This window comes from Myotis nattereri (assembly GCF_964212035.1).
Source record: "Myotis nattereri genome assembly, chromosome: 12".
Classification (NCBI taxonomy): domain Eukaryota; kingdom Metazoa; phylum Chordata; class Mammalia; order Chiroptera; family Vespertilionidae; genus Myotis; species Myotis nattereri.
In genome coordinates, this window is record NC_138087.1 from 6414380 (window position 1) to 6658237 (window position 243858).

At 52.2% G+C, this 243858-nt stretch overlaps 4 protein-coding genes and 1 long non-coding RNA gene across 18 annotated transcripts; 2 read left to right on the forward strand and 3 right to left on the reverse strand.

Moving 5' to 3' along the window:
• The first annotated feature begins 80824 nt into the window (after positions 1-80824).
• SEMA4D (semaphorin 4D) lies at positions 80825-114457 on the forward strand. Of its 3 annotated transcripts, XM_081104075.1 has the most exons (18): positions 80825-81177; positions 82703-82848; positions 85079-85141; positions 86625-86723; positions 87045-87138; positions 87653-87766; positions 88673-88824; positions 89739-89914; positions 90002-90158; positions 91245-91467; positions 92181-92296; positions 97127-97299; positions 97384-97427; positions 98212-98538; positions 100537-100746; positions 108740-108949; positions 111764-111861; positions 112467-114457. In XM_081104075.1, exons 1-18 carry the CDS (start codon positions 81078-81080, stop codon positions 112491-112493), a joined length of 2529 nt encoding a protein of 842 aa, XP_080960201.1. In that variant the 5' UTR covers positions 80825-81077; the 3' UTR covers positions 112494-114457. The 3 variants fall into 3 exon arrangements, with proteins under 3 accessions (XP_080960201.1, XP_080960200.1, XP_080960199.1); XM_081104074.1 differs by lacking the exon at positions 98212-98538; XM_081104073.1 differs by lacking the exons at positions 100537-100746; positions 108740-108949; positions 111764-111861; positions 112467-114457 and having other exon boundaries at positions 98212-100336.
• Positions 114458-129177: 14720 nt separating this feature from the next.
• On the reverse strand, positions 129178-162802 carry SECISBP2 (SECIS binding protein 2). 12 transcript variants are annotated; one of them, XM_081104084.1, is made up of 17 exons: positions 162675-162802; positions 161407-161552; positions 156751-156997; positions 155562-155685; positions 154103-154329; positions 150731-150812; positions 148978-149069; positions 146753-146902; positions 145470-145559; positions 144121-144250; positions 140590-140756; positions 139585-139720; positions 138061-138256; positions 136705-136925; positions 130866-131020; positions 130434-130587; positions 129178-130007 (listed from the first exon to the last, which is right to left on the reverse strand). In XM_081104084.1, the coding sequence occupies exons 1-17, from the start codon at positions 162708-162710 to the stop codon at positions 129904-129906; spliced, it is 2457 nt and encodes an 818-aa protein (XP_080960210.1). In that variant the 5' UTR covers positions 162711-162802; the 3' UTR covers positions 129178-129903. The 12 variants fall into 12 exon arrangements, with proteins under 12 accessions (XP_080960210.1, XP_080960211.1, XP_080960208.1 ...); XM_081104085.1 differs by having other exon boundaries at positions 146780-146902; positions 148978-149072; XM_081104082.1 differs by having other exon boundaries at positions 148978-149072.
• A 71-nt stretch (positions 162803-162873) lies between these two features.
• On the forward strand, positions 162874-240404 carry LOC308528486. The gene is made up of 3 exons (XR_013996701.1): positions 162874-163240; positions 239556-239666; positions 240093-240404. It is a non-coding gene; the product is annotated as an uncharacterized lncRNA (long non-coding RNA).
• CKS2 (CDC28 protein kinase regulatory subunit 2) lies at positions 165298-171527 on the reverse strand. The gene is made up of 3 exons (XM_081104092.1): positions 171361-171527; positions 167568-167695; positions 165298-165629 (listed from the first exon to the last, which is right to left on the reverse strand). The coding sequence occupies exons 1-3, from the start codon at positions 171417-171419 to the stop codon at positions 165577-165579; spliced, it is 240 nt and encodes a 79-aa protein (XP_080960218.1). The 5' UTR covers positions 171420-171527; the 3' UTR covers positions 165298-165576.
• Positions 192844-194271, reverse strand: LOC308528391 (PRAME family member 15-like; the record flags this gene model as incomplete). The annotated part of the gene is made up of 1 exon (XM_081104008.1): positions 192844-194271. One exon carries the CDS (start codon positions 194269-194271, stop codon positions 192844-192846), a length of 1428 nt encoding a protein of 475 aa, XP_080960134.1.
• Positions 240405-243858: the final 3454 nt, after the last annotated feature.

Sequence of the window (243858 nt, forward strand, 5' to 3'; positions counted from 1 at the left end):
GTGGGAGGGAGTGGCCCTCCCACAGGACCCGCAGTGCGGGAGGGGGGGCCCTCCCACAGGACCCGCAGTGCGGGAGGAGGGGGGCCCTCCCACAGGACCCGCAGTGCGGGAGGAGGGGGGCCCTCCCACAGGACCCGCAGTGCCGGAGGGGGGCCCGCCCACAGGACCCGCAGTGCGGGAGGGGGGGTCTTTATCATTACTTTGGATGGAGGCTGCCAACAGCCTGTGGCAAAAGAGAGTGAAAGCACTAGCCAAGCAGAACGAAGCCCATCAGAGAGGGAGAAGCAGAGGGGCCAGCAAGAGGAAGACCTAGCAACAGCGGTTCAGTCCCCTGATCCAGCTGTACCTGCAGCACCTTCAGGCGGAGGGAGCCCAGGTGCGAGCCGAACTCCCGTCACCTGCGGCTGAGTCCTGTCTCCTTCCTTAGAGCAATAAGCATGTTGGAGGCCCTGTTACAGCCGTGGGCTGGGTGCTGGCGACCCCAAGTCCCTTCCCTTCAAACACTAATTCTCAATCAGGATGGATGTGGACACTCCACCAGGTAGAGCAGATGGGAAATTACATGTCCCCCCGGGTGACCTCTAACTAGAATTAAGCTTTTCCCTCGAGCACTGATGCAGGTGACAGAATGCAGCCAGTCATGTGAGCCAAACACACCACCTGCCCCGGTAGAAATCACGTTTTCACATCATGTCTTCAAATACCAGGCAGCTTGTCATGATTTCACATTTACTAGTTATCAGGCCTGCTGGCTCATGTTATTCAATGTGTAAATAAAGCAAACATGTGACCGTTTAAGTCATTTTGATAACGGGATTTCAGCATAATAGGTTTCCTTTCTAACCCTGAATTTTATATTATGCATTTGAAAGCATGACTCTGAAAAGAGGTCGATGGACTTCACCAGACTCTAGAACAGTGGTTCTCAACCTTCCTAATGCCGCGACCCTTTAATACAGTTCCTCATGTTGTGGTGACCCCCAATTTATTGTTACAAATTGAACATAATTAAAGCATGGTGACTAATCACAAAAACAATATGTAATTATATATGTGTTTTCCGATGGTCTTAGGCGACCCCTGTGAAAGGGTCATTTGACCCCCAAAGGGGTCGTGACCCACAGGTTGAGAACCGCTGCTCTAGAAGCTCAAAATGAAGGCCATGCCAACCAGAAAGACCCAGAGAAAGGAGGGCAGCGGGCCCTGGTGAGGCTGCACTTGAGCGATGTCCGCGTGGCCGCGCTGGGCTGTGTGGCTGGGGCTGGAGAAGTGGTGCCAGGGCTGAGCAGGGTCTGTAAGGCCTGAGGGGCATTTGCAAAGGCAGGGGCACGGGAAGAGCGGCAGCTCTGGAGCAGGCGGCATGGGTGGCCTCTGGGGGTCAGGCAGGCACTGCTGGTGCAGGCGATGAGGATGCCCGCTCTAAGCTAAGGCAGCCGGGCAGCACGCCAGCATCCACTCTGCCTTCCCCACAGCCAGGGCCGGCTCCAGCTCAGCTCCAGCGGGGTCGCTGCTGCCTGCAGCACCCGCCCCACCGCTTCCGCGTAAGACAAGGGGGCTCGGTAAGCGTGCTGTGCGCCCTGCCACGGGGACTGCCACGGGGACTGCCACGGGGACGCTGGGAGAGTGCGGAGACTTCCCACAGAGAGCCCGCACTTAGCGGTCCCACAGCTACGACACCGCGCAGGAGCTCGGAACAGTGAGGACAGCTCACCACTTCATGCCAGAACAGGGCTTGCAAGAAAGAGCCCTTGCCTCTACCGGGGTCCCGGGGGGCAGTGGCACGGGAGGGCCCTGGGGCACCCAGACGCTTCCCTCTGTAGCTGGAGAGACTGCTCTGACAGGGAGGCGCCTGGGGGAGCCCCTGAGGGCTGCAGGAGGTGGGCCTTTTCTGCGGTGGGGGAGGGGGAGGGAGTTGCAGCCACAGCAGCACTCACAGCGGGGGCCTGGTCCCACACACGTCCGAAGAGCACTTTGTGGTCACAGTTGAAAGACATTCCCCAGCTCTGAAGGCACACAGGCCCCCAGACCTTGCCTCAGCCCCAGAGCCCAGTTCCCCAGGGGCTGCTTTCCGTGGCCTTGCAGCCCGTGTGCTAAGCCCCGTCCTGGGCTGGGGCTGGGGCTGGGGCTGCGCCAGCTGCTGCAGGTGAAGCAGACATGCCAGCGCCCTCCCTTTGCTCAAACACCCGCTGTGGACACCCCAGAACTGCTCCACGCTCACCACACGCTCCACCGCCCACGGAGGAGCAGAGGCCCAAACCAGTGTGCTCCCCTCATCCCCCGCCCCCCCCCCCAGTCCAGTGGGGTGACGGCGGAAGCTGCGTCGCCTGTGCAGCCTGAGCCGCCACGCCGTGTTTCTTGTCACAAGGAATTTAAGCATCACCTAGGCCAGTGGTCGGCAAACTCATTAGTCAACAGAGCCAAATATCAACAGTACAACGACTGAAATTTCTTTTGAGAGCCAAATTTTTTAAACTTAAACTACATAGGTAGTTTGCTTCTTCTCTGTAGCCGTGTCAAACAGCGCACCTAAAAAAATGTTTCATTTTATAATAATAAAGCCACCAACACAAAAGAATTACAATTCTTGAATTGATAACAAAAATACCTGCAGGATTTGCAGCTGGTTGGAAAAATACGGGTAACTTTATGCTTCGAGTAGGTACTTTTGTCACCTGCGCGCGATTTGTAGGCGCGACTAGCACTAACCACTGCACATGGGACTGCCAACTGACTGGCTCCCTCAACTAGTGCATGAATCGCGCGCCTCCTCCGAGCTGCGTATCCCGCGACCCCCTGCGCCTTGTCTCCTGTTGCCCGACCGACCCACACCCCCCACTTCCTCTAACGCCACTTCTTCAAATAGACTCGCCCAGGCCGAAAACCGACTTCTGCGCATGGGCCACGAAGTTTCAATCGCACTGTATGTGCGCGCCCGCATGTGGTATTTTGTGGAAGAGCCACACTCAAGGGGCCAAAGAGCCGCGTGTGGCTCACGAGCCGCGGCTTGCCGACCACGGACCTAGGCAGTCCCCGTGCTCATCTGCACGTGCAGGGTGCCCGCCTGCCGGGGGCGGGGGAAACGCGGAGACGCTTTAAGTGCCCAACAGGAATGGGGAAGCTGGAAGGCTAATTGGTTCCCGCTGGGCTTTGATGTGTTTCAAACCATTACTGGGGGAGTGGAGGGTGGGTGACACAAGGCCGCCGCCCCCTGCGTGGGGTGAGGAGTCTATGCACATGTTTAAAACGTCCCATAGTAGAGTGTAGAACAGTGACAACTGAAAAGACACACTAAATCCCTTTGTGTGACCGGTGAGGCCACAGGAAAGCAGGGCCTCCCAGAAGTCTCTCCTGTCCCCTTACACAAACGAGGACACAGGACAGGAGAGGTTGGGAGTGGGGACTGAAGGCCCTGAAGCCGGAAGCTTGGCTCCAGGCCTGGAACCCTAAGGAGCTAGGCCTCTTCCTCACCAGGTCGCCTGCTCTGCAGAGGGAGTGGGGAGTACAGGGCCTGCCGCAGGCGGGGTTTTGAAAGAGCAGGGCCTGGTCCCAGAGCTGGAGCGGCCCCAGCCGCCAGCCCCTGCTGCAGCCCTCCCGGGGCAGCCCCAGACCTGTCTAGACGCTGACCCTGAAGGACTTCTCTAGGGACGGCAGGATCCTCTGGCAGACAGACCTGCCAGAAGCGCGCCCAGTGGGCGAACTCATCTAATTTCCAGCAGCCATCCTCCTTCTGCCCTTCCCAACTCTCAGGGTAGCCCTTCTCCCAGGACAGACTTGCAGATGCTTGGATTCCACCACCCCGTGCTCGCACATCCATCTCCGGTGAAGGCTCCGGGTGTGCCAATGACACTCCCACGGCCTGCTGGTGGCTGTCCTTACACACCAAGCAAGGGCACCGTGTTCTAGACGTGTCCCACCAGGGAAGGACACAGGGGAGCGCCCCGCCCCACCCCTGCAATGCTTGCCTTTATCGATCCTAAGAGTGGGTCCCTCTCTGGGGAATGGGATGCATTTAGAACAGCTCTGCCCTAACTCCTTCCCATTACGTTTAATCCAAATGGGGTGGGACACGGATCATAGGCTCCTCTAGCTGGACGGAAGCTTGGGAAGAACAGCACCCCCACTTCCTGCACGGGCGCCGCGGACTCTCAGGCCATCAGGCCTTTCCTCTCCGGCATGTGGCCGGCCTGGAGACGACCACGCTCTCCTTACCTCGGAAGCTTGGCTCCAGGCCTAGTACCCTACGTGGGGGGGTCTCCCGGGTTCACCTTGAGAGCAGCAGATTCCAGGTCAGGACCCCCACCCCAGAGGGAGGGGTGAGTTTCCATCCGTCGCTGATCATGGAGGAACGACTTCATTTTAAACTCTTGCTCGCCTCCCAGCAGCCAGTGGTCTTCAGGAAAGTGGCGGGGCCCGATAAGCATGACCCCTGACCTCAGGCCAGTGTCCCTCAGAGGCCTGCTCACGGGCCAGCCATGGCCCCAGGTCCATCACGTCTCCCTCAGGTGGAAGCAGGCACAGAGGGCCTCACACCCACGGGTTCAGGTTCGTACAAACGTGTCACCAGGAACCTCCGCATCAGGGGTAAAGATGGTGAGCCCTGTAAACAGTTGGCAGAGGGGTACAGAAGGGCTTGGGAAAAACCTAGATGGGAGAAGGCGCCTGCTGTCCTCACCTGAGAAAGTGCTGGGCGGGGGGGTAATGCTCTTACCCACATCAGATCTGATTAGAAGCAAACCCGAAAGTGTCCTGGCTGCCCACATGCTTTGCTCATGCTGTGCAGGAGGTTCCAGCAGGGCCCTCCCAGGCCTGGGGTGTCCAAACCTTAGGGATTGTGGGGGGCGGGCTGGAAAGGGTGGGGTATGGTTGGGTTCCCAGAGGGACAAGCTGGTCCATTAGCAGGGGTAAGGAGGTAAGTAGGTACTTCATCAGAATTAGTGCTGGACCCAGTAGGGGCCTGGGGGGGGGGGGGGGTCGGGCGGGGAGGGGGAGGGGGGGAGTTAAGGTGCAGGGAGGGAGGGAAAGAGGGGTGAGAGGAGGGGTGAGGAGTGGAGGAAGGTGCAGGGAGGGAGGGAAAGGGAGGTGAGAGGAGGGGTGAGCCAGGCGGGAGGGGAGGAAGGAAGGAGAGGAGGAGGGGAAGGGGAGGCGGGAGCAGGGGCGGAGCCTGCGCGCCCTCCGGCTCGCTCTCCCGCGCCGCCCGCGCTCCCGCACATCCCCGCCGCCCTGCACACCGGCCTGGGCGCCCGGCCCCGCCGCCGCCGCCGCCGCCGCCGCCATTCCTGCGCCCGCGCCGCCGCCCCGCCGGGACCCACCGCGCCAGGTAAGGGGGCGGGCAGAGCGCGGGGCCGGGCAGGTGCGCGGGGCGGCGGGCCCCCTCGCCCCCCCCCGCCCGGCCCCCTACGCCCCTCCCCTCCCGGTCCCCTCCTGCCGGGACGCAGGCAGCGGGCGGGCGCGGACACGCTGGGGGCTGCGCGCTCCTGGCACCGGGCGCGGCCGGGCCGCGGCTGTGTCTGCCTCGGAGGCCGCTGCCCCGCCGCGCTCGGCCACGCGGCCGGTCGGCCCTGCGGGGAGCGCTGCAGCCGGGCTCCCCGGCCCTAGTGGGTTTGGGCTGAGCGATTCCAGAGCAGCCCGGCGGAACCCCAGCCGCCGCCGCTGCACCTGTTGCCACCGCCCGGCGAGCGCCGCGGGCTGAGTCCGGGGGGGGGCGGGGGGGGGCCAGGGGCAGTGCAGACGTGGGAGGAGAGGGGGTCCGGCGTCCTGTGCCTTTAGTGGTTTGGTGTTGGGGTGGGTGCCTGGCAGCACGGTGGGGGTTCGCTGAAAGGAGGCCTGTGGTTGCACGCGGGGCCTGCGGTCTGGAGTGTGTGCCACAGGGAGGGGCTCTGCTCGGGTGGTGTCACCCTCCCTGGGCACGGAGCACCTCCCAGGCCCCAGGCCCCAGAGCACCTCCCAGGCCCCAGGCCCCAGGCCCTGCGGCCAGACCGCACTTGGGGCCAAGCAGCCGCCCTCCTGCTCTGAGCCTGCTCAAATCCACCGGGTGCCACTGAGTGGAAATTCCCAGGGGGCGAAGTGACACGCTGCCGTCACCTCTCACCTCGTTCTGCCCCAGGCCCGGGGCCCAGCCGTTATTTGGGGATGATTGCTGTGCCCCAGAAATAGGCGACCCAGGCAGCGGCGGGGCCAGCTTGGGGAAGAGAGAATGCCCCGATTGTCACTTGAACTGTTGGTGGCTGTGCGCATGGCCTGCCAGAGCGAAGAAGGAGAAAGCGGCCTGCTCTGGGGCCCCGCTCCATGTGCTGCCAGGAGGAAAGGGCAGGCGTGAGGGACGCACTGGGCATTTCTGTGGGCGAGAACTGTCCCCCTGGGCGTCACATCCCTAGGGCTAGGCTGATGTGGCTGTAGCACACCCAGCAGGTGAATCCAATCAAGAAATAAAAGCTAATGGCCCAACTGAGGCCGCTCCTGGGCCCCTCCCGGGGGCTCCCTCCCTGGCGGGGGTTGCAGCACCTGGAGCTGTTGTGGGAGGGAGACTGGCCCCTGTAATGGGCTTTGCACCGTCCTCTGTGCCCTCTGGAATGGTGCCCTGGGTGCCTCTCCCAGCCTCCTGCCCAGCACTCTGTCTGTTGGAAGATGAACCTTGCAGAGACCTCTCCTCTGGGGACGGGGCTCTGGTGTCCTGGCCAGGAGCCCTGGCCAAGGTGTGGCTGCAAGGCCAGCCCACAGTGTGCCTGGGGGAAGAGAGCCGACCCCACTGTGAGGGTAGCCTGAGGCCCATTTTCTCTCCAGTGCTGTGGCCACCCCAGGCAGGGACCCAGGCCAGCGCTGGGAGTGCACGCTGACGGCCGGCTCCGAGGGGAGGGCGCTCCCGGTGCCAGCACACAGCAATATCAATAATGCATCGCGGAGATCAACGGCTGTCTCTGCTTCTGGAGGGAGTCCACCTCCCCTACACCCCGGGGACAGGCCCAGGCCCCCGCCCCTCCCGCTGTGTCCCATTTCTGTGACAGGGGAGAGGTGGGCGGGACTGGGAGCGTGGCTGGAGAGGGCTGCAGAGGCGCCTCCTGACCCGGAATCTTGATGTCTTGTGTGGGGAGCCTGGGTCCAGAGCTCCTGGGACCTATGTCTGGGGCATCTCGGTGTCCCTGGATTAGGCCCTGCAGCTGTACAAGTGAATTCGCTTCCTGGGTGTTCGTAATTCACAGCGGCTTTCCCCTTCATGCTAAGAATTTCTTGGTTAAAAGAATTCCTAGGAAGGTGAGGTGGTAGGCAGTGGCCCCCCTGCTCTGCCCCCAGGTGTTTCTTGGAGCAACATGGTGGCCTGTTCCCTGCCCAGGCGAGCAGGGTGGTGGCTGGTTGTGTGAGTTCACCATCGGGTGACTGTCGAGGTTGTCCCTGAGAGAGAGCTTTGGTCCTTGAAGTTCTCTGCTGGGGACGCTGTTTCTCCCTCGACCTTTCTCCGGTCCAGACGGGAGGATAGAAGGTACGAAGGAAAGTGGCCCGAGAGTGACAGAGGCATGGAAGGCCCTCTCTCCCTGGCTCGTCCTGGCTGTCTTGAGGCGAGTCCGGGGCGAGAGCAGGCAGGTCGGGCTGTTGCCCTGCTCTGGAGATGGCACGACTCAGAGCGCGTCCAGCCTGCCTGCTGTGGGCCTCGCGCAGAGCCGGGTGGGACTCGGCAGCCAGTCAAGGCCTCCGTGGGACTAGCGCACCGGCTGACCCCAGCTCCTTGGAGCCGTCGCTTTCCAGCTTCCTGACCCTCCTCATGCAGGCCTGGGGGGCTCCCTGCTGCTGCCGGGTCCTGCAGCAGCCCAGCACCCTGCCCCCGCCTCACACCTGTGTGAGTCTCCCTCTGGTGGGACGGGATCCGTTATTTGGCTTAAAAATTTCAGATGCTGTCCGTGAAAGCGGAGCTGAGCCCTCTCCTGGATCACTCCTAGCCGCACGCCAGGGTCGCAGCTTTGAAATGCAGTCAGACCAGTGACTGACCCAGGAATCACTCCTTTCAAAAATTATGGTCGTTATGAGAGAGTTGGACATCTGATGGGCAAATGATGATTTTAAAGGGCACTCATATTCCTTAATAACAGCACGGTGGTTATGTTAAAAAGATCTTCACCTTTTCGCCATAGGTACTGCAGTATTTGCAGAGGAAATGATATTTTGTTTGGGATCCATCCACGTATGGACGGCTGTTGGGTCTAGGTGAGGGTGCCTGAGGATTTGTTATACTGTTCTGTCCACTTCTGTGTATTTGTAAAATTCTCCATAATAAAACGTTAATAATAACCTAAGTACCCCATTTTCCTCCCAGAAACATGCCATAGGGCCCTTCACTTCAGGAAAGAGTTCAGAGGTTTACTTTAAAAGAAGTGCAAACGCCCCCCTTAGTGTCACACACATGAAGTGATCCTGTGTCCGTGTGTGGAGGTCCTTAGTATAGAAACTGGTCTGGAAGGTCACACGCTTAATGGAATAGATAATTAAGGAGTGCCCACTGCCGACGAGGGGGCGGGCGCTGCTCCAGCCTCTAGGGACACAGCTCAGAGCAAAGGTGTCCGCAGTTAGACACGGGTGGGAGGGAAGGGTATGGGGGGTGTGCATGTGTATTGGGGGAGGGGCAGGGAGTGGAGGGGGAAAGGGGAGAAACCCATACCTTTTCCCTTATATACACTTCTGTTTGTTTTGTTCTTATAAATGGAATTATTTTTGTAATTTTAAAATTAAATTTTAAGAAGGGTAATATAATACCTATTTTAAACATTCTCGGTTTCCATGTCTGAATTTAAATTGTTTTAAATGGCATTGGACTGTAGAAACCCCTCTTGCTACACAGCTTAGTGCGGTGATGTGGCCTCCCTGAGCACTCGGTGAGGCAGGAGCCACCAGCCCTGTGACTGATACTCCGTGAGCCCTGAAACACAGCTTCACAGACACCCTGCCCTCGGCAGGTCGCCAAGACCCTAACCCTGAACATTCAGCAGCAGCGCGTCACCCAGCAACGGAGGGTGAGCAGGGGCGGTCTGTGCTATCCGGGCCCCGGGCCCTTGGCCGTGGGTGGGAGGCCTCCGCTCAGACCCCGCAGCCCTAGTTCTAGGGGAGAAACCCTTTCCCCTGCAGCAGCGAAAGCCAAGGTGGCCGGAGCCTCCACGCTTCCGCGGCCCGGGGCAGCCTGCTGCCCCTGTCATTGAGCAGAGGGTGTGTGCGGAACCTTAACCTACACTCGCAGAAAAGGCAGGAAAATGGTAAGTCCGCAAAGTAAAAGTTGCCTGGAGTCTGGTTTTTGATTTTCTGTTTTCCTGTCCTGGTGCAAGAAGTGTGAGTTGCTTTTCCCAGCAGCACACCGTGGGCTTTGATCTGGCCTCTGGGTGGTGCTGGACGTGCCTTTCGATTTTTGGCAGGACTCCGGGGCCTGCCCAGAACAAGGGCTGAAGCTGGGCCCTCTCTCCTCTCCTCCGTGTGGGAGTTTTCACTGTTGTGTTGACCACTGTTTTCTGTGGCCTGGGGAGGGCACCGCGGGCTCGACCCCGAGCCTGGGTGGTGTGTGTGGCCCTGAGCCGCCGGCTGGAGGACGTGCGGGCGCACACCCCGCTCCCGCCCACCTCCGACTCGGCCCTGCTTCCCAGCTCTTTGAGGGGCCTTGAGGTCCGGTCGCAGCAGAGCTGTGCCACCCAGGCAGCCAGGGAACCGGCGGGTCTCTGACCTTGTAGGTGATGCCCCATCACCCATTTTTCTAGAGGTGAAGGAGTGGGCTGTAAGGCCTCTCTCCTCACAGATTAGTGCCCTGCGTGGAGCCTCCCTGTTTCCCTGTACATGTTCACTGAGCACCAATTACAGCGAGAAACCAAGAGACAGAAGGGCTGCCCTGTGGGAGCTCTCGGTCAAGTTGAGGAGACGGACGACTACAGAGAGAAATGTATTAGATCATGTCATCCATGGAGCCTTAGTGTCTGGAGGGAGAAAGTGTGGGGTCCAGACCCTCAAGGGAGCCACGAGTTGGGGGTGTTTGGGATTTGAAATCAGGTGGCCTGGGCCTCCCTGAGCCGGTGGTGTAGGAGAGGGGCAGAGTGACGGGGAGCGAGGGGCAGGCGTCCGTCCGAGCACACGTGGGCAGGGCCAGAGGGCGCCGTGGCCACTGGGTGGGGGGTCTGGCCAGATTCTGGGTGTCATGGAAACGGAGCCCCCGGTGGCTGGAGCAGTAGAGGAACAGGTGACCCTGAGATTCTTGGCTCAGACATCCCCCGAGACACAGAATTCGAGAGGATGGCCAGCTCTCTAGGCAGTGCCTGGTAAGCTCCATCGCCCCCCAGGAGAAGGCAGTGTGGGCTCGCCCCACACCTGGAAGGAGTTGGGAAAGCGGCCTGGGCCCGGTGATGCCCGCACAGAGCGGATGTTTTTCCGCCAGGGAGGTGGGTGAGTCGAGGAGGAAAAGAGGTCCCAGGCTGATGGACCAGGAAGGCATGGCCAGGGAGCAGGAGAAAGCCACGGGCATGTGTGAGGGTGGAGCACCATGGAAGGTGCTTGGGGAGGAAGGACTGCCGGGCCAGGGGCCCAGTGAGGTGAGGACTGAGAATTGGCGGACCTGTGCATGGAGGTCACTGGGGACCTGAGGAGTGGTCTGGGGGGTGGGGGAAGTGGACCAAGAGTATACGATGGGGGAGGACCTGATGGGCAAGGGAAGAAGGTGGTGGGAAGGAGGGCCCTGGCCAGGGTCCTCCCATCCTAGGAAATGAATAGGCAGATAGGAGGAGTTTCTGGGTCAGGCCTGCTGTCCCCCACAAACTGATTGGCCTGTGGTGTCAGGGTGCTTGTGCTTGGCCCTGGGGTCTGGAGGCAGCGGCGGGGCCAGGGTGGCTGAGAATGGTTATGGGAGCTCAGGATGGCGGTGCCCTGAGCACGTGGTGGGCGCTCAGGGGCGGTGGGCTCAGGAGTCTTGGACCCCGTGTGCCAGGCCCCTGGGCAGGGGCGGGTGCCCTCCCAAAGGAGAGCACAGCCCTGTGGAGCAGGAGGGGGCCAGGAAGCGGGCTGAAGTGAGGCCTTACCTGTGCTTGTCCTGTTGCCTGTGGGGCTGTGAACATCCCCTTCTGAATTAGCCTGTCATTTCCTGCAGTGAGGCTCCAGCCCCCAGCAAGGGCCAGGGCTTTATCTACAACTCAGACTGTGTTCCACACCCACTGAACACGAGGAGAGAGTGAGCACTTCAGGGCGTGGTCCCTGCCGGGGGCACCGAGGCCTCAGAACCGCAGGAGGAACAGGTTCTCGGCTCCACCCCAGCGCCCTGCCCCGTCTGAATCCGGAGCTCCCAGCCCAGCCGGGGATTCAAGTGCACCAGGGGGTTAAGAGCCTGGGGCTAAGCACCCCGCCCTCTGGGTGCATCTCTTGGGCGACAGGAAGGGTGAGGCAGGGCATGGGCCTCACTCTGGGTTCCCATTAGACTGTGATGCTGATCTGTAGAAATAGTGTCTCATTAACCACTTCTATTGAGGTATGATTTGCATACAATAAAGGTACTTATTTTAGCACACTGTTCAGTGAGTGTTGACTAACGCATACAGTTATGCACCTGCCACTAGAGGCGGTGGATAAACTCCGGCCAGGCCATGTCAGTTCTGTTGCACCAGCGTTGAGCCCTGGAGACAGATTGCTTGTCCTAGGAGCCCTCCCCAAATTCCCTCTTCCCTCCGTGCACGCACCTGCCCCAGGCAATCACTCATCTGCTGAGATTAGGTTATTGTAGATGAGATTTGTTCAAGAGTTTCCTGTGTCCAGCTTCTTTCACTCCCACGATGTTCCTGAGACTTCCCTGTTGCTGAGTACACCTTGTCAATAAACTGTATTTCTTTTTTCTTTTTCTTTTTTTTATTGATTTCAGAGAGGAAGGGAGAGGGAGAGAGAGAGGAACATCAATGGTGAGAGAGAATCATGGATCGGCTGCCTCCTGCACTCCCCCTACTGGGGATTGAGCCCGCAACCCGGGCATGTGCCCTTGATCGGAATCAAACCCGGGACCTTCAGTCCACAGGCCGACACTAGCCACTGAGCCAAACTGGCCAGGGCCCCCGTGTCTTTTTATTGCTGACTCCTGTTTCGTTTCTGGGTGTGCGATGGCTTTTTGATTCATTCACCTGTTGGTGGATGTTTGGATTGCTCCCTGTTTATTGTTGTTTTGAATGTAAGTGCTGTGAGCTACAAGCCAACACAGGACAAACAGCCAGTTAAATGAGTAAGCGCATGAGAAGATGCTTAACATCGTTAGTCACTAGGGACATGGAACTCAAAACCAGAGTGAGAGACCACTTCCCACTTCCCAGAATGACTTTTATTTTTTAAAAATGGAAATAAGTATTGGTGAACGCATGGAGAAGTGGAACCCTCCTGCATTGCTGGTGTGAACATAAAATGGCACAGCTACTTTGGAAGACAGTTGAGAGATTCCTCAAGCAGTTCAGCATGGAGTCCCCATGTGCCCCAGCAATCCCACTTGTGGGCATCTATGCAAAAGAACTGAAAACAGATATTGAGATAAACACTTTGCACAACCAGTCATAGCAGCACCATTAACAACAGCCAGAAGCTGGCAAGGACGTGAGCAACTGCCCTCATGACCATCCCTGGGCGACTGGTGACCCAGTGTGGTCCGTCAGACAGAGGGACACTACTTGGCCACACAGGAAGGGGTACTGGCACAGGCTACAGCCGATGGCCCCTGAAACGTGCCAAGTGAAAACATGTACAAGAACACATAGTTATGATTTAATGTATATGAAATGTCCAGAATAGGCAAATTACAGAGTCAGAAAGCAAGCTGCCAGGGTTTGAAGGAGGGAAAATTGGGAGGCTGCTTAATATACACAGGGTTTCCTTTCGAGATGATGAAATGTTCTAGAAATAGATAGTGGTGTTGTTGTGTAACATTGTGAATGTACTGTGTCACTGATTGCACTTTTAAATGGTTGAAATGGTACATCTTATGTGCTTCTCATCACAGTAAAAAATGATCTGTGCACTTGTGTGCAAAGCTTAGTGTGCACATGCGTTTCCTTTCCCCGAGCACCTCCCCAGGAGCGGGTGGCGTGGGAACTGAGTATTTAAGCATAAGAAGCTGCAGACTGCTTTCCAAAGTGGATGTATCATTTTCACCCTCACTGCTCATGTGTGAGTACAGTTGTTCGCCTCCTTGCCAACACTTGCTGTCGTCAGTCTTTAATTTTAGCTATTCTAGTGGATGTGTTGTAGTGCTGTATCATTGAGGTCTAGTTGAGTATCTTTTCTTGTGTTTATTAGCTATTTGTATATATTCTTTTAAGTATCTGATCAAATCTTCCACTGTCTTTTAAATTGGGCCGTCTTCTTACATTTGAGTTGTAAGTGTTCACATATTCTGAATTCAACTCTTTTGCCAGGTACTTTTATGGCAGATATTTTCTCTGAGCCTCTGGCATGGCTTTTTATTTCATTAATGCTATCTTTTAAGGACAAATTCATTCTGACTGAATCCAGTTTTATCAGTTGTTTTCAGTAGATTGTGCTTTTTGTGCCCTCTTTAAGAAATCCTTGCCTAACCCATAGTCATAAAGATTGTTTCCTATGTTTCCTTCTGAAAATGTTTGCTTTTATATTTAGATCTAATATGCATTTTGAGTTACTGTGTGCCTGGACCGAGCTAAGGATTAGGTTCGTGTTTGCATAAGGTGACCCAGCTGTCCCAGCACTGTTATGAAGGAAACCATCCTTTCCCATTGACCCCTCTTGGCATGTTTGGAAAGTAATGGAGTGTGTCTGGTGGCTTTGTTTCTGGACTCAATTCTGGTCCACATGGCTCATTCCCCCGGCAGCCCCCAAACCACGCCTTCTCCAGGACGTTGCTTTATAATAACTTGGAGTCATGAAGTGTGAGCCTTGCAGCTCTGCTTTGTTTTTGGTTATTCTGTCTGTTCTGGGTCCTTTGCATTTTCATATAAATGTAAAATCAGCTGGTCAGGTTCCACAGGAAAGCCTGCTGGGTTCTGCCTGGCATGGTATCAGTGCCTCGGCTCAGTGTGGAGAACATTGACTTCTAACAACATCTCAGCGATGAGCAGGGGCTGGCTCGCTGCCTGTGTTCTCCTTCACTCCTCCTGGTGGTTTGTAGTGGGCAGCGTACAGTCTCACACATTCTATCACATTTATTCATAAGTATCTTATGTCTTGAGTTATTATAAATGGATATAAAACATGTTTATTTTCCAAGTTGTATTGCTACTGTATAGAAATATAATTGACTTTAAATATTGTTTGCTTATTTGACCTTTCTAAATTCACTTATTTGTGTGAGACAGTTATGAATAGGGACTATTTTACTAATTTCTTTCCAATTTCATTGCTTTTTATTTCTTTTTATTCTTTTATCTCATTGTCCAGGATTTTCCATACACTGTTTAACAGAAGTGGTAGAAGTCGACATTCTTTTTTTAAAAAATTTTTAAAAATATATTTTATTGATTTTTTACAGAGAGGAAGGGAGAGGGATAGAGAGTTAGAAACATTGATGATAGAGAAACATCGATCAGCTGCCTCCTGTACATCTCCCCCTGGGGATGTGCCCACAGCCAAGGTACATGCCCTTGACCGGAATCGAACCCAGGACCCCTCAGTCCGCAGGCCGACGCTCTATCCACTGAGCCAAACCAGTTAGGGCAGAAGTCTACATTCTTACCTGTTTCTGGCCTTAGGAAGAAAAAACCTATTTTTTTTTTTTTATTAAATATGTTAGATGAATGTTTTATACAGATGCTTTTGTTGGGGTGGAGGGCGTTTTCTGGTTTGCTGAAAGTTTTTATTATTAGTGGATATTGAATCTTGTCATATGTTTTTTCTTTATCTATTGAGATGTTCGTACGGTTTTTCTTTTTCATAAATACAATGAATTATATTAATTGACTTTTGAATGCTAAACAACCTTGTGTTACTGGCACAACCACACTTAGGAGAGAGAGAGAGCGTGACAGTGAGACAGAGACACACACATCAATGTATTGTTCCACTTATTCGTGCATTCATTGGTCGATTCTGGTGTGTTCTGACTGGCCATTGAACCCACAGCCTTGGTGTATCGGTGCAAAGCTCTAACCAGCTGAGCTCCCTGGCCAGGCTTGAATTCTTTCCTTGTGATATTTCTGTCTGCTTTTGGTATCAGGGTAATGTGGCCCCCTACAATGATTTAGGAAGGGTTCCCTCTCCATTTATATTTTTAAAGAAGAGCTTGTGTAGGTCTAGTGTTGTTTCTTCCTTAAATGTTTGCTAGAATTCACCAGTGAAGCATGTGGGGTTTTCTGTGGGGAGGCTTTTACTTACGAATTCCTTTTCTTGACGTAGGGCTGCTAAGATGTACTGTCTCCTTGAGTCAGTCCTCGTGATTTGTGTGCTTCGAGGAATCTGTCCATTTCATCTAAGTTATTAAACTTGTTGGCACAAAGTTGTTCCTAATATTTCTTTATTATCCTTTAATGTCTGTAGGGTCTGTGATCACACTTCCCTCTCTCATTTTTGAGACTGGGGTCCTTTAAAAAAAGCAAAACACAGCCCCAGTTTCTTCCCACGCTCACCCAGTGACACAGGACCTCCTGGGAAGTGCGTCAGTGGCTTTGACAAGCGGCTTGGGCCAGAGTTGGGAGCCTTTGAGGTGGAGGCAGGAGGGAAAATGCCTAGTTCCTGGTGGTCCAGGCAGGTCTCCCCAAAGGGGTGAAGGCAGATCAAAGAAGTAGAGGACGATGCGGGGCCTCAGTCTGAACACTGTTCTATCTGGAGAGGGCCGGTTGGTGGTGGCCCTGGCCGGGGTGGTGGCCCTGGCTGGGGTGGTGGCCCTGGCTGGAGCGGAGCATGCACACAGGCTGAGGTTGAACTTGCGAGTATAGAGGGTGTTGAGTTAATGCTTACCGTGGATGTGGAGTGAGCTCGAGATGGAAGGGCAGCAGGTGGGCTGGTGACCAGTCCCAGGCGCCACATCATATCACGCAGAGTCCTTCTTGCGGGATTGTTTGTTTTTAAGTCAGATTTATTGAGGTATAATTTGTATACAGCACAATTCACCCCTTTAAATGTCCTGTTCTGTGAGTTTTGATACATAGTCACTTAACCACCACCAAATCAAGATATGGAAAGTCTCCAGCTTCCTGTGTGCCCCTCCAGAGTCCGATCCTTCCCCCCACCCCTAGGACCACGGATCCGAGTCCAGCTTCTTCAGTCAGCCTTACTGTCCAAGTGTTTGAATGGTAACCAACACGGTCAGACCCTACTTAGAGGTGGCTGGTGCCTCTGGAGTTGGATGAAGGAGGCTATTGTAGGAAAGGACAGTGGGTGAAGGACGTGGTACTCTTGTGTAAGTGGTGTGTCAGATGCCTTTTCTGGAATCCTGACCATAACCCTGTCATTGTTCCTGGTGAGGAGGGTAAGGCATGCTGTGAGCCCAAGGCTGTGGCTTGAAGCCTGCAGGAAGGCACGCTTTCCAGCTCACAGCATCTCACAGGCACACTGAGGGTGGCCATGGGCCAGGGCATTTTCAATATTTTAAATGTGTGGACCATTGGCCATTTGGGGTTCAACATCTAGAATTTTGCCCTGAGGAATCATGGACGTAAAGGAGCATCAAATAGAGACTGGTAGGAAGGGTGCAAGTATGAAAGGGCTGGCCACAGACAGCAGCTGAAGATCTGGAGAGATATCTAAGCTGTGGGGGAGGGGGTTGCCACTGAGATCTCCGGTCTAATCCCCAAGCTGGGGCCCCCAGCAGAGAGCACCAGAACTGAGAAAGGTGCCCACTTAACATCTGGCTGTGAAAAGCAGCAGGGTTGCTGTCTGCCAGGGAGAGATGGCTGGAAATGCAGGCACCCTCTTAAAGGGCCAATGCACAAAATTGCATGTGCAGCCACTCACCTTGGGCTCTGGCAAAGGGAGCGCAGAGTGGACTGGAGCTGTGTGAGCAGAAGCCAGGGTTGGGGGCTCTGGGGTTAGAGCTCAGAAGGCAGACACCCCGGTTTCCTGGGCTGAGTCATTCCCTCATGCCGCAGAGGTCATCTTTCTCAGGCAGGCCTTTGATCCAGGCAGTTTTTACCTGGAGGGGGAGATAGTTGACCCACCCTCTTGGAAAACACCTTGCCCCATGGAGTGGAGTTTCTGAGGCCCATTAAGAAACTGAGAATAACAACAACTAGCCTCCAGGCAGGAGCAATTGCCCCACCCTGTTGGAAAAACTCTCACCCACCTGTGGACAGCTGCCTGAGGGCTACTCAAGACTGAATCCAGTCAGTCTGCAGGCAGAGGTGGTCTCTGGAGGCTTTGAGTTTTTGCTGATCTAATTAGTCAGAAACAGCATTAAACAATGTCCTTCACTAGAGATTGAGAGGCGCAGTAGAACTACGTAATACGTAGTCACAAACCCAAATAGGCAGCCAAAATGGAGAGACAGAGAAACAAACCCCAAATGAAAGACAAAGACAATTCTCCAGAAGAAGAGATAAATGGAGAAATGAAATTTATCTGATAGAGTTCAGAATGATGATTGTAAAGATGTTCAACAGCATGAGAAAAGATATAGCAACTATGAGAAAAGAAGAGTCAGAAATAAAGAATGAATAGCACTAATAAGGAACACATTGGAAGGAATACAAAGCAGATTAGGGGAAGCTGAGGATCAGATCAGTGAATTAGAAGACAGGGTAGAAAAATTCACTCAGTCAGAGAACCAAAAAGAAAAAACAATATAAAAGCAGTGGGACAGCTTAAGGGAGCTGTGGGACAACATGAAATGTAACAATATTTGCATAACATGTGTGCCAGAAGGGGAAGAAACTGAGCAAGGGATAAAGAATGTGTTTGAAAAAGTAATGTAGAAAACTTCCCTAACCTGATGAAGGGAAAAATCACACAAGTTCAGGAGGCACAGAGAGTCCCAAGTAAGAAGAACCCAAACAGGCCCACAACCAGACACATCATAATTAAAATGCGAAAAAAATTAAGACAAAGGAAAGAATCTTAAAGGCAGCAAGGGAAAAGCAAATTTGTTACCTCCAAAGGAGCTCCCATAAGGCTGTCAGCTGATTTCTCATCAGAAACTCTATAGGCCAGAAGGGAATGGCATGAAGTACTCAAGGTAATGGAAAACAAGGATCTGAGACCAAGATTACTGTATCCAGAAAGACTGTCATTCAAAAATATATAGTGAAATAAAGAGATTCCCAGATTTAAAAAAAAAAAAAAAAAAGATAAAGAAGTTTATCACCACCAAACCAGCACTGCAAAAATACTGAAAGGACTGCTATAACAAGAAGAAGAAATAGAGAAACATAGAAATACAGAATTAAAATGGCAATAAATAAGTACCTATCAATAATAATCTTAAATGTAAATAGATTAAATGCTCCAATCAGAAGACATAGGATAGCTGAATGGATTAAAAAAACATGACCTAACTATGTGCTGTCTACAAGAGACCCACCTCAGGACAAAAGACTCATGTAGGATGAGAGTAAAAGGATGGGAAAAAATTTTCCATGCAAATGGAAACAAACAAACAAAAAAGCTGGGTTATCAATACTCACATCTGACAAAGTAGAATTCAAAAGGGTGGCCATCACAAGAAACAGCAAAGGTTACTACAAAATACTAAAGGGATCAGTCCAACAAGAGGATATAACCCTGGTAAACATATATGCACCCAATATAGGAGCACCTAAATATTAAAAAAACAAAAAACAAAAAAAAACTAGAGGACTTTAAGGGAGAGATTGACAATCCTACAGTCATTGTAGGGGACTTTAACACCCTGCTGACTTCAGGGGATAGGTCTTCCAGACAAAGAATTAAGGAAACAGTGACTCTAGAGGACACACTGGATCGATGGATTTAATTGACATTTATAGAACATTTCACCCCAAAGCTGCAGAATATACATTCCTCTCAAGTGCACATGTATCATTCACAAAGGTAGACCACACATTAGGACACAAAACAAGTCTCTACAAGTTCAGGAAGATTGAAATCATATAAGGCATCTTCTCAGGTCACAGTGGAATGAAATTAGAAATCAACTACAGTAAAAACACCTCCAAACATTCACACACTTAGCAACTAAATAGCATGTTATTAAACAATGAATGAGTTACAGTGAGATTAAGAAAGAAATCAAAAACTTCCTGGAAACAAATGAAAATGAACACACAACAACCCGAAATCTCTGGGACACAGCAAAAACAGCCCTGAGAGGGAAGTTGATAGCACTACAGTCTTACCTCAAAAACAAACAAAAAAACAAGAAAATTAGTAATAAACTATTTAACCCTGCGATTTAAAGCATTAGAAAGAGAACAACAAGAAAAGCCCAGAGTAAGTAGAAGGGAGGAAATAATATATATTAGAGCAGAAATAAATGACATAGAGACCGAAAAAGAAAATACAAAAAAATCAATGAAACCAGGAGCTGGTTCTTTGAAAAGATAATCAAGATTGATAAACCGTTAGCCAGACTCATCAAGAAACAAAGACAGAGGACTCAAATAAATTAAATCAGAAACAAAAGTGGAGAAGTATCCAGTGACACCACAGAAATACAAAGTAGTCTAAGAAAATGCTATGAACAACTATTTGCCAATAAGCTGGACAATGTGAATGAAATGGACAAATTCCTAGAAAAAGACAATCTGCCAAAACTGAATCAGGAGGAATCAGAAAATCTGAATAGGCCAGTAACAGCTGATGAAATAGAAGCAGTAATAAAAAATAATAAAAAAGAAAAAGAAAAAACTCCCAGCAAATAAAAGCCCTGGTCTGGATGGCTTCATAGAGGAGTTTTGCCAAACATTCAAAGAATAACTAACACCCATACTCCTCAAACTATTTCAGAAAATTCAAGAGGAAGGAACACTTCCAAGCTTCTTTACGGGGCCAGCATTATCCTAATTCCAAAAGCAGATAAAGACACTACAAAGAAAGAGAATTACAGCCAATATCCCTGATGAAATAAATGCTAAAATCAACAACAAATTTTTAGCAAATTGGGTCCTAAAAAAGATCATACACGATGACCAAGTGGGATTTATACCAGGGATGCAAGGCTGGTACAATATTTGCAAATTAATAAATGTGATACATCACATAAACAAATTGAGACATAAAAATCACATGATCATATCAATAGATGCGGAAAAAGCATTTGACAAAATCCAACACCCATTTTTGATAAAAACTCAGCAAAGTGGGAATAGAGGGGCATATCTCAATATGATAAAGGCCATATATATGACAAACCTACAGTGAACATCCTACTCAGCGGGCAAAAACTAAAACCATTTCCCCTAAGAACAGGAACAAAACAGTCATGTCCACTTTCACCACTCTTATTCAACATAGTACTGGAAGTGCTAGCCACAGCTATCAGACAAGAAGAAATAAAAAACATTCAAATTGGAAAGGAGAAAGTAAAATGTGCCACGCCGGCACAGCCAAGGGTGAACCTGAGTCGGGGTGATGAAAGAATTAAGAAAAGACAGACATGAGAATGAAAGCTGGGTCTCGGTGGGACGCTGCTTCTGAGAGACAGCGACCACGCCCAAAGCCGTGTCTTTATTTTATAGCAGATGCCATGAGGCAAAGTAAGGGCGTGATCAGGTTGTTTACAACATTCTCGTGGGTTTCTGTCCCACTTCACTACATGCACCTGAACTCTATCACTCAGGCACGAGGGGCCACGTGTTCGGATCACAGGCTCAAGCTCACAACTATAGCTGTGACTATAACTGTGCTGGGAGCCTCTGTCATCCAAGCTGGGACTCGCACGCGGCAACGAGAGGACTGTGCCCTCTCAGTAGTCCCAGGCTTGAACCTGTCCAAACACTGTGGCCGCGCCCCACAGTAAAACTCTAATTATTCGCAGACGACATGATATTGTACCTAGAACACTCAAAAGACTCCACCAAAAAACTGCTAGATTTAATAAACGCATTTCACAATGTAGCAGGATACAAAATCAAAACCCCAAAATTCAGTGCCTTTTTTATACACCAGTAATGAATTCTCAGAATGAGAAACTAAGAAAACAATTCCATTTACCATTGCAACAAAAAAATTAAGATACCTATGAATAAACTTAACCCAGGAGGTAAAAGCCTTGTACTGGACAAACTATAGGACATGGAAAAAGAGATAGAGGAAGATATAAACAAGTGGAAGAATATACTATGTTCATGGATTGGTAGAATCAACATCATTAAAATGTCCATACTACCCAAAAGCAATCTACAGATTCAATGCAATCCCTTTTAAAATACCAACAGCATATTTCACAGATCTAGAACAAATACTCCAAAAATTTATATGGAACCAAAAACCCCCAAATAGCCTCAGCAATCTTGAGAAAGAAGAAGAAAGTTGAAGGAATCCTAATACCAGATATCAAGTTATACTACCAAGCCACCGTAATCAAAACAGCCTGGTACTGGCACAAGAACAGGCATATAAACCAATGGAATAGAACAGAGACCCCAGAAATTGACCCCAGCTATTATGCTCTATTTAAATTTGACAGAGGAGGCAAGAGTATACAGTGGAGGCAATAGAGTCTCTTCAATAAACTGTGTTTATTGAATAAATGGTGGAAAATTAGATGCATGCAAAAAAAGAAACTAGACTACCTTCTTACACCATACACAAGAATAAACTCAAAGTAGTTGAGACTTAAATGTAAGCCGTGAAACATAAAAATCCTAGAAGAAACCATAGGCAGCAAAATCTCAGACATCTCTCGTAGCACTGTGTTTACAGATCCATCTCCTAGGGCAGGGAAGCTAAGGGAGCAGTGGGAAGCATGTGTCTGATGGGCAGTGACTCCAGCCTCTGCACGCGTGGCCGGGAAGAACCTGTTGGAGTCGGGTCCTCCCAGCGCAGGTCACCTGGCTTCCAGCTGCCCTCTTCCCACGGCCGCCCGCCCCCGGTCGCTTCGCCCAACGGGGCAGTGACACCTGTGTTTGCTCCTGTTCCATCTGGAAATGCGAGGGGAGGTCGCCACCACCAAACGGCCTGCCCTGCCCTGTTCCTCCGCGTTCATCTTCCGTGTCCTTCTTCCCCTCGGCGAGATGTTTGCACACGATACAGTGACACGCACAGCGTCTGGCTCTGCGCACAAACGGAGCCCAACCGTGTGGCGCCCAGCACACCGGGGCCGCGGCGGGCGCACTGTTCCCGGGGCACTGCACCCACCAGCACGCAGGCGGCGCGCTTGGCAGCCTGCCGTGGCACCTGAGCGGCAGCGGAGTAGCCTGGGGGTGAGGCTGGTGGCGGGCAGGGCTGGCAGGCGTTCGCCTTGGCCGGGATATATTCCAGCGAGGCTTTATCAGCAGGAAAATGGAAACCAGAGCTGCTTTCTGTGTCATGGGGAGTTATAGAAAGGACAGTGGAAACTCGCTGCTTTTTAGATAATTTTGCATTGACTCAGAGGGGAAACAGGAAAGGGCCTTCTGTCTTTTTATGAGTTTTTATCTCTGCTGGTGGGGCCTTTTCTTGCAATCAAATTTCTACAAAAATACTCGTTGAATCTTTAGTGTGAACAGGAAGTCAGATATGCTGACTAACCCTTCCTCTATTTTAATGGCATTTTTCATTGTTTAGAAAATCAACAGAACAGAGTAGAAGCCTCAGGTCCAAGGTCTGCATGTGCCTCTGATGGCTGTGTTTCTCAGATGTTCTCCATGGAGTTCAGACACGTGTGGACATGACAGGACATGTTCACATGGATGATGCTTTCCCCAAGGTGTGGTCCCACCCTGGAGGGTTTGCATCTTGCTCTTCTCACTTGGCACTGCAGCACAGACATGCATGCTCTGTGTGCTGGGCACAGCTCTGGGCGGGCTGCCTGCCCCAGAGGGGCGCGTGCCCGCCCTGTGTCCCTCAGCCGTGGTGGAAGTGTGGGTGTCTCCCCAGTCTGTCACATCCTTGACCGTTTCCCTTGGTGTACCTCAGGGAAAATATTTATAAAAAAGAGTTTGGGATCAAAATTTGGAGTTAAGGGTGTATGCATGTTCAGTTTTGCCCCGCGTGGCTGGGCTGGGGGCAGGACAGCATGGTGCCCACCCCATGGCGTCCTCAGTGAGTTTAGTCCTCACCAGTATGATCAGGAAAGGGAAGGTCACAGGGAAGGTCATGGTGTCCCATCCCTTGTTTGCGATGTATTGTCGTTCATATTTTCCTCCTGAAGCACCGTCCTTGGGCTTCGCCCTCTAAAATTAACATAAACTGGGTGATTGCTCTTTTTCCAATTTGATTGATTTGAAGAATTTCTTTCATTTAATTTAGAGTATTCTAAAAATAGTCTTTTCTTCTTAGAACACTCTAAAATGGAAGAAATTCATTCTAGGGTTTTAAAATTATCTGTGAGTTTTTAAACAGACATGAATGAACTCTGACTGAAGACCAGGGGGCCATCACCTGCTTCCTGGGGCTCGGTGGGGGGCGGGGGGAGGGTTCGATGGGATGTCCCGAGGGGCAGCCCTTTCATGACCGGCGCTCGGATGGCCAGCTGGCCCTGCCGGCAGGCCTGCAGTGGCCCCTGTGAATGGAGGGCTGGAAGAAGGGACTGGTGGGATTGGTAGCCAACTGTGTGTGTGTGTGGACATGTGTGTGTGTACACATGTATGCACATGTATGTGCATGCACAACTCCAGGTCTGCATTACCAAAGGCTTCATGGACGAGGAGTCTGCCGTGAGGAGGCTTACAGAACTGTTCTCCTTAAGTCTTCACTGGTTTTTAGCCAAACGATAAAACTCAGCCCTACTCCCTCCCCCCATCACTTGTCTGGAGTGGTGGCACAGGTGGTGATTCCTGGGCAGCCGCCAGTAATGTTTTCCTGGGAGTGTGCTGTGCACCCAGGGCGGCGTGTTGCCAGTACTATCTGTACGCGTGCTTTTCGTTGGGACCCTCCATGGGGTGCCCTCTGCTCACGGGGCGGGGGTTTCTCTCTGCAGCGGGGGTCTGGGGTCTGCTCGGCAGCCGAGGCCGGTCCTCTCAGAAGCAGCGTCCCTGGTTGTATTAGTCACATGACGGGAGTCCGGCAAGTCTGCAATCTGCAGGGCATGTGGAGACTGACCGTGTGCGGTTTAAATGTCAGTGTCACTCAAAAACACCTTCACAGAAGCCTCTGGAGTAATGTTGACCAAACACCTGGCACAGGGCCCAGCCAAGATGACAGGTAGAATGAGCCAGTGAGCTGATCAGCACGCCAAGTGCCTGACCCGGGGTGGCCGCAGGTAAGGTGCGCCTGGGCTGTGAGGGTGAGGATGACCCGCTCCCCGAGCAGGGAGGGCTCCGGCTCGTCCTGGGGGCCACGGGCCGGCATCGGTGGGGGAGCTGGGAAGGCCCCCACGCGCTGGGACTGCAGCTGCGTCCCGTCACCCTGCCCCACGTGTCGGCTGAGCTACTGCCAGGTGCCTCTGGGTGACGCCTGTCGTCCTCCCTCCAGAGAATCCCTGTCCCTGCGTCCACGGCCGGAGGTGTTTATGAACAGGAAGGCTTGGGGTCCGCCTCCCTCTTTTCTTTTTCTGGAGAAACAACACTTTTCAGTGCTGGTCTTGCCACCCTGTCCTGCCTTGTGAGCCGCTGGCGTCGGCCTCCTGTCCGCCTGGCGCCCGCGCTCGGGCCTCAGCCACCCTGTGAATGCGATGGTCAATGTCACGGTGAAGCAGGAACGCGCTGTGGTGCCCGGGCCAGCCTGCCGTGCGGGCTAGGAAATAGGTGCTCGGTGGGTCAATGACGGAGCAGAGAGGAGCACTCCCAGCGGACGTGGAGTGTGGTTCTCTCCCAGCAGGCGTGTTTGAGAGGAGCGATGCGCGAACGAGTGTGTGAGTGCATGAGCGATGCCGCATGGATGGTGCGTGGGCTAGTCCCTGAGGCTGGAAGGTCCCAGTGTGGCTGGCAGAGTGCCGGGCGGGGTGGGGGACATGCGTGTTAGGCTGTGACTCAGGGAGAACATCGGTTTTCTGGGCCTGACCCTCGACCGGCTCGAGCTTCCCCGCTGGCTGAGCTCAGAGAGGACCTGAGCCCACAGGCTGCCCTCACACTGCCCTGGCACGGTGCGGGGCTCCCTGTGGGGCTCCCCCATGGGGGCTCCGCCTGCCCCAGGCCCCAGGCTTTCTGTTTCTAAGGAAAGTGAGGCCTTTGGGGCTGCCTGACTTTGCCGCTGCCCTGGGGTTCGCCCTCTGACCCCGGTTCTCCTGCAGAGGCTTTGTGGGCACCCTGCGCCTGACAGCCTAGGGCACTGCTGGCATCCAGAGCTGCTTTGCTGGTGGCCTGGCGCTGGAGGCGGGCCCGCTGACGAGGTGTGCCAGGGCAGTGTGGCAGCGCCAGGCCCGCTGCTCTCAGAAGTGCCATCGGGACTTCCCACGCTGGCCCTGCGGGCGTCCAGGGCCTCACAGCTGACCCCATGGGCCCCAGGCATAGGCCCAGGACCAGAATGTCTAGTTCATTGTGGAAAGGTTCGGCCAAGAAGAGCGCGCAAGTGAAGTATACATTCAGGGAGCCCAGTCTTCAGCCAGGATGGTCTTGGAGTCACAAAACTCGAGATAATGAAGTCCACGTGGTTTTTAAAAAACGGCACCTGCTCTCAAGCGCAGGGTCTGCAGGAAAGTTTGATGGTTTGAGGCCTAAGCACAGGGGAGAGAGGAAAGCGAGTTTAAACGCTTACAGGTCACTTACTGGGTTCTTTCATCTGTGCACACGGAATGTTGCTAGAAGTTAAGGACGGAGACATTCAAATCGGTGTTGTTTTATTTGTCTGGCATGATCTTTGTGATGTTCTTATTTGGATTAAAATGCCAGCGATTGCTTGACTCAACCAGCAGCACAAAGTTTAAACGAAGGTTAATTACTGCCGAGGTACTTGGGGTGCACAGGGCTGGCGAATGAGTCAGACCGTGTTTATCTTCCGTCTATTGATGCCAGGTGTCTAGAGCTGCAGTCTGCATTTGGGCAGCCAGGGCGGGAGGTGGGAGGATGTGTGCCCAGAGCTGGTGCCCATACGTCCTCAGAGCAGCTGAAACGCTTCTGAATTGGGAGTGGACAGTGCAGTGCCCGGACCCACAAACACTGCTGGCGGGTAACTTCCTTCTCTGGGAAGCCCTCAGGGAGGGGTGTGGGGAGGACCCACACTTCCGTCACGGACCGACTGGCCCAGAGTCCCTGTGGCCCTCTGTGTGCCCGTGTGTCTGAGGGTCTGGCAGGCTCAGGGATGGCCCACTTTGCAAGCTCTGCTTCCAGCCCAGGATGCATCTTACACTTTGTAGTCACCTCTTCTGGGATGAGAAGCATGCTTCTTCGAAAGCCGCAGGGGCTGGACAGACTGAGCCCGGCGCCCTCGCTCCTGCCCTGGCCAGGGGACGAGTGGCCGTCCCTGCGTCACGGTGCCATGTGCCCAGGGAGCGCTGCCGTGATACTCGCGAACCAACGCGGCTTAGCCACAGTGTGAGCTGCCGCTCAAGTCTTCAGTTTCTTGCTTTAGAACTCCCCATTTGTTGTTTGGTTTTTATCTATATACAGTTTTGTACATCTACTTTTGTGATGAAGAATAAAGGCGTTTGTTGTGGTAAAATATGCATAACATAAAATTAACCATTTATGTGCACAGCTCAGGGGCATTCAGCCACTCACACTGCGGTGCCGCCCGCCCCTCCCTCTCCAGAGCTGGTCTTCATCCAGGCAAGAGTCAGCCCTGAGCGGAGCCCCACCCCCAGCGGATCGCACAGAGTTGGTCCTTTTGTGACCGGCTAAAAGTAAAGATATTTTTAAAAACATTTCAGTCCAATTGGTGTAGTGCTCTTACTCTTCTTTCTTTCTATTTAAATGAGCACACAGGAGAAATGCCTGTGTTGGTGCCAGTTCTGTGAGTGTAACACAGGCATAGATCTGGGAGCCACCTCCACAGTCAGGACATTCTGTCCCCCAGAGCACTGCATGACCCGTATGTCCCCCAGCCACACGGGGTGGGCAGAAGCAGGTGTACAGTGTCGTGTGGAAAAGAATACAATCTATACTAATAAAAGAGTAATACGCTAGTTAGACCAGGAGACCTTCTGGAGACCTTCTGGACGTCCTTCCAGACAAAGCCAGGGGCTTGGCCAGCCTGCAAACTGTCCCCAAAAGGCCCTCAGCTCACCCAGACCGGCCACGTCCCCCAGTGGGGACCCCCACCCTGATCTGGGACCCCCTTCAGGGGAGACCAGCCAGCCCCCACCTGTGCACCAGGCCTCTCTCTATACTAATAAAAGGGTAATATGCTAATTAGACCGGACATCTTCCGCACGACCATCTGCACATCCTTCCTGACAAAGCCGAGCCCGGGTGAAGCTGCCTGCTGGCTGTCCCAGGCACCAGTGCCTGCAGCTGGCTGTGGCCTGGGAGGTGGAGAAGCCGCCCGCCCTGCAGTCCCACGCACCAGCGCCTGAGGCCCGGGCGAAGCCACCTGCCCCCCCATCCCCTGCGGCTGAAGCCGGCCTGGGCAAAGCTGGCCTGGGTCCCGGGTGCCTGTGGCCGGCCAGATGGAGGGAAGCCCAGGTCCCAGGTGCCTGTGGACAGCTGGAGGGGGGAATCCTGGGTACAGGGTGTGGGGCTGAGGCAGAGGTGGTTAGGGGCGATCAAGCCAGCAGGGGAACAGTTAGGGGTGATCAGGCAGGCAGGCAGGGGAGCGGTTAGGAGCCAGCGGTCCTGGATTATGAAAGGGATGTCCAACTGCCAGTTTAGGCCCGATCCCGCAGTCAGACATCCCCCGAGGGGTCCCAATTGGAAAGGGTGCAGGCCGGGCTGAGGGACACCCCCTGTGCACAAATTTCATGACCGGGCCACTAGTTTCCTATCTAATAAAAGAGTAATATGCAAATTGACCATCACTCCAACACACAAGATGGCTGCCCCCATGTGGTCAAAGATGGCCACCACAAGATGGCCTGCAAGGGAGGGCAGTTGGGAGGGACCAGGCCTGAAAGGGAGGGCAGTTGGCGGTGATCAGGCCTGCAAAGGAGGGCAGTTGGGGGCAACCAGGCCTGCAGGGGAGGGCAGTTGGAGGGGGACCAGGCCTGCAGGGGAGGGCAGTTGGAGGGGGACCAGGCCTGTAGGTTTTTGGGGGTGACCAGGCTGGCAGGGGAGGGCAGTTAGGGGTAATCGGGCCAGCAGGGGAGCAGTTAGGCATCGATCATGCTGGCAGGGGAGTGGTTAGGGGTGATCAGGATGGCAGGCAGAAGCAGTTAGGGGCAATCAGGCAGGCAGGCTTGCGAGCAGTTGGGAGTCAGCAGTCCTGGATTGGAGAGGGTGCAGGCTGGGCTGAGGGACACACACACACACACACACACACACACACACACGCACGAGTTTCATGCACCGGGCCTCTAGTATAATAATAAAAGTGTAATATGCAAATCGACCAAATGACCAAACAGTAGAATGACCGTCTGGACAACCTTCCGGACAACCACGCTATGACACTCACTGGCACCAGGCCAGCCAAGGTGGGTGCAATGCAATTGGTCGGTGGCCTGGCCATTGCTCCATGATTGCCCTGCAGAGGGAGGCCCAGACCACCAGCCAGCGGGGTGATCAGTCGGGGGGCTCCATGATCACTCCAAAGAGGGAGGCCCAGGCCACCGGCCAGCAGGCTGTGCCTGCTGGGCAGGGCCTCCTCTGCGGGGGCGATCCATTGTGGGGGCAATCCATCGTGGAGCCCCAGCCAGGTGGGCAGGGCCTACCTCTTTGGGGCAATCAATCACGGGGCTCCCAGACTGTGAGAGGGCACAGGCTGGGCTGAGGGACTCACCCCTGCCCCCTGCCTGAGTGCACAAATTTTGTGCACCAGGCCTCTAGTCTATAATAATAAAAGTGTAATATGCTAATTAGACCGGACATCCAACCGGACATCCTTCCAGATGACCTTCTGGATGAAGCCGGTGGCTGGAGGGAAGCCTGTGTCCTGGGTGCCAGAGGGAAGCCGGTGCCGGCAGTTGGGGGAAGGAAGGCCTACTCTTGCACAAATTTTGTGCATCGGGCCTCTAGTAGTAACATGTAATGAGACAAGAATGCACTCTGTGTTAAGCACACTCACAGCTGCACACCTGCTTCTGCCCGCCCTGCACACTGCTGCCCCCTCTGTCCCTGCTGGCTACCTTTTCAAGACTGTCCTGTAGATGGCATCACGCCACAGATAGTCTTTCCAGGTGGCCTCTCACTCGGCATAATGCTTTCAAGGCTCAAGCTATTGGTTCTTTTGACCTGAGTAGCGTGTCACTCTACACAGAAAAGCTGCCATAAACTCTCCAGGGTGGGCTTGCTAGGCCGTACGGTATGTGGTTGTGTGTTTAACCTTATAAGAAAACGCCAAAACGCCAAAATGCTCCTGGATTGGCTGTCCTGTTTCACATCATCACCAATGACATCAGCTACACATCGTATTAATTAGGGTTTTATTTTTAGCTATTTAATGTGTGTACAGTGTCTCATTGAGAGTTTAATTTGCATTTCCTGGTGGCTAATCACATTAAATATCTTGTCCTGTGCTTATTTGCCATCTGTTTATCCACTTTGGCAAGATGTCTGCCCAAGCCTTTTTCTCGTATTTTAATTGGGGGGTTATTTCCTTCCTGCTGAGTCCCGAGAGGTTTTCATATGTTGTGAATACAAGTTCTTCGTGAGGCTCATGATTTGCAAATATTTCCTCTCAGCCTGTGGCTGCTTTTCATTCTCATAGTGGATCTGAGTGGTGACACTGCTCCGTTTACCCGCGTACCCAGTGCTGGCAGAGTGCGCCCCTGCCCCTGGCACCACGGCCTCGCTCAGTGCACGTCTTAGTTCGAAGAGCTTTTCTCTTTTGGTGTATTCCTTGAAAATTCCTTATAGGGTTTTGTTTACATAGGCAGTCATGTTGTCTGTGAAAAGGCTGCTGCATTGCTTCATGCTAATCTGTATGCCTTTTATATGTTCTTCTTTCTTCACTCACTAGCCAGGCCTTCAGTGCAGGAGCAGGGAGGGGGGACGTCCTTGCCTGGGGTTCTGGTCACAGGGGAAGGCCCTCAGTCACCTACCACGGAGACCCCGTCAGCTGTAGGATTCTCCATAGACGTCCTTTATCAGATGTGGGGCTCCTTCTGTTCCTAGTTCGCTGAGAGTTTTTATCATGAGTGGATGCCAAATTTTTTCCAATGCTTTTTCTACATAAATTGATATGCTCTTGTGTGTTTTTATTCTTTAAATTGTTAATATGTGGATTGCATGTACTGATTGTTGCAAGTTGCACATTTGCCTTGCATTCTGGGATAAACCCCTTGGTTGTAGGATACCATCCTATATAATAAAAGCCTAATATGCAAATTGACTGAACGGCAGTGTGACCAGTCTCTATGACACACACTGACCACCACGGGGCAGACACTCAATGTAGGAGCTGCCCCTAGCCTGCAGGCCCCAGGCCAGCCAAGGCAGGTGCCAGCGGGGCCCTCCCAATCACCCTGCCAGTCGCTCCACAGATTGGCCCTGATTGCCGGCCAGGCCTAGGGACCCTACCCATGCATGAATTTCATGCACCGGGCCTCTAGTATATCTACACTAATAAAATACAAACATGCAAATTGACCGTATCTTCGCTATGGCTTAAGCCACGCCCACCAGCCAATCAGAGCAACTATATGCAAATTAACCCAACCAAGATGGTGGCTAGTAGCCACGGAACTGGAGCGAGCAGGAGGTTTGGTTGCCCCAATGATGGAGGAAGCCAAGCTCCCCAGCTGCCGCGGTGGCTCTGAGCTCCACTCAAAGCAACAAAGTTTCAATTATAGAAGATAAATAAATCCCAGAATAAGAAAAGAAAACAAAGGAGCGGCTGGGAGCTTCTGTCACCGGGGAGGCTTGGCCAGCCTGAAAACGGCCCTCAGCCCCTCACCCAGGCTGGCCAGGCACCCCAGTGGGGACCCCCACCCTAAAGGGGGTGTGGCCAGCCTGAAAACAGCCATCAGCCCCTCACCCAGGCTGGCCAGGCACCCCAGCGGGACCCCCACCCTGATCCGGGACACCCTTCAGGGAAAACCAGCCGGCCCCCACCCGTGCACCAGGCCTCTATCCTATATAGTAAATGGGTAATATGCAAATTGACCCTAACAGCAGAACGACTGGGAATGACTGGTCACTATGATACACACTGACCACCAGGGGCCAGACACTCAATGCAGGAGCTGCCCCTGATGGTCAGTGCACTCTCACATAGGGGAGCTCTGCTCAGCCACAAGCCAGGCTGATGGCTGCCAGTACAGCGGTGGTGGTGGGAGTCTCTCCTGCCTCCTCAGCAGTGCTAAGGATGTCTGACTGCAGCTTAGGTCTGCTCCCTGCTGGCAAGTGGACATCCCCCGAGGGCTCCCAGGCTGCCAGAGGGATGTCTGACTGCCAGCTTAGCCCCAATCCCCTGGGGAGCGGGCCTCAGCCAGCAGGTGGTCATCCCCCGAGGGTTCCCAGACTGCAAGAGGGCACAGGCCGGGCTGAGGGACACCCCCCCCCCCAGTGCACAAATTTTTGTGCACTGGGCCTCTAGTGTGTGTGTGTGTGTGTGTGTGTGTGTGTACACACACACACACACACACATACATACATACATACATACATATATAAAAGCCTAAGCGACCAGATGGCCGGATGACCAGCCAGTAGCTATGATGTGCACTGACCACCAGGGGGCAGACTCTCAACACAGAAGCTGCCCCCTGGTAGTCAGTGCACTCCCACAGCAGGAGCACTGCTCAGCTGACAGATGGGCGCTAGGTGCCAGACTCATGGCTGGCAAGTGCAGCTGCGGCGGTGTGAGCCTCTCCCTCAGACACTTCCCCTGCGCGCCCTAGCGGCATCGGAGGCAGGCGCAGCGGGGCTGGAATGAGCAGGAGTGGTACGGCATCCAGTCCGGGCTCAGGCTCCTCCCTGGCCGCATGCTGCTTCATGCACTACTTTGTGCTGTGCAGATTGACATGGACAGTGGGCTGGAGCTCTACGAGCTGGTGGGTAAGGCCAGGCTGTGGTGGCGCAGAGGTCCACTGATCCCCGCAGGCCAGGCCGAGGGACCCCACTGGTGCATGAATCCGTGCACCGGGCCTCTTGTATGCATATATACTAGTATATAACAACCCCCAGGTTCACTTCGTTGGTGTATTATTGAGGATTTTGCGTCTGTTCACGAAGCATGTTGGTCTTGTGCAGGCTCTGTCTGGCTTTGCTGTCAGGGTGATGCTGGTCATGGTGAAGTTGGGAGACATTTTCCTCTCCTGTTTTCTGTGTAGAATTGTCATTGCTTGTGTCCAGTAGAATTTGCTGGCAGAACCATCTGGGCCTGGGGATCTCCTTTTCAGAAGGTTTCTAGCTGTGAATTCAATGTCTAATAATCACAGCATTGTTCAGGCTATCGGTTTCGTCCCGGTGGTTGGGGGCTGGGGGTTTTGAGAAACCAGGCCGTTCCCCTCTAAGGTGTCGACTGCACTCCTTTAGTCACTGGCGTCTCCAGTCTGCAGTGAGAACACTCCCGGCTCTGGGAGTGGGAATGATTAGACCTGGTTTGAATGCAGCCTTTGGAGCAGTGATTGGCACAGCCAAGGGCACGGCCCGAGGCTGGATTCCCAGGGCTCACGAAGGGTCCCCAGGGAGCCACAAATGAGATGTGTTAGAGCAGCATCAGGGCGTTTAACCCGCTAGGGCAGCATTCGGTGCCAGGGTGGGAAGCTGATACGAGGCAGCCAGTGCCCTGCCCGTCTTCACGTGTTCCCGGAAGCATCAGGTTGCGCCAGGGACCGTCTCGCACAAGGAGACGCTCCCTGAGGTGGGAGAGGTCCCACCTGTTCGTGCTGTGTGAGGGCAGTGTTCCCAGTGGCCTGTGGGTAGCACCAACGCTCTACGTCTGTTTCCCATCATGCCACGCATTGCCCACCTCGCCAGCCCTGGTTAAGCAGAGGGTGTTTGCCTGGCAGGGCTGAGAGTGGACGAGAGAGTAAGGTATGTTCTTCTCTGTGATACGTGGTCTTCCTTCGGCGTGAACCCTAAAGAAGGCGTTTTCAGAATGGCCGAGCCGTGGGTTTCGGTTCCTGACTGAGCCCTGGTGTGGTAACAAAATACCAGACTGAGTGGCTTATAAACAGCACACATTCCCACCGTCCTGGCGCTGGAGCTCCGAGGTCAGGTGCAGGGAGTTGGCCGAGGCCCTGTTTCAGGTCGCAGCCTTCTCCGTGTCCTGATGAGGTGGCAGGGCCGACGGGCTCTCTGGTCGCTGTCGTAAGGCACCAGTGCCTTTCCGAGGCCCCCCTCGCAGGTCCTGGCCACCCTCACGCTGGGGCTAGGATTTCAACACATGACATGCAGACCGCAGCCGTTCCTCGCTGGTATTGTGGCATCTTCCTGTCTGAGCGGAAGGTCACAGTTGTGTAGTCATTTCTCAGTGAGATTAACTTGGCTTCCTTTAATTAAAACATCTGTGTCACTCCGGGCTGGAGAACAGGAGAGGGGTTATGAGCACCAGAAGGGAGATAGGTTTTTGCAAATGCAGGAGGGTATGGGAATCCCTGTTCAGGGAGAGCGAAGCGCGTCCTGTGTGAGCCCTAGCGCGGGGTCGCGTGGTGTGTTTCCCAGGTGGTTGTGAGGCATTCGGAGGGCCAGGCCTGGCACAGGACTGGGAGTGGGAACGATCAGACTTGGGGTCTGAATGCAGCCTTTGGAGTCGTGATCGCTGGGTTTGACTGCTGCCCATCTCACTGTCCCCCGGCAGCTCAGTCGTCGGCGCTGCTCGTCCGCCGCAGGCTGTGTGGCGTATCTGGTCAGGACACCTCAGGGGAGGTGCGGTGGCTGCATCGCCAGGTGCAGGACAGCTCAGGAGCGGGACAGCGCAGGTGCCGGAGGCTGCTTCTGTACGTGGGCTGGGGGGTGTGCTCCCTACGGTCATACCCTTGCAGCCACGGGTAAGACTTGTGACCTTTCTCAGTGTGATGTCTCCCACTTGTAAAAGTCACGCATATTTAGCGTAGCGAGTCCAGAAAGGAGGGAAATTCAAGTCGGCCCCTCCACTGAGCGAGTTTGGGGTACATCCTTTCAGACTTCGCCATCCTCGTCTCCTTCAGGCTCGATTCTAGGACTGAGTGCTGGTGTGGGACCACAAGATCCCCAGTTCTGAGGTGTCAGAAGCCGGCAGCCAGGTTGGGTGGGGGCAGGGAGATGGTGGTCAAGTGCATGGAGTTGCGCTCCCAGGAAGAGCCAGGAGGTGGGCTGTGGGTGAGGCCTTTGGAACCCAGTGCCCACTTCTCTTCTCGGAGGGTTGTCAGCCATGACAACCTGCAGTTTAACCATTCAGTTCCCTTCTAGGAGCTTGGTGACTTTATAGCTTCTGTTCTGATTGCGTGTGAAAGAGTAATAAAACTCTTCCAGCCGTGCTCTCTAGCGCTCTCCGCTTACAACCTAATAGTCACAAGTAATGAGAGACCACGGAATGAGATGGCGAGTGTCCTTGCAGAAGGTTACAGACTGCAGCTCACATTTGTCATTGTCATGTGAACCCAGTGAGGACTCTGTGGCCTGGGGTCACAATCCCTGCCTCACATGGGAACAGCTCAGCTGACCACACTGACTGTGGGGGCCGAGCACAGGGCCTTGGTGAGTCACACTGACTGCAGAGCAAGGGTGCAGCTTGGCTGTCTCTGGGGAGCTCTGCACCCACGTGACTAACCTGGGCCTTGAGAGGTGTTTCTTGAGCCTGGCCCCGGCAGATGGGAGCACGTGCTCTCAGTGTGACACCATGCACTCTGGACAGCAGGGACCTCACTGGTCCCTGGGCGGCCTCTCAGGCAAGAAGTCCTCTGAAGGATTCCCACCTCTGAGCCCTGAGGAGTGGTCTGCACAGGACCAGGACCGGCCTGTGTGAGCGGGTGCACGCCCCTGAGGAGCAGTCTGCACAGGACCAGGACCGGCCTGTGTGAATGGGTGCACGCCCCTGAGGAGTGGTCTGCACAGGACCAGGACCGGCCCGTGTGAATGGGTGCACGCCCCTGAGGAGTGGTCTGCACAGGACCAGGACCGGCCTGTGTGAGCAGGTGCATGCCCCTGAGGAGCAGTCTGCACAGAACCAGGACCGGTCTGTGTGAATGGGTGCACGCCCCTAAAGAGCGGTCTGCACAGGACAGGCCCATGTGAATGGGTGCACGCCCCTGAGGGACGGTCTGCACAGGACCAGCCTGTGTGAGTGGGTGCACGCCCCTGAGGAGCAGTCTGCACAGGACCAGGACCGGCCCGTGTGAGCGGGTGCACGCCCCTGAGGGACGGTCTGCACAGGACCAGCCTGTGTGAGTGGGTGCACGCCCCTGAGGAGCAGTCTGCACAGGACCAGCCTGTGTGAGCGGGTGCACGCCCCTGAGGAGCAGTCTGCACAGGACCAGGACCGGCCCGTGTGAGCGGGTGCACGCCCCTGAGGGACGGTCTGCACAGGACCAGGACCGGCCCGTGTGAGTGGCTGCACACCCCAGGAGGCTCTATGCTTGTGGAGACTGCGGCTCCTGGGCGGTGGTTTTACTCGGGAAGGAGAAAGCCCGAGGCAGCCCCCTCCCTGGTGTTAGGGTTTCTGAGAAATGGTCGAGGAGCCTGGGAAGGCCCTGGATCGGCAGAAAGAAGAGGCATTTCTGAAAGCGAGTAGGTGTCACCGTCCCTTACTGCTCACAGGTCTGAGCCGGTACCACGGGTGGTTTGAGGAAGCGGCATCTTTCTCACCGTATCAGTCAGCATTTTGAGTGTGGGTTCCCTTGGTGCCTGACCCACAGCCCCAGAGATGCTGGGACAGGCTAGGCTTCTTGCCAGACGGTCATGCGGGGACCTCTGCCAGGCTAATGTCCTCACGCCTGCTCCTCAGCTCCCCCACGGCCCCACGGCCCTCTAGGGTCCCAGGGCTCCTCCGACACCACTTCCCTCTTCCTCACACTCTGCTCTGGCCCCTGGCCCTGGCCCCTTCCTCTTAAACCTCAGAGCTCCCCCCTCTCCTCTTCCCACTGGGGCTTTGGAGTGAGTGGCCTTCCAGCGAAGGGTTAGAGCCTCCAGAGTGTGGCTTCCTGGAGCTCTGCAGGTCATCACCGTGGACAGCCTTGCACAGTCGTGTCTGCAGACATGCAGACGAATTCTGTCCATTGACTGCCGCCATGGAAAAGCCAGCTGTGTGCTCCTCACAAACTCATTTCAGTATTCTTTTATTCCATACTAGAGGTCCGGTGCATGAAATTCATGTACTGGGGGAGGGGGGGTGTCCCTCAGCCCAGCCTGCACCCTCTCCAATCTGGGACCCTTTGGGGGATGTCCAACTGCCAGATGACCAGCAGTTGGACATCTCTCTCACAATCCGGGACTGCTGGCTCCCAACCACTCACCTGCCTGCCTGCCTGATTGCCCCTAACTTATTCTGCCTGCCAGCCTGATCACCCCCTAACTGCTCCCCTGCCTACCTGATCACCCCCAACTACTCCCCTGCCAGCCTGATCGACACCTAACTGCTCCCCTGCCAACCCGATCGCCCCCAATTGCCCTCCCCTGCCGGCCTGGTCGCCCCTATCTGCCCTCCCCTGCAGGCCTGGTCGCCCACAATTGCCCTCCCCTGCAGGCCTGGTTGCCCACAACTGCCCTCCCCTGCTGGCCTGGTCGCCCCTAACTGCCCTCCCCTGCTGGCCTGATTGCCTGCAACTGCCCTCCCCTGCCAGCCATCTTGTGGCTGTGGGTGCCGCCATCTTTGAGAGTGTGGCAGTCAATTAGCACATTCCCTCCTTATTGGTTGTGGGTGCTGCCATCTTTGAGGGTGGGGCAGCAATTAGCATAGTCCCTCATTGGCTGTGGGCACCACCATCTTTGTGACAGCATGAGGGTCAATTAGCATATTCCCTCTTTATTAGATAGGATATTCATGAAATTGAGCTGAAGTTCACATGACAATTAGCTACAGTGACAATTTAATAGCGTTTAGTGCATTCACAGTGTTGTACAACCTCCACCTCTGTCTAGTCCAGGACATTTCATCACCCAAAGGAAACCCCACCATCAGGCAGTCACCACCTCTCCTCCCCCAGCCAACTCCATGTCATTGTCTGGTTCTTTGACTTCTCCTTTGAAGGGAATTGTGACGTCTCATTGGTTTCTCAGGAATAATGAGTTAAAGAACATTTTAAGACACTTTTGCAAATGGCCTTCTAACCACTGCCTCCCTTGTCTGAGAAGCCAGCCCTTCATGCTGGGCACTACTGGGCTGCTGGGGCCAGGAGTGCCCCCTGTCTGCCCTCCATGATGCGGCGGCTGAGTTATCTTTAGAGGGGAAGCTGGTGGTGGAAGGCAGCGGGCTGAGCCCTTCACCTGCGCAGGTCCCGGCGTGTCTGTGCCAGGACGGGCTCCTGGGTGATGCTGAAACGGGCTGTCTCCCCGGCCGGCACCCAGGCCCTGGTTACTGCTCGCGTGCCGGGGCTGTGTGGAGCAGGTGAGGTGCTGACAGCTGTGGAGAGGACATCCTGCCAAGGACAGACAGCCATTGAGTAAAGACATCCCATTCAGTTTGGCTGAGCGGGCTCTCTTACAGTGGTCCCATCCGCTCAGCAGGGAGCAGACCCTCGCCCACAGAACAGCCTCGCCCCGTGGTATGGCCTGGACGTGGCCTGCCCTGCCCTGCCCAGAGGGTTGTGGACCCCTAGCGCCCGAAGGGGGAGCTGTGATTTTTCCTTAAGGCCTCCACTTTGTGAAGGTTGAACCCATAACAGCCTGAGTCCTGGCTGGTCTTCCACGTGGGCCATTGCTCCAGTGGGACCCGCAGGTGCGAGACTGCCCTCAGCGACCCTGGCTTTTCCCACGCATCCCTGCGCCGCAAACCAGCAGCAACGGAGAGCTGGTTGTGACCTTGAACCGAAAGAGAAAGGTCAAGGTTTGATGGTGGAGAGCCCCCAAGAAGCCCTGCTGAACCGAGGGGAGCTCTGTCTGCAGAGAGGAGGGTGGCTCGCAGGAGGCCGCGGGAGCCTCGGTGACCTTCGCCCCCGAACAGGCCGCTGCTGCGGTCGCCATGGGCAGCTCCCCCCAGGGCGGCGGCTCGCAGTTCCGAATGATGGGCCTCGGTTGTTTCCTGTCGGCTGGTATTTTGGGGCATGTTCACGCCCTCACATTTAGGACATTTCAGGGCCTTGACATCGTGTAGGTATCCACAAAGAAAACGTCTCGCATCTTATAAGAAGGCCGCCGCCGCCGACGTCAGGGTTGTAGGGAAGAGTGTGGGGAGCACCCCCCGGGGCCCCTCTCTGCAGGAGCCAGCTTTGTGGGGTTTCCTGCCATAAGCAATATGGGCCAGTGGTCCTGGTTTCTGTGAATTTTCAGGCACCACATCTAAGCTTGGAGTGAAGTTGGTGAGACGCCCCAACACCGTACTCCTGAGAAGTCAGCTTTCAGAGCATGGACCCTGGTTCTATAGGGGGTCCTGCTGGCACGGCGAAGTCGAGAGCACCCTTCCAGCCCAGAGCTCATGGAGTCGGCTGCCAGGAGAGCCCTTTGCCATAACCTCCCCCCCCTCCCTCCCCGCCTTAGATCCAATCCATCAGCTCTGCTGTGACTAAAGTGCGTGGACCCCACCACCCGGGACTCGGGGCTTATAGAGGCTCAGGACACCCGGTTTCTACCCACCTGGAGAAACCTGGGGTGGATGCAGTGTTCAGAGGTTGATTTTGACGGTTCCCCGTGAGCCAGCATACCTCCCGCAGTGGGGTGGCGTCCCCACTGCCTCCTGGCTGGTGTGGGTGACCAAGCTGCAGCGCTCTGCTCCAGGTCACGTGCCCCACTTTGGTGCCACTCGGGCCCTCCCTGCCCTCATGACTAGCCCTCTGGGACGCTGGTCTGTGGAGTGCCACAGGGGTGAGGACGCCTGTGTGCTCACGGGGCCCGTTCCCCGTCAGTGCCCTCAGCTGACCCCGGTGCCCCTGCCAACAGCGGGCTCCCACCTCGCCCGTGAGCCTTATCCTTTTCTCTCTGTCATCCTGTAGGGGCAGCGCCTCTTGCTTTGTCTGCTTTTCTGGTCCCAGTGAGAACATCTCCCCCGGGCGCTGCAGCACTTTCAGAGGCGGCGTGGGCCTTTAGGAGCGCAGATGGGCGCCAGCATGCAGGCGTGGAGCAGGGGGGTAGGCGTGGTGCCTGCAGGCCTGGGGCAGGGTCCTGGGCACCCACCAGTAGCTGTGGGAGCTGCTTTCGATGGTCCTGCAGAGCCCTGCCCGCCTCCTGGAGGGAGTGTCTCCAGGGCAGTGGGCTCAGGACACGAGTCAATGCATGGCTCCCCTGAGCCGCCTCCCCGCTCTCGCCCGTGGGCCCAGGAGCAGCTGTGGCAGGGATGCCCTGCGCTACACCTCGAACCAGTCCCTGTTGGTACCAGGACCCCGATCTGGTGACACCTTCCGGAGGTGGAAGTCACAGGTCACCTGTCCATTGGGCCTTCATCGGTGGGTGTTGGGGCTTGAAGTCGTGTGTGATCACTTGTCAGATGAAAACACACGGACGTCGTAGAAGAGGCTTTATTAGAGAGGCCCTTGTGGGTACGGGACCTTGCAGGGACGTGTGACCATGAGATCGGCCGGCATGTGGCGGTCTGACACCAGTTTCCCTTCGCAGGGAGGTGTGGACAGGACCCGGCGGGGCAGTGGGACCAAGGGCGCAGTAAAGGGTAGTCATCGAGGATGTGCCCCAGGCTGGTCTGTTCTCAGGGGGGTAAAGCCTGTGTTACCCCTCTCGCCCGGTCTGTGTGATGGATGAGCCAACACCATCCCAAGGCCTTCGGTCTGGCTTGCATGACAGGAGCCGCAGGCCCCGGACGTGGAGGCCTGTGCACAGCAGCGCGTCCCAAAGTGACTGTAGCAGGACCGAGAGCCCGGCAGTCCCTCGTGACAGATCCACCGGCGCCGGTGCTTGTCCATCGGCTGACGACGAGGCGCGGAGGAGCCTGGACGCAGGTGGGAGGGGCTGCCGTCCAGGACCTCTGTCCCTACAATGTGCACCTCGGGCCTTGTTGGGTCCGTTTGTCGTGACCGGAGCTTCCACACCTTCAGCCACGCCTGGACCTGCACCGGCTCCTGCGTCCGAGCCTCTGTGGCGTTGCTGCAGCTGGCGATGCCCCGCGGTCTGCGCTGTCCGCTCCCGTGGCTGTTACCGCCCTGGGCGGAGCCGTCCCCGTGTGGCACTGCGAGTGGGGACACAGCAGGCAGGAGGCAGCCTCAGGACGGGGCAGCCCATTCGTGACTCTGTTCCTCACGTGAGGGAAAGACGGTGGGCTTCGTGTTGGGTTAAATACAGCATGTTTAGGCTTCACCTTTGTTTCTACTCTCCGAACGTGGCTTCTGGGAAGATCTGAACTCTCGCGTGGGGCGCGCATGTGCGGCTCCGCGGTGCTTCTGTTGGAAGCGGAAGCAGGCGGCTCTCGGTGCTCTGCGCCTGGGCGCCCCTTCCCTCCGGGCCCAGCCCTGGGCGGGGAGGCCGAGGGAGCGACACCAGCTTTGAGAGGACCTGCGAGCCCGCAGCACTGCTGCTCTTTCCACGCCCATAGACAATTGCTAACAGACAGCTGGGCCTTGTCAGACGGGGTGCCCTGCGCAGACTGGGTTCTCCTGCACTCTGCTGGGGGTGGGGGTGCCTCCCCGGACGGCTCCCGTTCTCCGGCATCCGTCTCCCTGGTTTCTGTGAGAGACTTGCAGTCTGCAGCCTGGCCGTCCCCTCGGCGTGTCCTGCGCGTGCCCGCGTGCCGGTGGTGAGCAGCCTGCATGGCCAGGCCTTGAAGAAGCCCTGCCTTGTCCCTGAGAGAGGAGGCTCCACCCGTTAACCCTCTGCTGCCCGAAGTGCAGCTGCTTCCTGGGGCCCTGCTGGGGGTGCAGCTGTGGGCACAGGGAGTCCTGGGAAGGCACCCCAGCCTTCCCACATCTGGCCAGGCTATTTATAGCCCACAAAGGCCCCTTTGTCTCTGAAGAGAGCGGGCATGTGGCGATGCTGTCATGCACCCGGGGAGCCTGTGAAACGAGCCTTCAGCGAATGACTCTGGTGCTTGCAGCGCGTTTTCATCCCGTGCAGAGGCCCGGGTCTCGGGTCTGCCCCGCTGCCGTCTGGCTGCACGTGTAGCTCCTGGGAGAGCGTGGCCCCATGCGGCCCAGCCCCCCGACACCGTGGGACAGGTTTCCTCAGGCCCAGCTCCCCAGGACACTGAGCGCCCTCCCTCCGCCTGGCAGGCTCTGGGCACTGGGCCTCCACGTGGAAGAAGCTTCTAGTGGCCGGGGAGACAGACTGTCAACGGATGAGTAAGTCAGATGCGAGGAGTGAGAGGTGATGGGTGCAAATGAGAGAACCCAAGTGGAGAAGGGGCAGCAGGAGGCCCTGCTGGGAGGGGGAGTTGATTGAGGACAAACAGGAGCTGGGCCTGGGTTTGGGGAGGAGCATTCCAGGTAGAAGGCACGGCCGGTGTGGTCCCTGGTAGGAGCGCCCTGGGACGGGGAGCAGCGTATGACCTCTTGGCGCTCTGTGGTGCATGTGCTGGGAGCCCAGGTTTGGACAGGACTCCCGGCTTCTGGGGAGAACGGACCCTGGAGGGTGCGGGGAGCCCTGTGCAGAGGCTGTGAGGTGGCCCTGGAGGGGGTTGCGGGCCAGGGTGCCGCAGCAGGTGGGAGGAGAGCCCGTTGGGCGTTCATTGGGAGGCGGAGCCCAGGGGACTTGCTGCCACGTGGGGTCTGAGTTGGGTGGGGGTCGAGGATGACCCTAGGTTTGGCTGAGCACCTGGAAGGGTGAGGATCCACGTACAGACCAGTTCCCCCAGGTTGTCTGAGGCCTCCACCTGGGGCAGCAAGGCTGGGGACGCAGGGAGTGTGGCAGGGAGGAGTCTTAGCATTGGGTAGACATCTGAGGAGCAGCCCCAGGTGGGTCCCTGCTGGGGCACCGAGCCACCAGAGGGCAGAGGACGGGCCACCTCCCCTGGGAACAGGCCTCATGGACGTGCCATTAGATGGTGAGGCTGGCCGTGCGGGACAGAGTGGGGAGGCCCTTGGGGAGCCTCCATCGAGTTTGGAGGGACGAGGATGAAGGCACACAAGGGTGGGGAGGGGTGAGGTTCCCAGTGGCTGCCAGGCTGCTCAGGGGTGAGATGGCCTTTGACGGATGGGAGACTCTGACGGTGGCGGCAGGGGAAGGGGAGGTTGTAGCGGCATTCAGGGACACGAGTCTCGGGATGCGCCCCGCTAAGCCCTGTGGGGACCCCTGAGTAGCTGGTGCTAAGGCGGCTGGAATCAGGGGTCGGAGTGTGGGCACAGCAGAGCCCACCCATACCAGGGCATAGCTGGGCTTTAGGACTCAGCACTACATGGAGGGGGGGGGGCGCAGGAGTGGTTCTAGGAAGGTGGCACTGCCCTCCTCCCATACCCGCCTCAGAAGGACACTTTGTGCCTTCATCACGCCCTTTCGCTGCCCCGTTGGAAAGGCATGGTGACCCAGGGTCGGGCTGTCCCACACCTTTGAGTCAAAGGGGGACACTCATTTTTGCAGAAAAATGCTGTGGGCAGCAAAGCTTACCCACTGTCCTCATTCCAACCCGAGAGACCTGTTGTGTTCATTACAGAGACAAGACCGTGCGTCTTGCCTTCTTTGAATATTGGGCCGGGCAGTCAGTCACCAGCCAGGCAGGGCTTCATTATGAACTTGGACCTGCTCCCCTTGGAGCCCCTCACGGCTCCAGGATTGTGTGTGGTCCCTGGTAGGAAGCTGAAGAATAGCTCCAGCGAAGGCAGGTTCTAACCCCTGGCGCCTGAGTGCCACCTTGTCTAGAAAGCGGCTCTTAGCAGAAATGGCTCAGTCAGGAATCTCGAGATGGGGAGGTGATCGTGAGTCACGTGATGGGCCCTAACTGCCACCACAAGTGCCCCTGGAGCGGGAGGCAGGTGGAGATTGGAAAGATGAGGAGAAGCTGATGGGAAGACGGAAGTAGAGATTAGAGTGATGTGGGCGTGAAGGCTGATTTTGTGTGTCAGCTTGACTGGGGCACAGGTGCCCGATACCCGGTCAGACATGATCTGGGTGTGTCTGTGAGGGCGTTTCCGGATGAGATTAGCATTTGAGTCTATAGACTGAGTAAGCAGATGTCCTCCCTCATGTGGGTGGGCCGCATCCTATCAGTTGACGGCCTGAAAAGAGCGAAAGGCCGAGGAGGGGAGAATTATTCCGTCTGTCCTGCTGCCTTTGAGCTGGTACATTGGCCCTCTCCTGCCTTCAGATTTGGACTCCAGCTGGGATTTGCACCATTAGCTGCCCTGAGTCTGCAACTTGCTCACTGCTAATCTCAAGGCTTGCCAGCCTCCATGATCACATGATCTGATTCATTATAATAAATCTTCCTCTCTCTGTAACCAGTCAGTCAGTGGATCCAGGCTGCCTGTCACTACTTGAGCCAGTTCAGCTGAGACAGGGTTGAGTCATATATGAGCGTTTATTCCAGTAACCCCAGCAGCAAGGAGAGCAGCAGGTCAGCCACAAAAATCTGTTCCACGCCCTACCAAAAGCCAGCTGCTATAGGGGGTAGAAGGACAGCCATGGGGAAGTAGGTGAAAGGGATAAAAATGGGTATGCAAAATGGGCAGTTTACAGGCAATGCAAAGGCCTGTGGGTATGCAAAGGACTGGGGGTCTTCAAAGGGCTGGCGGCTCTGGTTTTGCAACAAGGTTGTCAGTCCTTCCATGATGACAGGCAGCTTCCCGGTGGGGAGGATGGGCCGCATTTCCAGGTGAGCTCCCAGGTCCCACATGCAACTCCCAGCCAGGACAGCATGTGCCTTGTGTAATCAGAACAAGACATCAGGGTTAACAGAGCAGGATGAATATTTCTCAGAGTTATAGCTGGTCCCAGTATCCTGCTCCTGCCACCGACATCTATACCCACATATTGGTTCTCTTTCTCTGGGGATCCTGACTAATAACAGTGGCCAGAAACCAAGGGGTGCCCGCAGCCCCGCAGCTGGACGAGGCAGGCGGGGTCCCCTCCAGCCCCTCTGGAGGGAGCGGGCCGGCTGCAGCGGGAGTTCAGGGCGGTGAGACCGCTGTCCCCAGAACTGGGAGGGGTTGCTGCTCTTCTCAGCCTCCCAGTTGGTGGTCACTGTTTGCGCTGCCACGGGAAGGGAGCTCAGCCAGCGTAAACAGCTCCGTAAACGCCCGCCACGGCATGAGGCCACTCTTCCGGGCACGTCGCTGCGGGCCGGGGGCGCCTCTGTGTTATAGGTGCTGCCAGACAGTTTTGAAAAGATCTAAGCTGGTCTTCCCCTGCGTGGACCTGATCCCGGCGCTCCCTGAGCAGGGTCCTCCCGGGGTCCCGGGGCCGCGGATCTTTGCTGCAAGGTCCCTGGAGGTTTGCATTTCTCCGTCTGTGACTCGCCTCTTGTGTTCTTGGACTGTTTCTCTCAGAATGTGTCTCCTCTCACCCGTTTGCAGTGGCTGTCTGTTATGGAAACTGGCGGCTCCCTTCAGCCTTGAGAACATCTAGGAAGCTTTGCATAATACGGGCTAAGACCTTGGAGGGAGGAAGTCCAGCCTGATCTTCGTCCTGGCTGCCAGCACTACTATTCAGCAGTGCCATTCCCTGACAGTGGCCTGTTCTCGGACAGTAGCCTGTTCCCTGATAGTAGCCTGTTCTCGGACAGTGAATTGGACTTCCGCTCTGGGGAGGACTGTGGTCTCGTGTAAGCTGGTCCTTGGGGCTTCCCCGTGGCCCCCCGCTGGCTGGTCTCCCTGTGCCCGCTTCACACTGGCAGCAGCTGTGCTCTGTGTGCTGCACGGAAGTTACGAGCCCTCCTGTATGTGCACTCGTGACTCCGTGTGTTTACATGTCTCTCACGGCCCCTGGGCAGAGGAAGATTTGGGGGACACACGATGGCAAGTGTATGATGGGGAGAGAAAGGATGACACACTGCACACACAGCTCCTCTGCTGTCGGGGCGGGCACGGCGTGAGTCCCTCTGGGCAGGGGTGCTCTTACTCTGCGCGAGGGGGGCGTGCACAGATTTGGCGGGGTGCATGTACCTTTGGCATGTGCAGATGTTGCTGTTCCAGGTGCCCGTGTCTGACCTTGGCTGCCCTCAGGAGCGCACACCTGAGCACTGACTCGGGCTCCCTGGGTGGCAGCCCTCTGTGTCCCCCAGTTGCCCTCTGTGTCCCCCAGTTGCCCTCTGTGTCCCCCAGTTGCCCTCTGTGTCCCCCAGTTGCCCTCTGTGACCCCAAATGCCCTCTTTGCCTGAGTCCCCACTGTGCTGCCCACGCTGGACTGGCCCACCCACGCTGGGAGCCCGTGAGGTCAGGGTGGTGGCCTTGGCCCTGCCCATGCTGCAGGTGGAGGTGTCCCTGGAGGCTCACACACTCAGCCACACCCGGCCTGACAGCTAACAGCCTCAGCAGGGTGGGCATGGGCGTGAGCATGGGCATGGGCTGGGTGGGGTGGGGTGGGCGTGGGCAGGGTGGGCATGGGCGTGAGCTGTGTGGGGTGGGCATGGGCCCTGCCAGCCTGGGGCTGTCCAGTCATTCTGTCCCAAGCAGGTGGCCCAGCCTGCTTCACAGGAGGCAGTGATGGACAGCTGGGGTCCAGGGTGCACATTGCGGAGGAGGCTCACTCGTCTTACTGACACCTGTGTGACTGGAGGCTCTGCAGGAGCAACCAGACGGCACATCTGCTCCGAGGTCAGGGAAGGTGACCCAGGAGCCTCCCTGGGAGAGGACGGGGGCTGCCCCGCGGGGGAGGCAAGAGGAGGGAAGCAGCTGGTGCTGGCGCAGGACCGGCGTCTGTCCGCTCTTAAGCATGTTTCATGGGCGTCTGGCCGTGTAGACATGGGGAGTGGCTGCGTGTAGGGCTGTCCTCGGGGGTGCAGACATGCCTGGCACACTGCAGGGTAGGGCTTTGCCTGGTGCACATGGACCAGGCCCCACCACTGACCCAGGATCTGTGCCCAGTGGTCCTGGGAGAGGGTGAGGAGGGTGGGCAGGGTCCGTTCTGGTCCCTTCCAGGGCTGCAGGGCCCCACACTGTACTGACAGGAGAGCTCACCAGGGTGGGGTGGGGGTTGTCCTGTTTGCTTACTGCGGTGCCTGCTAAAGGAAACTCACTTCTTCCCGAATTTACCCTGGATGCTGTGTCCCCAGCCAAAGGAGGAGGTGACCGGCCTGTCAGTCACACAAAGGTGTGCTTCCTGCGGCGCTGGGCACATCACTTTATGGCTCCTGCCCCTTTGCCTTCTTGCCGAGGGCACCTGACTCCTTGAACCTTTGCCGGCCCTCAGCTCCCAGGCACTCCTTGCTGCTGCACCCAGTGGGGGCTCAGTGCCCCTGCAGAGAGCTGTTTGCACTTCACACACTGAAATTGAAGCTGCTGGCTTGCATCACAGGGCTGTGGGTGGGCAGCAGCAGCTCCGGCCTCTGTCCCACTCACCGTGACCCAGGCCACACGCGAGAGTTGAGGGCCAAAGGCTGCACCAGCAAGGAGGGAAGGGCACGTCGCTCGGGTCCTGGCAGGGCAGGCGGGCAGTGGCAGCCTGCCAGCTTTGCCTGGGACAGTCTGCTTGTCCCTGACCTGCACACAGAGCCATGTGTCTGGCAGGACGAGAGGCGTGGAAACACAACTATGAGGCTGTAGGAGGCGCTGCCGGTCTCGCTGAGGGTGTCCCACAGCCACTGGTCCACCCTCTCGGCGATGGCCTCCTGTGCAAGGTGGTCCCGGCCACCCCCTCCGGCCAGCCCCAGCCTTTGACCTCACGGTGGAGGCTGGTGTTCTGTGCCGATCGGAGGGAGGCGAGTGTTCTAGTAACGGGGTTCTAGTGCAGGCCCAGTGAGGAGGGCTGATAGCGGAAGCATGGGGCTGCCGCGGGAGCAGAAATGGCGAGAGGAAGCCAGGGGTCTCTGTGGGTGGAAAGTGGCCACGACCACAGGTGCAGAGGGGCCTGGGCTACATGTGAAGAGTGGGGAGAATGCCCTGCGTGGCTAATGTGTGGAAGGTGCCCACGCAGAGGGCAGTGCCACGGGGGTCGTGGGGCCAGGAATGGTGATGCCGAAGGTGTGTGCAGGGAGGGGCCCGGGAGAGAGCGGAGAGCAGCCTGTGTCCTGGTGCAGGTGGTGGGACCGCTGGGCCCCCGCTGCGCCTGGCTGTTCTCGGGGAGGCCGCAGGCAGGCGGGCTGTGTGCACAGCGGTCTCACCCCAGCCATCCTGTCGTGCGCATTTTATGGCTGTGACCACGCTGAGCGTTCTTGGGCGGGCTAGGGCTGAATTAATGCTTAAAATGGGCACTAAGATGTGGTGAACCTGAACATGGGTGGTGGGTTTTTCATTTGACTAAAATTTGTACAGTGGTTTCTTTGCTAACTTTGTTTTAAAGGGAAAGTACAGTACCTGCAAGTAAGTTTTTAAAAATAGACTTGTCTCTTGCCTCTTTCTGTAAATCCACTTGCCCCCGTGGCACCCGGGACCCAGCGACCTGCCGGCCGAGCTCGTCTGCACGAGGGGGGCCATCAGGCGGGAGTGGGGGCGCGTCCTGGGTGGTGAAGGCGCTGTTTGAAACCCCTAGCCCCTCGGGGGCATCTTAATTTTTGTGTGAGATCTTTAATCACAGAAGAAATGTGTTTCCCAAGTGTAAGTGTTCCTTTGCATATCCTGCCGCTTTGGAAGTGAGGCCTGCGTGGCTTCCCTCCCAGGAGCTGGGTCTCAGAGGTGAAGAGGGTTAAACACCCTGTTCCTTAAGCAGAGTTCATACGTCACCGATCCATGAAAGTCCTACAATGTAAGGCATATTGCAGACCTAGTAAAAATCTGTGAATCGGGGTGGGGCAAACGTAGGTTTACAGTTGTTTGTATGGAAAATAATACAATAATTAGTAAATAGTAATACAAGAATAAACTCTGTGTTTCACATACTCACAACTGTAAACCTACCTGTGCCCCACCCTGCACATAAATTGCAGATGAGCAAGGAGGGGGCTAAGGGCACCCCCACCCTCGCAGTAGAAAATCCTGGTCTGACTCATGTCGGTCCTGATTCCCAGCCATGGCCGCAAGTACATAGATGTGATTCTAGTCAGTGAATATGAGGAATACCTGAGCCCCTCCCTCCGCACGTCTCCAAGGCCGAGCATTCTTTGCAGCTTGTGAATGAAGGTGAGGCGCTTGCCTTACGCTCAGGGGAGGATGGATTCATGCTTTCTCTCATTTCAGCCCCGAACTGGGGAGGGTCACAGTCACCTGACTCCCTGGTCAAACATGTCCAACACTTTTTTGAATTGTGATGAGGTCCTGGGAGGCCCCAAGCCAGGCCGGACGTGGCAAGCTCACCAAGCCACGCCAGCACCCGCCGTGGCCGCCACGCCTCTCCTGCATCGCGTGGGTGAGCCTGCTGCTCAGGGCGCTGCCACCAAAGGCTGTGCCGGAGGCGCGGGCGAGACCCCAGGACAGGGGCGGCGGTGGCCACCTCGCAGGCTGTGGCCTTTGCTCCTGGTCACACTGCTGTGTCTCAGGAAGACCGGCCTGCGTCCGCGGTCTCTGGTGATGAGATGCTGTCCTCCTCGCAGAGGCAGGCCCGGTGCCAGCAGCCGCCTGGCACTGCTTGCTTCGGTGGTGGATGGGCCGGACCCTTTGTTGCTGGTTTAGGGGATTTTAGACTTGAGGTCTGGGGCCTGCCAGGGTGGGTCAGCCCCTCGAGGGCAGTGCCCACCATCAAGCAGGTGTGCCTCGCCGCTGTCTTGCTGAGGACTGAGGCTCACACACTCAGTGTGTTGTACCAGCTTCCTGTGCCCACCCACGTCACCGTCCTGCTTCCTGCGGCGCTGGGCACATCACCAGAATTCCATCCTGGTGACTATGGGATGCGAAGTGGCACAGAGCCTGTTGTGGACGGCACACTGGGGTCGCTGCCCGTTGTCAGGGGCTCTCTGTGTCCCAGGCCCATGTCCTCCCTCACTCAGCAGCAGTGAGCTGCCGCCGCCACTACCGCGGTCTGCGGGGAAGGGGTGTGTGGGTCTCAGGCTGGCACCTGGGAGCTGAGCCTGCGTGTCGAGACTGAACAAGCCTCCCTGCCCCCCGCCCGTCTCCCCAGGTCGTTCACCACCGTGCGTGGGTGCCACCCTCTCCTTGCTGTGCCTCCCCCCGGGCCCTGCAGGTGACGGTGGGCTGAACCCCTGTGTGATGGTCCCTGGGTTCGGCCCACTTATGGGAGGACAGACGTGCCAGTGGCAGTGGGCAGCGGGCAGCAGGGAGAGAAGAGGTGCCTTTGCCAGCACCTGTTTCCCATTTTGGTTTCACCGCACCAGCTGTGCTGGGAGCTCGGTGGGGAAGCACCTCCTCACCCTCTGCCAGGGCGACCAGGCACTGCACTGCCCCCAGGCTTCTAGGCTGGACCCGCCGCTCCCAGGGCCTGGTGGCTGCTCCAGGCCCTGAAGCAGAGCCGGGGGGAGTGGCAGCTCGCCCTCTTTCTGCCTGGAGCCCTGAGGCCCTGGGGACCAAGGGGCCATGGCCGTGCGGGACCCTTTTCCTTCCTGTGGCTCCGAGCCCCTTTCTCCAGGGACAGCAGCACCTTCCACCCATCCCCCCTCCTCCATCTCCCACCCCCCCCCCCCCCAGCCCCCTCTCCCGCCCTGCCCAGGCTGGCCCTGCCCTGCTGCCCTGAATGAGCCCACACAGGAGAACAGCCAGGCCCACATCTTGCACAGCCTGCCATTCAAAGGGACGAGAATGGGGCCAGCCTGTCCCGCGGCCCAAGGGAGGCTCACTGCGGGCCTTGTCCCACTGCTGAACGGAGCCTTGTCGCGGTGGAGCGGGCTCAGCTGCCCGCGGCCTGTCTGCCCGGCCCCACCAGGCTGTGCTGGAGTCCCCAGGGTGTAGGACAGTCGCCGAGGCAGCAGAGGTCCCCGTGAGGATGGGATGGCCGGGCCGGGCTGGTCTGTTCTGAGCACCGTCGTCCCCGTGGCCAGGAGGCCAGCGTGGCCAGCAGAGAGGTGAGGTCACAGACGGCGGCAGGGGTGTTGCCAGTGGCCCAGCGATTCTTGTTTTCTTTTATTTGCAGATGGTATGATCGTATAATGTGTTGTTTTTTACTAGAAAAATCCAAGGGGATCACAAAGGAGTGGGCACAAGGGTGGAGAAGTCGGAGGGTGGCTTCGGTTCCGAGTGCTTGAGGTGCGGGACCTCGTTTCACCCCCCGGGACTGGAATCGGCCCAGGTTACTGACCAGGACTCTGCGCACCCAGCGCATTGTTCGGGGATGATAAGAGTTTCCTTATGATTCACCGGACGGCTTTTCTCTTCCCGGTTCTCAGGGCCCAGTGGAGTAGGCTGAGTGAGCAAGCAAGCAGGCGCCTCTGTCCCCAGCCCAGGTGGCTGGGCCCAGGGACCGGCCCCTCCAAGGACCAGAGGAGTGTCTGAGAGGTGCGTCTGTCGGGCAGCGGGGCAGCCGGTGAGCAGCAGGGCTGAGGCCATGGCTCCGGGCAGCGCTGCCCTGGCCTGGGCTGGTGACTCCGGCCCCGGCGATGTGGACGGCTGGAGTGTTGGCAGCCTTCCTTTCTCGTGTGGACTGCCTCCCTCTCGGGGCTGCCCCGTGTCCCCTGCACTCTGGGAGGAAGCAGGTGGAGGCAGTGGGCATCGACTGACCGGCCATCAATGTGGTGGCTGTGGGGGTGCACCCTCAGGCGAGGCGGATGGATGGGGCTGGTGGTACTGGCTCAAGGCCCTGATGGCTTCGTTTAAAGAAGCAGGAGCAGTGCTGACACCACAGTCTCCTTTGAAATGTAGTTCTGGCGGCGAGACGCATGCCAGGGACAGTGTCCAGTGTAGCCCACGTGTGTGAACGTCGGAGAACAGGGGTGAGTGCTGAGCGCTGTCCCTAGGGAGCAGGGCCGGGGGGTGAGGAGGACAAAAAATGCACCAGAAACTGTACAACCCCTGCTTCAGAAGCCCGCCCCCCGTGTGAGGGGCTCATGAAAAGAGTGGCAGGAAAGTGCTGAGCTGTGGCCTGGGCTCTGGACAGGGGTGCCTGTGATCCTTCCAAAATTGGGGTAAAATTTGCATCTGAATGAGTAATCTCATCGAGTGCCATGGAATGTTCTGGTTTCCTTGTTGTCTCCAGTTTCTGTTAACAGTCATTTGCATTTTATTCAGCCAGCATTCTAAAATCAGTGCCACCTCAGGTTGCCTCAGCCCACCCTCCCCAGGGTGGGTTTCTGTGTTGGCACCTCCCACTGTGGCCTGGAGGTGGCAGCGGCACTTGCCAGGCCCTCCCCGCAGGTGGGCTGGGAGCTCCCTCCAGCCAACAGCCCTCCGTAGCAGGCAGGTTTTGTTTGGACTTCCCAGGACTACAAATTATACATTAATTACTTCTCAGCATCAAGGAAATTGGGAGACCACCTAAAAATCTAACTTTTTTTTTTTTAAATATATTTTATTGATTTTTTACAGAGAGGAAGGGAGAGAGATAGAGAGTTAGAAACATCAATGTGAGAGATACACCGATCAGCTGCCTCCTGCACATCTCTTACTGGGGATGTGCCCGCAACCCAGGTACATGCCCTTGACTGGAATCGAACCTGGGACCTTTCAGTCCGCAGGCCGACGCTCTATCCACTGAGCCAAACCGGTTTCGGCTAAAAATCTAACATTTTTAAGAAAATGAAATCAGCCATTGTGCCCACTCTGAGCCACGTCCCTGAATGGCAGCAGGTCAGCTAGGGGTTTGCAGGAGGCAAAACAAAGACCCCTAACGACGTCCACATCCTCATCTCTGGAACCTTCGAAAGTGTTGCTTTCCATGGTAAAGGGACTTGGCAGATGTGGTCCAGGATCTCGAGGTGAGGAGATGAGGGTTGTCTGTGGGTCTTAACGGTAACCACAGGTCCTGTTGACACCAAAATGTCGGTGTTTGAGTCCGAGTTCATTGTCTCGAGAAATCGAAGAGTGAAGTCACAGACGAAGATGGTTAGTGGAACCGAAGTTTATCGGGAGAAGCCAGTCCTGGAACAGGTGCCGCTGGGGTTCCAGGAGCAGCCAGCGTCCAGGCTTCCTTTCCACATTAGTCGGGAGTAGTTCGCATCCCAGCTAATGGAAGTCTATGAGCCTGTGTGTGGAGGCCCAGTGGCCATAGGCCACATGGGTGCTGGGAGGCGCATCTCCTGCCACCAACCCAGGAACCTAGTGCCAGGAAGAGTGAAGAGGAAGTGGGTGCGCTTTTTTTTCCTTTCTTTTCTTTTTTAAATACATCTTTATTGTTCAGATTATTACAGTTGTTCCTCTTTTTCCCCCCATAGCTCCCCTTCACCCGGTTCCCACCCCACCCCCTGCCCTTACCCTCCCCACACTGTCCTCATCCATAGGTGCACGATTTTTGTCCAGTCTCTTCCCGCACCCCCCACACCCTCCCCCCCCCCGAGAATTGTCAGTCCACTCCCTTTCTATGCCCCTGATTCTATTATATTCACCAGTTTATTCTGTTCGTCAGATTTTTTTTTCACTTGATTTTTAGATTCGTTTGTTGATAAGATATGTATTTGTTGTCACTTGGTTGTTCATAATTTTTATCTTTGCCTTTTTCTTCTTCTTCCTCTTCTTAAAGGATACCCTTCAGCATTTCATGTAATACTGGTTTGGTGGTGCTGAACTCCTTTAGCTTTTCCTTATCTGTGAAGCTCTTTATCTGACCTCCAATTCTGAATGATAGCTTTGCTGGGTAAAGTAATCTTGGTTGTAGGTTCTTGGTATTCATCACTTTGAATATTTCTTGCCACTCCCTTCTGGCCTGCATAGTTTCTGTTGAGAAATCAGCTGACAGTCATATGGGTACTCCCTTGTAGGTAACTGACTTTCTTTCTCTTGCTGCTTTTAAGAGTCTCTCTTTGTCTTTTGCTCTTGGCATTTTAATTATGATGTGTCTTGGTGCGGTCCTCTTTAGATTCCTCTTGTTTGGGGTTCTCTGCACTTCCTGGACTTGTAAGTCTATTTCTTTGACCAGGTAGGGGAAGTTTTCTGTCATTATTTCTTCAAATAGGTTTTCAATATCTTGCACTCTCTCTTCTTCTGGCACCCCTATAATTCAGATGTTGGTACGCTTGAAGTTGTCCCAGAGGCTCCTTGCACTATCTTCATATTTTTGTGTTCTTTTTTCCTTTTGCTTTTCCGTTTGGGTGTTTTTTGCTTCTTCATATTTCAAATCTTTGACCTGATTCTTGGGATCCTCTAGTCTGCTGTTAGATCTCTGTGTATTATTCTTAATATCAGTCAGCGAATGCTTAATTTCTAATTGATCCTTTTTCATATCCTTGAGGGTCTAACTACATTTCTCGGAGGTTTCTAGAAGATTCTTGAGTAACCTTATAACCATGGTTTTGAACTCTATATCCAGTAGTTTGCTTTCCTCCATTTATTTCATCTGTGACCTGTTTCTTCGTCTCCGCATTTTGGCTGCTTCCCTGTGTTGATAGAGTGGCTTTGTGTGCTAGGTGTCCTGTAGGGCCCAGTGGCTCAGCCTCCCCTAATTACCTGAGGTGAACACTCTTGGTGCACCCCTTTGTGGGCTGTGTGCACAGTCTTGTTGTAGTTAAGCCTTGATTGCTGTTGGTATCACTGGGAGGAATTGACCTCCAGGCCAATTGGCTGAGGACCAGTTGTGTCTACAGTGGGAGAACTTCTGCGCTGGAGACACCCTTATGGGGCAGGAGTTGCTTCAGTGGGGCTTTGGTGCTCACTGAGTCTGCCCCGAGTGTGTCTTTTATGGATGTGAAGAGTTGTAATCTGGATGGTCTCACTCTGACCACTGGGTAGACTGGCTCTTGGATCTCCAAGGAGGTGCAAAGTCGGCCACTGCCTGAGGCCACCCAGCAGGAGCTACAGAGACATCTGCAGATTCCTCCTCTTTGTTTGGGGTTTGGAGGTGCCCAGATAAGGTGCAGCTGTGAAGCAATGCAGGCTGCTGACAAGCCTTAGGCCTTCTTTTGGAAGCTCTGGGGTTCTCTGACCCAGCTGCAGTTTGACAGGTTTTTAGGCAGAGAAAGGCCAGGCCATTCGTATGCAAAAGCGTCTGTGCACAGCTTGGGTGGGGTTGTAAATTGGGTGGGGCGGGGTCTCAGGGAATCACCAGGGTGGAGCAAACAGCAATGGCTGCCATTCAGCCCTGCCCCGGAGAAGTCCCCGGGTCTCTGTGTCCTGCGGCCCTGTGCAGGAACAATGACCGCTGCAAGCACCTCTGCGAGAAAGCCGCCCTCACGTTCTGGCCGATGCCGGACAGTCCAGTTTCTCTCTGTATGAGTCTTGGTCCCCAGATTCTCACCCAGAACTGGAGTTCAGAGCAGTCGGGAGCTTGTATCTCCCTCCTGTTTGAAAAAGAGGACAGCATACCTAGCTCCCAGCCCCTTTTGTGCGTGCCTCCGTACCTCCACACTTCCACACCTCTGCACCTCCTACCGGACTCCATGTGCTTTTCTCTTTCCTTCTAGTTGTAGAATTTCCACTCAGCCAGCCTTCCCGTGGTTCTGGATGATATTCGTTTTGTCTTTTAGTTGTATTTTTATTGTGATGTGCATGGCAGCAAGTTCAGGTGTTTAGCTATGCCACCATCTTGGTTGTCCTGGGTGCGTTTTATATATACTAGTTACTAGAGGCCTAGTGCACAAAATTCATGCACAGGTAGGGTCCCTAGGCTTGGCCGGCAATCAGGGCCGATCGGGGCCTTCTGGCTGCCAGCCAGGGCCTTCCTTTGTTCCGCGCTGCCCCCTGGTGGTCAGCGCACATCATGGTGAGCAAACTAACTCCTGGTCTCCTGGTCGAACTCCCGAGGGGACACTCCGCATATTAGCCTTTTATAAATATACTAAAGACCCAGTGCACGAAATTCATGCATGGGGAGAGGGGTCCTCTCAGCCCAGCCTGCACCCTCTCCAATCCGGGACCCCTCGGGGGATGTCCAACTGCTGGTTTAGGCCCAATCCGGGGATCAGGCCTAAACCAGCAGTCGGACATCCCTCTCACAATCCTGGACCGCTGGCTCCTAATCGCTCACCTACTTGCCTGCCAGGTCACCCCTCACTGCCTCTGTGTGCCAGCCTGATCGCCCCTAACTGCATCCCCTGCTGGCCTGGTCACCCCTAATTGCCCCCCACTGCCGGCCAGGTCGCCCCCAACTGCCCCCTCCCTGCAACCTAGTTGCCCCTAACTGCCCCCCCCCCTGCTGGCCTGGTCACCACCAACTGCCCCCACTGCCGGCCTAGTCACCTCTCACTGCCCCTCCTGCCAGCCTAATCGCCCCCAACTGTCCCCCCTGCTGGCCTGCTCACCCCCAACTGCACCCCCCCACCGGCCTCGTCACCCCTAACTGCCCCGCCACCCACCAGCCTGGTCACCTCTTACTGTCCCCTGCCAGCCTGGTCGCCCCCAGCTACCCCCTTGCTGGTCTGGTCACCACCAACTGCCCCCCCCCTGCTGGCCTAGTTTCCCCTCACTGCCCACCCACCCCCACTGGCCTGGTTGCCCCTCATGGCCCCCCCGCCAGCCTGGTTGCCCCATGCAGCCTGCTATTCAGTCGTTTAGTCGTCCCTCACTAACCCCCCTGCCGGCCTGGTTGTAGGCAGCCATCTTGTGAGGGTGTGATGGTCAATTTGCATATTATCTATTTATTATATAGGATAGATATGTTTGTTAGTTCCTGATTGGTCCTTTCAAAGACTTTTGCCTTAGCAACATCCTCGGGATTGGTTTATATGCCTTACAGCCTTGTGATTGGTTATCTGCAAGCTGTCTGTCTTAGCAACATTCATACATTTTAAATCTCATGCCTCTCACACACGCCCTCCCTTCCCCGCCCAGTTGGGGTGTCTTACTAACTCTGCCCAGTTGGGTTCCTGTGTTAATTCTTCTCCACCCCTGGCCCCATCCCTGTCTACCTAGCTTGCTTCTGTCTCCTCACTAGGGGTGAGTCGGGAAGGTGAGAGGAGGGAGAGGCAGTGCGGCTGGTGTGGGCAGGATGCTTTCCCTCCACTCTCGTAGGTTCTGTCAGTGGGCCTGTGAATTAAACTGACAAATGACAGACTAGCAAGAGAAAAGGCAGGCCATCGTACACAGGGGCTGCACAGAAAACAAGCGAAAAGTCTTGCTGCGAATGTATCATTGTAACCAAGGGAAGAAGGTTGGGCCTCGGGCAGTGCACTGTGGGAAGGTGACCAGGAGACACGAGTGGGAAGGGTGGTTTGTAGGTTTGCCATGCGGACTCCTCGTGTGGGTCTGGGCACCTCTACAAAGCGAACGGGCAGCCTGCTTTGTAACTGTCTTGGTGGCCTGCAGCTCAGAACCCTCTGCCAGCGTGGCCGGTGTGGGTGGTGTGCTCTGATCCTCTTCGCTGGCTGTGCAGGTGGAGGAGGGAGGAGGGGCCGGGAGCCGAGGAATGCAGGCCGTGGAGAAGCGAGGAGCCAGGGCCGCCCTGGGGCCTCCTGAGGGAGCACAGCCACTCTCGGTTTGAGCCCAGTGAGCCCCACGTTGGACGTCTGGCCTCCAGAGCTGTTCAGGTAATAAATGTGTGTTGTTTTAAGCCACTAAGTTTGTGCTGCTTTTGGACAGCAGCCGAAGGAACCCAATAAGGGCCCCCGGTATGGTTTTGTGCTCAGAGGAGCTTCAGGACAACTTAGAGAGACAACATCAGTGAGACCATGGGGGGAGGGGGGGGTGCGGGGAGGGAGGGTGTTGTAGATGGAGGGAAGCTGCAGCTGCAGGCCCCTCAGGCTTAGCTGTGTGCGAGTCACTGGTGGGGCAGGGCGGGGCGTGTGCAGACGCACGGGGGCGCTGTGCCTGCTGGCCTGGTCAGGTCTGGGAGGGAGCGCTGCATCGCACCCTCGGGGCGAGGCCTGAAGTCCTGTGGCGGGTGTGGCCTTGTGCTCTCAGCCACGCGTGGGGAGGTGGCTCACTCTCCAGAGGAGCAGCTGAGATTGGCCTTGAGTGTACTTTTCGGGTAAAGACTGCCCTGGACCCTGGCTGAGTACAGATCTCCTTCCAGCACGCCGTGGGACCGTGAAGGTTCTAAAAGGGGAGCAGGCTGCTGTCACAGTGCTGTCTCAGACACCCCAGACGCTGCCCGGCCGCCCACCTTGCTCAGTGTGCACGGGGGCCGTGCAGCCTCTCCTGTCACCCCAGTGTCACGTAGACACGAGCCATGGAAAGGTCCCCAGACGCTGGTGCTTTCTTGTTAGTGGCAGCTCTGTGCACCCCTGAGTGGTGCCCGTGGGTGGTGCCAGGTGCAGCGCCAGGTGCAGTGGTGAAGCTGGCTGGGCCACCGTGGAGGGTGGCCGCGGGGCGCCTGAGGCATGGTGACGAAATGCGCCCTTCCCTGCGGGAGGGAATGACATTCTGCTGTATGTCTGGACCCCATTTTATGTATCCCTTCACTCACCCGCCAGGGGATGCTCGGCGGCTCCCAACTTTTGATGAGAATAATGAATAATGCTGCTGAGAACATGGGTGTGCAGGTCTGAGTCCTGCTTCGGTGCTTTGGGGCAGCTGCCTGGTGGAGTTCATGGATCCTGTGGCAGTTCTGCCCCTACCGTGTGGAGGAGCTGCTGTGCTGTGCTGTGCCCACGGCGGCTGCTGCGCTATTTATGCCGCCCGCCCTCCCCCCGCCCCGCTCCCCCCCCCCGCTCCCCCCCCTTCCCCCCCACACACGGTACACTAGGGCTTGTGTCTCCACTCCTCGCCGCCCGTGTTCCGTTGCTGAGATAGCAGCCTCCTGAGTATGAGGTGATTGTGTTTAAAGTCTCAGTTTAGAAACTCACATAATTTCATGTGGTTGTTCACCGTTATTCTGAGCACTGCGTGTCTGTTGTTTGGGCCTGAGTCCCGGGGGGCGCCTCACGCTGGTTGGTGGCCATCGGCTCGAAGGGAAGCACGTGGAGGACACAGCCAGATGCCCAGCCACAGCCAAGGGTGTGAAGCCAGAGGGGCCTTGGCCTGTGACCTCTCACCCCACGCTGGGTCAGTCCTGGCCGCTGCTTGGCTGTGGACGCTGCTTCGGGACTTAGTTGAAGGGAGGGTCAGGGTGCTGATCCCCCGGGACCATTCAGGTTGAGAAAGCGTCAGGAGGCCGATGTGTGGCTTCCCTCTGGCTCTCCATGGTGACCTCGGCCCTTGTTGCCCATGCGGCCTTCACGGTCCCTACGTGAGGCAGCGGGCAGGCGCCCCGGGGCTCGGCCACTCCTGCCTCCACTCTTACCAGTTCTTTGGCCTCTGTGCATGTGTGTGCATGTGTGGTGTATGCATGCATGTGTGGGTGTGTGAGTACAGTGACATGTACGTGTGCATGTGGGGGGGAGGGGTGTGATGTATGCACTGTGGTGTATGTGTGCGTATGGGGGGGTGTTTGTGTATGTCTGATATACATATGCATGTGTGTGATGTGTTTTTGTTATGTATGTGTGTGATGTGTTTGTGCACATGTGATGTGTGCTTGCATGTGCTGTGTTTGTGTGTGCATGCTGTCATGTACGTGTGCATTGTGTTCATATGCACGTGTGGTGTACGTGTGTGTGATGTGTGTTGGATTTGTGCATGGCTGTATGTGCATGTGTGTGGTGTGTTCATGTGTGCACATGTGTGAAGTCCTCTGTATCTGCATCTGTCAGCCTCGTGTCACGTCCTCTTGGGGTGGGCCGGCAGTGCTTGTCATGAGCTCTGCGGCGGCTGTTTTCCAGCTCCTGCCTGGGAGGCAGCTCGGGGCTCCCAGGAGGGGCTCGGGCCCTGGAAGCGGCAGGGAGGCCGGTAGAGGTGGGCCAGCCCCACTGTTCCCTGGGGTCCTTCACTCCTCTGAGCAGGACGTGAACCCCCGTCTTCACCCCGGCACCGTGGCTCCTTGTGGGAAGGAACCGTCCCTGGGAGACCAAGACCTGCCAAGGGAGGCGGAGCTGCAAGCGTGGGGACGGAGCCCCGGGGCGCCCACAGGCAGGAGCAGGGAGCGGAGGGCGCCTCACTGTGCTCAGGCTCAGGCTCAGGCTCGGTGCGAGGCGAGGGGCAGAGCCCAGCCGGCCCTCTTTCTGCTCAGCCCTGGGGGATGGGCAGAGCCGAGCCTGGTGGGAGCAGGACACACCCGTGCATGGGATGCCCTGGGGGCCGCGGTCTTCGGGGTGCAGTTGGTATGGTTTGGGGGTGAGATTTGCAGGCTTTGTGCTTCCAGGTTCACCTCTTTCTCTTGTCTGTTCCTCTTACTGTTGTCATCAGGAAAGAGTGCTGGGCAGCCTTGCGCGCGGGTCTTCGTGCTTCAGGGCCTCCCTCAGGTCTGGTTGTCCCCTCGGACTGCGGCTGTCCAGGCCGCTGGGGGCCCGTCCTGGCTCTCCAGGCGCCGGCGTTGACTGCTCCCTGCTGGTGCCACCCTGATTCTGTGTGGTCTGCACAGAGCCCGAGGGCAGTTTGCACCTGGGTCCTGGGTGACCATCCCTGGGCTTCCTCCCAGCAACTGCAGTGTCTCGGTGGGGCCGGCTCGATGAGGCCTCAGCTGCGGCTGGAGGGGGCGGGGGCAGCCGGGGCGGGGCCGGAGCGGTGCCTGCGCTGGGCTGTCGGGGCCGCTCTGCACCGGGCCCTCGTAACGACTTCATCTCTTCAGAGGCTCGTACTCCGGGCACTAAACGCTTGGCAATCAGTGGCACCACGTGCAAGTCTGGGGAGGGCAGTGAGGGCTGTTCTCCAAGGGTCAGCGCCTTGTTGACTAAATGTTCCAGATTAAATCAGTCCAGTGATTCCTGATCGCATGCAGGTGTGGGGTGGCTGGCAGCGTGGACACCGCTCCCACTGTCCCTGTCGTGGGCCTCGCTCCCCAGGCGTTGGGGGTGATGGGTGCAGAGTGGCGGGGGCCCGGGGCAGTGTCCTGGCGCCCGCGGGGAGGCCGGTCCTGGCCTTGGCTTTCCTAGGTGGTGCAGTCGACAAACCTCCTAGTCCTCCTGCTTCAAATAAGGGCGTTAGGCTGCTGCCTGAGCCGGGGTTCGCAGCAGCAGCGCCTGTGCTGATGCCCGCGGGGAGCAGGCGCCGTGCTGCGGGGGACGTTGTTTAGGGCCAGAAGTGAGAGTCGGGGGCAAGACCAGCGCCCCCAGGGGTGCGGAGACGAGGTGATTTCATCAGGTGCCCAGGACCCTCTCTGGTCCCCCAGTCTCGGTCCCTCTCTGATCAGTTTCTTCAGGGAAAGTCATTGTAGAAAAAGCAAAATGTGGAACTTGACGGGTTGTTTGTAACGAACTAGTTGAGAGTTCTTCGCGGCTCAGGCCGTTCTGTGGCAGATTTTAGTAATATTCCTCACTGGGCCATCGCTACGTGGCGTTAGAAACAGCCCACACTCTGAGGTCGGCTCAGGCATACAGCCCGGAAGCCGAGGAGCTGCCCTCGGCCAGGGGCCTGCTGTCCTATCTGATTGGTGTCTCTTTTGGGTTAGACCTCGACAGGCAGGCGGCACAGGCATGGGGTGAAGGAGGGGACCCTGCAGGGTGAGGACATGAAACCAGAACCTTGCTGGGGATCTGAAAGTGCGGGGCCTGGTCGGGCTGAGGGACGGGAGGACCGGAACGTGTCCTGGGGGGACTCGGGCTACCTTCCCCTTCGTTGTGGGGTGGCCTGGGGGGATCGAGAAGTCCCAAAAGAGAATCTGGAGAAACCGCTGATATTTGGGGACAACGTGATTGTTTTGTAAGGAAAATACTGGGAGGGAAAGAAAAGGAAAAAAACTGAAAAATGCATTTTCTAATGTGAAGGCATCAGAGGACACAGGAGTGTCCAAAGAGGATGTTTAAGATGCCCCAAAGCCCACCCAGCACTGGGCACTGCTCACCTGGTGCCCCTCTTCCGCCTCTGACAGGCGGGCCCCACTCGGGTGCACTGAGAGCTCACCTGGGAAAGCAGGAGCAGGAGTCCAGGTGAGTGCCGGGTGCTCGGAGCGTGTGCCACCGCGGCCCTTCTGGGCGTGAGTGGTCCTGACAGGTTTTACCTGAATAAGCTTCCATTGAAGGGCCCCTTTGTCATCTCCTTGCATTTAATAACATGCTGTGTGTCAGGAGGCAGTCCCTGGGTGGCTGTGCTCTCACAGTGTTTCTCCAGGCAGCTCCCAGGGCGCACACCTCCCTGGCACATCTCTATTGTTAGGCTGTTAGGCAACGTGGAGATAAACATTCCTGGGCCGACTTCTCTTTGAACCTGCAGGGTTGCTGAGCCGAGCAAACAGCGGCCGGCTGGTCAGGCTCTTCCGGAAGGCCCGCTGTTCTCCACCCTCCCCGGCATCTCCGCCCTCACCCCCTCACCGGGAGCCGCCGCTTCCGCGGGCCTTTTCCTCCGTCTGGGAAGATGGGGTTCACTGGCCCTGCCGCTGGCCAGGTGGGGCTTCGCTGCTGGTGGTAGTCGTTGTGTCCGGCTGAAGACTGAGCGTCCACACGGGAGAATGAGCATGAGAGCGGCCCCCGGGGTCTCTGGGAGTGGGGGCCCCCGGTGAGCTGGCAGCTGGCGCAGGGGCTTCGAGTCCTGGTTTGCAAGCTGAGAGCATTGCAGAAACATGCCGGCTCTGAGGTTTTGTGCTGTCTGTCCTTGCCTTCGAGTGGTCGCCCTCCCTGTGGCTAGATGTTTCTAGAACCTTCTGCCATTTGTGGAGCCTGTCCTGGCAGCTGGCGTGAGCAGGCCCCTCCCCCACCGCAGGTCAGCGTGAAGCAGCGCCTTGGGAAACGTCCGTCCGGGCAGGTGCTGCCGCGGGAGTGTTTGGTGAGGCCTCGCCGTCATTTACGGTGTCGGTTTACCCGTCCGAGGAGCTGCACTTGGAGTGGGAGCCGGGGCAGCCTGCGCTCGGCCCTGAGGCTGTGCCTCCTCTCGCCTGTGCACTTCGCTTCCTGTGAATTCTTTCGTTTCTATGCTTTGTTTTGCACTGGCAAGAAAATGAGTAGAGTGCAGTCGTGACTGGCCTGCTTGGCGATGCTGCATTCATCTGGCAGCAGCCCCCAGACTTCCCCGGGGGGCGTGTCCATCCTACATAAGGTCCCCGCGGGGCTCACCTGGAGCAGGTTGGAGAATGTGAGAAGAAACTGGATGCAGTGAGCTTAGTGAGACCCCAATGTGTTCCCCTACTTGGTGGTCCCCTCGGTCCGGGTCCCCACATAGGAAGGCAAATACTAGGACAGCTCCCCAGCCCCAAGGAGCTGGGAGCAGGCCCTGGTCAGACATTGGGTTTTGGACACTAACTCCTCTGCTGGTGTGACTTCTGGAAGTTTCTAAGCCTTGGTGTTCTTGTCTGGGAAGTGGAGATGATGATGAATGGTTCCTGGATCATCGAGTTGCTACAAGAGTCTCTGTGAGGAGTCAGCACATCCCTGGTGCCCTTGGGTGACCTGACTCACCCTTCTTCCCACCCCGGAGGCTCTTGCTACAGTGACGGGAAGGCTGTGCTCCCTACATGTGTCCAGTGACGGGAAGGCTGTGCTCCCTACATGTGCCCAGTGATGGGAAGGCTGTGCTCCCTAGATGGCCCAGTGATGGGAAGGCTGTGCTCCCTACATGTGCCCAGTGATGGGAAGGCTGTGCTCCCTACATGTGCCCAGTGATGGGAAGGCTGTGCTCCCTACAGGTGCCCAGTGATGGGAAGTCCGTGCTACCTACATGTGCCCAGTGATGGGAAGGCTGTGCTCCCTACATGTGCCCAGTGATGGGAAGGCTGTGCTCCCTAGATGTGCCCAGTGATGGGAAGTCCGTGCTACCTACATGTGTCCAGTGATGGGAAGGCTGTGCTCCCTACATGTGCCCAGTGATGGGAAGGCTGTGCTCCCTACATGTGCCCAGTGATGGGAAGTCCGTGCTACCTACATGTGCCCAGTGATGGGAAGGCTGTGCTCCCTACATGTGCCCAGTGATGGGAAGGCTGTGTTCCCTAGATGTGCCCAGTGATGGGAAGTCCGTGCTACCTACATGTGTCCAGTGATGGGAAGGCTGTGCTCCCTAGATGTGTCCAGTGATGGGAAGTCCGTGCTACCTACATGTGCCCAGTGATGGGAAGGCTGTGCTCCCTACATGTGCCCAGTGATGGGAAGGCTGTGCTCCCTAGATGTGTCCAGTGATGGGAAGTCCGTGCTACCTACATGTGTCCAGTGATGGGAAGGCTGGGCTCCCTAGATGGCCCAGTGATGGGAAGGCTGTGCTCCCTACATGTGCCCAGTGATGGGAAGGCTGTGCTCCCTACATGTGTCCAGTGATGGGAAGGCTGTGCTCCCTACATGTGCCCAGTGATGGGAAGGCTGTGCTCCCTACATGTGCCCAGTGATGGGAAGGCTGTGCTCCCTAGATGGCCCAGTGATGGGAAGGCTGTGCTCCCTACATGTGTCCAGTGATGGGAAGGCTGTGCTCCCTACATGTGTCCAGTGATGGGAAGGCTGTGCTCCCTACATGTGTCCAGTGATGGGAAGGCTGTGCTCCCTACATGTGCCCAGTGATGGGAAGTCCGTGCTCCCTACATGTGTCCAGTGATGGGAAGTCCGTGCTCCCTACATGTGCCCAGTGATGGGAAGTCCGTGCTCCCTACATGTGTCCAGTGATGGGAAGGCTGTGCTCCCTACATGTGCCCAGTGATGGGAAGGCTGTGCTCCCTAGATGGCCCAGTGATGGGAAGGCTGTGCTCCCTACATGTGCCCAGTGATGGGAAGGCTGTGCTCCCTACATGTGCCCAGTGATGGGAAGGCTGTGCTCCCTACATGTGCCCAGTGATGGGAAGTCCGTGCTCCCTACATGTGTCCAGTGATGGGAAGTCCATGCTCCCTACATGTGCCCAGTGATGGGAAGTTCGTGCTCCCTACATGTGTCCAGTGATGGGAAGGCTGTGCTCCCTACATGTGCCCAGTGATGGGAAGGCTGTGCTCCCTAGATGGCCCAGGGATGGTAAGGCTGTGCTCCCTACATGTGTCCAGTGACGGGAAGTCGTGCTCCCTACATGTGCCCAGTGATGGGAAGGCTGTGCTCCCTAGATGGCCCAGTGATGGGAAGGCTGTGCTCCCTACATGTGCCCAGTGATGGGAAGGCTGTGCTCCCTACATGTGCCCAGTGATGGGAAGGCTGTGCTCCCTAGATGGCCCAGTGATGGGAAGGCTGTGCTCCCTACATGTGTCCAGTGATGGGAAGTCGTGCTCCCTACATGTGTCCAGTGATGGGAAGTCCGTGCTCCCTACATTTGTCCAGTGATGGGAAGGCTGTGCTCCCTACATGTGCCCAGTGATGGGAAGGCTGTGCTCCCTACATGTGTCCAGTGATGGGAAGTCCGTGCTCCCTAGATTATCTCCCTGGAGCTCACAGGGCTGAGTGAGGCTAAGACTACAGGAATCAGAGAGGCAGGGGGTGGGGGGCGTGGGGGGCTCCTAGTGGGTGGAGGACTTCCTCCAGTCCCGGTCAGGTGGCCAGTTGCCTGGTCGTTGTCTCGAAGGGGCTGGGTGTGCCCTGGCTGTGGGTGCTTCCTGAGCCTGAGACAGGGAGACTTGCACCCGGGGTCCCTGCATGTCCTCCCCCCGACCCCCTGGCTGCAGATCGGCTTCCAGACCTGGAGCAGGTCAGGCAGGGACATGGAGGGATGCATGAGCGGGCGAGAGGCGTGAGCACTGGCAAGGTCAGACAAGGACAGCATCCTGCTTTTCCTGGTCACCCCCAGTGGGCCGATCTCGTTTTCTGCTCTTCTGGGTGCTGTCAGGGCCCCAGTGCAGGCTGGGGTCCCAGTGCCGGGGGGAGCGTGTCCTGGAGGAGGTGGAGATGGAGGGCAGACAGGGCTGGGAGCTGTCTTTGCCTCAGCTTCTTCCTGTCTGAGATGAAGGCCCTAGGGCTGCAGGGGTTCCGAGGGCTGCTGAGCGACATGTGCACCTGTGCCTGGCCGAGGACTCCGTCTGTCCCCTGCGGCCCAGCGCCCACCTGGACGGCCTCAGGTACGGCCATGCCCACACTGTAGACCCGCCATGTCCCTTCCTGTACCAGCATGCGGGGCTCAGGGGTCCTCAGCAGGGACGTGACTGGGCAGCCTTGGTTGGCACTGAGCGTGGGGCCCTGATGGAAACCGAGACAGCAGGGTGGCCCCATCCTGAGCTGGTGACCCCGAGGAGCATAGGGAAGTGCCCTGGCAGGAAATGGCACCCCCAGTTCCATCTTGACCTCGTCCTGCCATACGGTCCGAGGGAAAGGCCCTCCGTGGGTGGGTGTGGGCTGCTGCGGTTTGGCCTTGGTTCAGAGGCAGCAGTCTGGGCTGCAAGGTGCCCAATCAGCACCAGGGGCTGAGCCGGCTCCTGGAGGTCATTTTGGAGGGTGTGGACGCCGGGGAACCGAGAAAAGTTTTGTGCGGGTAGCATGCGCACAAGACAGTGGCAGTCAGAAGTCTACCATCATCTGAGCTGGGGACGTTCTTGGTCTTGCCAGGAGGGAGGTGACCTGGGGCGTGGCGTGCGGGTTCTCCTGGCCACGTCCCCGGGAGGCTGGTGCTGGCTCAGGCCCTGCTGACCCGGGGTGGATGTCGCCCTGCGGCTGAGCTGGCCCGACTCTGCACCCCTTCTGTGTAGTTGTAAGGAATTACTGGAGACGAAGGCAAAGAGAGTGGTATTTTGTGGTTTGGGGACTTAAAAAAAATCCTGACTCTGGCCTGGGCTTGTCGAGGCTCCACGGTCCCTCCAGCTGCAGTGGGGGGCCTCCCTCGTCCCTCCGCAGCCGGGCTGGGTCTGGGGGCCAAGAAAGGCAGGAGGAGGCTGGTTCCTGGTGGCACTGCACACACTGTCCCCCAGCCCCCAGCTGTGGCCACTGGGAGGAGCCGTGAGCACCTGGGGTGCAGGATGCTGCCACAGGCGGCCCAGAGTGCAGTCCTGAACCAGCCCCGGCTTCCAGATGGTTCTGGGCAGACCAGATGCCGCTGTCACCACCTGGCAAATAGAAGGAGGAAGGAGCCACCGTTTCTGAAGCGCCTGCAATGGGGCCCAGGCATCCCTCCTGTCTGCCTTGAGTTTCTGGGAAAGGAAGTGGGGCTGCTGGGGCACCAGGCCCATCAGCGGGAAGCGCCGTGGAGACAAGCCACAGGGAGTGGTTCCTACGCTGCTCACCAACGCCCTAGCCCCAGAGCCCAGGTGGCCTGCAGGCGACTGCAAGACCCTGGAGGTGAGCCTCAGCCGGGACGTGGTTCTGACTGGTCCTGTGAGTCTCTTTCTACTTGACAGCAGCCCCTGAACCCTGTCTCATCTGGGCCCTGAAGGACAGGTGCCTAAGAAAGCCCGCTCCTTCCCCTCCTCCGCTAGTTTCTGTTGGGATGTGGCCCGTGTGGCCTTGAGATTCTGGTCAGACCTCTTTCTGCACCGGGGAGTGTCACATCTGTCACGAGGGCACGGTGCCGTGGCGTGTGGCTGTGTTACCCAACACCATGGCATAAGTCCCTTCTGTAGCACGTGGACTTAGTCACACAGCGCTCTCCCCAGGGGTGGAGGGGCCGAGGGAGGGGCTGGGGAGGTGGAATAGCTTAGAAAGGTGGTGGGGGTTAAGGGAGTGGTTCAGGAGGTAGAATACCTGGGGGCTGAGGGAGTAGCTAGAGAGGTGGAGTAGCTGAGGGAATAGGGGGTCTGAGAGGTAGAGGGGCAGAGGGAATAGTTGGAGGAGGATGAAGGGCTCAGGGAGTAGCTGGGGGAGGTGGAGTAGCTGAGAGAGGTGGGGGAGCTGGGGGAGTAGTTGGGGGTGGTGAAGGAGCAGTGACCTGTTCTAGGTCACACCGCTAGGAAGGGGCAGCCCCAGACCTGAGCCAGGGCAGGCTGGCCTCAGAGCCCACATCTGGCCAGGACACTTTGCTGCCTCCCCTGTTAGGGGGAGAATAAACAAACTGAACTAGAGCATTGAATTGACTTGAAATAAGTATAGAATGTGCTCGTGCTACGTGACTGGATTGTGCTTTATAGCAGACAACATATGTGTGTGCCTTTTCAAAAACAGCCCAACTAACTAGAAGAAGGTTACGTGAACATAGTCCTGGGAGTTGTAGGACAAACCCCAGCAGAAGGGAGCAGAGCTGGCACTGTGACGAGTCAGGGTGCTGAGCCTGTCCCCAAGGACAGAGCCTCCCACCGTCCGCGGCGTCCTTGGGTGACCCCAGACTTCTGCATTAGGCTCTGCATTCTAGATTGAAAGCTGCTTGGTTGTTTTGCGGTGGTTAAAATCCGTCTTTAACATGAATTTTACATTGTAAATTGGCAGTGATCTGAATTGCAACATTGTCAAGTTTAATAGGAACATCATGCAGCCATGAAATCATGCGTGGGAGCCTTGGACACACGGATGACCTCACACGCAGACTTGCAGGAACTCACGCAGTTAAAAAGGTCCCGCCCAGCCTCCTGCCTCGGTCGGCAGCAGGTGCTGGCCTCCTTCCTGGGCTCCAGGTGTCATGGGCACTGTTATTACGCCCACTTTCTTGATAAGGAAATTAGCACAGAGAGGCCCAGGAACTTCCCCAAGGACACACAGCTGGTCAATGGAAGCCAGGCCCATAACCCAGGTCATTCCCACCGCGGAGCCCCGAGCTCTGGCCCCATCCCACCTGTGCCTTCTCTCCTGTTAAAGCGAAGACCTGGCTCCTGCTGCGGTAAGGGGCCCTCAGAAGGGGAGGTCACCGCTGCAGAACTCGGCAAGATGCCCATAGGCAAAGGCCCACTTCACCCAGGCCTGTGCTGTCATCAGGGGTGGCCGCCAGGCGTGGGCGTTGGGGCTCCCCACTCCCCTGCTCTGCTGGGGCCTGGTGCAGGGATAAAGGCATGTTTCTCAGGCCCAAGAGGGAAATACTTCTTTTCTGATTTAATTTCATTCCTTTATTTTACAAATGGCCCCCTGCATTCCTTTTTAGATGCCACGATAAGCAGTTAGGAAAAGCCTAGGGGAGACTCCCTGGTAGTGGGTGCATGAGGAATGTGTACTTGGCAGTCTCTAGGGCGGTGATAACTAATTGTTACCTTGAGGAAGAAGAATAATTGTGGTGAAGGCTGCAGACAGTGGGGCCCGAGGCCTCCGTGGCCGGCTGAGGCCAGAGGTGTATTGTTACCCGGGAGCCATGGGGCCAGCGCTGCCGGCCAGGGGAGGGACGGGGATCTGCTCGAAGGAGGACACGAGGGTGCCGGCCGGTGCTCGGAGGGAGGTTGAGAGTACAGACCCCTAACCTGTCGCCCTGTGTTCATCTCCGTGAAGTTATGGTGACTAGGATGCGTGCTTGTCCAACCACAGAGCAAGCAGCGTGGGCTTTTACTTATTAAAACGGCAAAGGCTTGCTGAACTTCCAGAAGAGACTTCCTCTTTATAATTCCGGGTATCCGTGTTGCTTATCTACACCTCTTCTCTGTGCATGAGTCACCCTTTTCCCATAAGCGTTTCCGGCCGTCTCCAGGTGGCTGCCGGGCACACCGGCCTGTGGGACAGGAAAACTCCACGGTTTCTCAGGTTCCCACGTGTCCATCCGCTAAGCCAGCGCCTCCCCGGCCTTTAAATAGAAGACGGCTCCCGTGAGCTGCGTGGCGTGGCCTTGTCCCAGCGGCTCCCTGCCTGCCCGGGTCCAGGCTGCTTCTGCTCACGCGTCCGTCAGGGGCAGCCGCCCTGCAAGGAGGGCGGATGGGTCCTGATGGGTCCGACCCATTTCCACCTGGCACTGTGGGGTCTCATTTGCTAACTCGAGGTGTTTGCTCAGGATTCGGGGAGCATGTCGGGCCCCAGGTGACCCTGGAAATTGTGTGCTGTGGGTGGACGTGTAAGAGTGGGGTGTAAGCTGGTGAGCATGTTTGGTCCCACTCCTCGGGGCTGGGAGGGAAAGATGGGGCTCCAGCGTGCTCCTGGGGAGCCCCCCCACGACTTCTCACTTGTCTCTGGAGAAATGACAAGAATTGTATAAGCCAGCGGTTCTCAACCTGTGGGTCGCAACCCCTTTGGGGGTGGAACGACCCTTTCACAGGGGTCGCCTAAGACCATCGGAAAACACATATATAATTACATATTGTTTTTGTGATTAATCACTATGCTTTAATTATGTTCAATTTGTAACAATGAAATTGGGGGTCACCACAACATGAGGAACTGTATTAAAGGGTCACGGCATTAGGAAGGTTGAGAACCACTGGATAAGCTCTTAAGGCAAAGGAAAACTATGCTCCAACTACAAAAAAAAACGCTGGGGTTTGATTCTGAAGTTTAAAAAATCTGTGGGATCGTTTGCTGCCATCGAGGGGTCAGACCAGTTTCACCGGCCACCGGGCATCGGACCCTGCACGGGCTCGGGGACAACCACCACCGAAACTCGCTGCACAGTGCGAGACCCGCCCGTTCACAGACAGCAGCACAGCAGGAGGGTGGGAGCAGCAGGCTCTTCAGGAAGTCATCTCCTTGATGACTGTAAATGCTGTGTCCGTGTCTTTGCTTTCTCCTGCATTGCCTCCCGCCTTTCGGCTTCAAGGAAGGGGAGAGCTGCGGCCGGCTCTGCAGCCAGTAGACAGGTCAGGGATTGATTCGTTTTCTGATGAATGATCGTGACCGTGGCTCATCGTGGAGTGGTGGCTGTCAGCCATGGGGACCAGCTCCTCTACCTGGGTGACCAGCCGACTCGCGTGTCCTTTGTTTGTGGGTGAGCGATTGCACACTCAGTCCCTCCTGTTTGCACAAGTGCACGAATGCCACCCTGATCCTGGGTCCGAGTCAGCTGCCAGAGGGTCCAGAAGTTAAAAAAATATCACAGGTTTCTTTCTAGTGGTGTTTTAGAATGGATGCTGAGTTTATGTGGACAAACATCTGAGGGATTAAATGTTCTCATTTCCCATTATTTCCAGGGCAACGCTTTCTGAAGACTTCCTCCTAGACGACTGGCAAGTTCCGAGACCCACAGGATACAGGTACATCATTTTTTTCTCAATCTATATCCAGTCTGTCAGAGCTGACACCTATGGAAGCCTCACCGAGAGTCAGCAGCAAGTTGGTTGTTGGTCCCTGCGCGCTCCGGGGGCGAAAAGCTGACCTGGCTGCCGTGCCTGGGGTGGCTTGAGGTGGAGCCCAGAGGGCAGTGGATGCTGGGCACCTGGACCTCCGTGCGTCGCCTGCTTTTTCTCCCTCGGACGCGCTTCCGGCCTGTGCTGTGCCCCTGGTCTAAGCCCTGACATGGGCCACCTTCTCACGGGGAGCGTAGGGGTCGTCTGTGAGGCCCAGGGCCGGAAGAGCTTTCTCAGTGTCACCCCTGGATTGGGGTCGTTTGTGATTGGTTTTCATTTTGGTCAGTTAATACGTGGTCAACCATGTGTTTTCAGTTGTGGAGGAAAGAGAAGTGCCAGTTTAATTTGTAAAAACGAAAGGAAAGCCCCACGGGGCCGGGTGTTGGCCGTGCAGGCAGGGCACGCCCATGCCAGTTTGGTGGGCGGTCGAGATGCACCTTCCGTCTGGGCACTTGGCGCTGTCTGGTCAGTGGCTGGTCACAGACACGCCCTCTGTTACCGGCTGGTGTGCTGGGCTGCTCCAGGGTTTCTGACCGCTGGTGGGTCGCTGCATTAACTAGGAATTCCCAGCCCCGGCATGTGTGATCCCAGGGTTTTTTCCTGTTTTCTCCCCAGATCATTTGTCTTTGAATCTTGCGTGCCATGCCTGTTAGCTTACCGGGCCAGGAGGGTCCCGCTGCCCCGGGGAACCCCCTGCTTATGCCCTTCTCAGCGCCTGCCCGTCATCACTGCTGGTCGATTCAGGGTTGAGTGGTCAGTGTGTGTGTCCGTCCCTCACCTGCTGCCTTCTGTCCCCCTCCCAGCTCCCCTCAGCACTTACGGCTCACACGTGCCAGATTGGGGTGAGGGACCAGGTTGAGGTGTGCCGGGCGTCCTGACCGGCCTGTTTGCCCCTCGAGGTGGCTGGAGGCGAGCAGGTGTCCCGGGACCGTGTCCTGGTGATTCTCTGCAGAGTGGGTCCAGCCCACCTCCAGGGCTGGGCACGCCCCCGCGCAGCTGGCGTGCTGCTCCCGGGATCTGCTCTGTTATGGGGAGACTGCAGTTGAAACAACTCGTGGTGTGGGCCTCGGACGCAGAGCTCCTGAAACCCATCCTGGCTCCTGTGGCAAGGCCATTTCTTGGAGGTGGTGACGTCAGCACCATAGCCAGGGCTGGGGCGGGAGGGGGAGCATGGTGTGGGGCCAGGCTGGGGATGGCATCGGGAGGGCCTGGTCTTAGGCGGCTGTCTCACTCTGCTCCCGGCTGGGAGGGGAAGAGGTGGGCAAGTGGTGTCCTCTGCTGTCCCTGCCACGTGGCCTGGGGGGGAGGAAGGCTTCAGTGTCCTGTTTTTGTATCAAGCCCATAGGCAAGAAGTCCTTTCGGCTGCCTGAGCAGCTGTCCACCACTGTCACCCAGATCCCCTTTCACGGGTCCCTGGGAATTCTGGTGAGGGCGCTGTTAGCATTGGCTGGCATCCTGCTGCTGACAGGAGCACTGACGCTTCGTGTGTGGTCGTGGGTGGTGTCCCCTCTGTGACCCACCCCCACGATCCCAGACAGCTGGTCCAGGAAGGGAAGCCACCGCATGAGGCGGGTGGGACAGACCCAGACAGCACCTGCCGTCCGCGGGTCACATCTAAGAATGTAACACCACATCACAATTTTTATGCTGATCAGAACAGAGTGCATGCATACCACACATGCATGTGGACACACGTGCACATGTGCATGCCCACACAGGCACACATGACCACACAGATATGCACACATGCAGAACATGCTCGTGCACACAGAGATTTACACATACATGAATGTACACATCTGTGCATGCAAGTGCAGGTGCTCGTATACGCATGTCATACCTATACAAATGCACACAGACACTCGGGTGTGCATAGGTACACATATACATGCATACACACATGTGTACGCACAGACATGCATGTATGCCATCTCGTGAACGAGCCCTTCCCCGTGCTGCTTGCTGTTTGCCGGGTGCGTCTGTTTTCCCTGCCACCGCCCCTGGCTGGATTCAAGGCCATTTTGGTGGAAAGCTGCCATGTGACCGGCAGTGATGGCTCAGAGCCCCCTCCGGCTCCTGCTCTCCTGGCATGGAAAGTGGGATCGTGCCCTCCCCATGAGCCAGTACAGTTCCGTGTCGGTGATGAGAGTGACATGTGTACCCTATCCTCCTGGTGGGCCCCGTCTCAGAATGAAAGGCAGGACGTCGCACGGGAAGGCGGAATGCCAGTCCTGACGCAGCTCCCATACTTCCTCCTGCTGTTCCCACCTGGGTACTAGGCTCAGTGCCTAAGGCGCTTCCCCTCCGACGTGGAGCGGCGCTGCTGGAGCCGTGCACGGTGGCAGCGTGTGCATGGAGGTGTGGGCTGTGCTTTGCTTAGCAGTTTTAAAATTATACAAAGCCATGCATTCTTGGCAGAAAATAAAAGAATCCAACCCTTCCGAAGTCATACAGCAGTCAGGCAGGCCTCCCCCCCGCCCCCACCAGCCCTCTTGCCCGGAGGGGTCTGTGTGGTGGGGGCCCTCCTGCTTCTGCTGTTCTCGTTTGGGAACGAGAGGCGGGGTCTGGTGGAGGCCGTCAGGAACCTGGCATCTGCTGATGAGGCGAGTGTGGCCCAGAGCGGGCTGGGAGCCTGCGTGCTTCCCAGAGAGAGCTGCTCTGCCCTCGGGAGGGAGCGCCAGTCCCAGGGGCGGTGTCAGGGTTGGTCCAGGCTAAAGGTGACTAAGGAAAACGTGTTCTCTTCTCTCCCAAACCAGTTTGGGCAGCGCATGGGACAGGGGAGCCCTGCCTCCACCCAGCGCCCTGGGCATCTGTCGGGGCAGCTCTGCCTGCCGGGAAGCTGTGGTTGAGCAAGGCGTCCGGTTCCTGCAAGTGTGGGGCCCGCACGCTGTGCAGACCCGCGCTTCCGTCCTGGGCGGCGCCTCTGCAGCTTCAGCCCCGGAGCCACTGCCTCCCAGGCTGCATGCACGCTGAGCACGGGTTTCTTTTAACCATTCCGTTCGTTTTTATCAGACCCGTCAGTACACATGACTTTTTAATGGAAATTTTTTAAATTTGTTTTTTATTTTTATAGATTTCAGAGAGGAAGGGAGAGGGAGAAAGAGATAGATCATCAATGAAGAGAGAGAATCATTGATGACTGCCTCCTGCAGGCCCCACACTGAAGATCGAGCCCACAGCCCGGGCATGTGCCCTGACCGGGAGTTGAACCATGACTTCCTGGTTCAAGGTCAACACTCAACCACTGGGCCACGCCGGCCGGACAGGACACGTGATTTTGAAGGGAAGTCGTTCTCACACCGTTTATGAGAAAAGGGAGCGTCCTCTGGGCTTGTCCCTTCGTCCCCGAGGCGGCCAGCTGCAGCTGTTTAGCCATGTGGGGATCTTCCTTCAAACTGCTTATACTGCTGCTTCCTGGCTGTTCTCTTTTGGATGACATAGTGCCGGAAGGTGCGGGCTGGGTCCTCTCACTATGGCGTTGCCGCAGAGTGGGTTACGGGGCCGTGTCGGGCTGGTCACCGCGGGGCCGTGGGCAGTGCACGCTGATTGCATTTCCTGCCGCGTCCCACTTCTTGCTTCCCCTGGGGCGGCGGCTGCTTCATGTCGAGTGTGTGCACCTCATTGTCTCTCTGGGTTACTAACACGCCCCAGACTCTGCCAGACCCGTACGCCCGTGCTCCTCACACAAGCCCCTGCGCCTGGGCCTGGCCTCCCTCCTGTGCCCATCCTCCATGCACACACCCTGCCTCCTGTCACCGCTCTTCTCCCCCCGCAGGAAGACCTGGGGGAGCTCCCTGGTGTTGGTGGAGCGTGTCCTTGAGTAGCTTTCTGAGAACGAATGTGAGGGAGAGTGGAGTTTTGAGAACTTCCACGTTTGATACGTGTTTCGTGCTGCACTCACAGGATTGATAATTGTCTCGATGTAGAATTTTAGGTGAGAAATCCTCCTCCCTCGGGCTTTAAAGGCACTGGCTGCCTCCCAGCTGGCAGCGCGGCTCGCAGGGTGCTGCAGGGACTGGCTCTCCGCGGCTCTCCGCGCTGCCCTGCCTCCTGGGTCCTCACCCCTCATGGCGTGCCTGGAGGAGGGCTTCGCTCGCTCGCTGTGCTGCTTGGCGCTTTGGTGCCGCTGTGTTCTGGATGTTTTCCTTTTATTACGTGTAAGTAAGTTTTTATACGTTTTTATCATTTTCCTGATAAACCCTCCTGTCTTCTCTCTCTCCCGGAGCTCCGGTCAGTTAGATGCGGGTCTCCTGATCCGGTCCAGCTTTCTTGTATTTTCTCTCCCTGATTTCGTCTCTGTCGCGTTGCCCAACTTCTGGAAAACTCCCCTCCAATCCTTCAACAAGCATTTTCTTTCTTTAAGCAAAATGTTAACTCCTAAACCCTCGTTTCTTTCCCTGGGCTGTGTTTCTTTGTGACTTCTCCCCTCAGACTCTGGTTTCCACTCTGGTCCACAAACTCAGTTGATTACCAACAGTGGTGATCATAGCTGTTACCAAAAACTAAACTATGTAAACTTCAATAAACTATTAAAAATAAAGGTGAAAGTCAGCGTTCTCCCACTCCCACTGCCCTGTGTCTCACATGCTGTCGTAGTGTGGGGAACGCTGCGCGGTCCACAGTCGTGCGTCTCGCCCTGCCGCTGCTCAGTGGCGTCGTGTCGGGAGCTGGGAAGCAGCATTTACACCCAGAAATGGCCATCACTGCAGAGCAGGACACCCCCCACCTCCCACACCCACCCTTGGACCCGGTGGTTGAGGTTTGCCAGCGCAGCGCCGGTTATGCCCATCTGTTTACTCTCCCGTTTCTCAGCTCTGTCCAGATCCTCGCCCACCGTCACCCTATGGCTTATGTCCTTTCAAGTGTTGTTTGACGGGCTTTCAGGAGAGAGTGGAGATGAATCCCTGTCGAGGGCGCCAGGTTCCAGAGAGGGATGGCCCATCGCCCACGTCTGGGTTTAAGCCTGGCTGCAGCGCCGTTCGTGGCCTGCCCCAGAGGAGCGACTGCTGTCAGGGACCCGAGTGAGAACTCGTTCTCGTCATGGGCCCTGGCTGACCGGTTCCTCCACGAGGCAGCTCCTGTGGATGCCGGAGGGGAGGAAAGCAGCGGGGCCTCCCCCCCCCCCCCGCCCCCCGCATGGGCGGCAGCACCCGTGCCGGGAAGGACTCTCCCAGCCGGTCTATTTATTTATTATTTTCCTCACTCGAGGATACGTTATTGACTTAGAGCAGTGGTTGGCAAACCGCGGCTCGCGAGCCACATGCGGCTCTTTGGCCCCTTGAGTGTGGCTCTTCCACAAAATACCAGGTGCGGGCGCGCATATACAGTGCGATTGAAACTTCGTGGCCCATGCGCAGAAGTCGGTTTTCGGCCTGGGCGAGTCTATTTGAAGAAGTGGCGTTAGAGGAAGTGGGGGGTATCGGTTGGTCGGGCGACGGGAGACGAGGCGCAGGTGAGCCACCGGATACGCAGCGCGGGGGAGGCGCGTGCGATTCATGCACAAGATGAGTGAGCCAGTCGGTCAGCAGTCTCAGTGCAGTGGTTAGTGCTAGTCGCGTCTGCAAATCGCGCGCGGGGGACAAAAGTACCTACTCGAAGCATAAAGTTACCCGTATTTTTCCAACCAGCTGCAAATCCTGCAGGTATTTTTGTCATCAATTTAAGAATTGTAATTCTTTCGTGTTGGTGGCTTTATTATTATAAAATGAAACATTTTTTTAGGTGCCCTGTTTGACACGGCTACAGAGAAGAAGCAAACTACCTATATAGTTTAAGTTTAAAAAATTTGGCTCTCAAAAGAAATTTCAATCGTTGTCCTGTTGATATTTGGCTCTGTTGACTAATGAGTTTGCCGACCACTGACTTAGAGGAAGGGAGACAGGAGAGTAGAGAAACATCAGTGTGAGAGGGAAATATCAACTGGTTGCCTCCTGCATGCACCCCAGCCGGGGAGTGTCCTGCAACGTTGGGATGTGCCCTGACCAGGAATGGAACCCAAAAACTCTTGGTGCACAGGACAATGCTCCAACCAACTGAGCCACCAGCCAGGGCCAAATAAGCTTTATTTTAAAGAGCAGTTTCAGATTCACAGAGAAATTGAACAGAAAGTACATGGAGTTCCCATGCCCCACACGCACAGCCTGCCCCATCTCCATCCCGTACCCCACACGCACAGCCTGCCCCATCTCTCCCCGTACCCCACACGCACAGCCTGCCCCATCTCCATCCCGTACCCCACACGCACAGCCTGCCCCATCTCCCCCCCCGTACCCCACACGCACAGCCTGCCCCATCTCCCCCCCTGTGCCCCACACGCACAGCCTGCCCCATCTCCCCCCCTGTGCCCCACACGCACAGCCTGCCCCATCTCCATCCCGTACCCCACAGGCACAGCCTGCCCCATCTCTCCCCATACCCCACACGCACAGCCTGCCCCATCTCCATCCCGTACCCCACAGGCACAGCCTGCCCCATCTCCATCCCATACCCCACAGGCACAGCCTGCCCCATCTCCATCCCGTACCCCACACGCACAGCCTGCCCCATCTCCGCCCCCCCCTGTGCCCCACACGCACAGCCTGCCCCATCTCCCCCCCTGTGCCCCACACGCACAGCCTGCCCCATCTCCATCCCGTACCCCACAGGCACAGCCTGCCCCATCTCTCCCCATACCCCACACGCACAGCCTGCCCCATCTCCATCCCGTACCCCACACGCACAGCCTGCCCCATCTCCGCCCCCCCCTGTGCCCCACACGCACAGCCTGCCCCATCTCCCCCCCTGTGCCCCACACGCACAGCCTGCCCCATCTCCATCCCATACCCCTCACGCACAGCCTGCCCCATCTCCATCCCATACCCCTCACGCACAGCCTGCCCCACCTCCACCCCGTACCCCACACGCACAGCCTGCCCCATCTCCCCCCCCCCGTACCCCACAGGCACAGCCTGCCCCATCTCCATCCCATGCCCCACACGCACAGCCTGCCCCACCTCCACCCCGTACCCCACACGCACAGCCTGCCCCATCTCCCCCCCCGTACCCCACACGCACAGCCTGCCCCATCTCCCCCCCCCGTACCCCACAGGCACAGCCTGCCCCATCTCCATCCCATGCCCCACACGCACAGCCTGCCCCATCTCCATCCCGTACCCCACACGCACAGCCTGCCCCATCTCCATCCCGTACCCCACACGCACAGCCTGCCCCATCTCCGCCCCCCCCGCTGTGCCCCACAGGCACAGCCTGCCCCATCTCCATCCTGTACCCCACACGCACAGCCTGCCCCATCTCCGCCCCCCCCCCCTGTGCCCCACAGGCACAGCCTGCCCCATCTCCATCCCATACCCCACAGGCACAGCCTGCCCCACCTCCACCCCGTACCCCACAGGCACAGCCTGCCCCATCTCCCCCCCCCCCGTGCCCCACACGCACAGCCTGCCCCATCTCCCCCCCTGTGCCCCACAGGCACAGTCTGCCCCATCTCCATCCCGTACCCCACAGGCACAGCCTGCCCCATCTCCATCCCATACCCCTCACGCACAGCCTGCCCCACCTCCACCCCGTACCCCACAGGCACAGCCTGCTCCATCTCCATCCCATACCCCACAGGCACAGCCTGCCCCATCTCCCCCCCCCCCGTACCCCACAGGCACAGCCTGCCCCATCTCTGCCCGGTGCCCTAACGTACAGCCCTGTTTGGGAGCCATCCTAGAAACTCTTACCGTGTGGGCGCTCAGAGCGGAGAGGCTCTGGGGAGCTGGCCACTTACCGATCCGTCACACAGAAAGCAGTGTTCTTGGGTAAACTGCCAAGACTGCTCCATGGAATCTTACCCGTGACCTCCGGAGCGGACACATCGGGAGATGTTCAGAGGGAGCGCAGCTTTGCGTGTCCACGTGGAGCCAGGACAGAGGCAGGGGAGCGTGACTCGGGAGCCCGACACGGGAGGTGACACGGAGAGGCTGGGTGGAAGGTAGACCAAGGTTGTCCACGTGGTTTAATCCAGTGAGACCCGTTTCACAGGGGGAATGGCATGGTCTGATTCATGTTACAATCCTAATCCGGCTGCGGGTAGTCTTGGGTACATGTATTACAGGGAGGTTCTATCTGTTAGGAACTGTGTCTGACGGCTAATAACAAAAATCTGAAAAACAGTAATGTAAAGGGACCAATAGTTTGTTAGCCACTCTGGGGAAGCGGAAGAAAGCAGGTGCCCAGTCCCGTATGTTGTGAGGGCCCTGGTTTGCGGATGTCCATGTGGTTATTCTTAGCAGAGGCCCTTGTCCTCGCGTTGATAAGGTGGCAGCCATCGAACTCGAGCTCCCCAGGAAAGGCAGGGGAGACTGAAAGCAGAAATGCGGTCACTAGCGGGGCCAGCTCCTTCAGAGAGCTTCCCGGAGTTCCCGCCCAAGAACTCCTCGCCGCGGGGCTTCGGTCCGAACTGCCGCCGGGAAGCTAAGGTTTCGTCCGGTGGCCACACGGCCTCCCAGGTAAAATCCAGGTTCTGATAGTGCAAACGGGGCCTGGACGCTGGGACAGAACCGGCGCTCGGTGCCACTGGCAGCAAGAACGGAAGCAGGGTGGGCGGTCGGAGGCGAGGAGAGGTCGGGACGGAGGCGAGCGTCGCTTAGATGGGGTGGAGGTGCTGGACATGGGCCGGGGATGACCGAGGTGGCACCCGCCGCTGCCCAAGCTCCCAGCGTCGTCTGCACAGGCCCCTTCGCGGACCTGTGTCCTGCGCCGTGTGGAGTTGCTCAGAGCGTTTCGCCATCACGGACTCTGGCGTTGCTAGCGAGCGGCTTGCGTTGGTGGCACAGCACAGTGCAGAGGCCTCACCTGGCCGGCTCCTGGAGCACCTGGTGCCTCACCCCCTGTGCAGGGCAGGACAGCAGGTCCCCCACAAGGCCAGGGCCAAGGGCAAGTCCCTCCCCTGGGGAGAGCCCTCTGCAGAGAGCACACACTCGCGGCCCCTCCCCAGCAGCCTCTTCCTCCTGCCCATCTGGTGTTGCACTTAGAGTCCGGTCACGCCCTGGCTGCGGGTGTGGCGTGCAGACGGGCACTGCCTGTGAGTAGCGGTGTTGGTGCACAGCCGTGCGTTACTGGGGCGGACCCCAGGAGCTGGGGCGGCACTGCAGAACTTGGAAAGCTGACGGTAATGCCTCTCTGGCCCTTTGTGGGAAAGGGCTGCCCCCCCCCCCGCCCCCCAGCATGTGCCAGTCCCTGGAGAGAGTGAGAAAGTGGGTGCTCCCTGACGTCGGTTCTAGCAGTTGGTCAGGAAGGGGAAAGATGCCGGTGGACGGGGCCTGGCCGGTGGGCCTCCGGGCCCAGAGGGGAAGTGCAGAGGGGGCCTAGTGGCGCCCCAGGCTCCCCAGTGGCAAGTGCCTGCAGCGAACGTCCCCGTGAGTTCTTCCTTCACGAAGCAGAGCTGAGTCCCATGTGCACGTGTAAAAATAAAGAAAATAAAGAAGACCCTAGTAAGCCCTGCCTGCTGGGGGTCAGACAAGGACACTGAGGGCGCAAGGGGAGACGCCAAAGGTGACTTCCGGGTGGGACGAGGAAGGGGCCCTGGAGGACTTCCTGGAGGCAGTGACTTGAATGGGTGAACAGAAGCCAAAACTTCTCCCAAACCCTCTGGGAGGTTTGGGTTGGCCTGGTGTGTGTGTTGGGCGGGGGTGGGGGGGAGAGTGGGGGCGGTCAGGCAGCTGGACAAGTGCTGGTGTGTGGGAGGTGGGGCCTCATGGGGGAGGGAGTGAGGAAGCTGGCTGCCCTGTGGTTGTTGCTGAGGCGTGGCCAAGTCAGGAGCTCAGCGGTGATGAGTGGGTGAGGGGAGGGTTCTGCAGAGGAGCCTGGATGTCAGTTGGACTGACAGACCTGGAGTGGGTTGGCTTGGGGTGGGAGGACGAGAGGGGGTGGTGACGGTTAACTCTGGGGCCTCGGCTGGAGGAGGGGAGGGGAGGGGAGGGGCTGCCCCACCATCTGGAGAAGAGGGAGCTCCGTGAGGAGGTGGGCGCGGCGGGCCGGAGCCTCCTGGGGCGGCGTGTCTGTAAGTGCAGGGTGGGTTCTGCGGTAACTTAATTGTGCTTCCGCTGTGCCGGGCGAGGGGCCGGCTCCGCTCGGCTGTGTGGTTTGAGCTCCTTCCTGAGACGTCGGGGCTCCATGTCTGAGGGTCACTGGGGTCCTGGCGGGCCCTGGGGCAAACCCCCGCCGGACGGACGGCCTTCTCGCTGGCCTGGAGCCACGGCCGGGGCTCCCTGCAGGGAGCCTCACCCACGCTCAGGGGCAGGTGGCGTGTGGGTGCAGGAGGCCGGGGACCCCAGCCCCACAGGCCTGTGCTTTCAACGAGGTGCTTCTCAGTGAGTCGCCCCAGGACCACTGCTGACCAAGCCTGGAGGGGTGCGGCCGTCCCTGGGGCTCGGTCACACGCGGCCGTGTGTGCACGCACACGTTTCTGCCTCTGCTGCCCCTGGCCTTTCGCACGGGCCGTCATTCTGGACAAGCACACGGGCCTTGGGAAGCCAGAGTCTCCGAGGAAACGGAAACTCTGCTCTGTTCCTTCCATCGCGTGAGCTGGGCAGCCAGGCGGCGTCTGTCCCAGTCTGCAACCCTGTCTGTCCCGCGTTCCTGGCGGCTCAGTGGGAAGCCCTGCTCCAGGGCATCTGGGGTGCAGTGTCTGTCCCCCCGAGATCCCTGCGCCCCCGCAGATGGACCCCTGGCTGGGCTGAGTGGGGCAGCGCTGTGGGAGATACAGAGCATAGAATCAGGCAGCATTGCCAGGCGTCCTGACTGGCAGCCCTTCCTTCTTGTTCTCTTCCAGATTTCTCCGGAAGGTCGGGACGAAGCCCACTGTTCAAGAACAGGAGGCCCCTGACGTTGGCAGAGGCGAGAGCCACCGGACCCCCCAAGCGTGCTGAGAAATGTGGGTCCTCGGGGGTCACGGTGCCCGTCGGCTCCAGGCCGTGCGGCGGGTCAGGGCCCTGGGGCTCTGAGTGACCCACCGGACACGCGCAGCGGCCTCGCTGCCCACAGGCACTCGCTGCTGAAGCCCTGCGCGGCCCCTGCTCAGGAGGATGTGCGCCCGCACGGGGGCGCCGCTCACCGCCCTCGCCATGGTGTTCGGGGCAGCCGTGGCATTTGCACCCATGCCTAGGATCACCTGGGAGCACGCAGGTGAGGGCAGAAGCGCCTCAGGCGCTGACGGCATCTGCTCATGGTGCCCACGTGTGTGTGCCACTGGCCGCTGGCTCTGCGCGCTTGGCACTTGCGTGTGAGCAGGCGGCCTGTACACTGCGGGGGAGATGCTTCAGCCACTGGAAACGCTCATGGGCTTGCAGGGGCCGCTGGTCTGGCCTCTGAGTCAGGCCCCTGAAGGCAGCCTGCCTGGTGCCCGCTGACACCAGCCACGCTGTGGCCTGTTCAGAGGATGTTAACTGTGTGCAGCTGAGCTTCTGGCCAGTGGTTCCCATTTGCTGTTTATTAGTTTGTTTTGTATTTATTTCCTCTCCTGGGAGCTGTGTCTGGGGAGCGGGGCCCCAGCTTGCCAGGCGCACTGGCTAAGCGAGGGGAGCCCGCACAGGGCTCCGGGCAGCAGGTGTGGGGGGCCGTCGCCCCTGTGCCTCGGTCTCCACGCGGGGACTCAGAGAGCAGGAGGCATGAACGCCTGGCTCTAGCGCAGTGGTTCTCCACCTTCTGGCCCTTTAATACAGTTCCTCATGCTGTGACCCAGCCATAGCATTATTGTCGTTGCTACTTCATAACTGTCATGTTGCTACTGTGATGAATTGTCCTGTCAATATCTGATATGCAGGATGGTCTTAGGCGACCCCTGTGAAAGGGTCGTTCGACCGCCCGAGGGGTCGTGACCCACAGGTTGAGAACCGCTGCTCTAGAGTGAGGCCAGAGCGCGGTGACACACAGAAAGCCAGTGCAGAGCCCTCACGTGGATGCGGGTGGTTAAGCGGCTCCTCGGGAAACAACGCCAGCATAGTCGTGTTACCCTGGTGGCTACCCAGCATTCCTCCTGCCCGAACAGCCGCGCCCAGGCAGTGGCCTCGCAGGGAGAAGGCCTGTCCTCTCCGTGTGGCCAGTTTGTGTTGGTTGTCCCTGAAAAATGCCTGGTTTAGGGATATATTCATTGAAGTCGATTTTATTAAAGGCACATCTTTTTGTCTTTTCTTGAATAAGAACATCCTAAATAGTTAAATGCCGTGTGCACCTAATCTGTGGGTGATTCAAACACAGAGAGAAGAGTTTGGCAGGAGGGGGAGGGAGCCGCCACGGTCAGCAGCTTGGGGTGTCTGGCCAGTAATCTCCTGGGGGGTCACAAGGTCGTGGTGCCAGGGCCTTGCTGCTGTGGGGTCACTTTCCCGAGAATTCACACACGTAGAGGTCGTGCTCCTGGGAGGCACGCTGCCTGAGGCACACGGGTGCACGGTTTGGATCTCAAACAGCGGGCTTAGGGAGCCGGGCCCCGCACTGGTCAGCGCAGTGGCTCGGGGCCTCTCAGGGGTCCCACGCACTGGGTGGCTGCCTCAGCGGGTTTGCTCCACCCAGAGGTGCCTGAGCTCTGGCTGGCGGGGCTGGCCACCGTGGGAGGGGGTCCCACCGGCCCTGGCAGCGTGGCACCACACTGAGTGAGACAGGGGCTCAAGGTGTGTCTGGGCTCAGAAACGCCTCATGCGCCCCCTCTCCCCAGAGGTGCAGCTGGCGCAGTTTCACCAGCCCGGCATCTTCAACTACTCGGCCCTGCTGCTGAGCGAGGACGAGGACACCCTGTACGTGGGCGCCCGGGAGGCCGTGTTTGCTGTGAGCGCACGCAACGTCTCCCAGAAGCGGCACGAGGTATGGCCCGGGCTCCCTGCCCCTGCGGTCTGGGCTGCAGACCCTTCCGGTGTTTCCTCGAATCAGCACACGGCTCCTCCCCAGGCGTCAGGCCCCTTCCTGGCCATGCTCGCCCCGTGGCGGGGCCTCACAGGCTCCTGTCCGTGGGCCGCGGGCCCTGCCATCCGGAAGCTGCCTTCCTGCTCTGTGTCCACACAGCCCCAGCTCAGGCGTCCCCCACATCCTCACCGGGAACCGCCTCTTTTCAGCTGGGGTTTTTGACGTTATTGAGGACGATCTTAAGGGTGCACAGGAGCAGAGGGAGTGCTGTGACGGACCCTCCACCCACCCGGCCGCGGGCAGGGCTGCCCCTGTCCTCCCCCACCCCCCCACCCCCCACTCGCTCCACGTGGCTTTGAAGCAAAACCCAGACAAGGGTCTTCATCTTCTAAGTGTCTCCCTGGAAAGGACTCCTTTTTTTGAAAACCACCAAAATCCCATGATCACATCCAAAAATCAGTTCAGCTCAGAGTGACTGTTGAGTTTGAGTCCAGGGGCGATCAGAGTGCCCCGCACTCTGTCCTCGGGCCCCTTCCCCGACCCCCCTGGGTCCCCCGCTGGGAGAGCCACCGCAGCCCTGTGGGTCCCCGGCCGCCGAGGCAGGTGCTCCTCCGGCTCGACCGCTGCAGCCAGAGCACCTGTATATCAAGGATTGTGAAACGGGACTTTCCAAAGTTCTCCTTCTCCATCTGTGAGCCGGAAATTCCCCTAAAAGGGGAAATGGCCCAGCCAGTGTGGCTCCCAGGTTGAGCGTCCACCCAGGAACTCCACCCCCAGTAGGGGTGCGTGCAGGAGGCCGCCGATCGGTGATGTTCCTCTCTCATCGATGTTTCTATCTTTCTATCCCTCTCCCTTAAAAAAAAAATCAATAAATAAAGGGGACATGCCTGTCGCCAGCTAGGGAGACAGTGAGTTTTTGATTGATTTTTTAAGATTACCATGGACTCATGGATTTAAACGTGTTTGAGGCCCCTTGGTCGTCGGCATTCATTCGGGACCTCACTTGAGGCCCAGCCGCCCCCTCCCTGACCAGGGCAGCCTCTCCGTGGCCCGAGAGGCCTTAGTGTTGGGGTACCTTTCTCAGTCTCGGACACCAAGGTGGCCAGGTCCGTGTGTACTTCCTGCTGCACGGCACTCCCTTTACGCTCTGTTTTGTGTTGTCTTAATCCCCACAGTCTAGCGTGGTGCCCGTCTCTGTCTGACACGTAACTGAGCTTCTGGGCACTGCCCTTCGCAAGTGAGGTGCAGGTGTGGCCCGCGGGAGCCCGGGCCGGGCTGGCCTTGCTCTGTGTGGCATCGCCGCGGCCCCAGGGCGAGGGAGAGGCGCTGGGCCTCCTCTCCCCAGAAGAGGAAAAAATGGGCGCCACACCCGCGAGCGAGGTCGCGTCCGCCTCCGTGCACCCCACGGAGATGAGGGGGAGGTTACCTGCATCTTCATTTCTGAAGGACGGGGCTGTTGGAAATGGGACTCGATCCTGCTTCCGTGTCCGAGCGGCTCCATTTCTCTGAGAACAGGGCCGCTGGGGGCCGTTCGTACGGAGGGCACCCAGTTCACTCAGCCACCAGGGCGCCCGCTTCCTGACCTGGACGGCCCGCTTTGATTCTCTGGGTGGAAATATATGTATTTGGCATTGATCCTGGACTAGCACTCGGTGGGGGTGGGGGGTGGGGGGGGATGGGACAGCGTGGGAAGGACAGGCGGGGTGGAAGCCCCAGGCCTGGCTCTCCATCTGAGGGCCAGGGACGCTGCTCACCACCGCCTGGTGTGAGAGCAGGAGCCAGCCCCACAGGCGCGGCTGCCCTGCCTGTGAGCCCTGCAGACCCGATCCCGCCCGTGCGGACAGTGCGGACAGGGCTTCTTCCCTGGGACTCTGGAGTCGCTGTAAATGGAGTGAGAGAAACCCTCCTTGACGTTTGAAAGCACCTACAGTTTAGCTTGTTGATGGGTGTCACCCGCCCCCTCGCAGAGGCGTAGTTAGTGTCTGTTCCTGCTTGCAGTGAGTAACGGGCCTGGGAGCCGAGGGTCCCGGTCAGAACCCTCCTGGCCTCCGTCCGCTCTCGGCCCACGTGCCATCTCGGATTCCCCTGTCCGAGGCGTCGGCCCTGCCCTGCTGCTTCGTAAACTGCGTTCTCTGCCAGCGTCCGCTTCCAGGCGGGCTGCGCCCTGCAGTGACTCCCCTTCCCCCAACAGGCATACTGGAAGGTCTCAGAAGATAAACAAGCCAAGTGCGCAGAAAAGGGAAAGTCAAAACAGGTAAATTTTTTTGCTACAAAAGCCCAGGTGAATGCCTGGCCGCCTCAGTCTGGACACTGCGGCTTCTGGAATGCAGCCTGGGGGTTGTGTCAGGTCTCCCACGACTCACCGACCCCTGTTCCCAAACTGGGTCCCTCAAAGAAAGAATCAAACAGAGTGGGATTTGAGAAATACTTTTTAAAGTTGAACTGAATTGAAAGTATTCATGGGGCCTAAAACTTGGGCTGTGGAAAGGGATTTCTGGTGCCTGGGGGGTTGCCATAGGACTCCTGGATTTGGGGCAGCTCTCATCCCTCGGGAATCTGCCCCTCTCCAGGAGGACTGGCACCTCAGTGTGCTGGCCGAGCAGGGAGCGCGGGCCGAGCTCAGGGTGGGGCGCTCTGGGTTACCCCCACCCCCCGGAGCTGGGCAGGTGTCAGTCTCCGGGTCTCAGAGCCCCACCTTCTTTGGTAGTTGGTGAGGACAGCTGAGCCGGTTATGGTAAATTTCAGCAGTTGTAGGCTATTTTCAAAACAAAACTTTTTTTATAAAAAGGCCAGTGTTGTTTTTTTGCTAAACATTTTTAGCAAAATGCTGCATGCTTCCACTAAAGTCGCTGCATCTAAAGCTACTTCGTGCAGGTTGCGCTGTGGTAACAGCCGTCACAGGGAGTTGTCTTCAAGCTGAATTACAGCGAGCCCTGCCCGCCGGGTGAGGCACAGTGGTCCCTCCCGGCTCCTGCCGGAGGCCACGAATTACTTCCAACCAGATCTAAAGCCGCCACAGCAAAACAGCTTCCCTCCTGTGCATAATTTCAGACGACAGCACATCCAACCCCAGCACATTTCACCTAAAATAGCGGGTGGGCCCTTAAGTGGCACCTGGCTTTCCCGCGGCCTTTCTGATGTGGCGCCAGGCTCCGAGCCCTCCGCAATCCAGCCTCTCCCCTGGGCTGGGCAGCCGGACACAGCCCATCCCCAAGCGCCGTTTCCAGTTTCATGGGTTTGGGTGGGAGGGTGGGTGAGGGAGCTGCACAGCGTGCCCCCGCAGGCCTGGCACCAGGGCATGGTCTATGTTCAGTGAGCAGAAACGCTTCCTGTGGGGAGGTCAGCTTTCACTGCTTCTGTGGCCAGCCCCTCTCTTCTGGGTACAAATTAGCAACTGCAGTGACGCCTCCTGGCACCTGACAGCCAGCCTGTGGGCCCTGCACAGAAAAGCACTCAGTCCAGCAGCAGAGGAGGTTCGCCCGGGGCAGGGCGGGGCGGGGCGGGGCGGGGTCTCTGTGCCTGCTCTCCCTGCAGCTGGCAGGGCGGGGCTGGTGCGGGAGGATGGGCACTGTGGCCCGGTGGGAGGGCACAGTCAGTGCACGAGCGGAGCTGCATGTCGGGAGCCCGGGTCGGCACCTGCTCGGCGGGTTCCGAGCTCGGGAGTGGGCGGTGCCACCAGGGTGGATGTGGAGGCGTCCGGTGGAAGCTGGTTAACTGTGCGTTTTTCTTTCTTGTAGACGGAGTGTCTCAACTACATCCGAGTGCTCCAGCCGCTTGGCACCGCTGCCCTGTACGTGTGCGGGACCAATGCCTTCCAGCCGGCCTGTGACCACCTGGTGAGGCCCGGCCCCGGCCAGCGTTAAAGCAGAGCGGGCTCCGCAGGCCCGGGGGCTGCCTTGTGCAGGACAGAGGCTGCTCCAGCTCCAGGCTCTGCCTCCCTCGGCCCGGAGCCCTGGCTGCAGGCAGTCATGATGAGGGTGTGGGGAGGGCTCCTGACTGGCTCCTGAGGGTATCAGAGCCAGGAGCAGGCAGGCGTCAGGCCACCCGTGCACCTCCCTCGGTGCCCTGACAGCGCATCTGAAAGTAATGCTGCAGCAGAGATGCCTCGTCTGACAGATGCAGACATTCGAGGACTCTTTCTTTCCATTCAATTGCAGGACCTGGCGTCTTTTCAGTTTCTGGGGAGAAACGAAGACGGCAAAGGAAGATGTCCCTTTGACCCGGCACAGAGCTACACGTCTGTGATGGTCGGTGAGTTGTGCCGTGGCTGTCCCCGGCAGGGCTGTGCTGGCAGCTGAGGCGCACACAGGACCAGGACGCAGCGCCTCCCCTTCTCGGGTCCCCTGCGTCCCTTCCAGAGTCCCCGTCCTCAGAGGGCGCCGGCGCCTCTGCAGAGACCCAGCTCGGCTCCTGAATTCATTGCCCAGAGGAGAGCAGCCCCGCGCGGTCCACACGGCTGCCCAGGCTGTCCTGCGCTGTTTGTGCGGGTCCCCTGGCCGCGTGGCCACGTGGAGTCGCACTCCCGTTGAGGGGAGGGTTGTGGCTGAGCCCTGGAGGGTCCCGCACGGAGGCAGGGAGGCCCTGCGCCCGCGTGCACCTCTGTCCCTGACTCATAAAGCAGTTTAACAAGGAGCCTGAGACTGTCCGTGTCAGGAAAGGAGCTGACGCAGGCGCCATGTGTCCCGGGCGGAGGAAAGTGAGGTGCTAAGGCCCCCCGCTCCCCGCACCATGCTGACGCCCTTCTCCTCTCCTCCTGGTCCCCAAGACGGAGAGCTTTACTCTGGGACGTCATACAACTTTTTGGGAAGCGAGCCCATCATCTCCCGGAATTCCTCCCTCAGTCCTCTGAGAACGGAGTACGCGATACCTTGGCTCAACGGTAAGAAGCAGCGGGGTCCCTGAAGGTGTGTGTCCACTCAGGCAGCCGCCTCGCCAGGACTGCCCCACATGCTATATTTCTAGAACCTTCTTTCGGCTCGACCTCACGTGGGCCCCGCGCTCTCACCACTGGTGCGGGGGGCGCTCTGGGCCTGCTCGGGCTGCACAGCCATCCTCTGGGGCTTCCATGGCGTCTCCACGGAGCAGCTGTAAGGCTGTGTAAGGCCACCTCTCCCCCTCGGCCCCGGGACATGCACCGGCTTTCATAGAGCGGGGCTCTGAGGGCGGTGGGAGCTCAGGCTGGCCAGGTCGGCCTGGGGTGGGATCGTGTCACCTTCGGGCGGCACGTGTCCACGTCACATTCATGGAGCGGGTGGCTCGAGGCCACTCACGAGGCCTTTCTCGTGGCGCCGGCCAGCAGGCCTGGGCCCTGAAGCCTCGGGCTCTCAGCTGGACTCGCAGAGGCGGGCGGTCTGAGGGACAGCGACTCCTCCTCGGTGCGGGGCAGCCGGAGGGCTGGGGCCCCGAGCTGTGGGCAGGGGTTTGTCAGAGCCCCGAGCTGTTTAGACCAGCAAATGCACATCTGCTCACGGGTCCCCGCAAGTGGGGACGGGGGATCTGGCTCCTGGGCCCCGGCTGCCTGCCGGTGGGAAGGCCCAGCCTCGAGTGCGTGGGGTTGGTCAGGCGAGTATGCTTCAGAACCACATCCAGGGCACCAGAGGCTGAGGAGGGCGAGATGGGCACCCTCATCCCTCGAGCCCCTGCAGTGTGCTTGGACATGGCACACGCACCCTCCGTGTCTTGTAGGGGCACATGTGCGGGAGCATGGCCGGTCCCTCCATGTGTGCAGGGACGTGCCCAGGACCTGTGTGCGGGGATGTTTGGGAATAACCGGTCTCTCCCGCAGAGCCCAGCTTTGTCCATGCCGACGTGATTCGAGCGAGCCCGGAAGGCGCCGAGGGCGGGGACGACAGGGTCTACTTCTTCTTCACGGAGGTGTCTGTGGAGTACGAGTTTGTCTCCAAGCTGATGATCCCCAGGGTCGCGCGGGTGTGCAAGGTGAGGCCGCTCCCCGGTTCTCTCTGATTCCACCTGTGCACACAGCACCTCGCCCAGGCCCCACCCCCTGCTCAGTGCCACAGAGGTCAGGGGGGCGGCCCTCCGCTCGGGCATCCGGAGGGAGCTGGAGCCCAGGGAGCTTGGCACCTCTGAGTGGCCGGTGCCTGGCCTCCTGTCCTCAGAGGGTCTGCTCTGCACGCACCTTCCTCAGACCTCGCCCGGTAGCAGAGAGCGCCTGTTGTCACCGCAGTGACCGAGGCTGTGGGACTGGGACTTCTCCGTTCCAGGGTAAAGGCGGGGCGGGCGCGCTGTGATTGTGTCCACAGTAGGTGAGGGCGCTCGGCTTTGCTCCCCTCTGCACCCACGTTCCCGAGTCTCAGGCCTTCTCTGCGGGCCAGGTCGCTGCCGGTGCGATTTACGATCGGCCCTGACGGTTCATGGAGAGCCCGGCAGGTCCAGGGCACTTGAGCAAAAACTTGGGGGGAAGAGAGGAGTGCAGACCTGCTCTGCCGTGAGGAACATTTGGGGGAAACCAGACCTACACCCATTGGCCTAGGACGACTGGGTCGCCAGTGCGTGGGCTGCTCTGGCTCCGGCCCCTCGTGGGCAGGTCACGAGCTGGAAATGTGCAGCCACGGGGACGGGCCGTGCGAGGGGGCCGCGGTGTCGCCTAGCGGCGGCAGGTTCCAGCGCCGTCCGGCTGCCACGGCGGCTTTTCCCCAGCGGGTTGGGTTCTGGGGTTGGGGGAACCTGCGACCCGAGCTGCGGGGAAGGGGTGCTGGGCTCACGGGGTGTCTGCAGAGGCTTCCCTCTCAGCCGGGGCTGCTTTTCATTCAGGCACAGCCATGGCCCCGGCTGGCGGGGCCCCCCACGGGGACTCTGCCCGTCCTGCCACGCGCGTCTCTGCGTTTCAGGGGGACCAGGGCGGCCTGCGGACCTTACAGAAGAAGTGGACCACCTTCCTGAAGGCCAGGCTGCTCTGCTCCAGGCCGGACGGCAGCCTCTTCTTCAACGTGCTGCGCGCCGTCTTCATCCTCAGGGCCCCGGACCTGAAGGAGCCCGTGTTCTACGGGGTCTTCACCCCGCAGCTGTGAGTGCTGTTGGGGGGTGCGGGGGGGGGGGGTTGGGCTCTTCGCCGCCGCCCCCTGCAGGCAGTGACGTGGCCCTTCCTCCCCAGGAACAACGTGGGGCTGTCGGCCGTGTGCGCCTACAACCTGTCCACGGCCGAGGCGGTCTTCTCCCGCGGGAAGTACATGCAGAGCGCCACCGTGGAGCAGTCCCACACCAAGTGGGTGCGCTACAGCGGGCCGGTGCCCTCGCCCAGGCCCGGGGCGGTGAGTGAGGGGCCTGGCTGCGGGCACCTGGTGGGGGGCCAGCCATGCTGGGCCTGCACCTCGCCGCACACCCCCGGGCCTCGCAGGATTTGAGTGGTCTCCGCGGGGAGCGGGCGTCCCCCTGGACTGGGCAGGGCGACAGGCACTCTGTCCTCCTCCTGCGTCCCGTCCTCGGCATGTGTGACGGCTGTTGCTGCCCAAGCAGAGCTCCTCCGGCTGCAGGGCGTGTTCTGTGGAAGTAACTGCACGATATCGTCAGATCTGTTTCACTTCCTGTTTCCTGTAGAGAAACGGTTTCTTGGCAAAGACATGAGCTACACTCTCCATTCATTAATATGAATCATTCTTTGTCTCTTAAAAGTGGTGCATTTTATATAGAAACCAGTTTCTAGGTAGATTCGGCTGTGTCTGCTCGCCCTGTGCCCAGGCGTGCGGGTCCCGGGTGTGCGGGTCCCGGGCGTGCGGGTCTCGGGCATGCGGGTGCCCGGGCGTGCGGGTGCCCGGACGTGCGGGTGCCCAGGCGTGCGGGTGCCCAGGTGTGTGGTGCCCGGACGTGCGGGTGCCCGGGCGTGCGGGTCCCAGGCGTGTGGCCCCGCAGACTGCCTTTCCCCCGACACCAGCTACTGTTTCCTCAGGCACATTATTAAGTAAAACACGTCCCCTTGGGGCCCCAGGTCTTGGCCTGTGCAGATCAGGACAGAAAAGGACACTCCTGCGCCTTCGTGCTGGTTAGAAGTGGACCATTTTTAGCAATTTTCTCACCAGTCTTCTCTTCTGATGGGAGAGCTATCAAATCATGTTTATTTTTTAACTTTAAAATCTTAGTACTTTTTTTCATTGATAAGTAGATAAAAATGGCCTCACTGGCTGTGTGTCATGAAACATAATTATGCTGGTATCTTGGGGGCAAAAACACAGTCGCACTTCCACGTGCCACAGCTGTCTTCAGGTTCAGGGAGGGCCTCTTGGTTCCCCTCTTTCAAGAAACCCACTGTGGAGTCCCTGGCTCTGCGCCTCCCGGGCCTGGCCTTGTGCAGAGCGCGCGACGTCCGTGAGTCACGGGTAACGGCCGGTCTGTCCCTGCAGTGCATCGACCGCGAGGCGCGGGCCGCCAACTTCTCCAGCTCTCTCAGTCTGCCCGACAAGACGCTGCAGTTCGTCAAAGACCACCCTCTGATGGACGACTCTGTGACCCCGACAGGCAACCGGCCCCGGCTGGTCAAAAGCGGTGTGAACTACACCCAGATTGTGGTGGACAGGACCCAGGCCCTGGACGGGACTGTGTACGACGTCATGTTTGTCAGCACAGGTGGGTCCCGGGCCGTGGTCACACCCTGGCTACGTCCCCCTGCCCTGTGCCCAGTGGAGCAGCCTCTCCCAGGGGCCCTGGGCAGTGTGCACCTCTGAGAAGTCTCCCCGCCATGGCTTAAGACCCAGACCTCAGACCACCTGGGGCACTGGTGAGGAACGCAGGCCCTGGCCCAGACCTGGAAACTCAGGTCGGGTACGTCTGGGCTGGTGCCCAGGGAGCCGGAGGAGAGCGGAGGAGAGCGGGTGGCAGTACCTCCTCCCGCCCGTCCTGACCTGCAGGGGGCACTGCTCCCCGGAGGCCCCGGGATTAGGAAACGCAGGTGCTGGGCCGGCCTGGGTGCTTCCCAGTCGCGCCTCTGAGCAGCAGGGAGGGCCCGCCCTCCCCTGGGGCCACCGGGCAGCATGGCGCCCAGAGGATGGTGGGGCCCGGAAACCCTGCAGGTTGGACGATGGCAGTGCTGGCTGTGCTGGTAAGGGTGTCGGGTCAACAGTGAGACCTTAGTTCATTCTTCACAAAAACAGACTAAGCGGTGCCACCTGATTCTGTGGTTTATTTTGCCGTGGCTTTTCCTTTTCCATTTCTAATGCAAAAGCGCCGTCCTCGGCTAAGTGTCTTGCTAAGGGCAGGAGTGGAGAGTCAGAGGGGGGCGCTGACAGCTCTGGCAGCGCGTCCCCCTTCCCGGGGTCACTGACCGGGCTCTGACCTTGCAGACCGGGGTGCCCTGCACAAGGCCATCAGCCTGGAGAGCGATGTCCACATCATCGAGGAGACGCAGCTCTTCCAGGACCTGGAGCCAGTTCAGACCCTGCTGCTGTCCTCCCAGAAGGTGAAGGGACTATGTGGTGGGGGCGGCCTCGCGTCTCAGCGGTCACTGGGCTGGGGGGCAGCCTCGCGTCTCAGCAGTCACTGGGCTGGGGGCAGCCTCACCTCTCAGCGGTCACTGGGCTGGGGGGCAGCTTCACCTCTCAGCGGTCACTGGGCTGGGGGCAGCCTCACCTCTCAGCGGTCACTGGGCTGGGGGGCGGCCTCACCTCTCAGCGGTCACTGAACTGGGGGGCGGCCTCACCTCTCAGCGGTCACTGGGCTGGGGAGCGGCCTCACCTCTCAGCGGTCACTGGGCTGGCGGGCAGCCTCACCTCTCAGCGGTCACTGGGTGGGGGACGTGGCCTCGCAGTCACTGGGTGGGGGGGTGGCCTCACGTCTCAATGGTCCCTGGGCTGGGGGGTGGCCTCGCGTCTCAGTGGTCCCTGGGCTGGGGGGTGGCCTCGCGTCTCAGCGGTCACTGGGCTGGGGGGTGGCCTCGCGTCTCAATGGTCCCTGGGCTGGGGGGTGGCCTCGCGTCTCAGCGGTCACTGGGCTGGGGGGTGGCCTCGCGTCTCAGTGGTCCCTGGGCTGGGGGATGGCCTCGCGTCTCAGCGGTCACTGGGCTGGGGGGTGGCCTCACGTCTCAATGGTCCCTGGGCTGGGGGGTGGCCTCGCGTCTCAGCGGTCACTGGGCTGGGGGATGGCCTCGTGTCTCAGTGGTCCCTGGGCTGGGGGGTGGCCTCGCGCCTCGGCAGTCACTGGACTGGGGTGCGGCCTCGTGTCTCAGTGATCCCTGGGCTGGGCTAGAGGCCCTTTGTCCATCTCGCCCAGAGGAGCCACCTTTGGGCTCTCACAGAGAGTCCTTTGCTCCTTGGGGTCGGGGATGGAGAGAAGGCAATCTGGGGAGGTTAACTTTCTCCTGAAAGTTGGCAGAACCTCGCTGGGTTGTTGGGCACCACACGATGTGTGTGTGGTACGTGCTGGCCTGCAACAAAAACACTTCCGTGCCCCGAGCTTGCGCGGGGGAGACCCCGCAGTACCTGCCTCTGCGGGAGCTCGTCAGCTCAGAGGGCCTCCCTCCGGGCACCGCTCCCTGCCCTCAATGGCACGGGCTCCTGCAGCAGGTCAGCAGCCTCTCCTGGAAAGGTCAAGATTGTGAGGCTCTGAGGGCCACGCGGCTCCGTCCTGCCGTGCACAGGAGTGTGTGGCCCATCCACGAGCCCGTTTGTGCGCCTGCAAAGCCTCGGTGATGGGCACTGAGCTTGCAGGTCATGAAATTTCCATTTCATGTCACAAGTATTCCTTTGAGTTTTCTTCATCCAATTATAAATGCAAAACCAATTATTAGCAGTTGGGCTGCATGAAGCAGCCAGGGGCTGGACTTGCCACGGGCCACAGGCGGTGCCCTGGTGTCCCCCGCAGTTGCCGGGAGGTGTGCCCATTTCATGGCTGGAGTGGAGCTGGGGGCAGCACAGTGCAGGCCGAGCACCAGGTCGCCGGGTCAGTCCCCAGCCCCAAGCGCCTGGCTGTGAGCCTGAGCAGGCCAGTCCTGCCCCGTCCCCTCATGTGCACAGTCAGGACAGCGGACCATATGTAGGAGCAGCCCAGCCTAGCCCCACGCTGTGATCCCGGGCTGATGGGCCCTGGGGCCTTGGCAGTGCCAGGGTTAATGCTGGAGATTGGAGGTGGGCTGTGTGTCCTGTTCCCCTTGGCTGCAGGCACACCCGTCGCTTGCAGCCTGTCTCAGAGCCTCGCTGTCTCCTACCCTGCTCTGTGGCCAGCACTTTGGTGTGACTGCACCCCCAGCGGCCCTCCCTGTCCGGGGCGGGGCGGGGGGGGGGGCCTTCACAGCCCTCTGTAACTTGCCCTTCCTGGCACCTGGCGGGAGTCCCAGCCAGCTCATGGGCCAGGCCCACTGCGGCCCACTCCTCCCGCGGCTCCAAACAGTGAGCCGCCTGGCGTTGCTGAAGAGACCAAGAAGCCCACATGTTGCTCGGGCAGGGCCAGCACCCTGGGGACCTCCACATGGGTGAACGTCTGTCAGTCACCCAGTGCACACATGCGGTGAGGGCTGGCTCTGCTCTGCTCCGCAGTGTCATTCAGGGGCCTAGGTGGGTCTGCGTCCTAAAACCAAGGCTTCCGGGGCGCTGGGATGCTGATCCAGTAGCCAGGAGAAGGGACAGGGGCAGGTATGGGTGGTTACGGGTCAGTCCCGTGCTCACATGCCTTCGGCCAGGACTTGGCCACATGGCCACACCCGGAGGGGGTTTGGCCATGCAGGAAGCCTCGCACCCCGGGGGGGCAGTTTGCCTGTCCCCGCAAGAGCCCTCTGCACCGGGGAGTGGCCTGTTGCCTAGAACAGGTGTGACTGTACCGGCCATGGCCTCCTTGCCTCTCCGCGGGCTGGTGGGCTCAGGGTCGGGGTGCCAGCAGTGCCGTGGGACGGCAGGAAGCGGGTGTTCAGGCTGAAAAGAGCCCCCGTGCTCCCCGCCCACCAGGTCTTCAGCATCGGTGGCGCCTGGCGTGCTGCCGACAGCTGGTGAGCAGCTCACAGGCTGCGGGAGCGCGCAGGACCGCACAGCCCTCGGCTCCCCGCCCCTGCCCCTGCGCCCCTGTTTATTGTGATAAACACACACCACGTAAAGCTTACCACGTCCGCGTCTAAGTGTGCACTTCAGCAGCATCGATGCACTCACACTGTCCTGCCGCCATCACCGTCTGTCTCCAGAACTCATTCATCTTGCAAATCTGAGCCTCCATCTCCACTAAGTCCCAACTCCCAGCACCCCTCCCACCCCCCCAGCCCTGGCACCCACCATCTGCTGCCCACCTGTGAGCTTGGCTCTCCTGGGGACCGGCATCGGGGAGTCACATACTTGTCCTTTGGGGACTGACGGACTGTGCTCAGCAGAATGCCCTCGGGCTCATTCGGGCTGCACTGTGCCAGAACTCCCTTTTCAAGACTGAGTCACACTCCACTGTGCGGAGGGACCACATTTCGTCATCCGTTCCCCATTGACAGGCACTCGGTTGCCCCCACCCTGGGCCTTTGTGACCACGGTGCTCTGAACGGACGGACAGACGCCGGTTGGGCTCCTGCTCTCAGTTCTGTGGGGCAGATTTGGCAGTTGTGCTCTGCACTGTCGCCTGGGAGCTCCCGGAGCAGGCGGCGTCTCCTGCCACTGAGGACACTCAGTGGGGAGACAGCCGCCTGGCCAAGGAGAGAGAGCACCTTAAACGGCCCCTTCCGCTGGGCCCACGTCCGCCCTACAGCACTCTAGGCTGCGTGGCCCGTGGGCAGCGAGCCCCGGGCTGTGGGTGAGGCACAGTCCCAGGAGGGGCCGCGGCCGGTGAGGGTGGAGGACGGGCTGGGCTCTCCTCGGACCTCGCAGGCACTGGGCTGTCCTCGTCAGGATGTTTTCCCATTACTTTAAAAAATGTTTTATTTTGAAATAATTTTAAACTCAAGGAAGAGGGGTGAGTGCGGGGAGCCCCGCAGGCCCCTCTCCAGGCACACTGCCTCACCTGGAGGGCGCTGCTGGCCGGCGCTCACCGAGCACCAGGCGGTGGGTGCTCCCCTGCCCGTCATGTCATTTTGGGCTCCAGGGTCCCCGGGGTTGGGGGGCTCCCGGCAGCCCAGGCCCCAGTTCGGTGCTGTGGATGCACATTTCGTGCGGGTCCTCCTGGGCTCTGAGGCTTTTGAAGTGGCCCCTTGGCCTTGCGCCCCAGGCAGGGTTCTCACTGTGCAGGCATGCGGTTCCCTGGGACCTGGCGGCAGTGCCGTGGCCCAGCACCCTAACTGGGTGCCCAGTGTCCACAGACGTGCACGGTGGCCGCGGGGCCTGCGTCCCGGCTCCCTGTGCGGCTGCGTGCGGAGGGGCCCTGCCCTTTCTCTCGGCGGCGCCTGCCACGCTGGGTCCGTGGCCTCTGATGCCTCGCAGGTCGGAGGTCGGGGCCACGCCGGCAGCTGAGCTCCAGCAGCCCCGGAGTTCATTCAGTCCTGGCCTCTGAGGGCGGCGGCTGCGGGTCTCATCTGTGTAGACGCGGAGTCTTCTCACGTGGACCAGGTGTCGGGCGACACGGAGGCTCCCGGGCAGAGGCGGAGAGCGCAGCACCGGGGTGCGCGCCCTGGGTCTGCTGGGGGACTTGCATGGGGCCTCGTTCCAGCCAAGCTCAGCGAAGCATCCGCTGGCCGCAGCCTGTGTGCCAGCTGTCTGCCAGCCCGGGCCCTGAAGGAGGGTCAGAGGGTGGCACCCCCACACCGACACGGGGCCCGCTGATCCGGCTTCAGCGCGCGGCGGTCAGGTTCCCTCTGCGTGGTGCCCCCTCGTCAGTGCAGCGTGTGAGGCGGATGCCTCGGGCTCCTGTTCCTTTCCTGGCGTGTGTTCACTCTCCAGCGACCTGTCTGCACCTCCAACTCTGGGCCGTGCAGGACTCAGACACGGCTCTGTGCTCTGGTGCCCACATCAGGTTCTGAGGTTGTGCCCTGTGGCCTCCGGCCTGTAGTGAGGCCTGGCTGGCCGGCTGGGGCTCTCCCTCCAGAGGGGCTGATCGGGCGAGAGATGCGCTCTGCTGGTGGTCGGGGTGACGGGGGTGCCTGGACATGAGGGAGGGTCGGGCCGAGGCCCGTGCTCTCTGAGTTGACAGGTTCTGCTCGCACCATGCGCTGCTTGCGCTGTCACACCTGCACGCGGGTTCGTCTGGAGTGGGACCCGCCTCAGTTCTGAGTGAGGGGGCTCCTCCTCCTCCAGGAAGCACCGCATCGCGGCTCCCTGAGGCTGGAGAAGATGCCCTTGGCCCCGCCAGGACGCTGGCTCCCGGGCCTGCCGTGCTCACCAGTTTATATCCACAGGGAAGAAGGTTCATCTATGCCGGTTCCAACTCGGGCGTGGTCCAGGCCCCGGTGGCCTTCTGTGGGAAGCACAGCACCTGCGAGGACTGCATGTTGGCCCGGGACCCCTACTGCGCCTGGAGCCCAGCCACAGCGGCCTGCGTGGCCCTGCACCAGACCGAGAGCCCCCGCAGGTACCGGCAGGGGGAGGCGCGCATGCAGGGGCTCCGCCCGCCCTTCCCGAGCGAGCCCGTGCCCACTCTGCCCTTGTTTTGCAGGGGTCTGATCCAGGACATGAGCGGGGAAGTGTCTGCTTGCCCCGGTAAGTTGCTCATTCTGTCTCGCTCCCTTCAGGAATGGCCTCTCGTAACCATCTCACGATGCTTTGGTGCTGTGGCATCTTGCGCATTTTCTTTCTCGCCGGAGCGGAGGGCCAGTGTCTGGCAGGCCTTGTGGCTTCCCTGGGCCTCTAGTTGCAGAAAGGATGGGTGCGGCCACAGAGTGTGTGTGTGTGTGTGTGTGTGTGTGTGTCCCAGAGGCACTGTCCAGCGTGATGCCCTCCCTTGAGATGCATCTCTCTCCTCTTAGCTCGGGCTCAGGGAGCACGTCCCGCCCCTCTGCGCGGAGGAAGGGTTAGTCCTCCAGCTGTCACGTCCAGGCGGGTGGCGTTCCTGTGGGCGACCCCACTGCTGCGGGGGTCAGGGTGCTGTGGACAGCGAAGGCAGGTTTAGGAGGAGGGCATGCCAGGCTGCGGTGTGCGGTAGCCGCTAGCAGAAGCGTCGTGTCTGACTCAGAGCGTGGCTGTCAGAACGCGCACCTGGCCGGCATTCAGCCTCCCCACCTGCGCGTTTTCTCCCAGGAAGCCAGGGTGTGAGACGGATTTCTGCTGCTCAGAGGTGCCTCCAAATCTGTCCCCAGGGCCTGCCATCGAGGGCTCATCTTGCTTTCTGCTCATGCATGTCTTTATCTCCTTAGTTGTTCTGGAAGAGTCTCTGTTGGTCCTGTGGGTGGAACTCTCATGTCCTCTTGTGCGTGTTGACTGTGTTTAACAGAAGTCACGTAGCGAGCAGGGTTGTTGACACTGCACGTCTATTTTGATGTTCCAGATGAAAGTAAGGGAAGCTCCCGGCAGCATTTTCTCAAGCATGGCGGCACCGCAGCGCTCAAATGCTCCCCAAAGTCCAACCTGGCGCGGGTGGTGTGGAGGTTCCAGAGCGGCGTGCTCAGGGCCGAGGGCCCCAAGTACAGCCTGGTGGGCGGGACCCTGCTCATCTTCAACCTGTCGGAAGGAGACAGCGGGGTGTACCAGTGCCTGTCGGAGGAGAGGGTCAGGAACAAGACGGTCTCGCGGGTGATGGCCAGGCACGTGCTGGAGGTCAGGACGGCCCTCCGGGCCCCAGGGGCCTTCTCCTCGCCAGCCACCCGGACAGAAGGTGCCGGGCTCCCCCCCGACGTGTCAGCGGGGCCCATCCGAGGCTCCTCTCCCCAGACCCCGGCAGGGCGGCTCACCACGCCTTCTGGCCCGGCGCCCACCAGCGCGTCCTGCGAACCAAAGGTCATCATCCACACCGTTCCCCAGGTCCAGTCGGAGAAGACCCTGTACCTCAAGTCCAGCAACGACCGCCTCCTCTTGTCCCTCTTCCTCCTCTTCTTCGTCCTCTGCCTCTGCCTCTTTTCCTACAACTGCTACAAGGGCCTCCTGCCTGGGCCGTGCCTGCGGTTCCGCTCCGCCCTGCTGCTGGGGAAGAAGCAGCCCGCCTCGGACTTCTCCGACTGCGAGCAGAGCGTGAAGGAGACGCTGGTGGAGCCGGGCAGCTTCTCCCAGCAGAACGGGGGGCAGCCCCGGCCGGCCCCTGACACCGGCTACGAGACAGAGCAGGACACCACGGCCAGCAGGGCGCCCACCGACAGGGAGGACTCGCAGAGGATCGACGAGCTCCCGGTCAGGGACAGGCCGTTCGACGTCAAGTGCGAGCTGAAGTTCGCCGACTCGGATGCGGACGGGGACTGAGGCGCTGCGGGAAGGGTCTCGTCCCGTGCCGCCTGGGTAGCCCGTCCTCTGCAAACCTCAGTCTTGTGTCTTTTCTCTTGGGGTGAACTCGTGACTTGGTTTCTCTTTGTCCTTTTGGAAAACGGCGAGCCTCCTCGTCAGTCAGTCAGTCGGTGGGAGCCGGAGATGTGCCCGTGGGCGGGGCGGTGGCCGGGCAGCCGCTGGCCTGGAGCAGCCCGAGACCGTCGCCTCAGAAAGCAGCCCGAGAGGCCCTCTCATCCTGGTTGGAAAGGACGCGTAGTTGATCGGTGGGTCATGGGTCGCCTGCCGTCCAGGTTGGCACGAAGCTCTTCCTCCACATAATTGTTTCTAGGATTTTGCTTTGAGTTGAAGTGTTCGGTCATTTATTGTTTCGGTCGCTAAAGCAGATGCTTTAATATTTAGAAGATGCACATCTTCTGGTTTTGCTGTACGTTAGGACACGCTATGGCTTCCGTTGCTGGAGGTTCTCAGGGATAAACTTACTTTCGCTAAATGCGTTCTCTCTGCTTTTGGAAATGCAGACAAAGCCACCTGTTGAGCACACTGACTTTTTCAACATTTCATTCCTAAGGGAGGCGTCCTTTCAGAGAAGATTTCTTTCTGTACCATTTTTCTCATTTTAAGTCTTGGAAGAGGAGCAGGCATGGGGGACTGCCCCGTGACCACCGGCAGGGTTTTGAGCGAGGACGGTGGCCCCTGGGGAGCCTGGCTGGCCCAGAGCGCAGGGACGAGCGATTCACAATCCATTGCCCATGGCCACTGGAGTCTGATCATCCGAACACCTGTTCCTCTTGGCTTCCGTCCCACACCTCTTACCCAGCAGCCTTTCCACCTGGCCGACCTGAGCGTCCACAGCTGGGAGAGTGAGCAGGGAGGGCGGACGTGTCCACGGTGCTGCGGACCCGCCCTGCGGACCGGGGTGGCCTGCGCGTCTTAAGGTGGGGCGGGCGGGCGGTGCAGCTTAACAGCACGGACCTCACCGTCCACGGACCTCGCCGTCCACCTCCGCTGGCCAAACGCCCACAAGAGGAGACCTTTCCGAGGCAAAGCAGTAACCTGGATGTGTGTCCTGTGCGGACAGCGTGATAGGGTTCCACTGTGTTGGTGTAAACATTTGTGTTTTATAAGATTTAATTTGTTGTTATTTTTCTACTTTGAATTGTATACATAACCGAATAAATGAGAAGCTTATATCCTGATGTGGGCATGTGATTTGCTGAGGCCGTGCGGCCCCCTCCCGACGGTGCAGGTGTGGGTCTCCCGGCCCCTCTTGGAACGGCCTGGCAGGCAGGACCGCGTGGGCCCTTCTCTTCCTCAACGCGTTTCCCGTCTCTGCACGTGCTGTGCTCGTGACGACTCCTGCCTCAGTGCTCTCTCTTTTCTGTCCTCTGTCTCGCAGCCTCATCTCCTCTGCCCTCCCCTCCTCCGGGGTCCTCCTCCCTGTCCTGTCTGGGCCCCGACTCGTCCTCCTCTCCCCGAAGCCCCTGGCTGGCCCCGGGCTCTGGGCCTGACGGCCGCCTGCGGGCCACCTTGCTGCCGCCCTTCCTCAGCGACCAGGCCCAGCACGTGCCTGCCCTGGGGACCTTCCACCTCTTCTGCCAGGCCACAGGTGAGCGGGGCACCTGGCGAGGGGGCGGGGGGCAGGGCCCTCCGGCTGCATCTCCCAGCAGCCCCGGGAGCTTCGTGGTCAGCCCATAGCTATGCCTCCGGACAGCGGGCCAGCCAGCTTTTCCCGCGAAGACTCCCGTTAGCGGTTCTAGGCTCCGCAGGCAGGGTTTTGGCCACACCTGCTCAGCTCTGCCCGATGGCCCGTGAGCTGCCCGCAGTGGGTGTGGCTGTGCATCAACCAAACTTCGTTTACAAACACCAGCCTCGGCCACACGTGGCCCAAAGGCCTCGGCTTGCCAGTCGCTGGTCTGTGGAGCGACTGTCGAACTTTTTCATCTCGTGCCCATGTAAACTAATGACTAAAATTCTGTGGCACTGCAAAAATATTTTTTTCCACTTTGACAAAAAAAAAAAAAGGTGTAATTTTGATTCATTCACACCGGATGGTTGTCATTGCCTATTTGACAATCTAAGAGAAACAAAGCCAGTGCCCCTGGCTGGTCAGGCACTGCACGCTTTAAATCGTGGTCTGTAGGGTTACTTCTGTGTCTGAGAACAGTGTGGGTTTGAGGTGTGGGTATTCCAGGAATTAACCCAGGGCCTCTGGAGTGGGAACTGTGTCAGCGACTTGCGTGATGATGTTAACATGCGGGAAAGACAGCCCTGTGGGCGCCCTCGGACCGGGAGGGTTCCCGGGCAGCACTGGGGGGGGGACAGGAGGGGGGGGCAGCAGGTAGCCCACCTTGGAGCGCGCCCCAGGCTTCAGGCAGTGCCTGGGCGCCCAGGTCTGCCATGTGTGGGCGTCTGAATAGCCACAAAGAGAAGAGACGTTGCAGGCCTGGGGTCCGTCCTCTGCTGAGAGAGGAATGAAACAAACCCTGTTTTGTTTAGTGTTTCAGATTTTTAAAAATATGTTTTTATTGATTTTATAGAGAGAAAGGGAGAGAGGAACATCAGTCGGCTGCCTCCTGCACGCCCCCTCGTTGGGATCGAGCCCACAACCCGTGCATGCGCCCTAATCGGGAATCGAACCGCACCCTCTTGGTGCATGGGCTGACTCTCAATCCACTGAGCCACACGGGCCGGGCTGTTTAGTTTTTGAGATTTTAAATAAACACTGAGCCGCTAAGAATGTCAAGCTGCTGCCTGTCTCCCGCTGGGTCAGCGCCCAAGCCTTGGGGGGCCCTCCCTCTGCTCCGGACCAGCCGTGTGGCCAGTGGTGCCTGCGCGGGCCCAGGTGGTGGCAGGGGAAGTTGCCTGCGAACAGGAGGTGGTGGAGCCAGACCACAGGGGCTGTCCACGTGGCCGGGTCGCTGCCCCCTGCTGGGCCAGGCCTGCGAGCCGCCCGGCCGCTCCCGCAGTGGTTCCCTCGGGGCAGCACCAGGAACCGCTCCAGCCCTCAGGCCCATCCTCACGGCGCAGTGGGAAAGGGGAAGATGGTGCTGGGTTCCCGTGACCTGGGGAGGATAGACACAGGTGGACCGTGAGCTTGGGAGCCTCGCACTTTCACGGGCGAGCACTTGGCGTGTTACTGTGCGCTGGTGTGCGCACGCGTGGGCATGCACACGGGCTCGGACGGGAGAGGAGCGGGGCTGGGAGAGCAGGTTGCGAGGCTGGCTCAGCACGGAGCACTCTGGCATTTCAGACTCGGGTGTTCGGCGCAGGGACTTCAGTTGCAAAGCTTATGGAAGGGCTGGGGCCCAGGGAGGCAAAGACCCAAACAGCAAATGCGGGGGAGTGAGGGGTCGCTCAGCGCAGCCTCGCCTCCCGCGTGGCCGTCCCTCGCTGTGCTCGCTGCTGCTGAGGGGCTCCGGAGCCGCTCCCACCCCTGCCCGCGCCTCCCGGGCAGGACCTGGGGGGACGCTGAGGTGCACAGAGGGGGAGGAGCTGAGAGGGTCGGCGCCCGGGCACCCTGACCAGGGAGGCAGGAGCAGTGCCCCTGGTGCTCGGGTGCGTGGACCAGGAGCGAGACCCGCCTCCCTGCGCTCCAGCTGTGCGTCTGCTGCTCTCAGAGGCGCGTGCCCACCTGGACCTCCCCTTGTCTCACCGGCCACACCTGAGGCAGGGGCATCCTGGGGTGGACTGATTTCCGAGGGAGCTTGCAGTGTCCTGTCCATCCAGAGGGGCTCTGTGTAGGTTCTATTCAGGATCAAACTGCACACATCACACACACACACACACACACGCCATAAACACTGCACACATCTCACATACACCCCCACACACGCACAACACAACACACACTGCACACAGCACACAACACATACTGCACACATCACACATACAGCCCACATACACTTACACACATGCCACACAAGTACACCACACACTGCACACACCACACACACCCATACATCCCACATACACGTAATAGTATGCATGCCATACACATACATACACACACATACACACATACACGCATGCCACACACACTGCACACATCACACACACACACTGTGTACATCGCATACACACATCCCACACACTTTAGGTGGCATTTGACATGCCGGTGTGAAGGTCCTTTATGTATTAACTGCAGTGTTAGCATCAGAGCCTTTAAGCCACGTGGTCAGAGGGGCAGCAGGAGGCCTGGGTCTCATGAGGGTCCTGATCCCCAAGCTCTTAAGTGGCAGGTGGTGTGTGTGTGTTGGGGCTCCTGGAAGGCCAAGGCTGAGCTGTGGGGGTAGTTGACACATGAGTTGGAGGGTCAGCCCTCCACGAGGTGGGGGTGTCCCATCACCTTGCTGGCCTGGGGGGTCCCATCACTTTGCTGGCCTGGGGGGGGTCCCATCACCTTGCTGGCCTGGGGGGTGTCCCATCACCTTGCTGGCCTGGTGGGGATCCCATCACCTTGCTGGCCTGGGGGGGGGTGTGTCCCATCACCTTGCTGGCCTGGGGTATCCCATCACCTTGCTGGCCTGGTGGGGATCCCATCACCTTGCTGGCCTGGGGGGGGGGGTGTCCCATCACCTTGCTGGCCTGGGGGGGGGGTGTCCCATCACCTTGCTGGCCTGGGGCAGGGGGGTGTCCCATCACCTTGCTGGCCTGGGGCATGGGGGTGTCCCATCACCTTGCTGGCCTGGGGCAGGGGGGTGTCCCATCACCTTGCCGGCCTGGGGGGTGGGGAACGACCCGTCACCTTGCTGGCCTGGGGCAGGGGGTGTCCCATCACCTTGCTGGCCTGGAGGGGGTGTCCCATCACCTTGCTGGCCTGGGGCAGGGGGGTGTCCCATCACCTTGCTGGCCTGGGGCAGGGGGTGTCCCATCACCTTGCTGGCCTGGGGGGGGGTCCCATCACCTTGCTGGCCTGGGGGGGGGGGTCCCATCACCTTGCCGGCCTGGGGGGTGTCCCATCACCTTGCTGGCCTGGGGTGGGGGTCCCATCACCTTGCTGGCCTGGGGCAGGGGGGTGTCCCATCACCTTGCTGGCCTGGGGGGTGGGGAACGACCCGTCACCTTGCTGGCCTCGGTGCTGAGCATGCCTGATGGGTGGTTTTCCTCCCATGGGAAGTGCTCTCCTCTCTGTGGTGTGATGAACCACATTCTTTACCACAGAGCGGGCTGACCCTGGGTCCTTGGAGGCCTCCTGCCGCAGCAGCGTCACCCACAGAAGGCTCCCCCACGGAGCTGGGGGCCGGGCAGGCACCTCCCGCACCCCTCACACGCCAGCTCGGGCCCCAGCAGCTCGGACCAGGGTTTGCTCTCAGCTGGTCCCAGGCAGCTTTGTGGCAGGCTCGGGACTCTGAGGAGAGCAATGCATTCGGGGTGCTGGAGACCCGGAGAGCACCTTCCCTTCCAGCTGGGGCTGCCCAACGTCTGTGCCCTGCAGCTCCGGGGCCTGCAGGGAGTGCATGGGGGTCCGGCATGGGGGTCCTGGGTGCACGCAGCCCTGGTGCTCTGAGTGGCTCCCCAGGGGGTGCTGGCAGGACCCTGGCCACGGGAATGGGAGGGGGGCTAGCTCACTGGCCACCGGCCTCGGGGTCAGAGTGGACCACGTGCACGGGCCCCGGGAGGACTTGCTGCCTGGGAGGCACCTGGGGGATGGCCCAGCCCTGAGGTGGGTCTCATCGCATCCCTCCGTTCGGGCTCTCGGGCCCCCACCTCCAGGATGGTGTCCCCTCCTCGGGGCGGGGCCGTGGCTCCCAGGCTCTGGTTTTGTCAGAAAGAATCAGCTCTGCCCCACTGCTCTCCTCGGACAATGGGGCGGGGCGAGGGGGGGGGTGCAGGAAGGCCCTGACCCTGGGCGGGACTAGGACTGGAGACTCTGCCAGCCCCGCCCCCGGCGGCCAACTCCCAACTCCGCAGCCGGGCAGCCCCGCGTGCTGAACCTCCAAGGAGCGGCCCCTGCGGGCAACATGGGTTTGGGCTGCCGGGTCTCCCCCCCGCCCCCCCCTCCCCCCGTGTCTCAGTGCGGGACCTGCTGACCACTTTAACTTCGCTTTCCTCTCTCTTTAATTTCTTCTGCATTCAGAATGAGGTGGATAGTGTTTTTAAAAGAGTAAATGGAACGTAAGTACTTCTTTACCACGTTAATGTTTTGCTACGTTTACCACACATTTAAAGGCCGTTTAGTGACGCTCGGGAGCAGCTGGGAACAGAGCCGCCCGCAGTCGGGCTCCCAGGAGCCGTGGGCTGTGGGGAGTTGCTCCTGAAAGAGCCCCGCCCATGTGCTTGGGGGTGAGTCAGCTCAGCCACCACTGCCTGGCCCAGCGCTGGTCCTCAGAGCCTCCGGAAGCTCCTGCACCCATCCCATCAGCAGGCAGTGCTGGGGGAGGAAGGAGACTGGCCTTTTCAGAACCGACTCCAGTGTCCACGCAAAGAAAAGTCTCACATTCTTGGTCACAACACCTCATGAGAAAGTTTCTGAAGCTACAATCCCGCGAGGCCAGCAGCCGGGGAGTGGCCGGAGCGTGGTGTGGGAAGCCCGCCGCGCAGGACGGGACGCCGGTGGCTGCACGTGGGCGTGCTGTCAGGTGTGAGCATGTGCGTGTGCCGAGGCAGCAAGTACACGCGTTCCACCTGTGCGTGTGCACGGCGTGCATGTGTGGAGAGAGCCACCTGTGGGCAGAGAACAAAGCCACACACAGCTATAGAGACGGAGTCAAACAATGGGGATCCGGCACAGAGCGCACGCCCACCGGCGGCTCGTCCTCGGCGACGGCCAGGGCCACGCATAGTACTTGGTTGCATTCAGAATTTCCCCCCATGTCTATGCACATTTATTTTTTCTCTAGCATTTTATTTTTATTATAAAAGCATTGTTTGTTTTTTACAGTGAATGTGGAAACTCTAGGAAAGTATAAAGAGCAAAACCTAAATGACCTAAAAGTAAACCATCCAAAGGTAGCCACCAGCAGCATTAGGGCATTTTAGGCCTTTTCTCTGTGCATGTATGTGAATGTGTCTACTCAAATGTACATGCACACGTTTACACGTTCATGTACATACTTGCACACACACACGCATGGGCACGTGTATTCTTTCACTGAACATGTCAGTTTTTCTCTGTTGCTGAATCTTTTTCTTAAATGTGATTCCTGATGGATGACGGCACAGTGGCTGTCCCGTCGCTCACGGACGGACCCCTGTCGGACGCTTCCCAGCGTCTTGCCCGCAGGCACGGCGCCTTGCTCCTCCACAGGGTCCGTCATCGTCTCGGAATCATGCCCAGGACTGACAGGTCCGGGTCCGACTGCCCTGGGGAGGAAGTTTCTTTGAGGCCTGTCCCTGGAGGATTGCGGATGAAGGGACAACACAGAGTGCCACGGGGGCGGGGCAGAGCTGGGAGCCATCGAAAGGGATCGCAGTTAAAGTAGAGCTCGCCCTCTTTCTAAAGGCCCAGCACGTGGCAGTCTCTGCCCTCCACCTGGCCCTCCCGAGACAGTGTGCGCCCCCACCCCTGTGTCTGGCGGGGGCACTCCCACACGCTTGCACACCCACACACTCGCACGCTCGCACACCCACACGCTTGCACACCCGCACGCTCGCACACCCACACGCTCGCACACCCGCACGCTCGCACACCCGCACACTCACACACCCGCACGCTTGCACACCCGCACGCTCGCACACCCACACGCTCGCACACTCGCACACCCACACGCTCGCAGGCCCACACGCTTGCACACCCACATGTTCACACACCCGCACGCTCGCACACCCGCACGCTCGCACGCCCACACGCTCACACACTCGCACACCCACACGCTCGCATGCCCACACGCTCGCACGCTCGCACACCCACATGCTTGCACACCCGCACACTCGCACACCCGCACGCTTGCACACCCGCACGCTCGCACACCCACACGCTCGCACACTCGCACACCCACACGCTCGCAGGCCCACACGCTTGCACACCACATGTTCACACACCCGCACGCTCGCACACCCGCACGCTCGCACACCCGCACGCTCGCACGCCCACACGCTCACACACTCGCACACCCACACGCTCGCACGCCCACACCCACGCGCTCGCACTCACACGCTCGCACACTCACACGCTCACATACTCACACACCCACACGCCTGCTGCTGTCTGCTGGCTGGTTAGTCCTCCGCTCTGATGTGTGTCTGCTCAGTGCACTCGGGCCACCCGCAGGCAGGCATAGGCCTTCCTCTGCTGGCCGTCCTGCACGGAGCCATTTATTTCCTCCTGTCCGGTCGGTGGGAAGAACCTGGCTTTGAAAACCGAGTCTCAGGTAGTGGGGTGACCAGGGGGCACAGCGCTGGGCTGGGTGGTCCTGCAGTCCGCCCGCCTGCAGGGGGTGGCGTCCTCACAGACTATCGGGCAGTTGTCAGGTCCCTGAGCCAGGAGGCTGGAGTGTGTCCCCTCGTCCATGCTGTTGGGGTGCCTACTGGGCCCAGGCAGAAGTGAGGGGGAGCAGCAGGGTGCACGGGTGCAGCCTGGCCCTGCCCTGGTGCTGTGACCAGGAGCAGCAGGGACAGAGGCCGCAGGAGTCCGGCCCATCGCTGCTGCCCTCGGCTGTGCCGCCTGCGCGGGCCGCCCTTGCCGCTGTCCCCGCCCAGCAGGTCCGCACCCGCGGGCGGGAGCCATGTGCTGGGTGCTTTCCTCAGCAGACCCAGGGAGCCGGGCACACAGTCCGTGGGGGTCCTGGCCCGTTGGCTTCCGCAGGGAGGTGGGCCGGCCTCAGCACAGCCCCCAGCCCCGGGTTCCTCCTGCTCTTTGGGGATGAGAAGGTGGCCCCACAGGCTGCTCCAGCGCCGGGCCAGAGCCGGTCTTGCTTCTGGCTCTCTGCCCCCTGCCTTCCCGCCCACCATCCTCCCCTCAGCACCGGCTGGACGCCTGTCCCTGGTCCCGCCTGAGGTAGGGAGCCGGGGAGCTGTGCTCCGGCTCAAGTCTGGCCCAGCAGAGCTAAGACCCTGACCAAGGGCCAAGGGGGGGAGGAAGGCCCGGTCCCCACGGCCCTCAAGTCCCCCTGGCCCTCGGGCGGCCTCAGCCCTTCCCAGCGCCCTGTGCCCACCCCGGCCTCCAACAGCTCCCGGGCAGCTGCTCCCATGCCCTCATCAGGCCCAGCCAGGGCCTGTCAGGGGAGAGCTCTGGCCCTAGTGGTAGGGACAGTGAGGAGGCCCCGCCTTTGGCAGCAGGTCTGGCGTGGGGGGAGAGGGGGGAATGGAAGTTCCCAGGCCCAGAACCCCCTGTTCTGCACTGGGCTCAGCCGGGAGAGGAGAAGGGGGTGCGGCCCTGGTGGCCTAGGCGCGTGCTCTGGGGAACACCCTGTGCAGGTGCATTCTGCGAAGGGCGTCTGAGGGGGCTAAGGAGCAGGTCCCATGGGCAGGGAGGGCACGAGCCTGTTCCTTCGGGGTCACGGGGCCACAGGGGGCCTGCCCTCAGCCTGCCCCTTCACCTCAGGTCCAGCTGGGACAACGGAGCCCCGATCTGGGCAGCCCAGCCCCTCCCCTGCCCCGGGGCCGTTCCTGTGGGCCCCTGCATCCTGGGACACGGGCTGAGCTGGCCTGTGTGCCCCCAGGTCCTGCGGATGTTCACTTCGTCTGGGAGAAGAATGGGCGTGAACTGCAGACGTGTGTCCCCGTGCAGACCCACGCGCTGCCGGACGGCAGGGCCCACGTGCTCAGCTGGCTGCGGGACGCCGTCCGCGAGAGCACCGAGTACCGCTGCTCCGTCCTCTCCTCCGCGGGGAGCCAGACCTCCCGGGTGCGGGTCGCCGTGCTGGAGCCCGGTAAGCGGCCCTGCTCTCTCCCGGGCGTGGGCCCTCACTGGCCGTGTCTCCAGTCTGGGCGCTTGGGCGCTGACTGCGTCTGGTTTCACGGGAAAGATGACAGTCCATTTTTACAGCTGCTTCCCCCACCCCGTCCCGCACAGCTGCCGGCCTCCCACCTCCGGGTGTGGGCGTTCCCGGAGGCTGGTCTGTTTCCTGTGCGGGTCGGTGCTGAGCCCCATCTGCTTGGGTCCGAGTTACCACCTCCACACCAGACTCTGTCTTAAGTCCCTGACCCGCAGTCATACGGGGTCGCGTCCTCGGCCTCCCCAAACCTCTGCACCAGGGGCCAAGGGCCGCCCTGGGCCAGCACCTGCAGCTGGGCTCCCCTCTCTGACCGGGGACTGTGTCCCGGGCCCGGCACACTGCGGTTTGCTGGGGTTTGTCCTCCAGCCACCAGGAGCAGTGTTTGCGGAGCCCGTGTCTGTCCCGTCGCCACACTTAGATGTGAGTTTGGCCGGACAAGCAGTTCTGTCTAACGTCACCCGTGGGTGTGAGGACGCGCCCGCCGGCCTCGCTCCAGGCGCCGTGCCTGCGGCCTCACCTCTGCCCTCCGGGTCCCACGCCTGGCGCCCGCCCCGCAGAAGCCCGCCCCTGGGTCTTCCGGAACCTCCGCTCCCTCTTCTCCGCTTCATATTCTGTTCTCTTTCTGAAACCGCTTCCATGGGCCGCCCCCCTCACCTCCTCGCTGCCGCCTCTCGCTTCCCTCTCCTGGCGCCTTTCGTAGTGGGCACACCTGCTCCTGTTCCCGCCTCACCGTCTCACCGTCACCGGACACAGGAAGAGCTTTACATCCGCTCTGCTCGTTAAGCCCCATTCCTGCTTCGCGGCACAGTCCTCTCTCCACCCTGAGATGTGCGGAGGCTTGTTCTCGCTTTCCTTCTCCCTCCACGTTGCCTGCTCTGCTGGTTTTCCTGTCTTCTCTCCCTCAGGGCCTCATGGCCCTCGATTGTCTGCTTAGTTTGAGAGAGGGGCCCAAGGATGCCTCCTGGCGGGGCCGTTTCACCCAAGGAGGTCAGCTCCCTGCACGCCCGCCCCCTGGGGGCTCCTAGAAGTGCGTTAGGGATGCAGAGCTCCAGGCCTGCCCCGGGCTGCTGCACCAGGGGTCCCGGGAGGGGCACTGGGTTAGGAAGTTCCCCAGGCGGTTCCTGTGCACCAGCGTCGGAGAAACGCCTGCCCGCACCCCTCCCCTGGCCTGTGTGCTGTCGGGGGAGTGGGGGCAGGGTCCCCGCTGCGCCTCCCTTGGAGCACAGGCCCTGCGGAATGTCGGTCGGCTGTCGGTTGGTGGACACGCCAGCGAGCCTGTCTGCTTTCTGTGCACCCGCCCTGAGCGGTGCTGCCGAGACCCTGCTGTGCCCTCTGAGGCCAGTTTCCTCTGGGGCGGGAGGGAGGCTCCTTGGGCGGCTCGGGGAGGGCTGGGCACGCAGCTTTGGGAGTCAGTGGCTTGGAGCGCCTGCTGCCATGGCTCCCGGCTATTCTGTGAGGCTACCCCTCGGGGTCCCCAGGGCCGGCCCAGGACCCGCTCTGCGTTTGCCGGGGAGCTGTCCCGGCCCCTGCCCCCTCCCCCACAGCTTCCCCTCCCATGTTCGTGCTGTTTCCTCCCCTAGTCGCTGTTTTCAAGAGTATAGGCGTGTGTTTAGATAGATAGATAAATAGATGATAGGTAGATAGATAGATGATAGATAGATAGATAGATAGATAGATAGATGTATGGATAGATAGATGGATAGATAGATGGATAGATAATTTTGTCATTTTATTCAGGGTTTGGGAAACAGAAAAATAATTGTAAATATTTACTCCCCCGGAACCTCTGTTCTGTACATTTCTGTGAAATCCCTGCCGGTGCTCAGGATGAGCTAGAACACCCGCTGAGCGTGATGTGCACACGCATCTCAGTTAGGTGAGCAGAGCCACCAGAGAGTCGCTGTGGTGAGAGCCGGAGGCGCCTGGCCGAGGGCCCTGTGCCCCCTCCTCTGGGTCAGAGGCAGGAGCCCATCTCACCGCTGGCAGGTGGGGGACACACACGCTCTGGGGCAGCAGGGCCTGACTTGGGTGGCGGCTCACGGACAGCTGAGTTGGGAGAGAAGTCGCAGGCACAGCCACAGGAGGAGCGAGCGCGCTCTCACCCGCCTTCCTGCAGGTGTGGGCGGCGGGCAGACGCGCGAGGATGGGTTAGAGATACGACTCCTGTGCGCACTGCGTCCCGCCTGCTGTGCGGGGCAGGCGGGCCGGCGCTCGGAACCCAGGACCCCGGTGCCGGCTGCCGTCGGGGCGCCACCCGGCCCTCCAGTCTGCTCAGGTGTGAGCTCTGCTTCCTGCCGAAGGCTCGGGTTCTCGGCCCGTTTCTGAAACCTGTGCTGTTGTCCAAAGCAGCGACACAGTTCGTGTTTGTGTTTGCCAGGAAGCTGGCTCAGGGCGGTGCCTCCCGACAGCCTGTCACTGCCTTCACAGTCCAGGCTGCAGGTCCTTCCCCTCCTGGGAGGCCACGGCGGCTCAGCTGAGCTGGCTTCTGAGCCTACCCCCCTCCCCCGCCCAGGGCCCAGCGTCTCTCATCGTCCCAAGGGGTGTGGGGGGTTAGCCCGCTGCTGCCTGCGCACAGTGCCGTGCAGGGGAGGGCAGGGCCAGTGCCTTGGGGCTGGTGGCCTGGGAAGCCCCCAGGGCGAGAAGGTGAGGCCCTGGGGTAAAGGCCTGCCCAGGGCCACTCGGCGCAGGCGGCTCCGTCCAGCAGCGGCGCCTGCAGAGCCGGGCCCTGGGGCCCCTTCTCTCTTGCAGAGGTGACCCCCCAGGAGAAGTGGACCAGAGAGCTGGCCACCTGGAGGGCTGTGGCCGGGGAGCACGGTCGCATGATGCAGAGCTGGAGGAAGGTGTGGGTACGTGGCCCGCGGGCAGCGCCCTCTGTGGGATGGTTCGGGCCCATTCTGCCAGGGGTGGGGCCCTCACAGGCGACTGAAGTCAGATGGACCGGAGGGATGTGGGTGCAGAGGCAGGACCAGTGCCTCTGGTTAGAGGTGTCCCCGTGCCATCCCCACCTCCCGGGCAGGTGGGATGTCGGGTGCTGGCAAGAGCAGTTGCGTGTGGCCTCAGCACTTGCTGGGATCTGCTGGGCGGGCCCAGGAGGTGGCGTGCCCCCTCCCGACACCAGGCCGCGGGCCGGCATTCCGAGGCTGGCCCCGCGAGGCCAGGCATCGGCCGTCCCTTCCTGGCCCCACCTCAGGGCCAGACCAGATGGATCCCATGGCGGAGCCGTCAGCGTGAGCTCAAACCCGAGCTCTCACGGTGTCCTGGGTTAAAGCTGCCCAGGCCCCTCCTTGCTGCCCGCAGGCCAGCTCCCCGCAGGGCCCCTCCTGGCCCAGAGGGAGCACACAGGACAGGAGACTCGAGGCCTCTGGCCACACCTGAGACCGTCTGTGGGGAAAGGAGTGAGGGACGGGAGGCCGGCTGTTCTGCCAGGAATTCAAAGATGTTCTTCTTTCAGGAGAGCTGTAACAAGGACACCTTTTAGCCACCAGGGGGCAGTGCTGCCAATGCCACCTGCCGCCTGCCACGCCCGTGGAGAGGCCCTGGGCCACAGCTGTCACCTTGCCTGTCCCTGCGGCGCGGGCACCGAGCGAAGAGCCCCGACTGGACGCGTGTGGCAGCAGCTGGGATTCCTTTTGGATTAGGTGCTCACCTGTGGCAGCTCTATTGGCAGAAGCAGGAAACCAGGCCGGGAAAGGGCTGCCAAGAGAAACTGGTGAAGGCAGCAGCATGTGGCCCGGCCGGCGTGGCTGTGGTTGACCTATGAACCAGGAGGTCACGGTTCGATTCCCGGTCAGGGCACATGCCCAGGCTGATCCCCAGTGTGGGGCCTGCAGGAGGCAGCCAATCCATGCTTCCCTCTCATCATTGGTGTTTCTCTCTCTCCCTCTCCCTTCCTCTCTGAAATCCATAAAAAATATATATTTTAAAACAAAGATAGCGGCCAGCAGCGTGACCTGAGTCACTCACCTTACGCAGGTGGCCCGCAAGGACGCTGGCGGCAGCGCAGGCCCTCCTGCCGGCTTCACCCCCTCCAGGGGGCGGGTCCCATCACCGGCAGGAGCGCTGCAGGGGAAGGCGGCGGCCAAACAGGCCTTGACCTCAGCAATGCCGAGGCCCCATGGGCCGCCTGGGACTGAGGGCTGTGCGGTCCTCCCTGTGCTCGGGGTGCTCCCCCCCGCCGCACCCCCCGATTCCATGAGGCTCTGCGTGCACGCGCCACTCGCAGCCCGGCCGCGGGCACCCGGCTTGTGTGGGGCGTCCCCGGGCGCGTGTCCTTTCTGCAGGCGGAGACCTGGATGCTGTCCCACTGCTGTGAGTCCCGCTGCCGAGGCGGGAGCTCGGGTCCTCCCCGCGAGTGGGAAGGTGAGGACCCGGCCGCGCTCAGCCTGTAACCACAGACTCGGGTGTGGAGTGACAGTTCTCACCGCATGCCCCCCGGTCAGAAAACCAAGACCTGAAAACAAGCCCAACTGCTCTTCCCACCTTGGCAAGTGGCTGTCCCCTCAGCCTCGTGACCACCGCCTGTGCCCAGGCCCGCTTCCTCGTCCACCGGTGCTGCCAGGGTCCCTGCGGGCGAGGCTGCGGGGACCGGACGGCTCAGCTGGGCTGGAGTGGCCTGGTCTCCCTCCCGCCAGCCGGCCAGGTGCCCGGCGCTCCGCAGCGCTCCCAGCCCGCGCGGTGGAGGTTTTGAGGTGGTTCCCCTGGGCTGGGCGGGAAGGCCTGCCCTCTGCTCGCTGCTCCCTGCCTCTGGGCATAGGGCGCGCACGTTGGCGCTCAGCCAGCAGGCCCCTGGGTGCCGCGGCACGTGTTCTGTTGGAAATGTGGGTTCGGACTCTGCACTGTCCTGGTAAACACAGGAAAAGCGTCCACATCTGCTCGGCGCAGGGGTGCGGGGAGCCCCGCGGGTCTGCTCCCCAGCAGGTGGGCGCCTCGCAGCCACTGCGCCTCCATCTGCAGCGCAGCCTCGGCCGGGAAATGGCCGCCCCGCGGCCCTGGGCCTGCTCCGGCCTCCTTCCCCTCGGTTCGCTGGACGGGCGCCGAGGCCACTGCCCGCAGGGCTCGCCACATGTGGCCTGCTCACCAGCACAGATGCTTTTGTCTTTTTAAGTTTTAACAATGTCCCCTTCAATTACAGTTGGCGCACACTGTTACGTTAGTTCCAGTGCACAGCACAGGGGTTGGACATTTATACACCTTACGACGTGATCGCCCGGCACCACAGTCCTGCAATAGTACTGCCCCTCCCTGTGCTGAGCGTCACTGCTGTGCGGCCTCGGCGGCCTGTGCAGAGCTGGCGATTTGCATTTCTTAAGCCCTCCCCCCACCCCCCGCCACCCATCCCCCAGCCAGCCATTTGCTGTAACTCTGTAACTATGAGTTTGTTTGGTTTGTTCATTTATTTTGATTTTAGATTCCACACAGAAATGAAATCATGTGGTATCTGTCTTTCTCTGTCTGACTTTATTTCACTTAGCATAATACCCTCTAGGTCTATCCATGTTGTTGAAAATGGCAAGATTTCATTCTTTCTTTAAATGTCAGATTTATTAAGTTATAACTTACATACAGTAAAGTACAACTGGATGAGTTTTAACAAATGCACAGTGTTGGAACCATCACCAGGCTGGATAAGATACCACTCAAAGTTCCATCAGGCCACTCACTGCGGGCTCCCTCCAGGCACAGCCCCCAGCCCGGCACAGCCCCCAGCCGGGCACAGCCCCCAGCACGGCACAGCCCCCAGCACGGCACAGCCCCCAGCCCGGCACAGCTCCCCAGCCCGGCACAACCTCCAGCACAGCCCCCAGCCCGGCACAGCCCCCAGCACAGCCCCCAGCCCAGCACAGCCCCCAGCACGGCACAGCCCCCCAGCCCGGCACAGCCCCCAGCCCGGCACAACCTCCAGCACAGCCCCCAGCCCGGCACAGCCCCCAGCCCGGCACAGCCCCCAGTCCGGCACAGCCCCCAGCGTGGCACAGCCCCCAGTCCGGCACAGCCCCCAGCCCAGCACAGCCCCCAGCCCGGCACGGCAGCCCCCAGCCCGGCACGGCAGCCCCCAGCTCAGCACAGCCCCCAGCCCGGGAACTGGCCTCAGCCCTTTAACCCACCAAACACTAGATGCAGTGGGAACGGGATGTGATGAAGCCCCTGGTGCGGAGGAGCCAGCGAGTGGCCTGGTGGCACAGGTCCTGGGAACATTTAAACAGCCCGTTTCCCAGCTGCTGGGCCTTTTCACTTTCTCGGTTGAATCCAACATCCATGGGATTTAAGCCATTTCATCCTTTAAGGGAATAAGTTCCAAATAAGGCTGTTTATACTGGAGAAAAAAATGTTTTGCACAAACATCCTCCTTGGGCCCTATCACAGGTTTAATAAATGTCTGCTTCTTATAAAAGACTAGTGGCCCGGTGCACAAAATTCGTGCACATTGAAAGGGAATTAGAGGAACGTAATTTGGACTTACTATCTAATACAGCCGTGGGCAAACTACGGCCCGCGGGCCGGATCCGGCCTGTTTGAAATGAATAAAACTAAAAAAAAAAAAAAGACCATACCCTTTTATGTAATGATGTTTACTTTGAATTTATATTAGTTCACACCAACACTCCATCCATGCTTTTGTTCCGGCCCTCCGGTCCAGTTTAAGAACCCATTGTGGCCCTCGAGTCAAAAAGTTTGCCCACCCCTAATCTAATATCAATAATATGTGAGCGTGAGGCGGTTCACATTTCTGAAATTCAGTGACATGAATTTAGGCTATTACTTTGCCAAATAAATGGAATTTACAGATATCAGTTAAAAGAGCATTCAGCTTAATATTAAAAACTCTGGCTACCAAGTTAAGTCTGTTTTCAACTTTTTGCCAGCGTTGTAAATTGTTTGCAGTATCTGCTCATTTGGGGTTGCATGTCATGGTTATGAATAAATCGGGCTTGCCATACTTTGTTACAATTGCCATAGCATCCTGATATCGCTGTTGCATATTTCTGGGACTACCCTCAAAAGATGATGGAAGTATTATCATTTTACCAATCAGCACATTATCATTTTCAGATCTAGATTTGAGATAATCCATCAAACCACTATATTTTTCAACTCTCAACTTAGATTGGTTTGCTTTGATGAAATTTATCCAATTGGCCTCCATTTTTGAATATGAATCCATGATAAACTGTTAATTTTCCTGCATTTAAAATAGGATTGGGACTAGGGAGGAGAACCAAGATGGCGGCATAGGTTAACGCTGGAGTTTGCTGCTTTGAACAACTATTTCAAAAGTGAAACTAAAAGACGGAACGGACATCACCCAAAACCACTGGAACGCTGGCTGAGTGGAAGTCCTACAACTAGGAGGAAAGAGAAACGCATACGGACACTCAGAGGAGGCGCAGTGCTGAAGTCAAATTCTGAGGTGCAGAGTGCGCGGAGCGGGCTGGCGGCGGAGGGCGCGGTTGGCGTTTTCAATCGGGAGGGAGTCGCAGACTCTGAGCTCCAGATCCGGGCGAGTCTTTAGGGACCCAGACTCAAACGGGAGAAGCGGGACTGCCTAGCTTCGGTCAGAGCGAGTGCAGCTTTCTCTCCGAGCTTTGCAGCGGGTGCTGGGACTCAGAGAGGCAGAGCCCCTGGGGACAGGACTGAGAGCCGCCATAACTGCTCTCTCCGGCCCACCCTGTTGATCCTGTGCGACCCGCCCCGCCCAAGCCCTGCACAGAGGCATTTGCCGGATAGCCTCAGGCAAACGCCAGATTAGCACCTCCCTAGAGGACAGAAGTTCTCTCACTGCTGACACAGCTGATTCTCATAGCCACTTGGCCTGGAGGTCAAACCCTCCCTGGAATTAGCTACAACAATCAAGATTTAACTATAAGACCACGAACAAAGACCACTAGGGGGTGCACCAAGGAAGCATAACAAAATGCGGAGACAAAGAAACAGGACAAAATTGTCAATGGAAGATATAGAGTTCAGAACCACACTTTTAAGGTCTCTCAAGAACTGTTTAGAAGCTGCAGATAAACTTAATGAGATCTACAAGAAAACTAATGAGACCCTCGATGTTATATTGGGGAACCAACTAGAAATTAAGCATACACTGACTGAAATAAAGAATATTATACAGACTCCCGACAGCAGAACAGAGGAGCGCAAGAATCAAGTCAATGATTTGAAATGCGAGGAAGCAAAAAACACCCAACCGGAAAAGCAAAATGAAAAAAGAATCCAAAAATGCGAGGATAGTGTAAGGAGCCTCTGGGACAGCTTCAGGAGTACCAACATCAGAATTATAGGGGTGCCAGAAGATGAGAGAGAGCAAGATATTGAAAACCTATTTGAAGAAATAATGACAGAAAACTTCCCCCACCTGGTGAAAGAAATGGACTTACAGGTCCAAGAAGCGCGGAGAACCCCAAACAAAAGGAATCCAAAGAGGACCACACCAAGACACATCATAATTAAAATGCCAAGAGCAAAAGATAAAGAGAGAATCTTAAAAACAGCAAGAGAAAGAAACTCAGTTACCTACAAGGGAATACCCATACGACTGTCAGCTGATTTCTCAACAGAAACTTTGCAGGCCAGAAGGGAGTGGCAAGAAATATTCAAAGTGATGAATACCAAGAACCTACAACCAAGATTACTTTATCCAGCAAAGCTATCATTCAGAATGGAAGGTCAGATAAAGAGCTTCACAGATAAGGAAAAGCTGAAGGAGTTCATCACCACCAAACCAGGATTATATGAAATGCTGAAAGGTATCCTTTAAGAAGAGGAAGAGGAAGAAAAGGGTAAAGATACAAATTATGAACAACAAATATGCATCTATCAACAAGTGAATCTAAGAATCAAGTGAATAAATAATCCGATGAACAGAATGAACTGGTGATTATAATAGAATCAGGGACATAGAAAGGGAATGGACTGACTATTCTTGGGGGGGAAAGGGGTGTGGGAGATGCGGGAAGAGACTGGACAAAAATCGTGCACCTATGGATGAGGACAGTGGGTGGGGAGTGAGGGTGGATGGTGGGGCGGGAACTGGGAGGAGGGGAGTTATGGGGGGAAAAAAGAGGAACAAATGTAATAATCTGAACAATAAAGATTTAATTAAAAGAAAAAAAAAGAAAGAAAAAAAAAATAAAATAAAATAGGATTGAACGTGCCCCACGCAGAGAGATGAAATCCATAATACTGCATTTGTGTGACTCTTGTCCTTACATTTTGTCTAGTATTATTGTCGATTACACTGTTGTCTCTGAGTCTTAATGCAATATCTGTTCGCCAGCCTTGTTCACCATGTGGAAAAAGAATGGGATATGTCATTGCATCTAATGTAGGAAACAGGATATTGATTTGTTTCATTTTAGTGGCATTTGGATTACTGGGATCTGGTTTACAATGAATGAGCAAGTCCCTTTCAAAAGGAGGTTCCCCATCTTCGTTTCTGAATATGACAGCAACCTCGGTTACACGGGGAGAATTATATCTACCTGGGTCACTGTTACGATCATATTTAATCACTGTTGTTACTTCTGTGGGAGCAATACCTTTTGCTGCTGCTTCAGATTGGGCTTCCTTTTCTACCTCATGTAGCATCCTGTACGATTTTGTTAATCATTGATTTCATGCATGAGGTTGTTGATGTTGATCATGAGTCTTTCTGAGCTGCCCTGGTTTTCTGGCATTGCTAATCTTTTACTTGTAGCTTCGGCTGTATCCAAAATATAGAGTTGAGCAAACTTCTGAGAAACACCATCCAAAGGATGTAAAGTTCCAGTGCGGTGATAAACTTGTCCGTGTATTCTAAAACAGTATGGCCCATATCCTGATGGCGATGCAATATTTGCACTCATGGAAGCAAAAGCAAAAGAAATATTTATGGAATGAATATTTTCCATGAAATTTTTACTGTCAGAATCTTCATTTGTCATTAATCTTTTTAAATATGCCGGGTATTCTGGAAAATGTATATCATTTGGACAGACTTTCCCTTTGCTACAACATCAAGTAAATTTCCCATTGGATGGTTTTTCATCAGAGAAATTTAGTGATAGGCAAAATTCACATCTAACAGTCATTCCACCACAACTATGTTCGAGGATTGCATCCTCATGTATTCCATTTTTGCTGAGAAGGCAGTTCCTACCAGCATTGGTAGTACTTGTTAATGACTGTTCTCTAGACATATTCTGTCGTTGCCACCACCTTCTTTCAACTTCAAAGGCACGTTGGTCTTTAGACATTTTCTGTTGATGACACCAGTGTTTTTTGGCATCAGAGTGACATTTTTCCAGTAGCTGGTCTTCAGATACATTCTGTCTCAGGCACTGCCTTCTTTCAAGATCAGACTCAAGTTGCTCTTCAGACGTTTTCTGTGGATAACACCAGCATCTTTCAGCTGCAGAGCTACATTGTATCAACAGCTGTTCTTTAGACATAGTCCCACCTCTCTACTGTCACAATCTGAGATGCAGGTGAATGAGAGTCCTGGCTGTCAGACCACTGAGAGCTGTATGACCAACGGCTGATTCTGGCTGATTCTGGGGTGGGGGGGGGGGGGGGAGGGGACTTCCTCCTCCCTGCTGTCAGTTTCCACAGCTGTGATAAGGAAGCTGGATGACAGAGGGAGCCATGCTCTCCAAGCTGCCTTCTCTCTCGCTCTATTCTATGTCCAGCGGCCTCCTGCTCTGCCAAGTCCTCCAAACCTCCTGCTCTCCTGCTCTGCTCTCTGCCAGCGAAGGTCCCGGGAGCCCGCGGGCATGGCTTGGCCGGCCTCGCCTCCCGTGGCTGGCAATGGTCCCAGGAGCCCGCAGCCACAGTCGCCTCTGGGGGCGTTTGACATCTGCATATGCAAATTAACCCACCATTATTGTCAGGTTAATTTGCACACTCACCCCTGATTGGCTGGTGAGTGCAGTGGAGGAACAGTCAATTTACACGTTTCTCTTTTATTATATAGGATTCCCTAGGCTAAAGAAACACTGCCCTGCAACAATGCTAGTCTTATAAAGCCCACACACTTTGAGTACATTAAGCTTCTGAAAAAGTGTTAGTTTTTGCTAACAAAAATGACAAAATAATGAAATATATAAAATGTGTTCTATTCTCCTCTATTCATTTCTTGAGTCAAAATAATACAGCCCTGGCCAGGTAGCTCAGTTGGTTAGAGCATCATCATGATATGCCAAGGTTACAGGTTCAATCCCCAGTTGCCAGGACTGACCAGCAGACCCTGAGCGACGGATGAATGACTACTCTGACACACGTTTCTGTGAAAGAGAGGGCTAAGGGAATGCTTGGCTATAGGAACCAAACAGGCCCATTTGCATGCCTCCTTAGGCTTTTATTGTAACAACAGCTTGAACTAAAATTAACTATTAGATACTATCAGCTGGGTAAGCATCCTTGAGAAGACACATGCATCCTTTAAACAAGGACATTTCAAAGTCTAAACATAAAGAGTCTAGCAAAACACCTGGGGGCTCAGACTTCTTTGGAAAAGTCAAGGAAGGGCTGCTGTCTTCCGAAAGGTCCCCTAGAGGCCTCTGACCTTTCAGAGAATCCTCCCTACAGGCTTTCCAACCAAGTGCTGTGTTTCCCCACACCCAGTCAGGGCACATGCAATAATCAACCAGTGAATGCATAAGTAAGTGGAGCAACAAATCCATGTTTCTCTCTTCTTGCTATAAAATCAATCAATAAATTTAAAATTTTTTAAATAAAAAAAAAAAATCACACAAAAATAAGTTTGGCAAATGAATCCCCCCAAATATCTTGTCAGCTACGTGGAGCACTTTTTACAGCTATTATCCAGTGTATTTATGTCTGGCTGCTCTAGACTGAAAAATAAAACACATTTACACAAAAAGGTAGCATTAGGTGTGAATTCCCTGTGATACTTGCAACAGTCATGGTTCAGAGGAAAGCACTGTCCTGTGATGTTTGAAATTCAAATAACTTTTATTTAAATTGTAAACACAATTCTTAGAACTGCATTAGTAGCCAAAACCCTTTGTTATAAAAAGCCTAAAGAGTATTTCTGGATAAGACGGTAGTTCTAGGTTAATAAGACCAGATTTGACTTGACACTTTATCCAGTAGAGAATGGAAAAAAAAAAAAATAGGTTTACAGAAAACATTATTTACATACTTAGAGGCCTGGTGCACAAAATTCATGCACTTGGGGGGAGGGGTCCCTCAGCCCGGCCTATGCCTCTCACAGTCCAGGAGCCCTCGGGGGATTTCCAACTGCCGGCTTAGGCCAGCTTGCCTATGCCGGCAGTTGGATATCCTTAGTACTGCCGCAGAGGTAGGAGAGGCTCCTGCCACCGCCACTGCGCTCACCAGCCATAAACCTGGCTTCTGGTTGAACGGAGCTCCCCATGTGGGAGCACACTGACGACCAGGGGGCAGCTCCTGCATTGAGTGTCTACCCTCTGGTGGTCAGTGCGCATCATAGCTACCAGTCGTTCTGCTTTTCGGTTGATTTGCATATTAGCCTTTTATTATATAGGATGTATTCAGAGGTAAACATTTGGTGACAGAAGAGACTTTTGTCGTTGTTAATCCTCACCTAAAGATATTTTTCCATTGATTTTTGGAGAGAGTAGAAGGGATGGGGAGAGACAGAGAGAGAGAAACATCGATGTGAGAGAGACACATCAATTGGTTGTCTCTTGCACATGCCCCAACTGGGACTGGGGTTCGAGCCTTCAACCAAAATGCATGCCCTTCACTGGAATTGAACCTGAGACCCTTTAGTCTGCAGGCTGACTCTAAACCAGCTAGGGCCCAAGATCCTTCTTTATCCTTGATCTTGAGGCCAGATAATACTTTAAGTGTTCCATATCAGCAAGTGATCCGCTACAAGTGATACATCTGCAGACATACTGATTGTTACTGTAGGAAAGAGGGGAGTAGCTTTGGTCAAGTTCAGATACCTCAGTGTAAAGTTAGCTGAACTAGCTCATTTCATCTCTATGGTAACAGCTTCCTCTTCTTTAATGGCATTACTTATTTGCGACAGCTTAATATTTCCATTTTCAAGTTCCCCACTTGCAGAAAATGTCACTCCGTCTTTTGCACAGGAACTTACACGTTGTTCAACATCTAAACCCATTAACTTAATTTCATAGTCTGAAACCTTTTTTTGATTTGAAGATTCAAATACCAGTGCCAAGGTGTCTGCATTATCAGCAGCCCTAGGGTGATGATGTTTTAATTGCCAGCACATTTTAGTATTTTGGACATGCTGGTGGGGGTCACAGTGGTACATGCCAAAGCCCTCGGAGTGCAGGGTGAGACGTGGGACACACCCCAGCTCTGCATGTTCCTGGGTGGGGCTGATGTCCTGTAGGCCTCTCAATGAGGCCCTTCAGCACCTCCAGCCCCTTTTCAAGAGGGAGCCTTGGACCAGGGGCACGCTTTGAATATGGTGGTGGAGTCACAATGATGCAATGTAGCTGGAGGTGAAGGGAGGAGGAGGTGGAGCTGGCATAGGCATCACAGGATGAGAGTGAGCAGGCTAACGCAGCGGCGAGAGCCTGAGAGCAAGGAAGATCACTGATCTCACTTTCATGACTGAGTAATATCCCATTGTATATAGTACCACATCATTTCTATCCCTTTGTCCATCAATGGATACTTAGGCTGCTTCCACATCTTGGCTATCCTATATAATAAAAGCCTAATATGCAAATCAACCGAATGGCAGAACGACTGATTGCTATGACTCGCACTGACCACCAGGGGGCAGATGCTCAACACAGGAGCTGCCTCCAGCCCACAAGCCCCAGGCCAGCCAAGGCAGGTGCCAGCGGGGGGCCCCCTGATTGCCCTGCCGGTCGCCCTGTAGAGGGAGGCAGCCAGCGGCAGCAGTGGGGGTGGGGCTGGTAAGTGGGAAGTGCCAGGCTGGCCAGGGCATGTGCCAGCAGGGGCCCCCCAATATCCCACCACTCACCCCACAGATCAGCCCTGACTGCTGGCCAGGCCTAGGGACCCTACCTGTGCACAAATTTCATGGACCAGGCTTCTAGTTGTAAATAATACTGAAATGAACATAGGGGTGCATATATCTTTTCTAATTAGTGGTTTGTTTATTTTTTCTTTGAATAACCAGAAGTAGAATTGCTGGGTCATAGGATAGTTCTATTTTTAATTTTTGGAGGACACTCCATGTTGGCTACACTGCAACTGAAGGAACCCAGGTTCGGCTGCCTGCCGCAAAGAAAGCCAGCACATCCCGAGGCAGGTGACAATGGAGAGGAAAGGGGTTTATTTGAGTGCCCACATCTCAAGAAGATGGGAGACTTTTCCCCATCCTCAAAAATCCACCTTAAGATTTCAGTGCAGGCAGGGGTGTTTATAAGGAGGGAGAGGGAAAGCAGGGGGCGGGGCTGTGGACATGAAGGCGGCGTCCTGGCTGTTCCCAATATGGATTCTCATGGTCAGCATCCCTGAGTTGGCCATCTGTGTCTGGGCAGTCAGCAATAGCAACGGCCTTGGAGGTCAGGCTGCTCCTCAGGCTCACACAGAAACTGAACTGAAAAGTATTCCAAACACAAAATTTGTAACATGCAAACTCTAGTTCCGAGAGAAATATCAGGTTAGAGTAACAAGTTGGGTTTAACATCTACTGAATCAATATGGGTAGCTTTATATAGGTAGAGTGTGCTCATTACGTTTCTGCACCAATTGACAATCCCCCAAATCCCAAGGGGCTCCATTTCTTAACCTCCTCAACAACACTTGCTGTTTGTTGGTTTATTGATAATACCCATCCTGACAGGTGTGAGATAGTATCTCATTAGGTTTTGATTTGCATTTCCCTGATGATTAGTGATGTTGAGCATCGTTTCATGTGTCTATTGCCTATCTGTATGTTTTCTTTAGGGAAATGTCTGCTCAGGTCCTCTGCACATTTTTATTTTTGGCTTTTAATATAGATTTTATTTTTATTGTTGAGGGTACCGCAAATATCCCCCATCCTCCCTCCCTCCCTTAACCTCTTTCTGCCCATTTTTAAATCAGATTATTTTTTATAATGTTGAGCTGTATGAGTTCTTCATATATTTTGGATATAAATCCGCTATCAGATATATCATTTGTAAATATCTTCTCCCATTCAGGTTGCCTTGTAGCTTTGTTGATGGTTTCCTTTGCTCTGCAAAGCTTTTTAATTTGATGTAGTCCCACTTGTTTATGTTTGCTCTGTTGTCTTTGCCCTAGGAGAAATATCAAAAAAAAGTCTTGCTAAGGCAAATGTCAGAGTTTATTGTCTATGCTTTCTTCTAGTTTTGTGGTTTCAGTCCTTATATTTAAGTCTCTAATCTATTGAGTTTATTTTTGTATATAATGGAAAGGGTGGAATTTCATTTTTTGGATTTTACTGTATAGTTTACCCAGCACCATTTTTGAAGACTGTCTTTATCCCATTTTATATTCTTGCCTCCTTTTTCATAGATTGACCATATAGGTATTTTCTGGGATCCGTATTCTAGCCCAATAATCTATGTGTCTGTTTTTATGCCAGTACCATGCTGTTTTGATTACTATAGCCTCTGTTTTAAAGTTTATTTTGTCTGATATAAGTATTGGTACTCCAGCTTTTGTTTCCATTTGCATTAAATATCTTTTTTCATCCTTTATTTTCAGTTTGTGTGTCTTTCTATCTGGAGTAGGTCTCTTCTAGGCAACATATGTTCAAGTCTTGGTTTTTGTTTTGATTGATTCAATCACCCTGTCTTTTGATTGGAACACTTAATCCATTTATATTTAAAGTAATTCTTGATAGGTATGCAGTTATTGCCATTTCATACTTGTTTTCTAATTGTTTTTATATTTCTTTTATTCCTTTTATATTCTCTTGCTATTTTCTCTTTTATGTTGATGACTTTCGCAGTGGTTCTCAACCTCCTGGCCCTTTACATACAGTTCCTCATGTTGTGACCCAACCATAAAATTATTCTCGTTGCTATTTCATAACTGTAATGTTGCTACTGTTATGAATCATAATGTAAATATCTGATATGCAGGATGGCCTTAGCCAACCCCTGTGAAAGGGTCATTCGACCACCAAAGGGGTCGCAACCCACAGGCTGAGAACCGCTGTTCTATAGTGTTATGTTTAGATTCCTTTCTTTTTATTTATTTTATGTCTCTTAGAGACTTTTGGTTAGCATGTACTGTATATATACCAAGCTATATTTATAGCAGTCTACTTAAGTTGATTTTCTCTTAAGATTGAACACATTCTAAAATCACTAGTTTTTACTCACCAACACACATTTATGTTTTTGTCACTTTCTTTTATCTCTTTCGTGTGTATTCCTTAATCTATTGTTGTAAGTACACATGCTCTTCCTACTTTTGTCTTTAACCTTTCTACCACTGCTTTTATTGTTTGCCTTTGTTGGTGAAAATTTTTTCTTTCTACATTTTCTTTTCTTTTTTTTAAATCTTTACTTTTCTACTTAAAGTCCCTTTAACATTCTTGTAAAACTGATTTAGTGGTGATGAACTCCTATAGTTTCTTTCTTGCCTGGGAAATTCTTGATCTCTCCTTTTATTCTAAATGATAGCCTTACCGGATAGAGCAATCTTGGTTATAAATTTTACCTTTCATCACTTCGAATATTTTGTGCCATTCCCTTTTGGCCTTCAATTTGTATGTTGGAAAGTCAGCTGATTGTCTTATGGGAGCTCCCTTGTCCATACTAGTTGCTTTTCTCTTGTTGCTTTTAAGATTCTAACTTTTGGCATTTTAATCATGTGTCTTAGTATGGACCTCTTTGGGTTCATCTTCTTTGGGACTCTGTGTACTTCCTGTACTTGTATGTTTTCTTTGTCAAGTGAGATAAGTTTTCAGTCATTATTTTTTCAAATAGGATTTCAATCCTTTTCCCTCTTCTCCTTCTGGGACCTCTATTATGTGAATGTTGTTACACCTGATATTATCCGAGTTCCCTTAAATCAGGGGTCCTCAAACTACCGCCTGCAGGTCACATGCAAATACAAATATTCTATTTGTTCCATTTTGGTTTTTTACTTCAAAATAAGATATGTGCAGTGCGCATAGAAATTTGTTCATAGTTTTTTTTAAAACTATAGTCTGGCCCTCCAACCGTCTGAGGGACAGTGAACTGGCCCCCGTTTAAAAAGTTTGAGGACCCCTGCCTTAAATTATCCTCATTTTAAAAATTGTTTTTCACCCTGACCGGTTTGGCTCAGTGGATAGAGCGTCAGCCTGCGGACTCAAGGGTCCCAGGTTCGATTCGGGTCAAGGGCATGTACCTTGGTTGTGGCACATCCCCAGTAGGGCGTGTGCAGGAGGCAGCTGATCAATGTTTCTCTCTCATTGATGTTTCTAACTCTCTATCCCTCTCCCTTCCTCTCTGTAAAAAATCAATAAAATATATTTTAAAAAATAAAATTTTTTTCTTTTTGCTGCCCAATTGCATGTGTTCTGCTACCTTGTCTTCCTCTGCTTCATCTAGTGTACCGTATATTCTTCATTTCAGTAATTATATTCTTCAGTTCTGAGTCGTTCTTTTTTGTTTTCTATCTCATTTTATATGTTTTCTATCTCTTTGTTGAGGTTCTCAGAATTCATCTATTCTCCCATAGGGCAAGGAGCATTCTTTTAACCAGTGTTTTGAATTCTTTTGGTTGACTTCCTGTGTCTCTCTACATTAGGTAGATCTGCTACATCTCTAAGTCTTGAGAGAGGAGTATGGATGTATGCTGTAGGGCTCAGTGGCAGTCTTCCAGGTCACCTGACCTGGATGCTCGAGGGGTGTCTCATGTAGGTTGTGTTGGGCCTCCTGTTGTGATTGGGCTTTAACTGCTGCTGCTGGCACAACAGTGGGTGGGGTTGACTCTCACGCAGACTGGCTGGGAAGGCTGGTTATGACTACAGTGGACCAGCTGTTGTGCAGGGGCTGTCCCCATGGAGGATTCATTGTGTTGGAGTTTCTGATGCCAGCCAAAACTGCCTTTCAGCATGTCAGTTGTGGAACTGGTTGGATGGGGCTCTGGTACAGTCTGGATCTTGGGAGGGCAAAGTCAGCTACCACTTATGCCAGACTTGGGGAGTTGCTTGGTATAAGCAACACAGTTATTTGTATGAACTCCCACTTATTTTAGGCTTGGAGGTGCTTGAGAGAAGCTATGCTAAGAACCAAGGCCAGGTGCCACTTGTGCCAACCTTCAGATTCTTTGGTGGGCACTGTGATGTGAGATAAGGCCAGCTGCTGCTTGGCTTTTGGTTGCTTAGTTGGAGATATGTTACAGGCAGGTTGGCCACCACTTATGCCAGGTTTTGGGTCAATTGTTGGGAGTTACTGTATAAGCTGAGATTGGTCACCACTTGTGCTGGGTTTGGGGCCCCTTGCCAGGAGCTACAGTGCACACTGAGGTCGGCCGCTGCTCGAATAGGGTTTGTGGGCCTTTGGGAAAGTCTCACACAAGTCTCGGAAGGGCATCTGCCACATGTGTGGGGCTTGTAGACATTTGAGAAAATATGCAACACAAGACTAGAGCACTCTGTGAGGTTTGCAGATTTTGGGGAAAGTCCACAGCACAAGCTGGGGTGAGCTGCTTTTGTGGAGTAGCCACTGGAAAAGGCTTGGGCCAGGCAAGCAGTTGGAGAGAACAAGGTCTCAGGGAATCACCAGCGAAGGGTGAACAGTATGATTCAGGTTAGTGGAGAGCACAGATTTGGTGTCCACCTGTACCTGGCCAGCTGGGTGGGAGAGCTCAACAAAGGAATAGCACCTGCCAGTACTTCTAACCTCCCAATCCCCACCCTTCCGGCCACTGGCCTGAAGTATTATGTCCATTTACTTCCTCCCCGTACCTCCCTGGCACTTTTCAAGCTGCTGCCCCTGCCCCGGTGCTTTGAGGAAGTGTTTGTGAGCAAGTGAGTCTGTGCGTGTGCACTGTGAGAACAGCACCTCCTTCTCTAGCAGCTCTTTTCCTTGGACAGAGCCCCCGCTGGCTTTCACAGCCAGAAATTATGGGGACTTCTCCTCTGGCTCTGGTGCTCTGGGTGGGGGTAGCTGGTGTGGGAGCGGGCCCTGGCTCCTCAGAGGGAACCTCTGCAGTAGAGGCACCCCTCCTGCTCCTTAGTCGGCACAGTGTGACGGGAACTCCCCAGTCCCCATCTCCATGCCCATTACCAGTCTTGATGTGGTGCTTCCTTACAGCCTCAGTTAGAGGACTTCCGTTCAGCTAGTCTTCAAGGGGTTGTTAGTAATGACAGTTCTATAATTTAGTTGTAATTTTGATCAGGGGAGGAGGCAATTGCAGAGTTTACCTACTCTGCCATCTTGACCAGAAGTCTTATTTTTTAATTTATCAGCAGTTTCACAATTCTAGGCTGCTTAGTGCAGATGAAAGGCTATGGGAGATGAAATTCATTTTCATCTAGTGCAGATGAAATTCATTTTCTCCCAAAATAATTTTGGAACCTTTATTCTCAAATAATCTCCTGTTTTCAAACCTAGTACAGTTGACTTGCTACCTGTCGCCATGTGGAGAGCAGAAAAGACCTTCCCGATGCTGCTCCTCGTGGTGGCCGAGGGAGACTCAGGAAAAGGACCTGGGGCTTGCAGTGAGGAGCTGGCCGACCAGAGCCTACATCCCCATGTAAACAGCTCAGGAAGTGTCTGAGAGGCAGGGCACACAGTGGGAATAACGTGTTACAGAGGACCAGAGAGGCAGAGCTTCCTCCACACACCCCGCGGTCCCACTGCCAGCCCTGGCCACACGCTGTGCCATCTGACTCATTACTGCACTTCTGTTTGCTCACTAGGCCACTTACCTCTCAGAGATACAGTACCTGGCACGACTGAATTCATCTAACAGTACTTTCAAAGCCAACACCACACACTACCTGCCTGACAAGCACAAACCAGTGACACTGCAATCCTGCCATTTCCTCTGTGACAAGCACGCCAGCAGAGACAGGGCAGGGTCTGGAGGCGCTGGTCTCTGAGGGTCTGAGACCTCAGCAGCTGCTACTTCCAGCGCCAGGAGGTCTGGGCATAACAAGCCTCTCCCTGCTTAGCCCCCACCTTCCATTCCAAGGCTGAAAGGCACAGGTCAAGACAAAGGAAGAACTAATAAGAAAGAGACCAAGGATAAACCAAATGATCAGAGTCTCCAGGGAAATTAAATAATCACTCTTTATTGAAAATAAATAAGCCCTCTTACTTACAGGAAAATAGGAAAGTAAACTTTTTTCCTCCTGGCCTCTGAGACAGAAACCACATTCAGAACGTGTTCATTTACAAAAGAAAGATTTGTAGATTATCAAAACTGAAATTTAGGAATTTCAATATACATTGTTTCTCTGAAAAATAACTAAAATTAGAAATAATTCATGTCAAAGGTCACAGGTTAAAAAACCGATTTTTCTTGAGGCTCATTTTAGCAAACCCTCCAGGTCTCCCCAGATCTTCCCACTGAAAGGCCACGTCCCGAGAAGGACCCTCCCTGCCTCCTGCTCTGACGCTGGCTCCCCGCAGGGGCAGGGCCGGGCCCTCATCGTGACTGGGAGGACAACAGCCACACTGCTCCCGTTTCCACAGACGAATGACCTGGCTCAGCAATCCGCTCTGGAGCAGCAGAGGGCTTGGCACCTTCCCCAGGGTCTTCCGAATTCACAGTACTCAGAGGGCTTCCAGAAAGGCTCCGTCAGCAAGCCCAATGCCCGCCACAGGACCTGCAGCCTTGGTGCCACAAAGGCCGCTTCCCACGCCCCCTACGCTGCCAACGTCCCAATTAAACAGCGTTACAAATACATTAGGCCAGTGAAAAGCTAAGAAGAGGGCCGCAAAGTTGTTCAAACCTCCCCTCCTTACCCCAAATACAAACACACAAAAGAACCCTTCTTATAAATTCAAGTTCATCATCTGAGAGGTTGAAGCCTCTAGTGATTCTTCTAGCTCCAGGGCACACTGACTGTACGCTTCCAGATGTTTTCTCCAGATTTCAACTGGAAGGAGAGAGTGGCACAGCTGAAGAACAGCAGGGACAGTCGGGAAAGTCTCTACTAGAGAGCATGCTGCTCAGCAGCTCAGTCCCCTGCACAGGCCAACATGGGCTCAACCCCATCTCCCACGCACCCCCCGCCCCGGGTGAGCAGCATCAGTCAGCCTGGGTGCTGGCTGACCTTGACCACCTCCTGCCGAGGGTACAGCTATCCTTGCAGCCACCTTGTCCAGGGGCTATCTGACCAGAGGTCTGTTTGAGACACTCATTGACAAGTCTTTGCAAATTCGGGTCTGAGAACACCTCTCAGACAATGGCCAGACTTATCCGAGCCTTCCTCAGCCAGGGCCCAGCACCGGGACTTTTGAATCAAAGTCCAGGAAGACTCGAAGGACACTTGGCCCAGACTCGGACCCTCCCCAGCACTCACTGTAGTGTGGCTCTTCTGTTGTGGGAGAAGCTGGGGGGCCGCCTTCTGCGGAGCCGCTGGGACCCTGTGCAGGCTCCTGGCGCGTGGTCTCGAGCATCGTCTTGTATGCCTCCCGCGCCGCCATCGTCAGCTCAACCATCTTGTGGAACTGGTCCTTGGACAGAGTGAGGGCACAGATGATGCCCGACCACAGAAAAAATGGGTCTCCTGCAAACCCTCCGCAGAGAAGGGTGCCACCCGCTGAGGGTGCCACCCCGAGAGAACAGGGCGCTGAGGCACCTGCGTGGCAGCAGTGAGCCCAGAGCAGAACTTGGAATCACACTTCCGTCCGTGCTCTTAAGGAAACAGGCCACTGAGGCTGAGGGGCCGCTGGGCTCTGTCTGGGAGCACGCCGTGTCCGCCTCCCCCCGGGCGCAGCCTGCTCCCGCTCACCTGGGCCCCGTCGTAGCTGAAGATGCCCACCACACTGACAGGAACAGCTTTGTTCAAACTGCGCCCCAGCGCCTTGCGGTTGAGAGCGAACACAAAGGGAATGTTCTGTTCACAGGCGTAAGCGATGATGGTGTGCAGGGTGTCGTCCAATCCACCTGTCCGAGGGAGGGCCCGGGAATGACAGGAGAGGCGTCACATGGGCTGGAGGGGACACTGGTCGCAAGGGCTTTTGACACACACAGCAACACAGCCAGCTCCCTCTGACTCGCCAGCCACAGGGGAGAAATCTCTCTCCAAAGACCACTCCTTCGTGGAGTGGATGGGTCTGTGCTGAGCCAACAGCTGCGTGACACCTAACAGTCTTAGCAAACACCACAGAGCACCGAGCACGGCTGGGCCACCGCTCTAACTGCCTCCCCTGTGGGAGCTGCTGCACCCTCACACACACAAGAGGGGAGGCTACGCCCCGCTCCGAGGGCAGCCAGCAGCAGAGAGGTCCCTGGCACCTATCCCACATCACCTCCCCCCAGCCTGAGCACACACGGGCCTGGCTCCCAGCGAGGCGCCAGCCAGGCCGCTGCACAGGCCGCGCGGGGAGAGGCAGCGCGAGCTTCAGCGGAAGGTGAGGAGCTCCGTGCGGGGTGTGCCTGCCACGCCGGAAACCCGGCAGCGGACACCACCACCCAGAGCGTTACACACGGAGCCAGCCGGGAAGCACAGTGGAGAAACGGCTCCACTCCGACAGCAGCCAACGGTGAGCACAGGCAGGAACCGACGCGTCGGCAGACCCACAGAGCAACCTCCACCGGCTAAAAACACCACAGAAAACTTGAAGCGAGACCTCTCTGCTCCTGGGCAGGGGGATCCAAAATTATACATGTCCACTCCACCAGGTGTACTGGTTAATAATGCGGATTTTGTGATCAAAAAAACACGATAATTTCAAGAGAAACATCTAAAGTGCATTATTCAAAGTACAGATAGTCGTTGGGTTACGTTGGACTCAACATACGTCGTTTCGTGATTAGGTCACCATCTCCCATTTATTTATAAAAAAAGTTCTGTCATTTCGATGTATGTACATATGTGGCTTTATGTTTTTTCCCTATTTATTTACCACAAGTGAAGGTCAGGAAATTGTTATATTTCTTTTAAATTTCTTTTACTATTTCACTTCATTACTGCTATGTATGTGCTCCATCTGAGTGACATAGGTGCTTATGTAGGTGGGTTCTGACTTACAGCGAAAATCGCACTACGTCGCACCATAGGAAGGATCTCCGACGTAACCCGAGGACCTACTGTAATGTCCATCGCTAGCTACACATTTCCCCCATCTTTCAGGTAATTTGTGGATACCGTCCCAATAGAACTTTTCTTGTTTTGAGGCAAACCATCCAGAGACCCAATTTTCCACTTCTTCGTACCTTCTGAAGTGCTGCTCAGAACGTGCGTGTGCCATCGATCGGAACAAGTGGGAATCTGAAGGAGCAAGGTCTGGTGAATACGGCAGGTGGGTTAATACTTCCCAGGCAAGATCTTTTAACGTGTCTTTAACTGGTTTGGAAGTGTGTGATGGTGCGTCATCCTGAAGCAAAATTACTTTGCCATGTTTTCTGGAACATTCTGGTCATTTCACAATCGAAGGTGGTTTAAATTGATTATTTGTTATTGGTAGCGATCAGTATTAATGGTTTCACCTGGTTTTAGAAGCTCATAATACACCACACCTTCCTGATCCCACCAAACGCAGAGCATTGTCTTCTTTCCGAAGTGATCTGGCCTTGCAGTCGATGTTCATGTTTGACCTGGATCAACCCATGATTTGTGCGTTTGGGAATCTCAAAATAAATCCACTTTTCATCACCAGTCACAATTCAATGCAAAAAAGACTTTCTTTTATTACATTGAAGCAACATTTTACTGATGACTTTTCCGTTTTCCATTTGTCTTTCGTTCAGTTGATGTGGCACATATTTTCCTTCTTTTAAAATCTTTCCCACTGCTTGTAAATGATCAGAAATTGTTTGCTGAGCAACATTTAATCTTTCTGCAAGTTGGTTTTGAGTTTGACATGCATCTTTATCCAATAATGCTTGTAACTGTTGGTCTTCAAACTTTTTTGGTTGACCTGGATGTTCTTTGTCTTTCATATTGAAATCACTTTTAAAGGGTTTAAACCAGCGTTCACAAGTACCTTGAGATGGAGCCTGTTCACCATAAGCTTCCCGAAGTATTCAGCAGCACTTTTCTTCAAAATAAGTAATGAATTAAAACTTCCCACAAATGCTCTTTTTTTGGCATGAAAATCAACATTTTTAAGCGTAAAAATATCTATGATGTTAACACCTTCAGCAAATTTGACATATGAAGTTTTACATCTTGTCAATATCGCAAAATAGCATACATATCAAATCGCATATATATCAACATATGTGTAACTCCATCTAGTGAAAAAAAACCACCACATTATTAACAGATACACCTGGTATATTGGCCTAAAGCTCTGAAACACCATGACTTACTACAAATAGGACTTTTTAAGAATAAAAAATATGAAAAAAATACGCAAGTAAAAAGAGCATTTTGAAAAAGGAAATGTTTTGAAAAAGCATCCCCAGGCACTGAAAGCGTGCTCTGAGGCTACAGGAGCGTGAACACGGGAGCAGAGGCAGAAGAGGGCCCAGAAATGGCCCGAAGACGCAGGGTGAGCCGTGCAGAAGGGACCACTGATCAGCCTCTGGGAAGAGCCGTCTGAGACTGAAATACATGCTACACAGACCGAATGAAACATGGAGAACAGAGAGAAACAGAGTGTAAACATGTTCATTACCTCGGAGGCGAAGGTTGGGGACTGACATAAAATCTTGATGTGATAAAAACATAGGAATAAAAACTACTGACACACAAACATACTGCCTGCATGGTCAGAAAACGGTGGAGAGAAAACAGGCTACTGACAAACCAGAAAAACATATACCTCTCTCAACCAAAGGGCCAACTTCTTGTTACACAAAAAGGTACTATCTATAGAACACAGATCACAGAAAGTGCCCTGCTCTTAACCAAGTGAGGATGCACGACCTCCCCCGAGGGCGGGGAGCCAGGAGGGGCAGGCCCAGCCGGTGGGGCCACTGTGACACATACCCATGCCCTTCTATTCTCCAGCTGGAACCTACGGAGATGGGCACACAGAAAAGCAGTGCGCGAGGCACTGACAGGTGTGAAGTCTGCACACCAATGTGCCCTCTGCAGGAGGCCACATCGCCCCCCCCCGTCACACACACACACACACACACACACACACACACAGCGCTCACACACACACACACACACACACACAGTGCTCACACACACACACACAGCACTCACACATAACGCTCACACACACACACAGCGCTCACACACACACACACACACACACAGCGCTCACACACACACACAGCACTCACACATAACGCTCACACACACACACAGCGCTCACACACACACACACACACACACACACACACACAGCGCTCACACACACACACAGCACTCACAGCGCTCACACACACACACACAGCACTCACACACACACACACAGCGCTCACACACACACACAGCACTCACAGCGCTCACACACACACAGCGCTCACACACACACAGCGCTCACACACACACACAGCGCTCACACACACACAGTGCTCACACACACACACACACAGCACTCACACACACAGCGCTCACACACACACACACACACACAGCGCTCACACACACACACACAGCGCTCACACACACACACAGCACTCACAGCGCTCACACACACACACACACAGCGCTCACACACACACACAGCGCTCACACACACACACAGCACTCACAGCGCTCACACACACAGCGCTCACACACACACAGCGCTCACACACACACACAGCGCTCACACACACACAGTGCTCACACACACACACACACACAGCACTCACACACACAGCGCTCACACACACACACACACAGCGCTCACACACACACACACAGCGCTCACACACACACACAGCGCTCACACACACACAGTGCTCACACACACACACACACAGCGCTCACACACACACACACACAGAGCGCTCACACACACACACACACAGCACTCACACACACACACACACACAGCACTCACACACACACACAGCGCTCACACACACACACAGCACTCACAGCGCTCACACACACACAGCACTCACACACACACACAGCGCTCACACACACACAGCGCTCACACACACACACAGCGCTCACACACACACACACACAGCGCTCACACACACACACACAGTGCTCACACACACACACACACAGAGCGCTCACACACACACACACACAGCGCTCACACACACACACACACAGCGCTCACACACACACACACACAGTGCTCACACACACACACACAGTGCTCGCTCACACACACACACACACACACACACGCACAGCGCTCATACACATACAGCACCCACAGCGCTCTCACACACACACACAGCGCCCACAGCACTCGCACACACATACACACACACACAGCGCTCATACATACGTGTGGACTATTGATGACACATACCAATATGGCAGCGGTGGCTGACTGAGGAGCTAGAGGGATTTGGGGGGTTTGCTCCTCAAAAGAAAGTAATGAAATGACGAGCCCGCCCGCACTAGTGAGCTGCTCTCACCCAGCACCTGGAAGGGGCACGGCACAGTCGCAGTGCTCTTTGCTCTGCACAGACCCGCTCCCGGACAGGGAGAGGTTCCCGGCACCTTGTACCCCGGAACTAAGTACATGATTTCTGAATATCCTTTCGAGAGAGGAACTTCCCCAGTGCACATGCCCCACTAGGTGGGAATTGGGGGAATTGGAAACTCATTCTGCCTGGTGTGCCTGGGCAGGAACTTCCAAGCCCCACCTCCTTTATTCGCCCACCTCTACTCCAGATCTCCCAGAAGAGCATGAGAGGTGATGAGGACTCAACCTCTGCGGACATAAACTTCCAAGGAACACACCAGTTCCAGGCGGGCTGGGAAGAGGGGAAGCGGGCAGAGGTGGGGTGACGGGTATGTTCCTGAGATATAATTACAACTCATCACCGGAGACTGACGCCTAAATATCGCTGAGTCGTCTCTCCCTCTAGGGGTCTCTGCCTCTTGTCCACCCCAGCCCTGGGGTTGACACAAACGCTACGTGAGCAGTGTGCTAACCAGCGGCCCACTGCTGCTGTCCTCAGGAAGACCGGCTTGTGTGGCTGGACCCTGGCTGGCAGGAGAGCTGGGTTTAGAGAGGCTCCTATCTGACCAGAGTGCCTACTGGGCCTCTGCTGCTTGAGGAACTGAGCTTTGTGCTGAGAGAGAATCACTGATTGGCTGCCTCCTGCAGCACGCCCCACACTGGGCATCGAGCCTGACCTCCTAGTTCATAGGTCAACGCTCAATCACTGAGGATACTAACCCGGCAAATCCAGACTTTTAATGAGCAAGTGGGCACAGGGGTCAGTCACGGACCAAAGCAGGAAATTTAAAATAGACAAGAGCCCGGTGCCTGGCAGCCAGTCACCAAACTGGTGTGAGTGGCCAGTGACATCCCCCAACCCCCCACCCGCAAGCTCCAGAGCAAACCTTTCCTGCTGCCAGAGGCCTGCAGGGCGGCCAGACCAGCCAGGAAGACCGCAGGCATAGCTGCCGCAGGGTAAGGCCCGTGGTGGGCAAATAAGCCCTGCAAACAAATGCCCCAAGCTAAAGGAAAGGAGGCCGACTGCACGGCCCACGCTCACTGCCGACTGGCGTGGGACCAGGCCCAGGCCCAGGACAGGCACCCTACCTTTCGACTGTATCTTCTCACAGTTGGGAGAGATGATGACGCACTTCAGCTTCCGGAGCTTCAGGTGTTTGAGCACCTCCCGCAGCCCCAGCACCAGCCGGCGTTTGGTCTTGGCCTTGACGGGGTCTTTCTGGTACATACGGTCTTGGAAACGGACCAGCTCTTTCAGCAGCTCCGAAACACAGGCGTCAACCTCTTTACTGAGCACCTGGCTGCAGTAACTGGAAGAAACAGTCCATGCCATCAGCTTGCAGAGGCTGTGACACTGCAGCGCTGCCCGTCGCATGCCCCCTGGCAAGTCCCTCAGACGAGCAGTACTAATTGAAAGCGGGTTCCTGACTGGGTTTAAATAAAGCATCGAATCACCCTCCCCCACTGCCACCTACAAGGGAGAACCTCTGCCCCCCCCTCCCCCCCCCACACACACACCACAGCATGCCAAGCATCCCCTCACTGTGGCCATTCCCTGTGCACCTCTCCTGAAAACACCCGGACAGTCTGTCCTGGAAAAAGAGTGGGTGGGGAGCAGAGCTCCCTAAAAAATTATGCAGAGAAATGAAACCACAAAAGGGAATCCAATCCCAGACAGTGCTGCTCCATGGTTGAACATCATCCCAGGAGCCAGGAGGTCATGGTTTGATTCCTGGTCAGGGCACATGCCTGGATTGTGAGCACATGTCTGGATTGTGGGCTCTATCCCCAGTGGGGGGAGTGCTAGAGGCAGCTGATCAATGATTCTCTTTCATCATTGATGTTTCTCTCCCTCTCCCTTCCTCTCTCTAAAATAAATAAAAAAATATTCTTTTTTTAAAAAGGAAACCCAAGCCCTAGCCAGTTTGGCTCGATGGATAGAGCGTCGGCCTGCGGACTGAAGGGTCCCAGGTTCGATTCTGGTCGAAGGCACATGCCTGGGTTGCGGGCTCTAACCCCAGTCGGGGGGTGGGGGGTGGGGGGTGGGGAGGGTGCATGCAGGAGGCAGCCAATCAATGATTCTCTCTCATCATTAATGTTTCTATCTCTCTCTCCCTCTTCCTTCCTCTCTGAAATCAATAAAAATATATTTTTTTTAAAAAAGGAAACCCAAATGTCATGCATGGTCGCCCACTAACCACTGCCCCAACAGAAAACCTGGATTTACGGGCACACCTGCCATCACATCAGGAGGACGAGAGCCCTTGTAGAGGCAAGTTCAGCAGCCCTGGCGTGTGGCATGACTAGGTACCTGGCCACCTTTACTGGAAGGAGAGAAACACTGGCCCAGCTCTCAGCTTCCAGTTTGAGCACGTCAGGGGGGGAGAACCCCGTGCCCAAGGCCAGAGCGAGCGCAGCCCACCCCGGCCCCACGGGCTTACTCACTCCCTGAACCTCCGGCTGTGGATCTTGGGGCAGCTGGCACCTTCGGGAGCCAGGGAGCAGGTCGCCGCCTCCTTATGGATCTCAGCTCCCAGCGGCTCTTCTGACTGGCTCTCTCCCGCAGGAGAGGAGCACATGGGTGCTTCTGCTCCCGCCGGAGCGTCACAGAAAAGCAAGTCACAGCACAGCACCTGTGGGGCTGGGGCCGGGCAGTGTCACCAGGGCAGCCAGAGGCACCCCACACCCGCCGCACCAAGCAGGGCTGCTGAGCTCCGCGGCTGGCAGCAGAGATGGGAATGGCTGGGGGAAAAGGAAGAACTCGGCAACTTTCTGTTCTTCCTGCAGGTGTCTTTCTGACCCTAACTTAGTTATTTTTATTGTGGCAAAATATTTATAAAATTTACATTTTAACCATTTTTAAGTGTGCAGTTCAGTGGCCAAATTTATATTTTAATTTTGAAAATTAACCTGAAGTTCCTACCAGGAAATTTAAAAAGCAGGTTTTTAGTTCTGAAATTTTTGCACTTAAATGCTTGAGACTATTCCCTCATCAAATGATCCTTAAATCAGAGCTGAACTCAAATATCCAAACTATGAGAACTCAAAGGGTGTGTTTAAACACATCAGACAGGATTCCATAATGGCTCAGGTCCCCCAAATGTTCCTTCTAGACATTTCCAGAGCTCATGGGAGGCTCCAGCTCACCAGAGAAGGAATCTGGGAGCACACATCACACCAGCCAGGATGGCAGGCACAACAAATGCAATGCCCTGCAATGCCCTCTCCCCAGTGGGCGGAACCGGTAGCACCTGGCACCCTGTCTGGCAGGAGCCTCCAAGGCTGGATGGCAGTGGACCCACCTGCCACCCGCCTGGGGAAATGGCGCAGGAAGGAGAGCTCACGCCCTCTGCACACTCTCCCCACACCGCCACAGGGACTGCGTCTAATGGCACCGTGGCACACACCGACACCTGGACGCTGCACAGCAGTGCCAATCGGGGAGTGCCCCATGGGCACAGACTGCTGGCCAGACGGACACCACTGCAAGACTCCCTGGGAAGGAAGCGCGAACGCTCACGGGGCTGTGGCTGGGCAGGCCCCGGGCCGGGCCACGGGGAGCTGCGCGGCTGCTCTGCTCCTGATGTTGGCGCTGTGCTCGTCTGTGCAGTCATCAAGCTATATGCTTAGGGGCTGCGCTCTTTTCCGAGCGTCATTTAATAAAAAGTTACTAAACACGTTGTTTTCATGGCACTGTGTCTCGCACACTCATGGGAAAATGGCTTTGCAGTTGATGGGGCTAAGCCTCAAAGCTACTTCAAGTCACCAGGACCATCCAATGCCACACAGATCAAACTTGGGGCCTCATCCCCTGCCCGCACAGACCCCCACTGTCCATGGGGACAGCCTCTCACTGTCCAGCTGGGTGTCTGAAAACTTCTGCACGCTAGTGGCGGAGGCTGGCGGAATTCCGGGGCGTCTGCTGCACATGGTTGCCCCAACTGAAGGTGCAACCAACAGAACTGGTACCTGTGGGCTCCTCCTGCTCCAGAGCCAGGTCATCACCACTCTCTACATCTTGCACATCGTCACTGGCCAGAGTGGGGCTCACGGCATTTTCCTGGAGACGCTGCTGCTTTCTCTCCTCCCGTTCTTTCAAAATAATCTTTAAAATTGAATAAATGATTAAAGCACCTAAATGTACTTACAAATAAGCTCTTTTACAAAATAAACCACCCGAGGTCGGCTTACTGGCAGGTGCCCATCATGCCTTCACAGCGGCAACATGGCCCCACCCCGGCCCGGGGGTTGGCCCAGGGACAGCATGTCCCCTCGCTCAGGTGCACCGAGCAGGCTGTGTGCAACCTGGGTTCTGATGCAACGGTGCAGCTCGACAGGCACCTGGCCTCAGGCAAGACACCTGTCCCCCACCTGAGACTGACCACACACCTCAGGCTGCGGAGAATTAAATGAAGAAACCTGTGCAACAGCCCGGACTGAGAATCTGCCAGGAAGTGTCCAATCTTCACCGACTGAACAGCAGATTCGCCTCAGGTGGGATGAAGGCACCAAGTGAATAAGGAGAATATAACTCTCCCCATTTCTCATTTTCTGTCCATGTCACTGCAAAGTATTTAAAAAATGGCTTCCCTCCGCCCGGCCGCACAGACCCCGGAAGCAGAGGCACCGGAAGCTCAGTTGGTGGAGTGTTGTCCCGATAACCGCAAGGCTGCCGGGTCACTCCGCCGGTGGAGGCAAGTAAGGAAGGCAACCTTTCTCACATAGAGCGCGCTCTCTCTCTCCTCCCCTCATCCCCCAGGCATGTCCTCGGTGAGAATTAAAAACACAAAAACCAAAAAAACCCTGGCACCCCACTTCGCATGCCCCACGACGCCACTTTCACCTCAACCCTGAAGACCTGAAGCCTCAGAGCTGGAGAACACCAGGCTCTCTAGGGCAGCGGTCGCCAACCTTTCGGACCTCACGGACCACGGGTTGGTGACCGCTGCTCTAGGGCCCGGTTTCATCACTCACCTTCTTCAATGACGTGGGCTTCTTGGCTCTGGGGACCTCCCTCTGCTTCCCCTTCTTCATCAGGGGAGCGCTGGAGTCCAGGGGGTTGTGCGGGGTCTTCACCTGGCTGAAGCGGTGGCCCTTCTTCCCCAACGTGGCCTCTTTGGAGAGAACAGGAACTGCCCCGACTGCAACACAGTGAGGATGCGGGCCTCAGGGAGGCCTGGCGCCGTCCCCGCAGCCAACTGCCCCGTGGGCGGTCTCGGGCAACGACGCAGTGAAACAGTACCTTTCGGTGAGGCTCCAAAGGAAGTGTCAATGGATTTAGGAAGAACCGTCTTCCTACCCCTCTATGAAGGCTCTTGTTTCTCAGTGAAGTCTATTAATGTGTGACCTCACTTGCTGAGGGCGCTTCTGGCAGTCCGCACATACGACGGCTCTACTTCCTACCCCTTATTCCTCCTCCCAGGAAACAGTTCCTCTGTGTATGCTTCCCTGTACTTTATAATTAGGAAAATTCCCAACATACAGCAAAGAGAACAGAGTAACAACAAAACCCATGTACCCACTGCCCAGCTTCAACCACCATCAAGAATCTCCCAAATGTATTGACTCACATTCTGTCAGCATGGCATTTCCGTTACTAGTGCTTTGTTAATCGGGTGTATCCATGCAATCTCACCTGTCGGGTTCTCTGCTACAGTGTGGAACGAGTCCACCGTGCCCTTGCTCTGGGCCATGTCCAGCCTTGGCCACTGCACAGCTGCCGTTTATCTGTGGAAACCTGCTCCCACCATTATGTTTGAAATGTATGTGTAACTGGCTTGGTTCTTGTCATCGGCTTTTCTTGAAGAATGAGTCATACCAACCCTGCTCACATAGGTGTGCTCTCCCATCCCAATGCCACCTGTGAGTTCAGGACCCCACTGGGCCCCTGCACTGCCCACTGCAGCCCTGAGCCCTGCCCCTCCTGTCTGCACCCCGTGCCATGCAACTTGCCAGAGTGTTAACGGGGGACCTGGGCAAGGAGGGCCCTTCCCAGTGGAAGCCCCAATAAAGGCTCTGGCCTAACCCCCCCCTCCCTCCTGCCCACCTGGTCTTCTCCATGTGGCCCTGCATGCTATGTCTCCTGTCTCCAGGACCTGGGAGTAGGATAAGCTTTGCTTTTTCTTGAGCTTCTTCTGTGGCCACACCTGACTGACCATATCATCAAAAAATACATAACAAGTCTCGGCTGGGTGGCTTAGTGGTTAGGTCCAAGGGTTGGCCCATGGACCTAAGAATCAAGGGCATGTACTTCAGTTGCAGGCTCAATCCCCAGCCTCAGTCAGGGTGCATGCAGGAGGCAACCAATCGATGTCTCTCTCCCTCTATCTCGCCTTCCCCTCCCTGCTCACTCCCCTCCACTCTCTAAAAAAATCAATGGAACTTTTACCATTTGCAACAGCATGGATGGAGCTGGAGAGCATTATGCTAAGCAAAATAAGCCAGTCAGAGAAAGATAAGTATCACATGATCTCACTCATATGTGGGATATAATGAACATAAACTGATGAACAAAAATAGAACCAGAGACAAACACTGAACAGACTGTACAACCTCAGAGGGAAGGCAAGTAAGAGATCAACCAAAGGTCTTGTATGCATGCATATTAGCATAACCAATGACACGGACACTGGGGCAGTGGGGGACTGTCCTGAGGGGTGGGGGTGGCGGGTCGATTGGGGAAGGAGACATATGTAATACTTTAAACAATAATTTTTTTAATTATAAAAACACTTCAGGATAAAAAAGCTTCTTAATTATTTCCTTGGGTGCCTACGTTTTTCTTTTTAAAATAAATTAACAAACTACCTCAGAAGGAGGATACATACTTAAAAGACTATAGGTGGCACCTGTGCACCTTCCTTTGCTGACAAATTGCCGGTTTTAACCTCTTGGCGCTCTAAGGCTTTTCAGAGGCGAGAATGGTGTTACCAGAACTGAGCCGACACTGTTATGAGGTGCGGCCCAGGGACAGGCAGGTAATTCATTTCTGCCAGATTCAGCTTTATTTAAAGCTGTACAGGGCACTTATGCATCATGAGATTTTCAGGTACACAATGCCACCATATCTATTTCTTAAAATCATAGTTAACTTTTTCAATGGTTATGGTAAAATACATATAACATAAAATCTACTATTTTGACAGTTTTTAAGTGCACAATTCAGTGGCATCAATTACGTTCACAATGTTGTCCACCATGACCACTACCCATCTCCATAACCTTTTCATGTCCCAAACTGAAAATCTGTCCCCCTTACACAGGAACTCAACATTCCCTCTCCCCTCAACTCCTGGTAACCTATACTCTACTTTCTATGAATTTGCCTATTCTAGAAAGTTAATGTAGTGGAATCATACAATATTTTTCCTTTTGTGACTGGCATATTTCACTTAACATGTTTTCAAGTTTGTCCACATTGTAGCATATGTCAGAATCTCCACATTTTGTTTATCCATTCATCTGTTGATATATATTTGGGGTGTTTCTACTATTTGGCTATTATAACTAATACTGCTATGAATACTGGTGTTCAAATGTCTGTATCTGTTTTTAATTATTTTGGATAAACACAGAGGAGTGGAATTGCTCGGTCAATGGCAACTCTATTCCCCATTCTGAAGAACCACCAGACTGTTTTCAAAAGTAGCTGCATCATTTTACATTCCCACCAGCAGTTTAACAGGGCTCCAAGTCCTCCACATCCTCACCAGCACTGGTTATTTTTGTGGTTTTGCTTATAGCTACAGAGGAGGTATGAAGAACTACCTCACTGAGGTTTTGACTTGCATTTCTCTAATGACTAATGAAGACAAATATCTGTTCATGTGCTACTGGCCATTTGTTTATCTTCTTGTGGAGAAATGTCTTTTTAAGTATTTTAGCCCATTTTTTGAGTTTGTTACTGAGTTGTAGTTCTTATATATCGGAGATCAAACACTTACCAGATATGATTTTCAAATATTTTCTCCCATTCTATAAGTTGTCTTTTCACTTTCTTGATAATGTCCTTTGGTACACAGATGTTTTTAATTTTGATGAAATCCAATTAACCTATTTTTAATACTTTTGCTGCCTGTCCTTTTGGTGTCCAAACTAAAAATCCAATGTCTAATTCAAGAGCATGGAAATTTACCTGTTTTCTTCTCAGAGTATTACACTTTTAGCTCTCATAATTAGGTCATTGGTCCATTTTGAGTTCATTTCTGTTTATGTGAGGGTCCAACTCTATTCTTTAACATGTGGAAATCCAGCTGTCCCAGAACCAATTTTTAAGAGAATGTTCTTTGTTCTTTTAATGAACTCAGCACCCCTGTCAACAACCCACCAGCCATGCATATGTGAGTTTACTTCTGGACTACCATTTCTATTCCAATGGTTTGTCTATCCTTATTCCAGTACCATACTGTTTTGTTTATAAATGACTTTCGATTACAGAAGAAAAGTCACAAAATAGTCTATCTGAAAAACAACTTCCAATCGTTTGAGATTAAAAGGCCCTTTTACCTGAAAACACCACTGGTTTGGAGGACTGCTTTGCATTCTGGGAGTGCTGCTTCTTTTCCAGTGCTGTCAGCATTCCCCCCAAATCCAACTGTACTGGAGTTTGGCTCTTCTTTCCACTTTTAAAATTATTCTAAAAAGTTCAAAAATCATAAGTTTATTTATAATAATACATTTTACAAGCTGTGCTTTTCATCTTATGACAAAAAATCATATAATCAAAGATAAAATGAAATAGATTTACAGACTGTAAAAATCTTAAATAAAGAGAAAAACCCAAGCAATCCCACATTCTCTGCTATTACCACCGGGATTCTTTCCTCCCTCTCTTCTCAGAACACTGGGTTACATTAAACCACCTACAATTATGTCTACATCTCCCCTGTATCAGTGTACATCTACAGACCAGAAACCAACCCTTGTATACAGTCTTTGGCTGTAACAGTTTGCTGTATGTGAGGCTAACTGGTCAGTATTAGTGCCTTGTTAGCTCCATTCATTCTTCAATTGACCAAGTGAGCCAATCAGCCACCATGGAACAGATTTACCCAAGTCGCATCACACCCAGCAGGTGAGTGCTACATTTAGACACAAAGTTGGAGGTACTCTCAGGAAATGTGACTTCTGACACAGTTGGGCTCTGGGTGAGGCAGTAATGAAAGCTGTGCAGGCAGGTTGTGGCACGTGCTTTAGCACCGTCACTCCTGCTCTCCTGCCCACTGTTCTCGTCCCTGACACCACACCCACTGGCTGAGGGCTCATGGCACGGTGCCAGTACTCGGTGCAGTACAGGTGGGTACATCATAACATGGTAATGCAAAGTTAATTCACACAGGGTGTGGAATTCTTCCTTCCACAAATGTGAAACGTTACCCCGATTTGAAAAGCAAAATAACAATGAACCTGCCCAAAGCACAGAAGTTCCCCAATTAGATCATGAGCCTTAAGTTCATTCTTGAACCCATGGGGCGGGGGACAAGGAGCAGCAGCTCTCCCGCCTGTCTGACTACTTAGAGTGAAACTGGACGGCTCGGTTGTTTTCCTTCTGTCTGACACTACTGCCTCACAAAGGAATTCTTGGTTCCTGAATACAGGGAATCACCAGTTTTTCTTTAAATCAGAGTCTCCTTTCTGATATAGCAGTGGTAATTACCAACAGTCTTATTACAAAAGTGACAGTGTTTTAGCTGAAAAGCAGTTCTGCTTCAACATACCGAATGCCTCCAATGAAGGAAGAAATAAAAACAAAACCGGTCTCCACAAAGAAGTCTGGAAAGCAGTTTTGTCTTAAGAGTCAGTTTAGCAAGAAAAGTTAAGCCTAAAGCAATTGTGGGTTTCAATCTAAAATTTACCTGTGGCTGCTGCTTAGATTGACATTTCCGTGACTCTACTCTGTCTCTTCTTTCAGATGCAACTGCCAGAATGGGAAACTCTTCAGTATCCTAAGTAAACCACACACCCTTTAGCGCTTCATGAATCGTGAGACCCAAGTATGCCCAAGTGAAGCCTTCTCCTTGCTCACATATTCTACTTTAAGTTCCCACGGAAGGGCTCAAAGGTTGATACAAAACAGGCCAAAAACTGTATCCTAAGGGCTTCAGCTTAATTTTACTTAGAACCAATTTAAAGACCATAGTTCTAATCTCCTGCTCCACAGAGCACGAGTGGGGACCCCAAGGAGTCCACAGACTGCCCCTAATGACCATGGCGTGAGAGTGTTCAGCAGCCACCCTTCAATTACACTTCGCACTTTGCATCAATCCAGACTCAGGGCATGTCAGTGTCCTGTCATGTTGCTGAACCCAGGCTGGAAAATAGAGGGGGGGCGAGGGAGGGGGGTAGCAACAGGCCTCTCCACCACATTTACATCATTTAAAATGTCTTGCGTGCTCTGTCAACATTTTAGGTGCCTTGGAGAAGTTATGTGAGCAGGGCAGAAATATGAAATATGTATCGGCCAAACCATAATGCAATGCCATGATCATAGTCCTTCAAATACAACCCACCATTCTCAAGGGAATGTTCCAAGAGCCTTGGGAACCCCCAGCTTGAGGGGAAGCCTCGGCTTGACCCTAAGCGGGACACCCAGGTAGTACCGCTGACCTCCTGCAGGCCCCAGGAGCCACGCTGCTGAGTCTACTAGCGCAGACCCGGGAGAAATAGGGTTTGAGCCTGGAGGACAGGGACATTCTTGGAGTACCACAAGGACAACAATGTAAAGAGTGCTTTTGCAAGTCCATGACATTCTTGTGACCAGGGCCCATGATGGCTCCCTGGTATTTTAAATTTCTCTCTCTAGTGTAGCACATTATAAAAAGATTTCTGGATAGAAAAGGAGGCCCTGCAAAAGCCAGCATGCCAAAGTGACGAAAAAAACATGTAAAGAAGATATTTATGGGAGACAAATATTAGTACTATGGTGTATAAACTATTGCATTTCAATATAAGAGTTTTGTCTCTAGACCTCAATGTTTATTGAGTGCCTGCTATGAGGCGCTCTTCACTGGCCAAAATGAAGATGTGAAGAAAAAGGATAATGGCTCTTTTCTTCAGCACTAGGTGGGCTGTCATTGAAGAAAGTGCTGAAGATTTTCACTTAGGAAACCAGTGAACCCACATTTCTATTAAGACGGACCCACACATCACACAGGGGGATATGTACTTCCATCCGTGGTGGCTCTTGCGCTGTGTGGATTTCACATTTTGATTTAAACTTTTCTTTCTTTTTCTTATTCTTTCTTGAGGCTTCATTTTGCTCAGAATCACCACCTTGTGATGCTTTGCACTAGAAACAACAACAAAATCATGGGTTTTTAGGACATTCAATTGAATGTTTCATCCCATGTATTAGAGCAAAATTAAGTTATCAACTTGTATAATCACATAGCAATTTTATTCATAGTTTGCCTCTTCATTCTCTATTTTCTAAAGAGCTAGCATTCTGGAGATTAATTCGGAAGGAAAAAAAAAACCTGTGAAAATAGTTGTGTTCAATATTTTGAAACTGGTAGATTTAGACAGAACCCAGTTTTCAGCCCACGGAGACCATTTTAATAGAATTAATTAATTCTATTAATTCCGACTTGAAGTCCCTTCACAGATCCAGGTGTGCCATCTCCATCACCAGGGCCCAGGGGTTCCTACAACTGACTGCACATGACAGTCACCTGTACAGCCTTCAAATCAGAACGTCTGGCCCATCCCAGACGTCCTTAGCATCCCACCCTCACCTCAGGCTGGCCTTCCCAGTCCAGGTCCCCCACACTGTGGCCTCAGGGCTTTCGCACTATCACTCACACGGGCTGAGGCTCAGACTGCACCCCCATTTCAGCTCCAGTCTCCCTCCTCTGTCTGGCCTCTCGTTCTCCACCCCCCTTGCTACCTGACAGCTTCTGCACCTGTCTGCACAGCACTGTCCCTCTGCATCCAAATGGGGTTCTCAAGGTTTTTAGGGACCTTGTTTTAACCTCAATGGGAACTTATCCTTCACAACTAAAAGCCTCAGTGGCCATTAAAGAGTGTTTATCTACTGACCTGGGGTGGGGGTGGGGGGGCTGTCCATGCGTTTTGTAAAGTGGATAGGGCAATGTGTATAAAATGACCATATTTTTGTTAAGGGGGAAAAAAGTTAAAAAACACACAAAAAACACCCTATTTGTTTATGTTTTCAGGAACCTGAGGTGGGGTACATACCAGGCTGGAAATGCAGGCTTCCTTGGGGGCTTGGGGGGCACAAAGAGGTATGGGAAAGATGACCTTTTCCATAACTAGATCCTTTTAGCATTATATTTGTTATTTTGGTAATAAAAACTTACAACCCTGAAAGTTTTAAAGGAAAAAGCCATTATGATCCCTATCATCCCTCCTGTGTATAATGAAAAGCAATCTAGGTTCTAAGATTACAGGGGATCGTCCTTTTAAAAACGATTCTTAGAAATTAAAAGATCTGCTAATTATCTGGAAAACCACTTCAGACAGCAACTTGGTGGCTGCAGCCAGAGGGGCCTGAGCAGCCAGTGCCCAGAGGTCGGCGGGGCCTGGGAGCTAGCGGGGTCAGAGGGTCTGACCTGCATCTGTTCTCAAATGAGTGCACAAAGCTGTGTGGGACGGCGCACAGGCCTGTCCCACTCTCACTGTCGCCTGCACACATTTCCTCAATCAGCCAGGCAGCAGCGCACAGCGCCCCCTTGGGCAGGATATCTGTGACACTTTGGACATCAAAAAGCAGCCTCACACCCCAACACTGGGAACCCCCACACTAAAGAAATGCAACCAACATCCACCTACAGGAATCTATCAGTACACTGAAAATCAGAAACAAAATCAAGACTAATGAAAAAGGCTCTTCAAGATACAAATCTAGGGATCAATAAAAATGACAGCTTAAACTGATTAGAACTAAAAGGAAAAAATGGATTCTAAAATGCTACCTTACAGTATGTAAGCTGGAATCAACCAAGAATCAGTAACATATACCAAGTGAATGTAAAAACATGGACTTGAATTACTGTCCTCTCAGTCCCCTGGCAGGTAAAAGGAAATTGATTTAAACTCAATAAATAAGAGACTGGGAGAAAGAATGCAGCACCAGAGCATACATTTCTGCCAGCTTCTCTCCTTGAAAGAACTCAGAATGGGCCACAGCTATGTTAGCCCACTGGCCTGGAGTGCGCCTCCTCACTCATGCAAAGCTGCCACCTGTATTCCTTGCTGAGGGCCTATTCTTCTTTTCAAGGTTCAAGCAACCAACTCAGGTGACACCCGCAGTACAGAATGAAACACTGTCAGTCAGGATTTGAGAAACAAACAGAAGTCCAGCCAGCGGTACAGGAGACCCACATTATCTGAATGGATGCATACCTTTTTAGTTGAGTGGACAATGGGTTTCTCTCTGTTGTAGGAAGGATCCGAAGATAAAACTTGAGAAGATGATTTGCTACCATTTTTAGGATCTGCTGATGAAACAACCGTCTTTAGGTTTATCACAGAAGTAACAATTCTAGGGGCTGATGATGACTCTGTAGGTAACGTCTGACGGACAACATAACCCATTGGCGTCCAGGATAACTCTGCTCAGAGATAACCACAATTGGGGAACAGTCTCAACAGCAAACACAAACTCCTTAGAGATTCCAAACATGCATCAGGTGAGAGAATTACTCAGGCATAATTAAATTTAGGCTGTTGGAAACATTCTCTTGGGAAGGACGATATTCACTAAACGTGTTTTCCTTGGAACATGCATGCTGAATTTACTTGTTAGGTTAACCGATCTTCCTAGAAACTAGTTTTCACTTGGGGTTGTTCAGTTAAAAAACAGCAATCCTCAATTACGTCCACGTGGCAAACACACGGAATTAACGAGCTAAAGATCAAATATTCGCCCTACTAACCTTGATGTGTATCTTTAACAGCAGAAGTCAAAGGTCACTAGACTTCAGCTATCACAATAACTGGAAATTTATGTCTTTTTAGAGCAGAGGCATAAGCACAGCCACACTACTCCTTAGGTGCCCATCAAACTCTATATTCAGACAAAACAAAAGGACAGCCATCAGGACATGGGCGAGACATGTCAGCAGCCTGTGGCTACCCCAGATGATAAGACACTGACTGTTCCTGTCACCGCAGAGCTACACACCCTCAGAGAAGTTTGTTAAGTGAAGATCTTTGTACCAAACATACGAATGCAAAAGACAACATACCTGTGGGTAAATCAGGAATAATTTTGTGAAAATGTCTTCTACTAGAAAAAGCTACTTATAAAGATTTCAAGAGCAGACTCTATTGAACTCTCTCTGAATATTACTTCTTAGCCAGGACAGGACATACTGGCAGCTCTCCAAGTGTGGCCTCAGGCTCCCAGGACCCTTGAAGTCAAAACTGTTTTCCTGACAGTAGGAATGTGTTACCTGCCTCTCTCTCTGCCTTTCTTCTCCCTCCCCGCCTCTCTTTTACAAAGATTGCAAAGGTAGGACAGTGAAAAGGCCAAATGGCAAGGCAGATCTACAGAGCCAGCCACTGAAGAGTTGCAAAAAAACAACAACTCTGCTCTCCTTACTGCCTTACTTTTGTGGAAAACAGTTATTTTTCATAAAAATGTGGCTACTTTTAAGTGAATTAGTAAGTATTTTTGAAATTTCTCTGTTTAACTTCAAATATTGCAAATACTGACAGTTGTCTAAACCAGTGGTCACCAACCTTTCAGACCTCATGGACCACCAGTGGTCCGTGGACTACCGGTCGGCAACCGCTGGTCTACACAGAAGCTCTGTGGGGCTGTGTAAAGGGTATTAAGGGTTCCTGAGACCAAACACCATGAGAACCTCTGGTACAGGTAACACTTAAAGAAGCTACCATTTTTGAGTTGATAAATTTTTTCACTGAACTGAGTAAACATTTCATTTAAAATTCTTTGCTATCCTACACTCCTTACACATACATGGAGATCTCATCTACTTCAATCTTCCAAAAATATTGTCAGTTTATCAACAACCTTTCACCTGCCTTAAAGAAGGCTTTAAGACAAAAGCATTTAAGTTGCACTAGACTAAAAATGAACTTAAAAACAGACAACTGATTTTTGAAAATGGTATTTGGTAGCCACTCTTACCTCCTGTACATGGAGAGGAATTGGTAGCAGCATTATCAGTTACAGAGTCAGTCGGCTTATTATTTTTCACCACTATTTCACCCTAAAGAGCAAACCAGTTATTTAAAAAGCAAACCAGTTATTTTCTTACTATTTCAAATGGGAAAGTAATCATTTAATTTTTAAATACAGCTTCCTTGCCATTCTTAAAATCTTCAAAATATGTGCTAATTAAAAATTCCATATACCTAAATATGTGAAGTGAAAAGTTAAATGGTTTCCTTCTGCCAATTCTCTCTCTCTAGCAGAAAACCACCCACAGCTTAGCTAGCCATCTCTCTACTTCTTGGTCTAGGACCGCGGTTCTCAACCTATGGGTCGCGACCCCTTTGGGGGTCGAATGACCCTTTCACAGGGGTCACCTAAGACCATTAGAAAACACATATATAATTACATATTGTTTTTGTGATTAATCACTATGCTTTAATTATGTTCAATTTGTAGCAATGAAAATACATCCTGCATATCAGATATTTACATTATGATTCATAACAGTAGCAAAATTACAGTTAGGAAGTAGCAACGAAAATAATTTTATGGTTGGGGGTCACCACAACATGAGGAACTGTATTAAAGGGTCGCGGCATTAGGAAGGTTGAGAACCACTAGTCTAGGAGATAATTTTTTATAGATCCTAATAATGGGATCACATCACACATTTTAAGCAACCTTTAAAAGATCCACATATCACAGACAACTTTTGCATCAGTGCAGACGTGCCAATATCATTCTTAAACCCGAGTGCCCCCACAGGAATGCTAAAGCATCATGTACCGAGCCTACACACCACAGTTCCAAAGTCCCTCCAAACATCCACAAAGATAACAAATATATGCTTGTAGCAGGTGCCCACTTTTATAGACAGAAAGCTGCCACAAACGGAACATGAGGCCCAAAACACACTTGGGGGGGGGGGGGGGGCCGGGGGCGGGCGGTGAGTATATTAAGAGACATCTCAAAGTGACTGACAGAATTGAAGGTAAGAGGAAACTGATAAATTCAAATTTGAATAGTTTGAAAATAAATTCTAAAGCTGATACACTTCATAAACTTAACCATTTTGCCATTTCATACCTGAATCCAGTAATAAAAAATAAAATAATTGAAACACAGCCTGTTCTTTTAATAAATGTAATTTATATTCACCAAGGCCAATGAAACACTAGTAGTGCCTCCCCTATTCAAAAATGGTTAGGCCATCCTGGCCTGTGTGGCTCAATGGTTTGAACAGGGATGGGGGAATGTCTGGCCCGCAGGCCCTATAAGACCCAAGAAAATCGTTTGGTCTGGCCCTGTCAAGGCTTTAGGGTGAGTTAATTAAATGTCTGACCAAATATAGCAGGCTAATTTTTAAGTTAATAATTTTGTATGGCCTTTAAATGATATTATATTCAAATGGCCCCTGGCAAAAAAAAAAGGTTCCCCATCCCTGGGTTAGAGCGTTGGCTCACACACCAAAGGGTTTGAATCACGGTCAAGGGCATGCACCTGGGTTGCAGGTGCCATCCCTGGCCCCAGTCAGCAGGAGGCAACCAATCGATGAGTCACTCTCACATAGATGTCTCTGTCTCTCTGTCTCTCGCTCTCTCCCTTCCTTCCACTCTATCTAAAATCAACAGAAAAATATCCTCAGGTGAGGATTACTTCCAACAATAAAGACAATTAAAAAACAAACCAATGAAAAAAGAAGCTATCGGGTCCTATAGTGCACATACTAGCAATTCCAGAATTTAGATTCTTCATGATTGTGATTGTATTAATAAAAATTAAAATTTAAAAAAAAATGGTTAGGTCAATCATATAAATCAGTATCAAAGACCCAGTGCAGCAGTTATGTTTTCAAAGAGTATTTAAGATATGGAAAAAATGCCAATTTCTAACACAAGCCCATACATATGTCTGATCCCCGAATGTACAATTTTCACAATGTACCATTAACAAAAGATTACTAGTAAGTGCTAAAGATGGTTTTCTCTTGGCTATACAACTTCAGACAATTACTTTTTTTTTTCCTTCACATTTTTTTGGTGTTCAAAGATACTACTAGTATAAGCAGGAAAAAGGTTTCTTTTAAAGGGAAATTTAAAAAACAAATGCAGCGCTAGCTGGTCTGGCTCAGTGGATAGAGTGTCAGCCTGCAGACTGAAGGGTCCCAGGTTTGATTCCAGTCAAGGGCATATGCCTGGGTTGCGGGCTTGATCCCCAGTGGGGGACTTGCAGGAGGCAGCCAATCAATGATTCTCTCTCATCATTGATGTTTCTCTCTCTCTTTCCCCTCTGAAATCAATAAAGATACATTTTAAAAATAATAAATAAAAAAATAAAAATAAAAAAACAACTGCACACAGAATTCATGAGTGTGAGTAGATGAGGTAACAAGCAGGTAAATCTCACACGCTTCATGTCCACACATGCAGCCCTCACCTCTAACAGGTGACCTGACAGTCAGCCATGCTCCTGGCCTGTTCTACTTTGTACAGCGCTCTCGGGCTGGGAACTGCCCACTGCAGCCCCGGCCAAATCGTGGAGCCCCTCGACGGCGCAGCCATTCCACACACTCCACGGGCGCCCAGAGGGTCACGCCCCGCCACGTGAGACTGATTCTTCCACTTCACTCAGCCTCACCACGTGACAGCAAAGTCCCTGGGAACGGCATACCTTCTGCACACTGTGAGCAGGACCACCCGGCCTGGGGCTCTCGTGTCCAAGCACCCAGGACACGGACAGAAAGTGGAGATCCTCTCTTCAGGAGGCAAGCAATCGGGTGAGCTACTCTCGTGGTAGTGTCGTCTTTCTCCTGGCCTGCACACTGGGAAGTGTCCCACCCTTCCTTGATCTGAGATCGGTCACAGTGATTTTAGGGAATAGTAACCCCATAACGTTTTTCCTGAAAGTCTCTAACACTTTGAGATCAAAGGGTGAATATGTGTAATTTAAAATTATTAAGTGGCAAACTGAATGCTCTTCACTGCAGTTACTATCGCTGAATTCGCTGTATCATTAACAAAAGAGGTACAGATAAAAAGCCTGGAAAACCAGAAATTATATTATGTAGTTTTAAATACAACTATTTGGGTAAATAAAATCTTTCTGTCGGTATTGAAAAGTGCTGTCAGCACACAATGCTACTAGTGTGACGCTAGAAGGGGGCTGTGCAACCAGCAGGATTCATGCTAGAATATTCTCCTGGACCTTTGACCTACCGGATGAAAGTAAGTGCACTAGGTGATTCTTTGAAAAGAATGACAGCATGAGGTGTCACGCGTCCTGTAAACCGTTCACACAGTGAAAGAGAAAGGGGGAAGGAAACAGAGGAAAGGAGCCTGCACTCACCTCTAACGCTGGAGCGGGTTTCACCACTTCTCTCCCCAGGGAAGTGTCTGTAGAGGCAGAGCGTGGAGGCCCCCACTTGGGCTGTTTTGGTGTCTCTACTATCTCACTGTTCTCTGCACCCTGCAGTTTAGGAAAATCCAACCTGGTAAATTCAAACTCAGGTTTGGAGGCAGGTCCACACTTTTCAATGATTCTGGATTTCCTGTCTGTTCGTTTATGATAACCATCTGTATTTACAAATTAAAAGTAGAAGAAATTTTAGGTGTTTAATGATCTGTACTCAGGCTTAAGTTGCAGAATAGAAAATCTATCGCTATAGATGCAACACGTTATTGTCCAAACAGCCTAACTTTGCTAGTGCTATTAACCTTCTGTGTTACAGTATAAACATACATGACTGTAAGTCTGCTCTGGTTGGGCCACCAAGCAGAAAAACCAAAACACTAAATTTCAGGAGTAATTCTAAGGTTGATGAGATAGTTACTTTGGCCTAATTGTACATCTGGGCATTTTGATTTTTCTTAATACACATTTTAGAGTTTTGCAAATTTAAAGAGACACTAACAAATTTCCTTTAAGTAATGAATGGTCCCTAACTTAGTCTGCTAGAACAAACTGGAGAGAAGTGGAACTGAACTTACAACCTCTGTCCTTTCTCCTTCAAATGCAAATAAATGACATGCAGGCTGCAGTGCGTAACACCCGTGTTTAATGATAAGGCCAGAGTCACACAGGTAACGGCTCACTTCCCTTTCACCTTTCCATGCACCAGAGAGTAAGTGAAATCAATGCAAAGAGAAAAATGTATACGCCAAGTCACATAAATGGCACCTGTAAATAAACGACAGGCCTTTCCCAGTGAGCACACCATCAGGAAGGTTTAAGTCCTCATAGAAACAGGGGATGGCTGTAACCAAACTACATTTGGAATTAAATTTCAGGGGGAAAAAGACCATGTCGAATCACTAACTTTTTCAGCCACAAACCAGAATGGTAGTTTTCAAGACAGAACAGACAACACTTCCGGCATGAATAAAATCAGTGGCCTGAGCAAACACACGGCGCAGGGATGGGAGTAGGACAGAATCGCAGTCCCATCTACTGAGAACTCTTCCCACAGAACTCCGGAGCAGCTGTGTGAGAAAGGAGCGTGGCCAGGCACAGTACAAGGGATGTGGTTGTGATCCGCTTTTAAGGACGGTTTGAGGTGTGTGGTCGTTACCTACCTGTTATGTAACCTTAGACAAGTCCTTGTGTAACACAAGGTAATAACACGTTAAGGGCACATCAGAGCCCACATGCCACAGGTCCCCGTCCCGGGAGGAAAGGCCTCCAGGATCCCACAGGAAGCCTGGTGGCCTCAGCTTTTCACAATAAACCCAAAGAACAGCAACAGCAATGCCCCTGGGTGGGTAGGGTGGGTTGACATAAGACAAAACATAGAGTTCATTACCTTTACCTGATTTCAAATTAGAGTCAGCACGAAAGGACAAACAATGTGAGCTTCTCACTGACTTTATATCAGATGATACAGTTCCATCAGCCTTTTTACCGGCAAACTTTTGCTCATCATATGTTTTTTTCTGCAGAAAACATAAAAAAGTAACATGAATTAGAAAAACTGTAGTTGACCCTTGAATGACCAGCCTCCCAGCAATAGATAATCTGTGTGTAACTTCTGACTCCTCCAAAACTTAACAGACTACTGTTGACCAGAAGCTTTACTGATAATATAAACAGTCAATTAACACATATGTTGTATTTTACATGTATTATATCCTGTACTTTTACAATAAACTGCACTAGAGGAAAAAATATGTTAAGAAAATAGTTGCCGAAACCGGTTTGGCTCAGTGGATAGAGCATCGGCCTGCGGACTGAAAGGTCCCAGGTTCGATTCCGGTCAAGGGCATGTACCTGGGTTGTGGGCACATCCCCAGTAGGAGATGTGCAGGAGGCAGCTGATCGATGTTTCTCTCTCATCGATGTTTCTAACTCTCTATCTCTCTCCCTTCCTCTCTGTAAAAAATCAATAAAATATATTAAAAAAAAAATCCTCTGTGAGGAATGAAAAAATATTAAAAAAAAAAGAAAAAAGAAAATAGTAGGGTTTGCCTGCATGCTTTTTCAAAGGGTCGCAAATCTCCTAAAAATTTTCTAATACATTTATTGAAAAAAAATCCACATATAAGTGGATCCAGTGGTGCATTTCAATCCTGTGTTATTCACGGATTAACTGTACCTTTAGCCCAGCCAGTGGGCTCAGTGGTTGAGCGTCAACCTATGAACCAGGAGGTCACGGTTCCATTCCTGGTCAGAGCACATGCCCAGATTGCAGACTCGATCCCCAGTGTGGGGCGTGCAGGAGACAGCCAGTCAATGATTCTTTCTCATCACTGATGTTTCTCTCTCTCTCTCCCTCTCCCTTCCTCTCTGAAATCAATAAAAATATATTTAAAAAATAAAAACTGAAACAGGTTTAACACTGAAAATATATATTTAAGTATTGACAACTCAACCATTTTTTAAAAGGTTAGATCAAATAAGTTCTTAAATACCACAAAAAAGCAATGCTTAAGTTAATGCAAGGATTGACCAATTCTTTTCATTTTAAATGCTAATGTGACCAAAACCACACACTTACTGACCTTAAACAGAGCTTTCGTGTCTTGTGGGAGAGGGCACACGTGCTCACACTGTGGCTTCGTCTGGAAACCTCGGTAACGACTGGGTTGGCTGTAATCATACTGGGAGCCAGGCATTGGGCAAATATTGTGTGCAGACTCCAGGGTGTAAGGAGAAGGGGTGTATGGGTGAAGAGCCATCTCAGAAGATAAATACTGATGAGGAAATGTTGAAGCTCCAAAGGCCATATCTTCAGGATAGAGTGTCTGCCTAAATAAAACGGGTAAATTTTAGTTACAGATTTCATACCAGAAATCAGGGAGTTTAATATTCTATAATAAAATTGTTTTAACTTTTATTACTTTTGAGGCCATTCACTCTACACTGAAATGACTCTAATTACTAAAAGCTAAACGAAACCACTGAGCCTTTCTTTCTATCTGTTTCTTTCAAAAACAGATGCTGACCTAGTTTTATTTTTTCACTACTGAGCTGGAACATCCTCAACAGGAGCCTGAAGGTGCCCCAGTAGCTTTTCATTCTCAAGACGTCAAATATTCGGGAAAGACTCTCAGTGACGCTGGCCAAAGGGGCCATCCAGACCACCCTCTCTACAGAGGCTCCCACTGACCAGATCTATCCTCCATCCCACGCCCTGCAGGGCCTCTTCCCGCGGCCCGCAGACTTCCTGCTGCAGCGCTTTGCAGCTCCCAGCCCACCACCTGTGTTCCCAACCTGCAGAGCCAGAGCCACAGAGGGACGCTGCGTGCACACTGGTCCGGGAATCAGACCCTGCTGACCAGATGGACACCATCTGCGAACATTGCCATGGCTCCAATTTGCTTGAGCGGCTAAACTAAACCAAAATACAATGTAACAGTGATTTTTTTTTTTTTTTTTTTTTTTTTTAGCAAATACTGCCAGAGGATTCAACCATTTTGAAACGAAAGCTCATACACTGACAAAATGCTAAAAAGCTGAGTTAAAACACAAATCATAACCTTTTCATTCCCACAAATAAGCACTAAAATGTTTCTGTGGATTTCTACAGCTGAAAAATTTCTTGTAGCAAATCAATGAAATCCCGAAGTGTGCTGGTCCACTGAAAAGCGGGAGAACCCGAAGCTAAGAACAAGACACTCTACATGATCTTCCATCTGTGTGCCGTCAGGAGATGCGGGCCCAGGTCCCAGCACCCTTATTAAACATCCCCGTTCTACTCTGCCGCGGGTTAAGAACCTGCACGGAAGCAGAAAGGGAGCCAGTCTACAGAGGGACCTGGAAGACACCCGTGAGGATGGGCACTGCTCTTGTTTCCATGCAGTACGTAATCACAGGCTGCCTGGTATCACTGCCTATCCTATCTAATAAAGAGCTAATATGCTAATTAGTCCAAACAGCAGAACGACTGTCCGGACAACCTTCCGGACGTAGCGAGGGCAGAGCCCCTTGCACGAATTTTGTGCATCAGGCCTCTAGTTAATTCATGGTATTTTAAGGTTAGATCTTGTAAAATATTTTACTCATTGCCAATTTATTCTAGTAATGAAGCATTCTTAATTAAAAAACAAACAAAACTGGCTTTTGTCTGCCCCCCAGACCACTAGCTAGTGCTGCGCCTTGAAGAGGGAGACTGAAAGCTGTGTCCTGTTCCTCAGACAGACACTACCCCTGGATGTGACTCCCATTTTATTTTGTTTGATGCTCAGAAAATCTAACGGGGGTCAGACGAAGGTGAGAGATGCCTGTTCTTCACAAGACGGGCAAAGAAGTTGGGTTGATAGGGAAAAAGTAACAAAGACTATCCCAAGCCCAAAATCTGGGTAAATGAACAGATCAAGGAAATTTAGGTAAAGAAGAAAAGGGGGATAGATCCAATGGGGTTGTTTAAGAAAGATGGAAACATCGACTTAACTGTTCCACTTCTTCATGCATTCATTGGTTGATTCTAGTATGTGCCTGGACCAGGGATCAAACCCGCAACTTTGGCTTCTCAGAACAATGGTCTAATCCAGGGTCTCAAACTATGGCCCGCGGGCCACATGCAAATACAAATATTGTATTTGTTCCTTTTTTGTTTTTTTACTTCAAAATAAGATGTGTGCAGTGTGCATAGGAATTTGTTCATAGTTTTTTTTTAAACTATAGTCCGGCCTATGGCATGGCTTCCTCTGCACTCTATCACTTCCCCCCATCTGGCACATATAAACCCAAAACTTAACACCTGGTCCCCGAACCAGCCCCACTTCCAACTTGTGTTCTCATGAGTGATCCCACCAGTCTTTCTAGGTATTCAACTGGAAACTGCTTTACACCTTTCCCACCAACACCCTAGGGACAGCCACAGAGCTCTTTCCTCTTACAGCAGGTCTCCATGTATTTTCTTCTGTTTCCCGTGCCTGGAACCCAGTCAAAGTCTTCAAGCCCCTCTCCCTTAAAGTCAAACCAGAATCCAGAAGTGAACCCAAAAGCTCCCTATTTCGTACTCACCAAACCTAAACTTTCAGCTGTACTATGTAGGCTTTTATTTATTTATTTTAAAATGTTTTTATTTATTTTTTTTTTTAGAGAAAGGGAGAGTGAGAGAGAAACATCAATTGGATGCCTCCTGCATGCACCCCAACTAGGAATTGAGCCTGCAACCTGGGCAAGTGCCCTGACCAGGAATAGAACTGACAACCTTTTGGTGCAGAGGACAATGCTCAATCAACTGAGCCACACTGGCCAAGGCACTAATTGTCTAATGGTGCCCCCTTAACAAAAGGAACTCACTCCTCTGCTGTCTTCCCAACACATCTTTTACCTGTTCCCTTCAGTCAGGCCAGCACCTGTCAGGGATCCAGCCACTCCTCCAGCCACCAAACTGATCTGCGCCATAGTGTCAGCACTGCTGGTTCTCAAAGCTGGCAGGTTTTACCTTAAAAGCATCACTTGGGCATTGTGACTTTTCACAGCATATACAAGATGCTGAAAATGTTCAAACAAACTCTTGCCAACAGCAATAGCAGCCTTGGGACATACAACTGAACTCAGGTTAAAAGAACTGAGTGCTGATTCTGATTCTGGTGTTACCTACCTGAATAACTTTGGACAAGCAATTCTAGCCTCAGTCTCATGTGTAAAAATAACACTACCTCCCTGTCAACCTCATGGATGTGACAAGCATGAAAAACCATATACAATACTCAAACAAAATACAACAGAGAACTAATTTTGTCTGCATAGCCTCTATCTGCTCATTACACAATAAATAATTAGTACTTTCCAAATGGGCAATTCTATATACCAGAATACTTCTGATATTTGTCTAGTCTGTGACATAAATTTAGAGAAGATTGGTACATTTTCTTTAATCTCTACCAGTTCAAGTCTATAAAAAAAATTGACAAAGAGTACAGCTCATGAGGTAGTCATTCCCCTTTATCATCTAGCACTTTCCATATAGTAGCCTGTCAATAATTAACTCCAACTGAATAAATGAAGTCCCTTTGAGTGCACTGTTACACACGGGAGTTAGACAAAGTCTGTAAAAGGTTACTCCCCTCCTTTAAAGGGATGTACAGAATTAGATGGTTATAGTGGAACTAATAGGAATGTCTGTTATGGAAAAGGCTACTCCTTTTTCTTACAGCAACAACATATCTCCATTTAAACAAAATCTGACTAGAGCAATGCACTTCTTAACCTACAATAGAATTGACTAGGTAATCCCTTCTCGAGTACTTAAAGTCTCCCCAATTCACCCCCACTTTAAAGTCTCTTCTTTCTAACCGTGCCCCTTTGATTTCATGACCCCGTTGTCCCTAATTGTTTTCTTGCAAGTCAGGAATATTGTCAGCCAATCTTTTCCTTAGTTATAAACAATTAAAAAACAAAATCAAAGCTAAAAAGGATAAGGGGTTAAGAAACATAATTTTTAAATTAAGAACTGCACAACCTTGAGCCTCTGATCGGTCATGTTCAAGTTATTGTCAGGACAGGACGTTGCTTTAGATGTTTTCCACCTTTATTTTGAGTTACTAAAATCCCACCCAGCAGCTGGCTTAGAGGCCTCGTCACTGAGATGCATTTTGTATTAATTATGTGAACCACCCAAAATAGGGAACAACTCAAATGAGACCCATGCCAACATCCCTTTACAAACAGTGCAATTACAGTGGAAAACGTGGGCATTCCTACCAAAGACCTTCATCACATACAGGCAGGTCTTCAACTTTTGTCAAAAAATACAACTTTCTTCAGGCAGGTGTGGCTCAATGGTTGAGCATCGACCTATGAACCAGAGGTCAAGGTTCAAGATTCCTGGTCAGAGCACATGCCCTGGTTTTAGGCTAGATTCCCAGTAGGGGGTGTTCGGGAGACAGCTGATCAATGATTCTCTCTACTCTTTGATGTTTCTCTCTCTCTCTCCCTCTCCCTTCCTCTCTGAAATCAATACAAATGCATTTAAAAATGTTACCCAAAATACTGGAGTGCGTAAAGAGAAAGAAAAGGAGAGCCGAAACTTCCGTTTCTGCGGCGGACACACTGAAGTGGTGCTACCGGCTCAGACCCTTCTGGTGAAGGAGCCTCTTCTCTGAGGACCCCAACGTGGTAGCTACGGCATATTTTAAAGCTATTCACCATCAAAGCCAAGAAACAAAGTCCTGGGTAAGGCAGGTGTTTGTAAGCATACATACTCAGGCACAGGTAGCTCCTGAACGCAAGGATAGTACGCGGCTGCACAGCTAGGGAACACGGGTGCTTCTGAAGACTCTAACCATGCCACACTGAGCCCAGCAAATTTGGGGACAAACGGTTTGACATCTGCTGACAACTTGATGCCCTGAGGGGGAAAAAGGAGGTTATAGCTACACATATTATGAGATCAACCAAATGTAAACAAACAAAAAAAACAGTGGCTCCTTTCTAGCAGCTCCTAGAAATAAATGCTAATCTCAGTGCTGTTGTTCAAATAACTCTGCCTTATACTGAAGATGAGCGTTTGCCAACAATTTCTCCCCCAATGCTTTTTTTTTTTAAGAGAATACTTATTGTTTAAATCCTCACATGAGGGTATGCTTATTGATTTTAGAGGGGGCGGGGAAGAAGGCAGGGAGCGAGGGAAAGAAGCATCGATGTGAAAGAGAGCATGGCTCAGCGGCACCACCCCCTTCTCCCCCACCACTGGGGACCAAACCTGCAACCCTTCGGTGTACAGGGCGATGCTCCCCTCCGGGGCCCCATTGCTTTTAACTGGAAAAACCAGTCTACCAAATATTAAAAGTGAAAAATAAGGACACCAATTCAATGGGAGTAAAATTCAGCCCGGATTATACAGTAGGACCGCAAGTGGTGTTTCCTTAGCTTCAAACTCGGAAAAGGGGCGTTGTACCCCCTCCGGCTGTAGCCAGGGATCCGCCGGATCGTAGCACCGTCGGCAGTCACACCCACGGGATGCTTACCTGCAGCACCCTAAACACACCGCGAGTTCATTTCCACTGAATTGCTCAAAAAATTACACAAACCATTTGTTTTGTTTTGTTGAAACGCAAAAGTCATTTTGCTAGAAAATCGACCACCAGAGGAACATGGGAGTAAAACGAGATCTGGGTTCCTGGACGCGCAGTGACAGGTTTACTTCCACTGGCAGCTCTTGAGCACGCGCTCCGCCGTCTGAAGCCAGAGCGCCGGGCGCCAGCGAGGGCCCCGCTGCGACCGCGAGCGGAGACTCCGCCTCGAACGCGCTCGAGCGAGGACTTCCACAAGCCCCGCCCGGCCACGAGCGGCGGCCGAGCCGAGCCGAACCGGGGCCGGAGCCCGCGCGGCCCTCCCTCCGCGGCCTCCCCTTGACGGCTCCCTGCGCACCCGGTCAGCGGGGCGGCGTGGGCGCCGGGCTGGGGAGCTGGCCGCCCGCCCCTGCGTTCCGCGGCCCCCACACCTCCGGCTGCCCGGCCGCCGCCCTCACCTCGCCCGCGGGCTCCCGCGGCCCCTCCGACGCCATGGCCCGCGGCTCGGAGGCGGCCCGGCCCCGGAGGCCAGCAGCCGCCCCGTCGGCTGGGCGGACTAGCGCCGAGCGCTCGCCCACCCCTCTCCACCTTCCGGGCGGACGCCAGGAAGTGCGTCACAGAAACGCGCCCAGGCCAGCCCTGCTTCCGGCGGGAGGTGCCCGCGGCGGGCGGGGCTCCGGCTCTGACCCCGCGTGTACTGTTCTGCAACGGCAGTGGGAGCGCGCGGGATGCGCGCGGGCACGACCAGCGAGGAGCCCACACGGTGGGAGGCGCCTGGGGCGGGCGGGGCGGGATGTGCAAGGCTGGGGACCGGGAAGTGCACACCCGCAGCCCTGCAGCCCTGGAAACCGACTTGGTGTCCTAACTCCCAGCAACGTAAAGCACTTTGGAAGTAACCACAGAATTTAAAACTACTCCGCTCTTTCCAACAATGAGGCATTGGCTACTGGGAAAGGTGCTGGGAAAGGCAGAGATGGAGTAGTAACCTGGTTTACGTGGGAGAACAGTGCCCTCAGAGAAGCAGGTAGGGTGAGACATGGACGCTGGGCCTGGGGCCCGCGAGGTGGGGGGGGGGGGGGGGGGCTGCGGAGTGGGTATGGCGGGATGGGGGCGCCCGGAGGAAGCTGCAGGCATTAGAGTTAAGGCTTGCTGACAGTGTAGGCTGTTTCACCCATAGGGTTTGATTCTAGGAAACCTGTGCCTTGCACTGAGAAGGGTTGAGTGACTACCAAGTACTTCAAGCAGGAAAAATGCAGATAGCTCATTCTTAAGGTTTTCTTCTGCTCGGGTCCCACAGGTTAATTAAACGTGCTTGGACACACCGAAAACCCCAGGGTGTGGAGAGGGCTAGGGTTTGGCCATAGTAATCAATGGCGGAGGCTGGGGACAGGGGACTTCTCCGCTTCCTGTGTTCTTCGGTCTGCCCTAGATGCTTGCTTAGCAATCCTGGCATCCTTCTGTTGGCTTGCTGTGGGGACCCTGTTTAGAGTGCACCGGCTGATCAAGGCTACTCTGAGCCTGGGACTAGTAATCAGAATATTCAAGGCTGAGATACCATACACATACCATACACAGGTCCAAGGACTATGTGCAGGTGCACAGCAAGCACAACTCACAGGGTCACTGCACTAATATAACCCAAATGATTGATGTCATTGTTGGCAACTGGCCTTCCTGTAAGGCAGTGATGGCGAACCTATGACACACGTGTCAGAGGTGACACACGAACTCATTTTTTTGATTAATTTTTCTTTGTTAAATGGCATTTAAATATATAAAATATCAAAAATGTGTTTTACTATGGCTGCAAATATCAAAAAATTTCTATGTGACACAGCACCAGAGTTGTTAGGGTTTTTCAAAATGCTGACACGCCGAGCTCCTAAGGTTCGCCATCACTGCTCTAAGGAGTAGAATACATGGCATTGACCAGCCAGTGTGCGAGGTCAGGCGCAGCGGATGTAGCCACCAGAGGGAAGCCAGAGAAGCTGCTGAGCCCGACAGCTCAGAGGCTGAGTCTCGAGACAGCATGCGCTGCTCCACTAATAGCTGTAGGTGCAGAGGCTGTTAGAGGTGCTACTGCTTTGTGGGAAAGCTGTATCAGCCGCTGTGCAGCTAGCTGTACAGGACTCACTACGAAGAACTGTTTCATCTAGCTCCTACAATAGACTCACTCTTATACACCCACGACTTCTCATGGTTTCTCCGTCTGAGACCCAGCAGAGGGGCTCGGACCCGACACCTGTAACTAATGAGAAGATAGAGGAGGTACTTGGACTAGAGTTCCTAACAGTGTAGCAAATAGGGTTTGAGAAGGGACCTACTTGGGCATATTTGGGAAGAATTTTAGAATAAATGGACCCAGAGACCCAGAGCTCTGGATGTTTCTGACACTTGCTAACCCTGGACTTCTAGTGGATGGGTCCCTGGGGGCAGGAAGTTCTAGACTGCTCCAGTCTTTACTGTGCTCATGTGTAAAGGCACCCCTTTCTAAAGAGACAGAGGACCACCAAACTTTGGTCTTATATTTACCACAGCTCATTTAAAAGGATTCTTCAGCATACCAATGAAGAGAGACTGCATTAACTTTAAATTATTTCCCAAGCAGCTAAAAGGCAATTTACAGTCACAGAATACATATGGAATGGAGGTTGTGGTGTTTTTTTAAGGGTGCTTTTGAACTTTCAAAACCGCTGTGATATTTTATAGGAAACCCCACCTGGCAAATGAAAAGGGAGAAACAGGGCTAAGTGGTTTCTCCCAAGGCCACTAGATGTGGCCGTTCTTGGGTAAGTGGAAGCAGCCCAGAGTATTGAGTTGGACTTCTTTTTGTTCAAGTGGAGATTCTAGATAATTCTCTGTGAACTAGACTAATAATAGAGCTATAAAATCTACTTTAGTAAATTTATCCCTAGTTCTTGGTTTCTTCATTAGTAAATTAAATGGTACCCTCATCAGCAAGCTATTTTAAACCCATTTAAAGTAAATTTATTTGCTCAGGACTAAAACTGTAAAACTGAAACCATCCAACTTCTACTGATGAATTAATCTTAAAATAAAGTTCAAATAACTTCACAGTGATAAATGCAACATACAAACTTTATTAAACAAAAGTAACAGGTAAAGTCAAACAGGCACTTAAATTTAAGAGAAAAAGTAACTAGAAGAAATTTTATCTTAAACACCTTACAGTAACCTACTTGTAGTTGCATTAACTGAGCTCTGTTGCTGTGAAGAATACAGCTCATGCACAGGTATGGATGAATGATTTGTACATTTTTCAAGTATTCACTGAATACTACTTATATACACATATACATTAAATTTGAAAAAGATTTAATTGACGATCCCCAGATATCTTCATTTTTGTTGATCTTTTGGAAGAGGTCGTCTAAAGAGAAGAATATGTGGCTCTGTGGAAAGAGAATGTTTTATATCATTTTAATATAACATGGTTAATTTTCACTCAGAATTCAAAGAATTCTCAACTGAACCAAAATAAAGTAAAATAAATCTATGGTCAATTAATGTTACTTATTGAGGTAGCTAAAATGAATTTTGCTTCAAAGTCACTGTCCAACAGTGAACAGAAGAAAACCTGATAATGAGACTATTTCCCCAGTGTTTACTCACCTTGGAGAAAAGGGATGGTAAATAGAGAAACTACTTTGAAAGAATGGTTTTTACCTTTGGACTCTCAATTACAGTGAAAAATAAAGAGAAAAGTTATCTGTGGGGCAAAGACACCTAACACCTCATTCAAAAACAACCAGCTTATAAATCTGCATGTCTCAGGGATCCAGTTAAGTTCCTCGATTGCTTTTGCATTATCTGGAGAAACACCTCTTGAACTCTAATATGATTACATGCCCTAATCCCAAGAAAGTTGTGTATCTTAAGTTTTTTTCTTAAAGTTTTATGTGGTTGTAAGTTTTTGACGCTGCTGCTTTTCTTTAATAAAAGTGGAAAACAAGATAGCTTTAGTTGCATTTCTGCAGCATGTCTTCGCATTCTGTTGGAAGCATTATAAATCCTTGAAGTTAGATTTATTGATAACCCATAAATAGAATATAACCCCACAAAGGTTTAGTTTAGTACAGTGGTTCCCAATCTTTTTTTTGCCATGCCCCACCTAAGCATGTCTAAAATCCTGATCTCTCCCCCTCTCACATGACATATACTTCTTATTATTCAAAAAATGAACTATTCACATTAGGAAGCCTAAAAGGCCATTAACTTGGTCTAAACAAGCTTCCAACCAAAGAACATGGCATCCATGAAAGAGAAAAAAGAACAGTTGAAGTAGAGGAAGAAATCACTAAGAAATTGTTTAAAAAAACAGTAATAATATGAAGTGATATGAAAAAATAGCAAATAAAGTTTCAAAACATATAACAGAGAATTGAAATGCATAAATATGCCACTATATATTTATATACAGTATATGAGGCCCCTAGAACCATAAGGAATGCAAAAAATTCAGTTAATAACTCATTCTCAAATTGCCTCCCTTAAAAATTCAATTGCCCCCTTGTGGGGCACACGCCCCACATTGGGAACCACTGACTTAGTATGTGGAAAACTCTGGTAAATACCACTTAATTAACAAGCACTCATAAATTTGAGTTCACTGGCTATGTTATCTCATTGAATCTTAAATATGGTTGATACCAATTATCCTTTGATAGAAGGCTAAAGGAAAAGACAAATCACTTCAAATTGCATAAATTTCTATACATAAAACTTAAGGGACATGTAAGTTATCTTAAAATAAGTTCTTAGTTTTTAAAGATGGGATACCATAATTCTAAAAATATTTATGGCATAATCTTTAAGGTATTAACAATGACACAAATCTATACATATAAAAAGCCAGGGACTGTAATGACCAGGCAACTGGTTGCTATGCCACCCACTGCAGCCAGTGAACTGCCTGAAAGGGGGGCGTGGGGGGGGCCAGCCAATCACCAGCAGCCCCTCCCCTCAGCTGGGCCAGCCCTAATGGGGCAATTGGGGCCAATTGGGGCAGGCCTGGCCCCGATCCACCCCAATTGGGGCCGGGCCAGCCAGACCCCACCCATGCACAAATTTGTGCACTGGGCCTCTAGTTTAAAAATAAAACAGAACAGCTTATATTTTGACTCAAGTGACGTTTTGCAGGAGAGAAAAATGCATTATTTTAATTTTGGTATTTAATATAAAATTGGAGTAGGGAGGAAAAGAAATCATTCATTCAAAAATAGTTAACTTATCAGTTACTCTAGGATATCAATGAATACCAATATTACTGAAGAGTCAACAACCACAACTGCTACTATTCAGTTAATGCTTTCCCAAATAACAAAATTTACCTGGCTCATGAATCATGTAATGAACCCAGCCAAGACTCTGTTGGACACCAAGTCTCCTCCACTCCTCTTCTGACATCAAATGGGTTTTGGGTACTTGTTTGGAAAGTTCTCTGGGTAACATGACATGCCTGTTGACAGACAACCAATGTAACCAAGTATTAGTGTTCTGTTTGTAAATATACCTTTTTTACAATTATGATCACTTTACACATGCATCTTTAGAATACTTAAAATTTGAGATTTTTTTTGTCCTCAATGTTCTTGAAAGCATATTATGTGAAATGGTGTCTATTGTGAGGACTATAATCTCCACTACCTTTAATTCTGATGTTAATGTCCTATGTTCAAAGTTAGGAAGGTAAGACTATGCAGTCCAAACCTAGAAGGCATTTTACTTAGGATTTTTTTTCCCCAGCAGAGGTTTGCTAGTTGTCTCAATGTTCTTCAGGAATAGGGCCCCTATAACTAAACTGGACATACACTCATGAAAAAAATAAAATAAAAATCGAGATTTCCTTGCAGCTATCTTTGGTCATGTGACTACATCCTGGGCAATAGGATATAAGCAGAAAATAGACAATTTATGGAAAGTGTCCTCAAAAGCAAAAAACATGCCCAATTCTTTTTCTCTTTCCTGTTGATTGTGAAGCAGACTGACCTGATCAGGGAGGAGCTACAGAAGCCATCTAAGACCACAGAAGCAATTGCAAATTGAAGATGGTCTCTGATTAGAGCTGTCACCTGAGCCTCATATAGCCTTTTACATAAGGAGAAAAAAAAGCCTCATTTGTTAACAGTTAATTTGGGTTTCCTATTACTCAACATTGTAGATTTGTAGTAGATACAAATCCTTGTATACTCCAGAAAGTGCTTTATACTTTGCTTAGAATCAAAAGCAAAAAACACTTCAGCTTTCCATTAAGTTACTGACTTACACCCAAAACTTGTTTGTGTGTTTTTTTTAGGAAGGCATGCAATATTCTTCTGTGTCAAAACATACCAATACATCTTTGCTAAATTCTTAAACCTTCACTCCTCCTCCTCCTTAATTGTAATAAAATTATCTTTATAGTATTTCTATACCTGTGAATCATTGCCTGGAGGTGAGAAAGGGGCAATCTGATTACTTTCTGGTGCACAGGAAAAGTGAACCCATCCGTTAAGACTAATCTTTCATCAATTCCTAGTCTGTGGGTGGTTTGTTAAGTACCAATTTCATATTATTTAAATAACAAAAGTGAGCCTAATACAGTTGTATTATGTTGTTAGACTGTCATGAGGTCAAGTCAAATTATGCTTACTATCATTGTTGGTTAAAATTTCACCAATTCCTGTGAACTACATGGTGATCAATACCACCTACCTCCATTCATTCCTAAAATGCTGCTTTAACATCTACTTTTAAGGTTTTGCAAATAACCAGTTATCTTATTTCTATCATATTGTTAGTCTCAAAGAAAATTGTGCACTAACCAGATCTGTACAGTGGGGCCTTGACTTACGAGTGTCCCAACTGAGTTTTTTTGAGATACCAGCTGTCTCTCAGCCGATTTTTTGCATTGAGTTGATAGAGTAATTTGAGTTAACGAGCTCCTTAACGAGCTCGGTCTCAGAACGAATTAAACTCGGCCCCACTGTACTCTTATTAAGTATACCTACACAAATGTATCAACATGTTATTTAGAAAAAAGTGACAACCCCTACCTTCTCCAGAAACCATAGAAACAGGCTCACCATCAAGATGTTTGATTATAAAGGAACAATTTATAGTAAGTAGCTTCAAACTTATAAGAAAATTCTACCTGTAGTTCACTTCATGGAGATGTTTTCTAACTGTGTGTAAGAAAAATTACTTCCAAAACTCAATGTTTACTTCAGTATTATGGGCTTTTCATGGAGGAAAGTAAAGACAAATATAAACAAAGGTGCTACAAAATGCAATTCGAAAGTAGTTGTGGATGGGATTTTTAAAATACTAATATACAGCGTTTATAAATTTAAATCCATACAATCTTATAATACTTGTTCCAAGTGTTACTTAACAGAACTAAGCCTTGAAGTTCATTTACAAAGTTAAGTAAAAGAGATAGGAAATTGCCTTAGCCGGTTTGGCTCAGTCAACAGAATGTTGGCCTACAGACCGAAGGGTCCGGGGTTCAGTTCCGGTCAAGGGAACATCCCTGGGTTGCAGGCTCTATCCCCGGCCCCAACGGCAACCAGTTGATCTCTCACATCGATCTTTCTGTCTCTACCCCTACCTTCCACTCTCCAAAAATCAAGGGAAAAATATCCTTGGGTGAGGATTAAAAAAATTATTTAAAATTTAAATTAACTTTTTTTAAAAAAGGAAATTAAGTTTGCATTCACAAAAGAAAAAAATCAAAGATGTAGATAATTGCATACTGGCAAAAATAAACACCTGAAATCCACATTGCATGCTGCACCACCATATACAAACTTCCCTAGATTCACACCTCTGATTGTATTACTAATTATCGATGTGCCTGTAGAAGTATCTCTGAAGATTAATCACGGTTCTGCTCCTATAAAGGCAAGTGGCTTGGTCAAGAAAGATCGTCATCTTTAATTAATAATGGTTTAGAATAGATCACTTCAATTATGACAGGATTTTCTTCTACACATTAATACACACAAACCACCAAGTAAATTCGGCTTATTTAGTGCTCAATGATTGTTGGTTTATTGAAACTAAAAAGTAAACTACTGCCAGAAGACCCAAAAAATGTCAATTTACTTGGAGCCCTGTTTCAGAATTAATTTTCCAGGTTAAGATGGGAAATACGGTTTACATTCTGCACATTATTGTCTATGGCCGCTGGGCTTTGTGCCATCCTATTACAGGAAACTGTGTAGTATGTAGTTACTATGTAAGAATGAGATAGTCAACTTCCTATTTACATCCAGAACGGCAGCGTTTTCTGGTTGGAAAATATGAAACAATGCAGGATTACTAATCTCTAAAACTCTCCGCTTTCTTCTAAGAACATAGATTCCCCAGGAGAGAGCGACGCGCCGAACACCATGTCCTTCCTTCCGGAACAGCCTCCTGCGCGAGCTCACTGGAGGGCCGCGGGCGGGCGGGGAGGCTCCCGGCGCTCCCGGAGGCGGGTGGCCGCGGTCTCGGAAGCCACGCCCCGGGAGGCGGACCAGCCAATAGAGGCCGCGCTCCTCCCTCCCGCAGGCCAGGTGCTAATTCCACAGATTGATTTAGCGACCGAGACTCTGCACCCCAGCTTCCCCGCAGCGAGGTGTGGCCGAGCACCGGCCGGAAAAGGCGCCCAACGTCCACCCGAGCTCTCAGTTTAGTCAGAAAAGAAAGCCCCCTGAATAATTCCCTCGGTCACCATGGCTAACGCTCTAAACGCTACGTAGGTCACCCAATACACACTTTCAAAGCCCAATCAATATGCCAAGTTTTCGGGGGTTCCCCCTCAAGGTCACTTTTAGTATCATTAACAGCAAAAGCAAAAAAAACATACAAAAAAACCCCACGTATTTCCTCTATGTAAACAGAGCCCAGAGGGCCGACGCGCCTGAGGCCGAGTCTGGCTTTAAGGCGGCGGCTTCGCACCAGAAGCCGCCCGGTCCGCGCCCCTGCCTCAGCCGTTTCACCCACGGAACAAAGAGCGGCGGCCGGTGCGGCCTGCGCAAGAGAGAGGGGCGCTCGGCCCGACCAGCCCCCACCCAGCTCCCGGCGGACCGCAGCCCCGACTTCCGGCCTCACCCGAGCCGGCGGCCGCCCTAGCTGAGGAGCCCGCGGGCCGGCGCTCACCGGTACTCGTAGTGCTCGTCGAAGTACTTGTCTGAGTAGTAGATCTGCTTGTGGGCCATCCTGCCAGCAGAGGAGCGCCGCGGAGGGCAGCCACGGGGCGGGAGCAGCGGGCGCAGCGAACCAACCGTCCGCGTCCGGCCGAGGAAACGACTCGACTGCAACCAACCGACCACAAGCGGAACGACCCCGGTTTGAATCCGACAGCCCGCCGCTGATTGGAAGACGACGCCGACCAATCACCTTTTGTGCAAAATGCGGTAAGGCGGAGCCGGCTGCCAACCTATCGGCACCGCGACTCCGCGACGTAGACTCCCAGGATCAGCCACTCAGAAGCCTGTTGCGAGGTTACCCCAAGGAAGAAGTAGATGATTGGCATGGCCTGGAGGCGGGGCGCTCCCTTACGTAAGGGGCGTGTATGGAAGGGCGGAGACGGGGACGTTGAGGGCCCCAGGGCGCGTGCGTAGGGGTTTAGAACGTTCCTAGTCCGCAGTGCCGTTAGGCCGGCGAACCTGCGGAAGTGGTGAGATGTCGCGAGGTTTGGCGAGACCGGGGCGGGGCGGGGCTGACCGCCCGGCGGTCGCTGGTGGGCTGGCGCAATACCCGGATGCCTGGCCGGGGTGGCGTGCCCCAGGTCTGTGGGAGGTGGGCGAGCAGAATGGCCACGCTAGACCGAGGGAAGCCCGGGTTGGGGGAGAGAGGGGACCAAGTGGGTTTGGTGGTAGGGGCGCGGGGAAGCCCAGGTTGTGCCGCGGGGAACGTTCTCGCAGGCGGCCCGGGGGTGCGCTGACGCGGAGGCGGGCCCAGCCCAGAGGCCAGGCGCTGGGAAGAGGTGTTCCCGTGCCGTGCGCACCTCGGATCGCAGCCCCGAGGGCAGGCGTGTGTGTGCTTTTCTAGTGTCGGTTCCTAAAATAATGCTTACTGTGGGCGGAAAGGGTCAGGCGCAGGAAGGCCTGCATGGCCGTCTTGCAAACGCAAAGACCAAATTAACCCGGAAGGATGGTCTGAAATTAACACTTCAACGAAAAGCAGTTTATAGGGGCAGTCACGTCCTAGGCCGGTACCTGCCCCGACAAGGCCAATATCTTTAACCGAGCCGATTGTCTGCGTCTAAGAACGTACCTGTGGGCGGTCAGGGTAGCTTGTCCATCCCCTTTTCCGGACCCCTCAGGGCAAAACCAAGTGTGCCTGGGGGCCTGGGGCCGAGACCTAAACCCCGTCATTGCTATTGTTTCAAGTTAAATGTCGACTGTTAGCCGTCCTGCGCCCACCCACTCCCAGAGGTGCCCCCTTGCTTCCGCCCCTACTCCATCACCCCCACCCAATCCCAGAGGGGCCCCCTTGCTTCCGCCCCTACTCCATCACCCCCACCCAATCCCAGAGGGGCCCCCTTGCTTCCGCCCCTACTCCATCACCCCCACCCACTCCCAGAGGTGCCCCCTTGCTTCCGCCCCTACTCCATCACCCCCACCCACTCCCAGAGGTGCCCCCTTCCGCCCCTACGCCATCACCCCGGACTGCGTGGAGCCCACCCCCCGGAGTCTCCCCTCTGCCTGTAGATGTACACAAGGCGAAGCACTGCCAGTCCCTGAGACTCTGCTTCCTGGCAGTTGTCGACAGTTTGGCTCAAATAAACGCACAAAAAGTCTTTACAGGTTTGAATTGCGTGTTTTTTTTTAAGTTAACACTTATGTACATTGGGATTGAAAGTGTTGTGTTTTTTTTTGTGTGTGTGTTTTTTAACTTCTTAGCTCTTAGTATTGAAACCTAAATAAAGTTGCTGGAAGAAAAAAAAAAGCCAAGATGTATAGTGGTTCTTTTTAGGTAATGGAAGTGAACATTTTAGTATTTTTCACGTTTCCCAAAATGAGCATGTGTTACTTTTGTAGTAACTGGAGCTTGATTCAGCTTCAGTTGCACAGGTGGGAGCACAGATGGGCCCGCAGCCCCCCAACCCCAGAGGGGCCTTCCCCCCAGCCTTCCAGCCGGCTTCCTCCCGTCCTGTGCCCTGGGCCCTGCTCCCCCACCCCTCCTGGCTCCGTGGCAGGCTCGCTGGGCTCTGGTCGGCCCCCTCCTGGCTCTGGCAGGCCCGCTGGGCTCTGGTCGGCCCCCTCCTGGCTCTGTGGCAGGCTCGCTGGGCTCTGGTCGGCCCCCTCCTGGCTCCGTGGCAGGCTCCCTGGGCTCTGGTCGGCCCCCTCCTGGCTCCGTGGCAGGCTCCCTGGGCTCTGGTCGGCCCCCTCCTGGCTCCGTGGCAGGCTCCCTGGGCTCTGGTCGGCCCCCTCCTGGCTCCGTGGCAGGCTCCCTGGGCTCTGGTCGGCCCCCTCCTGGCTCCGTGGCAGGCTCCCTGGGCTCTGGTCGGCCGCCTCCTGGCTCCGTGGCAGGCCCGCTGGGCTCTGGTCGGCCCCCTCCTGGCTCCGTTGCAGGCTCCCTGGGCTCTGGTCGGCCCCCTCCTGGCTCCGTGGCAGGCCCGCTGGGCTCTGGTCGGCCCCCTCCTGGCTCTGTGGCAGGCTCCCTGGGCTCTGGTCGGCCCCCTCCTGGCTCCGTGGCAGGCTCGCTGGGCTCTGGTCGGCCCCCTCCTGGCTCCGTGGCAGGCCCGCTGGGCTCTGGTCGGCCCCCTCCTGGCTCTGTGGCAGGCCCGCTGGGCTCTGGTCGGCCCCCTCCTGGCTCTGTGGCAGGCCTGCTGGGCTCTGGTCGGCAACTCCTGGCTCCGTGGCAGGCCCGCTGGGCTCTGGTCGGCCCCCTCCTGGCTCTGTGGCAGGCCCGCTGGGCTCTGGTCGGCCCCCTCCTGGCTCCGTGGCAGGCTCCCTGGGCTCTGGTCGGCCGCCTCCTGGCTCCGTGGCAGGCTCGCTGGGCTCTGGTCGGCCCCCTCCTGGCTCCGTGGCAGGCTCCCTGGGCTCTGGTCGGCCCCCTCCTGGCTCCGTGGCAGGCCCGCTGGGCTCTGGTCGGCCCCCTCCTGGCTCCGTGGCAGGCTCCCTGGGCTCTGGTCGGCCCCCTCCTGGCTCTGTGGCAGGCTCGCTGAGCTCTGGTCGGCCCCCTCCTGGCTCCGTGGCAGGCCCGCTGGGCTCTGGTCGGCCCCCTCCTGGCTCCGTGGCAGGCCCGCTGGGCTCTGGTCGGCCCCCTCCTGGCTCCGTGGCAGGCCCGCTGGGCTCTGGTCGGCCCCCTCCTGGCTCCGTGGCAGGCCCGCTGGGCTCTGGCCGGGCCCTCCTGGCTCCGTGGCAGGCTCCCTGGGCTCTGGTCGGCCCCCTCCTGGCTCTGTGGCAGGCTCCCTGGGCTCTGGTCGGCCCCCTCCTGGCTCCGTGGCAGGCCCGCTGGGCTCTGGTCGGCCCCCTCCTGGCTCCGTGGCAGGCTCCCTGGGCTCTGGTCGGCCCCCTCCTGGCTCCGTGGCAGGCCCGCTGGGCTCTGGTCGGCCCCCTCCTGGCTCCGTTGCAGGCTCCCTGGGCTCTGGTCGGCCCCCTCCTGGCTCCGTGGCAGGCCCGCTGGGCTCTGGTCGGCCCCCTCCTGGCTCTGTGGCAGGCTCCCTGGGCTCTGGTCGGCCCCCTCCTGGCTCCGTGGCAGGCTCGCTGGGCTCTGGTCGGCCCCCTCCTGGCTCCGTGGCAGGCTCGCTGGGCTCTGGTCGGCCCCCTCCTGGCTCTGTGGCAGGCCCGCTGGGCTCTGGTCGGCCCCCTCCTGGCTCCGTGGCAGGCCCGCTGGGCTCTGGTCGGCCCCCTCCTGGCTCCGTGGCAGGCCCGCTGGGCTCTGGTCGGCCCCCTACTGGCTCTGTGGCAGGCCCGCTGGGCTCTGGTCGGCCCCCTCCTGGCTCCGTGGCAGGCTCCCTGGGCTCTGGTCGGCCGCCTCCTGGCTCCGTGGCAGGCTCGCTGGGCTCTGGTCGGCCCCCTCCTGGCTCCGTGGCAGGCTCCCTGGGCTCTGGTCGGCCCCCTCCTGGCTCCGTGGCAGGCCCGCTGGGCTCTGGTCGGCCCCCTCCTGGCTCCGTGGCAGGCTCCCTGGGCTCTGGTCGGCCCCCTCCTGGCTCTGTGGCAGGCTCGCTGAGCTCTGGTCGGCCCCCTCCTGGCTCTGTGGCAGGCCCGCTGGGCTCTGGTCGGCCCCCTCCTGGCTCCGTGGCAGGCTCCCTGGGCTCTGGTCGGCCCCCTCCTGGCTCCGTGGCAGGCCCGCTGGGCTCTGGTCGGCCCCCTCCTGGCTCCGTGGCAGGCCCGCTGGGCTCTGGCCGGGCCCTCCTGGCTCCGTGGCAGGCTCCCTGGGCTCTGGTCGGCCCCCTCCTGGCTCCGTGGCAGGCTCCCTGGGCTCTGGTCGGCCCCCTCCTGGCTCCGTGGCAGGCCCGCTGGGCTCTGGTCGGGCCCTCCTGGCTCCGTGGCAGGCCCGCTGGGCTCTGGTCGGCCCCCAGTGTGGGCAGTGGCCGACTCGCCATAGCTGGTGAAGAGGCCTGCCTCTTGTTCGCCACCCTGTATCCAGAGCAGCAGGCCCTGGCACGCGATGAGCACTGAATTTTAAGGAACAGTGATGGATGCCTAAATAACTGGGCGTCATTATGTGCTGGAATGGTAACGATGTGAATAAACTGCTAAGGGAGGTGATTAAGGAAATCACTAACTTTCTGGCAGAAGCTGGGAAAGAAAAGCTTCCTCGGAGGTGTATTTTTGGAGAGATGTATTGGGGAACATTTCAAACAGAAAAGTGAAATAGTATAATCAGATCCTGTGTACCAATTACTCAGGTCAGCAATAAACGTTTTGCCCATCTTGTTTCATCTATTTCCCTCTTTTTTGATAGAATATCTTTAAAAAGATCCCAAATATACTCTGAGATGGTTCTCTTGTGTCCTTAGAGTGTACATCTCAAGTTTTTAAAAATGTTTAGCACCATGTCATTACACTTATACTTTCTCATTGTTCTCTGACACCTCTTTTAGATTGATTCCCTGATCGCATGCCTTTTTATGGAGGATTGGTTTAGATCTACATCTAAACTTGGGCCAATATATTGAATTTGTTCTTTGTCTCTTTTAATCTAAACAATCCCCCCTGATACCACCTTTTCAAACACAGATTTATCAGAGAAACCAAGTCATTTTTGCCTGTGGGACATTCCACAAGCTGTATTTGAGTAATTGCTTTCTTGAGAGGTAATTTACTTTGTTTTTCCTATAATCTGCTATTTAGATCTAGGTTAATACAACAAGAATTTGTCCAAATCCATTTAGCAAGTAAGTGACAGACTCAGATTTGAGCCCAAACGGTCCCTACTCCAGCGTTAGGCCTCCTAACCTATTGTATACTATCTCTTGTCTTCAGTAGAAAGATTGGCACTGTGCAGGCGTGAGGAAACATGCTATATGCAGAGAATGCTGAATGGATTTGGTGTAGTCATGGAAAGAAAAGGGGGAAGCGAATCTGGGAGGATACATGTGGTAAACAGATGAATGGCCCCCTAAAATGTCCATGTCCTAATCCCTGGAACCTACAAATATGCATGTATTACCTTACATGGCCAGAAGGATTTTGCAGATGTTAAATTAAGGATCTTGAGACAGGGAGATTATCCTGGATTATAGGAAGGGACCCAATTGGTATCACAGGCTCACCAGTGACCAAGGAATATAGGCAGCCTCTCTAGAAGCTGGATAAGGCGGGGAATGGATTATCCTCTAGAGTTGACCACTGCTGACACCTTGATTTTAGCCTAGTAAAACCTATTTTGGACTTCTGATGTCTGGAACTGTTGAATGATTTGTGTTGCTTTAAGCCACTAAATTTGTGGTAATTTGTTAAAACAGCCGTAGGAAACGAATATAGTGGATTGGACTAGACTGGCAAAGGATTGTTGGACTCTTTGCTGAGACAGTTGGTCATTTTGATTACTGTAGGGCTAGCTCAGCCGTGGGCAAACTACCGCCCGTTTGAAATGAATAAAACTAAAAAAAAAAAAAGACCGTACCCTTTTATGTAATGATGATTACTTTGAATTTATATTAGTTCACACAAACACTCCATCCGTGCTTTTGTTCCGGCCCTCCGGTCCAGTTTAAGAACCCATTGTGGCCCTCGAGTCAAAAAGTTTGCCCACCCCTGGGCTAGCTACATTAGCTAATGTTCTCAGCAAGGAAGTGGCATAATCGGATTAGATGTGACAAAGGTAATGAGAGGAATGTGGAGGATGGGAGTGGAAGGAATTGCCTTAACAGGGAGCCCCTATTAGAGAGTTATTGCAAAAAACAAACAAAACTATTACAGGTCCCGCCAGTGTAGCTCAGTTGAGTGTCATCTTGTGCACCCAAAGGTCAAAGGTTGTGGGTTCGATTCCTGGTAGGGGTGGGTACGGGAGGCAACCAATCGATGTTTCTTTCCTTTCTTTTCCTCTCCCACACCCCGTTCCTCCTAAAATCAATAACATTTTTTTAAGAAAGTTATTTCAGTTGATAGGGTGAGTATGAGTAGGAAGGGACAGATCTGAAATTTCGAAGCTAGAACCAAGAGAAATGGGATTTCTGCTGCCTTTTTTTTTTTTTTTTTTTTTTTTTTTTTTTTATGTGGGCTTTTCAAATGGGCCTTGTTTTTACTTTGAAATGGGAGGTTTTTTTGGTTGGTGTTTACATGATAATAAGGCAATTGGAAGGCTAGAACATGCTCTAGTTATTATAAATCTCCAACATACACCTGGAACTTCTCTACCCCACTAACACACTATTTGTGCAGTGACAAAGGTCAGTGGTGCCAGGGCAGAGTGTCTTTAGTCAATACCAGTGGTCAGCAAACCGTGGCTCGCGAGCCACATACGGCTCTTGGGCCCCTTGAGTGTGGCTCTTCCACAAAATACCATGTGCGGGTGCGCACGTACAGTGTGATTGAAACTTCGTGGCCCATGCGCAGAAGTCAGTTATCGGAAATGAGACAGACGAAACAAGTATACAAGATGAGTGTGGATGGGAGAGTTGGGAGGGGTTGACCTCAGCGAACATACCTCAATCAGATTGAGGACGTTTTTAGCAAAGGCCAGCTTAGGAGTACCCTGATTAAGTTAATAACAATGTACCTACCTATGTAGTTTAAGTTTAAAAAATTTGGCTCTCAAAAGAAATTTCAGTCATCGTACTGTTGATATTTGGCTCTGTTGACTAATGGGTTTGCCGACCACTGGTCAATACCACTGGTTCTGATGTCAGCCATGACATCGTTCGTCTGGTTTTACTGCTTCTCTGGGCCTGGAGTTGAAACCAACTGAGGCCTCGGTGTTATCCATAAGGGCTAATGCGTAAGGGAGTGGTCCTGCAGGGCCTGCAGGGGAGTCCCATGACGCCACTATTTGGGCCCCTTGTTCGTCCTGTAAGTTGGTCTACCACATGACTAGGACATGGGAGGGAGGGAAAGGTCAGGGGACGGTGGAACCCAATGACTAGCTAGGGGAGGAGAGGTTACCCTCGGGGCAGGTCCTTGTTTTCCCAGGTTTGCCCGTTGCTAGGCACCCATAGGCTTTATGCCCTGGTGATCTGTACCTGGCCCATCCTCCTTGCTCTGCTCATGTCTGCCTAACTGCCTACCACAAATTTACTTGATCAAATTTTAACTCTTCTTATTGAAATGTCTTCTGTTACTTTTTTCATAAGTGAAAAATTGAGTTCGACTAACAATTTTAATTATTTATATGACTGTGGAATGGTTCTTATAAAATTACTGAGAGATGGGAATGGAAGAAGAGAAGCTGTGAAAGAAAATCACTTGTAAGAGCACTGTTTCTCAAGTTAGGTTCCATAGACCCGAAGGGCCCTCAAATTCTCTGCCAGACTTTAAGATTTTGCATTTTAACTCATTCTGCATCATTTGTATGACTGCTTTTTCTTTTCTTTTTAATCTTCACCCAAGGGCATGCTTATTGATTTTAGAGAGAGATGAAGGGAGATAGAAACATTCATGTGAGAGAAATATTAATTGGTTGCCTTCTGCACTTGTCCCAACTAAGGATCAAACCTGCAACCCAGGTATGTGCCCTGTGCCCTGACCAGGGATGGAACCTGCCAACTTTTGTTAAATGGACAATGTGCCAACCAACTGAACCACACTAGCCAGGGCCATCTGTATGACTTTTAAAAAATTGACTGATTTCATAGAGAGGAAGAAAGAGAAACATCTATGTAACATCAATCAGTTGCCTCCCTGCTGGGCATCGAACCCAAAACCTGGGTATGTTCCCTCACTGGGAATAGAACCCGTCACCTTTTGGTATATAGGACGATGCTCCAACGAACTGAGGTATAACAGCTAAGGCTATATGACTTCTTAATTGCAGAGCCCAAACTTGTTTTTTCTTCCTATTAGTCCTCATTTAATTGTTATGGGTCCATGAAAATGAACAAAGACTTGTGGACAAAAAGGGGGCCACATACTAAACCTGATAAGCTCAGGGAAGGCCTGCATGGTGGCCTTACGAACTCAGAGACCTAAAGTAACCCCATAGGATGGTCTGAAATTAAAATTTCCTGACTAAAAGCAAGTCATAGCAGGAGTCTTGTCCTAGGATTTTATCTTCCCTGACAGGTCAGTCTTTACCTTAACTGAGCCTGTCTATTGTCTTTTTTAAAATGATTTTTTAATTAAATCTTTATTGTTGAATGTATATATGTCCCCTTTTTTCCCTCATTGACACTTCCAGCCCGCTCCCCTCCCCTGCCCCAGACCTACACCACCCTATTGCCTGTGTCCATGGGTTATGCGTATATGCTGCATACAAGTTCTTTGGTTGGTCTCTTCCCACCCTCCCTCGCGTTCCCTCTGAGATTCTTGATTCTGTTCTATGCTTCTGTTTCATTGTTTTAATTTGCATCTCTCCGATGATCAGTGACTAAAGATTTTTTTCATGTCTCTTGGCCATCTGGATGTCCACTTTGTAGAAGTGTCTATTTAGGTCCTTTGCCCATTCTTAAATTGGATTCTTTGTTTCCTTTTGTAAAGTTGTATGAGTTCCTTATATACTTTGGATATTAACCCTTTATCAGATGTATCATTGCCAAATATGTTCTCCCATACAGTAGGCTCCCTTTTCATTTTGTCGATAGTTGCTTTTGCTGTGCAGAAGCTTTTTATTTTGATATAGTCCCATTTGTGTATTTTCTCCTTAATTTCCTTTGCCCTGGGAGACATATCTGTAAACATATTGCTACGAGAGATGCCTGAGATTTTGCTATCTATGGTTTCTTCTAGGATTTTTATTGTTTCATAATTTACATTTAAGTTTTTTATCCATTTTTTTTAAATATATTTTATTGAGTTTTTACAGAGAGGAAGGGAGAGAGAGTCAGAGTCAGAAACATCAATCAGTTGCCTCCTGCACACCCTCCACTGGGGATGTGCCCGCAACCAAGGTACATGCCCTTTACCGGAATCGAACCCGGAACCTTTCAGTTCGCAGGCCGACACTCTATCCACTGAGCCAAACCGGTTAGGGCAGTTTTTTATCCATTTTAAGTTTATTCTTGTGTATGGTGTAAGTTGGTGGTCTAATTTAATTTTTTTTTGCATGTATCTGTCCAATTTTCCCAACACCATTTAGTGAAGAGACTGTCTTGACTCCATCATATGCTCTTGCCTCCTTTGTCAAATATTAATTGAGTGTAATGCCTTAAGTCAATTTCTGGAGTCTCTTTTTTGCTCCATTGATCTATATGCCTATTCTTGTGCCACCCAGGCTATTTTGAGTACAGTGGCTTTGTAGTATAACTTGATATCTGGTATTGTGATTCCTCCAACTTTGTTCTTTCTCAAGATTCTTGCGGCTATTCGGGGTCTTTCGTGGGTCCATATAAATTTTTGGAGTATTTGTTCTAGATCTGTAAAATATGCTGTTGGTATTTTAATAGGGATTGCATTGAATCTGTAGGTTGCTTTGGTTAGTAAGGACATTTTAATGATGTTAAGTCTACCAATCCATGAACACAGTATATTCTTCTACTAGTTTATATATTCCTCTCTCTCTTTTTTCAACATCCTGTAGTTTTCCGAGTACAAGTCTTTTACCTTCTTGGTTAAGTTTATTCCTAGGTATCTTAATTTTTTGTTGTTGCAGTGGTAAATGTTGCAGTGGTTTAGTTTTCCTTTCTGAGAATTCATTATTAGTGTATAAAAAAGCCATCAATTTCTGTGTGTTAATTTTGTATCCTGCTACTTTGCCGAATTCATTTATTAAATCTAGTAGTTTTTTGGTGGAATTCTTAAGTTTTTTCTATGTACAATATTATGTCATCTGAGAATAATGGAAGTTTTATTTTCTCCTTTCCAATTTGGATGGCTTTTATGTTTTCTTGTCTGATCGCTGTGACTAGGACTTCCAGTGCTATGTTGAATAAGAGTGGTGAATGCCTGTCTTGTTCCTGTTCTTAGGGGAAATGATTTTAGTTTTTTTACTATTGAGTATGATGTTAGCTGTAGGTTTGTCATATATGCCCATTATTATGTTGAGATATGATCCCTCTATTCCCACTTTGGTGAGAGTTTTTATCAAAACTGGATCTTGGATTTTGTTGAATGCTTTTTCTGTGCCTATTTAATATGATCATGTGATTTTTGCCTTTCAATTTGTTTGTGATGTATCACGTTTATTGATTTATGAATATTGTGCTAGCCTTGCATCCTCAAAATAAATCCCACTTGGTCATGGTGTATAATCTTTTAAATATATTGCTGGATCCGATTTGCTAATATTTTGTTGAGGATTTTAACATCCATGTTCATCAGGGATATTGGCCTGTAATTCTCTTTCTTTGTAGTGTCTTTATCTGGTTTTGGAATTAGGATAATGTTGGCCTCATAAAAAGAGCTTGGAAGTATTCCTTCCTCTTGGATTTTTTTTTTAAAATAATTTGAGGGGTATAAGTGTTACTTCTTCCTTGAATGTTTGGTAAAACTCACCTGTGAAGCCTTCTGAACCAGAGCTTTTGTTTGCTGGCAGTTTTTTTGATTACTGCTTCTATTTCATCAGTTGTTATTGGCATATTCAGGTTTTCTAATTCTTCCTGATTCAGTTTTGGCAGATTTTATTTTTCTAGGAATTTGCCCATTTCATCCACATTGTCCAGCTTGTTGGCACATAGTTGTTCATAGTATGTTTTTACAATCCTTTGTATTTCTGTGGTGTCAGTTGTTACTTCTCCACTTTCGTTTCTGATTTTATTTTTTGGGTCCTCTCTCTGTTTCTTGATGAGTCTGGCTAGTGGTTCATCAATCTTGTTTATCTTTTCAAAGAACCAGCTATTGGTTTCATTGCTTTTTTTGTTTGTTTGTTTGTTTGTTTTAGTCTCTATGTCATTTATTTCTGCTCTAATCTTTATTATTGCCTTATTTCCACTTACTCTGGGCTTTTTTTGTTCTCTTTCTTATTCTTTAAGTTGTAGGGTTGAATAGTTTATTATTAATTTTTCTTGTTTTTTTGAGGTAGGCCTATAGTGCAATGAATTTCCCTTTCAAGACTGCTTTTGCTGTGTCCCAGAGATTTGGCTTTGTTGTGTGTTCATTTTCACTTGTTTCCAAGAAGTTTTTTATTTCTTTCTTGATCTCTGTGGGAACCCATTCATTGTTTGATAACATGCTATTTAGCCTCCATGTGTTTGAATGTTTTTGAGTTTTTTTACTGTAGCTGATTTCTAATTTCATTCCATTGTGATCTGAGAAGTTACTTGTTATAATTTTAATCTTCAACTTTGAGAGACTTGTTTTGTGTCCTAACATGCGGTCTATCTTTGAGAATGACCCATGTGCACTTGAAAAGAATATATATTCTGAAGCTTTAGGGTGACATGTTCTACAGATGTCAAATCCATCTGATCCATTGTGTCATTTAGAGTCACTGTTTCCTGTTAACAGTGAAGTCAGTGGTGTGTTAAAGTCCCCTACTATGACTGTATTGATGTTAATCTCTGAAAGTCCTCCAGAAGTTTTTTTTTTATATGTTGAGGTGCTTTTATATTAGGGGCATATATGTTTACCAGGGTTATATCCTCTTTAGTATTATGTAGTGACCTTTGTTGTTTCCTGGGATGGCCTTCATTTTGAAGTCTATTTTGTCAGATATGAATATTGCTGCCCCAGCTTTATTTTTCATTTCCCTTTGCATGGAGTTTTTTCTCATCCCTTCACTCTCATTCTGTGTGAGCCTTTTCTTTTTTTCCTTTTCATGAAAAGTATTTGACTTTATTAATACTCAAATAAGTATAAATTTAAAAAGTGTAATTTCAAATTAAACTTTAAAGTTAATGTATACTGACTACAAAGTTTGTGAGGAGATAGGCACTTATATTTACTGGGAATATAAGAATTTATGCAGTAGAGGTTGATAAACTGTGACCTATGGGCTAAATATAACTTGCCTATATACAGTCCTTAAGTTAAGAATGGTGTTTGCATTTTTAAGTGGTTGAAGAACTGTGGTCTTATTTAACTCTGAATGGCCTTTAATTAGCTTATGCTGCAGACTTGAAAATGTTTCAACCTAAAACTGTAAGGCAAAACTACTTATATGTGAAACTTAAGCTCTGACAAAGTTATTTCTTTTTTTAAAATAATTCTTTATTGCTGAAAGTATTACACATGTCCCTCTTCTCCCCCCATTGACTTTTTGCAGCTGAGTCTTTTGTCCTGAGGTGGGTCTCTTATAGATTGCATATAATTGGATCATGTTTTTGTATCCGTTCAGCTACCCTGTGTCTTTTGATTGAAGCCTTTAATCCATTTACATTTAAGGTTGTTATTGATAGGTACTTACTTATTGCTGTTTTAATTCTCTATGCCTAGGTTTCTCTCTATATATTTATTCTCGTTACAGCAGCTCCTTTAGCATTTCTTGCAGTGCTAGTTTGGTGGTGATAAACTCCTTTAGCCTTTTTGTCTGGGAAGCACTTTATTTCACCATCTATTTTAAATGACAACCTTGTTGGATATAGTACTCTTGGTTTTAGATCCTTGCTTTTGATTATCTTGAATACTTTATGCCATTCCCATCTGGCCTGTAGAGTTTCTGATGAGAAATCAGCTGACAGCCTTATGGGAGCTCCTTTATAGGTAACAAATTGCTTTTCTCTTGCTTCCTTTAACATTCCCTCTTTGTCTTTAATCTTTGGCATTTTATGATGTGTCTAGGCATGGGCCTATTTGGGTTCTTCTTGCTTGGGACTCTCTGTGCCTCCTGGACTTATATGACTTTCTCCTTTACTGTGTTAGGGAAGTTTTCTGCCATTATTTCTTCAAACCCATTCTCTATGCCCTGATCATTTTATTCTCCTTCTGGTACACCTATCCTATATAATAAAAGAGTAATGTGCAAATTGACCCTAATGGCGGAACGACCGAGTATAACCGGTCAGTGTGACTCGCACTGACCACCAGGGGGAAGACGCTCAATGTGGGAGCTGCCCCCTGGTGGTCAATGTGCTCCCACAGTGGGAGTTCCACTTAGCCACAAGCTGGGCTGACTGCTGCGAGTGCAGCGGCAGTGGTGGGAGCCTCTCCCGCCTCCTTTGCAGAGCTAAGGAGGTCCGACTGTGGCTTACCTGGGGAGTGGGCTGAAACTGGCAGGTGGACATCCCCTGAGGGCTCCCAGGCTACCAGAAGGATGTCTGATGGCCAGCGTAGGCCCGATCCTCCGGGGAGCAGGCCTAAGCTGGCAGGTGGACATCCCCCAAGGGGGTCCCGGACTGCAAGAGGGCGCAGGCTGGGCTGAGGGACTCCTCCCCAGTGCACAAATTTTCATGCACTGGGCCTCTAGTTATGTGAATATTGTTACATTTCATGTTGTTCTATAGCTCCCTTAAGCTGTCCTGTTTTTTACTTGTTTTTTGTTGTTGTTGTTTTGGTTCTCTGGTTGCTTTTTTTCCTGACCTGTCTTCAAATTCACTGATCCAATCCTTGGCTTTCCCTAAACTTCCGTGTATTCCTTCCAATGTGTTCTTTATTAGTGCCATGTCATTCTTTATTTCTTACTGGTCTTTTTTCATAGTTACTGTATCTTTTCTCATGCTGTTGAGCATCTTTGCCATCATTATTCTGAACTCAAGACTCTTCTTATGTTTAGCTCTTCTTCTGAATAATACTCTTGTTCTTTCATTTGGGGGTTGTTGTCTCCCATTTTGCCTGCCTGTTTGGGTTTGTGGCTATGTATTAGGTAGACCTGCTATTACTCCCAGCCTCTAGTGCAGAACACTGTTTTGGACTGGACCTGAATACCCTGTTTGGAGATAGCAATCCACAGCTTGTGGCTCCCTCTGCTGGGGCTTGGTGTCTTTGGAAAAGACCAAGATGTGCACCATGGTTTGCTTTTCCTAGCCCTGGGCCCAGAGGAGATCTGGCAAAGAGTCAAAGCCTCTGCCTGTAGTCCGATTGTATTCAGGCTTGATTAGCCTCAGTCTGCTAACCACAGGGTAGGGCAAGAGGTCTCCTAACTGGGTGGGGTAACTGCCTCCCCTCTCCCGCCCCCTCGCCCCCCAAAACCACCTAGATATCAAAGGTCTGTCTGAGAAACATGTCCTCTGCTGTGGGAGAGAATGACTCAGTTTTGGTTAACTTCATAAGCTTGTTAAGGCCTGAATGTGGTCAAACTGTGCATCTTAGCAATGTCCCTGTCCCCCTGAAGATCATCTCCTTATTCTATTTTTATATATAAGTAAAATTATAACAAAAATGTGGGGTTTCCTTCCAGGGTCATGGATGTAAAGTTAACACCAGGGATCGAAGAGATTCATTTCCCTTGAAAAGTAATCTGTGCCCTTGTGGCATTTCAAACTATCCCCTGGAGTGTGAGGTGCTTCTGGGTGCTGGTGCTGTTGGCTCCCCTGGGTGTCTTGGCCAGGGACCCCTGCAAGGCCATGTGCTCAGGCACCGGCTGCCTCCTGTGTTGTCTCACACATCTTTTCCCAAGAGGGAAAAATTTCACCTGAAATTCTAGCAATCAGAGATTTATTTGGTGGAAAAGTAAAGTTTAGAAGAATGCAAGCTCTCTAGGGTTGAGCAGCTGACTCCATTTAATTAGACAATTTTTCAAGGAGGCCTCCCATGAAACACAGTGCTGGGGAAGAGGTTTTGATTTGCAGGTGGAGAGCAGGAGGAGGGAATGAATTACTGTCACCTGGGGTGGAGGGAGGACTCCCCAAATAAACTTTATGCAGAAAGTGAGCATATTTGGAGTTTCCAGAGGGGAAAGAGGGAATTTGCATCGGGATGGGAATTCCAGAACAACATTCTCTTCAAGAAACTCAAAAAGATGTAGTGACCCTGGCCCTGAGCAGCAGGCCGGTGGTGGTCCTGGGAAGTTCTTTAAGGAGGGGCAAGGTGGCTGTCGGTCTATGGAGCTTTGCAAGGTGCTGCTGTTGGGCCTCGGGGAATCCATGGCTTGGACTCAGGGACTCTCCCTTTCAGATCCTGTTAAATACTTACTTAGGGAGATAATTTTTCTATGCCAAGTCATATGCAGACAGTTTTTCTTTATTTTGTTCTGACAGCTTGGTGAAATGTGTAATAATTTCCCACACAAATGACTTATTAATCACAAAGTGGGAAAATCATAATTATAAAGAAGAGAAACTGGACAGTGCTTAACCAAGTGATCAAATGCATAGAGCCCATGTAGAGCAGATGAAAATCTGTGCCTTTGACCTGCGACCCCTGGGTCACCCCACCACTGGAGCCAAAACGGCCTGCCATAAATCCAACAGTGAGAGAGCCAGAGACAGAAACAGAGGGTAGTCTATAAAATAAACAGACGATGGTGGTACTAAGAAATGTCCACAGTACGAAAGACAAAGGTGGAAAGAGAGTTCCAGGTTAAAGGAGGCTAGAGGGACACAGCAGTGCAATGCAGCAATCAATCCTGAACCAGGAAAAGGAGTTGCTGTAAAGAAGGCTTTTGAGACGTTTAAGCCTGGTAGATTACATAAAGTGTCAATGGTAAATCATCTGAATTCAATAGGTGTGCTGTGTGGTGAGGGAAAAGAATGTCCTTATTAAGAAACTAGAGGTCCAGTACACAAAAATTTGTGCACTCGGGAGGGGGGCCCTCAGCCTGGCCTGTGCCCTCTCACAGCCTTGGACCCCTTGGGGGATGACCACCTGCTGGTTTAGGCCCGCTCCCTGGGGAATTGGGCCTAAGCTGGCAGTCAGACATCCCTCTGGCAGCCCGGGAGCCCTCGAGGGATGTCCACTTGCCAGTGGGAGCAGGCCTAAGCTGCAGTCAGACATCCTTAGTGCTGCTGAGGAGGCGGGAGAGGCTCCTACCACCACTGCTGTACTGGAAGCCGTCAGACTGGCTTGTGGCTGAGCAGAGCTCCCCCCGTGGGAGCGCACTGACCACCAGGAGGCAGCTCCTGCATTGAGCGTCTGCTCCCTGGTGGTCAGTGTGTGTCATAGTGACCAGTCATTCCCAGTCTTTATGCTGTTTGCATCAGTTTGCATATTACCCTTTTATTATATAGGATAGAGGCCTGGTGAACGGGTGGGGGCCAGCTGGTTTGCCCTGAAGGGTGTCCCAGATCAGGGTGGGGGTCCTCACTGGGGTGCCTGGCCAGCCTGGGTGAGGGGCTGAGGGCTGTTTTCAGGCTGGCCAAGCCCCCCAGCAACAGAAGCTTCCAGCCTCTCCTTTTTTTCTTTTTTCTTTTTTATTCTGGGGTTTATTGACCTTCTATAATTGAAACTTTGTTGCCTTCAGTGGAGCTCAGAGCTGGTCCTGCTCACTCCAGCTCCATGGCCACAGCTGGCTGAAAGCAGGTATCTGGGGTTTATTTATCTTCTATAATTGAAACTTTGTTGCTTTGAGTGGAGCTCAGAGCCGGCAGGGAAGCTTGGCTTCCTCCATCACTGGAGCAACCAAGCCTCATGCTCACTTCAGCTTCGTGGCTGCCGGCCACAATCTTGGTTGGGTTAATTTGCATATAGTTGCTCTGATTGGCTGGTGGGCGTGGCTTAAGGCATAGAGAAGGTATGGTCAATTTGCATGTTTGTCTTTTATTAGTGTAGATACACACTTCAGTATTAAGGGTAAAGGAGCATGATGTCTGCAACCTCCTCTCAAATGGCTAAAAAATGTGCACATATTCTATATAATAAAAGCCTAATATGCAAATTGTCCCCTCCACTGGGAGTTTGACTAGGAGGCGGGGCCGTCTGGCCAACCACCCACGGCCCCTCCCCCTGGCTGGCCCCACACCAGCCGGCGGTGGTGGCAGGCAGCTGGGGGAAGGGAGGTCCCAGCCAGCAGCCACTAGGGATCCTACCCATACACAAATTTCATGCACTGGACTTCTAGTTACACTATAAATCTGTAAATCTTACATATTATGTATATACTTTCTCTATAAAACACTATATGTGTACGTACACAAACCGTGTATTTCCTCAGAATGAGGACATTCTCTTACATGTGTCTGTAAGTATAGAAAAAGAGAAAAAATAAAATAAATGCAGAATGTAAAAAAACAGGGTGAATCTGGGTGAAAGGGTCCCAGGAGTATCCTTTTTATTTTGTATCTTTTTTTTTTTTAAATCATGTTCCATTTTTTCTCCTTAGAATCTTTGTATCATCCTTGCAACTTTTCTGTAAATTTGAATTATTGCAAAATAAAGCATTTTAAAAACAAGTCTGAATTATAAATTTAAGCATGGTGTTAGAAATATAAGTTAGTGGAGGTGCCTTCAGCAAAACTGGAGTAGCTTTGGGGATTACCACTGCAGCCCTTGGCAAGCATACCCAACAGGTTCCCACCTGCAGGCTCTGCCTTCCCTCGTCAGCGGGAGCTGAGAAGTTCTGCTTCATTTTCTCTCTGGTTTTACACTTGAAAGTGCAGCTCAAAAAATCTCCCTGCTGCCTCAGAATAGCTTAAATCTAGTAAAAACTGAGGAGGCCACAGGACAGGATGGTGTGGGTCCCATCTGTCCTGTAGCTCGGGGGAACCCTATGTGGATCCTTAGTAACCCTGACTGCCAGATCCCCAGGTGGGTACTCAAGTGAGAAGTGCTGTGACCTGGCCCAGGCGGGACCAGCGCTGACTGTAAACATGTCAACTCCTACACTGCTGGGTCTGCAACCTACACCCCCAGCGGACATGCACTCACGGGGAATGTACTCGGCCATAGCTGGGTCTGAGCACTATCTCAGGGCTGACTGAGATACATGGACACCTTTCATTTCGGCCCCTCCGTGTCCCTTTTTGGGGGAACTGTCCATTTGACTTATGCCGGGCGGCTGGGGCTGAGGTCTCCTTTCTCAGTGTCCCACATGGAGAAGGAGACGTGAACCGGTTCGTACAAGTTAGGAGGCGCTTTTGGGATTAAAGAATAAAGAAAAACAGACACAAAATAGATTAAAAGCTTGGGCTGGGTGTGGTGTCTGCCCTCTGACTCAAGGGACAGACAGAGAGAGCCTGCCCTCTGATGGAGGGACAGACACAGAGAGAGCACCTGTACCGAAAGCTGTTTATTATAAACTCGAATTACAGGAAGTTACATCACATCTGGGTGGGCCTTGAGCTTGACATCATGAAATCCATCCCCTTAACACTGGGCGGGGAAAGTCAGACTGAGTGACATCCAATCTTTTGTCTGGTCCCGCCCTCAGGGCATGGCTCTGCCCTCGCTCTGAGTCCCAGCTGACCTATTTAAGCCAAGTGTTTTTGCCAACGGCCCTTAACATGATTCATATTGGCTGTGGAACCTGGGACACTAACTCAGCCACCTGGAGAGCAGGTGGCCCTTCTGAGCAAGTTGTCCTCTCTGGACATCGGAATGCCGGGAGGGCCCGAATGCAGCTGAAGCCAAGTCATTGAGCGGCTCTGTCCGTATAGAAAAGGTCGCAAGGTCAGAGTCTTACACATTTTGTCTCCAGGGCCAACACAAAGCCTGGTTTGTAATAGGGCCTGAGTGGCTCCTGCTTTTCCTTTGCCTGATCACTGGCAGGTTCACTTGCCTGTTAGTTAAGGGTCCTCATCTATGCTTTACCTTCCATGCCACTTTTGATCAGCAAGGACTTCAGAAAACCAAATGGAAGAGCCAGGGTGCTTAGAGGAAGATTCTGAGGGACTGATGAGGTCATGCGTAACAATTCTGTGCTATTTTTCACTGTCCAGATACCTTTAACTCTGAGTTTCTACCAGCGTGCTGGCTAGCTGGGATTGCGAGATGAGGACCTTCCTGCACTTTGGATTATTCCTGGGGCTCCTCTAGGACTGGAGAAGGCTGGTTTGGGCCTGAAGGTGCTCTGCAGAGCAGCCAGGTGAGAGAGGTGCCTGTGGGGAGGGGACCTACCACCAAGCAGCACCCTCGAAGGCACAGCCTGCTCCCAAGTAGGACCTGTGAAAATTAGCTATCTGAGAGGCGGGCCGGGTGGGCAGCCATTGAGGTTGGCCTACACCATTTCCATCCCAGGTCATGTTGATTGTTTATAGTTACAGTTGTTTGTGCTCTTCAGGTAGCATCTAGAAGTAGTCCAAAATGAGCTGGCCAAAAACCACAGTTCTCATGACCAGGAAAAAAAGAAAGCAGAAACTATTTATGAAGACAATACCTAAGTTCCTATTTGTAATCATTATGTAGTATCTTAAAGTACATGCGTTTTAAAATTTATTGGTGTGTAGGCAGTGCTTTTATCTAAATCCATTTCTGTGTTTCAAAGGCCATTGTTACATGATGTGTTATGCTGTGCTGTAGTTACGCATAATGAATTTGTTATTGCTAACGTAGTTGTGTTTTAATGGTTTACTCTCTCTGAGTGGCCAGTGAAGCTTTACTTCTAAAAACATGTACCAGGAGACTGCTGGGGAGGGACACACTGGGGGCTTTGAGCCTGACTGTTGCCTGGAGGGGAATTTGCACACGGTCCTTGGGTCACCACACCTGCCCAGTGGCTCCCCAGCGTCTGTGCCGGAGAAACCCACTGGAGGACAGGAAAAACCCAGGCTCTGCCGGACAGACGTGTGTGCTGTTTCAAACAAGACGTTTCTCGGAGATGCCGTTCTGTGCTTTTCAGGAGATGAGGCCTGGGAGGCACTTTATTCCAAATCTTCCACAGAGAAGAAGGTTGGGCGAGGCCTCCCAGGGGCATGCCCAGGATGGCAGTTTGCCTGGAAAAATGTCTTTTGGGGGAGGGGCTGAGAAACAGTTACGCTCTGAAGACCAAGTGTCCCCAAGGCTAGTGTGTGCCAGAGCCAACAGAGGATTGTTCTAAACGCAGGTTCCTGGGCCCACTTGGGGTTCCGAGTCAGCAGAGCCTAGGAACTAGCATTCTTAAGCACCTTCTATGATTTCAGGGTCTGTGAGAAATGCCCTGGCTGTGACCTAAAGGGGTGACTTCACAGACTTACACTCAAGACTTGCCTAGCAAGCCTCAGGTTGGCTTTGGAATTGACAAAGAGTAGGTCCACCCAGCACTACTAGAACCAAATACTAAACACTCAGAATTTCAGGGAGAAATATCATAGATATTGTTCTATTGTGAATGGCAACACCCAGGAGAAGGGGAAGAAGCTAATGCTCAAAAGCCTGAACTCCCTGATGGCATGTAGGTTACACATTACACAGGGCAAAATCACAAGAAATAGAAATGTTGAAGAATATTTCTTTTGAAAATAAAACATGAACTTGGAGTGGTGAACACACAATACAGTATACAGATGATGTATTATAGAATTTTATACTTGAAACCTATATAATTTTATTAACCAATGACACCCCAATAAAGTCAATAAAAAATTAAGTTCATACTCAATAAGTCAAATACACAAAAATAATAATAAGAAGAAATGAAAAACCCAATGTTTTGTGTTCTTATCAGGAAGATGTACTAGTAATGTAGGAATCAGAGTGGCTTCCAGCAGGACATTTCTAACGCCGCTAACGAGTCATACATGTGGTGTTTGTAACACATGGTCCTACAATGACACTGAAAATTAAAAGCACTCCCTGCAAAGTGCAATATGATCCTTTTTATTTTTTACAAAAGTTACATGTTAAGTGTTAAGGCAATTACAAATGGATATGCTAAAATAAGGTTCATTCTAATTCAAATAACATTTCACAGAATGTTAAAGGATAATCTGCAAGTTTATTCTATTTTTAGAGGAAGCTTTTATGTATTTTTTATTTATTTATTTTTATTTATTTATTTTTTTGGCCTTTGAAATTGTCTTTATTTCTGATCATTCCTTTCTAACCATCCACCTGAGGATTAACTCCCACAGATGCACCTCGAGCCCAAATGCCCAACCCCTCCCCAAGCAAATCAGATTCATAATTCTGATAGTAGGACACTTTGGCTTTGAGGTCCCATGAACTCCCCAACCTTTGTCCCTGCAATCCTGTGCCTGGGCTGGGTCCGTCCCTTTCCTCATTCACACTGAGCATGAACATGAAACATGAGTGGCCCCGCATACTGCACCCCAGTCCAAGGTTTCTGGTTCCAGGGGCCCAGAAGGAAACCTTTGTTAGGTGCACCTGGTGAGCAGGGTCACTACAGGGGCACATCACGGGCTCCATGTCATGAAAATGCCACGAGATAAAAATACCTAGAGCTAAAGTACTTGGTGTGAAGACGGATGGTCCTGGGTTGTCCTAACTCGCTCAGTGTCTCCATGAGCTCAGCCCGGATCAGAGCAACTCTCTCCTGGTCCACAGTCCCCTGGGTCCTGTAACACTCCAGGGGGATGGGGTACAACTCGAACTCTAAACTGCGCAGCCCGGCTGTGTGTCGCAGCAGCTTCTCCACGGTGGCCATGGAAAATTTGTTTTCAGAGATGGTGAACTTCCTGAGCTGGTGACAGTGGCTCAGGACAGGCAGGATAGCCTCGACTTGGGAGTCCACCATCGCACAGTTATCTAGTTGCAGGTCCTGGAGGGTGGGTGTCACTGTCTCCAGCAGAGCTCGGAGGGGCTTGGGACTAAAATTGGTGAGGTTGGCGCCATACAGACGCAGGGACTTCAGTTGCCTGAGGTTCGGGCACTGGAACAGGTGTCTCAGGTCTGAATGTGTCAGCTTCCAGCAAAACCATATGGAGAGTTTGTCCAAGGGGGTCTGCAGGCACCTGAGCATCTGGTCCAGACGGCCTCGGAGGAAGGAGGGAGACTCCATGTTGAGGTCTCGGAGGTGCTGCAGCCTGAGCATCTGAGTGAGGAACTGGGAAAAGGATCGCTGCTCCTCCTGCTGTTTGCTGACCCAATCCTCTTCCTCCTCAGCCAACAGGTTGATGTGGGAGAGAGAGAGTCTCTGAAGGTTACTCATCTGACCCATGTAGAGAGCAAACGATCCCAGGGTGGGCAAGTCCAAGGGGTAGTCCACTTCCACCTCCTGGATGCAATCCAGCTGCACCGCATCCAGGACCTTCCTGGCCCTCTCGAAGGGCACTTCCAAAAACCTCAGCGTCCTGCAGCACAGGTGGACCAGCTCTTTTCTCTGCTGGGCCCATTGGATGATGTACATGAAAAACTTATCCCGGTCCCTTTCATTGAAGTCAAGGTCTAGGAACACCTCCAAGGGAGCCAAGGGGTGCTCCATGTTGGGGCTGGAGCTGTGCATAGCCACTGGTCCCGTAAGTGAGCACTTCTGGGTGCTGTCTCCACACCACATTCTCCAGAAGTTGTCACCCATGTTCCTTAAATCCAGCACCCGCAGTTTCCACCTCCTGGGCCTAACCTTCTGGGCAAGCAGAACATCTAGCTCATCCAACATGGCTTTTAAGACCATGACCGGAGGCAGCTGCATCAGGCCCCCCAGAGGGAGGAGAGTGAAGGGCCAGGCACACACCATCGCCGTCAGGGGCTGCCAGATTCTCCTATGGTAGGCTTGAATGAACAGCGGCGGGAAGAGCTCAGCGGGCAAGTACTCCAGAGCTGAGATGGCTGAGGCCTGGTCCCTCAGAAGGCTCTCTCCTGCCAGCTCCAGGAGTGTGGGTGGGGTCCGGATGCTCATCTTCAAGGTGCTCAGAAAGGAATCCTGCAGAAACGTCTGCTGTGACCGGGTTGGCTGGGGCTCAGATCTCAGACCTGGTGGAGAACAACCAAACTCTCTGTAGAGCTGGAGGACTCTGAATCTCTCCTCTGGTGCCTGAGGTTTTTATACACCTTCTCAAATGCTAACATCCAATCAGAACCCTCAGTCTCTATCCCTTTATTCTCAAGGGATTATTGCCTCTCTGCAGATGAATGGATTAAGAGAAAGTTAGGGAGGGGCAAGGTGGAAGCCTGGCTCATGAATTCCTTTCAGAGACACTGACTGAAGTTGACTGATGGCCCATCATTTTCATCCTCAGTGTGAGACAGGGAAGGGTGTAATGGGTTTCTGATTGTGGGTGTCCAACCCCAGCAGGTCCAGGGGTCCCCAAAGGTGTGGACGGAGTCGGCGAAGATGGAATGACATGGAGACAGCGTTCAGTTGATCAGCAGCCTAGCCAGGATCTCTAGCCAAGTTCTGGTCAAGTTCTGGTTGTCTTGTTACATCCGTATTTATACCAGTTGATTTTAATCCTGTCAATTTCTATTGCAAAGGTTAGGGCGTTTCTTATCTCCATTCCAGGGAGTAAAGATTATGTAGCTTAAGCGTGATTGTTTGTAGTTAAAGTGATTAACTACCCACCTGGCACTTAGTTAAGGGGTTTTATCCCCTCCCTGACTTCAGGGAAAAATCCCTACCTGGGGAAACAACCTTTCTCGGAGAGGTGACCTTGGTTAAAACACACAGTGCTAAGGGGAGCAAACATGTTAAGAACAGTATGCTATATACGCCAGGTCCCTTGAAACATATGCTGTGCAGATGTTTCTTTCCTGCAGCGACTGTGTCAAGCAGCAAGGATGGACCGGCTTCTCCGGCAAATTCCCCCTTTTTTATTTTTTAAATGATAGCGCATGTAAATTAGCGGCCACCTCTCAGATTGGGTTGTTTAAGACTCGAAAGAAGACTGACAAGCAATGATAGTGAGCATAGCTATAAACATAATGGATGGAGTGCACAAGGAGCCTTGTTCCTGTAGAAGTTTGCTGGCCTCTTCAGTCAAGGGATTTCAGCTGTCCTCAAGTCAGGGATTTGGTTGCCCTTGTTGATCTGGCCAGCAGGAGGCATCATTGGCGATGGGCTTCCCGAAGCATCAGCGAGTTGAAGGGCTGCATTAAAGGGTCCATCAGGGCCGTGCTTGATAGTGGTGTTGGTGTCCGAGGAGTAAGCTGTGCCCTCTGGGTCAGCTGATATGGAAGATGGAGGGTAGTAGAGAGAAAAAGAAGAGAAAGCAAAAGAACTACAAGGCATGGAAGTGTTTAGAAAAAAGAGGGAGAAGAAAGGGAAGAAGGCAGCATCCTGACACAGCCCTTTCCTTCAGCTGCCCCTTTCCCTGTGGTCCAAGGTAGAAATGGGAAACAAGTCCTATTGCAGTGAGAGGGCAGCTGCTGTCAGCCAGTCTCTGTCTTTACCTGGGTCCCGATCTGAGCTGGGCGTGGGAAGTGAAGCAGCCATGGGGGCAGGAGACCTCCCTCAGAAGGGGTGAGGGTTCAGGCCTCTGCAAAGTTGGGGGGGGGGGTGAGGATCTGTGCCCCACCTCTGTTGACCCCCAAGTTGTCTCCTGATGGCCCCTCTGCAACTGTGCCTGTCTTAGGTTGTTCCTTCCCTGAGGAATCTTACCCGTCTCTGGCTAACCAGCCATCCTCCGGGGCCAAGCAGGGTGATGTGAGGTTCAGTTCTGTCTCTTTGGTAGCCTATGCCCCCGTGGCCTCCACGCCCAGCACCTTCCTTGGGCTCCCCTCACCTGCTGGCGGGGCCCCGGCTCTGGTCACATCTTGGGGAACCCAGGTTTCTTCTCCAGGGAGGGCCCAGCTCACAGCATTGGGTGAGAGGCAGATCCATGGCACCAGCCACAACGAGGCCTCAACTTCAGCGTGCACAGAAAGCCAAGGCAACAGCTGTGGGCAAATGGACTGTGAGAAGAGGGTCCCTCTTGACACAAGGGCAAGAGGGGCCAATACAGGACAAAGGAGGAACGGCCTGTCAGCATGTAGTCCCGGGACAGGGCTTTCTCAGCCCAGGATGTCAGGCTCTTGGCACAAGACAACTCCACGTATGGGGCATATACCAGACACCCCCTAGTCACGGCAGAAAAGGGAGGTGCCCTTCCTGGAACAGTAGGGTAGGGAGATTCTAGAAAAGGCTGTGTTCAGAAGAGAAGGAGAAAGGCCAAAGAACAAGCAAACAAGTAGTCATATTAAAAAAAAAGAAAAGAAAAAGGAAAGGAGATGTGGGGCAAAGCTGGGACATATGGACAGACAAAAAGGAGGCACATGTGATCCTCCCAATGACAGGTTGTTCCAGCTCAGGGCTGCACATCTGCTGCAGACAGGCACTGGTCAGGTGTGCTAGGGTGAGGTGGAGACGGAGGGCGGTGAGACATAAGATCGGACTAGACGGTCTGGAATCCACACAGGTGAGTCTGCATCCTGTGGAAATATACAAGCATATCCTCTCCCCCAGGTTAAAAGTACATCAGGTCCCTTCCCCTCCTTAAGCAAGTCTCTCCATTTGACGAGGGCTTTAGGTTTAGTTAGATCAGGGTTCCAATGTCTGTACATTGGGGCATTTCCCTCAGAATCTACATTTAGTATATTATAAATAGAGTATGTTGTAGAACATGATGAGGAGAGGAATATTTAAACTAATTTTCTTGTAATTTTTTGTAACAGGAGTAAATCAAACACCGCTGGGGCTATATAATAGAACTCCCATTTGAGACAAGATATCTCTTCCCCATAATGTAAAGGGGATAGTCATAATTACATAGGGACAGAATGATCCTGAATGTTGATCTTCATCAGCCCAAGTTAAAATCTGAGAACTCTTTTTTACGTTAGATGCCTTGCCTAGTCCTACTAGGGAAGTGGAGGTGGTGTGTGTGGGCCATGAAGAGGGCCAATCCTTCCCTGCTATGCAGGAAACATCTGCTCCTGTATCCAATAGACCTTCAATTGGTTTTCCCTGAATTTGTAAAATTTTTGTAGGTCTAGTAGCATGGATTTCTTGTATCCAAAATGCTGCATCACTAGATCCAAAGCCTCCGGCCCCTCTGGCTTCCTGGGTAACAGCTGTCCCTATTTTATGTATTGGTAACAGGAGTAATTGGGCAATTCTCTGATTGGGCTGAATCTGTATAGTTGTGGTGGGTGGGGAAAGTAAAATCTGTATTTCTCCTGTGTAGTCTGCATCAACAACTCCTGGGATGACTAAGATCCCCTGTAACGAGGTGGAGCTCCGTCCTAATATTAAACCTACAGTTCCCTCAGGCAGCGGCCCAGACACTCCTGTAGGAATGGCTGCTACCAGCGAGTCTGGGGTTAGTATTGCATGGGTGGTTGAATGGACGTCCAATCCTGCACTGCCTGGGGCTGCCCTGAAGAGGTCACTGACTGATTGAAATTTCCAGAGGGGTTGAGGGTTGATGCCCCTATTATTGCAGGGGCCTGGGGCTGGCCCCCTCTCAAGTTTCCCGATTGAGGTAATATGATAGAACCTCCTTGGGAGCAGTTTGTAGAGTTTAAAGGCCGACCATTTTTATGGTATTTTGATCTACATTCCTTTGCCCAATGGAATCCTTTCTGACATCGGGGACAAACAGTTTTTGGAGGGTTAATATTTTTCCCTGATGTATTTCCAGGCTGTCGAGGAGCTTGCCATCTGGCTTGAGTATTATTATTTCTATTTGGGTATTCTCTGCTAAAGTACCCAGATAAGCCACAAGAGTAGCAGTTCATATTTCTTTTATTACCTGTATTATTGCTGGCTTGTCCTATGCCCTGTACATATTGAGGGTATCTCTCCCCTTTGAGAGCTGCAGCTATAGCTACACCCTGTATAAATGCTGGACTTACATCAGCACACTGTTTTATAAAATCATTTATAGTTCCCGTTCTGCAAATTGGCCTTAATAAAGCCTGACAGGTATTATTAGCATTTTCAAAAGCCAGTTGTTTAATTAGGATATCGGCTGCCTCTTCGTTATTGATTACTCTCTTGACTGCCTGTATGAGGCGAGAAAGGAAATCCTGAAATGGTTCCTCAACCTTCTGTTTAACCTCTGTAAGGGTGGTTGTTTTTCCTGCTGTATAAGGTAGGGATTTCCAGGCATTTAATGCACAACTGGTTACTTTAGTAAGTGCCTCTTTGGGCATATACATTTGCTCTTGAGCCATGTTAAAATCACCTTCTCCTAATATCATGTCTAGGGTTATTCCTCCTCTGAAATTTTTGCTAGTGGCTACAGCTTTCTTAGCAAGATCATTGCCGGAAGCCAGTCCATCCTTGCCGCTTGACACAGTCGCTGCAGGAAAGAAACATCTGCACAGCATATGTTTCAAGGGACCTGGCGTATATAGCATACTGTTCTTAACATGTTTGCTCCCCTTAGCACTGTGTGTTTTAACCAAGGTCACCTCTCCGAGAAAGGTTGTTTCCCCAGGTAGGGATTTTTCCCTGAAGTCAGGGAGGGGATAAAACCCCTTAACTAAGTGCCAGGTGGGTAGTTAATCACTTTAACTACAAACAATCACGCTTAAGCTACATAATCTTTACTCCCTGGAATGGAGATAAGAAACGCCCTAACCTTTGCAATAGAAATTGACAGGATTAAAATCAACTGGTATAAATACGGATGTAACAAGACAACCAGAACTTGACCAGAACTTGGCTAGAGATCCTGGCTAGGCTGCTGATCAACTGAACGCTGTCTCCGTGTCATTCCTTCTTCACCGACTCCGTCCACACCTTTGGGGACCCCTGGACCCGCTGGGGTTGGACCCCAGCAGATCATCATATTCAGTTTTCCATAATAAGTAATCGCCTCCTGAGAGACAGGCTTTACAAACCTGTGACCAATCATAAGGAGTCATCTATTTACTGGCTAGGGTTTCTACCAGGGTTTGTGTGTAAGGAGCTAGAGGTCCATATTCAGAGCAGGCCAATTTTAATTCTTTAAGTATTTTGTAAGGTATAGACTCCCAGGTGGGGTTTTCATCCTCACCAAACTCATTCTCATATGCAACTGAGAAGCAGAGTGAGAATTCAAGATCTCCATTAGCTTCAGCTTCTCTTATCACCCTTTGAAATTTAGACATGGAGCTCATAGGAGCCGCAGGACCTGGTTTAGGCTTCCTTTCTAATTTGGGGAGCCTGTTTTGAATGGGAGGGCCTCTCTCCTCTCTACTGGAAAGGACCAATGGTCATGTTTATGATATTTATTCTCCTTCCGATCAGTAGGCATAGCTACATTGCTCTTAGATTGAGCTGGAGACAATAATGATGTGTCCTCTCTGGGTGGAGCCAAGGGACTATTTAAAGTTTGAGAAAGTTGAACCGTTTCTGCCTCTAGTGCCAAGGTGTCACAAACTGAATTCCAGAGGGAAAGGGTATCTGCCGGGACCTTCTCAGATCCATGGTAGCTGTAATAATTCTTTCATTGCTCTCCTACTTTAGTCCAAGTTTCTAAATTAGCAGTTCCATCCTCAGGAAGCCATTGACATATGTATTGTATAAAACTTTCTGTCTGACTGGGAGTAACTTTAACTCCTCTGCTAGCAAGCATATGCGTTAAAAGATTAATACAGAGTCTTTTTTCTTTAGATTCAGTATGACCCATCTTCACAATCTAAGTTCTGTACTATCTATCCACTTACCCTACTTATCCTCTATAGGAGGGCGGGGGGTCTGCAGCACCCTACGGTGCAGTCCTATCCATCCCGAGTGACGGGGGGGCGGGGGGGCGGGGGGGGGGGGGACGGGGGCGGCTTACCTAAGGGACCCTGTTCGGGCGCCAGGTCCCTTGAAACATATGCTGTGCAGATGTTTCTTTCCTGCAGCAACTGTGTCAAGCAGCAAGGATGGACCGGCTTCCAGCACCTGATGTTAAATAGGAAAAAACACAACCTGAAGGCATGGTTGCTGGGGTCTTTGGCCACATCAAAACTATTAGAACATTGCAGAGTTAAAGCAGCCTCCATAATTCAATGGGGCCATCCCCAAGACAAGAAATAAAATGTGTCCATGCATCACATTAGGTTTTATGTCAGGTGACATAGCAGACCATGAGCTCCTCAGGGAGCAAGTGGTGGGCAATGGAGGATGTGGCTGTCCCTCTAGTCCCCAAGGCTTCTCTGAGGGAGGTGAGGTAGGAGCACCATGAGAAGCAGGGTCAGGGCTGGCCAGGGTGGGGATGGTTCCTCCTAATGGAACCCTGTGAATGACCCAGGGCCACGAACATGATGGGTGTCTTTTCTTGAAAGAAAAGAGATAGAATCGAGGAAGCTTTTATATAAAAATATTTTAGTGTCATATTTAAGTTACTTTTCATAATTATTCCAGAAGGTAATTCTAGGTAAGTATATAACTAACTCAGTTACAGGGTGGCGAGAGCTGAGGGCTTCCCGGGCTAGGGCCTTTCAGTGATAAATCAGGGCCAGCCTTGGGCGCTGCGCCAAGGTGTCTCCCCACACCCAGGTGGAAGGCTCCCAGTTCTTTGGTCTGTGGACATCTGTCACCTCTCCCAATGGTTCAGGTCAGGGTCCTGCCGTGGGGGCCCTAAGTGAGACAGACCAGGGCCTGTCACACGGAGCTCCCAAATTCCGCCTACTGGGTCCTCCGATGGGGAACAGAAACAGATGGGTGGACAGGAGGGTTCTGAGCAGGACCCAGAGAAGGCTCCCCTGAGCAGTGGCCTTGGGCTGACCTCTGCGTCACAGGATGGGGCAGCCAGGGAGCAGGGAGGGCAGAGCAGAGATCAGGGACCTTGGAAGCCCTGGGGGTTATTTTCCAAACTATGGGAAACCGCGGGGTGACCTGGCGGGATTTATGTTTTACTAGGCGGCCTCGACCAGTCTCATTTCTCACCGGGGTTCACTGGACGGCCAAGGGTCACCGGCGAGTTGAGAGGCCACGCTTTGCCTGCGACATGCCCACAGCAATCCACTGAAGAGGCATGTTCTTCAAAAGAGGAATGCAGCCCTGCCACACTCACACACGGAAAGAACGCCTACTCCTCCCGAGGAGGTATTTCCACTCTCGAGCAGACACTGAAGTAGCGCCCTTGGGTGGTTTGAGGAACGTCTGCTCCTGGGCAGGGGCCTGAGCTAAACCACCAGCACGCGCCTATTCCCGTCTTTTCTATAATGTGTTTGGGATGAAGCCGATGATCTTGTTGCCTCCCTCTTTTCCTCTGCAATTCTGGAAACAGCCGCGAGAGGGCGTGCCGCCCCTTCTGTGTGCGAGCGGTGGCTTCAGAGCGACTTCTTTTCCTGTTGCGGGGGGGGGGGGGGGGGGGGGGAGGGGAGGGGTTGGGTTGGGGGGGCGGGGGGTTTGTAGGCGGCCGTGTTCCCAGGAAATGTGGCGACCAACCGGCTCCGGGCGGAGGAAGCCCCAGCATCACTTGCCCACCTCCTGGTGTAAATGCCCCCGGCGCCAGATTTCGAGCTCCAACTGTTCCGCGAGAGGATCGCGGGCTTTCTAGCGGCTAATCCAGCGGGCGGGGTGTAGGGCCGGTCGGCGGGGCGGGGAGACTGGCCGCCCAGAGGCAGAGCTGAGCAGGAGCTGCAGCTGGAAAAGTGCTACCCAGAAATGTAGGCTTTTCCCACCTTTTAAACTAGCAAATAAAATAGAGAAAACAACAGCTTACAGCCGGAAAGTGGAAAATAAGACACCTTTTTTTTAAAAAAAATATTTTATTGATTTTTTACAGAGCGGAAGGGAGAAGGATAGAGAGGTAGAAACATCGATGAGAGAGAAACATCGATCAGCTGCCTCCTGCACACCTCCTACTGGGGATATGCCCGCAACCCAGGTACATGCCCCTGACCGGAATCGAACCTGGGACCCTTCAGTCCGCAGGCCAGGCCGATGCTCCATTCACTGAGCCAAACCGGTTAGGGCCAGACACCTTTTCTTAACCCACCTGCGAGGAACTCGGACGCGCCCTTCCTGGGAGCCAGACTAGGGAACCGCAGCCTTGGCCAGTCCATTCCTCCCCGGGCGCTTCACGCGACGTCTGCGGAAACGCTGCACTGTGTGAGCTGGTCATGGTTGGCTTTATTTCACGCTGGGTTAGTGGTTCAACATGGAGCTGCGTCCACTGAAGAACTTGAGAGAATGGAATGCCCAATTTGGGTATATTACATATATTTGGCATTCTAGTGCAAATACAACGTGTTCAGTATGCTTGGTGAAAAGAAAAATCTTTTCATGTGTATTTTCCTGTTAACTGGGTGCGTGCAACACTTAAAACAAAAATAAGAATGAAAATGAAGGTGAGAGTATTGAAACAAAAGGGAAAAAAGGAATTAATTTCGTTGATCACAACACAGCACACTGCTTTTGAAGGGGAAGTCGGGATGGCACCTTGCAGTGTGACCTCGCATGATAAACTGGGACCGTCACAAGGACTGGTTCAGAGCGCAGCTCTCAGGCGGCCCAGAGCAGCAGCACTTACTCGAAATGCGCACCCTCAGGCCCTCCCCAGACTTGCTGGATGAGAAACTGTGAGGTGAGCCCTAGAGGAGAGCATTGGCTTGTTGACTGAAGGGTCCTGGGTTCATTCTGGTCAAGGGCACATGCTGGGGTTGCCAGCTTGATCCCCAGTAGGATTGGCAGGAGGCAGCCAATCAATGATTCTCTCTCATCATTGATGTTTCTCTCTCTCTCCCTCTCCCTCTCCCTTCCTCTCTGAAATCAATAAAAAAAATATATATATATATATTTTAAAAAAGGAAAAGAAACGGTGAGGGGGGCCCGCCCAGAAATTCATGTTCTTGCAAGTCCTCCTGGGGTCTGAGAATGACTGGGGTCCCCTGAGGCGTGTGTTTATTCTCCCCACCTCTAGATGGGCCTGAAGCCCAGGCCTTATGTTTTGAAAGGGGGGCTTCTTCTAATTATTATTATTTTTTAAACATAAAATTCTATTATGAACTAAATCTTAGGTGCAAAATTAATGTAAGAATAAAATGAAAAATCAATTTAGGAACTAGAGCATTACTAGTACTTACAACTTCCCAATGCATCTCAAGCCAGAGGGCACTGGGCAGTAAGGTGCTATTATTTTAATGTCTCTTTTTAAAATTACTTCAGAGTCTGTAATATCAGTTACACAAACTGTTTCAAGGTTATGACTAATTTGTCATAACTTTCAATTTGTGTTCTCATTTGTAGAGTCCTCATTTTAATTTACGTTCTATGTGAGCAGTTCCTTAAAATTTTTCATTTTTGTAAACTTTAGAGTCCACATTATTGGTTAGTTTCAAGGTTGCAGCATATTTGTTTTAATTATCTACAGCTTCCAATTTTGTTGCAATTCATAATATCCTCATCAAAATTCTGTAACTCCAGCCCTCCTTCTTCCTTCCTTCCTTCCTTCCTTCCTTCCTTCCTTCCTTCCTCCCTCCCTCCCTCCCTCCCTCCCTCCCTTCCTTCCTTCCTTCCTGGAAACCATTTACTGTCTTCATTAGCTGAGTATAGACAGAGACCCCCCAAAAGCTAACCTTTGAAAGTCCTAGCAAAGGTCAGGGCTGTGAACCACCCAGTTAATTTAGACACCACCCAGTTAATCTAGATAATGGTAGCTAAAGCATCATCCCCACCTTAGTTCACTGAATTCCTTAGATACTTGTGTAGATCCTTGTTGATTATTGTTGATCAAATATTTTGCCTATTTCTGGAAATTGTCTATTGATGAGCTAATCCATGTGTCATTCAAACCACCTTACCCTAGGGCTATCCCAGACAAACCTCCTTACCCTAAGGCTACTCCAAGCTCAATAAAAGGTTGGAGCAGCCTGAGCTTAGGTGGAAGTCCTTCTGGATTTGCCCGCCTGGTCCCCCAATATTTTAAAATTATCTCGTGTCATTTTCCTCTCATTTGTGTGCGGCTCCTCTTTCAGATACCGAACCCTACTCCACGCAGAACGTGGAGGGAGTCTTACACGACACTTCCTTCCTTCCTTTCTTTCTCTCTCTTTTTTGTAAAAATGTCTGGTGCTCAAGCAAAGATTGATTAAACTTGCTATACCGGCATTAAAAGTTAATGCCTTTTTGTTTCATTTTTGCCCACACATCAGGAGTTACCATGGTTACTGAGAAGGGTCCAGGTAGTGCCAACTTGCAGATGTGCTGATACATTTTCCCTGGCTCAGTGTCTCACAGGGGGACCGAGGAAGGGGCAAGTCCAGCTGGCACCAGGCGTGAATGCTTCAGAGCTTTGTCTACTCCTATTTCCTGTGGTTCTTTTTGTTCCTGGGGTCATGATAAATGTACATGACATCACGTTTCCATTTTAACCATTTTTAAGTACACAGTTGTGTGGCTTTAAGGACATTTGCAGTGCTGTGTAACTATCACTACCCTCCTCTTCCAGAACTTTTTCAGCTTTCCAAACTGAAATTTTTAAAAAATATATTTTATTGATTCTCCACAGAGAGGAAGGGAGAGGGATAGAGAGCCAGAAACATCGATGAGAGAGAAACATCGATCAGCTGCCTCCTGCACACCCCCCACTGGGGATGTGCCCACAACCAAGGTACATGCCCTTGACTGGAATTGAACCTAGGACCCTTCAGTTCGCAGGCCAACACTCTATCTACTGATCCAAGCTGGTCAGAGCCCAAACTGAAATTTTGTGTCCATTAAACAATAGCTCCCAATCTCCTCCTCCTCCCCACTGGGAACCACTTTTCCACTTTCAGTCTCTATAAATTTAACTGCTCTAAGTACCTCATATAAATGGAATCATACAATATTTGAACTTTTGTGTCTGGTTTATTTATCTATATATATAAAAGCCAAGTGACCAGAATGACCGGTCGCTATGACACGCACTGCAGCAGCCAATCAGCCAGATCGGGGACCCGATCGGCTCCCCAACCACCCATGGCCCCTCCCCCCAGCCAGCACTGCCCCCAATCAGCCCCCCCCATCAGGGGCGGGGCTGGCTGACCTTCCGCAGCCCCCCCAGCCGGCCCAGCCCCTATTGGGCCCTGATGGGGGCTGGGGCCTCCTCCCAGCTGGCCCGTCCCCAATCAAGCCCCCCCACCCCAATTGGGGTAGGGGCTGGCCGGCCAACCTCCCTCGTCTCCTCCCCGGGCCAGCCCGGCCCAATCGGCCCCCATCAGGACGGGACAGCTGGACCCCACCCGTGCACGAATTCATGCACCAGGCCTCTAGTCTTAACATAATGTCCTCAAGGATCATCCATGTTGTTAGCATGCCAGAATTTCCTTCCTTTTTCAGGCTGAATAATATTCCACCAGATGGATTATACCATGTTTCATTTATTCACTTCTCCCAATAATGAATACCTGGGTACTTCCACCTTTCAGCTATTGTGCATAATGCTGCTGTGAACCTGGGTATACAACTGTCTGTTTGAGTCTCTGCTTTCTAATATTTTGGGTGAGATCCCCAAGAGTGAAGTTGCTGGGTCGTAGGGTGATTCTGTTTAATTTTTTGAGAAAACACCATGCTATTTCCCACAGCACCTGCACCATTTTACATCCCCCCGGTAGTGCACAAGAGTTCTGTCTTTCTCCACGTTATTGCTAACTTTGTTATTCTTTGTTTTGTTTTATAATAGCTATCCTAATGGGTGTGTAAAGTGGTATCATGGTTTTGATTTGCATTCTTCTAATGACTTGTGATACTGACCATCTTTTCTTGTGCTTATTGGCTATTTCTATATCTTTGGAGATGTCTAGTCAAATCTTTTGCCCACTTTTCAATTGAATTGTTAGTTGTTTTTTTTTGTTGAATTGTGGGAATTCTCTCTATAGCTCTATAGGCTAGATATTAATCCCTTATCAGATATATCATTTGTAAATATGTTCTCCCATTCTATGTGTTGCCTCTTCACTCTGATAATTATGTCTTTGGATAAAAAAAAGTTTTTAATTTTGATGAAGTTCAATTTGTCTGTTTTTTCCTTTTGTTGCCTGTGCTTTCAGAGTCAAATCCAAGAAACATAGCCAAATCCAATGTCATAAAACTTTTACTTTATGTTTTCTTTTAAGCGTTTTATAGTTTTAACTTATATTTAAGTCTGATCAATTTTGAGTTAATTTTTGTGTGAGGTGTAAGGTGGGGGTCCAATTTCATTTTTTCCCATGTGAGTAGTGAGTTTTCCCAACAACATTTGTTGAAAAGACTGTCCTTTCCCTGTGATTCCGTCTTCTTTGAATATAAGCTTCCTTGGCATGTTGAGTCCACACACATGAAAGAGAGCTCCCTAAAGTGCATATTATGGGTCTAATCAACCAGACAGCGATAACCATTCTATCTTGTTCCAGATCCAAATATTGATACCTTAATGGACTCCTTCTTGACTACTAGGGATTCACTGCTGAAATCATTAACTCAATACATATTTATGAAGCACTTCCCAGTACCTGACACTGTTCTAGGCAGAGATACAGCAGTGATCAAAGTACCGTTCCTGACCTTGAGAGCTTCCATTCCAATAGTCACGAGACTGGAGAAGGAAGGGTAGCTCCCGAAATGGGGGTTGGAAAAGACAACTCCGTCATGTTCACTCCAACATGTGAACTGCTATCTATACTAAACAACCTGCCACTCACATATATGCCAAGAACCTTTAGTAGAAACTGTCATATTCTAATTATAAATTTTGTTTACAAAAAGCTTTTGGCAGATAAGTTTATCCAGATTATATTTTAATTGTCATAAGTTACATAAACACTACTTCTAAATGAGAATAATTTTACAAGGCAGAATAAAATAAGTGTTTAATATATATATAATTTACCAGTGTTTCGGAGAGGAAGGGAGAAGGAGAGAGATAGAAACATCAATGATGAGAGAGAATCATGCATGCTCCCTTCTGGGGATCGAGCCCACAACCTGTGCATGTGCCCTAACCGGGAATCAAACCATGCCCTCCTGGTTCATCAGTCGACGCTTAACCACTGAGCCAACACTGGCCTGGCTAAAATAAGTTTTAATAAAGGTACATGAAAAATGATTGGGGGCCACAGAACAATTAATTTTAAGAGAAATCAATCTGGCTGGAGACGAGTGTTTCAGTAGGACTCTGCGTGACTCATGGCTGCGGAAGGCCAGGAGCGGGAGGGAGGTTATTCCTGCCTGAGAGGACACCTGAGCAGAGCGAGGGCAGAGACTTGAGGTGGGTGCTGTGTCTCTGCCCAGCGCAGTGCACACACATTTGTCTGAGGCACCCTTGAAGGACCTCCAGGATGGCTCAATAGGCAATATCAGGGCACGCTGCTCCCCCTGAAGGAGTGGTGCTCTTATGAGCAGTGTGTGCTTGGGAGGGATGGTAACATGTCAGATTGTGTGGTACATACATTCAGCATGAGGGCTTCACTGGTGGGCTTGCATGTAGGCCTGGGTAAGAATTTAGGTTCCATCAACCAAATATGACCTTAAGTGAGCAATTTTTCTGAGACGTAGTTTTCTCATTTGTGAAATAAACATTAGAATCAGTCTCCTAAGTTTCCAAGGGGGCATTTCCTTTTTCCTTTAAAAATAACAATCATTTTTTGCTCCCCAATAAGGAATTGGGCAGGACTTGGCCATCTCTGCCCCATGCGATGTGAGCCGGGCAGTGACGGTGGAGTCGCATGGCTGGCGCCGTGCTGGTGCTCCGGTTCCTCTCCGTGTGGCTTCACGTGCTGCGTGGGTTTCCCTACAGCATGGTAGCTGGATTCCAAGAGCTAGGGAGCCAAGCAAGGGGAAGTTTGCCTCTCCCCCTGACCCCCCACGCCAGGCCATCCTTCTTCTGGTGTCTTCCTTCTCCTTTGTGGAGATATGCCACTTTTATGTATCCTTTCATCAGTTGATTGATACTTGGTTTGTTCCCACTTTCTGGTTTTTTTTTTCAATCGTGTTTTGTTAAGCGTACAAGCCTTATATTCTTTTGTTCAACTTATTTCTAAGTTTTTATTCTTTTTATGCTATTATTATATAACAGATTTCTTTTCCTTTTTTTTTTTAATCCTCACCCGAGGGTATTTTTCCATTGGTTTTTAGAGAGAGTGAAAGAGAGGGGGAAAGACAGAAATATTGATGTGAGAGAAACATCGATTGGTTGCCTCCTGCACTTGCCCTGGAGCTTGCAACTGAGGTGCGTGCCCTTGACTGGAATCGAACCTGGGACCCTTCAGTTCACAGCCGATGCTCTATCCACTGAGCCAAACTGGCTAGGGCTGTAACAGGTTTCTTAATTTTATTTTTGGCCTTTTCATTTCTAGTGTATAGAATATAGCCGGGTTCGTTATATTGACCTTGTATCCTGCAATCTTGCTGAACTTTAATGCTTTTTTGTGTGGATTCCTTCGTATTTTCCATTTAGAAGATCATGTCATCTGGAAATAGACATAGTTTTGCTTCTTCCTTCCCAGTTGGGTTGCCTTCTTTATTTATTGACGCCCTACTGTTCTGGCTGGGCCCTGCGGTACTGTTAAATAGAAATGGCAAGAGCTTATGTCCTCATCTTGTTGATCTTATCCCTCCTCCTCCTTAATTTTTATTACTTTTATTTTGCAATAAACCATGTAGCACAGAGGGAAGGGAAAATTAGGTGTGGGGTCTTGGGAAGGGCTTCCAGAAATATGGTTGAACCCCAAATGACCTACCATCTCTGAGATAAAAGACACCATTTTATCAGCAGAATTATGAATTCTGTGAAGGATGATGATGTGATTTGCAGGACTGGGTGCAAGAAGCACACATCAAACTAGAGCCTTCTGTGAAGGCAGTACAGCTTCTGCTGTGGGATTGGGCAGTACAGCTTCTGCTGTGGGATTGGGCAGTACAGCTTCTGCTGTGGGATTGGGCAGTACAGCTTCTGCTGCAGGATTGGGCAGTACAGCTTCTGCTGTGGGATTGGGCAGTACAGCTTCTGCTGCAGGATTGGGCAGTACAGCTTCTGCTGTGGGATTGGGGAGTATTTTAAATGACATTGTATTTATGTATTTTTAACCAGGCCACTCATCTACAAGGATGTGAAAGCAGACGTTCTGCAAGACACCTAGACACAATAGATGACAACCCCTGTGTTTAGAATTCACAAAGTGAGAATTAACTCTTGGACCCTTCAGCCAAATCAGAGCTATGCAGGTGGAAGAGGAGCAGGACAGGGGAGTTTGTGAAGACAATCCTTTGTTGAGTGCTCATGTTAAGTTGAGTTAGCCCTCCACTCCCACCACCCAGGGTGAGAGGGACTTCTCACAGCTTCCTGAGATTCGGGGGCACAGGGACTGGGGCTCACCCCCAGCCTGGAACTCTCAAGAGGCCCTGGGAGCAGGATAAGAGAGGCTGGGGGGATGGGTCCTCGCTCTCTAGGTTCATCAGAGCCAGAAGGGTCCTGCAGAAGACAGCCAGTGTGAGGTCAGCTTGGGCTTTACCCCCTGGAGGGGGAGGGGAGGGCCTACTATAGCAGTTTTCTAGGGCCCCGGCTTGGAGGTGTCTCTGCCCTGGTCATTGGAACTTCGGGAGAGGGCCCCAACGATGGGATCGCCCAAGAGCCGTCCCAGGTCCATGAGAAAGGTGGTGTGTGGAGAGACTCGTGATTCAGCCTGCGTGCCACACTCCTGCCTGCCACCAGCATGCTCTCAGGCATTTCCCTCCATCACTTGGTTCAGGGGATGAGAGCTCTTTTCAGTGCCTGCTCTCAGAAAAAATAATTAGGACGTTTAACTGGCTTCTGAGGTTCAGACAGTCAGAGCCCCGTGCTGGGTTTGTTTCCTGTGGCTGCTGTGACAGGTCACCTCAAGCTCCCTCTGTGGCTTAACAAATACAAACTTATCACGCCTGTCAGAATTCTGCGTGGGCCCCACGGGCTACATGGGGTGTGGGCAGGACTGCAGTCCCTGCTGGAGCTCTCCGGAGAACCCGTTTCCTCGCCTCCTCCGCGTCCAGAGGCCACCCGCCTTCTGACTCTCACCTTCCTCCCTCTTCAAAGCCGGCGGTGCAAGCTCTTCTCAGGCCACGTCACCCCTTCCTCCACCCCTGAGTCCCTCCCTCAGTGGGGAATGTTCTCCTAAGGACTCACACGGCTAGAATGGCCTAACTAGGTAATGCAGGATCCCTCCCCATCCCGAGGTTCATGCCCTTGTCACACTTGCCACGTAAGGTCACAGTCACAGGTTCAGGGGACCAGGAATTGGACACCTTAGGGGGGTCGGGGAGACACACAATCCAGCCCCGGCACAAGGGGGGACCGCAGGCCCAGGCGGCGAAGTCACTCCCTCTCCGTAGGGGTAAGTGACGGTCAGCGTCATGATGATCTCGGTGACACGGAGAATTAAAACACCAAGTCTGAGATGGCTTCTGGCCCGTGCAGGGCCCAGGCCACACACGCCACAGACCTCCTCGGAGTGCCTGCAATAACACACCAGGAGCGCCACTCAGGTCTGACCTGTTCCGGTGAACTTGAACAGGCCCCGCTTGTAGGGAAGAATCTTGACTTAGGAATTTTAAAAGGATATTTGTTTTAAATGCATTTTGATTGAGCTGAAATTCAGTGAGTTCAAATAGAAAACTCATTAAAACTGTGTAATACATTTCAGTTTTGCATTTGGACTGTTAGCTCCATGGCGGGGGGCGGGGGGCCGTGCTCCTGCAGGTGGGCCCCCTTGGGGTTTGGCCCTGTGCCGCTTCCTAATTGGACCTGTTGATGAACAGTAATTGAAAAGCAGCTGTGCCCCCTGCGGGGTGCTCCCAGGGCTCCTCTGTGGGAAGTGACAGCTGCCGGCAGAGGGGGCCTCTGGCTTTCAGGCCGATTACTCACCATGCGGCCCGACGCCCCCTTCACTCAGCAGCCAGCTGCTCCATCCGGACCGCTGCGTGTGGGGGAGGCTGAGGTCTCCCGTCAGCTGTCTCCGTCGTTCCTCAGGTGACCTCTGATGACGATTTGGTGCCACTGAACACTTCCAGAAATCGCATAATTTTTTCTTTGAGATTTATAGATGAACACACACACACACACACACAAAATAAAATAAACATGAACACACACACAAACACATGCACCTGTATACACGTACAGCCCACACACATGCACCAATGCCAGGCCTCAGCCCAGAGATCCAGATTTCACTGGTATAGAGTGGGGCCCCACTATTATTATTATTTTTTAAAATTAAACACATACACACAGCCCTTCAAAATCACGGACACAGATTTGTGGCAGACACTCCATCAAACGCAGATGTCAAGCAACATGTTACATAGTTTACACATGTATTTCAGTATGAAACTGATAGTGAATATCTCCCGGCTGTGGAACTGTCCATGCCTGATGTGACCCTACAACATACAATTCTTTGTTTCGGTGGCCGCAGCCTCCCAGGTGCCCCGGCCGCAGCCAGCGGTCCTTGGTGAACTGAACTATACTGACAGGGTCTGCTACAGCGTGGAGCCCCCTGTGCCCCTACCTCACCCTGGCTCCCCAGTGGGGACCCACCCTCTATGTGTGGGGCTACACAGCTGCACCAGGGGACCCTGCCCTCTGCCCTCTGGCGGGTTCCCCAATGGGGAGCACTGCGGGGTGGGAGGCAGGGGCGGTGGACCAGGCCGCTTGTGTGTCTCTGCTGGTGGCCAGGCTCCTGTCAAGGTGGCCCTCCACGGGACTCCTTCCCCCGGAACCATGGGCCCCGGGGTGGTCACAGCGCCACTGTCAGCCGCGTGGGTGGTCCCCCTGCCCTATTTCACAAGCCTGTTTCCGGTGACCTTAGTGGAAAACTTTATCTGCTTCCTGCTGGGACTCTGATGGATGGCACTGAAGGAAGGATGTGGTTGGCTTTGTCGCTGAGACCCACTTCAGGATGTGTGCCCCAGGGCTCCCCGTGGGGCTGACGGGTAGCATAATTCCTCAGCGCTTGTGATGAGGGGCTGGGGCAGGGAGCAGGCATAGCCAACATGCTGATCTGGGGGAAGATGATAATTAAAATGGGTGGGTGCACGCTCAGAAACACACAGATAGGGTTAAAACATGGTGGGGAAAAACAGGGAGAAAGTGAGAGTGGTGAAGGGCAGGTAATGAGAAGAGACACAGCTGTCCAATGGGGACTCACCTCACTAACTCTGGACAAGAGGTTTCCTTACAGACCCCAGGACACTGGAGGTGGAACAGGCTGTAGAAAGATAGGGTGCCCCAGTGGGTCCATGACTCAGAAAAGAAATACATTTTGAGAGCAGACAAGGACAGGACCCATTGTGTCCGGTTTCAAAAGTACAGAACAACTTATGTGACCTAAAATACCCACACATAGAAAACAGCACCGCGACAGGACAAGTTCACTGAGGCCCAGGACACGCCCCTCAAGAGGCACCAATGTGGGGAAGGCAGTAGGAACGGAAGAGGCAAGGGGATCTGAAGAGGGGAGTAGAGCAAAATGACAAGTTTCTCGCACAGACTGACACTAATTACATATCAAACAAGAGTATGATTAACTTAATTCACTTTACTCGAGTCAAAAAATGCATTTTATAAAGGTAGCTATCTTGTTACTGTTTTTCTGTGGTAGTCCACCAATCAGAAAATGTCTGAATGGGGCTCTGAGAAGTATCTCTCCCAATAATTATATTGCCTTTGTGTTTTACAGAAGGCTTGACTTTGCCCAACGAATCTGGACTTAATTCCTCCATTCTGTGTTACAGTAAAACCTGTGTTACTATGGTTTCTTAAAACAAAATTTCAATTAGCAGATGGAGCTACTGAGAGGAAAGCATCTTATTGGTGTAGAAATTTGGAGCAGAATTAAGGCTAAAATAAACACATTTCAAAAAGCCTACCATTTAGAATTATCATGAATTACTGCCAACAGTATGATGCTGTATTAAGTATTGTATTAAACATTCTTAATTGATATGTATATATCTTGAAAATTAGCAAATTCAGCAACAGCATTTAGTTTATAATATTCTTTATTTTATCAATAATATTTTTAATCTTGGAGAATGTTGGATAGAGAGAAATGAAATACAGAAACTTATTTAGAATTCACTGTGGATGATATAAACTACAGAAACATTTTGAAAACGTTGACATGAATCAACAGAGATGATCTAAATCATCACCAGTATTTAAAATCTGTTATCTTTGTATTTTAAACATTGGGAAATTACAAGGTGGAATATAAAGGCTCGAGTTTGTTATTACTCATAATCTGTTCTCCCCTGATAGTATAAGTTTAGGTAGACTTATGCAGCTCAAAAGAAAAACTACATTTCCCAGTGTCCCTTGCAGCTACATGTAATCACATGACTGTATCACCACACAGTTAAGACTATTTCACCATCTTCCTCAGATACAGAAAAACATAGGAGCACCTTAAAATATAAAGAAAATCTTGGTGAACATTAAGGGAGAGATTGTCAGCAATATAGTCATAGCAGGGATTTTAACACATCAGAATCATCAATGGATGGATCTTCCAGACAAAAAATCAATAAGGAAACAGCGACCTTAAATGACATATAATTTCAGATGGATTTAATTGATATTTATAGAACTTTTCATCCAAAAACAGAATTACATTCTTCTCAAATTCTTTATTATGTTTATGTATGATTTCTCTAATCCCACTCTGCTGAGAGTTTTTTCTCATAAATGGATGCTAGATTTTGTTGAATACCTTTTCTGCATCTATTGATGAGATCTTGTGAGTTTTACCCTTCATTTTGTTTATATGATGTATCACATTTATTGATTTGTACCAGCCTTGCATCCCCAGAATACATCCCACTTGGTCATGGTGTATGATCTTTTTAATGTATTGCATATAGAAAATTCTCAAAGATAGACCACATGTTAGGACACAAAATCTTAAAAATTCAGAAAGATTGAAATCATATCAGACATCTTCTCTGAGCACAATGGTATGAAACTAGAAATCAACTACAATAAAAACAAACTGGAAAACATTTAAACACATGGAAGCTAGATAGCATATTGTTAAAGAATGAATGGATTAACAATAAGATCAAGGAAGAAATAAAAAATTACCTGGAAACAAATGAAAATGAACACAGAACAACCCACAATCAGTGGTACACAGCAAAAGCAGTCCTGAGAGGGGAAGTTTATAGCACTATAGGCCTTTCTCAAGAAGCAAGAAAAATCTCAAATAAATAATCTAGCCCTACATCTAAAAGAACTAGAAAAAGAACAACAAGCAAAGCCCAGAGTAAACAGAAGGAAGGAACTAACAAAGATCGTAGCAGAACGAAATGACATAGAAACTAAAAAAAAAAAAAAAAACAAACCCAAAAAACAAAAGATCAATTAAACCAAGAGCTGGTTCTTTGAAAGGAAAAACAAGATTCATGAACCTTTAGCCAAACAAAGAGAGAAGACTCAAATAAATAAAATCAGTAATGAAAGAGGCAAAGTAGTAACTGATATCACAGAAATATAAAGGAATGTAAGAAAGTACTATGAACTACTACTATATGCCAACAAATTGGACAACGTGGGTGAAATGGACAAATTCCTAGAAACATTTAATCTTCCAATATTCTACCAGGAAGAATCAGAAAACCTGAATAGGCTAATAACAACTGATGAAACTGAAGCAGTAGTCAAAAAAACTCCCAGAAAACAAAAGTCCTGGACTGGATAGCTTCACAGGCAAGTTTTACCATACATTCAAAGAAGAACTAGCACCTTTTCTCCTTAAACTATTCCAAAAAATTCAAGAGGAAGGAACATTTCTAAGCTCTTTTTATGGGGGCAGCATTATCCTAATTCCAAAAATCAGATAAAGACACTACAAAGAAAAAATTACAGGACATCATTCCTAATGAACATAGTTGCTAAAATCCTCAACAAAGCATTAGCAAAACAGATCCAGCAATACATTAAAAAAGATCGTACACCATAACCAACTGGGATTTATTCTGGGGATGTAAGGCTGGTACAATATTTGCAAGTCAAGAACTGTGATACATCACATAAACAAAATGAAGGGTAAAAATCCCAAGATCTTATCAATAGACGCAGAGAAAGCATTCAACAAAATCTAGCACCCATTTATGAGAAAAATTCTCAGGAAAGTGGGAATAGAGAGATCATACCTCAACATAATAAAGGCCATCTATGACACACTTACAGCCAACATCATACTCAATGGGCAAAAATAATACCATTTCCCCTAAGAACAGGAACAAGACAGGGATATCTGCTTTCACCACTCTTATTCAACATAGTACTTGAAGTCCTAGCCACAGCAATAAGACAAGAAGAAATAAAAGGCATCCAAATCAGAAAGGAGGAAGTGAAACTGTTATTTTTCGCAGATGACATGATACTGTACACAGAAAACCCTAAAGAATCCACAAAAAGTGACTAGATCTAATAAATGAATTTGGCAAAGTATCAGGGTACAAAATTAATATTCAGAAACTGGTGGCACTTTTATATATCAGTAATGAACTATCAAAAAGAAATTTACTACTGCAACAAAAAATAAGGTGCCTAGGAATATTGGTAAATTCAATAAAGGAGGTAAAATACTTGTGCTCAGAAAATTACAGGACATTGAAGAAAGAAATAGAGGAAGATACAAATCAGTGGAAGCATATATCACGTTCATGGATTGGAGTAAATTAATATCATTAAAATGTCCATACCACCCAACGCAATCTATAGATTCAGCACAATTCCCATTAAAATACTAATGCATATTTCACAGATCTAGAACAAACATTCCAAAACTTTATATAGGACCAAAAAAGATCCCAATTAGCCACAGCAATCTTGAGGAAGAAGAACAAAGTTGGCGGGATCACAACACCTGGTACTGCAAGGCCATTGCAATCAAAACAGGCTGGCACTGGTGTAAGAACAGACATGTAGATCAATAGAATATTACATAGAGCTCCAAAATAAACCCACGCCTTTATGGCCAATTAATATTTGACAGAGGAGGCAAGAGCATACAATGGAGTAAAGGCAGTCTCTTCAATAAACAGTGTTTGGGAAATTAGACCAGTACATTCAAAAAATTAAGCTACACCATCAACTTACACCATACACAAGAATAAACTCAAAATGGATAAAAGACTTAATTGTAAGTGGCAAACCCATAAAAATCCTAAAAGAAAACATTGGCAGTAAAATCCCACATTTCTTATAGCAATATTTTTTATCTTGTCAGAAAACTTTTAAAGAAATTAAAATTAAGAATACTGGAATTCTAAGTATCAAATAATAAGAAACTAAATACTGAAATTATCTCCACGGATCAGTAGTTTTTCTATGCTAACCACTTGCAGTGGTTCTCAACCTTCTGGCCCTTTAAATACAGTTCCTCATGTTGTGACCCAACCATAACATTATTTTCGTTGCTACTTCATAACAGTCATGTTGCTACTGTTATGAATCGTCATGTAAATATCTGATATGCAGGATGGTCTTAGGCGACCCCTGTGAAAGGGTTGTTCGACCCCCAAAGGAGTCGAGACCCACAGGTTGAGAACCACTGACTTAAAGGCACAGATAATCTTGTCACTGGAACCTCAAGTGGTTAGGCATGAAACACCCACCCAAACAACTCTCTACCAGAAGGAAGACATTTCCTTAGCTTTAAAGGTCAGTCTTAGGTTTTTAAGGTAAAGGATTTAACTTCCCTTATTTTATACTGCTGTCAATATAAGAATGTCCAAATCTGTAGAGAATTTTTATGAGAGTTTGAGTTAATTTGAGCCAAACTGATGACATACCACAAAACAAGATTTCAAATGCTCCAGAAAATGACAGTTTTGTGGTTTCTTCTTACATATTTGGAGTCAAGGAGGGAACATAAGAAAGATTACATGGTGTGGGTCAGTGGTTGAGTGTCCACCCATGAACCAGGAGGTCACAGTTTGATTCCCGGTCAGGGCACATGCCTGGGTTTGGGGCTTGATCCCCAGTAGGGGGCGTGCAGGAGGCAGTCAATCAATGATTCTCATCATTGATGTTTCCATCTCTCTCTCCTTCTCCTTGCCTCTCTCTAAAATCAATACACAAATAAAACCCAAAACCAAACAAACAAAAAAAGAAGAGTACATGAAGGTGGGAGAATGTACAGGATCGTTAATTAGATTATGCACTCCCTTGAGGGTGGTTAGCCTCTGAGGGGTCTGGAAACGAGGATTACTTCTGGCATTTCAATGGTGTGTTAACCTACACCAGTGATCGGCAAACCGCGGATCGTGAGCACATGCGGCTCTTTGGCCCCTTGAGTGTGGCTCTTCCACAAAATACCAGGTTTCCGGCGTGCACGTACAGTGTGATTGAAACTTTGTGGCCCATGCACAGAAGTCATTATTTTGTGGAAGAGCCACACTCAAGGGGCCAAAGAGCTGCATGTGCCTGGTGAGCCATGGTTTGCCAAGCCACAGTTTGCCGATCACTGACCTAGATGCACAATAACAAAGGACAGGGCTTGCTTAAGATGGCCTGGGGTGTACATCCACATGACCTTTCCACTTAAGAATTTATGATCAGTCCTAACTGGTTTGGCTCAGTGGATAGAGCATTGGCCTGTGGACTGAGGAGTCCCAGGTTTGATTCCGGTCAAGGGCATGTACCTTGGTTGTGGGCACATCCCTAGTGGGGGGTGTGCAGGAGGCAGCTGATCAATGTTTCTCTCTCATCGATGTTTCTAACTCTCTATCCCTCTCCCTTCCGCTCTGTAAAAAATCAATAAAATATATTTTTTTAAAAAAAGAATTTATGATCAGATACCCTGTGAGGTTACTTTTGTCCATGAACTTGTTAGATTTATTACAGAACCCCTTTTTCATTCACACCATTTGGCTCATCATTTACCTTTAATAACACATACACATATTCACAGACTCACATACTTCATCAAGCTATGGTAATTCATAGCTGAGGAAACCATTTCATAATGGAAGCATCACTTGCATTAGAGAAGGGACCCACCATCTCTCCCCGAGCCGGTGACTGGAAGCAAGTAGGTGGCCAGTGTTCTTGCAGAGTGGCCTCCGCTAAGCCAGGGCAGCTTCTCTCTTCTGCCCCCACTGGCTTGGTGTGCCAGGGCTCAGGAGAAGACAGCCGGGTGATTGAATCCACCTCAGTGTGCAGCCAGGTGAAATATTTCAGAAACAGGGTGTATCCTGTTCCCAGTTTTAATTCCTGACTTTCGTAGTGCTGAGTACACTGACAACTCACCAGCCTCCTTCCTCTGGAATTAGCATGGCCTCCCCTGGTTGCACCGCATTGGTCTCCACTAGCAGACTGGCTCTTAGGATAAGCAGATGAAGGGGAACAGAGTTTACCACCCCAAAATATGCTTCCTTGGAATATTGATTATTTAAGGCTGATTAATTTTAAGAAACAGGACACCTGGGAGAGGCTGTGAAATCTGAGCGGAGGTAGCTTGACATGCAGGCAGACAGGGCAGGGCCCGGTGGGAAACATGGGCAGGTGGAACATAGGCAGGGGCAGGCATGGCAGTTTGAGCAGCCTAGTCTCAGAAACCAACCATTGCAGAAATAATAGGATGTTTTTGGATTCAGAGTGGGAGGCACGTGAAACTAGGGAGGGTCTGCACAAACAGGTGAACTGACACATAGGAGCAGGGAACGTTCAGGTCCCCTTGTTGGGCAAGAACAATTGAGGGAATCAGTGAGGTGGCGACACCGGGAGACAGAGCAGGCGTGTAGCACATAAATACCTCTAGACCGATTAGCTTCCCTGGAAGCCCATTCTTGGATCCCCTCCCCATGCGGGGAGTCTGAACCTGCTTGTAATAAATTTTACACACTTTTGTTTAAATCTTCCGGTCTGTGATTTCATTCTTTGGCTTCCCAAGACATGACCTGGGAATAAACCTCGTTTCTCTTGCTGTTCTGGCTATCACAAGTAGAAGCTCCCTTAGTAAAGGACATTTACATTTGTAAGGGAAATCTCCGTCTGTAAGGGCGTCTCCCTCACTGCACCAGGCCTGCCTTCACTATCAATGGAGAAGTCATGGACTTAAATCTGCACAATATTCTTACCCTGTTACTGTGCTTTTCCTGGTCACCTCCCATGACTGACATCCCAACCCAAAAATCTTCTTTTGTATTTAGCTTTTTGTATTAAAGGTGGTGGGTGTCTTCTACCATTTTAATCAATTACTCAGTATTCCTGGGTCTCTCCTATACTAGTATACCCAGGAAGCCTGTATGTTATTAAATATTAATTTGCTTTTCTCCTGATAATCTGTCTCATGCCACTTTATTAGTCCAACTAGAAGAATCCAGGGGTGGAGAAAAGCTTTTCCTCCCTGATACAGCATGACTGCAAAGCACTGCCTCCTTTCCACCCCCAAACCCAACCCCCACAGCGAGCTTCAAATGTTGGCCCACTTTTAAAACTAGTTTTCTCCCGGTGTAACCATGATTTAACACGACCTTTCAAATAATGAAAGTACATAATCAGCCTTGTGTTTTTACCTCTGGCCAAGTTCTCATAACAGTTGAACAGCCTGCTCCAGAGGTAAGGAATGTTGATGTTGGCAATAAAACTGCAGATGTCCAGTTGCTGCACATTGAAAGATAACAGAGAATGGAAAGAATAAGACTGCGCAAGAACTGTACATCACCAGAAATTAAGGAGTTCTCTTTGTCCCATGATTCCCCTATAATACCATGTGCGGGCGCGCACGTACAGCGCGATTGAAACTTCATGGCCCATGTGCACAAGTCAGTATTTTGTGAAAGAGCCACACTCAAGGGGCCAAAGAGCTGCATGTGTCTTGCAAGCCGCAGTTTGCTGACCACTGCCCTATATAATCTGGCCAAACCATCTGAGATGTTAAGATGGGCTTTGGGATAAGAGTCCCCCATCTTTCCAGGTGGCTGGCACTTGCATAAACCTCTTACCTTCTCACAAACTCATGAGTTTGGCTTTTGTTTCAGCAGGCAGCCAAACCTGGGTTTGGTTACACTGGGTCCCCATGTCTTAACTCCCCTAGTCTGAGGGCTTCAATAACTGCATGCCGAGTGCCTGAGGGAGGGCTGCATGCAGGCAACTGCACCCCAGTGTAAGCTCCAAATATACCAAAATGTCTACATTTTAACACACCCCAAACACTCAGAATGTAGTTTAAAATACATCTACTCACATCTTTATGATATAATGACAAAAAGCTCAAAAAACAATTCAGTTGTGACAGATTTCATCAGAAAAACAAGCTTGCTTTAATTTTCACTTTCTGTGACTAGTTACCTCTCTTCAAAATGTTTTAAATTTTCCTCATTTGGAAGCTACTTTACACCATTCATGCCACTTAATTATGTTCCTTATTCTTCTCCTAGATTAGACCTATTCTAAATTTGCTTTCTGTTTTCAGAAGAAAGAAGGAAAGTATCTACAAAACAATACGGTAATGTTCCTAATGAGAGTCTGAATCGTATGGCCCACTTCATCAGCTGCTGATTTTGAGAGCCTGGTCAGCCTTTTCGCACCTCCATACTTCCTACCAGTTTCTATGAGGTCTCCACTTTCCGTCCTTGGTTATCAGGGTTCTCTCCAGCTAGTCTTCAGTTGATTATCAAAACTACATTTTATTTTAATAATTTTTGTGATTTGTCAAAAATTTTTAGAATCAGCTAATTTCTTCCCCCCTCCTTCCTTCATTTCTCTCTCCTCTCTTCTTCCCTCTCTCACTTCCTCCCTCACTTATGGAACACATACCAGGTATTGGACGAAAGGTTTATCAATTGTGGTTAATCTTCTGTGTCACTTTTCTAGGCTATTGTACCCAGAGTTTGGTCAAACACTAGTCCAGATGTCACTATGAAGTATCTGGAAGATAAGATTAACATATCAGTAGATTTTGAATAAAGCATATTACTTTATATAAATAAGGTGGGCAAGCCTTAGCCAATCAGTTGAAGGCTTTAAGAGCAAAGGTTGACTTCCCTAGAGGCAGAATTATTCCTCCCAACCATCAGACTTAAGACTGCAGCATCAGCTCTTCCCTGAGACTCTAGCCTGCCCTGTGAACTTCAGGCACCACAAGGCCCCACAAGCATGTGCTCCAGTTCCTTAAATAATTCTATATATATGTACACACGTTCAATTGGTTCTGTTCCTCTGGAAGCCCCTAGTACAATAAATAAATTCAATTCCATTCAAAAGTAACTGTTGACAACTCACCTTCTGGAATGATCCCTGGTCTCCGTGATTCCCCTCAGCCGAAAGGACAGGCTTTGACAAGGCCATTACAGATCAATGTGATTTATGCATTGCAGACATGTGTGCAAGTGCTCAACAGTGACAATGTTGGCTTGATGCTAGGAGAAGGTTTTTAGAAAACATGATAATAAGGGCTGGATCCTCAGATGATGCTCAGGTCGTAGAACACCCAGTCATGGCCCAACCCACAGGAGAGAAAGTGGAAGAAGACTGAGAGAGTGTGAGGGGTAAGAGGTGATCTTGGACTTAATGGGATCCCAGTTCTTAAGGACAGATCGAGGGTAGCATCATAGATATGCTGTCAGCAAAGGGCATACCCTGGGAATTAGCCTAAGCCCCACGGTGAAGTACAGTATGAAAAGGAAGTGGGCAGAAATAAGATGCGCCAGCCAGTTGGGCCGCTGTGGAGGAAGGAGGAGGTTCCGCAGGGGGGTTGGGGTTGGAGCTGACAGTGGCCCATCCTAAGGCATGGGTCCCAGAGTGACGGAAATGGGGGTCACTCTGGAACCCATGCCTTAGGTTAGGGGCGGGTTACAGCCCCTGTAAAGTGAGGTGTGCTTTCAGGAGCCAAGTTAGGGGTCTCTCACTCCAGTGTAGCTTTTATCTATTATTTTTTCAGTAGACTATTCCCTCTCTCCAGTTCTTATTTTTAAATATATTTTTATTGATTTCAGAGAGGAAGAGAGAGGGAGAGAGAGATAGAAACATCAATGATGAGAGAAAATCATTGGCCGGCTGCCTCCTGCACACCCCCTACTGGGGATTGAGCCTGCAACCAGGGCATGTGCCCTTGACCAGAATCAAACCTGGGACTCTTCAGTCTACAGGCCGATGCTCTATCCACTGAGCCAAACTGGCTAGGGCTTTCCTCAGTTCTTAAGAAATCTGGCCATCCTACCATTTACTATTATTTATAGTGGGCACAGAATCCACTCAAGTGGGTTTAAGCAGAAATAGATTTATTATTAAGCAAAAAGTATTAGTTGGCTTCAAGAAATTCCTGGAAGAACCAGGGGAAACATTGGATGTTTAGGACTTTCCTGATGGGATCCCTATACCAGCATCAGCATGGGCCCTCTCTGATTCCAGAACCTTCTTCACCAGTTGTCCCAGGAGATACATTCTCCCTGCACCACTTGTCGCCACTCCCGTCTCCCACCTGCTTGGCTGGACTCGCGTCTTGGTGACGTGGATGTCTGGGAAATGTAGGCTGAACTTTCCGGTCGCTGCAATGCAGGAAACCTGCTGGAAGGAGGCTGGCATTGCGTGAGCCAACCTGCAAGGTCACCAATCTCACCCTCACCTTCCTGTACCTATGCCAACTCCCTGACAACAGCGCTGCTGCTCAGCCTGGCAAAAAAAAGCTCATGAAACAGATAACTCTCTCACCCATGGACACACCCCTGATGCCCCATCTTCCTTCTCGTCAGGGGATGACTTGGGAACATCAGTAACTGGTATGGCAATGGCACTAACCAATCAGAAAAGCCAGGCCTTGAGCCGCAGCAAAGCCCCTCTGAGCCTTCCTTCATTTTCTGGGTTATGGGGGCTCTGAGGCCTGCATGAGGGGCTGGGGGTGACTCTGGTGGCAGGGAGGGAACTTGGGGACACTGGAGAGTGGTTTAGAGTGTTTCCATGTCTCAGCCCACTGGCCGAGAGCCCTGCTCTGTCCTTTAGAATGTCCCATGCATGACCGTTCAGCCTGCCAAAGCCCGCTAAGGGGACATCGCTTTGGGTGGGCAAAGGCGATAACAACTTTTAAAATGTGTAGTGACCATGGGGCTTTCAAACGTAGAGACAACAGTATAGTAAGTGCTCATAGATCCCTCACTAGCATCAATAATTATCAACAATGTACTATTTTATACTCCCCTCCTTTTATATATTTTTCTGGAGTATTTTAAGGCGGATCCCAGAAAACATGGCATTCTCCAGGTAGTGACCTCAGTCTGTATAGGAGGGAGTGTAAGGCGTGTTTTGCCCTGGAGCTGCCCTGCCCCTGCCATCCTCGACCATGCACGGACACTGACCCTCTGCAGACAAGGGAGCGGTCCGCTAGCAATGGGTCAGGGCGTCAGGCAGAGTTCTGGAGGGAGAGCCACCCACTGGGACCAGGGAGCAGACCCTGAGGTGCCCAGCCCCACCTTCCTGGACAAACTCTTCCTGCCCACATCCACGCTGTGGACCAGAAGGCACGATGCGCCGGCAGGCATGATGCGCCGGGCTGGGAGGCTGCTGTGGAGTGGCCCCTGGACACACTGTGTGAGCTCCTAACTATTCTAGAGTCAGCCAACGCCACAGCCCTTATCCCCGAATCTGTTTATTATTATTATTTACTAGAGTCCCGGTGCACAAAAATTTGGGCACTCGGCGGGGAGGGGGGTCCCTCAGCACAGCCTGTGCCCTCTCGCAGTCTGGGACCCCTCGGGAGATAACAACCTGCTGGCTTAGGCCTGCTCCCGGGTAGTAGAGGGCAGGCCCAATCCCTAGGTGCAGCCCCTGGTCGGGCTCAGAGCAGGGTCGATTGGGGAGTTGGGGCACTGCCCCCTGTCATGCACAGAGCAGGGCGGATTGGGAGGTTGCGATGCCACCCTCAGTCATGCTCAGGGTAGGGCTGATTGGGGGGTTGGGGCACCGCCCTGTCACACTCAAGGCAGGGTTGATGGGGAGGTTGCGGCGCCACCCCCTGTCATGCACAGAGCAGGGCCAATCAGGGGGTTGGGGCGCTGCCCCTGTCACTCACAGAGCAGGGCCCATCAGGGGGGTTGGGGCTCCATACCCTGTCATGCACAGAGCAGGGCCCATCAGGGGGGGTTGGGGCTCCATACCCTGTCATGCACAGAGCAGGGCCCATCAGGGGGGTTGGAGCTCCGTACCCTGTCACGCACAGAGCAGGGTCAATCAGGGGGTTGGGGAGCTCCCCCTATCAGGCACAGAGCAGGGCCGATCAGGGGGTTGAGGAGCTCCCCCCTGTCACTCACAGAGTAGGGCCGATAGGGGAGTTGGGGCACAGCCCCTGTCACACTCAGGGCAGGGCGGAGCAGGGGGTTGGGGCTCCGCACTCTATCACCCACAGAGCAGGGCGGATCAGGGGGTTGGGGCGCCGCCACTGTCACACTCAGGGCAGGGCCGATGGGGAGGTTATGGCTCTACCCCATCACACACAGAGCAGGGCCCGTCGGGGGTGGGGTGGGGGTTGGGGCGCTGTACCCTGTCACACACAGAGCAGGGCTGATCAGGGGGTTGGGTCACACACAGTGCCGCAGGGCGATCAGGGGGTTGGGGAGCTGCCCCCTAACAGAGCAGGGCTGATCAGGGGGTTGGGGCACCTTCCCCTGTCACGAACAGAGCAGGGCGGATAGGGAGGTTGTGGCCCCGCCCCCTGTCACACACAGAGCCCCAGGGCGATCAGGGGATTTGGGCGCTGCCCCCTGTCACGCTGATCCCGGTGCCGGGAGGCATATTACCCTTTTACGATATATAGGATAGAGGCCAGGTGCATGGGTGGAGCTGGCTGGTTTGCCCTGAAAGGTGTCCTGGATCAGGGTGGGGGTCCCCACTGGGGTGCCTGGCCAGCCTGGGTGAGGGGATAATGGCTGTTTGCAGCTGGTCACATACCCTTCAGGGTGGGGGTCCCCACTGGGGTGCCTGGCCAGTCTGGGTGAGGGGCTGAGGGCTGTTTTCAGGCCTACTGAAGCTCCCAACTGCTCCTTTTTTTCTTTTTTCTTTTTTTATTCTGGGCCAGCTTTAGCTCTGGCTCCAGCTCTGAGGCTTCTGCTGCTGAAAGAATGTATCTGGTTTGTTTCGGTTCTATAATCGAAACACTGTATAACTCCAGCTCTGAGATCCCGGGCTCGCTGAAAGCAGGATTCTGGGGTTTTGTTTAGCTTCTATATTTGTTACAATGTTTCTTAAACTGCAGGCTCAGAGGCCGGCAAAGCAGGCGGGGAACGTTGGTTTCCTCCGTCACTGAAGCAAGCAAGCCTCATGTTAGTTTCAAGCTGCCTGGCTGCCGGCCGCCATCTTGGCTGGCAGTTAATTTGCATATCTCGCTGATTAGCCAATGGGAAGGGTAGCGGTCGTACGCCAATTACCATGTTTCTCTTTTATTAGATAGGATTGTTGACAGTATCAGATATCCCCATTCCCCCGCCCATTGTGCCTTCTTCCAGCCCCCACCCAACTCCAGGCCTTCGTCACACATATCGTCAGTATGTTCTTTGGTTAACCTTTTCCTGTCACCACCACACCCTCCCCTCTGAGATCCTTTAGTCTGTTACAGGCATCCAGGCCTCTGGACATATTTTTGTTCACCAGTTTATTTGGTTCATTAGATTCCACGTATGAATGCGATCATATGGTACTTGTCTTTCGCTGACTGGCTTATTATGCTAAGCATAATACTCTCCAGGTTGATCCATGCTGTCTCAAAGGGTAAGAGATTCTTCTTTTTTACTGCTGCATAGTAGTCCATGCTGTAAATGTACTACAGCTTTTTATCCACTCGTCTGCTGATGGGCACTTGGGCTGTTTCCAGATCTTAGCTATTGTAAATTGTGCAGCTATGAACATAGGAGTGCATGCATGCTTTCTGATTGGTGCTTCAGGTTTCTTGGGATATATTCTGAGAAGTGGGATCACTGGGTCAAATGGCAGTTCCATATTTAATTTTTTGAGGCAACTCCATACTGTTCTCCACAGTGGCTGCACCAGTCTGCATTCCCACCAGCAGTGAACTAGGGTTCCCTTTTCTCCACATCCTCGCCAGCACCTGTCATTTGTTGATATATTGATGGCAACCATTCTGACAGGTGTGAGGTGATATTTCATTGTCATTTTAATTTGCATCTCTCTGATGATCAGTGATTTTGAGCATTTTTCCATATGTCTGTTGGCAATCTGTATGTCCTCTTTGAAGAAATGCCTATTTAGGTCCTTTGCCCATTTTTCAATTGGATTGTTTGTCTTCCGTTTGTTAAGTTGTATGAGTTCCTTATGTATTTTGGATATTAACCCTTTATCAGATGCATCATCGCCAAATATGTTTTCCCATGCAGTGGGCTCTCTTGTTATTTCGTTGATGGTTTCTTTTGCTGTGCAGAAGCGTTTTATTTTCATGTTGTCCACTTGTTTATTTTCTCCTTAGTTTCCATTGTCTTAGGACAGCGGTCAGCAAACTCCGGCTCGCGAGCCACATGCGGGTCTTCGGCCCCCTGAGTGTGGCTCTTCCACAAAATACCCCGTGCGGGCGCGCACGTACAGTGTGATTGAAACTTCGTGGCCCATGCACAGAAGTTGGTTTTTGGAAAGGAGATAGACGAAACAAGTATACAAGACGAGTGTGAATGGGAGAGTTGGAAAGGGTCAACCTCAGCGAATGTACTTCAATCAGCTTGAGGACGTTTTTGTCAAAGGCCAGCTTAGGAGTACCCTAATTAAGTTAATAACAATGTACCTACCTATATAGTTTAAGTTTAAAAAATTTGGCTCTCGAAAGAAATTTCAATCATCGTACTGTTGATATTTGGCTCTGTTGACTAATGAGTTTGCCGACCACTATCTTAGGAGATGTATCAGTAAACACATTGCTACCAGAGATGTTGTTTTGTATGTAGTTTCTGGGCCTCATGGGACATACTGTGGTGCTAGCCACGGTGAGAAACTGTGCACGTTTGGCTCTCTGCAACCTGCTCAAAACTTCCAGCAACCCCCAGCTTGTGGCTGCCTCCACAGGGCAGGGCTACATGCAGGAGGGGCCACGCTGAGCTCTAGGGCCAGCTTGTTAGCAGCACAGCACCCAGGGGCGAACCAGTACCTCGGGGTCTGCCTCCACCTGCCTCCAGCGCTGGCCAGCTGCCAGACACAGTCACTGCGGAGACTTTCTGGGAGGGCTTTTGGCAGAATCAGGAGGGTGAGGCCTCTGGGTCTCCTGGGAGGGGAGCCGTTGTTCAGATTTCAGGGAAGGTAGTAGGTGTGTTCCCCGACCCCAGAGCCATCCGGTCTGGAATAGTTCCCTGACATCAGGTGCGGGGAGCCCCTCCTATGCAATCCAGTGGGGTCTGCTGGGAGCCAGGAGTTTCTACCAGCTCTCTCTTGAGGGGCAGCACCAGTCAGGTTCTCGGACCGTGTGGGGATTGCTCCACCCACAGCCAGTCACTGATGCCCTGTGAGACTCTCCAGGCCTGTGGGCTTGGCCTCTGCGGCTGCCTCCTCAGCGGGGGTCAAGCTGCAGGGTGGGGCAAGCGTGATTCCTGGGGGGCACACTGTTCCTGAGGGCAGGGTATTTGCCTTTCCCAGGCTGTTGCTGCTGGGACAGACTCGTGCTTCCTCTGGAAACGGCTGTTGCGATATGGGGGTGATGACCAGTGCAGGCTTCCCTGCTGCTGGGGTTCCACGGGTCCCACCCACGCCTCCCACTCCACCCTGTCTTCAGGGGGCTGCAGTCTGCACTGCCCTCCCTCCACCGAAGCCTGGGTGAGTGGCTGCAAAGGAAAACCCTGTGCAAAACAAAACAAAACGGCTTTATCCCTGACCCGTTCCTTCTCTCACTGGTAGGTGGCAGCCCGCCTCCTTTCGCAGCTGGGTATTATGTGAGCCGCTGTTCTTGCCTCTGGTGCTCTGGGCTGGGGAGCCCAGTTGGGTCTAGGCCTGTTCCTCTCAGGGAAAACCTCCCCCGCAGCCAGTACACCTCTCCTCCTCGGGGCCTGCCACTCGGGGAGCTGGCCCAGCCCCTGTCCCGGCCCCACCCTCCCTACAGCCTCAGGTGGTTTCTGCCCTTCCTTGTGAGTCTCCTCTGCAGCTAGTCTTCAGTTGGTAATTCAGGGTGCATGTTCCCAATAATTTTTATTTCCAGGTTGGTTCCGGAGGAAGTGCAGGAATGATCCGCCTACTCGCTGCCATCTTGAAACGCCCTCTGACCCTGCTTTTCTGTGTTGTCCCCCCACCCCACTCTCTTTTTAATCTCTACACTCAACAGAGAAGTGCTGAGTGTCCGCTTAGCAGGAGCCCATGTTTTGCAAAAGAGGTCCCTTAAATTGCACTTGTAAAGTAGATTTAAAATGGTGTCACTTTGTCCCTGCCCAGGGATCCCTGCAGACTGTTTCAAGGAGGTCTTTAAGAAAAACGAAAAGAATCTTAATTGAAATGAAGCTTCCTGCCAAATACTATTAACGCACAAAAAACTTTTGTTCCTAATTTTAAACCATTTTTTAAATTTCCACTGATTATAAGTTCTCATTTTCTTCATAATATAAAATCTTAATACTACATAATTCTAGTGATTTGGTTATCATCAGAGAACAGTTCCGATAAACGTGTACAGTTCCACTGGTTTTGTGTATAGATGTTCCAGGAGGTATTTTCTCAGGGAAAGCCACTGTGACTAAGAGGCGTCATACTGAAGTACAATTTCAAGGTTGAGAACTTTGTTCTCACTGTGGTGGACATGTCTGCAGACCTTCCTTCTCTTAGGTTTTACGCCGCCGCAAGGAAAAACCGTGAGTCCAAACAGAGACCAGATTAAACAGGCTTTATTGGGAGCACACGGGCGGGTTCACCGGCTCAGAGAGGGGAGCCGGAGAAGCCGCGCCCAACCTGGGCAGGGGCAAGGTTTTATACTTTTCTGAGGTAATTGTTGCTGGCCGAAACTGGTGGCAGTCGGGGCTTTCCAGGGTCAGGTGAAACCTGCGGTCTGTCCTGCGGTTTGGCCATTGTCTGGGAGCCGTTTGTCCGGCAGGGATTTTTCACCGGGGTGGGGTGGTTTCCAGACGTCAGTGTGGACAGGTCAGCTTCTCACCGGCCCAAGAGAGGGAGGGGGTCCTTTCGCCCCGGGGCAGGGTGCCAGCGAATACCAGACACCTTCTAGAACAGGAGCCCCAGTCTGTTCCAGGTGATACTGGGCAGGGGTGTCAATCATGTGCCCACCTCCACCTGCCCCGAGTGTGACGCGACAACGCTTGGGCTGGCCAAACTTCACATCAGCTCAGCAAGTGACGTGGGTGCTGTGAGAGCCAGGGTCCCGCTCTTCTCTCCAGCTGTCATTATTGTAAACATTGTCAGCCTCCTCTGCCACAGGCCGCCTTTGCTCTCCTGTGCAGAGCTGCCGCGAGACGGACGCGACAGAGAGGCTGGCAGACCCCGGCAGAGAGCTGATAGGCCCGCTGCTCCCATGAGAAGCCATCCTGGGCCAGCCTCAGGTCCTGAGTTCTCAGCTGTGTGAGCTAATGAATCACTTCCAGTTTGCCTTTCCTTAAGCCAGTCATCATTTTTTCTTTTAGTTAAACTTTAACATTTTTTAATGTGTTAATATACACATAACATAAATTTACCTTCTTAATCATGTTTAAGTGTACAGTCCTGGGATGTTCAATACATTCATATTGTTGTGCAACCATCACTGCCATTGATCTCCAGACTTTTCTTTATCATCCCGAACAGAAACTCCATGCCCATTAAACCGCTCCCCACTCTCCCCTCCCCCAGCCCTTAGCAACCACCATTCTACTTTCTGTCTTTATGAGTTTGACTGTTCTAGGAGCCTCTGATAAATGAAATAATACAGTTTATATCCCTTTGTGACTGGCTTATTTTACTTCGTATAATGTCCTCAAGGTTTATCCACATTGTAACGTGTGTCAGAATTTTCTTCTTTTTAAAGGCTGACTAATATACTTTTGTACATATATTGCACATTTTGTTTATCCATTCATCTGTTGATGGAGCCCTGGGTTGCTTCCACTGTCGCTACCAACATGGGTGTACTAATAATTTTTTAAAAAATGTATTTTGTTGATTTTTTACAGAGAGACAGGGAGAGAGATAGAGAGTTAGAAACATTGATGAGAGAGAAACATCAATTCAGCTGCCTCCTGCACACTCCCTACTGAGGATGTGCCCGCAACCAAGGTATATGCCCTTGACCAGAATCAAACCTGGGACCCTTCAGTCCGCAGGCCGACGCTCTATCCACTGAGCCAAACCAGTTAGGGCAATAATTTTTTTACTATAAGATAATCATAGATTCACATGCAGTTGTGAAATAATATAGAGAGATCACATATAGCCTTCACCCAGTTTTTCCCAGGGGTAACATCTTGCAAAATTATAGTATAAAACCACAGCCAGAATATTAACTATTATAATCCATTGATTTTATTCAAATTTTCTGTTTTACATGTACTCGTTTTTATGTGGGTAGTTCTATGTAATGTTACCACATGTGTAGGTTTCTGTGTCCCCCCACCACAGTCAAATTACAGAACAATTTCATCACCACTGGGATCCCTCATGCTGTCACGTCAGCCCATATCCATCTCCTTTCCTCCATCTGCCCACTGTCCTCAGTGACTAGTAACCACTAATCTATTCTTCATTTCTATAATTTTTTAATGTATATTTTTATTGATTTTAAAGCAGAAAGGAAATGGAGAGAGGGACAGAAATATCAATGATGAGAGAGTATCATTGATTGGCTGCTTCCTGCACGCCCCCTACTGGGGATTGAGCTTGCAACCAGGGTATGTGCCCTTGACTGGAATCGAACCTGCAGGCTGGCACTCTATCCACTCAGCCAAACCGGCTAGGGCCATTTCTATAATTTTGTCAGTTCCAGAATGTTATAAAAATGGAACCATACAATTATACTCTCTAGGAGTTGCTTTTTTTATTTATCATAATTATCTGAAGATTCATCCAAGTTGTTGCTTGCATCAATAGTTCATTAAAAAATAGTTCATTTAAAAAATACCATGATAAACTGCAAATGGCGCAGTATACGGACACTTGGGCTACCTCCAGATTTTGGCCATTGCTAATAAAGCGGTGATAAATGGTTGTGTGCATGTTTTCATTTCTCTGGGATAAATGCCTGAGAGTGTAAGTTAAGGGTCATATGGCAATTTAAAATTTAGTTTTATAAGAAATTGCTAAAGGAGTTTATAAGAAAGGCTAAAGGAGTTTATCAACACCAGCATAGCAAGAAATACTTAAGGGACTGCTGTAATAATAATAAGAAATGTATAGAAAGAAACATAGGCATAAAGAATTAAAATGGCAATAAGTAAGAACCTATCAATGAAAACCTTACAAGTAAATGGATTGAGTTATTCAATCAAAAGACATAGGGTAGCTGAATGGATAAGAATACGTGACCCAAATATATGCTGTCTCTAAGAGACCCACCTCAGAACAAGAGACTCACACTGGATGAGAATGAACTGATGGGAAAAAAATTTTCCATGCAAATAGAAATGAAACAAACAAAAAGGTGGGGTAGCCATACTCATTGAAAAAATGGACTTCAAAATGAAGGCCATCACAAGAGACAATAAAGGTTATGTTAACGTAAAAAAACCATTGAAACCTGTAAAGAATTTTTGTGAGTTTATTTGAGCCAAACTGTCGACATATGCCGGGAAGCAGAACCTCAATGAATTGAGATAATGCTCCGGAGAATGGCAGGGTTACATCCGTATTTACACATGAAATTCATTGGTGACAGATTTAAGGAGGTGGGATTAAGCGAAGCGGGGGAAACCTCTGTGATAGGATAAAAAGTAAAAGGATGGACACATACTTAGGTGGGTGCAGGAACAATTAACATGATGATGAAGGAATTTGTGGTATCTGTCCTGGGACCCAGCACACCTGGTTGTGCCTCAGGGGCTCCATAAAAAGGGAAGTCACAAGTTACCCAGACATCCCAGGGACATGTTATCACAGATGCAAAAAGACAGATAGGCTCAGTTACGGTAAAGGTTGACCTTATCAGTGAAGATATCGGCTTAGGACGTAACTGAAAGGGCGAGGACTACGCCCTCCATCTTACCCTGGGTCCTCCATTTTTGGGCAGAGCCATGTTCTAGGCAAGGCTTCTTCCCGGAAGCCCAAGCCTCTGCTAGCCACACCCAGGATTTCTCTAAACTAACCAATGACAATCAAGGGAAGTGCACACCATCGATATGACCACATCCTGTGTAACGAGACACCGACTTGCGCCTGGCCAATCGGCAGGGCCCACGGTCCCCTCTCCTCCCCTTACCCCACCCCCCTATAAAACTCCTCTTCACACCGGGCTAGGTCTCTCTCTGCCACCTGCTGCTGTGTCAGCAAGGAGGGTAGGGGAGCCAGACCCGGGTTTGAATAAAAGACTCTTTGCTTTTGCATCGGACTCGCTGGCTCCCTGGTGGGCTCTTGGGAATCTTGAAATCTGGGCATAACAGTAACTGCCCACCATAACTGCTTTTAGTTAAGGTTTAATTTCAGACCATCCTTTGTGGTTACTTTAGGTCTGCAAAACTGCCATGCAAGCCTCTCCTGAGCTTGTCCAGTCAGCATGTGGCCCCTTTCGTTCACAGTTACTACATAATTCTAAAGGGATCGATCCAACAAGAGGATATAACCCTGGTAAACATATAAGCACCTAACATAAAAATACCTAAATGTATAAAAAACTTCTAGAGAACTTTAAGGGAGAGATTGATAGCAATACAGTCATAGTAGGGGACTTTAACACCCCACTGACTTCACTGGATAGTTCTTCCAGACAAAAAATTAACAAGGAAACAGTGATTCTAAAGGACACACTGGATCAGATGGATTTAATTGACATTTTCAGAACATTTCATCCCAAAGCTTCAGAATGTACATTCTTCTCAAGTGCACACGGGTCATTCTCAAAGAGAGACCACATGCTAGGACACAAAACAAGTCTTAAAAATGTAAGAAGATTGAAATCATATCAAGCATCTTCTTGAATCACAATGGCATAAAATTAGAAATCACATACAATAAAAACACAAAAATATTCAAACAGATGGAGGCTTAAGAGCATGTTATTAAACAATGAATGGTTCCCCAAAGAGATCAAGAAAGAAATAAGAAGCTTCCTGGAAACAAATGGAAATAAAAACACAACAACCCCAAATCTCTGGGACATAGTGAAAGCAGTCCTGAGAGAGAAGTTCATTGCACTACAGGCATACCTCAAAAAAAAAAAAAAAAAGAAAGAAAAATTAATAAACTACTTAACCCTAAAACTTAAAGAATTAGAAAGAGAACAAGAAAAGCCCAGAGTAACTAGAAGGAAGGAAATAATAAAGATCAGCTCAGAAATAAATGACATGGAGACTAAAAAAACAATACAAAAGATCAATGAAACCAAGAACTGATGCTTTGAAAAGATAAACAAGATTGATGAACCACTAGCCAGATCCATCAAGAAACAGAGAGAGGACCCAAATAAATAAAATCAGAAACGAAAGTGGAGAAGTAACAACTGACACCACAGAAATACAAAGGATTATAAGAAAATACTATGAACAACTATATGCCAACAAGCTGGACAATGTGGATGAAATAGACAAATTCCTAGAAAAATACAATCTCCTAAAACTGAATCAGGAAGAATCAGAAAACCTGAATAGGCCAATAACAATGGGTGAAATAGAAGCAGTAATCAAAAAACTCGCAGCAAACAAAGCCCTGGTCCAGAAGGCTTCCCAGGGGAGATTTATCAAACATTCAAAGAAGAACTAACACATATCTTCCTCAAACTATTTCAAAAAATCCAAGAGGAAGGAACACTTCCAAGCTCTTTTTATGAGGCCATCATTATCGTAATTTCAGAACCAAATAAAGACACTACAAAGAAGAGAATTACAGGCCAGTATCCAAAAAGCTGGTGAAGATACAGCGAAACTGGATCACTCATACATTGTTGGTGGGAATTTAAGCTAGTACAGCAACTCTGGAAAACATTTTGGCAGTTTCTTTTTTTTTTTTTTTTAACGCCTAATTCATGGATTTATAAGTTATAAAGTTCTATACAAAATATTGTATCACAAAGAGTATTCATAGCATTACAACAAAGAATAAAAGGCTAATCTGGATCTAAGTAAGTCATTTTAGGATTACAAATATAATCCCAGGCATAAGAGTTAGCAGTTATGTTAGGGGTAAAAATAGAATACTGGGGAGTAGCTGTGGTTATGGGAAATATTAATCATGCTCTGCTAACTATGATTGCCTGGTGTTGATTAAAGAAAGGACATTCTGACCTGGCTGGGAGTTGTATGCCCCCAGACCCTGGGAATCAACTTTGGAACCATTCTCATTCAAGAACTATCATCATGGAAAGATTAACAACCTTGTTGCCCAAACAATGGAGTTCCACCCCAGCCTCCTACTTCCCCAGGCCTGTAAGCCCTACTTCCCCATGTAATCCTTGTCCTACGGTATATAAGCAGCTGGCTTATGGGGGTGCAGAGCAGATTTTTGTGGTTGACCTGCTGCTCTCCCATGCTGCCGGCAGGATTGGAATAACTGCTCATATGATTCAACCCTGTCTCTACTTAATTGGCTCAAGTAGTGACAGGCAGCCTGGACCCATTGATTGTCTAGGTTACACCTTAACTACCTAGAAGAACTTGAGTTAGGGGCCTTGCCCACATAAGAGGTTATCAAAGATAACCGTTTTTTTGGCCTCCTTATATGGAAGGACGAGTGGCTAATTATTGAATATGTGCTCTCCCTTCGAAGACCTTCTGAAGCCCCAAGGTGCATTACCTCATCCCGAGCTCAGGAAGTCTTATGTACCCATTTTACCTGAACCTTTCATGCATATGGAGTCTCTGATTCTCTCATGTATGTGGGATTTCCACACATATGTATTAAATTGGTTAATTTCTCTGCCAATCTGTCTCAGGTCTATTTGATTAGGCCAGCTGAAAGAACCTTGAGGGTAAAGTATTTCCCTCCCCCACAAAGAGACTTCCAGCCTATTAACATGGCATGTCCCCATTTATTAGGATCTTTGATTTTTAACTAGTTTTTAATTCTTTCCTGTCACTTGCAACAGAAAAATATACTCTCTTTGCTTGTAAGTAGATGTGTAATGTGAGTAGCTTAAGAATACACATATGTCTATGAATGTATGCATATTATATTTTGTCTGTTTTCCTGTGTTTATTAGTGGAAAACCTATCCTATTTAATAGGTAGATTTACATAACTTAAAGATATTCATTTTGACAATCTCCTTATAACCAAGCCAATCAAAGTTTAGATGATCTGATTTTAAAATCTTAGTAAAAGATCGTTCTCAGAAGGAAAACCTCACCAACAAATAAAAGAGACGCTTGCACATTACGAATATCTGTTCTACACAAAAATTCCTGTACCATAAGATGCTTGTGATGAAGTGGACAGCATTTGATCACACGTGCTGGTCGTGTGGTAGGCAGTCAGACATGAGCAGAGCAAGGACGATGGGCAGTTACAGGTCTCCAGAGTGGAAAGCTCCGGGTGCCTAGCAACGGACAATTGTAGGGTGGCCTTTCCTCCCCTGGCACATCGCTGGTCATGTGGTTTTGAAAGGGCGAGTCATCGTGGGGCCTACGTGGGCCGGCTGCAGGGCCCCATGAGGCACAGCCTGACCACGCTGCTGGTGGCCTTGGGCACCGACTCCCCAGCCCACGGCAGGAGCCCAGCGCGGGGCACCACCCGCCCGCCACCCCCGGACCGGACCCACGCGGCAGCAGCGACGGCGGGGCGAATGCCCTCGCCCGAGGAGATGGAGGAGGAGGCGATCACCGGCGCCCCCGGGGACAAGACGGAGGATGTGGACTTCCTGTCTGGGCTGGAACTGGTCGATCTGCTGGACCCCCGGCAACCGGACTGGCCCCTGGAGCCCGGGCTCAGCTCGCCCTGTGGGGGGCTAGGACTGCGCCCTCCATCTTGCCCTGGGTCCTCCATTTTTGGGGCAGCCGCCATGTGCTCAGGAGAGTACCTTCTTCCCGGAAGCCCAGGCCCCTGCTGGCCACGCCCGGGATTTCTTTAAACTAACCAATGACAGTCAAGGGACATGCGCGCCATAGAGATGACCACATCCTGTGTAACAAGACCCAACTGGCGCCTGTCCAATCGGCGGGGCCCACAGTCCCCTCCCCTGCCCTTACTATAAAACCCACAATCCCATCAGGCTTCTCTCTCTCTCTCGGCCACTGGGCTTACCGTTGCATCGGAGAGTGTGGTCGGGGAGCCGAACTAGTTCGAAATGAAGGACTCTTTGCTTTTGCATCGGACTGGCTGGCTCCCTGGTGGGCCCTTGGGGATCTTGAAATTTGGGCACAACAGTTTGACCTCTTGACCTTTCCTCCCTAGAGATAACATCTAGGCCTCAGTGTGTTTCAGCTCCAGGCCCGAAAATCAGCAAAATCAGACCAGTGACCCCATGGCTGACTTCAGGACCGGCTGCATTGGATAATAACCCCCTGACCTGGCACCAACCAATCAATTAGTGGAGACCACAACCCTGAAAGGACACACCTGGGAAGCTGCTGAATAGTCTATTAAGATCTTCCCCCGGGACCTCCCCTACAGCCTCCACCCTTAAAACCCTTAGGCCTGAGGACCCAGCCTGAGCATACCCCGGCCTTTCCCTTCCCTCTCCCCCTCCTTGCCCAGGCACTTACCATTAACTTCCTCCCTCCCAAGCTCCAAGGGCCCTTCCTTTGCCTCTATAACTTGTTTCCTAAGCCCATTTCTTCTAGGAATTACTTTTTCTACCTCTGTGATTTTCCAAATAAATGTTCTCTTATAGTTTGTATATTGCTCTGAATTCTTTCCTAGCTAGAACCCAAGTACCAGAAGTTGCTAATTCTTGGGGTCTAACACCTGGTGCATTCCTTTCACCTACAGCAGGGGGCTTCCCTGAAGCTCTCAGCTCTCTGCTCCAGCCTCGCCTCGGGTGGTTCAGGCAGCTCGGTCCTCTGGTCCTCCAACGTGTGGTGAAGCAATACAGACAGTTCAGTTGTGCAGGTCTGTCACTCCCATTTTCCTCACCAGAGCTATGATTTTTTTTCTGACACCAAATATGGATTTTTTTTTTTACACTAGCCAGTTCTTCAACTCTAACACCAGCTAGGTGTCCTACAATTTAATTCAATTCTGACACTGACTTGGAGATAACATAGACCCCGCAGGTTAAGGGCTCAGTCCCACTAGACCAGTAGTTGCCAACCTTTCAGACCTCATGGATCACTGGTTGGCAGCTGCTGCACTAGACTGTCCCCACTGCAGATACTGATGGGGGAGACTTATAACCTAATAGATAGAACACCTGAATTAATCAGAAAAGTAATCATATTATTTTAAATCTTAGGACACATATACTTATCATATACGTATGTGAATAGGGGGTTAAGTTTCTTATGTATGAATAGGGTGTTAAGTTTTCTTAAAGTTTCCTTTTCAAGGCCTGTGCGAAGCAATTGGGGAGGTGACTCAGCTGTGAATCCAGCAAGCAGAACCAATAAGCAGGGTCAGGCTAACCCACTGGAGTCAAAACATCATCTCATCTCCTGTTGACTAATTATAATAGCTGACATCTGCAGAGCCCCAGGCCTGCATGTAGCTGCATTCCTCACCCCAGTCCCTTCCCCTTTATAATCCTGTCCCCTGAATCTTGCTGGAAGGCAGGATATGAATGCTTGTAAGCGCCCTGTCTTCTTGGTTGTCTGGCCTTCTCAATAAACGCCTTATATGATTCAACCCTGCCATTATTATTGGACACAGTGACAGGCAGCCTGAGCCCAACCAGGGGTTTCCCAGTAACAATATCTGTTCCAAGTTCCAGGTTGTCACCTATGCTTTTGTTAGGGGCAATAATAGAATACTGGGGACTAGCTAAGGTTATAAAAAACTAGTGGCCCGGTGTACGGATTCATGCACATTGAAAGGAAATTAATTAGAAGAAAGATTCATGTGGTAATTACATTGCGGGAAGAGACTGGACAAAAATCGTGCACCTATGGATGAGGACAGTGGGTGGGGAGTGAGGGCGGATGGTGGGGTGGGAACTGGGAGGAGGGGAGTTATGGGGGGAAAAAAGAGGAACAAATGTAATAATCTGAACAACAAAGATTTAATTAAGAAAAAAAAAATTACATGTCAAAATAGTATATATAATATCTACACTAATAAAAGAGAAACATGCAAATTGGTGTCACTCCGCTACGCCCACCAGCCAATCAAAGCAACTATGCAAATTAACCCAACAAAGATGGCGGTTAATTTGCATACACAGGCGAAGACTGAAGAGGCTTGGCCTCTCTGCTGCGGCCTCAGCGGAGAAGCCAAGCTTCACTGCGGCTGGAGGGGAGGAGCCTAGCCTCAAGGCTTGGCTTCTCTGCTGCTGCCGGACCAAAGGCCTGGGTCCCGGGTGCCGGAGGAAAACTGGTGCTGGCAGCCAGGGGAAGGAAGGCCTATTGCGTGAATCTTCGTGCAACAGGCTTCTAGTAGTATTATAAAATTAAAATACAAGATATTTTAATATCGCTCTTCACCCTTTCTCTATAATAGAAGTGTCAGAGATGAAAGAAAATTAGTAAAATATATATGAAAACAATATATAAATTGATTAATAAATAAACAATATTCTGTCGATGACATGGCTTTCTTTCTGCTTCAGAGGTATGTTGTGCCAATAGTTGATCTTCAGATACACTCTGGTGTTGTTTGCAATTGGCACCAGTGAGAGCTTTATATATATCGTGCATGCATGAGACAACATTTATTTTTAAATTGCCAGTGTGTGTCATATGAACTGGCCACTGGGCCGGTTGGCCGGTCGGCCGGTCGGATGGAATACAGTCGGTCACTTAGCCTTTTATATATAGGGTGTCCCAAAATTCACGCAAGATTTGAATTTTGCGTGAGCATTAACAACAACAACAAATAAAAGCCTAATTTTACTTGGTTTATTGAATCAGATTCTAATATCTGTTGCCCTTTGATTTCAATCCCTTCAATTTGATAAGCATTACCAAGTACCAATATGGCCCAGGAGCAGGGACAATGAAGACCAATGAAGACCACGGCTTTGTGTTATGTGCCAGTAAAGCCGTGGAGGCCATTTACCCGCTGTGCTATTCCATACATAACCCTATACTGTATACTTTATGAATCAATAAAAAATTTACAATTTTTAATTATAAACCTGTGTTTTCTATTGTTGTGCCCAGATTTCATGATTCCCAAGAACCCACAGGGAGCCAGCGAGTCCGATGCAAAAGCAAAGAGTCATTCATTTCAAACCTAGGTTTGGCTCCCCTGCCACACTCACCGATGCAACGGTAAGCTCCAATGGCCGAGAGAGAGAAAACTCTGTGTGGAGAGAGGTTTTGTAGGGGTTTGGGGTAAGGGGAGGAGAAAGGACTGTGGGCCCTGCCGATTGGCCAGGCGCGAGTCGGTGTCTCATTACACAGGATGTGGTCATAGTGATGGCGTGCACTTCCCTTGACTATCTTCCGGGAAGAAGCTTGCTGAGCACATGGCCAAGTTAAGATGAAGGGCATAGCCCTTACCCTGGGGCAAGGTGGAGGGCATAGCTCTTACCCTGGGGCAAGGTGGAGGGCATAGCTCTTACCCTGGGGCAAGGTGGAGGGCGTAGTCCTCGCCCTTTCACTATCAAAATTACTTCTTGCGTGAATTTTGGGACACCCTATATAGAGATAGATATCAATCATGCTCTAACTGTGATTGCCTTGTTCTGATTAAAGAAAGGACATTCTGACCAGGCTGGGAGTTGTACACCCCCGGGACCTGGCAGTCAGCCTTGGAATGCAGTCCATTCTCATTCAAGAACTGCCAAACATCATGGAAAGATGAACAACCTTGTTGCCCAGACGATGGAGCCCCTCCCCAGCCTGCATTGCCTACTTCCCATGCCAGTGATCCCTATTCCCTATGTAATCCTTGTCCTACCTGATTTAAGCAGCTGTCTCATGGGGGGTGCAGAGCAAGTTTTTGTGGATGACCTGCTGCTCTCCCAAACTGCCGGCAGTATTGGAATAAAGGCTCATAAATGATTCAACCCTATCTCTGCTTACTTGGCTCAAGTAGTGCCAGACAGCACAGACTCCTTGGTTGTCCAGTTACACTCTGACCAACTAGCTATAATCAAAGATTCCCATGTTCCTCTCCTCAGGTTTGATAAGTCACTAGTATGACTCACAGACGTCAGGAAAACACTTTACTTACATATGTTGATTTATTGTAAAGCATGCAACTTGGAACAGGCAAACGGAAGAGCCACTTGGGGCCAGGCCTGGGGTGGGGTGCGTGGAGCTTCTCTGTCCTCTTCTGGGACCCTTCCCTCCCATTACACCAATGTGTTCACTACCCCATAAGCTCGGCAATCTTCAAGAGTTTTTACAACCCAATCTCCAGCTGCCTCCACCTCATCTCAGGAGGTCTGGGAAAGTTCCCACTTTCTAATCACATGGTTAGTTTTTTGGTCACCAGCCCTATTTTGAAGCTGGCCTGAGACCCCACCCTAAGCCACCTTATTAACATAAACTCAGGAATGCTCAAAAGGAGCTCCTTATGAATAACAAAGGGCACTCCTCTGCCTCAGGACATTCCAAAGGTTTTAGGAGTTCTGCCAGGAACCAGAGACAAAGGCCAAATACATATTTTTATTACACCACAGGAACTCTGGCTGGAATAGTGATTTTAAAGTTTCTTTCTAAGCCTTAAGTTTCTCTGATAACTTTTCTGTTCTTGTTCCCTCCACTTCCAATTCTGTTCTCTGCTATTGCCTCTCTCTGCTTATTTTCTCCAGCTAAGCCTGTGGAAGAATGGAAGAATGATGGATAAAGAGTATTAGGGTTTTGGCCAGTGACACTGGCTGTGAAAGAATTCACAACTAAAAGAAGAGATGCAGAGAGGGAGTTTATTTCACTTTCCCCAGAGGGAAAGGGCCAGTGTATTGCTAATCACTGCAAGGTTAAGAAACAAAAATAGCTCCCTCTTTTAAAGCCTTGGCTGCTGTTGCTAGGTGACAAGGAAGGGAGGAGGATTTTGGGGTTGAAATTGAGCAGACATCAGGGGGGTTGTCTTTGTTAGTTCTTCAGGACAGCGGTCACCAACCTTTCGGACCTCATGGACCACCAGTGGTCCGCGGACCACTGGTTGGCAACCGCTGCTCCAAAGGTTTCCTTAGGAGACAGTCCAGCAGATGTCTTAGGGAGGTGTCTTATCAGTTTTTTTCCAAACCCTGTAAAACATTCTTAGAGCAAAAGTTACAAAGAATTCAAAAGGGGGGGGGCAGCTTGGGTTTGAAAGGGAGGTAGTAGAGCCCTTCTACTAACTGGAAAATTTCCTTCCTGGATTTCCCCAGTCATTAAATCCTCAGGGAGGATAGAGATGCAGGAATGTAGCCTTGAAAGTAGCTTACCTTGTCTTGCTGTTTGAACAGGGGCTGTTTGAATAAGAGGGGCTAACAGTCTTAGGTTTTAATTACCAGGTGCTTCTCATAAATTGTGGAAGGAAAAACAGGTCTTTCTTGTGCTCACACTCACAAAGAGGAATACAATAAGGAGGAGGAACAGAAGAGCGGCCCCCTGAGAGTCTGAAGGTCAGATCAAAATGGCAGGACCTAAGAAGGCGACAGCTCCTTTCTTTGACAGAAAAGATCACTGGTTTCACTCTCACAATAACCAAATAGACCTGTAATCACAATAAATGCGAAAACATTAAATACATCTAATAAAAGACAAATTTTCATTGAGAATAAGAAAAACAATCAAGTTTTAAGATAGGAGAGACACCTACAACATGATAACTAAGACACGTTGAGAGAGGTGTGATACACAGCTTTTCTAATAGTAACCAAAATTAAGATGGTATAGCAGTATATATTTCTGATAAATTTGATTCAGAAAAAAATTTAAGATTCAAAAAGGTCATTACTTAGTAAAGATATAGCAATCTTAAAACGGTGTGACCTAAGAACTCTTCTTCAATGCACGTAAAACAGAAACCTACACATCTCTTCCAGAAATGAATAGATCGGTCAGAAAAATATTTAGTAAAGATGTGAAATATTAGAAGAACAAAATTAAAAGCAGGAAATAAAGTACATTCTTAGGATCCTGTGCCAAACTAGTAATAATAACTACTGTTAGAAAAGGAACAAGTTCAAAATGGATGGAGTCACTTGTGAAAGATCAGACGGAGGCCTAAAACCAGGACTACAGGCTTTATTAGAGGAGAAGCACCTGCCGGGCTGCCTCACAAGGGGAAGACAGCAACACGTGCAGGGTGGGCTCGCCTTTTGAGGGGCGGAATGGGAAGGGGTGGGGGGCTTAGTGTACTCGGTGTGTGCTGATTGGTGGCTTTATGTATGGTCCATATAGGACAAGGGCTTAGGGTATTTGGCAGGTGTGGATTGGTGGTCCAATGTATAGTCCATATAAGGTACCTGGTTAGTCACTCAGGTATTTCTGGGCTGCAGGTTACATCATTCTCCACCCACCAGTTGGGAGAAGGGAGGATCTATCATTCCAGGCTTTTGGTAATACTAAAAAAAATTGAGAGTTCGGGCAAGGTCAGGGGGCGAAGGTCTGTCTTCCGTAGCTACTTCCTGCTGAGAGGGGACGTCGTCAGGGGCATCTACCCAGGGTCTCAAAGATTCCGGTGACATAGGTGTCTCTAGGTTCTGAATTCAAGGCCAGATAGATTTCTCCCACCTTCTGGTTGGTGAACGCCTGCATTCTGTTCTGTAAAAAACTAGTGAAACAGCGCATGAGACAGGGGTCAAAGAGCAAAATTAAAAGAATAAATACCAGTGGGCCTAATAGTGGGAGGAGCCATGGAGTAAGTGAGCCAAAGATGGCATACCCCCCTGTTAGCTGGTTATGGCGTCTTTGGTCAATCCTGTCCCGGAGGGATTTAATGTGATCTTTGACAATTCCTGATTCATTTACAAAGTAGCAGCATTCTTCCCCAAGAAAGACACAGATACCTCCTTTTTCAGGTGTCAAGAGAATTATTGATTGGCTGCCTCCTGCACGCACCCTACTGGGGATCCAGCCTGAAACCCAGGCATGTGCCCTGACGGGGAATCAAACCTGGGACCCTTCAGTCCGCAGGCTGACGCTCTATCCACTGAGAAACCCAGCTAGGGCTTTTTTTTTGTTTGTTTTTAAACTGGGCAAGTTTCAGGCCTACATGAGTAACTCCCCCACTGAGCACATTTTAAAAGAGGCAACAGGAAAGCAAAATAAAGTTGCATTTGTTTTATATCAAACCTGTTGTGGCTGCCCGGTGTATTTTATAAACATGGGCAAGATGTACATTTCAAAAGGGTCCCACACACAAAGGAACATTGACGGGTGTGGCCCATCTGACTGGGGCTGGTGGACGATGCCCAGCAGTGCGTGGTGGGAAAGACTTCTCCTGTGCCGACTCTCCATGCCTGCCCTTCACACCGAGCTTCCATTCTCACAGGACAGCGCACCTGTGGTGATGGGCAGCAGGGAG

Coding starts and splice junctions, on each gene's coding strand:
- CKS2 (XM_081104092.1), bottom strand. CDS start 171,419: ATGGCCCACAAGCAGATCTACTACTCAGACAAGTACTTCGACGAGCAC. Junction 167,696..171,360: donor GACGAGCACTACGAGTACCG/GTGAGCGCCGGC, acceptor GTCTGTCAACAG/GCATGTCATGTTACCCAGAG. Junction 165,630..167,567: donor TTACATGATTCATGAGCCAG/GTAAATTTTGTT, acceptor CTCTTTCCACAG/AGCCACATATTCTTCTCTTT.
- SEMA4D (XM_081104073.1), top strand. CDS start 81,078: ATGTGCGCCCGCACGGGGGCGCCGCTCACCGCCCTCGCCATGGTGTTC. Junction 82,849..85,078: donor TCTCCCAGAAGCGGCACGAG/GTATGGCCCGGG, acceptor TTCCCCCAACAG/GCATACTGGAAGGTCTCAGA. Junction 91,468..92,180: donor CGTCATGTTTGTCAGCACAG/GTGGGTCCCGGG, acceptor CTGACCTTGCAG/ACCGGGGTGCCCTGCACAAG.
- SECISBP2 (XM_081104076.1), bottom strand. CDS start 162,710: ATGGCGTCGGAGGGGCCGCGGGAGCCCGCGGGCGAG. Junction 150,813..154,102: donor AACCCGCTCCAGCGTTAGAG/GTGAGTGCAGGC, acceptor TTTGCTCTTTAG/GGTGAAATAGTGGTGAAAAA. Junction 145,560..146,752: donor TCCCCCTGTGTGATGTGTGG/GTCCGTCTTAAT, acceptor TGGTTTACTTAG/GATACTGAAGAGTTTCCCAT.